Source organism: Callorhinchus milii, unplaced genomic scaffold (assembly GCF_018977255.1).
Source record: "Callorhinchus milii isolate IMCB2004 unplaced genomic scaffold, IMCB_Cmil_1.0 Scaffold4, whole genome shotgun sequence".
NCBI classification, from domain to species: Eukaryota; Metazoa; Chordata; class Chondrichthyes; order Chimaeriformes; family Callorhinchidae; genus Callorhinchus; species Callorhinchus milii.
This window is the reverse complement of record NW_024704745.1, coordinates 56,138,062-56,415,417: the sequence shown is the minus strand read 5'-3', so window position 1 is coordinate 56,415,417 and position 277,356 is coordinate 56,138,062. Positions and strand designations below refer to the sequence as shown.

Here is a 277,356-nt window from a genome sequence, read left to right as displayed (position 1 = left end):
CGGGCTGCAGAGTTCTGGATTATCTGCAGCCTGTGGAGGGAGGAGTTGGGAAGACCGACAAGCAGGGCGTTTGCATAGTCAAGCCTGGAGGTGATGAAGGCGTGAACAAGAGTTTCAGCGGCCTGAGGGGTGAGGAAGTGGCGGAGTCGGGCGATGTTACGGAAGTGAGGGAAGGCAGAGCGGGTCTTGGCTTGGATGTGGGGAAGCAAAGCCAGTTGAGGGTCGAACAAGACACCTACGTTCCTGACTGGTGAGTTGTAGTGTGCAACCATGGAGGTTGATGCTGCCAGAGCCTGAGGTGCTGAGGCGCTGGCGCGAGCCAATCAGGAGGGCCTCAGTTTTGTTCACATTTAACTGTAGGAAGTTTGCCCTCATCCAGAACTTGATGTCCGACAGGCAGTCTGTCAGGACAGCAGTGGTCCTGGAGTTGAGGGTGGAGGCAGAAAGATAGAGTTGGGTGTCATCCGCATACATGTGGAAGTTGACCCTATGTCTGCGATTGATATCACCAAGCATGTGAATATTAAAGAGGAGAGGGCCAAAGACAGAGCCCTGGGGGATGCCAGACATGACAGTGCGGGGCTGTAGGAGAAACCATTAGAGGCAACAAAGTGGAGACGGTGAGAGAAATAGGAATCGAACCAGGCAAGGGCAGGTCCGTGAAGATTAAGTAAGGAGGAGAGGCAGTGTATGAGGATGGAGTGGTCGACAGTGTCGAAGGCGACAGAGAGGTCGAGGAGGACAAGGAGGCAGAGGGAGCCCTGATCACAGATGTTCAGATTGTCATCAGTGACTTTGACCGGGGCTGTTTCCGTGCTATGGGCAGTGCAGAAGCTGGACTGGAGGGATTCAAAGAGGGAATGGCAAGAGAGAAAGGAGCGGAGCTGGGACGTGACGACTCGTTCCAGGACCTTGAAGAGGAATGGGAGGTTAGAAATGGGGCAGTAGCTGGAGAGGAGGGATGGATCCAGGGAAGGTTTTTTCAAGATGGGGGTGATGACAGCTGTTTTTAGGGGGGTGGGAACTGAACTGGTGGTCGAGATGTTGATGACATCGGACAGGAGAGGGGCCAGAAGGTGGAGCTGGGAGATGAGGAGAGAGGTGGGGATGGGATCGAGGGAGCAGGTGGTGGGTTTGAGTTTGCAGACAATCGTGGTGAGGGAGGAGGGAGAGATAGGGTTGAAGGAGTATGGGGGGGATGGGTGGGGGTGGGTCATGAGAGAGAGGTGAGGTGGGGATGACTATGGATGGTAGCAGAGGTAGCTGAACATATCCTGTTGATTTTGGTTTCAAGGAAGTCCAGCATCTCCTCACAGTTGGAGTTTGAGGAGAGGATGGGCGAGGCGTGGAAAAGTGGATGGAGAAGACAGTTAGTGGTGGAAAAGAGAAGCTGGGGGAATAGACTGTAAAGTAAATTGACTGTATATTTGTGGGCGAAACGCAGCAGCCAATTGCACTCAACAGTGTTCCACAAACAGTCGTGGAATGAAGTGACCAATTTATTATTGTTTTTTTTTCTTGAGGGATTGTTATCAGACATGCGGAGTAAGGAAACTTGCCCAAGGTTTCGCCCTGCCGGGAATCAAACCCAGGTCTCTCGCTTGCGAGGCAAGTGCTCTAACCACTGAGCTACAGGACTCCATGTAAATATGAGATCGTGCTGACTTCAATGGATGAATTTATCCTAGAATTTAAAATTAAATAAAACAACAACTTTTATATAGCGCACTTCATGCAGGGTAGCGTCTCGGAGCTCTCAACGTTGGTGGAGCCTAATGCCGAGCCAGGAGAAGGGAGGAGGTAACAATAAGCGAGGTTGAATAAAATCGGTTATGCGTTTCAAGGTGACAATGTGGGACACAACTGCACATAACTTGGTTGCCCCGTTTGCCTACAAAATACAGTCACTACACTTTACAGTATATTCGGTGAAGCACCTTGAGATATCCTCCTGATGTGAAAGGCGTTATATCATATGTCAGGATTATTATTGTTATATTATTATTCTTACATACCAATCTTCTTTGAACGGACTCTATCCAACAGCCAGAAAGTCTCATGCAACAGGCATCCTGAATAAAGTATGTGATTTATCAGAACTCATTTTAACTTAGCCCATTTCCCCATCAGAAAATGTGTTATCAAATCATGTTTGTTGTTACTACATCAATGAAAATATGCTAACTGATGGTGGCTATTTTATGGCCTTGCAAAACACAATAAGCAAATAACAATTGCACTTTACAAACCTAAAAGATTCTCATAGAAGAGCATATTATTATTATAAAATTTGCATTTGATATAATGTGTTATCATGCTGTTGAAACATCTTGCCATGTCGTCAAAGCATTTCACAAGATTTAGTACAGCAACAACAAAATTACATTTGTATAGCGCCTTTCATGTCGGGAGGACAACCCAAGGCACTGAACATTCAGTGTTTCGGACCCAAGCTGGGCGCCAGGATCGGGGAGGGTGATCGAAGCATTGTCAAAGAGGAGGGTCTTGAGATGGGTTTTGAAGGAAGCAAAGGAGGGGGCGAAGCAGGCTGGAGCCCGCTGAGCAGAGAGAGCAAGCAGGTTGGTAGGGGGTTAGGAGATCACAGAGTTAGGGGGGAGCAAGGTCATGGATGGCTTTGAAGGTGAGGACCAGGATCTTGAACTGTATCCTCTGTATGATGGGAAGCCAGTGGAGTTGGGCGAGGATGGGGGTGATAGGGTCAAGGAGCCTGGTGCAGGAGAGGACACGGGTTGCCGAGTTCTGGATGATCTGCAGCCTATGGAGGGAGGAGCTGGGGAGTTCGACAAGCAAGGAGTTTGCCTAGTCAAGCCTGGATGTTATAATAATAATAATCTTTGCATTTGATATAGCGCTTTTCACGTCGGGAGGACGTCCCAAAGCGCTTCACAGAACACACTGTAAAGTGAATTGACTGTATATTTGTGGGCGAACGCGGCAGCCAATTGCGCACAGCAATGTCCCACAGTCGTAGATTGAAAATGACCAATTTATTATTGTTTTGTTTTGGAGGGATTATTATTAGGTGTGTGGAGTAAGGAAACTTGCCCAAGGTTTCGCCCTGCCTGGAATTGAACTTAGGTCTCTCGCTTCCAAAGCGAGTGCTCTAACCATCGAGCTACAGGACTCCTGAATGTGTGTATGAGGGTTTGGGCAGTCTGCACTGTGAGGCAGTAGCAGAGCTGAGTGATATTGGGGAGGAGGGAAAGCAGAGCCAGTCATGGCACGGATGTGGGGTAGAAAGGATAGTTGAGGGTCAAACAAGATGCCAAGGTTCTGGACTGGCTTAGTAGGTGGAGTGTGCATCCTTGGATAATAATGCTGTCAGGGCCTAAGGTGTGGAGGTACTGGTGGGAGCCAATCAGGAGAGCCTCAGTCTTGTTGACGTTCAACTGAAGAAAGTTAACTCTCATCCAGGACTTGATGTCTAACAGACATCGTCTATATTATAAAGTGTATTGATTGTTATTTGTTGGTGAATGCCGCAGCTAATTTATGTACAGCTTTGAGATATTCTCTTGATGTAAAACTATTTCAAACTCAAACAGCTCACGAAATGAATGGGAAATTTCATCTGGGAGATTGTTGGCCAGGACATAAGTCAAAATGAATTGTGCCAAGGGATCTTTACCATCCAGATAATGCATAGGGATAAAGTTTGTAGCCTGTCAAAATGTGTTCCTTGTGTTAATTAATGCTGAAAACTTTATCCCGTAGTATGATATAAGGATTACACAGCTGATGGAGCCAATCTGATTAGCATCAAATATCTCTCATGTTTTATATACTTCATGGAGTTGGACCCCAAGCGCCTAAAGGTGGCTGGCACATCACAAGGTATACTCCCACCACCCTAAAGGCAGATGCCTGCCACATAGATGATGAGGAAACTCTGAGGCTTGGGGTGACAGGTGAAGGCATTACCTGTTCTGAGTTCGCGAACACATGTTCGTACATGCAGCGCCTGAAATCCACCTTGATTGGCCTGCAGAAAGACAGGTAGCTGCTGCTTACACGCCGGAATTCCAATTGGTGGAACCATCGCTTAATGGGAAGGGTTTTGTGCCTGAGATGCGGACAAGAAGATGTTGACAATGTTCTCACACATTTTATGCTGAGCTGCGTTGCCCACCAGGAAGCTTGTAGGGAGTTCCTTGTACCTACCATCCGCCTAGTGAGAGCTCAAACCTACGCTTGTTGGATGTTGAATGACCAACTAGTAACTATCGTAGTTTGTCGTCCACTAGCTTAGTGATTAGAGCACTCACCTCACAAGTGAGAGGACCTGGGTTTGATTCCCAGGCAGGGTGAAACGTTGGGCAAGTTTTCTTACTCCACACGTCTCTGTTTACCTAGCAGTAAGTAGGAACCCGGTTGTTAGTCAATTGGCGAATCGCTTTTCCAGGGGTAATAATCCCTTCAAATATAAAATAAAATAAATAAATAATAATAATTTCATCACTCAATGCACAACTGTTTGTGGGACACTGCTGTGTGCAATTGGTTGCTGTGTTTCACTCAGAAAATATACGGTTAATTCACTTACAGTATATTCTGTGAAGCACTTTGAGATGTCTCGAAGACTTGAAAAGGCACTATATCAAATGCAAGGATTACTATTATTATTATCCTCCTTGCCGGGGAGGTAAGCGGGGACTCCTTGGAGCTAAACTGTCTCCAATGTGACATGCCTGACAGAATGTCGGAAACAAGTCGGCCCTCCGTGGCGGTCTCAGTAGTCCAGCTGCTGAGCCAGCTGGGTCCGTAGTATTCACTGATGACAGCACAGCCAGCATGGTTCATTGGCAGGACCTGGAAGGGCAGACCAGTCACTGAGGGCAGGGAGTCATTCCACTCATATCCTGTTAACCGTGCAAAGCAAAGCCCTAACGGCTAGGTTGGTCTAGCTGGACAAGCAGCGGGAAAGCTTGCCATATAACAATAACAATTGCAAGCTATGCAGTTTTAGCTGGTTAGACTCCAGCAGTACCCACGATGCACACTCTGGGGTCCCCAAACCTTGGTTCTTGCCAACCTGCGCCTAATACTTTTCGGAATTGGGTAAGCAGGATGCGTTCCTCCAGCCTTTATCAACTCAAGGCTGGACTATGGGAACTCTCTCCTCGCCGGCCTTCCCGGCACCTCCCTCCACAAGCTGCAGGTCATTCAGAACTCTGCAGCTCGTGTACTGTCCCGCACCAGGCTTCGGGACCACATCACTCCCACCCTCGCTCACCTCCACTGGCTCCCCATCCCTCAGAGGATCGAATTCAAGATCCTCATCCTCACCTACAAGGCCATTCACGGCCTTGCTCCCTCCTACCTCTCCGACCTACTATCCCCCTACTTACCTGCCCGTACCCTCCATTCCTCTGGCTCCGGTCTGCTCCACATCTCCCGCCCTAACCGCCCTACCATCGGTGGCCGGGCTTTCAGCCTCTCAGCCCCTAGGGCTCTGGGACTCCATCCCCCAGTGCCTTCGCCTTACCTCCTCCCTTTCCTCCTTCAAGGCCGGTCTCAAGATCTTTCTCTTCGACCGTGCCTTCAGCTCCCCTCTCGACTCTCTACCCCCTCCTCGCTCCCTCCCTTCCCTCCCCTCACCCTGACCATTTCCCCCCTGCTCGGGTCCTGACCCAACTGTACAGCGCCTTGGGACGTCCTCTCGACGTGAAAGGCACTCTATAAATGAAATCTTGTTGTTGTTGTTGTTATTGTACTGTTATGCATGTTGATGAGTTTCAGATACGCAGCTGACCAAAAAAAACATTATTTCTGTAAGAACTGTACAACCTGTAATGTAACATATCCAAATAAGCATATAAATGGTTTTACTGATCAGTACAAATATGTAATGCAAAGTTGCATTGTGAGTCTGATACTGTTATTTCATCAATAAACATCAATAAAAAAAGCTTAATTAGTTTGAATTTGTGACAAAAATATGAAAATATGGAAAAACGGAATAGCGATTTATTATTTTATTATTGAAAATAACAAGAGACATTTTTGTTGTGTATAAGTTGTACATTGCAGTTTTTCTCCAACAATAGGGATAAGTTTGTCAGGATTGTCTTGACATTTGCAGTAACAGTACAGGATACAATCTTACCAATTCCCAAGATAAACAAAATCTCAATGAGAAAAAGAGTGAGTGGCTATCTGCACCATTACACTTGTTGAATTGATTTACCATGATTAATTTGCTGTAGTTCATGTGCAAGGCTTGAAGTTCCAGTTGTAGATCATTATTGGACTCAATTCCCTAAAGAACACACATTTTAATCCTCAAACAAAACTTAAATTTAGCTACCTTCATTGCCAGTTTTGTTCCAATGAGACTAGTTATTAAAGAGAAAGTCTTGAAGCCTGTGTGATGGGAGGATTGTCAAAATGTTCAAAAAGAAACTGAATATTGGGACAATTTTCTAAAATACCATTTTAAATAATCAGTGAATTTCTATGGACTGTAATAATATCATCCAAAACTCATTCTAATTCATCTAAAACTCCATCACCCGCATCCTCATCTGCACCAAACTCTGTATGCCCTTCATCCCAGTCACCCCATTTCCACTGGCTCCTTGGTTCCCAGTGAACTGACTTTCTGTCTTTAAATCCCGTCTCAAATCCTACCTCTTTCAACACTCCTACAGCCACCCCACCCTCCCCGCTCTCCTTTGCAACTTCAACCCTGTAAAGTGCTGAGATGTTCTCCTATGTGAAGGGTGCTATATAAATGCAAGTTTTTGTTGATATTGGATGGCACAGTGTTGGTCTGCTTGTTACTAAGGATCACTGATGCTTCAGTGGTAGAAATCACCATCAGTACACCGTGGGAGGGGAATGAGGGATGATAATTTATCACCAATGACAATTATCACACCTACCAGAAATTAGGTCAAAACCAAAGAATAGCTATGACCGACCTTGAGGGTGCAGCACCCTTTTTGCTTCAAGGCTGATGATAACTATTGACCACCCACATTTTGTGTTGATGTGATAACTGTACTGATAATAATATTGCATGCTATTTTTCCACCTTTTTTCAGCCATCAGGTTTAAATAACAAGAAAATTAAACCTCCAATATTTTTTCCAGGCTTGGGGACCCCACAGTGTGCATTGGGTTCTCCTGAAATCTAACCAGCTAAAATTATATAGGTTGCCAATGAAAGCATTGACTGGCAAGCTTTCCTATTGCTTATCCAGTTAGGATCACCCTACCCAATAGGGCTTTGGCTTGCAGGGTTAACGGGAGCTGTTCACAAACTCGGACTCCGGGTAATACCTTCCAGCAGCTATCTGCCCAAGTTTCAGAGTTTCCTCATCAGGCATCTGACAGACATTGTCTTCAGTCTGGTGGGAGAACCTTTGCAGGACAGCTTGTGACATGTCAGGCACCTTGATGGGGAGTGGATTAGATTACTGGTGGAGCGTTATCTTTATCACAAATGTCAGAGCTTGGTAAGATGACCCTTTATGCATTACTTAAAGCTGACAGTGCATGAAAATGATTCTGCAACATCTGCCTTATCGAGTGTAATTAAACTTGTCAAATGTGTGAGCAAGTTGTTGTATGTAACTCAACACTCAATGTTCGGAAGAAGTAAGTGCAAAGGCTGTTTTCTCAGTATCAACAAGAACTCTCCATGCTGACTTTGAACCTTTTTTTAATACCTTGCCAGTTTTTGAAACGACAATGCAATTATCCAACTCTTTCAGTGGTGCATGTTGTTCTGACACCTTTCATTGTTTCCACCATGGGGTTCCTGTCAGGGAAATTCAGATAACATGCAGGGTGTTGTTGTCACAGTCTGCTTGAGTTTGGTTTGATTGTCTGAAATCCCTCGCACTGCTGTCCTCATTTATTCTGACACCCTGAAGAGATCGATGCCGTTGGATTGGGTTGTTTACTGGCAGACTTGGATTCTGGAAAAAAGGTCACAGCAGCATCTGCTGTCTCTGAAGTGTTGCAAACTTTTACAATATGCCTTTTCCCTGCAATCTTCTCCCTTTCTTCCTCTTCTTGAAAGCATTGACCCAGCATCCTGGGTTCAATTCCAGGCAGGGCGAAACCTTCGGCAAGTTTCCTTACTCCATACGCCTAATAATAATCCCCTCAAAAACAAAAAACAATAATAAATTGGTAATTTTCAATCCACGACTATTTGTGGGACATTGCTGTGCGCAATTGGCTGCTGCGTTTCTCCCACAAATGTACAGTCAATTCACTTTACAGCATATTCTGTGAAGCACTTTGCGATCGTCTAGAAGACGTGAAAAGAGTTATATCAAATGCAAGGATTAGTATTATTATTATTATCCTGAAAGCTGGGGGCAGTTCTACAGACACTAACAGTTGTGTTCCAGTAACCCAACCAATTGGTTATTCTTCACATGGACGCCTAGATAGTGAAGCTTCAACGACAACCAGAACAACAACTTGAATTTATATAGCACCCTTCATGCAAGGTAGCTTCTTGGAGCCTACTTTACAGTATATTTTGTGAAGCACTTTGAGATGTCTCGAGGAAGTGATAAGGCACTGTATCAAATGCAAGGATTATTATTATTACACAAATGGATTATGTAATGAAAAGCAAGGAGTTCAGATGAGTTAACCTTAGTGGATGAGTTTATTCAAGTTTAGGTTTCATGGGCAGAAAGGCACTTCCCTATGCGGTAATTTCTGTAAACATTGCTGAAAGATCTGAAGGACCATTCTTAAGACATTGTAATACAATATTTGCTCTAAAAAACATTTGCAGCAAGCTGTAGTACCTTCTTCAGTACTTTACTAATATTTTTATTTTAAAATGTGACAAGCAGCCAGCCTGCCTCAAGGCCACTTTTTGCACCAATCTCCAATTAATTGTTAAGAGTATATGTAAGTTTGACTTGAATTGACTCATCCATTAATTCTCTTTCTCTTCCTGTGGGGAACTATTTTATTTCATTTTCCACCTCCCCCAGTGGTCAGGTTCAGATTAAGGTCTTGCCCTGCGAGGCGTGAGATGCACCAAATATTACTCTGCTTGGATCTTGTAGAATTTACTAAAATGTGTTGTTTAGAACAACATATGAAAAGTTTTACAAATGCTGATGTAGAATATTTGCTTTGCACTCATATGTCTTGGTGCCTACAGTCTTGGATTTCACAATTTTGGTTTATTTAGCATTGACAGACGCAGTCTGTCTACATGTTGTATGTCTTATTAAGCTGTTTGTTAAGTACTACACCAGAGATAGGAAGCAATCTGTTGAGTGGTAACATGAAAGGGTATTGAATGTCACCAGCTGTGACTATTTCTGTGGGAAACCTTGCATTTTACATACACCATTCTCTGCAATAAGTGCACTGATTTAGAAATGTCCCTTCTGTAACAACATCAGCAGTCAAATTTTCTGCTCTGTAAAGTCATTGAAGAAAAGCATTTCAAAATGTTGAATAGGAAGAGGTCATATTTGATTCTGAAGATAAAATGTTGAACATAAATATAATTTTGAAAAGCTAAGTGAAATTTAATTATCATTCAGATACCCTATAAGACAAGGATCTAAAATATGTTTTGTACATATGCTTGTGACCCTTTGATATGTGCTTATGATAGGATTTTTCATTATAATTTTACAATGACCAGTTTGTTACTATCAGTGATCATCATGTGTTGGAGACATTATGTATATACCTGCGGTGAGTATGTCTGTCATCACCCTATCACCCCCATTCTCGCCCAGCTCCACTGGCTCCCCATCACTCAGAGGATACAGTTCAAGATACTGGTCCTCACCTTCAAAGCCCTCCACGGCCTTTCTCCTCCCTAACTCCGTGACCTCCTAACCTACTATCAACCTGTCTGCTTCCTCTGCTCAGCGGGCTCTGGCCTGCTTCACGTTCCCTGCCTTGCCTGCCGCACTATTGGTGGATGGACTTTCAAACTCTCTGCCCCCACACTCTGGAACTCCATCACACAGTCCCGCCGCCTCTCCCCCTCCCTTGCCCCTTCAAGACCCGTCTCACCCTCCTACTCCTACCCTCCTCTCCCTCCACCCCTCCTTAACCCAACCATCAGTTTGGTTGCAGATCCCTAACTGACCAGCTTCTTGGGATGTCCTCCTGACGAGAAAGGCGCTATACAAAGTAATGTGTTGTTGTTGCTGTTATGTTTTCAATGTAGATATTTCATTCTGATGTTTCCTGGTACATTTACTCCTGTTCTGAGTTGACCTGATTCCTCGATCTAGTCCAAGAAGTGTCACTGCCTGGCCAGCATTTTGACCACCACATTGCAAGTGCACAATGCACATGCCAGAATCTGAACTTTTAGCAATTTTACATCATCTTTTAATAAAAGCTATGTTTCTACAAAATATAACGTATTTTCACAGTTCCAAGACTCTGACTTGGTTCAGTGGCACAATGTACCTGATTATAAAGTCCTATAATGTCACTCATGTGTTCTTCTGTCTTGTTAGAAGTTACTAAATGCCATTAGTCCCGAATACTCTATAGCTCATAAGCACCTTGCAAATATCTGCTTATTTAATGATACACTTGCAGCCTATTAAAAAAGGTAGGCTGATTCACTCTGACCCTGTAACTGTTTCAAAAGTAGATACAGTATCAAAACACTAAAGTTGTGCCTCTCAACACTTTATAGGCGTAAAATTTGTAATAGTTTCTTAAACTACTTTGCATTAACTGATAGCGCAAGATATGATTTGAAGAAACACTGCAAAATTGTTCCTATTACTTAATTAGTGCCACCATCACATAACCAAGCCTCAGCTGTATTCAACACACTGCTCCCAGCCTCTCAATCCACACAACCACGCCTGGTCTCTGGCTGTTACATTTTCAACAAACAATGTGTAGAACACTCTTTTATTTTAGGTCTCCATTACACAATCCAACAGTCACACCCAACACGCTCTACACAGTTCTCCCTGCTTCCTGGTTTCTCTCCCTCCTGATCTCCTTCCATTGGTCCTAATCAATTGGTCCTTATTTATTCATTAGTATCCAAGACTTGCTTGCTGGTGAAAGAACACAGGGGATCAAATGTATGCAGTTAGTTTCCGAATGCATGCTGGGAATGGAGTTATGACTCCAAATAAAACGTTTTAACTCAGCTCTCCAGCTACCTACCTGTGGAGTCCTGTAGCTCAGTGGTTGGAGCACTCGCTTTGCAAGCAAGAGACCTGAGTTCAATTCCAGGCAGGACGAAACCTTGGGCAAGTTTCCTTACTCCACACGCCTAATAATAATCCCTCCAAAAACAACAATAAATTGGTCATTTTCAATCTACGACTGTTTGTGGGACATTGCTGTGCGCAATTGGCTGCCGCGTTCGCCCACAAATATACAGTCGATTCACAGTACAGTGTGTTCTGTGAAGCGCTTTGGGACATCCTCCCGACGTGAAAAGCGCTATATCAAATGCAAGGATTATTATTATTATTATTACCGCCCCATCTCTAACCTCCCATTCCTCTCCAAGGTACTGGAACGAGTCGTCGGGTCCCAGATCCGCTCCTTTCTCTCTTGCCATTCCTTCTTTAAACCCCTCCAATCCAACTTCCGCGCTGCCCACAGCACGGAAACAGCCCTGGTCAAAGTCACTAATGACATTCTAAACATCTGTGATCAGGGCTCCTCTGCCTCATTGTCCTCCTCGACCTCTCTGCCGCCTTCGACACTGTCGACCACTCCATCCTCATACATCGCCTCTTTGCTTTACTCAATCTTCGCGGTCCTGCCCTTGCCTGGTTCGATTCCTATCGCTCTCACCGTCTCCACTTTGTTGCATCTAAAGGTTTCTCCTCCAGCCCCAGCACTGTCATGTCTGGCGTTCCCCAGGGCTCTGTCCTTGGCCCTCTCCTCTTTAATATCTACACGCTCCCCCTTGGTGCATCATCCGCAGACATGGGGTCAACTTCCATATGTATGCAGATGACACCCAACTCTATCTGTCTTTTCTTCCCACATTCAAGCCATGACCCGTTCTGCCTTCCCTCACCTCCGTAACATCGCCCGACTCTGCCACTACCTCACCCCTCAGGCCGCTGAAACTCTTGTTCATGCCTTCGTCACCTCCAGGCTTGACTATGCAAACACCCTGCTTGTCGGCCCCAACCCCTCCCTCCACAGGCTGCAGATAATCTAGAACTCTGCAGCTTGCGTCTTCTCCGGCACCAAACTCTGTGACCTCATCTCCCCCACTCTCGCCCAACTCCATTGGCTCCCTGTCCTTCAGAGGACCAGTTCAAGATCCTGGTCCTCACCTACAAAGCCCTCCATGGCCTCGCCCCACCCTACCTCTGCGACCTCCTAACCCACCCACTACCAACCCGCCCGTTCCCTCCGCTCAGCTGGCTCTGGCCTGCTCCACGTCCCCCTACCCACCCGCCTCACCATTGGTGGGAGAGCCTTCAGCCACTCTGCCCTCAACCTCTGGAACTCCATCCCCCAATCACTCCGCCTCGCCCCCTCCTTAGCCTCCTTCAAGTCCTGCCTCAAGAGCCTCCTCTTCGACCATGCCATCTGCCACCCCCCTTCCCCTCCCCNTCTTCCCCCCGACCCCAGCTCGGGTCTGAAATGCTGTACTCTGTCCAGCACCTTGGGACGTCCTCCCGGCGTGAATGGTGCTATAGAAATGTAATCTTGTTGTTGTTATGTGATGTTTCTTCTCATTGCAAAAGTTGGCAAATTTACCACTGTAGATTTTCATCCGAAAAGATTGAGCTAAGTTAAAACCAAACTCCCCGAGATGGAAGGATCAACTTGAATGCCAAGTCTTACTATTGTTTTTGAATCATTTAGAAGAAAAGGGAAATGTTAAAGGCCTTGAAAAACCTTTAATTGCAATTATAAATAAAGGACAAAGTCTCTTTGTTGCCAAATGGTGATTGGAAAATGCCCAAACTTAACACTTGTTTACAAAAAAAAACTTGCATTTTATTAAAGAAATCAATTTGTAGGTGAAATTAACCTATTTCTCTTACAAAGTATACAGTCATTACACTTTACAGTATATCCCCTGAAGTGCTTTGAGATGTAATTCTGACATAAAATGTGCTAGATCAAATGCAAGGAATATTATTATTATTATAATAACATGAAGCCTACAAGTGAATATGTAATCTGTGTATGTTTTGAGCAGCCATAACCCTCCATTAAATCACTTCACTGTTTTAACCCTTCAGAAAATAGACATCGTGGAGTGAAGTTTACATCTGAGAAATGTTCCATCAATTAGCAGTGAAACAGATTATAAGAAGTTAATAAACTGTTATCATAACCTCAGGCCACGAGAGTTTAATTTTGATACTTGGGTCGAGATCTTTGCAATGATCAACCAGTTCGGATCTAGCTTCTCCTGTAAGTCTTGCTGTTTGTGAACGTTACGAGTTTAGAAGGAGTGATGCTTTCACTCAAATCATACCCTGTGGTCATTTCATCACATTTCTGCATTCTGCCAATTCTGTGTGGAGTAAGGAAACTTGCCCAAGGTTTCGCCCTGACCTGCCTGGAAGGCATTCTGCCTGCTCTCTGAAACTCCTTGCCCTCTACCTTCAAAGAAACACCTTAATTCTATGTCTTTGACCTATGTGCTTTCAGACACCTTTTCCTTCTCCAGTTCTTCACCATCCCCATCCAACCCCCCCCCCCCCACGCATACAGATTGAGCTCCCCGTTATCCGTGTGAAGTGCTTTGAGACAGCTTCCCAATGAGAAACGTGCTATATAAATCTAAATTGTTATTATCATGGAGGATAGGAAAGTTTTGGTGATGAAAAGCAAGCTTTTATGAAAATCCTGTGCAGTAGCTATCAGAGACAAGATAACACTACTTCCACTTACCAGAAGCAGAGTGAAATAAAATAAGCTATCAGTGGATTTCAATGGATAAATCAAATTTAAACTCTCCATCATGTAGCAAGAAAACAATTCACAAGTGTTACAAATATGAAAGCTGACTTTTATGAGGCTACTATAAAAAAGGGGGAAAAACTGAACAACACAAACTTCAAGAGAAGACTTCAAATGTTATGTTCAAGCCTGTTCCTGTTGTGCAATTTACTAACAGAAGATCTCAGACTGTTGACATACAGTATTAATGAAAGAACTCTCCTTCCTGTCCAAGACATCACAACCACACAACCAGCTCAATAGTGAATGAGATAGGCCGTCTCATTCACTATTCTTGCCAGAGAATCCTCCACTGGAATTCTGCGGCAAGAAGAAAGATGATTTCTACTGCAAATCTTGCTAAAATGTATAGCTTTGTAAATTGTGCCAACCAAGCATTCATTTCATATAGTATAACAAGACTTGTTCTCAACATTATTTTTCAACGAAAAAATATTTGTCAAACAGCCTCAGTTGGTAGCATTCTTGCCTCTGAAAATTTGTAGTCTAGGTTGATACTAAGTCTAAGTCTGACTTATAGTCTAAGATGAGGTGTGCTGCATTGTTGGAGGTATTGTCCTGCATAGGGGACATACAAAACAATGTCCCATCTGTCTGTTCAGGTAGACAGGCATAAAAGATCCCATGGCACTATGTGACAAGAGAAAGGATTTTCTCCTGATGTCCTGGCCAACAATCCCCCAAGTAAAATTGATCATTCACTTATTAGTTTGTGTTCACTTCATAAGTTGTGGGTCATTGCTGTGTGCAAATTGGCTGCTATGTTTGTCCACGAAATAAAAAGTCACTCCCCTTTACAGTAAGTCCTATGTAGTGCCTTGAGGCTTCCTCCTGTGAAACAAGGAGCTGTATCAAATGTAAGGACTTTTTTTCATTAAACAAAAAAGCAACTGTTCAGCAGCCAAGTTATTTCCATACTGTTCTCCATTCTAAATTGCCTTTTCAATCCCATCTCTTTTTGATCCTTAGTAGTACTTCTTACCAAAAACTTTACAAAGAATGTAGAGCATGGAAACAAACCACTCGGCCCAACTAGTCCATGACAATGTTTATACTGCAAACAAAGCTTCACCCATTCCTTACTCTCTCCAATACCCTTCTATTCCCCTCTTCCCTCATGTGAAGGTCTAGCTTCCTCTTGAATGCATTTTACTATTTGATTTAACCAGTTTACTTCTGAGGCAGGGTATACCACATCCCCTCGACCCTCTGCATTGAAAAAAATTTTTGCAGTGTACATTCCTTGACTAGAGCCTGACGTTAACAGCAAATACTGGTCCAATTACCCTGCTGGGATGGGGTAGGTAGAAGGGACATATGCCCGGTGGATAAGTCCTTTTCAATTTTCTTCACATGGTTGTGAACCTCCCCGGAAAGCTCAAGAGTTCCACTTGAACAAAGCACGCGAGTGATATTTGGTGCCTCTGCAGCAGTATTTCAGAATCATTCCCTGTAATTTAAAAACATCATCTGTGATAAAGTAACTGAATTGTGCGCAAACAATAAAAATATTCACCTGAAAGAAGGATGCATCTAACTGAACACAAATGGAAAAAGTGAACAAACAAAGAAGAAAATTCTACCACAAACGGACCTGTTGCATAACCTGCTCAGATAATGAGATATCCAATGGGGGAATGATACAACAATAACAACAACTTCACAAAGGGCAACTTCCCAGAGTACTTTACAGGGATGGGGTTGAACACTGAGCAAGGGAGTGGGAGGCTGTTTGTGGAATATTGCTGTGTGCAGATTGGCAGCTGTGTTCACCCACAAAATACAAATTGCAGCGACTGCTATGAAATACTCTTAAGACGTGCTCCTGACGTGAAATACACTCTATCGAATATAAGGGTTATTGTCATTTTTTACATGTGTGTTTGTCATTTGCAATTTATAGTTCTAATTATTTTTTGTGGGAGGGGCGAGATATAGGAAGGAAATAGCATGTTCAAAGCAGGAAGATGTTACAGTGCTTTTTCCCACAAATCCAGCAGTTATTTCCAAGCAAGGGAATTTCAAACGCAAGGAGGATATTAAAAAAATATATTCCAGCAAGAGATCACAAGTTTTTAACCCTGGCAGACCTCTTTCTCCCTTCTACCTCTCCTCCCCCTGCCCTCCCCTCGCAAACATAAAAATGTTCGCTTTTAAAATGTCACATCACGTAGCTGGAAACTGTTAAATGCACGAGTGATTAACCTTCACCTGCACGGGTCACATTTTACCTGTTATTGATGCAGGAACCTGAGTATCTTGTTTACCCTGAACTGTCCTTTCTCCCCCACATCCGCGCCATGACTGGCACTGCCTACCACCACCTCCGCAATATGGCCAGACTCCGCCACTGCCTCACCCCTCAGGCTGCCGAAACCCTCCCTCATGCATTCGTCACATCAAGGCTCGACTATGGGAACTCCCTCCTAATCGGCCTTCCCAACTCTTCCTTTCACAAGCTGCAGATCATCCAAAACTCTGCAGCTCGTGTACTTTCATGCACCAGGCTCCGTGACTCCATCACTCCCACCCTCGCCCGACTCCACTGGTTCCCCATCCCCCAGAGGATCGAGTTCACGATCCTCGTCCTCACCTTTAAGGCCATCCATGACCTTGGCCCCTCCTACCTCTCTGACCTGCTGACTCCCTACCAACCTGCCCGCTCCCTCTGATCATCAGGCTCCAGCCTGCTCCATGTCTCCCGCCCGACCCGCCCTACCATCAGTGGCCGGGCTTTCAGCTTCTCTACCCCCACACTCTGGAACTCCATTCCACGGTCCCTTCGCCTCGCTTCCTCCCTTGCCTCCTTCAAGGCCGGACTCAAGACCCTTCTCTTCAACCGTGTCTTTGGTCTCCTCCCACCTCTCTGCCTTCCCTCACCCCTACACCACCCCTCCTCCATGCTTGGGCCCCGACATCTGACTGTTCAGCGCTTTGGGACATCCTCCTGACGTGAAAGGCGCTCTATAAATGTAATTTTGCTGTTGTTGTTGTTTGGGTTCAAACAGTATTAACCTCATTTCATTTTATTTTTCTACTTACTTGTTAGCTAGATAACAAGTAAGCAAAAATGTACATTTAGCAAAAATGTAACAATTTCTACTTGGCTTATAACTCCTACTCTACAGTGATGCATTTGGCCTTTGGCTAAATGCAAGTTATTGTTGTTCTTTTTGGCTGCAAAGCATATACATGTCACCATGATTTCATTTTACTAGTGGGCCCAGTAGATCTGGTACAACAATGAGGAGGAGTGTGATGATCTTTCTTTGTTACTTTCTGGTGATTATCTGCTGCTTGCTAATTTTTTCATTCTCACTCAGCTAATTGGTCACTTCATTGGAGAACATTTTAAGTACAGGTTAAAGATTTTTGAATGAGAAAATGAAGCCAGTCAGCGAGGAATGTGTGTGAGGTTTAGTAGAATAATAACAATAATAATAATTGTTAATTTGATCATGTCGGGAGGACATCCCAAAGTGCATTACAAGATATACCCTAAAGTGCAGTGACTATGTTTTATGGGGAATATGTAACATGTAACACTAGATACAATAATAATAATCCTTGCATTTGATTTAGTGCCTGATCACGTCTTTGCGACGTCTCAAAGACTTCACAGATTATACTGTAAGTGAATTGACTGTGTATTTTGTGGGCAAAATGCAGATATATGTATATATATCTATATGTCAGCTTGGCTTAGTTTTTCAATGAATTAATTGTGAAACGCTATGAGATATTTTGATGTTGTAGATGCTTTATCAGATGGAATGACTATTATTTTATAGCTATTTTGAAATAGGTGTCCATTAAATGTTAGGCCTTGGACTATACATTTGAAGGTTTCTGATCACTTTGGAGAGTTCTGTAATAATGCAGAGGTGAGAAACCAGGACTGAGAAATAAGACATAATATTAGCACACTGGAGTGTGCTAATATTATACAGCAACTTCATTGATACCCCTGATATATAAACCATGTCTGGTAAACATGCATGTGTTGTAAATAGAGGCTTCCTGTATTTCAACTAAACAGTTGAATATGGCCCTTGTTCAAAATGTAACAAGGACTAAATAGTCAGACAGGAAATCCCCTCTCCTTTTCTATTTGTTGGGTAAAAAAAACATCAGTATAAGCAACATGCTTCTTGAGTATTAGGGGACTATGAGACATAGTTATAAGAAATCCCAATAACCGAATTTAGAAGGAATTTTTTTCACCCAGAATTGTCAGGATGTGACAATTTGCATTTGATATAGCGCTTTTCATGTCTTCTCGACGTCTCAAAGCATTTCACAGAATAGACTGTAAAGTGAATTGACCGAATATTTGTGGGCAAAACGCAGCAAATGACCAATTTATTATTGCTTTTGTTTTTGGAGGGATTATTATTAGGCGTGTGGAGTAAGGAAACTTGCCCAAGGTTTCGCCCTGCCTGGAATTGAACCCAGGTGTCTCGCTTGCAAGGCGAATGCTCTAACCATTGAGCTAAAAGACTCCATTGTGGGCCTATGAAGCAGATTTCTATGTTTCTATTCTGATTATACCAAATACTGTGAAAAAATTGTTTTATTTATTTAATTTGATTTTAATATTGACGATCAAAAGCTTTAATAGCCCCCATCACTTTATACTAATGCTTCCATCTCCCTTTAATGTGAATTAAAGCTGTGCAACCCTAACATTTACTTTGTCTTGGAGATAGTCATTGCTTAACTCATTGCTTAACGCATTCCAAAACACTTCACAAAATACAGAGAAGGGTGTAGTGACTGTATTTTGTAGGTGAATGCTGCAGCCAATTTTGCACACAGCTAATTCCCACAAACAGCCATGAAGTGAATGACTGTTTAAATGTCACAGATTGTTGGCCAGGACAGTGGGAGACAACTCCTTTCTCTTTCTGAATAGAGTATATGAGTTCAAAGTCCTGACGTGGAACTTGAACCGACAACCTTCTGATTCAGACGCAAGAATCCTACCAACTGAGCCAGTGCTGACACCTGCATAATACAGTACAGATATAAATAGACATAATACTCTGCACAAGCATTAAGTGCGCTCCTTGATTCAATCTCTCATTCAGTTCAATCTCTGACCTTCTCAATGAAAAACTTGAACAGAGTTACTCACACTTAATGCAAAGTTTGAGCTATTTATGTATACTTAATTTATTTGAGGTGTACAGTGCAATGAGCAATGAAGCTATCCACCCAAACATCTTATATGTTTCCTGGTTCAGCTGTACTTCAAGCCAGACACAATTCTCCTGCATGAATCTTAACAAGTACCAACTAATCTGTGAGTTATCCATTCTAACCAAAAATACTTATTATTATTTGTGCCTTTATTATTTTATTTTATTATTTTGTTATAAAAAGTGATCACTGCGTGCGAACAAATAGTCTTCAATATCTGCTGATTTTACTTAGTTTTGCTGCAGTATTTTTCTGACATGTAATTCTTATTGTCCTCTCTCTGGGTACTGTTATTCGATACAAAACTAAGCAAATTGTACATTACACACGTGAAAATGAGTACAGTGAACTTCGATTGATGCTTTTGCCTTGTCAGGCATTGAGTTATTCTGTAACAACCTGAGCTGTATACTGTGACACCCTGGTTTCAAACTATGAAGATCAAAGCTAAAGTGATTAGAAGGATTACCTTCCAGTTTAATGTAGCACATGAGTATTAGGAATAATTTGAAAAAATTATAGCCGCTCTTTTATTTCAATGCAATATATAGATAGAAACCAGGCCATCAAGCTAGTCTGTATACGTATAAGTAATTCATCGTAGTAGTTAGTATTAAAAAGAATCCTAGCCAACAATTCTCCATATTAATTGGTTCATCATCTCATAGTTATTTGTAGGACCTTGCTGGTACAATAGGCTGCCACGATTACATATGCTTGAGAGTAATTACTTGTGAAGATCTTTGAGACATTGAAATATTATACAAGTTCAATACAATTTATATTTATGTAGTGCCTGCCTTGCACATTGGGAAGACGTCTCAAAGTACTTGAATCCTAGCTTATCAAACAATCCTATCTTTAAACCTTCATTCAGCGTGAAAGCCAGAGGGGAGATATAAGTTTGTATGTTAGCATGAGATTAAATGCAATGAACAAACTACATTGTGTGCAGAATGTACAATAAAACTTAACATCCTTTTAGACAAGTACCTTAGAATGCAAGATGGTACACAACATTACTCTTTTTAATGCTCAGTCTTATTTAGAGAACATGTTCAGATGAATTTCATCATTTTTTTCCTTTGCACCTGAAACTATTATTCTGCACAGGTTGTCTCATAAATTAGAAATCACACTTCAGACAGCAGGGAGCAGCACTGGCACCACTGTTTGGCTGCTGAAAGGCTGCTTTTTGAGCAATAAAATGCAGTCCTTAAACAGATCCATTTTCCCATTGGGGAGTACCCAACAGACCTTTCACTTGTAACAAGGGAATTACGGACTTGAGTAAGACATAATGTTTTTTTCCATATCCCAATACTGTGCAGTAATGCTCAATCTAAACAATGTGGTCATAATGCCTACATAACAGTCACAAAGTAGCTCATCGTATGATATGCGTTCAGATGTTGAGATTTAATGAGATACTCAAACGAATGGAAGTGTTTGTATGTTTGAAAAACCTTTACATCATTTTGGAAAGCTCTTGGATACGGTTTTGTATTACAACCCAGAGAATGAGAAAAATACCATTGATTGCACATCACATTGAAACTCTATAATGCTTTTGGTGCGAGGTTTAGAAATATTCCCCCTCCACCCATCCCCAGCCTTCTCTCCCCCCTCACCTGCTCTCCCGCCTCTCACCTCCTCTTTCCCCTCTCACCGCCTCTTCCCCCTCCAGCCTCTTCTCCCACCTCTATTCTTCTCTTCCCCCCTCCAGCCTCCTTTCCCCCTCCTCTTCCCCCTCCAGCCTCCTCTCCCCCTCCGCTTCCCCCCTCCAGCCTCCTCTCCCCCTCCGCTTCCCCCCTCCAGCCTCCTCTCCCCATCCGCTTCCCCTCTCCAGCCTCCTCTCCCCCTCCGCTTCCCCCCTCAAGCCTCCTCTCCCCCTCCGCTTCCCCCCTCCAGCCTCCTCTCCCCCTCCTCTTCCCCCCTCCAGCCCCTCTCCCCCTCCTCTTCCCCTCCAGCCTCCTCTCACCCCGCCAGCTTCCTCTCCCTCTCCTCTTCCCCCTCCAGCCTCCTCTCCCCCTCCGCTTCCCCCTCCAGCCTCCTCTCCCCCTCCGCTTCCCCCCTCCAGCCTCCTCTCCCCCTCCTCTTCCCCCCTCCAGCCCCCTCTCCCCCTCCTCTTCCCCCTCCAGCCTCCTCTCACCCCGCCAGCCTCCTCTCCCCCTCCACTTCCCCCTCCAGCCTCCTCTCCCTCTCCGCTTCCCCCCTCCAGCCTCCTCTCCCCCTCCGCTTCCCCCTCCAGCCTCCTCTCCCCCTCCGCTTCCCCCTCCAGCCCCCTCTCCCCCTCCTCTTCCCCCTCCAGCCTCCTCTCACCCCGCCAGCTTCCTCTCCCTCTCCTCTTCCCCCTCCAGCCTCCTCTCCCCCTCCGCTTCCCCCTCCAGCCTCCTCTCCCCCTCCGCTTCCCCCCTCCAGCCTCCTCTCCCCCCGCCAGCTTCCTCTCCCTCTCCTCTTCCCCCTCCAGCCTCCTCTCCCCCTCCGCTTCCCCCCTCCAGCCTCCTCTCCCCTCCGCTTCCCCCTCCAGCCTCCTCTCCCCCTCCAGCCCCCTCTCCCCCTCCTCTTCCCCCTCCAGCCTCCTCTCACCCCGCTAGCTTCCTCTCCCTCTCCTCTTCCCCCTCCAGCCTCCTCTCCCCTTCCTCTTCCCACCTCCAGCCTCTTCTCCCCCTCCTCTTCCCCCTTCCAGCCTCTTCCCCCCTCCTCTTCCCCCCTCCAGCCTCCTCTCCCCCCGCCAGCTTCCTCTCCCCCTCCTCTTCCCCCCTTCAACCTCTCCTTTCTAGCACCTATTCTCCCCCTCCAGCCTCCTCTTCCCCTCCAGCCTCCTCTCCCTTCTCCAGCCTCCTCTCTCCCGCCCCCCGTCTCCTGTCCCCCGCCTGCCATGTATTTTGCTTAGGGAGAAATTACTATTTTAGATTTAGAAAAGCTTCATTATTTCAGCATGAGACACTATTGACACATCTGTAAATAGAGACAGTTTCCTTCCTGAGGCAGCAAGGTTTCCTGAAGTGTCTTGCTGCTGAAAAGGTGTGCTGTAAGGATCACCTGCAGATGTTTCTGTGCATCTATATACATATTTTTGAACCATGCACTTTTTTTATTTTAAAATGTACTACATACATGTGCACACAAAATCTACATGTATATGTAGTGTACATGTTCACCCACAAAACAAAGTCACTGCACTTTACAATATATCCTGTGAAGGCCTTTTGGATGTTCTCCCTGTGTGAAATGTACTTTACCAAATGTAAAGATTACTATTGGGATTATATATGTACACAGTGTACACACATTTTAAACACATATGAATAGATTGATATAATGGTTCTTTACTTCAATCTCATGCAACTCCAACTAACTGATTTCATTTTTCTCTATTTGAACTCTGGTCTAGTTTGTATTCAAACAAATTGTGCCAAAAGTGAGTACGAGGGAAGGGGTGGTAGTGTTGTGAGGGTGGGCAGAGAACTCGATAAAGCACATAAGCTTCACTTTTGATGGGTCACATGCACACAAACATTTTTATTGTGTTGACGGCAGTTTTGTAAAATCACCAAGTTACACTTTGGATCAGAAAATTGTTTGCGAAAACATTAACATAGCATTGATTTTTCGCATCACACACATAACATAGGATTGCTAGCAAGCTGGAGGATGTTATGGATGTTTTTTTCCCCCCCTCCTGTGAAAAGCCTGCACTGCAGCAATAACCAGACAATACAATGATTTGAAGGAATCAGAGTGCAGAAGTCATTTAATTGATTTGGGTTTCTGTTTGAAACACATAATAGTAAATAAATTGTGTAAAATATTCCATGGAATTTAATCAAGGGATTTTAATTTGCAATTATCATTTTCTTATTGATTAGTTCTTGTGTACACTCACCTGCAGACATTCCTGCAGTTTTGAAAAAGACAGCAACATACAAAATACAAAGCCAGAACACGCAGGATAAATTCGTTGCTCTATTCTGCATTTTCAAACGTTGCTTATGCACAAATTAAACAATGAGATAAAAAGCCGTCAAGTAAATCTGAACCCACTGACTGGGGTCAAGTAATCATAGACTCTCCATGCAATTTTCAGGAATCATTAAGCTCTATTTAAATCTATTTCTCTATTCTGAGAACTCAGCTCACTTCAGCTAATTCGTATTAGTCCATCCATTTTATTCCAAATTGTAGGCAAATGTGATTTACTGTGAATGACTGAGTTATTGTGTAGAGTTCATCCTTAAGGAACTGTTATTTGATAACTAGGCTATGCTATAGGAAAGTAGTTTACAAATCTGTAGTATTGCACCTCTGATCATTGCAAACTTGCTCCCTTTTAAAGAAATTCAAAGCATCTTACAGATACAAGCAACTCAAAATGCCTCGTCTTCCTCTATTTTTAGGTGGATATCCTTTACAACATACATATTCTTGATTTTGCATAATCCTAAAACCTAGATTAAAAAAAGCATAAAGCACCACAACTAGCCAGAAGTGATAATCTAAAATTGAAATATGGCTAGCAGTCAAGATGAGCAAATCACTTTTTTCAATTAACATGTATATTTGTGGCTTCTAATATATTGTCCTTAAAAGGATAGTAGGTAGATAAGATTCTGCTTTTTAAAAAAANCTAAGATTTCATTTTAGAATGATAAGAATTCCCAGCATGTGCATGTTTCAATGCAGCAAACCACAGAGGTATCCTTACTAAAACACACTGCATTAAGCAGTTGGGAGTATTTTTACAGCACTAGAGGGATAGCTAAATCTTTAGAACCACCCAAGGTACTTTTAAAAGTGCAAGACCAATGATTCTCACTGTCCTGAATGAATTTATCATAGGAAATAACTTTTGCTGAATTTAATTTTGAAGAAAATAATTTCATTTACCATTATGAGTTTTCACCTGAATAAAACAAAATCTCCACAGAGTTTTTCATTGATGAAAGGAACTGTCCACCACCCCCATAAACTGGATACTGCCACTTCGAACAATTAACAAACCTTCCAGAAGCACAAAAATTTTAAGAAATTCTAAGAGTATAGAAAAGCCATTCAGTCCTCGTTCTGAGTGAAAATCATTTCATTTAAAAATTAAGTTTGTAAAGATCATTTGTATCGTCATTACGTGTATAGAAATGATTTGTTGCACTGCATGATTAAAAAAGTAATTGATTTGATCCAATTAATTTCACACTGTCCCATTTTGTCTTACTAACAGACTTGTTTATCTCTTACAATTGTGGGATCAGGGTAGCTGCAATAGCAAGACTTTCAACTGCACATTCATCACAACCCCGACGGATTCGGATATAACCATTTTCACCCCAGTGTGCTCCCCAGCTGTTCTTTATTATCCAATACTTCTCCTTTGTAGATGGATCACTACCATAGCCGACCAGTAGCACTGCATGATTGGTGAGCTCAAAGGGATTGAACGAATCCCTTAACCCAGTGTGGTGATAGATTCCGCCACGGTAATGCAGGAAATCACTATAAACTTCTAAAGCGACAGACACTGGGCCATTTTTTATCAGCTCCTCCTTCATCAGTGCTTCATTGCAAGCCCCATAAAACCCACCCACATAATAGTAGTCAGAAGCGTAATAGTGGTAGCAAGACTCCTTCATTTTGCATGGAGTATCCTTTCCAATGTAAGGGAAGCAATGCTCCTCGACCAGACCAAAATCTTGGGCATACTTTCCAGCAATCAGGTAAGGAAAGCCTCCATCACACCCTGAGGGGAATAAATTATGAGAGTTAGTTTGACTACTTGCATTAACACCCATATCTGCACGCTTGTTGTTGATAATATAATTCTTGCATTTGATGCATCATCTTTAATGTGAGGAATGTCTCAAAACACTTCAAAGTTTCTGTGACGTGTGCTGCCTGTTTATCTGTAATAATAATAATAATAATCCTTGCATTTGGTATAGCGCTTTTCACGTCGGTAGGACGTCCCAAAGCGCTTCACAGAACTGTAGACAACACAGCAGCCAATTTTCACATGGCAATGTCCCACAAAGCCATGCCAGCATGGCTCAGTTTATAGCACTCTTGCCTCGAGTCAGAAGGTTGCATGATAAGGTGCTATATCAAATTCGAGAAATAGGATTAATATAAATAGCCATGAGATTAATTATTAATTTATCTGAAGGATTGATGGTCAGGACACTGGGGGTTCATGAGTTCCATGAGACATTTAATGTCCACCTGAACAGGTAGATGGGACTTTTGTTTAACATCTCATCTAAAAGGACAGCATCACCAACACTGCAGCACCTCCCCATCATTACACTGGAGTGTCTGTCTACGTTTTGAGTTTGAAATAATAATAATAATCCCTGCATGTGATCACGCCGTTGAGACTTCTCAAATCGCTTCAAAGAATATATAGTAAAGTGGATTGACTGTGTCTTTATGGACAAAACGCTGTAGCGAATTGCACACAGCAGTGTCCCACAAACAGTTGTGGATTGAGTGACCATTTTTTTTTTGAAGAATTATTACCCCCGGAAAGTGAGCCACCAATTGACTAACAACCGGATTCCTACTTACTGTTGTAGAGTAAGCAAACTTGCCTAAGGTTTCGTCCTGCCTGGAAATCGAACCCAAGTCCACTCGCTTGCGAGGTGACTGTGCTAATAACTACGCTATGAGACTCCACACGTTTTGGAGATGTTAAGACAACAATCCCCAGGCTGAGAGGCACTGAGAAAGTACTGACATAGGAATTCACAACATCAGCTCATTGAACATTGAACCACAACATTCTGACCCAGAGGCAAGAATGTTACTAAGTTAGCCAGGCTGACACCAAGTATGATGTTTGAACTAAAAAAATGTGAATTTGTACCTGTTCAAGAGGGCTAGTTCCTAAAATAGAAGCAAACCAATTTCAGGAGAAGCTGAGAAATGAACCTGGTGAGAAGTGCATGCTTAAGATCGCCGCCATATGTATAGTGAGGTGGACGTAACCAGTAGCAACCAGCATTTCTCTACTATTTGAAGGATTCTATCCAGCACTATTCCAAAATGTCAACAGGAAGTGTTTTCTTATTCATTGATCTTTGGATTACGGCCCTTAACTCAAAAGCCAATACAGATCCAATTGAGACATTCAAGGGAGATATATACGGATAATTCGCCAGTAAGGATATTAAATGATATTGAAACCTTCAGCGCCTTAGGACGTCATCCTGATGTGAAAGACGCTATACGAATGTCATTTTGTTGTTGTTGTTGAAATAGGGCAGGAGAATGGAATTAAAGAGTAATCTTATACTTGATGGGCCAAACAGCCAACTCCTGTGCCTCTGTCGCTAAAAGTTATTCTTTACTGTAACTGTAGCGCTTTTAGATCCAAACACTTCTAATCAGCACTTTAAACTCACAGTCTAGGCTGACACTCCAGCGCTATGCTGGAGGGGTCATCTTTTGGATGAGACATTAACCCAAAGTCCTAGGTGGACGTTGACGATTCCAAGACATTGTTCAAAAAGAGGAGGGTTCTCTCAATGTTCTGACCAACAATTCCCCACGAACAGCCATGAAGTGAATAGATAATTCACTTCATGGCTGTTCGTGGGACATTGCTTGTTTAAATTAGCTGCCATATTTGCTTACAAAATAAACAGTCATTACACTTTACAGAATGACCTACGAAGCACTTTGAGATGTCCTCCCAACATGATAAGCACCATATTAAATGTAAACATTTTTTTTAAACGTCAGAAAAGACCTCACTGTTTTGAGGGAGCTGGATTGGTGGCTTTGAAACCTCTTAGTGCTATCATTCCACTATAAAGAGATTGGCATTTCTCTGCACAGGTTTTATCAACCACAGTACCAAAAACAAATGAAAACAAACACTTAAAACCTACACTGGCTTCAAATGAATTACCTTGAGAATAATTACTGCAGGAGATGATCTGTTGTGTGCTGAGGATTGGCGTCTGCATATTTTGTGTTAGGATACGGATACGAGACTCCAGCATCCCCATGGAGGAAAAGGAATAGCAACTGCCACAGGCACCTGCAGTGGGAGAAAAAGAGAGGTCATGCACTAATGCAAAATAGTTGCTTGAATGCATTAAACAGCCAGTAATGTAGTGTAGAATATGGTTGACCAAATAGTCACAAATATCTATGCTATCTTTCTTCAGCTTTTAACATAATCTACATTGTATAAATGCAGAAAAACACCAGCCTGCCGAACGGTTAAGGGATCTCCTAGCCAATTATGTTTCCTATTCTTATCTGAAGGACCGCATGAAGCTCATCATTACATTTGAAACCCCCATTTGCCCATGCATTGGCACATTCATGTGGTCTTGATGTACATTGCTGCCTTCCTCCTCCGAGGCAGGGAGGTTTTGCCACAAAAACTATTTGCTTTAGCAGTACCCTCTCCTGCTCAGCTTCACCTTGCAGCCACCTGAAAAGTGCGCAAACTGCTACTGAATTTCTGTAATACAGGGAACTACCATTATGGTGGGGCTTTAGGGTTTATTATAAGCAATCCTTCATTATAGACTGACGTGCTTGTAGACGGTGTCAAGTGCCATCAACGATTGATTGAGGAAGTAACATCAATGATTAACTTGACGACCTGGAAGTCAGCAATTTTGAGCAGAAGAAGCCGCTTGTCACCCCTGGAGGCCCGCTGTACCTCACAGTTAATCATGATATCACTTCCTGTACAATGTACAGGAAGCGCAGCTGACATCACTTCATAATGAAAGCAAGTTTCTTGTACACAGACAAGTTGGCCATTTTTCTCCCCATTGCTTATAATGCATTTGATGACACACTGACCAGTGTTATATCAGAGTTTCCCTGTAGTTAGTTACGTTCATGACCCACTCTGAATGGCCACGCAAGTGGTATATTATACACATAAAATGCTTCAGGCTGATTTGAATACTTAAACACACACACACGCTAGGCCAGTCACACTAGTATTAGTCAATGTGTTGTGGTTTATACATTACAGACAGTGGTGTAACTCTGTCACTGATCAAAATATGTCCAGAATTTTTGGCAAAGGTGAATGGGCCATCTCAAATAGTAGTCTTAATCGCTGGAATACTTTCATTGTGTTCCTTCAGAGCTTCACACTGACTGAAATCAGCATTTCAAACTCCCAAAATCTTTGGATTTTACATATTTGATGTTTGTCATGTTTGCTCTTCACTGACATTAAAACGTGACCATTGGTCTGAGTTCTGCTTTGCTCAAGTGAAAAGCAGTGGGAAGACAATGGTTGGTGTTGCCCACTCACACCACCAACTGGTACCTGCAGCGTGAAGGCAGGATTGAGAAACTGGTTTGGAGAAGTTACAGAATCTGACACTGCGAGAGTGTCATTAACCCCAAGGCTTTTCTGCTTCAGCTGTCTTCGTTAATTCAGCTTCACACAGCTAGACTCAACAACTCCTCCAAGCCAGTTCCCTTGCTCTTGTTGTAACCGTCCACTATTTTCAGAACAGGATCTTGTCAGCTCGCCTGAGGGTTCACATGGCAAAGCCATTGACAGGGCAAAAATAAGCCATACAGACCGGGCAGCTTCACGGTTCTATCCATGGTCTTTGTTCATCCCGACAAATGACCTGAGTCAAGTACATACTGTACTCAAAATGCCACAATAAAATTGCACACAGTGTAGGGACATACATAACTTGGGCACACAGCGTGGCATGATATAAGCTACTGAATGATCCCATAACATCACAGGCTCAATTCTGGAACCAGCACATGTACTCGAGAGAGAAGTGGCACAAATCCAAAAGTAAATGAAGCAGTTGACATGCATCTTTGCATGTGTGCAGATGTGTAGGACAGACACAATGAGCTAAATACCCTCTTTCTGTGCAGAAAATGACTTTCTTTGTGCGACACCACAAAAAGGGAGCATGTAGATGAGGAAAAGGAGGGGGCCAAGGCTGGAGCCCAGGAGCACCCCACAGGGCACAGGAGAAACTGTTAGCAGAAACAAAGTGAAGGTGGTTTGTTAGGTAGGAGTCGAAGCTGGCGAATGTGGTCCTACTAAGGTGAATGAGGGAGGAGAGGCGGTTGAGGAGGATTGCGTGACTGACTGTGTCAAATGCGTCAGAGAGGTCCAGGAGGATGAGCAGGCAGAGGAAGCCCTGTTCAGAGTTGGTTGGGGTGGTTGGGGGTGAATAGTGTGGTCTGGTGGAGAAGCTTCGAAGAGGGCGACAGGGTCACCGGGGGGAGTGACAAATTTCCTTGAGCCTGACAATGTGCTTACCCAGGATAGTGAGAGCTTTATTTGGGAGGCAGTAGGCATTTTGGAGGGCAATGCGAATGGGGGCATTGGGAGGGGAGAAATCAGAAAAGCAAGCCTAGAGGAAGCCTGTTGTGAAAGTTCACTCCAGAATTTTACACAGCAAACCAGCAGCTCATCCTCAGGGGCACACCAACCCTTCACAAGACATCAAAAGAAGGAAGTTGCAGATGAGAAGCCACACAGTTCAGCATCACCTGCGGCTATTACATAGGAGATGAATAATTTTCCACTGAGACTTCTAACAATCCTCTCAAGAGGGGAAACGTACAGATGGAAATGAGGATTTTGAAAAACAAAATCAAAAGTAGTGATTGCATGACTCAAGGGGAGAAAGAAAAAAAAACTAGGTTATTTGATCAGCGGGACTGATAGTTCCAAACCAATTATATATTGCTTATCTAGTTTGAAAATGTGACCTGTGGGTTTTTAAAATAAATAAGACATGGTAGAGCTCAGACTTAATTTGGTCTTACCAATTCTAACATGTAAATTCTGGTCTTGTGTCACAGCTTAAAATATAACAACTGTATAAATTGCCTGCACAGTTTGCTCCAGTTATGAAATATTTACGTCAAGTAAATGTAAATTGAAAAATCCCATCAGCATCCACTATACTTGCTACAAAAATATCTGCATAGATTATACATGCAACATTTGCAAAGCAGATTTGCTGGGTGTATTACAAGTGCTTAGTTTGCGAATATCAAATTGCCAAACACTCAGTCAATATCTGAAATACGAAGATGGCGAAGTTCAAAAAGGATGGGTGATTAAATGCCAGCGGAAAATGGGCAGATAGAAAATAATTATAATAATAATCCTTCTGTTTGATATCGCGCCTTATCACATCGTTGAGATGTCTCAAAGCGTTTCACAGAAATACTGTAAAGTGTATATTTTGTGAGTCAAATGAGACCACCAATTACACACAGCAGTGTCCCACAAACAGTCATGGATTGAGTGACCAATTTATTCATTTATTTTAAGGGATTATTTCCCCGGAAAATGATCCACCAATTGATTAACAACTGGGTTCCTATTCACTGCTTAGACAGAGGAGTGTGGAGTGAGGAAACTTGCCTAATGTTTCAACCTGCCCAGGAATCAAACCTGTATCCTCTCGCTTGCTAGGTGAGTGCTCTACCCACTAAACTATAGGACTCTACCAAATGTCCAAATTTGGAAGAGCTGGAGATTTTAAGATGGTCGAGATTGGATGGTGGGACAGGAAGGTATTGAAGAAGTCTTGTGTGTTGTTCCCTCGAGTTAATGATTCACACTCTCAAATAGATCGTACCTTGATTACGAACAGGACTGACGTAATTTACTCCATTAATGTTCCTCCAGTCCCAAGATTCTGGCAAATGCTCTGCAAGCTTTTGGAACTCCTCAGTTACAGCTGCCGGTTTAGGTCGTCTGATTATATTTTAGGGAGGGGGAAAAAAAAAATCTTATCACTAATCACAATTCCCAAGTAATAAAATAGAAACCAATACAATGGGGGAGATATTCTTAATGTTAAACAAAATGCAAAATACTGCAAATGCTGGAAATCTGAAACAAAAACATGAGTCGCTGGGAACACTCAACAACTTGTACTTATATTGCGCCCTCCACGCAGGGCAGCATCTCGAAGTTCTTAACAGTGGCGGAGTCTGACTCCGGGGTGAGGTGGCTGTAAGCTCCTCTTGCTAGGTGAGTGACCACAGGAGGTCGAAGAGGAAAGTTTTCAGGCGGGATATGAAAGAGGGGAGGGGGCAAGGTGGAGAGATTGAGGGAGAGCGTGCCAGAGTTTTTGGGTGTAGTGGCTAAAAGCATGATCTCCAATGGTATGGTGGAGGGTGCGAGGGACGAACAGGAAACTGATGCCAGTCGAGCAGAGGCGCCTGGTGGTGTTTGGGGAGTGAGGAGGTTGGAGAGGTAGGGAGGTGCCAGGGAGTGAATGGATTTGAACACAAGTGTGAGGATCTTGAAGTCGATCCCTTCTGTGATGGGGAGCCAGTGGAGCCTGGCCAGAACTGGTGAGATGTGGGTACGGAATTTGGTCCGGGTCAGTATGCAGGCGGCAAGAGTTTTGAATGAGCTGGATCTTGTGACTGGTGGAGCTGGGAAACTGGTGAGGAGTGCGTTGGAGTAATCCAAGCGGGAGGTAACAAATGATGCACAAGGGTTTCAACTGCATTTGGGGTAAGGTGCGGTCGGAGGCGGGCAATGTGGCGGAGGTGGAAGAAGGCGTCCTGGTAAGGTACCAATTGTGGGGGAGGAAGGACAGTTGACGGTCGAACCGGACGCCTAGGTTGCGCACTGATTCGGTGAGTCTGAGGGAGAGCCCAGGGAGATTGAGGAGTTTAGATCCCCAGGAGTGAAGATGTTGACGGGAGCCAAGGAGTATGGCCTCTATCTTGTCCATATTCAGCTGTAGGAAGTTTACACTCTTCCAGGCCTTGATGTCTGCCAGACAAGTTAATAGAACATTGGCAGACCTGGAGTTGGTACTGGAGGAGACAAAGTAGATTTGTGTGTCATCCGTATATGTATGTAAGTTTACCGTGTGTCTGCGGATGACACAGGGTAAACTCAGCACATCAGGCAGCATCTCCTATGGAGGCAGCATCTGCATAAATGCTGCCTGACCTGCTGGCTGAGTGTTACTAGCAACTTCTGTTTTTGTTCTTAATGTTAAAACTAGTTTTCTGTTTTTCTGTATGTTCTTTTAAGAAAAGTTAAAGATTGAATTCACCAATTTGCCAAATTCTACATGCTTTGAAAGGATATCGAGTAAATCTAGATCCAGGTAGAATACAGCTGCATAATTTTAAAGTACAGTATGGGAGATAGAAATATTGTATATGTGGGCGGGGGGTGTGGGATAGAGAGAGATAGATATATAAAGTTGGCTACATCAGGGATCCTTGCTTTTTCTTTGCATATACATTAATGACCAGCTTTCATAGACTCAGCTGACGTAGTTACACCTGTAGAGTATACAAGGTTTAGGAAAACTGGAATCTAAGGAAGCAACCAAGATCTTATAAAGAGAGCTTAATGCATTATGTACTTCAACCTATCACTAGCAAATTAACTTCAATATAGGCAAATATTAGCTACTCAACATAGAATAGAAAAATAGGAGATATATGTGGTCTACTGATGTTATAGAATCTGCCAAAGTGGAGGATGAAGGAGACTTAGGGCTCTCAGTTGAATCAGCACTTACTACATCAAAAAGTGCACAGAGGTAAGAAACAAGGCAAATGGAATGTGAGCCTATACCGTCAGATCCATGGATCCCCAGAAGTGTAATCTAGTTGTACGGTGCTCTGGTCATTAATGAAGTACTGTGCACAGTTCTAATGTCTGTGTCACAAGGTGGGGGGGGGGGGGGTTGGCTTTGCAGGCCATGTAAACAGAGGAGAGGAATGAGGATGATCAGCATTAGAAGAATGAACTATGAGGAATGACGAGACAAACAAAGGGTCTTTACTCCTTCAAAAGAGACATTATAGAAAGTATATAAGTTAATAAATGGGATTGGGAAAGTAAACCAGAACCAAAATCTAACATTTTCTCTTTGGACAATTTCAGAATTTCACAGATGTTTAAAACAATTTGTCACAGAAAGAGTACCAGGCAGCAATACTACTGTAAATATCTCAAAATCTCACCTTGGAATTCTTGAGCTATGACCACCGGCCCGTCTGGTCAAATCTCCTATAGTTAGCGTTTCATACTCATCATAAATTGTTGCTGTCCATGATTTTTGAACAGTGTTTATGGCTTTCATAAAATCCACATTAGGCTGATATAGTCTTTGTGACAACCTGTTGAGACAAGGCAAGTCATTAAAGTGATCCTTAAGCAAAGTCCATCCTAAAAATAAAATAAGCAAAGCAAAAAGTCTTTCTTCCATTCACAGTTTAGTCAACAATCTTTGGGTTAGGGGGAACGTTTTAAAGGATTATCTTCACAAATGTTTATTTGCAAACATGACACTGAATTAAAAAACAACAGAAGGCCTTTAGTTCAGCACTGAATTGACAGTCTGCCTCAGAAAGGTCACAGGCTGGCTGGTGTGGATAGCAGAAAGCATCACACTGATGCAGTAGTGGACCCTCTTCTGAGATGTTCTGCGAAGTACATTTAAACGTTCTCCTGACAAGAAAGGCACTATACAAAATGCAAGGATTATTTATTATTACTGCCACACTGCATAATGTTCTGTAATCACTGGGGACAGGGAATCATCCCACTCAGCTCCTGTAAACCCTGCAAGCCGAAGACCTAACAGGTAGCGTGGTCCTAACTGGAGAAGTGGGAAAGATTGCTAGACAATGATATCAAAGGCAAGCTATGCAGTTTTAGTGGTCAGACTCCAACAGTACCCCAATTCACACTCTGGGGTCCCCAAGCCTTGGCTCTTGTCAACCTGCACCTAATACTTTCCAGAATTAGGTAAGCAGGATGCATCCCTCCAGGGAGAGAGTGTGCATTCCATTCCAACAATCTATCTCTGGAATTTCCATGTATATGTGGGATGCATTGGAAATCTCAGCTTGGTTTGGATATTATTAAGCATGGTGATGGGTTTAGTATGTGTCAGACACCCAGCTGACATGAAAAAAATTCTGTAATCTGTAGGGTAACCAGAAACAAACTCCAACCACAAAAACAAATTACAAAGAAATACCTTAATACAATATAATCCCACAGGGAATACAACAGGGAACAGGGTGTACATTTCAAACACAAAAGATTTAATTGCTCCACAACATTCAAGTGCAAACTTATCTAATAATAATAATAATCCTTGCATTTGATATAGCGCTTTTCACGTCGGGAGGACGTCCCAAAGCGCTTCACAGAACACACTGTAAAGTGAATTGACTGTATATTTGTGGGCGAACGCAACAGCCAATTGCGCACAGCAATGTCCGACAAACGGTCGTAGATTAAAAATGACCAATTTTATTATTGTTTTGGGTTTTGGAGGGATTATTATTATGGGTGTGGTGTAAGGAAACTTGCCCAAGGTTTTGCCCTGCCTGGAATTGAACTTGCAAAGCGAGTGCTCTAACCACTAAGCTACAGGATTCCAGTAACACGAAATATGAAGCCATGTTGACATTATAACGCTCCTAGCTGTTGGGAAATGTTCAAAAAAGGCAGAATTACAATTCTAAAATGTTACAAATGTTTTTCAAAATTAAATATGAAGTTACTTCAAATGTTTGAACCCAGACCCACTGGTCGAGAATGCAAGATTTGACTGCAAATAGTTTAACAAATCCAATGGTACTTTGGTCACTCTCCCCGGGTTAGTGTCAAGTTCATAGTTAACCTTTCCAAGACACTACTCAGTGTGAAATGTGCTATATAAATCCAAGTTGTTGTTATTTTGAAACAGTCCCACAGGACATTAATACCCCTATTGTATATAATACCCGATGCACTACAATACCGATCATAGATTTTTGCACCATTTCGAACTCATCTCAAATTGCATCCAAATTTGCTGCCAAATTCTCTGCCTTACCTTTTATAATAATAAGAATCCTTGCATTTGATATAGCACTTTTCCCGTTTTCTCGACATCTCAAAACGCTTCACAGACTAGACTGCAAAGTGAATTGACCGTATATATGTGGGCGAAATGCGGCAGCCAATTACACACAGCAGTGTCCCACGAACAGTCTGAAATGTGAAAGTGGGTGGATTTCAGAATGAAAGGATTCCAGGGGAAACTGTGATGTGTTTAGATGCATTGATACTATCTCTAAGGTGCCTGGCCAACCCTAGAATGGGTTCACTTCCCCTAGTGAACCTGAATCAACAAACTGTCTTTCAAAAGTGCCAAAGAACGAAACAGGGATTGCTCCATACTGGGTACTATTACAGATGTGGTAAAAGTCAGTTATGGGTGTTTAACAACAAAAACTTGCACTTGAATAGGGTGAAAGGGCTGGTGTGGGGGGAGGGGAGGGTGATGGGTAAGAGAATGTGAAGAGAAACCCTTTAAGAGGCAAGTTTTAAGGATGATTTTGAAAACAAAGAGAAACAGTGAAAGATGGTTGAGATGTTTTCAAAAGCCTTACGCTCCAGCCTGTATTATTTTATACAAAGCAAAGACTTTCAGTACTGATTTCTTCATACTGTATTTTCTTATCATATCACAATAAGACAGCATTGGATGGCATGTTGATAGGTGAAATTGATAACAGATTCAGTGGACATGACAAGCATACACTGCTGCTTTGCGTTAGGTTTCAATGGCCAACAAAAAATAATACTACTCCCTAATTAACTTAGACAGTGTTAAATCGGTCTTTCAGCTTCCAAACTGAAAGGACACTTTAAAAAAAGTTAAATTAGCATATTATTTCACTATGTGATTTCAGGAAGTGAAAAACAGATTTTCCTTTGTTTATTTAGTATGTGCATGACACAGCATAGAGCATGCAGACCAATACATGACAGAGTAAAGGAGAAATTGGCAAATTGTGGGCCTCATTTCCTTAACTGAGCATGCCCAGGACATACTAAAATGGCTGTGGAAAATCCTGCTCAGTTTTTCTGGCAGATGACTGCATCTGGTAATCCTCCTGTACCAGTTCCTAGGCTTCAACAGGCTATTCAGGTGGCTTGATTTTCCAGCCTATAATTTTCTTTCTATCCTAAGGTAACTGTTTGACAATCCCTGAATTTCATACCACAAAATAGTCTGTTTATATATGGTCACTCTAATTGCTTCCTCGCTGGAGTTTCAACCCTAATGTCTTTGGTAGCATTTCAGAAATTTGCAAATACATTTATTTTTCATTGCAAATATCAGGACTTTTCTGCAGCATATAGTTCAATGTTTTTATCCCCCTAAAAATATAGTTGATAGGTCTTTCCAAGGGAAAAAGTTCGAATGAAATTTCACCTTTGGCCAATGGAAACTGAACCAAAAGAGACTAAGCGTGATTGTGAATAAGGTAGTAGAGATATATTCAAGAGGAAGCTGGACCTTCACGTGAGGGAGAGGAGAATAGAAGGTTATAGGAGGGAGCGAGGAGTGGGTAGAGACTCGTGTGGAGTATTAACATCGGCTAAGACTAGTTGGGATAAATAGCCTGTTTCCGTGCCGAACATTTTTGTAAATCTTTGTAAATGAGTTTGAGCAGTTCGGAAGGAGAAAAGCACATTACCTCATCAACTCGAAAAGGCTCATTCTTCACTTGCTGGTGTGCTCAACAATGTTTGCAGTAGGCAAACTATTCTGCACTATCCCATATGAGATTATAAGAAAGTTGGTAAGTTTATAATAGTTTATAATGAATAACCCCTCAGTATTGAACAGAATGCCATTTCTGTTTCGATCCTAAGTAAGATCAGCAACTCATAAAATGAGAATTTCAAGTATTTTGAGCTATTATTTCTCAGTATGGATTTATTTGTCAAAAAAATCTAATTTTCTATTTCAGCACTTAAATTGAATGCAGATTCAAGATGATGTTTACTGTGATTATCCATCATGATGGAAATCATATAATCTCTTGGTGGTGAAAAAGTGTTATTTAAAATAATGCAACCACTGTACTAAATACAAATTTCAGCCAGTAACTGAAATTGGGCAATTGGACAATATATTTGATTGAAACATAATCGCATGGCTGCTTGACATCTGATTTTGCTTTCTCAATTCTTGCCTGACCTGAAAGCAAAATGCCAACCATAGTTATGTGTGTGAATATCACATTTTCAATCCTATTAAGAAAGCAGGAAATCTGTGGTGCAATGTATACTTAAGCCCTTTCGTCCAAAACTTCAGCTAATCATCTTCTACCTTTAAGAAACTTTCAGTTTAGTTTTCCGTTATACAATACAATTTGCAACAATTACATTTGTAAAGCTCCTTTCACGTTGGGAGAACATCCCAAGGCACTGAACAGTCAAGAATTAGGACCCGGGGGGGTGGGGGCGGGGGGGGAGATGGGAGGATTGGGATCAGGGAGGGTGGAGGGCAGAGAAGGAAGGAAGGCCGAAGGCATAGTTGAAGGGGAGGGTCTTCAGCCTTGAAAGAGACAAGGGAGGGAGCGAGGTGACCGGAATATGGGATGGAGTTCCAGAGGGTGGGGGCAGAGAGACTGAAGGCCCGACTGCCGATGGTGGGGTAGGGGGCAGGGTGGCCCGGAGGGGTACATGGAGCAGGCCGGAGCTGGGTGGAGGGTGCGGACAGGTTGATAAGGGGCCAGTGGAGTCGGGCGAGGGTGGGTGTGAAGGGTTCACTGAGCCTGGTGCAGGAGTAGATACAAGCTGCAGAGTTCTGGATGAGCTGCAGGTTGTGGAGAGAAGATTTGGGAAGGCAATGGCGGAGTCGGGTAATGTTGCGGAGGTGGGGAAAGGCAGAGCAGGTCATGGCACAGATGTGGGGGAGAAAGCACAATTGAGGGTCGAACAAGACGACTAGGTTCCTGACTGGCCAGGTGAGGTGGAGTGTACATCCGTGGATGCTGATGATGCCAGTGCCTGAGGTGCAGATGCGCTATAAATCCTGTGAGACATTAGCTCAAAACAGAACTAATTTAAAGGTGTCTTTGTGCAGCACATCCACAATCATTATAGAGTGTTGTGGGGTCACATTGTATTCAGAGCGCTCTTAAGTATATCTTCAACCTTTGAGGAATTCATGCTCATCACATTCAGGACTGGTACGAGAATAGAATCGAGGGTGACACATTCGATTCTCATCGAATTTCACTCACTATTAAGCACCTACCTTAGTAGATGCTTATCTGAGGGTACAATATTTGTTTGGATATTTTGGGAAGACTTTTTCTTGCCCACAAAGCATGCCCAGTTCCGACCAAGTCCATCGTGCACCCATCCAGGGAGTGTTTCATCGCAATAACTGGTTACGTTCTCACCCACTTTTTTGTACTGATAAAAGGGAAACAAAATAATTTCAATTTGTGCAATTAATAAGAATTTGTGCATTTATATATAACCTCCAATACCAAAAATATCTCAAAGCGCTTCACAGAGCTTTCTGTGAAGTGTAGTAACTGTGTAATTGAAGCAGGTGAGCATGGCAGCCAATTGCAAGATTATGTATTCATTGGATCTGAACTAACATTAACATGCAGGCCTTCCAGTTAAAATTCAATCCATATATATTAAAAAAAACAAAATTACATTTGTATAGCGCCATTCACGTTGCAATACTTCTGTAGTCAGTGACAGAGTTTAATCAGTACATGCTGAAAAATGCACCCCCCCCACCCACCCCAAACTACCCCACCAGGTATTCAGTAATGATAATACTTTGATTTGACATAGGGCCTTATCACATCTTCAAGACATCTCAAAGCATTTCACAGAATATAAAGTGTTTTGACCGTATATTTTGTGGGTGAAATGCGGCAGCCAATTGCACACAGCAGTGTCCCACAAACAGTCGTGGATTGAGTGACCAAATTATTATTATTATCTATTAGAGTGAAGGCTGCTGCCCATCTACACTCTAAATAAAACAGCTTGACATGAACAAAATAGATGGAATGTTTGGAAGGAACAGCTTGAAAGAATTGCTGAGTTAGGAAGCTAAATTATTGTATTATTTTAACTCTAAGGTTGACTGCTGACAGCGCCACTCCATCCCATTAGGTTGGTTACTTGTTTATTCCAAAGTTACGTCGCTGTATATTAACATCAGTTTGAAATACAAACACAAGGGACAAAAGTTGCTAAGATAATTAATCGTAGCTCATTGCGATGGTTTAGTTGTTAATAGTACCGATGATGACATTATTCAGTTGAATTCACAATCATAATAATGTATAAGGAAGCTCTTAACAAGAAATAGTTACACTGTCCATCAAGACGTGCCCATGATCAGGTCAATTCAATTTCTTGGATTGTCTACTCAACCCATCTCATCTCCCCATGAAAGGCTCTATAAAAGTTCTTCCAGGTGTTTATCCCAAGCTGATCCCTAGGGAGCTCTTCCCATTAGACAGATGTAACAAAAAGATTACATTTTAGGAAACAACAACTTACAGTTATATAATGCCCTTTGCTTTGATAATGTCTTGGAGCGGTTTACATAGACGGGGTCAGACCCCGAGCAAGAGAAAGGGTGAGCAGAAGGCGGGGGAAAAGGGAGGTGGCCATTGGCCATTGGAGAGAGAGATTTTAAGGGGGGATTTGGAGACAGGTTAGAAAGGTCCATTAGGTGTCAGGGTAAAGAGAGGGAGTTTCTAGGTTAAGAACAGAGTATCTGAACTTCAGCCAACAATGGTGGAGGGGACACACAACAAGCCCGAGTTAGCCGAGTGGAAGGTGAGCAGAGGGATCAGGATGTGCTGGGCCTGAAGGGATTTATAGATGAAGGTGACGACTTTGAAAACAATCAGCTGGGAGACAGTGGAGTCTGGTGAGGATTGTGGTAAAGAGTGTCAATTAGTATAAGATAACTCTTCCTCCCAGGAAATTCAAAAGAAATTCCAGATCCAATAATACTGATTCACATCACTTCCGATACGCCTACTTGTCTACCACCCTTAAATAGGCTTAATATTTTCAGGAAAACGACAGATGTACCTTAAAAAAGGCAAACCACTTGTAGTCGCCGAGAATCACTTCGAAACCTTGGTTGTAAATCAAGGTGAACGTACCACTGTTCCCAAATTCATCTTCTGCAACATCAAGCTTCCGGAGATGTACACTCACACTTTTCACAGGAGTACCTTTACATACGGGGGGAAAAAATATTGACAAAATGCTTTAGTTTTTGCAGCTAGACTCTAATTTTCCATTTCAAATATGAATAATAATCTTTTGATTCTTGAATATATAATGCCTTGTGTTAGACGCGTTACATAATGCCTTATATTACATGCGAACATAACTTTCAAGCTGAGAAGGAACTGTGTGCAATGATACAGATTAAAAGATAGTCTCCACTTTTTGGGTTCTTTTGCTAAGTAACGCTTATTTTCTAAGTGGCAACATTCAAGAGCCTCGTGCTTCTTCATGACTTCTTGTACATTGCCCAAAATGCCTTTCAATTTGGAAAGCTAAGAACAAACCGCTGAAACCTAATAACACTATTACTAAATCATAAAACTAAGGCAATGAAAAAAAACATGAAATCTAAAGGCTTTTTTTAAAAAAAAGTCAAAGTGAATTATTTAGCTCAATAAAATTGGAAGAGTTTCAAAAAAAAATGAAACTACGACTTAAATACAGTCAGTGATTGTCAGCATTCCTAAACTCAGAAAGTTCCTTCATTATCCCTGGGGGTAATTTGAAAAAACGCTTCATTGATTGGAAATATTAAATTGTCACGCTTTTGCTTCCTCTCACCTACACTATTCAAAAGCACTCTTCACTAGTCTCCCTAGTTCCACCATCTATAAAATTGTGCTTCTGAATCCTAAACTGTTGGGAGTACTGCAGGGATGCACCCGCCTTATCTAATTCCACAGAGTATTAGCTTTAAGCACTCTGAGACGCTACTGTCCGTGGAGGGCAAGTTGTTGAATGAGGCACAGAATGAAAATAGCCAGGGTTTGGGACTCCAAAGTCTGTTTTGGGGGCTCTGCAGAAGATTAAGCAGCTAAAGCCGCATAGTTTGCCATTCAAAACAATGCTTCCCATTGCTTGTCAAGCTCATACCCATTTGGGCTTTGGCTGCCCAGCAAACAGTACCTGAGTGGTATGTATCTATTATGTATATATATATATATATATATGTAAAATTGTTCAGAGAAAACCCAATTTAGCAAAATCACTGGTAAGGGACCATTAAAAGGAATTGTTGAAGAAACCACATTAAAAATATCACACTAATTCTGTGAAGTGTATTTTTCCAATTTGCTGAAATTACCACAATACTGAACGACAACTGACTGGATTTTATCACTGCCCAGTTCCACACTGACTGGATTTTATTTTTCCCCCAGCTCTAGGTCTGTACCTCTGTGAATTTTTTTTTTGGGATTTTTATAGATGTAGATCAATTGCAAGAACTATTTAAGGAGGTAGATGAACATTTGGTAAGCAGAGGTGTTTAGGGATATGGTGAAAGGGCAGGAGGCAGGAGATGTCCTCCCGATGCGAAAGCCGCTATACAAACGTAATTTTGTTGTTGTTTTTTCTTCCCCAGATTCAAGCCATGATCCGCTCTGTCTTTCCTCACCTCCGTAACATCGTCCGACTCCGCAACTACCTCACCCCTCAGGCCACTGAAGCTCTTGTTCATGCATTCATCACCTCCAGGCCCGACTATGCAAATGCCCTGCTTGTCGGCCTTCCCAACTCCTCCCTCCACAGGCTGCAGATAATCCAGAATTCTGCAGCCAGTGTCCTCTCCCACACCAAAGTCCGTGACCCCATCTCCCCCCTCTCGCCCGACTCCATTGGCTCCCTATCCTTCAGAGGATCCAGTTCAAGATCCTGGTCCTCACCTACAAAGCCCTCCATGGCCTTTCCCCCCCCTCCCTCTGTGACCTCCTAACCCCCTACCAACCCGTCCGCTTCCTCCGCTCAGCAAATCGCCCAAAGTAAAATTGTTCACTCGCTCCATGGCTGCTTGTGGGATATTGCTATGTACAATTGGCTGTCAAGTTTCACCTATAAAGTACCAGTCAAACTGATTGACATCCAACTCCAGAAATTGCTTTTTTCTTGCTTGCAGCAATTGGTGATGTGAGTGTTTGTGTGGAAGGATGCAGACTGCAATAACATCACTCTGCTTAAGTAAGAGATAAATAGGTTTTTCATCCAAAAACCAAGAGTAACCCCACGGCTGTTTATGTTGTGACAATAGTAAAGTGAGCAGATACATTGTCACAATAAACCTTTCCAGTACTTAATACGTACGGTGGTTCATCTATTGAAACCTACTCCTCAAAAGCCAGTAAACAATTTTTAACTCCATCTCATACATCTTATTGAAATCCCAATTCTGTTTTCTTTGGCTAATAAGGTTTAAGAGACAAAGGAAATGTTTTTTGCATAATAGCTGCTAATCAGTTTGTGATTGCAGAACAGCAACAAATTACATTTGTGTAGCACCTTTTACGTCAGGAGGACGTCCGAAGGCGCTGGACAGTCAGGGATCCTGAACTTGTGCTTGGAATTAGAAGGGGTGGAGGACGGGAAGGGTAAGGGTAGGAGTGTGACCGAAGGCATGGTTGAAGAGGGGAGTCTTGAGATGGGTCTTGAAGGAGGCAACGGAGGGGTAAGGTGGAGGGACTGTGGGATGGAGTTCCAGAGGGTGGTGAGCAGAGAGGCTGAAGACCCGTCTGGTGGGGCAGGCAAGGCGGGGGACGTGTAGCAGGCCAGAGGCCACTGAGGGGAGGGAGTGGACACATTGGTAAAACAACGTAAAGAGAGTAAAATAAAGGTAATTCTTTTATACAAAATATAGATGAACCTTTGTCACTTTTAATACAATTCAAAAAGTTATAACTAATTCAGGATTTTCCCTAAAAGTTACCGAACTAACATTACAGCTCTAACCATAATTAAATGAATGCTGTATATAAATGGAATGGCTAACAGTCTTGTTGTAACAGGACTTATCTGCATGTATAAAATGTGTTCAAAGGTGAGCTGCCACATGAATGTAAATGTAACAATACTTAACCAGATATGTAAACTTTACTGACAAAAATTGCTTCACAAGTCTTTAGCTGATAATGAACTGCACTAGTATCACTCCTCCCTTCCCAAGGCCGTCCTGACTAAATTCAAAATGCTACTCTAGCAATGTATTCTCTTTAAATCATCACCCCTAACCTCTGAAACTTCCTGTCTGAGCCTTGCTTCCTCTTTAGCCATCTTTAAATTCCACTTCCATACCTGCCAACATTGCAGAAGAAAAAAAAGCGGTAGATGTTCAGCAAAAAGGCTGTAGATTTGTTTAAAAAAGCTGATTTTTAGCCAATTTCTTTGCCACCTTCAGGCACCGCTTAACACCTGTCTTCTCAGGACTTTCTGAATTATTTCCTTGAGCACTGTGGTACAAAAAGAAGCACCTCGCTAGCAGGTGGAAATTTTCTTGGGGCAGGGTTCGGTAAAACTTAATCGCCAGGGACCTTTGATGTGCTGCTTGAATTGTTACAAATTGTATCTGTTTAAGATGCAAATTTAACCAAGGGACTTTTAATGTGAGGCTTGATGTTTCTGACGCGAGAACTGCGATTTGAATCAAAGCAAAATTGTTCAAATCGGGGTTCAGCAAATAAACTCCACCAAATAAAACCGGTCATGTGGACGGGGTGGAAGGTGGAGTTCCGTAGCGTATTGGTTAGAGTATTTGCCTCGCAAGTGAGAGGGCCCGGGTTTGATTCCTGGCAGGACGAAACGTTGGTAAAGTTTCCTTACTCCACATGCCTCTGTCAAAAAAAAATGTTTTTTGAATAATAATTTGGGCCTCTCAAACTACGACTGTTTGTGGGACACTGCTATGCAAAATTGGCTGCCGCCATTAGCCCACAAAATACAGTCAGTTCACTTTACACTATATTTTGTGAAGCACTTTGAGACGTCTTGAAGATGTTATAAGACGCAATAGGATTATTATTAGTATTCACTTCATGGCTGTTTGAAGGACATTGCTGTACACAAATTATCTACTGCATTCAAATATACAATCATTGATTGCACTTTACAATAAAACCAAATGAAGCTCTCTGAGGCGCATCAACAATGTGAACGCAAAAATTATTATTCATCCAAGTATTTCTCCTGCTAAGGTCTCTGGATAGCAATGAGGAACAGGAAACTTGCTGAGGTTTCATTCCCTAAATTGAACACTAAGGCCAACCGCAGCACATCTGGCTCCACCAGCTCAGACCAGCTAATGCAGAACAGACCAGGGATGGAACAAATTTCTTCTTGTCCAACTACTCACAGAAACATCTTGCTGATCTGTCATGCTCACATGATTTTATCGGAGGGGGAAGTGCAGAGAGAAATAGGAACTTCAAAACCATCTGAAAGGTTCTAACTGCTGACAGCGCAACTAAAATAAACTTTTATCCACCATTCTGTGGCAGTCCTTTTGGAAGTTTTTTGTTTAATCCAACTTTTATTCTTCCCCAAAACAGGCATTGAGTCACTTACTTTTAAAATATAAAAGGGAGGGGAGGAAGGTCTGTTCTGTTGCTTAAAATAAACATTACTAAAAAGGAAATACCTTGCAGATGAACGAACACAAACCTGGGGAAGTTTTTAAAAGCAAGAATAAATAGGAATTCCCCAAGCATGAAGTGTGCAACTTACCCATGTTGTTGCAGTTGATGTCTTTCCCCTGACCTTGGTGGCCCACCTGGAAAATCCAGGTACCAGGCAGAGCCTCGTAGGAACAGTTCGCAGGAGTGTCAGCGAGAGCTGCATTCACTGCAAACAGAGAGAGCACAGAGAGGAGCAGAGCAGAGACCCCCATCACTGCAACCAGACTGTGTGTGTGTGTGAGAGAGAGAGAGAGACTGGCAGAGCAGCACAGGGGCTGCACACGCTTCTAACTAACAGAAAGTGAAAGAGGAAACTGCAGGAAACTGATGTGTGTGTGTGTGTGATTGCACACAGCAATCTCTCTCTCTCTCTCTCTCTCTGCTGCCATGTGATCTCCAATCTCAACAGCCCTGAGCTATGCTCAATCCATCAGCACCTCCCCTCCACCCAAGCCCCATCTCTTCAGCCCTCATTTTATTTTCAACCTATTATTCTGTTTGGTGGTCAACTTGGGGCACCCGAAGGCAGCATTTGACCAAGACACAGGGGAATAGGGCCAACTCATTCAGGAAACTAGAGTCTTTTCTCTGTGGGCTCATTTACTCCAGTGTGTTGCTGTGTCTGTGCCTGTGGTGTGTTTTTATGGTGAGTTGGGGGACAGGGTGCTATAGATTTTGGATCCCAGACCCAGAGAGCTCCTTATATACAACAACAAACAACAACAACTCATGCCCTTCACATTGGGACAATAACACTCCTGTATTTCCTTTCTGCAGCCACATGTCATATGACCAGATCCTTAAAAAGCCCTGCCAGGCTGTTGCCAACTAAAAGCAAAGCTGCTCACATTACCAGAAGGCACAGGAGTTTAAAAGAGTTTGATTTATGTTGTTGGCGCACAGGCTATCACTTCAGTCTGCAATAAAATCAACGGTTCCTGAAGGAGGCTTAGGTAGGGGACTGAGACATATATAAAACATTCATAAAATATAAAATATGTTATGACCGGCAATAAATTTAAAGAGATGTTTAAACTGCTGAATACAATTGAGATGAAAAAAACGCAATAAATTAGATGTGTCAAGACAATAGGGCACATCTTTAGGATTCTGCTGTCAGCCTAGCTCGGTTTCCAGCACTTCCGCCTCTGAGTCAGAACTTTGTGGGTTCAAATCTCACTTCAGTACTTTGAATTGACACTCGAGGTTGACACTCCAATGTCAAATGACACATTGCTGGGCGTGCACTGCTTTGTTGGAGGTGGCAACTTTCTGATGAGATGTCAAATTGAGGTGCAGTCTGCCTGTTTAGGACAAACACTAAAAGTTCCATGGATAGATCCCATGGAGTTTCTCCTGGTGTCTTGGCCAAATCAATTCCCCAAATAAAACTGGTCATGGCTGTTTTTGGGACATTGCCCTGCGCACAAAAGCTGCTGCATTTCCCTACAAAAATTACATAGTAACTACATTATAATAATAATACTTGCATTTGATATAGCGCTTTTCATGCCTTCTAGATGTCTCAAAGCGCTTTACAGAATACGCTGTAAAGTGAATTGACCATATATTTGTGGGCATTGTACATTGTACAGTGTATCGGGTGAAACACTTTGAGATGTTCATCTGATAGGAAAGGCACAATATTAAAAAAAATTGTGAAGGATAATTTTAAAGCAGACACCAATGAGTATTTATTTTGGCAGTTGAAATGGGTTACTACGAAGAGCGCTGGAGGCCAGCTGGAAACTTGACTCATTTAAGAAACAGCTTGATGGTGTCATGATGGGTGTCTGGATGGACAGAATGAAAAGGCCTTCTAATTGCAGTGTTCCCTGTACCTCAAGAACAACATGTGGTTTGTTTATGATATCATGCAGTGACCTTTATCCTTTTCCCAGTGATTGGAGATGGTCACAAGCCAGATCTCCTTGACAGTTAGCATTTTTGAACAAAACTTAGCCTCCAGTCTTTTTTATTAAAAGATTTGCAAGTTCCTGTGGTTGTTCGTAAACTGCAATCCATCCCACTTACCAAGCAGCTCCACACTACACTGTGTGTTAGCCATTCATCTGTGTCTCACTGTTAACCATGAAAATCTCAAAATATGTGAAGAGCTGATTCATAGAAGGAAAGAAGAATCTTTTTTATCATTTAAAAAGATAGTTTTTCATCAACTTAGGTTCACTTTGTAATACTTACACTTATGAGGGCAGGCAAGAAGATAGACAGCCTCTTTCCAGGTCTCTGTTATGCCATTGTGCTTTTAATTAGAATGTGTACAATAGCACATTATACAGCAATTGCTCTCTGGGCTACCTGCAGAAGTTCTTCCTCTGTATCTCTATATAACAGCTGAGGAACCATGTGTGACATTTACCAGTTACAAACTTGCTTCCCACTGCTCTGTGGTTTTATGGTTTGCATATTAATGTTGGATTTAGAGAACATCTGTGTTTCATATCCAGAGGGTTATTACCAATAGAGAGCTAATGCAAATTATATGTGTTAAACCTAGGAGTCCTTTCACATTCCCATGACTGTGCACATGCAAGCAATAGTTTAGCCAGGAGATGAGAGTGATAGGTGGGATTCAGAATAGAGTAGGTTTTGCATGGTCTGTGAAAGGAGTGTGAATTGACTCTTCTTGCTTCCACACTTTATGCTCTTAAGTTTGCCTTGGCAAATTCAATGGGTGAGATGGTGTCCATTTGGATGTGGTTTAAACACCAGCATGAACTATTTTGACCAAGTGGTTTATTTCAGTGTATAGATTCTATGTAACTCATTGAGGAATCTGACTGGGTTTCCACCTGGAATGACATCATATACATCACACCAGCTTAAGAAAACCCTTTCTTACTCTGAATAAAGTTCGAGTTGAAATGTTCCCTTGAGTCATAATCACAGAATTCTGGAGTTTATGAGAAAATCAATTCTCAATTATAAACTCCCTTTGACTCGTTCCAGCCACACTCAAAGCCTGTCTCACTTCTTTGATCACATTTTCAGTGTTTTTTCCCCTCTCCTCCCCCTTTAGCTCTCACCTCCGAGCTCGGGTGCTCAGCCAGCAATGTCAAGCGTTTTGAGACGTCCTCCCGATGTGAAAGGTGATAAATAAATACAAATTGTATTTTTGTATTGTATTAATTTAGGTTAGCAGCTTAGAGGAAGTGGCACTGCTGCTTAACAACCACCGCTGAACACTCAACTTCCTCCCCTTTCCCTGGAATGGCAAGGTTCACTGGTGACACATAAAAGTAAGCTGCCTAGTAAATAGACATAAATGTTGAGTCCTAGAAGAATGTTGGGGGAGCCTCCAGAATACCCAGGCACCAGTTAATATGTGGTTTTATTGTCATTATTGTCACATGTGGAAACACCTCACCATGCTTAGGAGTATCCGACCCAAACTGAGAATTCCATGCATCCTGCCTACATCATAAGATCACTATGATTGCATATGTTAATTAGGATCTTAGGTGTTAATTTACACATCACATTATTTCCATTTTCCAACACAAATTACAGCATAGGAGGAAGCCATCGAGTCCATCGAACTGAACTGGATGACACAAGCTTTCAGCCAAGCTGGAGCTGTTTGTTTCAGTAACAGCGTGACCCATTCTCACCCGCAGACTCCTTGTTTTTAAATAATTAATGCAACTCATGTATCCAGGCTGTCAAAAACAACACCTCTTGCCAATGGGTCTCAAATGCGACTAAAGCTGTCTATCCCTGGAGTACAGTCGCTAAATAAAAGTTAAGCTGCAGTCCTGAGGCAAACAATTCCTCCTGCAGGTCACAGATACACAAACCCACATGCTGTATTTTCAGGCCACGTTCCAGTGTTTTACAATCTGCTTTATTGACTCCGAGTCCTATTGCCTCAGTCACTTCACCATAAAGATTAGTTATAAAATGCTGGATCTTTGTAAACCTTCCCTATCAGTCAATGAATTTCTCAACTTTATGTAAATAAGTTGCTTTAATTCTAATTTAGAGACTTAAACCACAAATGATTAATGGACACTTTAGTTTGCATAGTAAACAGCGAGACGAATGACAAAAAGTGATCCCTTCCAAGCTCCTTCTAGTGGCCTAGTGGGTAGAGACACTGCCCTATAGATAATAATAATAATAATCCTTGCATTTGATATAGTGCCTTATCACATCTTCGAGAGTCTCAAAGCATTTCACAGAATACACTGTAAAGTGAATTAACTGTATATTTTGTGGGTGAAACCTGGCTGCCAATTGCACACAACAGTGCCCCACAAACAGTCACAGATTGAGCGACCAAATTATTATTTTTTTGAAGAAATTATTACCCCTGGAGGAGCGATCGGCCAATCGACTAACAACCGAGTTCCTACTTACTGCTAGGTAAACAAAGGCGTGTAAAGTAAGCAAACTTACCAAGATTTCGTCCTGCTGGGAATCGAACCCAGGTCTCCCGCTTGCGAGGCAATGTTCCAACCACTGAGCTACAGGACTCCATAGATTAGAAGGTTACAAGTGCTGTGCTGTTACCAATCATAGTCAGAGCAGCAGTCAGGGTGCTACAAATGATCTCAGTGCCTCTAGATTATAGGGAAGAAAGTCAACCAGGAATTCTGCTTCCAAACACAATTCAGAAATCTTGCCAGAAAGAGGACATCGATTGACAACAGTGTCTGACTTGGTTATTGTATTTCCTGTGAAATGTTTTGTGACATCTTCCTGATATGAAAGGCACTATATCAAATGTAAGGATTATTGTTTTTTTATTTCACAAAGTAGAAACCCCATTCTCTTAATTTAATTATGGTGACTTTTTCAATTAATGTATTATTTTATTTTATAAAATTGTGCCTCTTTTCTCCTGGGTAAGCATAACTTGGATATCATTTGAGCACCTCAATTGGATTGAGGCATTTACGATGCACTCCTGGTATATGAAACAATAATAATGCATTCTGAGAATTGAATTGCAGCAATACTGAATGATCTCAGTTGAGAATTGAAATTTTAAGATCGGTTGGGAACAATAAGCGACCTGTTTAAACGAGCAATTGCTTTGCAAGTGAGAGACCTTTCAGGTAGGGCGAAACCTTGGGCAAGTTTCCTTACTCCACACGCCTAATAATAATCCCTCCAAAAAAACAAAACAATAATAAATTGGTCATTTTCAATCTACGACTGTTTGTGGGACATTGCTGTGCGCAATTGGCTGCCGCGTTCACCCACAAATATACAGTCAATTCACTTTACAGTATATTCTGTGAAGAGCTTTGGGACGTCTAGAAGATGTGAAAAGCGCTATATCAAATGCAAGGATTATCATTATTATTATTATTATAATAATTATAATAATACTAATCCTTGCATTTATATAATGCCATAATAATAATAATACTTGTATTTGATATAGTGCCTTATCACATCTTCGAGAGTCTCAAAGTGCTTCACAGAATATACTGTAAAGTGAATTGACTATATATTTTGTGGGTGAAACGCGGCAGCCAATTGCGCACAGCAGTGTCCCACAAACAGTCGTGGATGAGTAACCAAATTATTATTGTTTTTCTTTCTTGAGGGATTACTATCAGGATTGTGGAGTAAGGAAACTTGCCCAAGGTTTCACCCTGCCCGGAATCAAACCAGGTCTCTCACTTGCAAGGCGAGTGCTCTAACCACTGAGCTGCAGGACTCCATTTCAAGTCATTGAGCTGTCTCAAAGTGCTTCACAGAATATATTGTAAAGTGGATATTTAAATCTTAAAGTTTATTTTGTAGGTGAAACATGGCAGCCAATTGTGACAGGAAAAATCCCTCAAGAAAAAAAATAATAATAAATTGGTCACCTTAATCCACGACTTTTTGTGGGACACTGCTGTATGCAATTGGCTGCCTCATTTTGCGTAAAAAGACGTAAAAAGTGCTATATCAAGGATTATTGTTATTATTAGTAGTAGTAGTCAACAAACAGTCGTGGATTGAGATATATAAGAAAATATAAAGAAATATAAGGTGGCTACATGCCGCCTGCTTTTGAAGTGGTGCTGCAATCTATTTTGGAATATCAAGAGCAACAGAGCATAGCGCATCCAAAACGTTTTTTGTGGAAATTAAAGAATTATGTTACAACTCCAATATCTGACAAACAGGTTTGCATAGCATTCTTCTACAACTAAATAGGAAATCAATTTGAGAATTTGATATGTATGCCCTTGATGACGTTTTGTCTGCATAAATCAGAGCGATAACTACAAATGTACCTATCTACTTTACTCTGTCTAAATCAGGCGTCATATGGCTGTTGATTTTTTTTCCTACCTGTGAATTAGCATTTGATATAGCACTTTTCATGTCTTCTAGATGTCTCAAAGTGCTTCCCAGAATATACTGTTAAGTGAATTGACTGTATATTTGTGGGAAAAATGAGGAGCCAATTGCGCACAGCAGTGTCCAGCGCTTCCCCTGATAGAGCAATGAGCATCACTATGGGAGATTCGTGAGCTTTAGCAAGGTGCTCGTTGGCTCATTTAAAATAATTGAACACATTGTGAAAGGATGGAAGTTCGTATTACAGACTTTTAACTTGTTGAGGCCGTGGGAATGTTATTTGCAGAACACAAGGCTACTTTGAAATTTGAGATTTAATTTGCTCACCTTTGAAGGTCAGGGAAAAGTTTCACAATTTGTTCTTTTTGGATTTTTGCCTCATTCACATTTCTATGGAGATGAAATAAGTGGAATTGGTGCCTGTGACTATAAATTCATGGTCAATTGGAATGAAAAAAATTAATAGACTGCATGTGTTTGCTCCAGGGTGACGTGCTGGGTAAATGAATGTCAGAATCAACTCAACCCTCTGTGGTGGTCACAATTAATTGAGGTCCACATTAGTCCAAGGCACTGCTGATGACAGATCTGCCAGCTTGATTCACTGGCAGGACTTGGAGGGTCAAACCAGGGATTCTTTCCACTCGGCTTCTATTAACCTTGCGAGCCAAATCCTATTAGATAGGGTGGTCCACTCTGGACAAGCAGTGGGAAATTTATCAGTCAGTGCTCTCAATGGCAAGCTATGCACTTTTAGCTGGCTAAACGCCAGTTGATCCCAATGCCTCCTATGGGCTCACAAGACATTTGTCAGCCTGTACCAAATACTCTCCAGAATTAATTAACCAGGGTGCATCCCTCCAGGGAGAGAGCATACATTCCATTCCAGACAATAGGGAATTTCCATACAAATATGGAACACTTAGTCTGGTTTGAATACTCTTAAACACGGTGATGGGTTTCCGCATGTGTCAGAGATTCATCCAATTCTCTTTTGATTGCCTGAATATTGATGTGACATTTCAATCAAATGTTTGGCAGTATTTATAGTAGTGGAATAATTCTCCAATTGCCAATACATGTGTTGAACATTGCAAGAGCATGTCTTGTTCTCTGCTTGCTCTTAAATTTGCCAAGCTTGACATATCAGGCATGCTTGTCTGCCACGGTCAGTAAATATGTTAATGTTAAAAGAATCACCTTCTTGAGATGTTTAAAAACAGAAATGTACACCAGAATATAATCAGCAGTGGAAAGGGTGAACAAATCTCCAGCAATAACTGCAGTAGTTAGTCGATAGGAAACACAATGATACCTTTTTGGCTCTGTTTGTGTTTCTTTTAAGAACAGAAGATCTAAAATTCTATTCAAATTAAGACACATTATGTTTCAGTAAATGCAAGAATCTGGGCCTAGAGTTTTCATTACTGTGAACAAAATCTACACTCTGTGCTTCGTGAGAATTTCTTTTCAGCACTGAACACTGAAGGTAAATTGCTATACACAGATTACACAATAGTCACATCTATTATTACAGATTGCATATCAAAACATTAGATATGTTCACAGATATAAAAAGTAATGTTTTTTTNACAAACAATGCTTAACCTTAATCTTTACCCTTTGAACATTGACATTTGATATCTTTAGCAATGTCATCTTATCGCAGTAATTTAAAATAACTCTGTCTACATTAACTCAGGGAGAGAGTACACATTCTAGATACAGGGAAATATCCATGTGTAGGTGGCATATCTACACAGTTGGTCTGGTTCCTATGCTGTTAAGCATGATGATGGTTTTCGCATGTGTCAGATATCCAGCTGACTATAAAAAATTCTAGCACTTACATCATAAATGATGATCAATCAGTTCTTGATACACAACATAATACTGTGTCAAAAGGTAAATTACTGCAGATGCTGGAACCCTGGTATAAATACAGAAGTCACTGGGAACACGCAGCAGGTCAGGCAGCATTCAAGGAGAGAGGAAAATGAGTTAACATTTCAGGTCTATGACTTTTCATCAGAACTGAGTTCAACTTGACTCAGATTGGTAGCATTCCCACCTTTGAGTCAGGAGGTTGTGGATAAACAACTGGCCCCTCATTTCATCAGTAAATTTGTGTCAGTCTGACTCAGCCTGGTAGCACTCTCACCTCTGAGTTTGAAGGTTGTGGGTTCACGACCCACATAGGGACTTCAAACCCACTGTGAAGGCTGGTACTCCTAAGCAACAACAACAACAAATTGCATTTATATAGCTCTTATCATAATGCAGTGGTGGGGTGGGGGAGGTACATTATCTGATCTTCTTAACATTGTATGGATGTTAAGAAGATCAGATGGATGTTAAAGATCCCATGACTGTTCTTTTTAACAGAGAATTGAAAGGGATTTTAGAATTGACCAACTTTTATTCTTCTATTGTGTCTCTATTGTGACTATCGTATTGTGTCTTTAGGCAGTCTTTCGTCTATTCTAGGTACTGCACAATAAATATGTGCACTGCAGTTTGGCTTTTAGCATGATTTGGGTGTGGAGAATGAAATTGCACTTCATGATGAGTGTAAGGGGAATAATACAATTTGACTTATATGTAAAAGTAATTTAACTGATAGATTTGCAGTTATAGTGTTCCAGGATTTAATCAAAATCCTATCATTGATCTTTGTATTGTTGACAAAATGTGATCTTGTTATTGTGTTATAATTATAATAATTCTTGCATTTTTTATGATGCCTTTCACATCAGAAGAACATCTCAAAGCACCTCACAGAATTTTACTGTAGTGACTGTGCATGATTTTGTAGGCAAATGTGACAGCAAACTTGCACACAGCAATGATCCACAAATCACCAATTTCTTTTTGGGGGATTTCTGGCCAGGACACCAGAAGATTGTTGGCCAGGACTCTTCTCTTTTTAGATAGTGTAATGGAATCTTTGGCATCCAGCTGAACAGACAGATAGGAATTCAGTTTTAACATTTCATCCAAATGTTCACCCTAATGGAAACAATGAAAACATTGAGACACCATAGGTTCGAAACAAAAACAATCCTCCATCCACCTTAAAATAAATTCAAATTCAGAACAAAACATATGATTGATAGGGTACCTGAGCTATTTGATAACTTGATGGCTGATGTGTACCATTTATTGAACATCCACATTAACAAGGATCCCGCCTATAAGGCAGCTTTGCTTTTAAAATGTCCTATAGACCATAGTTGGCTTCTGAAGCAGATCGTCTGGCTTCCAGTACAAGTGTGGTATGAAAGAAGTGACTTCAACAATTTCCTGACGACCTGGAAGTTGTCCATTTGCTGTGCTTACTTATAATATGGGGTCTGAGACACTGGACACAGACGATTACATTGTGACAGGGTTGTCCTGTAAATAGGGAGATCACCACAGAGTCTGTAATTTCCTCTCTGCAGTTTCAGAATGACATATTTTATTGTGCGAATGACAGTAAAAACATCATGTGTTGCCTGATGCTTTGCTGATTCCACAATATCTACTGGTTCAGCTGCATGACTCTTGACCACAGCCTGTCTGTGCAATAGAATGAAAATTACTAAGTGGACCGAGGAGGAGAGAAGAGGTCAGAATGAGGAAAATGGATATTCTGATTGAATAGTAAGCTACAGAAAAGCAAACAGAGCAAGTTTGTTAAAAAGAAATGTGTTCTCTGGTAGTGGAATATATGTAAGAGTTTTCTTCTAAGTGCACACATTTTTTCGCTTGTATTTAAATCAAGATAGCATGTTGCTCTCGGGGATTGTTTGATGCAGATTGCCAGGAATTTCCAGCAAGTCTGTTGACAAGACCATTTATCAGTCTGTTTCAATTTCTATTTTAACACATTTCAATTGTGTTTAAAGGAGAGGTTTTTGTTTTCGATTATTAGATAATTTGTTGCAGCAAAATGTAATATACTTTACAAAGACTATGAATATTAGATATTTCAACAATAAATTCAGAATTGCTTTATTTCTTCAAAATAATCTATGGCCTTGAGTTTCACATTTTTAAAATTATTTGAATTTCAACACATACATGATAATATTTGAATTTCAAACACTATGTATCATCAGGTATGTATTTGACGATTGCTTTGCATTTGATGTCTGTTTAAGATTTAAACTTTTTGGTACATGTATGGCTCTTGTATTAAAGGAGAGAAATGGAAAAAAAGCAATATGCCATTTGTATCTGCATTAAAAAATATATACACAAAACATAAAAAATGGCACTATGCTGATTCTTCAGAAACTGTCCCTGTTATCATTAATGTTTGTCAATATACCCCACTGTATGGTTGTGAACCTATAAATGAATATATATTTAATATGCAGTTAATACAATTTAAAGAACAACTTACCAGTAGATTCTTTCTTCAGTGATTGAAGGCTTGAATTATTGATTCAATCCTACATCAGCATTACTAACCTTGATTTATTTTGAGAAAAATGATCAATGTTACACTTCTGATTAGTTCAGTGCACAACAAAAAAATTCCACTGCATCAGTTTAGTTTTGTTGTAGTTTTACTATTTGCAAATCCATAAATAAGCAACATGCTGTTGCAAATATAAATATTAGCTTATTTGATCACACAGTAACAAACGCTATGTTAAAGAGCAATTAAATGTAAAGTATTTGACTTGTCATGATAAATGCTCAGTACAAATCCTTTTCAATGTTTTTGTTGAGGTGCAATTCTCCCTGTCAGGCCTCATGCGTTTGTGCTCTGTTTGAGTATTCCCTGCTGTGCTGAACAAATGCTCAGAAATCAAAAAAGCTATGGAAAAATTGGCATTGGTTGATTATATTCTTGTGACAGATTTGTTACCAGTAGGTAACTAGGTCATGCCCAGGGAGATATAATTGGCTGGCTTCCAGTTGATCTCTATAGACATGCACAATGTCGGTGTGTTCTCATCAGAGGAGGGTACTGTGCTCCTTCATATCATTTTGTGATTGTAATTTAGAAGGAGAATTGGGATCAAAGTGCAGGCTGTGCTCTCAGTACTCCATACGGACTGGACTGGAGCCTACACTGCAAGAATTGCTAGCTCAGAATTAATGTTTAGAGATAAATAACACCTATTCAACTGAATTATTTCGTATAGAGAGAGATCTAGTAATTAATCTAGTGGTTGGGGCATAGACCTCATACATTAGACAGTTCTATTATAGAGAGGAGATGAGGGGCTTCATTAAATTTAATGAAAAAGGGAGCTTTGCACTGGCTCAAAAACTGTTTCTCAGCCCAGAAACGTCTCAAAGTCTAACAAAGGTTGGAAACAAAAATTTCATCCCTGAATCAGCATTGTTTTGTTGCTAGTCACAGGTGATAGGTTCAGTGACAACTTCAGCAGGTCATTTCTGGCCCAAACATTTTGAATGATTACAATGAACGGATTCTGATTCACGATCACAACTCTCCAGAAGCTTGGAACTCCACGTCATGTTAACCTGTAAGACACTGTCTTAATATTTAAAATCACAAGAATTGTGATAAATTATTAAATTCTTAAATAGAACCTGTTTCGAAATTAAGACTGAAAATAAGAATCCACAAATCTAAAATTATATGACAAAATTGAAACTGGATAGATTTTTGCTACATCTTAAGAAAAAGGAAAATAGGTGGAAGTGAGAGGCACATATTCAAATAACAAACATAGAATGTAGCTTTTGATTCTGGAGATGTTGAATTGTAAGATAAAATCCCACATACTGTATTACCTTTAGGAGCATCAAGTAGGCATTTTCAACTCTGTAATCAAAATGTATCTTCTTTTCTGGAAGATTCAAATGATTAAGAATCTGACTGACTGAAAATAATGAAAATGATAGATAGAGAGGAAGCAATCAGTTCTGAATCTTGAGATTTGCTTGACACATAAGGAAAAAATACCAAATGTTATTTTATGGGCAGGGTGGGGGTGGATAGGAGTTGGTGGAAGGAATGGATGAGTTTCATACTCATTAAGGTGAAGGAAAAGAACAGTTTCCATGTTTCAAATCCAGTATCAGGATCAAGTTTCCAGATTAGATATGGATAGTTAACTGTGAGGTAAAGGTATCTCTACACTGGGATCTTGTATTGGATTGATCACTGGAATTAATGATCATGTGTTATCTATAATGGAAAATCTCTAAAGGAAAACCACATTATAAAAACATACCATAACGGTCTCTATTTCTGGCAATCTGCATATTAATAATAGACCCTTGCTCTGATTTGTGTGGTCATTTCAGCTGCTCTGCCATTCAGTCCCTGAATTGGTTTACATATATTTGTTTTCACTCATTGTATTATCTTTCCCAATTAGTTTCTACTATACCAGACTATAATTAAGAGTCCGATTTGATCTTTGTATGGATTTCACCATTAATTAATGTCATTCTAAGTCATCACGCCATGGTACAGTGTGGTAAAGCTCTGTCAGAGCAGAGAAGATGCCTGGATTATGCCCTCTCAGTCAGACAGCGCTTTGTTCCCATGGAAACTCTCAGCTTGATCTGTCAGAATTAGATTCCAGCACTTAACAACGCTTCATTTGTTTTATCCCGATGCGTTACTGTTTCAAACAATTTTCAATTTCTTTATCATGCTGAGCCTGTGATGTCTATGGAGTTTGATTTGTCCAAGAGCACTAGGTTTAGAAGTAACTGACAGTAGAGAGGTGCTGCTAATTTGATTACTTTCTGACCATTGTCAATCACCTGTCAAAAGCAGTATTCCAGGCTTTCTAATGGTCAGAGGCTATAGCGGCTGTGTTTTTATCACATTTGCAAGAGAATGATACCAAGGCTAAGGAGCTATAGTTTTGAGAAGAGATTCCAGAAGTTGGGTCTGTTTTCATAGGAACAGAGAAAAGTATGAGGGTTTTTGATAGGGTGAATTGGGAGAAGCTATTTCTAATGATAGGGGAGTAGGTGACTTTAGGATGTAGATATAAGATAATCATAAGAAGAGCAAAAGAAGAGGTTAGGAGAGTTGTTGAGTGAGTTGTTGGATGCCAAGTAAAGTAGCAGAGGCAGAGTCCATTATGGATTTCAAGAGGAAACTAGACAAGATAGAGATTTGAAAAGGTTTGGGGATAAGGAAGGGCAGTGGAACTGAATGAAGAACTTGCTCTGAAAGCTGGTGCTGACTCGATGAGCCAAATGGTTTCCTACTACAAGGTGAATTTCTATGATTCCATAGTTGTGGTGACATCGGTGGCCCTGGCTCCATTTTTTGGAGGATGTTAAGGTCCATGAAATAAAATGTTGGTAGTTTATAGTTCTACGTGAATCTATGCTGATAAAATAATTTGTTAGGAGTTTATAATGGTTTATGAACGTGTTGAGAATACCCTCTCCCTCGTGTGGTGAACCTGTTTATCCAACTAGCAATTTAATAGGAATTCCCAAGGCATTTTGAACAGAGAGAAATATTGCTACTGTATATACATGATCTGTCTGACAAAGTTGGCTTATAAACAGACTTATTTTTAAGATCTGGCAACATAAAAGTACCTTTCGAACTTGATTTGCTGGATAGTACCATTTAACAAATCATAGCCGCAGAGCGAAATGTTAGGCAAGTTTCCCTACTCCACATGCCTCTGTTTACCTGGCAGTAAGTAGTAAAGTTGGAGTCCATTGTGGATTTCAAGAGGGTGGTAGACAGGTGTATAAAGGATAGAGGCTTGAAGGGGTATCAGGATGAGGCAGGGCAGTGTGATTGAATGATCACCTTGCTTTTAGAGCCAGGGCAGAATCGATGGTCTGAATAGTTTCTTTCTATGCTGTATATTTGTATCATTCTAAACTAAAGGAATTCAATTGGAAACCCAATTTCCATCCAAATATAACCTAGGGAAATAGGGGTAGCATATACAATGAAAACCAGTTACGTCTTCTTAGTCCACCACTCTTCGCTTCCTCTCAGTTGCTGAGTATTGTATCAATCTTTAAAAATGTGATGCCAATTTCAGAAATAGCTATACTTGTACAGATTGTCCCTCAGTGAATGCTTTGTACCATTCCTTTCAATATTTTACCCTATTAAACTTGATGTTGATTAGGATAAAATACTGTTTGGATTTGTAAGGTTGCAAATCCATTGTTTGCTCCGCCACTGGATCCTAAGTTACATTAACTCAAATCCAAAAACCTCTGTGCTGCTGAGCTACAATACAAATAGACCCATGGACAATGACGTATACTGACTATTATTTACGATTAATCAATTCCAATTTATCGTGACTCAAACTTTAATCTTTCAATTAGGTGACATCACATTAATTCCATGGAGCATACTCAGCGGAAAAGAGTGACCCAAAATGGAGAAACCTGCCACTGTGAACTTCCTATTATATATTACAAAAAATGTCATTCATGGCAGTAATTTCAGTGCTGTAATTTCACCCACGATTTGTGACATTTGAGCCTCTGATGCGATTACTGCTCATTCCCAGTCCTCCATTATTCTCTCCAATATTGAGATGCTAGAACTGACGGCTTTTCCAAAGGTTGATTTTGATTTTAATCTGCTCGGCAGGCATTGGCCTGCTCCATGTACCCCGCCATGCCCTTCCCACCATCAACAGTTGGGCCTTCAAACTTTGTGACCCCATCCGGAACTCCATCCTTGAATCCATCTGTCTTGCCTCCTCCCTTGTCTCCTTCAAAGCCCGTCTCAAGATCTTCCTCTTTGACAATTCCTTCAATCATCCTCACACCCACACAACCCTTGCCCTCCACCACTTTTTATTCCAACCCCCAGCTCAGATGCAAAACCTTTGACTGTCCAGCACATTGGAATGTCCTCCCGATATAAAAGGTGCTTACACAAATGCAATTTGCTGTTGTTGAAATATGCCGCTCACAACCATTTACATATTATTTTACTTGAAACAAAATTTCACAAACTGCTTCACAGGATTTTTTTTATAGTGAAGCACTTTGGGATGTCTTCCAAATATGAAAGGCATTCTATCAAATCCAAAGAATTTAATCTTTTAATTATATTTTTTCCTGAAATAAGAAGATTAAGCTGCACCCAATACTCACACCACAGACTGCCGTAACCCTCATACATGCTTTCATTACATCAAGGTTTTACAATCAAACTCATTGTTTGTTGGTCTCCCCAACTCCTCCCTCCATAGGCTGCAGATCATCTACAACTCTGCAGCCCACGTCCTCTCTTGCACTAGGCTCAGTGACCCTATCACCCCCATCCTCACCCGACTCCACTGGCTTCCCATCACACAGAAGATACAGTTCAAGATCTCGGTCCTCACCTTCAAAGCCTTCCATGGTCTTGCTCCCCCCCTACCTCTGCGACCTCCTAACACCCTACCATCCTGCTTGCTCCCTCCGCTCAGCGGACTCCGGCCTGTTTCGCGTCCCCCGCCTCGCTTGCCCCACTATTGACAGGAGTGCCTTCTGCCACTCTGCCCCCACTGTCTGGAACTCCATCCTGCAGTCCCTCTGCCTTGCCCCTTCCCTTGCCTCCTTCAAAACCCATCTCAAGACTCTGCTCTTTGACCGTGCTTTCGATCATCCTGCTTCCCCCCCAGCCCTCCACCCTCCCCGACCCCAACCCCCAGGTCGGGTCCAAAACTCTCTCTGTCCAGCACCTTGGGACATTCTCCCAATGTGAAAGGCACTATACAAACATAATTTTGTTATTGTTGTAGTTGATGTGGTCTCATCTATGCCAGGTACAACGTCAATATCAACTCTCTTGGCTTAGACATTCGCTCCTTCAAGGCCAGTCTCAAGACCCTTCTCTTCGACCGTGCCTTTGGTCTCCCTCCCATCTCTCTGCCTTCCCTCACCCCTACACCACCCCTCCCCCATGCTCGGGCCCCGACACCTTACTGTTCAGCGCTTTGGGACGTCCTCCCGATGTGAAAGGCGCTCTATAAATGTAATTTTGTTGTTGTTGTTATTGTTATTGTAGCTATATCCCAATATTTTATTCACCTTCTTGCCTCCCTGAGAAACCTCAACTGATGATTTCAGTAACACGGTTAGCAACCCTCAATGTCTCTCTCCTGTTTGGATCATACCATAGAATTATATATTATTATAGCATAGAAACAATCCATTTGATTCAATTAGTCTGTGCTGATGTTTATAGCACAGATACCCCCTCCTTAATCTCCTCTCTCAGGCTTCTTTATTCACTTCTGCCTCATGTATGCATTAAGTTTCTGCTTAATTATGTTGATGCTTTCTGTTTTAACCACAATTTCCAGCAGTGAGCTCAAATTCTCATCACCGTCAGCGCAAAAAAGTTCCACCTCAATTCCAGTGCTATTTCATGATAGGGCACCAGAATGATATTTAGTCCAATATAATCACAGCCAAGTGACAACACTTGGCCAGTGGCAGTAGTGTCAGCATTGTGGTGCAAGCTTTCTCTTCACTTGATCATTTTCTCAACTGTGTCTTATAAAGTTTGGTTACAATATCATACACTTGATTTTGTATTTTGACTGCGATTATATTAATTTGCTGTGCAACAATCTGTATAAAATATATGCTCTCTTCAGTAAAACTTTCTGATCAAGTATCTTTTTTGTCATTTGAGGTCTAGAACATCACACCTGTGACAATACAATTACAATTGTTCTTTCATGAAGGTGAAAGACCCGTAACTCATAAAGTGTTCTTTGGTGTAAATGAGTTATGAAGCTGTTTCTCCTGTTGAAAGAACATCCATAATTTACTGTCATCGATAAAATATTTTTCTCTGAAACCACAAGTGCAGGGAAGCCAACCATGTCATACAAAATAACGTAGATACACAATACTGAATACAAAGATTTTACACAATCGGAGCACTCTGATGATACCATAAACCACAAAAGCAAAGATTGGACAATTTATTAGTAATATCAGAATCGTGTGCATGTGTTACAAGTTGAAAACTTCACAAGAGAATTTTGAATAAAACTTCAATTCATTTTATTTAAAAATACCCACCCTACTGAACATTCATCCTATCGCAGAATCAAGCTGTTTTTTAAATGAGTCCAGTGTCCTGGCCTCAACCACCCAATGATAACTGTTAGGCAAAGGTGGATTTCATACTGTAGGGACAATGGTTATGTTTATGAGAGCTTTGGTCCCACCAATATCTGTGTAAGAATTGATGCAAGTGAACTTGAAACTATAAGAATGTTATTAACTGAATTTAAAGAGATGTGCAGAAGATGATATAGTGTTTAAAATATTCCAGTGTTCATTTTACAATTACAGTTTTAATGCTGTTAATCTGATCTTCAAATTACCTTCTTTAAGTTTAAATATAAAAATAACTTTGGTATTACAGTTTAGATGGCTTTTATTATCTGTTGCTTGTGAATTCTGTCAGCTTGAGAGGCTCTAATCAAATGGTAGGTTGTGTAAAATATACCACTAAAGAGTAAAAAGTAATTAAGAAAGAGCCAATGAGATGAAGATCAGAAGCACAACTGAGAATGGGACAAGTTGGTGTGGTTGTATTTGATGGATTGGAGTTACAGATTTACAAACCTTGTGCCTGCTGAGCCAACGAAGAAGGGCCTGTTTCTTGGGGGAAAAGCCAGAGAAGACCACTGCTTTGAGGGTGTGTCTCTCTTCTTGCCCAATAGGATGATGGTGGGGCCATGGGCAGTGATTAGAGTGAGTCCAATCTGGCTGAGTTTGAAGGCAGAAAATTAAGGGACTTTGCTAAAGTTTGAGTTAGCAGGAAAATTGTTCAGAGGGAAATGAACTGTTTGATCACAATGCTGGGAGAGGAAAGATTTGATAAGCTTCAAGAATGCACAACTGGTCAAAGAGTTTTAATAATATAATAATAATTCTTGCATTTGATATAGCGCCTTATCGTATCTTCGGGACATCTCAAAGTGCTTCACAGAATAAACTGCAAAGTGAACTGACTATATTTTGTGGGCGAAATGTGGCAGTCAATTGTGCACAGCAGTGTCCCACAAACAGTAATGGACTGAGTGACCAAGTTATTATTTTTAAAAAAATTTTTAGGGGATTATCATCCACTGGAAAATAATCCTCCAATTGATTAGCAACCGGGTTCCTACTTACTGCTAGGTAAACAGAGGTGTGTGGAGTAAGAAAATTTGCTTAAGGCCCTGTTTTGGGAGAGATTTGCTGCAACGAAGCAGGAAAACCGCTGGTCGACTACACTGTGGAACAGTTTGATCGGGATCAGATGCTGGGATAAGCATATGGAGGCGAAGGCACAAGAAGTATTAATACCAGGAAGATTGTGGATGTAGATTTGTCAGAAATTTGGCAGTGATTATAACTGGTGAATGTGTGCAAAAGCTTGGAGATATGGGAAAGTGTTAAATTACTAAATAGGTTGCGAGAAGCTTTGATGACCAGGGATGTGATTTTGGGAGGAGATTTTAATTGTATTTTGAGCGAAGAGGATGGGATAAGAGAGGAGATGGATGTGTTTGGGGAGGATGTTAAAGGAATTGGTGGAAGATGCAAGGTTAGTGGATGTGTGGAAGAGGAAAAGCGGGAAGAGTGTAGAATTTGCATGAGCAAGTAAGGACAGCAGCAGACATTCGATAGATTTTTTTGTGCAAAACAGAATACAGATAAGAAAGTTTGAAGAGAACCCAGTGTGTTATTTAGACCACTGGCTGTTGAGAGTACAAACAGAACCCCCAAGGAAGGTAGGCATGGGAAAAAGATTAAGAAAACTGAGTAGAGAGTTACTGGAAGATGAGAATGTCAGAGCATAATTTAGGACATGATTAGAGGAATGGAAAGTATTTTATGAAAGTTTGAGTGAGTGGTGGGAAATGATCAAGGAGAGGACAAGATCGTTAAGGTGCAAGGTTGGGGGGTTGGGGAGAATGAGAAAGGAGAAGGACAACAACAACAACAACAACAACAACAAGATTCCATTTATAGAGTGCCTTTCATGTCGGGAGGACATCCCAAGGCGCTGTACAGTTGTGTCAGGACCCGAGCAGGGGGGAAATGGTCAGGGAGAGGGGAGGGAAGGGAGGGAGCGAGGAGGGGGTAGAGAGTCGAGAGGGGAGCTGAAGGCACGGTCAAAGAGAAAGGCCTTGAGACCGACCTTGAAGGAGGAAAGGGAGGAGGCAAGGCGAAGGCACTGGGGGATAGAGTTCCAGAGCCTGGGGGCTGAGAGGCTGAAGGTCCGGCCACCGATGGTAGGGCGGTTGGGGCAGGGGATGTGGAGCAGACTGGAGCCAGAGGAATGGAGGGTATGGGCAGGTAAGTAGGGGATAGTAGGTCAGAGAGGTAGGAGGGAGCAAGGCCATGAATGGCCTTGTAGGCGAGGATGAGGATCTTGAATTCGACCCTCTGGGCGATGGGAAGCCAGTGGAGGCGAGCGAGGGTGGGAGTGATGTGGTCGAGAAGCCTGGTGCGGGACAGTACACGAGCTGCAGAGTTCTGAATAACCTGCAGCTTGTGGAGGGAGGTGCCGGGAAGGCCGGCGAGGAGAGAGTTCTCATAGTCCAGCCTGGTGACGCTACTGTATAAGAACAAGAGAGAGAAAGAAGACGAAGAACTCGAGACTCATAACGTTGTTAAATGTAGACTTGCTCGCTGAACTCTTTAACTCTTCCCTCCACAAGCTGCAGATTATCCAGAACTCTGCAATTCATTTCCTATCCCGCACCAAGATCTATGAACCGATCACCCCTCCTCCCCCCATCCTTGCCCAGTTCCCTACCCATTCCTCAGAGGATCAGGTTTAAAATCCTCGTCCTGTCTTTTAAAGCCCTCCACAACCTTGCTCCTTCTTATCTCTGCGACCTCTTAACACCATACCAATCTTCCCGTGCCCTACGTTTGGTGAGCACTCACTTGCTCCATGTCCCCTGCCCTGCTCGCCCCACCTTTAGTAGTCGGACCTTCAGGTTTTCTGCCCCACCTTCTTGAACTCCATTCCCAAATTCCTCCACCTCACTCCCTCCCCCGTCTCCTTCAAGGCTCATATCAAGACCTTCCTCCTTGACCGTGCCTTCGGCTACAATACCACTCTTGCCCCAATTTGTTGTTGTTGTTGACTTGTGTATAATAGGTTGAGGAAGATGGTACATCCTGATCAAACGTATGGGATACCAGGTAGGTTTATTGTGAATGCTGTGATTTTGAGGGAGACAATAACATTTGCAGAGGATAGAAACCTAACAGTGTGCGTGATAAGTTTAGATCAAGAGAAGTCTTTGACAGAGTGAGTCACTATTATATGTATAGAGTTTTGGAAAAATTTAAGGTAGAAAGAAAATTTACAGAATGGATTAGGACAATCTATAGTAATATTAGTAATATTACAAGGATGGTACCAGGAATGAGGGACCTTGATTATGAGGAAAGGCTGGAGAGGCTGGGATTATTCTCATTGGAGCAGAGAAGGTTACGAGGAGACCTAATAGAGGTTTTCAAAATCATGAGGGGATTTGATAGGTTAGAAAGGGACAAAACTGTTTCCACTGGTGGGTGTGTCGGTGATTCGAAGTCACAGATTTAAAATAGTTTAGAAAAGAAGCGGAGGGGAGAAGAAATTTTTTCATGCAGCGAGTTGTTCGAATCTGGAACGCATTGCCTGAAAGGGTGGTGGAGGCCGATTTGATAACAACTTTTAAATACGCAGTAGATTGGTATTTGAGGAGGATGGGTTTGCAGGGTTATGGGGAAAGGGCTGGGGAGTGGGATTGACATTACATTGCTCTTTTCAAAGAGCCGGCACAGTCTCAATGGGCCGAATGGCCTCTTTTTGTGCTGTAGGATTCTATGATTCTATGATTAGTAGTAAGTTATAATTAATGGCCATGTCTCGGAAGAGATTCTGATAAAGCCTGGATTAAGGCAGGGATGTCCCTTATTGCCCCTGCTATATGTGCTCTGTTTCAAGCCAATGCTGCAGGCTCTCAGTAAACAGAAGAAGATGAAATACTGTGAAATAACGTCCTCCCGAAGTGAAAGGTGCTATACAAATGTAATCTTGTTGTTGTTGTTGAAGATAACAGGGCCGGGAATTCCGGGAAGGAAGGGGGGAACAAATGAAGGTTCTCATCTATATGGATGATCTAATCATAGTATGTAGTGCCCTCAGCAGCCAAAAGATTGGGTTTATGCAACTGGTTTATGCATCTGGTGTGAGCAAACAAGCTGAGATGAGAATATGTAATCTTGTTGCCTGGGCTAAAGTGGAATTCTTTAGTTGGAGGGGTATTTTACTTTGGCTGAAAATAAAGGAAAACAGTTGTTGCATGTTTAATTGCTATTGTACCAGAAATTAAAGGTTGTGTGTAGTGCGGAATGTAGCAGGGTTTTATGTTGCTTGCAGTTAGGATAATATCAAGAAGCCTTTGTTTTTAACTTAGTGAAGATTGGAAGGGTGATGTCTTGAATTGTTTTGATAAGTCGGAATTCTGCACATAGATGTGAGGTTTGTTTTATGCATTTTGTACCACTTTACTGAATAAATCACATTACCAATAAAGGATCTTGCTAACACAAACAAAACTGAATGAAAACATTCTATATATGTTTGCCATGAAAGTTTCTGTGTCTGGAATGGAATGCACACTTTCTCCCTGGAGGATCACACCTTGCTTACACAATTCTGGAAAGTATTAGACTCAAGTCAGAGAGAGCCAAGGCTTAGAGACCACAGAGTGTGCTTTGGGGTACTACTCGATTTCAATCAGATGAACTGCTGGCTATAAAGACTAGCAGGATTGGGCTTGGCTGTGATGCTCTCTGCCATCATCTCATAAATTACCAATGTTCACTGCAAAGGCTAATTAAAAATAATAAATGTTTGAATAAAGGGGTGTGGGATGATTGGCAGCTGTGAAACCGCAAATTAAAGGAGAAAGTAGGGGAGAAAAAATAGTGATGGTAAAAACTCAGATAGTTTATCGCTGTATCTGCTTGAATGATAAAATAAGGAGCCAATTGCTTTCAAATGCAACCTGAAAATAATCTTGGTACAGAGCAATGTTTCATCATATGATGACCTTGGTTGCTCTTTGAGAATCCACTGGTAGACATTTTCTTCTTCTTTCAAAGTTTTGTGTGAAGGTCCTCAAGGTTGCATTTATTTCTATGAGAGAAATTGGCCATTAACTTTTCATGCCTAACTGCAGGGATATCACCCGAATTTCATTTACTGCATGCGCTTTGTTTTATGAGTAAAAATTGTTGTAAAAGCTAACATGAGCCATGATGGATTGAGAGGAAAGTGCAATTCAAATTGTGAATGCAGAAACCATTATTTTTCAATCAAAGTTGCACAAGAACCAATGCACCATTTGTGGCATTCCATCAATAATACTGAAGCTATGCTGAAGACAGTCCTGTACACAGTGGGTAACATGTTGATGGACTGTGATATGAGCATCTCAAGGTAAGAAATCAACCCTGAACTGTAATTTTCATAACAAATGAAAAGCAAGTTTCTAAGATATTGTTTTAATATTCCAAAAAGGTTGTTGTATGATACATAAACACCTCACAGGAGAAACCAATTTACTGACAAACAGCATAAATGCGCCACTAGAAATGGTTGAAATAATTTACAAGTTTTTTTTGCATTTACAAAGCTTTAACAAGCCTGCTGGAAAAACAGCACGTAGTACCAAAAATGTATCAAGTTCCACAGCAATAAGATTATTTTACATTCTACGTGACATAATTAATACTGCACTGGCATTAAGGGCAGAATAAAGTAATTTCTAGTTTCTTAGCACCCATCTACTCATTTTTAAAAAAGTTTAAAAAAACGTATTGATACGCTTAATCAATGAACTGTATCATGGAACATTTCCACAGTCTTAATACATGTTACTATTTAGGCAGTTTGGATTGTATTTCTTTGATGTTACAGCATTCCAAGACACTAAAGTGATGACAATTTGTTGATATATATCCCACAGTGAGTCTTTCAGATGTACACTGAGAGTCCCACATAAATGGGAATTGCATTGCACTTAAAGTGAAACAGAGAGAGAGTATGTAGGTAAATTGTTTACCAAAAAGAAACCCTATGATTCTTACCTACCAACTCACTGTTTGGATTTTCACTTGCATAAGAAACTAGGAATTAATGCAGTCTACCCAAAGGTCTAGAGATCAAAAATTCACAACTGACTTGAAAACAAGGTATCAAAGATAAGTAACAAAAAGTAGAAGCATTTGAAGCCCACAATATTATTCTTAAAATTGGCACTGTTATGCTTGTCTTTTAAAAACAACAATCAAAAAATATCATTAGCTATAGAGAACCATGGCAATTGCCATTTGCAAATACTGACTGCTGCCTTCAGTTAAATTGGTTACATAGCACATTCCACATCTATTTGATCAATAGCAGCAAAACATTACATGTGCCCATGAAAATAATTCCCGCACAAGATTATTGAGGCTGTTACTAAGAAAAATCTCTTCATGATAAAGCTCAGTAAGCGAAGAAGCAAATGGAGCTGTGCCAAATAATGTTTCTTCATTTATTGATCCTCACCTCTAAAATTCATCTTAATACTTGATGTGCCCATGATCTCTATTCCACTGTTAACATTACAAGAATATATGCAATCCTTGCATTTTATACATTATATTATGTAAACTAGACAATATATTAATATAGGTGTATTGCACAATAATGAACTCAAAGACGGTTGGATTTTACATGTTTAGAATCAACATTATCACAGACAAAACAGGATTTTATTGTACCATAACCTGTATTGATATGAATTTTGCGTTCATTATTGCTTCACTCTAATACACCTTGTCACAGTTTTGCACTTTTAAAACATCACGAGTCAATTTAAACACAAATGAAATGGGGATGCATTGTTTGCACAGATGCCCCAATATTGTCAATGAAAAGAGTCTTTTTTTCAGTACACAAGTTTTCCAATGTCTTCACCTTTGAAACACTTGGAAATGTAAACGTTCTGTTATACTGATGTTTGTGTAGTCAACCTCTAGATTGAGTCAGGAAGTGGTAATTGTAGCACTTTTTGCCATCTGCTTAACTCCAACTAACATAATCAGAGTTCAGCCATTTTGAGCTTCCAAAAGCATTAACTCTTCCTTTTCTAAGGTATTTTCAAAGATTTTGATGAAATACAACAGGGAAAAAAATCATTCAGTATGTATATAAGCCTTGAACGGTCTATTTTTATTGATTGTGTTTGGACAGTGTATAAGATAATGTGATATTAATAGCAGAAGGACCTCAAATGTACTTAGAGATACAATAAACCCTTGTTGCAAAATGCTGCCATACTGTTGAAAGCCCTATTAGTGAAGCAAAGTCTGTGATCTTTGTTTGTGAATGAAAATGAGCTCTGAGCATGCTATACTGTATAATACAGAGCTTTAGAAAAACCCTTGGAAATGAACATGATTTAATATGGACACCATCACAATCCATTATTGCTTATGTGTATTTACCAGTACCTTTGCTTATGTTGTAAGTTCCTGCACCATATATATCCCATGGATGCTTTTGTACACGTGTGTGTGCCTGTAACATTAGATGTCCAGTAACAGATCAAGTAACTGGTAGAAACATTACTTGAAGGACAAGAGTGAAAAAGGCAAGAGAAGAACAAGAGAGATTAAGTGGTTCAAGATATTGTATGTTCTTCCCTCCCTTGCAACATTTGCTTAGGCACCTTGCTTCAAAATTCAGTAATGTTTGTGTTGATTAATGCTGGCAACTGATCAAAACAAAGGTCACATTATGAAGGAGAATCAAATAGGCTGTTCCAAGAGTTAGATTAAAAAAAAACAGCCTGAAAGTATATACAAATTAAGCAAAATTTGGTAAACAAATATTCACTGATCACATAATATTGATGGAATTTGGATACATAGTTTTGATGTTAATGTAAATAGCATGTGCCACACAGATGGTGATATTCTATGTTCCCATGACACAAAAGCCTGAGACAGTATCATGCCCATTCAACATTCTGGTGACCAGAATGTGATATGCTTGTGTCAGAGGAGCTGAAGTAGAGGTTTGTGATGGAAAGAAACTTGCACCTGTTCTAGTTGCTTAGGATACCCAACAAATCCTCTCGCTGTTAAGTGCAATTTGAAGGTGAACATGGTACTAGTAACCATGGAGGATAGATACCTCCTTTGCTGAGTTAAAACATAATACCTTAGTGACAAAATTATTTTGAGCACTTGGATTCTTTTACCTTTATTGGGTTACCTCTCCCTCAATTTGAAAAAGGTAAAGGGAACTCTTATTTTGCAAAGGCAAAAGGCTTCAAAATGTCTGAGGACACTTACTTAAGGACTTTAAAACTGTTGATGGCTAAAAATGGTTATCATCCTGGATCTTGGTGATTTACAGTGAGACTGCAACAAAACTGGAATCAGACCTATTGTCTTCATAATTCTGAGTCCTATTAAAAGTTCAGATCCCTGTAACAAAAAATCAAAATGAATTAACTGCCAAAGATACATTTTTTTTTGCAATTTTTGGAATCTGTTGGCATCTAGTTTGACCATATGCAGTATGTTCATTTCATTGTGTTCCCTAAATGTGTGCAAATTAACTCACACAAATATAAATCTCCTAATGAATATCCTCAGTATTTATTGTTCTAATACTAACTTTGAATATTTCATTGTTAAATCTCAAGGCTCTTTTGCATTATTTAAAACATTTACAAGAAACATTGGAGTAACTTAAAGCTGCAGTATCCCTTTAGTTTGTGTTGCCTGTGGACTGATTGAAAAACAAAACCATATTATCACAGGATCACAAGAGAGGTTTGAATGAAAAAGGCCTTTTGGCCCATCAAATTCTGGATATTCTTTCTCAATATCCACCCTACATTTTTTCCCATTACAGTATCAAACTATTTCTTCTCTCATCCACTCTTCCTCATAACCTGGGACAGCATCTAATAAATATCTCTTGAGGAACATATATCTAAATGTATTCAGTGAACATATTATCTTCTCTTTCCCATATATATAATATACTTATATGCAAAAAGTATTTAGTGAACATATTCTCTTCTCTTTCCCATATATACAATAAAACCTCCAACCTAAGTGACTGCTGGGTTGAGACTTTGACTTTCTACTACAATATAGCAAGCTAAACTGGAATAACAATACAAAATAGATAGAATTTCAACAACTTACACCTCTCAAGTTACAGTTACATGAATAGCAGATGGTTACTCTAGTTTGGTCATGAATTAGTATTAAAATACAAATGATTTAGAGAAATTGGAAGGCTTAGCTGACTGACTGATGGTTTACTTCTATGTGAAATTGTTTCTATGTGACTAAATTTTAAAAAATTACATTGCACTTGTAGAATCACAACAACTTGCATTTATATAGTGCCCCTCACGCAGGGTAGCGTCCCAAAGCACTTAATATTACAGCACAGAGAGAGGCCACAGTGGGCTGGCTCTTTGAAATAATGGTCTACACTAATAGTTCACAACAATTCAAGTCATGACAAATTCCAGATGCATTATTGTTTGCTACCAAATTCTGAGCATGTGGTATAATTAATTCAAGGGATTTTTGAAATGTGCTCTTGGGGTATGTTTAAACAGAACTTACAGTGAATTATAACTTACAATTAAGCTAGTCTATGATTTCATTCATGTAACTGGTCACAAATGATAAGCTGTAAAGAACCATAAGCTCAAAAAAGGGACTGTTAGGTGTGAGCTGTTAGTAAAAATATTGAAATATTCCATATATAAGAAATGGAGTAAATTATCACCTTGGTGATTGAAATGAAGAGTTTGAGATTGCTACCAACATTTTATATAAGCAATATTATTTTGACTTTTAAAGATAATCTATGGGCCAAATCTATGGGATACTGCAAATATATTCCACTCCTTAATGTAGAATTGTATATTTCATATAATGCATCTACATGTCTTCTTTCAAACTAATCACTTGTTGGTCATCCACGTGTTTCTTTTCTATGGATTACCCCACTTCTTTAATGCAAAAAGATGGAGGTTATTTTGGTCCTGGATCTCATGATCATCAGTCATCAAAAGTACATTCATTTTTGGTCTCAACCTTTTGAGAAGCTTTGCAGTTTCCCATCAGGGAGGAAGGGCAGAACAATCTTGGTAACAGATTGCTCCAGTTATTTTACCTGCAACCATTTCTTTTTTTTAAGACTTGCCATCATGGTCAAAGCACTTGGTATTTAACAACACCTAAGCCAAGTTCTTCCTCTACCCTTCTCTCTCAACTATGTACAAGGAAAGTTCCAGGTGAAAAGAGCCCACAAAGTTTAAGGCCACTGGCAGAAGATTTCTGTGCCGAAAATTGTTGTGCAATTCCAACACTCTGAGTAATCCCATCTTCAATTATTCAGAATCAATGCCGTATTTTGTCGATATGAATAAAATAAATTATGCTTGGGTTAAAATCGGTGAAACGTTCCACATTTCTTATTCATCTGAGTCCGTCTTTGTAACCAACATGTGTTTTACATTCACAGAGATGAGGAGCTCTGAGCATAGTCACGCAGGACAAGAGTGTCATATCTGGGAGTCGATGAGATGCAAAGTGCTGATTCTGACACAGGAGAGTTGGGTGAACCACTCCCTGAATCAACAGAATCTCTGAAAGGAGAGGGAGGAGTGAGAGCTACCAGCTCCTCAAAGTCAGTTTTGATCACAGAAGTCTCTGAAGTGCCATCTTTGACATTGGTATAAGATACACCGCTTGCAGACTGGGAACGACCATTCACCTCAATGGCGGGGAGAGGCTGGATGTCAGCATAAGTTGTCAAGGGCGCGGGTATCTGTATCTCCTTAGGGAGTAGGTATGAAGGGCAGATGGGAGTCGCTCCTATGACCCCTGCTGGAGCTGATGAGAGCATCATGGAGTTTAGCTCACTGATGTTGGCCGTGAAGCGGTTCACCACACTGCTGATCTGCTCCATCAGAGAACCTTGGGAAGAGCTGCTTCTCTGGACATGTTCTGCCTGGAATGAGGGTGCATCATTCTCTGCTGGGCTTACAGAGCTATGTCTGTGGCTCACAACACTGATGGGCGAAGGTGTCTGTGGCACATACTGAACTGGGTAATGCTCTTCTGCCTCAGAGACATCATACAGACATTTTACATTTGCGTCTGGGTAGCTGTGGCTGCTGTGCCGACTTTCGGGGGTCTTCGAGAAAGGCTTGATTAGAGCAGATTGTTTGGAGGTGTTATCCCTCTTCTTTATGTGGACAGAAAGCCTCTTCCAAAGGTGTTGACCTCGAGTAGCTCGTTCAGTGTGAGCCCAGGTTACTGATTTTCCATTTGAGCTGCAGGTGGAACCAAGAGATAAAAAGTTAGATTGGCTTCAGACGGAACAAAAGCAATCCACTCTTGCACAATGAATTGGGGGAGCTTCAGGCACCACTGAAGGTTATTGCAGAGATGACAAGAACAACCAATTCTCAAAGAACAGCTAGACATTTTTATCCAGAATCTAAACAGCTTCTGTTTCTGCCAGTCACACAAACCTATAATTACTAACAGTGAATCTTTAATCTTTATCCACGAAGCTAGAAGACCAGCGTTTGATTCCCCTGGGGGCAAAACCTTAGATTTAGAAACTGTTTCCTTACTCTACATGTGTCTGTTTACCTTGCAGTAAGTAGGAACCTGGTGGATCACTTTCCTGGGGTAATATCCCCTCAAACAAAATATCTGGTCACTCAATTGGCTGCTGGGTTTGCCCACAAAATACACAATCAATCCTGTGAAGCGCTGTGAGATGTCTGAACAATGTGTTAAGGCACTATATCAAAGGCAAGGATTATTATTATTATCCTCATCAGGCTGATTTGACATGTTTTAAGTCAGATCCACATAAATTTCATTGTTTTGCTGAATTATGAAAATATGTTCAAATCATTATTCATTAATTTTTAAAAAAAAAGACATTTGTAAGAAAATTTGTATTCCAGTTAAATTGTTAAAATGTTAAATTGGATTTTGGGATAGTTAAGTCATTTAGAAGTAATTTTACATTCACATTATGAAAGAAGAAGTATAACTTTTGCTGGATATTTTTCTCCCAACAACAGATGCGTTAGGTCTTTTTTNGTTATTACACAAATGGTTTGCTATGCATCTCGGTATCATTTTTTAACTTTTCAATGAATTAGTGAATAAATGGATCATATGGTTTGCTATTAAACTGTTTAGTTCAGGAAAGTCTAGGTTCAAATCTTTGGTCGGCATTGGCTAGCTGTTCTCCGCCAAGGATGTAATGATGGTTACTCCAGTTAAAGTTAATAGACTCAGGTTACTAAGAAAAAATACCATCCAGCCATTCTGATGTCTACCCAGTGTCTGCCTGTTGGAAGTTTGCACTTGGATAACTGGTGAGAGCAGGATCTGTTTTGACTGGGATATACCTTTGGTCAAATTCCTTACTAACATTCAGAATTAATGCTTATGTGTGAAGAACAGAGGTACAGAAGGATCACAGGCACAAATGTATGAAGGGATCTAAAATAAATATTTAAGGGAATACTAAAGGTTTACCTTATAGTAATCTAGCTCCATATTTTAACTCACAAATTTAGTTTGGATGAAGAAGGCCCTTCGAGCCATCTGATCTCATTCTTCCAAAATACCCATTCTACCTTCCTCCTATCGCAGCATCAATTTGGTTCTATTGTGTTTATTTTTATTGCATATTTTTATAAAACTAAAGCAATATTAAAATAAAAGGATTTTTCAATGAGAATCTTCAGGTAATATTAATTTGATGATCTATTAAGATGCATACTAATCGCAATTCATTTTATTGCAAGCTTAAATTCAGATCGTGCCATATTAAATATTACTTGATTCACATTGACCTCATAGTGCAGGAAAACAAAACACATTTACCACGTTGATTATATTTAAAATTTGATTCTGCAACATAATTTATTTCCATCACGTGACTTCCCAATGCATGCAAACATTTCTAGAGAGCAGATTGAATCTAAAAATATACAGCACACCAATAACAACAAATTGTGCTCAAATAGTCGGAAAATGTCTCAAAGCACTTTACGAAGATTTAATGGGAGCTTGAGCTTTGAGGGAGAAAGGGAGGTGGCTGAAGGCACAATTAAAGAGATTGATTTTCAGATAGATTTGAAAGTAGAAAAGGAAAGCGTGAGGTGGAGAGATTTCAAAAAAGATTTCCGAGGATACAGCAATAGAAAGCTCATGTGCCGATGGTAGCCTGGAGCAGGCAGGAGGAAATTAAGTGACCAGAGTTGATGTAACGAAGAAACTAGCTGAGGGAATAGGGCTGCAGGAGATCACCCTGGTATGGTGGATAGGGCAGGAAATGGAGACATTTGATAGTGAAGATATTATAGTCAATCTGCTATGAGAAATAAGCCGGAAACGGTCAGGGGCTCTGCCTACTACAGAGGATGGGAATCTTCGGTCGAGGAAAAAGGAGAACATTTCCGTTGCTCTGGTGTGAAAGGTGGCATCATCAGAGCAGATGCAGCGGAGGTGGAGGAACTGGGAAAAGAGAATGGAGTCTTTAGAGGAGGTGGGGAGGGAGGAGGTGTAGTCCAGTGGGAATTGGTGGGCTTGTAAAGATATCTGTTGATAACTTATGCACCGAGATGGAAATTGTGGAGGAAAGGAAGGGAAGAGTCAGAAGATGGACCATGTGAATGTTATGGAGGAGTGGAAAGTGGAAGCAAAATTGGTGAATTTTTCCAGCTCACTGCAAGAGCAGGAAGCAGCCCCAACACAGTCATCAATGTATCTGAAAAACAGTTCAGGGAGAGGACCTGAGTAGGCCCGGAACAAAGAGTGTACCAGGTGGCCAACAAACAGGCAGGCATAGCTGGGACCCATGCGGGATCCCATAGTGACACCTTTTAGGAAGTGGGTGGAGTTGAAGGTGAAGTTTGAGTCCCGTAGCTCAGTGGTTAGAGCACACGCCTCACACGCGAGAGATCGGGGTTCGACTCCCGGCAGGGCGAAACCTTGGCCAAGTTTCTTTACTCCACATGCCTGATAATAATCGCTCAAGAAAAAAAAGTAATGATTTGGGCACTCAATCCACGACTGTTTGTGGGACACTGCTGTGTGCAATTGGCTGCCGCATTTTTCCCAAAAATATATAGTGAATTCACTTTATAGTATATTCTGTGAAGCGGTTTGGGGCATCTAGAATAATAATAATAATCCTTGCAGTTGATATAGCGCTTTTCACGTCTTCTAGACGTCCCAAAGCTCTTCACAGAATATACTGTAAAGTGAATTGACTGTATATTTGTGGGCGAACGTGGCAGCCAATTGCGCACAGCCATGTCCCACAAACAGTCATGGATTGAAAATAACCAATTTATTATTGTTTTGTTTTTTGGAGGGATTATTATTAGGTGTGTGGAGTAAGGAAACTTGCCCAAGGTTTTGCCCTGCCTGGAATTGAACTCAGGTCTCTCACTTGCAAAGCGAGTGCTCTAACCACTGAGCTACAGGACTCCACAAGAAGACGTGAAAAGCGCTATATTAAATGCAAGGATGATTGTTATCATAAATTGTTCAATGTCAGAACAAGTTCAGCCAGGCAGAGGAGGGTGGTGGTGGATGGAGACTAGTTGGTTGGGCTGCTGTTTGAGATGGAAGTGGAGGGCCTGCAGGCTGTCCTCATGGGGAATGGAGGTGTAGAAGGACTGAACCCCCAAACACAGTTTTCAAGTGAGACAGTGATTTACATGTACTACCATCAATGTAGTTTACTGCATTCGCTGCTTAGGATGTGGTCTCCTCTACGTTGGGGAGACCAAATGCAGATTTGGGGACCGATTTGCCGAACACCTCTGTTCTGTCCACAAGCACAACCCTGAGCTTCCGGTTTCTTGACACTTTAACTCTCCCTCCCACTCGCACTCTGACCTCTCCATCCATGGTCTGCTACGCTGTTCGAATGAACCACAGCACAAGCTCAAGGAACAGCACCTCATCTATATGCTAGGGATTTTACAGCCCTCTGGCCTCAATATTGATTTCAATAGTTTCAGACCATAACAGCTCACCTTCCCTCTCCCCCTCTTCCCAGACACACCTTTTCTCTCTTTTGTCTACCTGTTTTGTTGCAATTCTCCCCCTTTGTTTTTGCATTATTAACACCTGTCTCCATAGATGCTGCCTTACCTGTGAGTGTTCCCAGCAACTTCTGTTTTTGTTTCAAACAATATATTGATGTGTTGGAAAGGCTTCCGAGTTAGAAAAATAAACTGGGGAGGTTGATACGATCAGCATCTGAGGTGAGGAAGCATTGATGGGAACCGAGCAGGATAGCCTCAGTTTTGTCGAAATTGACATTGTTGACAAACTAATGTTACTGAGGTAGAACCACAGAACCATAGAAATTCATGGTACAGAAGAAGGCCATTTGGGCAAACATGTCTGTGTCGTTTCTCTCAAGAGAAATCCTTTCAGTCCCATTTACTTGTCATTTCCCAATATCCCTGTAGTTAAGGTATTTGTCTAGCTCTCTCTTAAAGGCCAATATGGATTCTGCCTCAACCACCACACCTAGCAGGACATTCCATACACTTAGGGATCTGTGTGTGAAAAAAAATCTCCTAACTTCCCCATTTGCTTATTTACCAACTGAAATTGACACCCTCTAATTACTGATTGGAAAGCTGTTAAAGAACCTTAAAGAAAAGTAAAACAGAAGTTTATGCTTTTACTTTCATGAAGATTTGCACTTACATGCACTGTTGGTTAAATAATAACAATCCTTGCATTTGATATAGCGCTTTTCATGTCTTCTAGACGTCTCAAAGCGCTTCACAGAATATACTGTAAATAAATAAATAAATAAATAAATAATCCTTGCATCTGATATAGCGCTTTTCACGTCGGGAGGACGTCCCAAAACGCTTCATAGAACACACTGTAAAGTGAATTGACTGTATATTTGTGGGCGAACCGGCAGCCAATTGCGCACAGCAGTGTCCCACAAACAGTCATGGATTGAAAATGACCAATTTATTATTGTTTTTTTTTGGAGGGATTATTATTAGGCGTGTGGAGTAAGGAAACTTGCCCAAGGTTTCGCCCTGCCTGGAATTGAACTCAGGTCTCTCGCTTGCAAAGCGAGTGCTCTAACCACTGAGCTACAGGACTCCACAAAGTGAATTGACTGTATATTTGTGGGTGAAATGCGGCAAACAAATTGAGCACAGCAGTGTCTCACAAACAGTTGTGGATTGAAGTGACCAATTTATTATCGTCTTTTTTCTTGAGGGATTATTATCAGGCGTGTGGAATTAAGGAAACTTGCCCAAGGTTTCGCCCTGCTGGGAATTGAACCCAGGTCTCTTGCTTGAGAGGCGAGTGCTCTAACCACTGAGCTACAGGACTCCACACTAAGCTACAGAACTCTTTGTTCTCTGGTTGGCAGAGAACAAACCAAAACGCAGCAAAGCCATCTTGAAGTACAGAACAGAGAAGGGAGTTTCTCCAGGGTTCTGACCAACAATCCCCCAAATAAAATTGGTGATTAATTCTGGGCTGATTCTGGGACATTGCTGTGCACAAATTGACTGCCACATCTGCCCACAAAATACAGTCACACCACTTTGCAGCATATCCTGCAAAGCACTTTGAGACATCTTAATGATGTTATAAGGTGCTGTATCAAATGCAAGAATTAGTATTGATGCATTATAGATGTTTGAAATGTATTTTACCCCTGAGTTGGTTGATCAGTGAATAACAGGGAAGGCACACAAGATTTTACAAATGTATTATAGCTGCTTGAAGCTGCAGGATGGAGATCCCCTGACAACATTCTTTATTTGTTGTTTCCTCTCTTTCGTTATTGTTTCCTTTACCCTGCATGAAAGCACTTCATTCATTACAATAGGGTGGGCGAACCTTGCTTGTATTCCCAAGATCTGAGGAGATTTAAATGGAGAGCATGCATCTCCATTATGAACAAATTTAGCCCACATAGAGGTGTGCTTATATTAAACACATCCTTGGGGAATTATTGGCCATGATATAGGGAGAAACTCCCTTCTCTTATCTGTCACTTGAAGATGGCTTTGCTGAGTTTTGCTTTTATCTCTACCAACTAACAGCACATCTAAATGCAAAACTTCATGGAAGTAAAGGCAGACCTTTCCCAGACCATTTGGAATAGCGGCAAAACTCTTGTTGACTATATTATATCAACACTGCATCAACCCAGTTCTTTTTCAACAAATCAATATTCAACATAGCTCCAAGGCACTTTCTCTGCTCATATATTAGACTGGATTTTTTGCTTGTTCAACAGTATTCTAAAAGTGCACACTTTATGAAGAAAATGCTACATTCACTATTAATTTCTCAGCCAGATGTGAATGCATAATAGTAAGAGTGTAACTAATGATTTGAAATAACAAACAGATCATAAATCATACACAATACATTGAGAAAGATTTCTATCTAACTTTATCTGCAGACCAGAACACATTGTGATACTAAGAATGATAGTAAAAGAAAGGAAGGAATGATACTAAGAATGATAGTAAAAGAAAGGAAGGAAGGGACACACAGAAAGAGAGAGAGAGAGACAGAAAGAGAGAGAGAGACGGAACAAGAGAAAGAAAGAAAGAAAGAAAGAAAGAAAGAAAGAAAGAAAGAAAGAAAGAAAGAAAGAAAGAAAGAAAGAAAGAAAGAAAGAAAGAAAGAAAGAAAGAAAGAAAGAAAGAAAGAAAGAAAGAAAGAAAGAAAGAAAGAAAGAAAGAAAGAAAGAAAGTACACTAGGAGAAACTCCCTTCTCTTTTCGAATAGTGGCATGGGATCTTTGAAGTCCACCTGAACAGGCAGACAGGACCTTGTTTTAACATTCCATAAGGTAGGATTGATACCTTGTGGAATAAAAATAACAACTCTGTCACTTAATACACTCACACTCACCCCCAACCCTCACCCTCCCACCATCATCTAAAAGTTGAAAACTTTTGCACTTTTTCAGAACAAAAATAATCCATTTTGGAATGCGGATCCAACAGACACCAATAAACACAAGACATGCAGTGTATAATATCAGCCTCTTTGTTGGTACCCAAAAGCTCTCTTTAGAGCAATTTCTTGCTTTAGCTAAATAAAGTTTTTCATTGTTTGCGCCTTACAATAAAAAAAAACACAAAAGGTTTCCAAAATATTGTTGTGAGATTGGTGTACCACCTTCTCCCTGAATTCATAATGACTCGGGGTAACCTGTGGATGACAATCTTTGATTCTGACTTTCTGACTTCTGACTTTCCACCCACAATACACAGTCGCACCATTTTACAGTATACTTTACAGTACACTTTACCCCACTTTACATAGTGCCTTCAGCCACTATGCCCCAAGGCTCTGGAACTCCCTTCCTCACTCCCTTCGCCTCGCTCCCTCTCTTCCTATTTTCAGGTCTCTACTGAAGACCTTTCTCTTCGACCGCGCCTTGGGTCACTTTCCTCCCCATCCCCCTGGCCCGGCGCCAGGATCCGTTACTGTAAAGCGCTCTGAGACACCGTCCGGTGTGGAGGGCACTATATAAATCCAAGTTGTTGCTCTTGTTATACCCTGTGAAGCGCTTTGAGTTGTCTCGATAACATAAGGTGCTATATCAAATGCAAGGATTATTATTTTTAAATGTGCTATCTATTATTTTGTATATATAATAATAATCCTTGCATTTGATTTAGTGCTTTTCACGTCTTCACGATGTCTCAAAGTGCTTCACAGAATATATAACATAGTTAGTACTATAGCCCAAACTATTTCAGACAGTTCATAAAAATCTGGTACATTTAGTGACTGCATTCATTCAACATATATTGGAACCCTGCTCTAGGAGTAGATTGGATCCGAGTTGGATTCCCATGGGTTGGGGTGATGTACATCTGGTTACAGGAAGCAATCCTTATTTGCTATTTAGAGTCATTAAAAGAAACTGATTAGAAGAAAAAGAAATTAAAAGAGACACTACTATCCCCCTACTTGCCTGCCTGTACCCTCCGTTCCTCTGGCTCTAGTCTGCTCCACATCCCCCGCCCTAACCGCCCTACCATCGGTGGCCGGGCCTTCAGCCTCTCAGCTCCAAGGCTCTGGGACTCCATCCCCCAGTGCCTTCGCCTTGCTTCCTCCCTTTCCTCCTTCAAGACCGGTCTCAAAACCTTTCTCTTCGACCGTGCCTTCAGCTCCCCTCTCGACTCTCTACCCCCTGCTCGCTCCCTCCCTTCCCTCCCCTCACCCTGACCATTTCCCCCCTGTTCGGGTCCTGACCCAACTGTCCAGCGCCTTGGGACGTCCTCCCGACATGAAAGGCGCTCCATAAATGAAATCTTGTTGTTGTTGTTGTTGATCAAAAATGCTGTGTTTTAGACACCAATTGTACTACATTTTATAATGTTTTGTCTGATATAGGTCATCAATGCGTTCCACCATAACTTGAGAGAATGAGAATTTACACCGTACAAATACATGATTTATTAACAACCTTCAAATAATTGACCAAATGCTACATGAAAGCATATCTGCTTGTGACACTTACATGGAATCCTGCCGTCTTGCCCTAACAATTGTGTCAATTTGCAGTTTAATCCCAGAGCACAGAGTAAGTGTGAAACGTTTTTACATTTTCACCTACTTGTATCTAATTGCATCAATCTTGATTCATTCATGCTTTATTTGACCATTTTATCTGAACAATATTTTACTTTTCAATGTCGAGTTCTGCATTAGGAAATGCAAAAAGTTCTCAACAGTAGATTACAAGACAGACAAAGCAACTGTGAGGCTTGAGATATTGCATTGTCATGTTGGAACTGATTACTTCACTGTGGTGATGTGTGCTCCAACCAGACAGAATTTACAGCTGATACTTGTTGGACAAGCAATGAAAATTATTTTGTTTGACTATCACTGTCACTGCTCTATCAATGAACTGCTAGAAGGTGTTATACAGTTGGGAGCATACACAAGATGGTGAGCAGAATTGTAAGCAAAAACTGTTGATGTTCTCAACAATGAACTCACAGGTTGATGTGTGTGTGTGTGTGTGTGTCTGTGCGTAGGATGGGATGATGCCAATTCACTAATACACTTTATGTGCAGTTGTGCTGCTTACTGTACCCCTCCTAAGGACATCCTAGTGTACGCTGATTGTTTAACAAGAGTTCGAACCTGCAATTGTAAATTGTCCAATGACACAGCTGTACTCATACTATCCTCTTTGGAGGGGGAGGTAAATAGAATGTCTCTGGGTTTCAGTGAATTACCTGGCAAAGGAAAGGCAGAGCTCTGTCAACACTCTTTAATAATAATAATCCTTGCATTTGATAAAGTGCCTTATCATGTACTTAAGACTTCTCCAAGTGCTTCTCAGAATATACTGTAAAGTGAATGGACTGTATATTTTGTGGGTGAAATGGGGCAGTCAATTGCGCAAAGCAGTGTCCCACAAATAGTCGTGGATTGAGTGACCACATTTTTTTTATTATTACTTTTTTAAAAGGGATTAATACTCCCGGAAAAGTGATTCGCCAATCGACTATCAACCAGGTTCCGACTTACTGCTAGGTAAACAGAAGTGTGTGGAGTAAGGAAACTTGCCTAACATTTTGCCCTGCGCATCTTCTCTCTGGTAATAACTGTCTGAGTGACAATATTGTATATTTCACTAACTTTTCTCTCAAAACCTTTCAGAATTTTGAACACTTCCCCAGATTCCCACTTAACTTTCTCTGTTTCTGCAAAAACAGCCCAAGGTTTTTAAAGCTAACCTCATAGTTATAATCCCACATCATTGATGTAAATTGAGTGTATATTTTCAATGGCTCTGATATACTTTCGGTAATAGTATTGTCATGGTTACCCTGTTTTTGCAATCATGTAACATGTAAATATATATATATGTTTAATATTATTTAAGGGAAATGGGGAGGCCTGTCGCTTTAATTAGATTCTGGTTAAGAAAATGCTTGCAAACAATTTAGTTGCAGAAGCTGTTTGCAAGGAGCATACATGAGGTGCTCAAGTCGCAACGATATCTGGGCTCAAGATTATTTGATTGACAGGCAGTTAACAAGCAGCCTGGAAAGTCACATGGACACTCGTGCAGGAAAAAGCCCTTGCATTCGCATCATATGGTGAGCGGAGTCACATGCCAATAAAATGCAATGCTAGTTGCACCTCGTGGTCACTGTCTAATGGTTGTCCAGTACGTACTGACGTGTACAGGATTACTGAGCCATTGGGTTGGTTTAATTACACTAATGTAGTATTGTGCTGTTAGTAGTTACAGTTATGTGTGTTAGTTACATTTGATCCCATTGTTGTTTATCTTACATTGTTGTATTTCTTATATGCAAGGTAGCCTAGGGTTGCTAGATCTTAATAAAGAGCTGTTGTTTGTACTGAATGTATCCTCAAGTCTCTGTAATATTCTAAAACAAGAAAAGGAGTAAAAAACTGGCTGTTGACATCAGAGTTCTCGTAGTGTGAGCAGCCTCTGATTAGACATTCCAGTTACCGGGCATTGGAGGTATCTGGTACTATCTGTCTGAGTGACTAATTCTGACTCAGTTGAGCCACCTTTGAGCAGGGACTCACACTGAGAGGTTTAGGAAAGAGCAGAGACCACTTAGTACAAAAGCGTTACTAAAATTCGCAAGTACGACAAGGAGTGAGAACCATCGCAGTATGTAATGAACATCATGCAGTACACCCAACTGCAGTTTAATCAACATTTTGTATAAATTTAACAGTAGTTCCTTGTTGTTGTATTCATTGCCCATATATAAAGCACACATTCCCATATTGGCGTTTTACGGCCTTTCTTACCTATACTCCCACTAATGAAGATTTATATGCCTGCACCGCTAGGTCTCAATAGTCCTTAAAATGATTTAGAGTGAACTTACTTTCTTTGCTCTTTGGGAAGACGTACAATTTAGGCTTAGGTTTCTCAGGGTGTGGAACAAGACACTTAAAGATAAGAAAATATTTCATATGTTTTAGATGAACAGCTGACCAATATATAAAGAAACTCAAAAGCCAATGGCATAATAATGCTGTATGTTAATTGCCTATTTGTCTGCATTATGTTTTACCATTTGCCTACTTGTAAATTCTAATTGATAGACACCGGTGACTAAATTGAACAAACATATAATCTGTTCACCTTCAGACTGAATGATTTAGTGCAAATATGCTGTGACCAAGGCTTAGTAAAATTTATAATTGTGTAATTTATAACCAGTTTTTTAAAGTAAGCAATATTTACTTCAGTATAAATTCACTTATAGCATCAGGCTATCAAACCTAATTTACAATACCCTTTATGCTGACATACTATGCAAGGAATTTACTGCCTAAGCTTCACATTTATTCTTCTTGGTGCTTGGATTAGTTGGCGAGCAAATGCAGTGTGCAATATGATAATTATCACCAGTGTTAATCATCATAGGAGAAGAAAATAAACTTAAAACATATCCATAAAACCTGAACACAAACACCTCTTCCCATATCTCCCAACTGCCTCTCCTCACCTCCCCTCCCCCCATTACTGCTTCGCAAAAGTCCTGAATCCAAATTACATAGTTATCCCTGGCTTAATATTTTTACTGAGTTAAGAACAGTTATATGACATCCCAGTCTGGAAAGCCCAATGGTGGCTGCAGAGGGCATTGGGCCCCAATAACAGAGACAAATTTGGGGGTGGCAATTAGTCTCTCCAGCTTTGAGGACATCCATGGAGAAATCAATGAGTCAGATTGCACATTTCCAGTGTGTAAAGAAGTGTGTTGACAGACTGCAGCAGCAGGAGCTCCAACAAGCAAAATGTTGAGACTAAAAAAGTGACCACCAATTGACTGGGCAGTACTTTCTGTGCTGTGATCACATCAAACATTACAATTTTTAAGTTGGGTCTCTGGAGCTGAACTGGCTCCAAGGTGACATGCCTAGCAACAGAATGTCGGAACGAGCCAGCCCTCTTCGGCGGTCTTGGTAATCCAGTTCCTGAGCCAGGTGTGTCAGCAGTATTCCAGGGCACTGCTGATAATAATAATAATAATCCTTGCATTTGATATAGCGCTTTTCACGTCAGGAGGACGTCCCAAAGCGCTTCACAGAACACACTGTAAAGTGAATTGACTGTATATTTGTGGGCAAACGCGGCAGCCAATTGCGCACAGGATTGACCCACAAACAATCGTAGATTGAAAATGACCAATTTTATTATTGTTTTTGGTTTTTGGAGGGATTATTATTAGGCGTGTGGAGTAAGGAAACTTGCCCAAGGTTTCACCCTGCCTGGAATTGAACTCAGGTCTCTCGCTTGCAAAGCGAGTGCTCTAACCACTGAGCCACAGGACTCCACAACTGATGACAGCACAACCAGCCTGGCTCATCGGCAGGACCTGGAAGGGCAGACAAATCACTGGGAGCAGGAAGTCATCCCACTCAGCTACTGGTAACCCTGTAAGCCAAAGCCCTACTGGGTAGGGTGGTCTGAGCTGGACAAACAGCGGGAAACCTTGACAGACAGCAATATCAATGGCAAGCTATGCAGTTTTAGTTGCTTAGATTCCAGCCCCAACGCATAAACTGGGGTTCCCAAATCTTGGCTCTTGCCAACCTGTGCTTAATACTTTCTGGAATTAGGTAAGCAGGATGCGTCCCTCCATGAAGAAAGTGCGCATTCTATTACAATAATTTATCGCTGGGATTTCCAGGTGTCGGGATGCATGGAAATCTCAGCTTGACTTGGATATTCTTAAGCATAGCGATGGGTTTCTGCACGTGTCAGACACTCGGCTGACAGTCCCAAAAATTAAAATTTTCACGCTTTGGTTCCTCTCAGTGGGCGACTTTTACGTGCTCTGGGCAAGGCCACTAGATGGAGCACTTTGAGTAACAGAGCACTCCATTGCATGTGACTGCAGGGACCTGTAGTTAGCAAGACCAGTCCTTGAAAAAAAACGTCTCCCCAACATCGAGGAAAGCCATGGAGGAATCTATGAACCAGAATACACCTTCCCATTGTGTGAAGAGGAAAATATGATGGCAGATTGCAGCTTCAACAAGGAAAGGTGCGAGGTTAAAACGCATTAATGATGTTCTTTCATTTCTTCTGCCACTTATTTATATAACAGAACAAGCAGTACATTGCTTTCCATTTGCAATATCTTACTTTGGCTGACCTAATAAAATACTACACATGGAAAATAACTATGGCCATAGGCTACAGCATACATCCCAAGCAAATATAAGACATCACGTTATAAAAGCTGACAGCTTTTGAGTCATAGTTAAGATTCATGTCATCAGTCCACTTGAAATTCTTCCCTAAAGGTTCATTTTAGGGCAAATAAAGATCAGTTCCCTTATACAAAAAACCTTTTTTTTTAGTAAGTCAGCGTCTGAGACATGCAGAACCTATCACCATGCTTACGAGTATCTAAACCAAACTGAGAGTTACATGCATCCCACCTAAACATGGAAGTTCCTGTGTATTGGAAAATGCAATCTCTCCCTGGAGGGATTCATCCTATTTATCCTGGAGAGTATTAGGCGTAGGTTGGCTGGAGCTTGGGGACCTCAGATTGTGCATTGGGGTACTGCTGGAGTCTAACCGACTAAAACCGCATAGCTTGCCATTGAAAGCACTGTCTAGTAAGCTTTCTCACTACTCATCCAGATAGGACCACCCTACCAATTAGGACTTTGGCTTGCAGGGGTAACAGGAACTGAGTAGTAAGAGTCCCTGCCCACAGTCACAATTCTTTCCCTCTAAGTCCTGCTGATGAGTCCTTCCAACATGAAGGGCGCTGAATAAATGTAATTTGTTGTAATTTGTTGTTGGTGGTCGTTACACTTTAAACGGAGACAAAAGATTAAAGAAAAGATTACCTGGACAATTTTATTTTGAAAACTATTTATTAAACTGCAACGCAAACTCTGGAGTTGCCAAATCTAGGCTCTTGCCAAACTATGCCTAATACATTCCAGGATTAGGTGAGCAGGGTATTTCCCTCCTGGGAGTAAGTGCGCATTCTAATCCAAACACAAAGAAATGCATCAATCTGCTTTCCATACTCTTAAGCATGTTGATGGGATACCTTAAGCGTCAGACACTACACCTAATACCCCCCCAGGGATGACCAAAAAAAAGGTTTAGATTTAATAGTTTGGGCAGAAAACACAAGTAGTTTAAAGTTATAAGATACACAACATTATCAGTCTCATTGCAAAACCTTCAAGTGGGATGGTCAGATCACTGGTCCTGACAATGAAACAGTTTGAATGATAAGAAACAAATAAGACTGGAAGGTCATTTTGACAGTAATTACATTTGAGTAAATGTCCTCGGATTGACATCAATTGAATTTAGACAGTTATGAAGTAAAGCTGCATTAGGATTATGAGTCATCCAAGTCTTGGTTGGCAGATGGAACAGTCTACAGAGCAAGGAAGAGATATTGACAGTTATGAAAAAAATTCTGTGTAATCTCTAAATTAATTAAAAATAGGTTGAATGTAATGATTTATTCTGTCAATTTCTTCAGAAGTTTTGTTTGATATTAAATCAGAATCACATTCAATTACAAATGCTGGGATCCTTGGGTCTCACCTAGGGTCACTGACTCCTCAGTTTCCTCGTGATACATTTGACTTTGTTTGGTTCTTGTTACAAAGGCTTTGTCAATGCAGTGCAGAACTGCAGAGAACTCCCTGGTTTCTATGTCTGTTTTCAACAGTTACAGATATATTCCCTTCTGGAGCCCACCATGTAAATGGTCCTGCTGGGCACGTTTACAGTGTTTTTCACAGTGGGAACTCAAAACAAACATTGGTTTCACTCAGCCTGTGGTGAGTTCATTCAGACTTAGAGATATCACACTGGGTCAGAGATTCCTGTTTTACTTATATTTGCAGCAATCTGCTCTAACTTGCGGAATTTCTCTATTAGGAATGTGACTTACGCAAATTAGGATTCCTTCAATAACCAGAAGTACATCATGTTGACGCCAAGCAACTCCAACACAATCTTACTTGAAGTAGAACTCCCGTTTCAATGGAAATTCTTAAAAGAAACTGCACGTTAGACTATATATTGTAGATGTATGTGGTCAGATGTACAAGGAGATAGTCCAATGAATAAATCGTCCATGCTTAAAGCTACTTTCGTATTGTTAACTCTCAGTAAACAGGGGTTCACATCTTTAGTGAAAAGAGAGCAATAAATGGCAATGTCACTTGTTCAGGCTTTGTTATGCTGTGCTTATACTTAAGTTCACTCCCAGTAGTAGAACAATATGAATTAAAAGATATGCCTTATACTTTCCATTCCACGTCAAAATCAGTCAACAACAACTTGCACGTAAATAATGCTTTTCACACAGTTAAACACCTCAAAATGTTTCATCGAGACAGAGAGTGGGAGTCAACAGTATGGGAGATGGGGGGATAGGAAGAAGAAAATTGAAAGCACAGTCAAAGAAGTTGGTTTTTAGAAAGCTTTTGAAATATTGTATAAAGTAAAACAAGCATGGTTTGGTTTTATTAACGTTATTAAAGAGAAGTTGCTCGATTGGCTCTATAATAACATTAAAAATAAAAGTCTGTTAAGTGGACCACAGGGGAGTGTGCATAGTGAGATTTCCATCCACTGTGGTTATATCACAGTGGCTGCAAAATATAATGCTGAAACCACCTCCTCCTGATGGTATATGGAGCAGGACTCCAGCGGAGAGTTGCTGCCCACGTTCAGTATAAATGCAGCATTAAAGGCCATTAAGAGTACCCCTGCAGCATCACACAGTTGAGAAGGAGCATGAATATGTGAGTGTTTAACACCAGGTACTGCAGTTGCTGCAGTGGAGTGGAACAATATATTTTCCTGAGAGAGGATCTACCGCTAGACGATTGCTCGAGGGTGCAACTACAGCTGTGGAACAGGTCAGTTGTAGAGCAGTGTAATCTCGCACACAGTAGGAGCAATGAGCAAATACACCCTCACGATGACTTTGTTTCAAGCTAAATCTGGGCAATTAGATATACTTACAGCAGACCAGAACTTCGAAGAATTCAACATAGAACAAAAGTGGTCCTCTGGAAAATAACTAGCTGCTATGAAATTGACATCAACCGAGTATATTCTCAGATTTTGCTACGATGTTCATTATTTTTTTTCAAACATTATGCAAATGGATGAGTAACAGTACTTTTTTGTGCTTGTTTTTCACAATCAGAATCCAATGTTTGGCAGGACCACAGTCATCCCAGGCAAATTTGGTCAGTGCTCCATCTTACATATCAAAGCCCTAAAAAATAGGATGAAACTAGCTAAGCAAGTAGCTTGCTGAGATGTTGATTTGCTTCCTTGCATTAAGATATCGGTATTGTTAGTGAGATTTAAACGTTTATGTAAATGTATAGATAACATAGGGTTTGAAATCGAGATTATATTATCTGATGCAGTAGAACCCAATTATAATCATAAATGAGCATGTGCTGATCGCCAACACAAGTGATCATAGTCTCTGACTTTGTTTCCAGTGGCCTCCTTGACTGCTCACTCAGGCTGATCCAGGCAGTGTGCAACCCTACCACTGCACACAGCTTGACCAGGAGTTTCAAACCCCCACACCCAAAAACTATCACTAGCTTTTCCCCCTCGGATAAAAATAAAAATCGGTCATTCACTTCATGGCTGTTTCCGGGATATTGCTGTGCACATGTTGGCTCACCAATACACCGTCATTACACAAATTAGTGCAAATTGTCTTTCAACAACAACCCACACAGTCACTACACATTGTAGTGTATCCTGCGAAGTACCTTGAGATATCCTCCAGATGTTATATCAAATGCAAGGATTATTATTCTTATAAGATTAATTTTAAGATCAATGTGCTGGTCTTCTAATCATTCCATCATCTTGCCACAATCTATCTATGCAATTTTCTCTACCCCTGCATTTTAGTTTGTATCTCCACTCTTGCCTACTGTTTGCTCTTCTGACAATTTCTTCACCATCAATGGAGGAACCTTCAGCCCCAGCATCCTGTCTCTGGAACTCGCTTTCAAAACCATTTCATCTTGACTAAGCATGGTCTTCTTGGAACTGAACTAGTTCCAATGTGACATGTTTGGTGTCAGAATGTCAGAATCGAGCCAGCCCTCTGTGGCATTCTTGGTAGTCCGGTTCCTGAACCAGCCAGGTCCACAATACTCCAGGGCACTGCTGATGACTGGCTCATCAGCAGGACTTGAAAGGGTAGACCAGTCACTGGGGGCAGGGCATCGTAGAATCATAGAATTATACATCACAGAAGGAGGCCATTCGGCCCATCGTGTCTATGCCGGCTCTTTGAACAGAGGTATCCAAATCAATCCCACCCCCCCGCTCTCTCCCCATAGCCCTGCAGACTTGTCCACCCCAAATCTACTTCTCTCTTAAAAATTGTTATCGAATCGGCTTCCACCATCCTTTCAGGCAATGCAATCCAGATCCATCAACTCGCTGTGTGAAAAAATTTCTCCTCATCTCCCCTCTGTTTCTTTTAACAACTATTTTAAATTAGAAAGCCATGCAGAGTTAGACTCCAGCAGTACCTCCAACGTATTCTGGGGTCCCCAGTCTTGTCTACTGCCAACCTGCGCCTAATAATCTCTGGATTTAGGTAAACAGGATGCATCCCTCCAGAGAGAGTGCACATTCCATCCCAACAATCTATCTCTGGAATTTCCATGTGGAATTTTCAGTTTGGTTTGGATACTCCTAAGAACGGGGATGGGTTTCCGCATGTGTCAGACATCTGTCTGACGAAAAAAAACACTTCACCTTGTTATCTTTATCATTGCCTTCAAAAATGTCCTAAAAACTCCTCTCTTTTATCTTGCCTTAGGGCTAATATCTTTAAATTTTACTTTCACTGTTTTAATGTTCACCATTATATTTGCAAAGTATTTTGGGATGCCCTTTTACTTGAAAGGTGTCAATTAATCCAAATGATAATAATAATCCTTGCATTTGATATAGGGCCTTATCACGTCTTCGAGATGTCTCAAAGCGCTTCACAGAATATACTGTGAAGTGAATTGACTATATATTTTGTGGGTGAAACACGGCAGCCAATTGTGCACAGCAGTGTCCCACAAACAGTCGTAGATTGAGTGACCAATTTTTTTTAAGGGATTATTACCCCCGGAAAAGCAATCTGCCAATCGGCTAACAACCGGGTTCTGACTTACTACTAGGTAAACAGAGGTGCGTGGAGTAAGGAAACTTGTCCAACGTTTCGCCCTGCTTGGGAATCGAACCTAGGTCCTCTTGCTTGGGGGGCAAGTGATCTAAGCAACAGGACTCTAACCACTAAACTACTTATTGTTATTTGGTATGAACCTTTGATCACTTTGTTGCATCTATTTATCAGTCTCCAGCAATGAAAATGTTACTAAACATGCTTTTTATAACTGATCAGTTGTTAAGAGTTTAGCAAGCTTGAGTGCAAAGGGTGATTACCATTGAAGCCATTAGTGATGTTAGGTTTGCCTCAATTACAGAAAACCAACATGAATAGGGAACATTTCATGGTTCAGTACTTTTAACATCTCTAGCTGCACTTTGAAATATTGATGTTAAAATCTGAAAGATTCATTTAAATATCTGTGTTCTTTTCCACAGGTTATCTAAACACTTCCGGTGTTCATAAACTACCAGCCTCCCTCACATGACAAATTAAGTTTAATATTGATAAATGCAAGCTATGACAGATAAGGGAATAGGAAATACAAGTACTCCATGAATGGGATTGCATTTACCAAGGGAGAAGCTGAAAAAGATCTAAGGGTGTAAGTTGACTTGTCGCTCACTACATCAAAACAGTGTGAGGCAGCAATAAGCAAGGCAAACAGTATGGTGTATTGATAAATCAGTTGAGTTTAGATCCTCAGACTTCATTCTCAGGCTTGTACAGTGCTCTGGTCAGATCATGCATTGAATACTGCATACAGCTCTGGTCAATGCAACATAAGGGAACTGTCCAAGCCCTAGAGGTAGTGCAGAGGAGAGCGACGAGAATAATCCCCAGTGTTAGAGGATTGAAATATGATCGATAACTAGACATGCTGGGGCTTTTCTGTCTTAAAAGAAGACAACTCAGAGGGGACCTCATAGAGATGTACAAAATTTTAAATGGGATTGAAAAAGTGAACCCAAATCAATACTTTAGGATATATCATGACAGTAGAACTAGAAGACATAGGTTTAAAAGTTGTAAAGAGCAATTTCAAGATAGATACCAGGAGTTTTTCATTACGCAGAGGGTAATCAATGAATGGAACAGGTTACCAGGAAAGAGGCCAGGACACTGAACTAATTTATAAAGCAGATTGATGCAGTGATGGGGAGACAATATGGTGGGTGTTCTGGAGAGATGGGATCAGATGGATCCAAATGCTTTATTCATACAAATCAGTCTTGTGAGATGTAACATATAGGCGGTCTGAACAATTGTGTTTCAGCCTGGTGGGAGTGGTCGGGCTCTCGGCTCTGAATAAGAAGGTTGTGGGTTTGAGCCCCATACTGGAACTTGGAATCACATTGTCTAAGATGATACTCCAATGCAGTGCTGGAGGTGTGTTGCATTGTTGGAGGTGATGTCCTTTGGATGAGACATGAAACTGAAGTCCCATCTGCCATCAGGTGGATGTTAAAGATCCCATGGCAATATTCGAAAAGAGAAGGGAGTTTCTCTCAGTGGCCTCGCCAACAATTCCCTAAATATAACTGGTCAAACACTCCACAGCTGTTTATGGGACATTGCTGAGCACAATTGGCTGCCACGTTTCACCCCAAATATACACAGTCAATCCACTTTACAGTACATCCTGTGAAGCGCTTTGAGATGTCTCAATGACATAATAAGGCACTATATCAAATGCAAAGATGATTAATATATTATTATTCATCTTACCTTAGTGTTTCCCCTGATGATCCTCTCCTTTTCCATAAGTTAACTAAACTGCTCGAACGGCTAGCAGCAGAGGACGACTTCCCATCGCCAACGTGCATCCGGACCACTGTAGAGGTGGTGAATGCACTGCGCACATTCCGCTCAGGCTTGGCCAGGATGATGTACACCTTTGGCACAAACATACAGCCAAGTGCCACCGTGGCACTCAGACTGACCGAGAAGCACATGGTGATGATCTTATAGTTGCTCCCGAAGTAAATGGGCACGAAGGCGAGCCATATGATGCAGGTCGTGTACATAGTAAACGCAATGTACTTGGCTTCATTGAAGTTGGCAGGAACGTTGCGGGTTTTAAAAGCGTAGAAGGTGCAGCTTAGAATCAACAGGCCATTGTATCCCAAAGGAGTAACCACAGCTACGTTTGTGGTGTGACATATCAGGTTCACGTCCTGGATGGTAGGATAATCATAGGTGACTTCAGGCGGCTCCATGATGAAAAGCGCAACGATTATCCCTAACTGGATACATATGAGCACGGAAGCGATGACCAGCTGAGCACAGGCACTCATAAACCGGGGTTTCTTGGTGCAGATCTTCTTTTTGCTGCCAGCAAGGATTCTTGCAATGCGATTTGTTTTCGTCACCAGGGCTGAGTAGCTCATAGCAGGGGACAGGCCAATGCCAATTCTCTGAAGGTAACAGTAAATCTTCTGGGGCTTAGCGATGAGAGAGAAGGTGCACAGATAGCCAAGGAAGATGCCCACGAGAATGATGTAGCACAGCTCTCGGCTGGATGACTTGACCACAGGAGTATCCCGGTACACCATAAATATGAACATCACAAACATAGTGGCCAGGAGACCCAAGCAGGCAAAGACAACAGCAGCAATGGGCTCAGGTTCCCCCCATCTGAGGTATTCCACAGGAATTTTATCGCAACCTGGTTAAAATAAAAAGACATGTTGTTTACTATGATATACTGTACCAAGAATGTGCATTTATATACTGTAGTGGGTTTCACATAAAGCAATTTTTTATGTAAAAAAAGACAAAATGGTCTTACAGACTAAAATTAGTTGGTATTCCATGCCTATGTTGCCTTATTGCTAAGATGGTTATAAGGCAAAGCTCAATTTTCCCAGCCATTCTCCATATCGGCAGTAAGGTTGGAAGATTTAACACTGTTGATCTTAGTTTCTTTTCCTTTGGTAAATCAAATACAGATTAAACTGCCACATAGCATTGGGGCAGGATTTTACATTATAACTAAAATTCAACCTGAAACATTGACCTGCAATTTCTTCAACCTCCACTATGACCTCCACTTGGCCTGTCCCCAATGTTTTTCTAACACTGTTGCTGCCAATCCATTATACCTCAGATGCTTTTGTTCCTAACCATAAATATATAAAATACCCATGACCACACTTTTTGTTATCTATCCATTCCCCATCCCCTCAGCTCCCATGCCCAGTTCAGGTGCCCAGATGACAGTACCAAGTGCTTTGAAACATCCTCTTGACGTGAAGGTGCTACGTATAAATGTAAATTGTATATAAATATCTGCATGGTCACTCTGCATCATGAACTAAATATTTGTATGGCTTTTTCTTTTGAAAAAGATGAGTGTTTTCTTAGTCCGTTTCCCCTGGAATATAGTAAATGTTTCTTATGCAAGGCAGCACTTAGATTACATAAGAATGATTCCATAATCTCCAGTTTAAACCACACCATCACTGAACCATCTTAAAATGTTGCGTTTTGGATTTGGAAGCAAGGACTAGCACTCACACAAATTAAGTACAACATATCAGGGTCCACAAAGCATTTCTTAAAAGCTTTTTAAATATTTATAAACATAAAAGAGATTTCATACAACAGTGAGCAAGAAAAAAGTGTTTCATTTGTTTTTTTATTATTAGCTTGCAAGGATGCAGGACATATATTTCCATCTGTGAGTTTCACACACAAAGTAATTTATATTTCAAGGATGTTTAAAATCATATTGGCATTAGCCTTTAATAACAAATTCATTGCTGGATTTTTGGAATGAACCAAAAACCTTTTTTCATATTGAATTGATAGCGTTTTAAGCATCTGTTAAGAAGTAAAACTATCCTTTATGTGTTCTTCTCTCAAGAACAGGATGCCCTCGGAATTTCACATTTGGAAAACATAATTTGTCTTGCAATAAATATCGCATGGACACATAATGCAACCAGAAGCTGTCAATTATTATCACTGCTCAGTTGCAGCCAACCCTCCATCAACATGAATCAATCAGTTTATTGCTATTACACTTTATTTTGTTGTAAATAGATTCAGGAAACATCAGAAACGTTTTTTAAATGAGCATTTATGGTCCTTCTAAGACTTCCCTTCAAGTGTCAGCTCACTCAGTTACTAGCGCTCTTGCCTCTGAGTCAGAAGATTGTAGGTTCAAGCCGCACATCATAATTTGAGTTTACAAAGTCTAGGTTACATTATTTTAGTCCATGTGATATTTCAATATAATGCTGGGGAAGCCCTGCGTTGATAGGGAAGCGTTGCAGTATTGGAGTAGCCGTCTTTCAGTTGAAATGTTAAATTGAAGTACTGTCTGCCTGGTCAGGTGTATTTAAAAATCATATGTGGCAGTATTCGAAAAGTGAAGGGAGTTCCGGTGTCCTGGCCAAAAATCCCCCAGATAAAATTGGTAATTCACTTCACAGCTATTTGAAGTGAATATTATTTATCATATTATTTGTGGTATGTTTGTTGTATCCACATTGACTGCTGTGTTCACCTGCATAGACACAGTCACATTGATATGGCCCTAAATCAAATGCAAGGATTATCTCTCATGGCATTTAGCCCATATGGCTATTGTTCTCTGTGTGAGCCTAAACAGGGAGCCTTTACAAGCTATTTGACTGCACATTCCAGCAGGGGGTCACTGGATAGGAAGTAAGAACTGCAGCTGAATTTTCTACTTCTTGCCCCAGGGACAAATTGTAGCACCAGTTAATTCAACAATGATCTGGAATTGAATTTGGGAGCTTCCAGCCTCATATGGCTGAGTTTTACACTGAGTGCATTCATCAAATGAGCTGTCAAGGGAACTGGTCATAACTCTTAACATATGTTCCTGAAGTAATTCCTACTGATTTTGATTTTGTTTCAGCCAGCTCTGAACCCAACCATTTGTTAGAGTCGGGGGAGATGTGGGGTGTTGCTCTGTGGCCAGTGCTAACTGTCGACTGCTTCTGTTCAGAATTTTAGTCCATGTGATAATATGGCTGATAAGTCACTTCTCCCCTCTCCAAAGTAGATGCTGAGCTGGAAGGCAGTACAGCAGTATTTGGGTTTGGCTCAGATTCTTCGAGAGAGCATTTGGTCATTTCTAGTTACCGTATTAAGTGAATTGGACACAAGAACTGAGAGGTAATAACTCGATTTAATTTTTAATCAAGTGTACATTTCTAATTTATTTCTGAAAGGAAACAGTCATCTTGGGATACATCTAAATGATTAAATTTGGTGTGCATGCTCCTGAATGATAAATACAATTCAAGACCAGCTCTCTGTGTTCTCATATCTGTGCTATTTTTATACAGTATTCTTCTTGAAAGATCCCCTCCCGGCTGTTTGGGGGCATTGCTGTGCACACTGGCTGTGTTTGCCAAACAGAATACAGTCACTACTTTTTACAGTAGAAAACTGCAAAGCACTTTGAGATGCCTTGATGTTATCAAATGCAAGCTTTTTTTATATATTATTTATAAGGACAAGAGCAAAATTGGTACTGTTCCATTCATTGAAGTACAAGTAAAATGAAGTCAGAGAGTTTGAATTTTGTTCACATTTATAATCAGTTCCAGCCTATTTAATGCTTTTCAGCACTTATTGAGCAAATTTGCAGGAAAGCATGTTCTTTCTGTTTCAATTAATATGGATGTTAGACTCAGACACAAGATTTATTTTTTTATTGATTGAAACTTTAAATAAAAATAGTAATTTGGTCACTCAATCCACAACTGTTTGTGGGACACCGCCATGCGCAATTGGCTGCTGCGTTTCGCCCACAAAATGCAGTTTTTTGTATATTCTGTGAAGTGCTTTGAGACATCTTGAAGACGTAATAAGGCGCTATATCAAATGCAAGGATTATTATTTTCACAAAAAGTGTGCAACAATTATAGTACATGGGCAAGGCAATCCTGTTTTCATATGATGTGTCTATATCAGTTTTAGAATGTTAGAGGTAGATCTATTGTACATTTGTACACATACAGGGGAGAAAAATTCCATCTGGGCCTTGATTTACTTTATTTATGTGGCATTTCAGTGTATCCAAAATGTGGCAAATTGTTGCATTCAGTCGCATCTATGAAGCCAGTTTTCTGTAGGTCTACAAGAATTCATAGAATTTATACTTCACGGGCTACTATAAATACACATAAGTAAATGTGCTTACAAGGGATCAGAAATTGCACGCTTCTGGGTTAGAATGCTAACAGGCTCTTTCTACCTTAAGTCTGTAGACAGAGATAGCTTTTTTTNAATAGAACTACAATATTAGTGAAAACTGACTCCGCGCTTTGATGCCAATATAATCATTTGACAGATTGACAGCCAGAATAAGTGAGCCGGAGAGTATTACCAGTCTATAAAATGCTACATTCTATTTTTTTTTGCAAGGGAACTCTGCTTATACAAATAAATATTGAAACAGGATTACAGCAGTGGAAAATACTGACCTGAAGCCATTGTGCAGCCTTCATTACTCTATGCAAGACTAAAGAAATAACATTTCGATGAATATTGCTGAATGTTGTTAGTGGCATTGTTTCATATCCTCAGAGTATATGGTACGATGGTCTTGGTTTGGGAAAAATAATAATTTATGGATAAAATTGATTCCTGGCTTCCAAAGGATTGATTTGATGGTCCTCACCCTCACCTATAAATTCCTTCATGCCCTCGCACCTCTGTTATCTCTCTGATCTTCTCATATCACATTCTTCTGCTCATTACCTTCTCCTGATACATCACATGTAAGTATTATTATTTAATATAAATAACAATTTATTTGATGCGCTGGTTTTGCTCTGATATTGATTTTTTGTTTCTCTGATTGATTGATTGATCGAAAGCATGTTTTAGACTTTTATAATTCAAATGCGTGCAGACTGAAATCAACCTACAGCAAAAACATCAGCAGCATAATTACTGTAGTTCTGCAAAGTTCAACATAAAGCCTCTATTTCTTCCCTTACCTATTGATACTCTATTTTTCTCTTGAATCCAATCTGCACATTCTTAATTCAGTTAGGAATCAGAATCAGTAATCAAAAAGTTTAAGTTAAGAAGGAGGAAAAAAAGCACTATATGATGAAATTTAGTATAGTCCATATGAACTGTGTTTCTTGTGATCACAAAGAATGAGTTATGAAATGCTGCAAATTTTATTCTTTAATTTTCAGTGATGCAAACATGCCCATCATTGCTGGCTCCACCCTGCTCCCACCATCTTGTATTGGTGAAGTCCAGAGCTCCAGTGTGATCATTAATAAACCAGATTTGCATTTAAAAAATAGGCAAAACTCTCTTTATTTTGTCAGTTTCTGGATGTGCATTGTTGAGATGCCATTTTAGTTTTAAGTCAGGACTCAACCATTGTTTCAGGTCATAAATGTTATTATTGGTTTGTTTTTGAGAAATATATTTCAGCTTTAAATCCCTCCATGGTCTCATCTCATCCCACCCTTTGAGATGGCTCAATCACATGATAAGGTGCTGTATCAAATACAAGGATTTTTGTTATTTTTGTTATTTCAGCTCAAGTGAACATTTCAGGAACTTGCGATTTCTATGCTAATCTGTAGAGCTAGAACTACTAACTAAAGATTCTGAACTAAATCACTAACTTCTGTTCTATTGAGACATGAATCTTTGATAATGTGTTAATGAATCTTTGATAATCTTGGTTAATGCCTTAATTTATATCAATACAGCCATCTGAGATTGGTGCCACTAATAGGAAGGCATAAGATGCTTGTTTGGGACAAATGTAATAATATTTGAAAACTGACTTTAACTACTTTACAACTTTCCTTCAGTGGAAGAACTCTGTGTAAGTTTGAATCTTAATAACTTTTTATATTTACTTCTTGAAGGTCAGTGAAAATGAACTGTTTAATAGCAAGGAAGAGCAGCAGATAGTATTAAACCATTTGTTTCACAGCCAAAACAAAATGTAAGTGGTGTCCTGGGACACAGACCTTAATAAAAAGACTGGCTCAACTCTTCAAGAACCATAAAAAACAGTGATAGAGGTACAGTACACAGTTAATTTACTTACATAAGGCACAAGAGAGAATGACTATATAATAATAATAATAATAATCCTTGCATTTGATATTCTCTTTGACCGTGCCTTCAGCTTCCCTCTCGACTCTCTTCCCCCTCCTCGCTCCCTCCCTTCCCTCCCCTCACCCTGACCATTTCCCCCCTCCTCGCTCCCTCCCTTCCCTCCCCTCACCCTGACCATTTCCCCCCTGCTTGGGTCATGACCCAACTGTGCAGCGCCTTGGGACGTCCTCCTGATGTGAAAGGCGCTTTATAAATGGAATCTTGTTGTTGTTGTTGTTGTATAGCGCTTTTCACGTCGGGAGGACATCCCAAAGCGCTTCACAGAACACACTGTAAAGTGAATTGACTGTATATTTGTGGGCGAACGCGGCAGCCAATTGTGCACAGCAATGTCCCACAAACAGTCATAGATTGAAAATGACCAATTTATTATTGTTTTTTTTTTGGTTTTGGAGGGATTATTATTAGGCGTGTATATATTTATATATACAGTGGTGGTTATATACCATGGGCTTGATCCAGCCAACTCACACACAAAATACAGTCATTATACTTTACAGTAAAATCCTGTAAAGGACTATAAGGCTTCTTCATGATGTGTAGGCTGATAATACAAATGCAAGGATTATCATTTGTTTTATTATAAATGTCATGATAGTCAAATAATAAGCATTTAAACTTAAGGTACAATTAAACCGGGCATCTTTTAGGGGGAGGGTATGAGAGGGTATCATTTTAATTTCATGAGTTGTGGGATTTAGTTCTGTTTGCTAAGGTACTATAGTTATGTATAAGGACTAAAGAACTAACTTGCTAAATTTAGCAAGAGGAATACTATAACTTTGTATTGTGCGCCTTTGTGTTTGAGTTTAAACAGTAGTAGAGTGAGTCTTTTAATTTTCCGCTGTTTAGATTTTTTTTAATGGGAACTGACATTCATTGCAGCTTTTCAGGCTGAATGTTTGTAACATTAATTGAATTATCATATTTATAGGTGATTGACACTTTCAAACACATCAAACACCAGTGCAGTGGATATATCATGTACACCTACACACTTCTGCATAGCACTCAACTAGCACTCGGGAATTAACAGTTTGGGAGTAGGAAATTTAATTGAAGATTACCCTATTGGATCATAGATGTCAAAGGTGTGAGAGTGATATGGGGGAAGAGGTGGGTGTGCAAGATACAGGGGCACAGCTAATTGTACCTCAGCAAGAATTAAACACTGCTAATACTGTGATCTGAATTGCCTTGGATCAGAGGATGGACACCATCCAAGACTCAATTTCTGGAATGCCAATGGACATGGAACAGCTGCACCATTCAGAATACAATCCGCTTAGTGACCACCTTGAAATCCAGAGTTATTTATGGCTGCCAAGCACGATTGTGTAAAATTGTTCTGCCTACTTATAACAGTTTGAAACTGGAGAAGGACTCTAGCTATCACTAATGCCCACTTTATATTCAAGAACAGCTTCAATAGAATTTATATTGCAGCTTAGTGTTGCAGAATCTTAATATATGTTGATAAACGTCCTGATATAGGAGTCCTGTATCTTAGTGGTTAGAGCACTCGCCTTGCAAGCGAGAGGACCTGGGTTTGATTCCCGGCAGGGGGAAAAGTTGGGTAAGTTTCCTTACTCCATCCACGACTGTTTGTGGGACACTCCGTATGCAATTGGCTGTTGCGTTTCGGCCACAGAATATACAATTAATTCACTTTACAGTATGTTCTGTGAAGTGCTTTGAAACATCTCGAAAGTGTGAGAAGGCGCTATATCAAATGCAAGGATTATTATAATGTGACCATCACATTTGAAATGAACATGTCAAACCTGACCGTGCCTTCAGCCACTATGCCCCGAGGCTCTGGAACTGCCTTCCTCTCTCCTTTCGCCTCGCCCCCTCTCTTTCTATTTTCAGGTCTCGGTTGAAGACCTTTCCTTTCGACCGCGCCTTTGGTCACCTTCCACCCTCTTCCCCTGGCTCGGCTCTGGGATCCATTACTGTGAAGCGCTCTGAGACGCCATCCGGCATGGAGGGCGCTATATAAATCCAAGTTGTTGTTGGCCAAAGTTTTGGAATGCATTGTTGCAAATCAACTTCACTCACCCCTCTCCCTACACTCCCTACTCGAATCCCTCCACTCCGGTTTTCGCCCTGCCCAATTACAGAGACAGCGCTCGTGAAAGTAATGAATGATGTCCCCTGTCTCTATGACCAGGGCTCCCTCTGCCTCCTCATTCTCCTGGACTTCTCAAGCTGCATTTGACACCTAAATCTACTTCTTTTCTTCCAACTGTGACTCCCAGTTCACTGATGTCCTGTCAGCTTATTTGATGGACATCAAGGCCTGGATGAGCGCAAATTTCCTGTAGCTAAATTTTGGCAAGATGGAACCCACACTTTCTGGCTCCTGTCAATGTCTTCTCTCCTGCGGATCCAAATTCCTCAACCTTCCTGGGCTCTCCCTCAGACTCACCAAATCCATGTGCAATTTAGGCATCATGTTTAATCCCCAGCTTTCCTTTCTACCCCACATTTATTCCCTGACCAGGACCGCTTTTTACCATCTCCGTTACATTGCCCGCCTCGCCCATACCTCACAACCAATGCAGCCGAAACCCTCATTCATGCCTTCATCACTTCCTGGTCTGACTATTCCAATGCCCTCCTCATTGGTCTCCCTAGATCCACCATAGACAAAATTCAACTAATTCAAAACTCTGTCGCCCGGATATATTTGCGAAGAATTCAGAGTGTGGAGTATATATAATCATAGAATTATGCAGCACAGAAGGAGGCCATTCGGCCCATCGTGTCTGTGCTGGCTCTTTGAAAAGAGCTATCCATATAACAATAATGAATTGGTCACTTCAATCCACGACTGTCTGTGGGACAATGCTGTGAGCAATTGGCTGCCGCGTTTCACCCACAACTATACAATTAATTCAATTTACAATATAGTTTTCTATATATATGAAATGTAATATATCTGAAATGCTGTACACTGTCCAGCACCTTGGGATGTCCTCCTGATGTGAATGGCGCTATACAAATGTATTCTTCTTCTTGTTGTATTCTGTGAAGCATTTAGAGATGTCTAGAAGACGTGAAAAGTGCTATATCAAGGATTATTATTATTATATTATCCAAATCAATCCCCCCACACCCTCTCTCTCCACAGAAACTTGTCCTCCCCAAATAATTATCTACTTCTCTCTTAAAAGTTGTTACGGAATCGGCTTCTCCCACCCTTTCAGGCAATGCATTCCAGATCTGAACTCACTGTGTGAAAAAACTTCTCCTCACCTCCCCTCTGTTTCTTTTAAAAACTATTTTAAATCGGTGTGTTCGGGTTACCGACCCACCCACCAGTGGAAATAGTTTCTCCTTGTTCACCTTATCAAATCCACTCATAATTTTGGAAACTTCTATTAAGTCTCCTCTTAACCTCCTCTGCTCCAAGGAGAAAAATCCTAGCTTCTCCAGCCTCTCCTGATAACTGAAGTCCCTCATTCCCTCATCCTGTTAGATCTCCTTTGCACCCTCTCCAATGCCTTAACATTCTTCCTAAAATGTGGTGCTCAGCACTGAACACAGTACTGCAGCTGAGGCCTAACCAGTGTTTTATAAAGGTTCATCATATCTGCCTGACCTTTGTATTCTATGCCCCTTATTTATAAAGCCTAGTATCCTGTATGCTTTTTTAACAGCTTTAACTACCTGTCCTGCCACCTTCAAAGATTTGCTAATATGACCCCCAGGTCTCTCTGTTTCTTCACTCCCTTTAAGATTGAACCATCAGCTTATATTGCCTCTCCTCATTCTTCCTCCCAAAATGCATCACTTCACATTTCTTCGCATTAAACTTCATCTGCCACGTGTCTGCCCATGTTAACGGTCTGTCTATGTCCCCATGCAGTCTGTACTAGCCTCTCACTGTTTACTACTTTTCCTAGCTTAGTATCACCTGCAAATCTTGGAAATTGTACTCTCTGTCCCCAAGTTCAGGTCATTTATATAGATCAGAAACAGTAGTAGTCCCAATACTGACCCCTGGGGGATACCACTGCACACTTCCCTCCGGTCAGAAAAAAATCCATTCACTACCACTCTCTGCTTTCTTCCAGCCAGTTCTGTATCCATGCTACCATTGTCCCTTTAATACCGTGGCCTTCTATTTTGTCCTGATCTACATTATTTATTCCCTGCTTATCCTGGTCTACATTATGTGCCTCTTATCAAATTCTCTTATGTGGCTCTTCATCAAATGCCTTTTGAAAATCCATATAAACTACATCAACTGCACTACCTTCATCCACCCTCTCCGTTACTTCACCAAAATCTCTATCAGGTTTGTTAGACACGATTTGTCTTCAACAAGCCCATGTTGGTTGTCCTTTATTAACCCATATTTTTCTAAGTGAAAACTTGTTTTTGTCCCAGATTATAGTCTCTAGAAGTTTCCCCACTACTGACGTTAGGCTGACTGGCCTGTAATTCCTGGGTTTATAATACAGACAGAAAAAATAAGCTTAAACAGTCAGATCCACAATGTGCTGTATGGAGGAATGAGCTTTACAACATCAACTTGCATTTACATCGTGTCCTTCTACGTTTAATAAGCTGATAAACATGAAATATCAACCAATTAATTTTGAATCAAGCAAGCTTTTTTTTAAAATTTATTTGAAAAAAGTTTAATGAGAAGATGATATCTAGGAAATTACTGGGTAGATTTAACAGAATGCATCATTTTGGACTTGTTCCTTTAACAAGTGCAAATATCAGATTATTATCAGATAATCTCATATCTGGGCTTGTTAAAAGAACAAGTCCAGAAATATTACACTCAGCAGGTCCTAAAAGTGAGCCATTACTCTCAATTATCAATTCTCATTTCATATTCTTGGAAACAAGAAAAATCGCCTTTGTTGCTGTAATATAATGCTATGGGGTGGGGCGGTGGGTGTGGTCAGCTGGTCCACATGAGGGCAGTGCAAGGGCTGTGCTCACACTTTAACTTTAGATGTGTCATACTGGCTCAGAAAGCATGCTCACCTCTGAGACGCCGTCCGGTGTGGAGGGCGCTATATAAATCCAAATTGTTGTTGTAAGTCAGAAGGTTTTGGGATCAAGCTCCATGATAGGACTTTGAATCATATGTCCAGGCTGACACTCCATTGGAACATTACTGTGCAGTACTTGGCTGTTGCGTTCAGCTACACCATACTCAGTCTCTACACTTCACAACAACAACTTGCATTTACAAAGCGTCCTTCATGCAGGGCAGAGTCTCCGAGTGCTTAATACTATATCCTGTACTTTATACTATATCCCGTGAAGTATTTGAAACGACCTCCTGATTATATCAAATGTAAGGATTATTTTGTTCTCATTTCTATTTGGCAATACTGTTGCAGTAACTTTCTGCTTGGTCACACGAATGTAAAGCTCCGGTTCTGCTGCCCACTGCAGACAGCCTCTCTTCTTGATGATTTCATAAATATTCAAAAACACGGGGTTGACGCCAATGAAAGTAGCTAACTCATATCCCCGTGGTTATGATGAGCTCTTTTAACTTTTACACCCAATCCTATTCCTATGTCATGAGTGACGTGATATAATCAACAAATTAAACTTTAAAATCTTGATATTTTCAGGCTATCTAACCAGGATGGTTTCCTTATGACCTAGAATTACATTCATTTAAATTGGACAAAGTGTAAAAACCTTGTTGAGATGTGATGCTGTCGCTGATGAGAACAAGAGCTTGTGGGTCTGCCCTAAACCTTCAACACATGAGAAATTCAATGTCTTTTTTCACTTACAGTGGAGAGAAATATGATATATGCTATGATAAATATCACCAGGGCTGTTTGTTACATTTTTGGAAAATTGTTGTCCAAAACAGCCATTAGTTATTGACCGGTTTATGGGTGAACACATCCTTCTGATTTTGGCATAATGATGTGTCTCGAAGACACTGATTGCTGTTACTCTGCCTTTCCCAGGATAGTGGATTGCCTGTAATGGGGGGTGTTCCCAGGAGGCTTCAGCTAGCATTGGAATAACCCACTCTGCTGGAAACCCTCTTCCACGCATTCATCACATCTAGGTTTGACTGCGCCAACTCCCTGCTTATCGGACTTCCCATCTCTTCTCTCCACAAGCTGCAGGTTATCCGGAACTCTGCAGCTCATGTCCTCTCACGCACCAGGCTCCGTGACCCCATCAACCCCACCCTTGCACGGCTCCACTGACTACCCATCCCTCAGAGGATAGAGTTCAAAATCCTTGTCTTTGCCTTCAAGGCCCCCCACGGCTTTGCCCCTTCCTACCTCTGTGACCTGCTAACCCCATATCAACCTATCTGCTCCCTCCGCTCAACAAGCTGTGGCCTGCTCCACATATCCCGTCTAGCCAGCCCCACCATCGACGGTCAGGCCTTCAGCCTCTCTGCCCCCATCCTTTGGAACTCCATCCCCCAGTCCCTTTGTCTTGCTCCATCCCTTGCCTCCTTCAAGGCATATCTCAAGGCCCTCCTCTTTGACTATGCCTTCGGCCACCCTCCTACCCTCCACCCTCTCTGATCCTAATTCCCCCTACTCGGGTCCAAATCCCTGACTGTCCAACACCTTGGGATGTCCTCCCAACATGAAAGGCACTAGACAAATGTAAATTTGTATTTTGTATTGTACCCATTAATCTTTTCTCATACGCTTTCATTCTTCCTCTTATTTCGTTATTCAGTTCTGCTTTGCACTTTCTGTATTCTGCTTGATTCTCTAGTGTATTTTGAATCTTACATTTATCATAAGCTTCCTTTTTCTGTTTCATTTAAATCCCAATTTTCTTTGGCATCCAGGGATCTCTAGCTTTGGATGCCCTACCTTTCCCGCTCATGGGAACATGTTTAGTCTGTACTCTAACTATCTCTTCGAAGGCCCATTGTACATTTATCGTTTAACCCCTCAATCTTTGTTTCCAATCCACCTGGGCCAGATCCCTTTTCAACTCACTAAAATTAGTCCTCTTCCAGTTGGGTATCTTCACCTTTGATTGTTCCTTGTCCCTTTCCATAACTACTCTAAACCTAATAATGTGTCTTCAGTTCATTCTTTTAAAAATCCAAAAATCAATTTCCTTTAAGGTCTTATGATAATCCCATTAGTGTAAGGGAAAATTAGCCCTCCTCGCTGATGTCCCCTCCTCCACTATCCACAAAATTCAACTTATCCAAAACTCTGCCGTCTGCATTTTCACCCTCATTAAACTCCGCACCCCGATTATCCTAGTACTTGCCAAACTCCACTGGCTCCTTGTCACAGAATGGATCGACTTCAAGATCCTCACTCTAGTGTTTAAATCCCTCCACACCTTGGCACCCCACTATCTCTCCAACTTCCTCTCCTCACAGCACTACCCGCTGGCTCTGCTCTACTATCTCCGGTCATCTCCTTGTCCCTCAAATCCTTTGCTCCTCCGTCAGTGGCCATGTCTTCAGCCCCATGCCCCGAAGCTATGGAACTTCCTCCCTCAATCCCTTCACCTTGCCCGACTCTTTCCCTATTTTCAGGTTGTCCCTGAAGACCTTCCTCTTCGACTGTGCCTATGGTCATCTTTCCCCTCCACCTGGCTCGGCATTGGGTTCCACCATTGTTAAGTGCTTTGGGATGCTGAGCGGCGATGAGGGCACTATATAAATGTAGCTCAGTGTTAGAGCACTCGCCTCGCAAGTGAGAAAACTAGGTTTGATTCACGACAGGGCGAAACATTGGGCAAGTTTCCTTACTCCACAAGTCTTGGTTTACCTAGCAGTAAAAATGAAATCAATTGTTAGTCGATTGGCAGATTGTTTTTCCGGGGTTAATAATTCCTTGAAAAAAATATATAAATTGGTCATTCCAATCCACGACTGTTTGTAGGATACTGCTGTTCCCAATTGGCTGCCGCATTTCACCCACAAAATATACAGTCAATTCACTTTACAGTATATTCTGTGAAGTACTTTGAGATGTCTCAAAGTCATGATAAGGCGCTATATCAAATGCAAGGATTATTATTATTATTTTTATGGTGGTTGGGAAGCTTTATTCACCTAGCTTCTCCAGGAAACATTATTATTATCATTATTAATTATTATTATGAAAAGAGTTTCCATCTCCTGCATGCTCCACTATATCATGAGTACCAACAAACAATACATGTCGTTATTCATTCGCCTCTTGGATTTTTGTGGGATGTTACTTGACAAATACAAATAATCACGACACTGAGTAGATATTACTTATGATGCATTTTGGGATGTTCTGTCTGACGTGATAAGGTGCCTGTGCCTAGCAAGCTTGGGTGCCAAGCCAGCAGCGTCAAGCATTTTGGACATCCTCCTGATGCTATAAGAAAATGCTTATATAAATGTAAGTTTGTATTGTATTGACCATTTCTTCCTCTGTGCGTAAGTTTACAGACTGTAACAATGGCTGCAGTGATCCAGAGAGTGAGTGTTTCAACTGCCATTGGAAATTGGAGTCCTGTAGCTCAGTGGTTAGAGCACTCGCTTTGCAAGCGAGAAACCTGGGTTCAATTCCAGGCAGGGCGAAACCTTGGGCAAGTTTCCTTACTCCACACGCCTAATAATAATCCCTCCAAAAAACAAAAACAATAATAAGTTGGTCATTTTCAATCCACGGCTGTTTGTGGGACACTGCTGTGCGCAATTGACTGCTGCGTTTCGCCCACAAATATACAGTCAATACACTTTACAGCATATTCTGTGAAGCGCTTTGAGACGTCGAGAAGACATGAAAAGTGCTATATCAAATGCAAGAATTATTATTATTATATAAATTAATATCTGTGATACAGGTCTTTTACAACAGCAGCACCAACCAAGTGCCAATTGCCACTGACCTGATCCCATGCAGACTGCGCTTCACCTCTCCTGCCTCTACATGGATCAAAAATAAAACTTGCTGTTACAGCATTGCTGGCAACTGCTGATGAGAAACCTGTATCTCAGATCTATAAAGTTGTGTTATTTGGACTTTTGATCAGAGATGTACCAAAATGCCAATTCAGCGAGTGCTTTAATAAAAAATAAACAAGTTAATTTGAAAGTATAAGTACATTGAGATTGGCAGCAAAAAGGGAAATCTCTGCTTTTACTTAAATGTAATGCCTGAAATAGAATAATAGACAGATATTTAAGCTATATACCACAGTACATCAATATAATATATATTTTAGACACATGATAACTGATCCCTTTTATGAAACATTACTCCTAATGGTCTTGGATTATTTGTCAAACTCATTTTTGATTTATGTATATATAACATTGTAGACATTAAGAATTGATTACAGACTGTGTATATCTGAACTATTTGTCTCTGGTTACAAACTGTATATATCTGAATTCTTTGACTTCTCTTATCTTTTCATAGGATTCAGTTTTGTGTCTTCATAAAAGTGCAGTTACCATTTTTTTTCAGCATAACTGGTCCAACTCTCTGGAACTACATCCTGAAATCTCTTAGAATCATTCTTCCCTCACCTCCTTCAAGGTCCACCTCAACATCTTCCTCTTTGACCTCTTTTTCAGCCATCCCACCCCCCATTGCCTACTTACCCCCCCCACATCCTTGCTCTCCCCACCACCAGCTCAGCTGCAAAACGTAGACTATCCAGTGGCTTGGAATGTCCTCCCAATGTGAAAGGCATTAAATAAACATAAATATATATTGTATTTTATTTCCTGCAAGAATATTTGGAAATATAATGGGGATTGTTTAATATCATGAAGTTGCTAAACTGAACGTCACCACTGCCACCCCACCTGACCCCTCTCTCACACATCCAAACATTGGACATACAGTCCAGCCTCATTATAATACTACAATGTTTTGGATCCATAAAATCCCAACCTGTGTTATAGTGTTTGTGATAATGGATCTTGCTGCTGAAAAATATTAAACTATACCTAAAGGTAAAATTTCCCTTTGGCTTTATTCATAAATGGACCTCACCTTCAGCCTAAACTGTAGTATCAGTCCATTTCTCCTCAGCTGGCTAAGTATGAGTAAGCTTCGATTTCAGAAGTGTATCTTCATGTCAGCAAATGCGAGAGAATTAGATAGTTATTTAGCAAAGCGATCGACTGAAGTATAAAATGTATTAAATAATAATTCTTGCATTTGATATAGGGTTTTTTCCCATCTACAAGACATATTCTTGTAATCTGTTGTTCCCTCAAAGGCCTTCACAGAATAGACTGTAAAGTGAACTGAATGTATGTTTTTTTGGGTGTAATATGGCAGCCAATTATACACATCAGAGTCACTCAAAACAGTCTGGATTGAGTGACCAAATTTTTATTATTATGTTGATTTTAAGGGATTATTACCCCCGGAAAAATTATCCGCCAATTGTCTAATAACCAAGTTCCTATTTACTGCTAGGTAAACAGAGGCATGTGGAGTTAGGAAACATGCCTATAGTTTTGAGCTGCCCGGAATCAAACCCATGGCCTCTTGCTTGTGAGGCGAGTGTTCTAACCATTAAGCTATAGGACTCCATAGAATAATTCAGACAACGTATTTACATTTTTTTTAGGTCAGCCAGGTGTCTGACAGAAGTGGAAACCCATCACCATACTTAAGACTATCCAAACCAGACTAAGAATTCCATGCATCCCACTTTAACTTGGAAATTCCCATGTAATGGAATAGAATGCACCACTCGTTCCCTGGGACACATCCTAATTGCTGCTTACCTAATTCTAGAGAGTATTTGGGCAAATCTGACAAGAGTCAAGGCTTGGGGACCCCAGAGTGTGCGATGGGATACTGCTGGAATGTAAAACAGCCAACAGTCTTAAGCAGAAATGCAAATAGGTATTTAGTGAAAGAAGGAAATGCTTTGCCAAACACGGTTAATGAACATGTTCCACTCTTTAAACTTAGCAGATTCTAAAATGTTTCTGTGTATCATGTTTTCAGAACAACAACTGTGTTTTTGCCTGCTTGACGGCAAACAATAAACACCCTTGCAAGATCCTGAAAGATCCTTTGATACTATTGCAATTCTTAATCTTGGTAAGAACTGGGGCTCCCTCCCTTCCTACAAGCTTCAGGTACCTCAAGCCCACAGCTAGGAATGGAAACTAATAAACCTGAGATCATACATGAAAACTATCACAGGAATGATCTTTGCTGTGAAGTGCACTTTGAGAAATGCAGGAAGGTAGCAGTTCAGTGAAACAAACATTATACAGTTCAAGGAATTACATATACAGGTATTCTTTTAGCACAGAAACAGGCCATTTGGCCCACCAATCCTTGCTGCTATTTATACTCATGAACCTCCATCCTCCTAATCCCCTCTTCCATGCTCTTCCATTCTCTTCTCCCTCTATATACATAAACCATAGCCTTTCACATGGTTTGGCTTTCAAATTGTTGCAGGATCTTTTTATTCTTCAAAATAATTTGTTTGCTGCCTTTTTGCTTAAGTATTTTGTGGAAAGGAATCAGGAGCTTGAAGTTAAAGAATTAATGCATGGTGAAGCAGATTCATCACGCTACACTCAATATTAGGCTTCAGTATTTGAATATAGGTTTATAAAGAGGAGACTTGTATAAACAAGACTTATTTCTCAAATTGAGAAGTCAAGGTGAAAATTGAGAAGTCAAGGCCAAGACCTATTGGACTTGACTTCACCAAGATTTAAGAGGATAGATAGTAATAATTTGGTATGTTGTTTGATATAGCGCCGTATCACGTCTTCAAGATGTCTCAAAGCATTTCACAGAATGTAGCAGTAAGTAAGTTTGTTGGTTGGTTTTAAAAGCTTGTAGATTGCAGGAGGAAAGGAATACTGAGAAAATTAAGGAGTATCAATCTTGAAATTCAGGCAATAAATTAGAGTAGGGGAGAATATGTTTTGATTTTAAAAAAAATGTCAATACTTGTTGTCAGGAGAAAGAGAAACCTAATGACTATTTAGTAAAAAAAAGTAGTAAGAGGAGATTTGATATAACATAACTATGCAAGCACCTGAACTATACAGAACCTGATAAAGAATGAAGAAATCAACTCATCTCAAATCACATTTCTGTCACTAGTGTAAAAGAACCAATAATTGGGAATGTGCTACAAAAAGGCAATGAGGATTGGGATTGTTTTAGATTATTGTAACGTTCGCTTTGCAAAGCTTGGAAATGTGAATCCCAAGTCAGCAAAGCCTGGTGGAAGGCGGGAAATAACTTCATGTTGGTCACTGGCCTTTTGGACTTTGCTACAATGCTTTCATATAGGGTAATGTCTCAGACTGCTTCACAACTAGGGGTCGGAAGTTGAGCAAGGAGAAGGAAGGGAGTAAATTATAATTATTTTAATATTATTTTATTAACAATCCTCGCATTTGGTACAGTGTCTTTTGCGTCAGAAAGCATTTAGTGGAAGGATATGGAAGTGTAATGACTGTATGTTTGTTTCACAGGTCAATTTGAGCACAACAATGTCCCACAAACAGCCATGAAGTGAACGACTAACTTTTTACTGGGGGATTTTTGGCGAGGACACCGAGAGAAACTAACGTTTTCGTCAAAACGTTACAGGATATGGGGAAAGAACTGGAAAATTAGTTTAATTTTTTTAAATTGAGTAATTTAGAAAAGCAGATAGCATTGGGACAAACACAATGGGCCAAATAACTCCCTTCTAAGTAAAATGTAGATTCCTATTAATAGACCATATCCAATAACTTAAACATAATTTATCAATGGAATACTTCATGCCATTTCAAATGTAATGTTAATAAGCAAAATAAATCAGTTGTAAAATTGTTGTATCATTTAACAAAGGTAGTTGTTGAAATTGGAATTGTGTAGTCATTTTGCTATGAAAACTAACTTTTAATGAAATATGCTAATTTGACATGACTTACATACATAAATTAGGTTAATTAGAACACTGGCTTTCACTGTAACTCAAAATCTTTAGTCTTAACATTACCAACCTTCCCACTCCCTCCGCTTGTCAGGCACGGGCCTGCTCCATGTACCCTGCCAGCTCCACCATTGGAAGTCAGGCCTTCAGCCTTCTGCCCGCAAACTTGGAACTCCTTCCCGCCCCCTTCCTTGCCTCCTTCAAGGCCGTCTCAGGACCTTTCTTTTTGACCATGGCTTTGGTCATCCTCCCACCACCATTCCCCACGCACTCTATCTCTCTTGACTCCTTCCCCCAGCTCGGGTGCAAATCATTCACCATTCAGTGCCTTGGGACATCCTCCCAAAAGGAAAGATTGCTGTGTGCAATTGGCTGGCACTTTTTGCCCATGAAATACGCAGTCGCTCCTCTTTACAGTATATAATAATAATAACCCTTGCATTTGATATTGCGCTTTTCACGTCTTCTAGACGTCTCAAAGCGCTTCACAGAATATACTGTAAAGTGAATTGACTGTATATTTGTGGGCAAAACGGAAAAGTATATCCTGTGAAGCACTTTGAGACATCTCGAAGAAGTGATATATCTCGCTATATCAAACGCAAGGCTTATTATTATCATTATTATATAAATATAATTTGTGTTGGTAACGTGACAAAGCTGAACTGTATTGCTGTTACACTATCAAAGATAACATTGGAATGGATTATGGAAATCTGACTTCTTTTCATATGCAGATTAAAATCACATTGAAGTGATTACAAATTAAAGTTTCTCAAACATGGAAATGCCTATTACTTCAAACAAAGTGTTGCGATATTTCTAAGCTTCGTCAATGTAATTAAAGACCATGAGTTCTAACATTTGCTGATGGCTAAAAGTACAAATGTGTTTTTTACATCTTTATCAATGGGAATATCAATTGCAGTGAAGAGTCACTGTTTTAGTGATCAACATGAGCTAACTTCTACTGACTGTTCAGTGTTTTTTGTGTGGCCGAGGTTTGAGAGACAATTGGACGTGAAATATATATTGGTAAAATTCCCAACCCTGACAGTGAATGATTTTGTTGAGAAATGCCATTATAAACACCATTGCCAAGATCTGTAACATTAACAGCTAACAAAAACAATTTGCATTTATATACTGCCCTTCACATGGGGTAGTGTCTTTAACAGCCAACACAATGTGTGCCCTAGAAACCTTCATTACCATGTACAGAGATTCTCACTAGCACAACTTCATCTCGAATTTTGTTCTGGAGTTGGTAGGAAGAGAATATAGGAGTATAGGAATGTTCATAATCTCAATGTCTTTGTCCTTCAAACTCTCACTTTCTTGGCTTTCCCTCATCTGTCTAACTTTGCCCTCCTCCACCACTTCCCCTCCCCCTGGGCTGCCAAGGTCCTCATCCATGTAATTACCCAGATCTGTATTGGAGTGCAGTCTGTACTGTAAGATCAAAGTCCTGATGTGGGACTTGAATTTAAACTTCATCTGCTGCAAATTTTGAGATTTTTAAAACTCTTGTTAATCACGTCCAAGTGAGAAGGGATATTTTATTAGAAGTGCTTCACCCTAATTCCTTTCGCCTATAAGTAAATGGAATCTTTCTTTAGTGCTGAAGTGGCACATTTTTGTTGTGAGGTCAATGGAAATTTCAACCACTCTCGACTCATTTACTGATTAAGAAAGTGCTTTCGGGGAAATTTATTTTCATCTCTCAGACAAAAAGTACTTTGTCAGCATGTGAGTTAAGCCGATTGTAACGATCAGACCATTTACCACTGCATAGCTTTTGCAGCTTTCAAAATAGGCAACTGGTGGAGTGCTGTAGCTTAGTGGTTAGAGCACTCGCCTCGCAAGCGAGTGGGCCTGAGGTCGATTCCCAGGCAGGGCGAAATGCTGGCAAAGTTTCCTTACTTCACAAGCCCCTGTTTACTTAGCAGAAGTAGGAACCTGGTTGTTAGTCGATTGGCGGATCGCTTTTCCCGGGGTAATAATCCCTTCAAAAAAAAAGAAAAATTATAATAATTTGGATACTCAATCCACGACTGTTTGTGGTACATTACCGTGTGCAATTGGCTGCCGCATTTTGCACACAATATATACAGTCTATTCACTTTACAGTATATTCTGTGAAGTGCTTTGAGACTCTTGAAGACGATAAGGCTATATCAAATGCAAGGATTATTATTAAATAAATGTTTCCATTATGTAGCATTTGCAATGAGGAAAAGTCTGAAGCCCGAATTAAAGACTGGTATTTATTACAGCCTTGTTTGAGAGATCTACAAAAGAGTGTAACTCTCATATGAAGACAATTATTGTGCTCTTTGCTCTTAAAAATGCAGCATTAACATACTAGAATTCATTGCTCTACTTTGTACCTGAAATTATGGGATTCGTTATGAAATGCAGAAAACAGACAATGCTAAAGGCTCTAAACGGCTGTTTTCCAACCAGTGTTTTGCTTTCTAACTATCTGTTGGAGTCTTTGGCCCTTTTCATTATTAATAAAAATAATAATAATCCTTGCATTTTGATATAGTGCCTTTTAAGTTGGAAGGACTGTTTCATAGGGCTTCATGTGAGTTACTATAAAGTGTAATGTCTGTGAGGCGAACTCGGCAGCTAATTTATGTCACTTTCCACAGACAGCCATAAAGTGAAAGTAAAATACAATGCCGAAGCTGATACATCAACAACAACTTGCTTTTTACATAGCGCCCTCCACGCAGGGCAGTGTCTCAGAGCGCTTAACAGTGGTGGAGCCTAACTCCGAGCCGGGGTGTGTGGTGGGGAGGTGACCGTAAGCATAATAATAATAATAATCCTTGCATTTGATATAGCACTTTTCACGTCGGGAGGACGTCCCAAAGCGCTTCACAGAACACACTGTAAAGTGAATTGACTGTATATTTGTGGGCGAACGCAGCAGCCAATTGCGCACAGCAATGTCCCACAAACAGTCGTAGATTGAAAATGACCAATTTATTATTGTTTTTGGTTTTGGAGGGATTATTGTTAGGCATGTGGAGTAAGGAAACTTGCCCAAGGTTTCGCCCTGCCTGGAATTGAACTCAGGTCTCTCACTTGCAAAGCGAGTGCTCTAACCACTGAGCTACAGGACTCCACTAAAGTATGGTTGAAAAGAACGGTTTTCAGGCGGGACTTGAAAAAGGGGAGAGAGGGGGCGAGATGGAGGGATTGAGGGAGAGTGTTCCAGAGTTTCAGGGCATAGTGGTTGAATGCACGACTTCCAATGGAGGAGTGGGGGGCACGTGGGACGAGAAGGAGGTCGGTGCCAGTTGATTGGAGGTGCTGGGTGGTGGACTGGGGAGTGAGGAGCTCAGAGAGGTAGGCAGAGGTGCCACGGAGTGAACGTATTTGAACACGAGTGCAAGGATCTTGAAGTCAATCCATTCAGTGATCCGGTGGAGCCTGGCCAGAACTGGTCAGATGGGGTTATGGAGTTTGATCGGGGTAAGTATGTGGGAGGCAGAGTTCTGAATGAGTGTTTTGAATACATTAATAATATGTAAAAATTTGTACAAGAGTTTATTACGATAAATATAAGATACTTACAAAAATAATTAAAGGGAGGGTAAATAAGATTAATTTGCACAGAAAATGTTTGGAGTGCAGTTATACTATGGTTGGAGGAGAATCCACCAACTCTTTTCAATGGGAATTAGATCAATACAGTTTGAAGAGCATTAATATTAAAGGGTATGGGGCAGCGAGCAGGAGAGTGGGAGTGAGACGAGATGTCTCATGTGGAGAGTTGATGTGTCCAATGACCTGTTCCTGTGCTGTAACATTCTGTGACTCCGTGACAAGGTACTGACAGTGAAAGGACTTACTGGTTATGTGATCGGTGTACAAACACCATCCAATCTGCAATCACAGAAGTTGAAAGGCTCCAGAGAAATATCCACCTTTTGTCAATTGCCCACAGTGGCACCTCACCATTGCCAAAAAGAGTGAAAAGCCTAATAAAACCTGAAACATTAATGCACCAAAGATAAAGAAAACATTTTGTAGGACTCCATTCTGGAGACCCTCTGACTTGTTCCTTCCTCACCTTGTTCAAGGTCCATCTCAAGGCAAACCTCTTTGACTGCTTTCAGTCATCTTTCTCCTCACCATCCCCTTGGTTCTGACCCCCAGCTCTGGTGCCCAGTCAGCAGTGTCAAGTGCTTTAGCAAGTGCTCCCAACATGCAAGGTGCTTTATAAATGTAAATTGTATTGTATTCAGCCTGTTTCGATTAGTAGCACTCTCACCTCTGTGCCAGAATGTTATGGGATCAAGTTCCACATTGGAACTTTGTACTCGTAGTATTGGGGTACGTTGAATTGTCGGAGGTGCCATCTTTCGAATAAGACTTCAACTGAAGTCATATCCACCAAGCCAATTGGAAGTTTAAAAATCCCACGGCACATTTCAAAAAGAGATGGAAATTTATTTTGGTATCCTGGCCAGCAATTCCCCAAATAAAATTGGTCATTCACTTCACGGCTGTCTGCGGAATATTGATTGGATGCTGTGTTCATCTGCAAAATACAGTCACTACACTTTATAGTGAACATAAATTGCTTGGAGATGTCTTCCTGAAGTGAAAGGCGCTATATCAAATGCAAGCATTATTATTACTACTACTACAGTATGGGGCATTCCAAAGTTTAAGCCCCATAGTTCCACTAACCAAGAAAACTTGCTTTCACATTGTGCACTTACCTGAATCACTGACAAGACAACTTATTGATTGCTTTCAATGTTTTTCCCTTTCATTACCTTTGATACAGTTGATCCACCAGCACGAATTCCAGAACAATTTATACATTTCCATTCATTTCTTCTTCAGTTCATTTAGGTTTCTTTCTTTCAGTTAAGAAACATAATTGTTGTATTTTCTTTTCAATACTGAAAGAGAGACACTCATCCCTCATTCGTAGATGAACACTTCAAATCATAATAACCAGATGTGCAGTTCAGCTTGGGTCAGAACCATTACACTCCTATTGAGTTTGTCATTTCAACAGGATTATTTTTAAAGAGAAACATGTTGATGGCTGTATTATTAAGCCTGGCACACAGACTGGCTGTGTTGTTGCAGCCAAGTTTGGAATCAAGTGCTCCTACCTGTGAGTTCCTCGTTTGGCCAGGCACCTTGGGGACAGGCCTTACAGGTGTATTCATCAAAGGGAAACTCATTTTCTTTACATGGGGTACAAGTCCAGCAGCAGCTCACCTCTCCTTTGCGGATTACCTGTTCGGATGGATTGAATGCGTCAATAGCTTGTTCACAGCCAACAATTATTATGATTCCATTTTTGAAAAAAAATCTTGAAATATTTCCGCACTATTCAATTATTTTTATTAAATTAACAACAACAACTTGAATTTATGTTGTGCCTTTCCACACAGGATAGCATTTTGAAACACTGTTTAGTGGCAGGATTGGATATGTACAAGAAGGAAGGGGAGGTGACCATAGGCATGATCAAAGAAATAAATCTTCACAAGGGATTTAAAGATAGATAAAGAGGGGCGACGTGGAGGGATTAAGGGAGGGAGTCCCAGAAGTTAGTGGTAAAAGTAAATTTGCAGATTTCCAACAAAGATAGAGTATAAATATGAATTAGACCTCACTAAGACATTTCAACTTAAATTACTATAAATCTGAAATAAATCTTTATTCTGTCACATTAATTTATGCCATGCGAGTGTGCATTATGAAATAAAGTTGTGCTACCTCAGCTAACCTGAAAATAGAATTACATGTGAGATAATAAGATAACATGGGTCTTTTGGGTAGGTTCTTGCTTTCAAATATTGCAAAGAATATCACAGCCCATATGGAGTCAGAATTGAATGTTACACCATCAAAACAGAAATTGTGAAGCACTTTCAGGTGTTTCGACAACATGGTAATACATTATATAATAATAAAAAATAAGCTTTATTGTTTATTATATCCTGATGTTATTATATAATAATAAACAATGATACAATGTATTTCACCTTTACCCTGTTGTTTCAAAATGCTTCACAGTATTTACTGCAATGTTTTATGACCGTGCATTTTGTACGCAAACATTGCGCACTGCAATGACCCACAAACAGCCATGGATGACTAATTTCATCTGGTTAATTGTTGACCAGGACTCTGGAAGAACCACCAATTCAGAATGGTGCCGCAGGATTTTTAATGTCCATCTCATCAGGAGGTTTAACCTCTCATGGAAGGACATCTCATCTGAAGGAAGGTGTGACAAACGACCTCCACTGGAGCACACCACATCCACTGTACTGGAGTGTCAGCCCAGACTATTTGAGTTTAGTCGTGACATGGGGCTTGAACCAACAACCTTTTGACTCAGAGGCAAGAATCCTACCAACTTAGCCAGGTTACCACACGTATTAAACTTAAGATTATTATATTATTGAATCCTGTCAAGTTCTTTGAGACATTTTGATGATGTGACAAGGCTCCATATTAAATACGAGGATATTATTAGCATTATTATTATGTATTTCAAAGAAAAATCTCCTAGTGAGGTGCGTATCTTTTGTCTTATACAACAACAAGATTACATTTGTATAACGCCTTTCACGTCGGAGGATGTCTTATGAGAGACTTGTGAGAATTTTGAGAGCAAACACAAGGGGTTATTGTTTGTTGTGGTCATAAGATCTTAGTAAATGCAGAACAAAGACACAAAGAATTATAGGGTGTGAGAAAGTCTATTTACAGGAATAGCTGAGAGGCTGTTAGAGGAGATACAGTTGTTTAAATAGCACAAAAATGCTACTTGTCTCATTTATCTAGCATATTTTACTGTGAGCCATTGTAACCCATTCTTCATCCAGGCTAAAAGGATTTTAAATGTTATCAACAGGGGTCTAAAATGCAGCAATTTGTAATACAAATAGTGAATCCTGAATGTAAATGGATGTGAATCAAGCTGACCCACAGCAACTTCAGTAATTTGAAATAGATTATATTGGAGCACAATTTCCGTAGGTGGGTGTGACACACTTCTGGTTACCATCAGGAGTCACTATTTGTGCTGCAGAATTGCTACTAGTATCTCCTATTACTAATCATAATAATTTTCCGGGTGTTATAATCCCTTGAAAAGTAAACAATAATAATTTGGTCACTCAATCCATGACTGTTTGTGGGACACTGCTGTGGCAATTGGCTGTCTCGTTTCGTCCACAAAATCCAGTCACTCCACTTTACAGTATAATTTGTGAAGTGCTTTGAAACATCTCAACGACATGATAAGGCACTATATCAAATGCAAGGATTATTATTATTTATTATTATTCAAATAGATCTGCAATATTTATATTTTTTCTTCTAGGTTTTCTCTGTTTCTTTATCTTGTCATTCTGTTTAAATAGAAAAGGGTTAACTCTAGTTGTAGGGACTGAAAGTTGAACACATAGATTTAGTGGTTGTAAGGGTTTCTGATAAAACCTACACATTTTATTGCAGTCACTATGGAGACTGGTTTCTGCTCCCTTAGTTTTATGGTATTGAGGAGGCGCTGGATAACATGAAGGGAAGTACAAGAGTTCACAAACTCCTGTTAACCCCTGTGGTTTTTTTTAACAATGAATTTTTATTTTTTATTGCAGATGAGTTGAGTGTAGCAATATCTGATACCAGTAATTTCCTCATCACTGCTCCATGTTACGGAAGATGTCGCAAAGAACATGGCGACCAATCATTATCTGATGATGACATTCACACTGATCCTTTGGATGTCTAAATACATTTAAAAACTTGACTGAATACAATTAAGTACTTCTAAATATAATTATTATCATTCTTCCACACGTTTCAGTTGTTGGTCACTGCACTGTAAAAAAAAACCTGGGGGGTAACATGACTTTGTGAACACCCTGCAGATACAAGATGCTGCTGGAAGGCTGTGAAAGCCAATTCACAAAACAGTAAGTGAGAAAGCCAGCCTTTATACAAGTGTGAGAGGATTTAGAGAGGGACAGAAACAGTCTAAAGAAGAGGGAAACAATTTGGTTCCCACTCAATAAGACAACGGCTGACCTTCATCCTGCGTAATAATACACAAACTTACTTTAATTTTTTTCCTGCGATCACTGCCTTTCTTTGTCTCCTTATAAACCAACACACAGTCCAGAATTTATTAATGATTTATGAGACAGGACAGGTTAGTAGATTTCACTTCTGGGCAACATGGACTCAGATCAGTGCAGTTTGATGGGATGAAAGTTCTTCCCTCGATGGCCATAAAAATTTCACATGAAATACGAGTTTGAGCTGTCTCAACCCCCTTTGTAGCAGATACCGAATAAAAGTGCCTGTGATCCAGCTATAAAATAGTCATCACACCCAACAAGGGAAAGCAAATTCAGCAAATTGGTGCAGGAAGGAGTGCGGTTTTGCACATTGTTCAGGCAGAATAAAAGGAGCTTTACTCTGCATGTGCCCTGTGCTATACTTGACCTGGATGTGATTGAGACTATTAGTGTTTGGGAAGTCGTGCTTGCTCCATACCCAAGAGCTTATATTTGTCACCTTGATGTACACTAAAAATATTAAAGGAATATTAAATGATCTGGAGAGTGAAGAGGAGAATGTGATTAGATTGGGTGGTTCATATGGAGAAAGACACCAGTGCAGACTTGGATTGGCTGAATGGCCTATTTCTAGGAGGGGAATCTGGTCTGGCTAGCAGGAATTTCTGGCTAAGTGCAATTACAATGCTGATACCGGCATTTACCAGCATAAAAGCCATTTTGGACACAGCAGTGTATCAGAAACAGCCATGAATTTTGGGTGATCAATTTTATCTGCGGAATTGTTGGTCAGGACACCTGTAGTAACTCTTTTTGAATAGTGCCATAAGGCCTTTAACATCCATTTTAAAAGGGAGACGGTAGCTCAGTTTAACATCTAATCCGAAGAATGGCACCTCCGACAATGCAACTCTCCAATGCATCCATGTCAGCCCAGAATATTAGCTCAAAGTCCAAATGTGGGACTTGAACCTACAACCTTCAAATGCTGTGAAACAGTTTGAGACATCTTCCCAACATGAAAAGCGTTATATCAAATGCTAAGATTATTATGATCTAAGTGTGCTTAATTTAACGTTGAATTACTTAACATGAGTCGTAATCCTTGGGATCAGAACACTTCATTATTTCCAAAGTAAACTGGCCAGCTGGGTTTCATCTGCTTCACAAGCAAAAAGGTTGATGAAGGAGATTGACCTCGTGAATTCAATTTGCTTGGTCCCTTGAGCTACAATTTTGCTCTCAATCTATATCTTTTAACATTAACAGAGCCATGATTGAATAAATAATTTCTGCTCACGCTGATCATCATGTACACTCAATACTAATGAATTGTTATTGCAGTTAAATAATGCTTCAAATCATCTAACATCATTTTACAAGGAAACGTCTTTTTGATGTTGTGTAAAATGTGCCTCATTAAACGCAGACATTTAAATTTAAAATGATTGAGGACATCATTCCTATTCCTGTGACTCTGCACATCTGCTTTACAATAAAAGTGAACCAAAACTATTTTGTATGGCACAATGATTGGAGTTGTTCCTTGAAATTCTTGCCCCTTTCTCAAATTATTAGTTTAGCATGTTTGCTGCTCTAATGCCAAGAAGTATGCATTTTTATATCCGTCACGTTCTAAAGCCATCAATTATTTTCAAAGTTTATTTTTAGTACTCAATACATATTCAAGCTCTTGACTGCAAATTGTTCCGTGAACATTTCTGATAAATGAACAGAATTTTGTGAATCAAACCAATTCTTTCCTTCGCAGAGGTAAATCACATTAAAAAATAAGCACTTTAAAATGAATCTTTTTGTTAACATACTTTAAGATGTGCTAGACAAGATGATAGGGTTAGTAACTCGCATTAGCAGATTAATTCCTCAATCAATATGTTTTTTTATGTGAATTAGAAACAAAGCTACTTTTAGTTTGATTGATGCTGAGCTGGCATGTTATCAAATTAAGTGCATCAAATACTAAACAAACATTTGTATCACTCAGTACAACTTGTAAGAACAATTGTTTTAAATACTGTTGCAACAAACTGTTCTATTCTGATGTTGCTGCAGTCAGATAAAATATTAACTATCAGGCTCCTGGCATTTTTAGGAAATTATGTTCTCCCTGAGTTCCCAAGTGGAACTGAATTATATCCTAATCATATATTAATAAGGCGACCTGTATCTTAGGAGCAGCTTTACCATTGTAATATTATAGCTAAGGGGCAGGGATTCTTTCCACTTGACTCGAATTAATTATGAGTAATAATTAGATAAGCTAAAGCTTTTCAGTGTTGAGAGATGATGACTCAGATGGGACCTCATAGAGGTGTTTGAAATTTTAAATGGGATTGAAAAAGTAAAACCGTATCAGGATGCCACAAGACAGTAGAACAAGAGGTCATAGGTTTAGAGATTTAAAAGACGATTGCACATACAACATAGCTGGGATTTACAGAGCTGTCTAATGCTGAATAGAGGGGATATCTCAGTTAGGAACCAGTTAGGACCTCAGAATTTTAGCTCAGAATAGAAGGGCGATCCAGCATGTTAGTTTTATGCAACACTCATTGCTCTACAGAGAATGCATGTAGGTCTGAGTAGGATGGAGGAATTGAAAGCAGCACTGCAATGAACAAACTCAGAAACACTTCAATCAAACAAACGTGTGTAATTGCCTTAGAGCTTGTGGGAGAACCTTGGAGAGATTTTGTTTCCCCCCCAAAATACATAGTCAATTCACTTTACAATATATTCTGTGAAGCGCTTTGAGACATGATAAGGCATTATATCAAATGCAAGGATTATTATTATTATGATTTTAGTGCGGCTTTGGAAGGATGCCACAGAGTGCAAATTGTGGCCAAACCTACCTCCCTCCCTATTCCACAAGAAGAATTGCAGTCAATGTGAAGCGTAGCTGCTGACCTCCCAAGCTGATAGCATAGCTCGCCTCACAAATGAGCAGAGGGAACATCATACACTGTTACTCTGACGATTGTTGCAAGCTCTGTGTCATATAGTACCCACACTGCATAGGAAAGAGTCATCCTTCAAAGTCATCCACAATTCAGTACCCTCTCCATAGCCTCTCGTCCTCCTGTTTCTGCAGGTCACTTACCAGCCCTGCCACTCTCATGAGATATGCTTGTCTCTGCATTGCTTATGTCTCAGTGAAAGGGCTAATCAGTAAGAGCCCCTCTAACACCTGAGCAAAATATTCCATTAGGTGTTAAATTTAGCATACTCTCTTGTAGGTGTAAAGTCTCACTAAACTTTAATCCTGTCTTCCATTAAAAAAGGTGCCAATGCTAAATTTGCAACATAAGTGGAAAATAATATGCAACTGTGTTTTATTGCCTTCAGTACAGAGTCAAGTTAGATATCCAGCTTTTATGTTATTATAGTTCCTGTGATGCAAATTCCTATGCTGCAGTGGATACTGCTTCTGGTGTGCTGTTTTCTGAGCATCTGCCACTGTCTTATTCATTGACTGTCCACTTGCACTTTCAAATGTAGGTAGAAGGGATGTAATCACTTGTAATCATAACATGTGTGGGAGGGGGGAATGAAATTCCACTTGGGTCTAGATTTACTCTATTTCTACAACATTTCAGATCACCCAGAAGTTGATGGACTGTTAAATTCAGCCTCAACTTTGAAGTTGTTTTTTCTGCAGTTCTTAATTAAGGCTGTATTTAAGAATTTGCCAAATTCTCGATGCTCTGAAATGTGACATAAATGAAGCAAATCTACCACCAAAATAACGCACTTAGATAAGAAAATAACAGGAAGTGATATTGACAGTCACTTGGAGGTTTATCATTTCTCTTCAGCATTCAAAATATTGATTGATATTTTTAAATAAGCGATCTACTTTCTATGCACAATTTAGATTTTTTAGTAAGTCTTGGAGTTTCATCCTCAAGTGAACTAGGTTTCAATGGGGTTCTACTGTATTGACAGATACTGCCCATTAACCCCCATTTTTTTGATAAATTAACAGAGAGGCTGGATGAAAGTACTACAGTTGATGTAGTTTATATGGATATTCAAAAGGCGTTTGATAAAGTGCCACATAAGAGACTTATAAGCAAAATAGAAACCCACGGTATTAAAGGGACAGTGGCAGCATGGATACAGAACTGGCTGGGAGACAGAAAGCAGAGAGTGGTTATGAACGGTTGTTTTGCTGACTGGAGGGAAGTGTGCAGTGGTGTCCCCCAGGGGTTTTGGGGATTGGGATAACTGCTGCTTTTGATCTATATAAGTGACCTGGACTTGGGTATAGGTAGTACAATTTCCAAGTTTGCAGATAATGCTAAGCTAGGAAAAGTAGTAAACAGTGAGGAGGATAGTAGCAGACTGCAAATGGACCTAGACAGACTGGTAAAATGGGCAGACACGTGGCAGATAAAGTTTAATGTGGAGAAATGCGAAGTGATGCATTTTGGAAGGAAGAATGAGGAGAGGCAATATAAGCTGATGGTAGAATCTTAAAGAGGGGGAAGGAACAGAGAGACCTGGGGCTCCTTGGAGCAGAGAAGGTTAAGAGGAGACTTAATAGAAGTTTTCAAAATTATGAGGGGATTCGATAGGGTGACCAAGGAGAAATTATTTCCACTGGCGAATGGGTCAGTAACCCAAGGACACCAATTTAAAATAGTTATTAAAAGAAACAGAGGGGAAGTGAGGAGAAATTATTTTCCCACAAGTTGTTCGGATCTGGAATGCATTGCCTGAAAGAGTGGTGGAAGCCGATTCTATAAAAACTTTTAAGAGAGAAGTAGATAATTATTTGGTGAGGACAAGTCTGCAGGGCAATGGGGAGAGAGCGGAGAAGTGGGATTAAATTGACTAGCTCTTTTCAAAGAGCTGGCACAGACACGATGGCTGAATGGCCTCCTTATGTGCCTTATAATTCTATGATTCTATGAATATATTTCCCAATCATTGTTTTCTGTAGGAAATATGATGATCACATACCTTTATTTCCGCTTTCTCACAAGGATCACTGCAGACAGAGCGAACAACAGCAGTTTTACTGGACCACATTTCATCATCATCCATTTTCAGCTCGCCATCGTCCCAGCTCCCAACGTTGATATAATTAAAGTAATCTTTGGCTAGCTGTTTAAAATTCATGATTTCGTATCTAAAACAAAAGCATAGTTCAGTTGAACGTTGTTTCAAAGTTCTACATGCAGTGACCTGGAGATTAATACAGTGGGGCTTCAGAATTAGCAAGAAGATATAATAACTGAGCCTTACTCTTCCAGTTTGTAATTTCCCTACTAAGTGTTTCTGTCTAGTTCTGCATTTCAAAAGTCAAATGAGTCATTAGAATATTGCAAATGTGAAAGTAAATGATGTTCATTTTAGAAACAGTTTAGCTAAACATTTACTGAGTTTTCCCACTTGAAACCCTATCATATTTCTATCTGTTGGATATCATATATGTTGAGCAAATGTAGCCAAATGCATTTTCTATTGAATGCCTCAATAAATTCATAAGTGTTAAATGACAGTTTCTTAAATTAAATGTTAAGTATAATATATAATTGTCTAAATATTTTCCACTGTTTGGCTTTAAATTGTCATCTAGATATCCAGATTGAAAATCTGTGTTTTGAATTGCATGGAGATTTTAGAACCTGTGCAAATATGAAAAAGATAAGGATAGAGATATTAGTTCTGAAGGTATTACATTAACCAGCCTTCGCATGAATAACAAGTAACTGAAAACAAACTGCACTTGGAATAAAGGCTGGACCTAAGGTGTTCTAAATAAGAGGAGTCAAACCAATTGTACGACAGTGAAATGTAGAAACTCTTGTCTAATGACTGACATGTATGATGTTTGAACTTTTCCTAAAGTTTTCAGCAATTGTTATGTGCTGACAAAATGTTATTTCTAATGCAATTGCCTGAGTTGCTATTCTAATCAGCATATAATGATTGTAGCCTCTCGGAGTCTGGAGGAAACATTTTGATGGTTAACTATGTAAAAGTTGTTGAATTCTCACAGATGATTATTATGCACCTTCCTGGTGAATCTCCGTTCTCATCAAAAGAGATTATGTCTCCGGATGCACCAGTAAAGTTGATTTTCATGAGGAAGTCCAGCAGTTTTCTCCCATCGATTGGTCTCATGGCATCACACAACCCGTTCATTCCAGGACAGAGGTTTTGTTGCATGTTGTGCAGAGCATTGGCCATAGAATAAATGGCATTTATTACAAATCCCATTTTGGTATCTTGAACGTATTGTTCTTGTAATGAATCTCTTTCTGTCATGAAAGGGAGAGAGCACAAGCACAACCATATTATACTTCAGATCCATTTTCTGTCTAATCATTAGATACTAGGTCATAATTAATATATTAAACCACATACTGGGAGAAATAACTATAATCACAACAACCAATATGGCTCATGGGCAGTCACCGTGGACATGAATTATTCCCACTAGTTTCTCTTTCTAGTTCTAATCCTGGTAACCCTGCAAATCAGTGCCCTAAAAGGCAGGATGATCCTAGTTACACAAGCAGCAGGAAGCTTCCCACGTGTTCACGTTGTCAAGCTGTGTGATTTTCACTGGTTGAACCCCAGTCTACTCTCTGGGGCTCCAAGACTTGCCTCTTGCCAAGCTACCACTAAGACTTCCCAGGATTAGGTAAACAGGGGGCACACCTCCAGACAGACATTATGCACTTCATTTCAGACAAATTAAAACGTTCAAGTATTTGTGGAACTCTCAGCAGGGTGATGGGTTTCTGTGTGTATCAGACATCTGGCTGACAGAAACAGTTAAAATGTATCTTTGATACATTGCCATGTGGATATTAGAAGTACAGTGATCTGTTGATAAACTTGAATTAAGTGAAGCCTACAGTCTATGGGAAAAACTGGGATTGGGATATACATTGAAGCCTCATAATACAGTGGTTGGGATCCATAAAATCCTAACAGCTATAACAAGGCACAATAACCCGCTTCACTGTAATTGCACACAGTCCAGCTTGATTCCTCTACACCACCATAACTTGCACTTAAATAGCAACCTTCACGCAGGTAGCCTGTTCTCACACTTTTTTAAAAAACTGTTGCATTCTAGGTCAACAGATCGTAGCTGATGTACATCACTTCCTGTTTGCTTTGCCTGCAGAAAGCAGGAGTTGATGTCAATGGCAAACTGTTGGTCCAGTTGATCTTTTTTTTGAATGTAAAGCAAAAATGCCCAACCTTTTGGTCATCAGATTGCTGCTGATGTCAGTTCCTGCTTTGCATATGCACAGCAAACAGGAACTGACATCAATCGTAATGTGATCACATGTGCGGTCAGTCATTTTTGTATTAAAGCCGGTTGGTTTGGATACTCTTCAGCATGGTGACAGGTTTTCAAATGTGTCAGTCACTCGGCTGACCAGATTTAAAAAGTTTTCAAACAAGCACAGAAGGGAAGAAACTATTTTCAATGTCCTACTGAGGTGCACAGGGTCATTGGACAAGCAACTTGAGAAGATCTTTGCAGAAAACTTGATTAGCTGAGGTTTGTTGCCCAAACAAACCCACATGATGGCTTTGCAAATCAATGAATAAAAAAGTAATGCAATGTTACTGGTACTCTTGTTACCCTCAAAGCTAATGTTGTGTTTGAAAACAAATCCTGCACAAGTTATGCTGAATGCTGAAATCCTCATGTTCATTTTGGGGACAGTGGAGCTGCATTAGGGGGCATATCAATTATATCATGTTACAATGTTCTTCTGACACAGCCATAGTCAGCAGGACACTAGCAAATGAAACACATATATACAGAGCTTGCAAATTGTGTTATGCTGGGTGAATGTACTACACGATGAATAATTGGGTTGTGATGGGTGAATATATTATGTGACCAATCCTTTAGTTCTTAAAGTTGAGGCATGCAAGCATAGTAGAGAGATGGTATTCTACATACTGGTAAATATACTATCTTAGTCGTTTGGCTTTTATTGAGTATTTTGCTATTGAAAGCTCATTGCCACGACGGTCAGTAAAATTCACTGACAAGCAGAAGATCACTCCCTAGGAAGCCATTAGATTTTTAATTCATTCATGTAAATTGTTCCTCCACAGCAGTGAAATAAAAGAGTCATGTCTGGAGCAGTAAAAGCAACACAAAGCATAGAATGCATTGCTTATTTCTTACGCTTGGTCTGTTTCATACTTGTGAATAACTAGCACTGCTCGCATTCACATTTTAGAATAATTCTATGAAATCTTGCATTGATATAGCACCCTTCGCATTGGGAAAACGTCTCAGAGTGCTTCACAGAATTCACTGTAAAGCGTAATGACTGTTGTGTTTTGCAGGTGAACATGACACCCAATTTGTTCACAGGAATGTCCCACAAACAGCCATGAAGTGATTATATTTACATATGCTATATAGTGCATGGAATTTCAACCCCATGAATGGCAATTCCATTCAAGCATCTTGAAGTATTTCAAACAGAATTGCTATTAGGCCATGAAAGAAGAATACCACATTTGCTAAGTAAAATAAAACCTAATTAATTTAAAGACTATGTTGGCTTCTGCAGTGGTGAGGGTGAACCTTTCTGCAGGAATAATACTAATCCTTGCATTTGATATAGTGCCTTATCATGCCTTTGAGATGTCTCAAAGCATATCACAGAATATATTGTGAGTGAATTGACTGTATAGTTTGTGGGTGAATCCTGGCAGTCAATTGCGCCCAGCAGTATCTCACAAATCGTGGATTGAGTGACCAAATTATTTTTATTATTATTTTTTGAAGGGATTATTAATCCCGGAAAAGCAATCAAACTCAGGTACTCTTGCTTGTGAGGTGAGTGCTCTAACCTCCAAGCTACATCTTGTTAGAGGAAAGACTGGCCTCATCACTTACTAAAAATAATGGAAAACTGTATTCTTGTACCGAAATACGCACTAGGCTCTGTAGTAGACTGAATGATCATTCAAAATTAAAGTAGGGAGAAGTGTATTTTTTGATAAAATTATTTCACGATTTATGCTTGTAACATCTAAGCTGTCCTAAAAACATCTATTTTAAAACTCTGACTTTAATATCTATTCTGCACATCGATTTATTTGAGGTTAACTTGCATATTTTCAAATCAAAATATTTACCAGAAAAGCGCAAAACAAAATACAATTAATTTTGAGTCCTTATCTCAGAAAAGCAAATAAAATTGGATTGTTTTTACTATTTTTGTGTGAGTCAGTACAATTAAATAGCTGGAGTGGTCCATTATTGCTTATTACATTATGACACACAAAATATTTATAATGATACAGGTTCCAGTATTCAAAAAGAACTTGCTGAGTTACTAAACTGCAATATTCTTTAAGCTGTCTATGAAGTTTTTTTAGCAAATATTTTGCAAAAATGACATTCCACAGTTCAAGGACATAATGCATAAAGTAAATTTTGACAGATGAGCAAGCCCTTTGTGAATGATGACCCATGTGACAGTTACTATAATAGTAACTATAATTTATTTGAGGTTTTGTAGGATGGCAAGACACTTTGTGATAGTCATAAAAGGAGCTCAAGGCAAAATGTATCAAACACAAATATGTACACAAATTTAGTGTGCTACATTATCATGAGATGCTGTTTAAAAGGATTAAAAAATGGTTCAGGGATTACTAGTTCAATGCTTTGAGCTATGAAGTGCAATGTTCCAACCAGGCGAAGTGACTTTGGCCCTACCAATGGGCAAAGCCAGAAGGGTGATGTAAAGGAAAAGCGGGTGTGGGTAACAGTCATGACCGAACTTTAGTTAACAGCTCTCTTTAGTTATTGACTAGCTCCAATAACTGCAATAACAATAATAACTGCATTTATCAGCTCTGACCCGAGCCCCCTCCCCCCCTCCCTCCCCCCTCCTCTCTCCCCCCAAACCCTCCCACTTCTGCATCTCTCCCGCTCTGGCCTCCTCTCTCTCCTTCCCCCTCGCCTTCTATCCCCACTTGACCCTCCCACAACCTCCCTCTGCTCCAGCCTGGGAATCCTCCGCTGGGCTCACCGTGACACTCGGCATTGGCTGTCCAGCAGCAGCCAACCGACTGCCCCATTCCCCACCACACTCGCCAGCCACCCCGAACAGGAGCCAACCTCTCCTCCCTCATCCCCATTCCCCCCACCCCTGCCTCACAACCTGGACCCCCCTCCCTCCCCACACACCCTTCTGTCAACCGCTCCCTCCACATCGGACGACAAAACGTCCGCTCCCCACTCTGTAACAAGGCCCTGGTCATCAACGATCTCAACCTTGATGAGAGCGTTGACATCATGGCCTTAACGGAAACCTGGCTCACCCCAGGCGACACCTTCCCCCTCACAGAGGCCACACCACCCGGCTACACCTCCCACCACATCCCTCGCCCCAACCGCCGTGGCGGTGGTGTAGCCCTTATCTCAAGGACACCACTTGCCCTATTCCTCCACCTCCTTGCCCCACTTATCACAGACATCATCAACCTGTCCTTCTCCTCTGGCTCTGTTCCCATTCCCCTAAAATCTGCCACCATCACTCCCACTTTGAAAAAACCCTCCCTTGATGCGTCGCAGGTATCAAGCTACAGGCCCATCTCCAACCTCCCCTTCCTGTCCAAGGTCCTTGAAAGAGTTGTCGCCTCCCAGCTGCGCTCTTTCCTCTCCACCCATGCATTATTCAAACCACTTCAGTCAGGTTTCCGTGCTGCCCATAGGAATAATTATGAAATCCCATGTCACATTTTTTGCTTCAAACAATAGTATTCAAAAAAAATGTGCACATATAAACATGTAGGTTGATCATTTTCCGTATTTGGTTGCCAAGTAGAGCAGTTGAGTCCAGGACACTGGGCTCATTTAAAAAGCAGTGCAATGCTTTGATGGGAGGAAGGCAGGGTGGGTGTTCTGGAGATCATATGGGCTGAAGGTCCAAACCAATCTTGTGATCTTTTCATCTTGAGATTTGCAATTTATACGTGAAAGAATGAGGAAAGTCTTTCCTATGCATAGATTTTAGACAATGCAGAGTAAAAAAGATAAAACTCATTGTTTATGCAGTTGATCTGCATGGAATATTAGGTACCATAAACAATGAGTTTTATCTTTTTTATTCTGCATTGTCTAAAATTACTATAGTTACCAAATTCATTAAAAATGTAAGGAAATGAGTCAATACCCTGCAGAGGATTTTGAGTACTCAATGGATTAGATTATAATTGGATGTGGACTTTGATAATGTGCAATAAAATCAAATGTCTGACACATATGATAACCCAGCACCATGTTTAAGAGCAACCAAACGAGACTGGGAGTTCCATATGCATGCTACCCAAACATAGAGATTTTTGTCTGGAATGGAATGCATACTCTCTCCCGGAGTGACTCATCCAATTAACAGAGTTGACTGGGAAGAAGTGGCTGAACTATCATCAGCATTGCCCTGGAATACTCTGGATCCATCTCATTCAGGAACCGGACTTCCTAGACTGCCACAGAGAGTTGTCTGGATTCCAAGATTTAATTACCAAGCACATCATGTTGAGGCCAGCTCATCTCCAAGGAGACCCTGCTTAGCTCCCCCAGGAGGTGGTCATTCAACATCTGTCAAGTATAGTTTTCAACCTCACTGGATGGATAGCAGTTACAAGGAACTCCTGGTGAGCTGGACAACTAAGTATGAAAAGTGTGAGAGCATTGCCACCACCCTCCCGCCCATAGCCTGGTCTCACATTACTTCCTATTGAGAAGTGGTTTCACCAGTAGCAAGTACAGAGATTCAACATCAGTTACTTACCTCTCTGCATACAATTAGAAAGCATTTCATACATCATATGAACAATTGCACTCATCAGTCAATTACCGGTTCACAACACGTAACAGAACTCAAGCTATAATGAACTATTCAATTATGTAACTAAGTAAATAACCAGTTACCAGAATAGCTGTTAATATTCCCAACAATTACAGTTGGTGAAACACACTAACATGTGGTGTTATTGAATAACTGTCTAGGGCTATGAGACTATGCTACCTTCTCCACAGGCTATACAATTCAACTACCTAAATTGTTCTGCTTCAGAATGAATAATTCATCCGAGAGGTAAGAGTCAATATTAATATGCACTATATTCAGTAAGCTGTACATTTAACCAAATCTGACTTCATGATTATGTAGAAGGTAGCATTCTACACAACCTAGAGTTTAATTTATTTCTGAATCATAATTAACAGCTGTATGCAAATCATAATTATTATTTTTCTTCCTCTCTTGTTTGAGCTTTCTACATCGCGTTACAAAAGAACAGGATATATGAGGCTACACATATCTTTATGCTGCTCATTGCAAGAAGTGCCAGAGGGAATGCTTGAGAAATGTAGGATGGAAAGTCTGCCCACCCAAGCAGTTCTCACTTCCTCCTCAACACAACCTGCTTTTGGATCTAATGTGGAATCTAAACTGGGACTTTCTAACTGAAGATCTAACATTCAATGCTACAGCAGCAAGGCTTCCTGCACGGGGACTTCATTTATTCAAAATGGAGTTGTTTTACTGGCCAATTTACTGGGGTAGGGAGGTAAGCTGAACTGGCCCCAAGGTGACATGCCTGGCAATGGAATGTCGGAATCAAGCCTTCTCTTGTGATCTTGTTAATCTGGTTCCTGAGCCAAGTGGGTTCACAGTATTCCAGGGCACTGTTGATGACAGCGCAGCCAGCCTGCTTATCAGCAGGACTTAGAAGGGCAGACCAGTCACTGGGGACAGGGAGTCATACCAGTCAGCTCCTGTTAACCCTGTAAGCCAAAGCCCTAATGGGTAGGTTGTTCCCAGCTGGACAAGCAACGGGAAAGCTTGCCAGACATCAATATCAGTGGCAACCAATGCGGTTTTAGCTGGTTAGACTCCAGCAGTAACTCAATGCATACTCTCGGGTTCCCAAGCCTTGGCTCTTTCCAACCTGTGCCTAGCACTTTCCAGAATTAGGTAAGCAGGATGGGTCCCTCCAGGAAGAGAATGCGCATTCATTCCAACAATCTATCTCTGGGATGTCCATGCATAGGTGGGATGCATGGGATGCTTGGAAATCTCAATTTGGTTTGGATACACTTAAGCATGGTGATCAGTTTCTGCTTGTGTCAGACACCTGGCTGACAAAAAAAAAGGCCATTCATTTTTTTGCCCAGCATGTGGACCTGGGTATGTGTATTGGGTGCTGCTTCCCTCTGATGCTTTTTGGTGAGGATATGAAATGTGATACATCCTTTCGATGTGCTAAATATTTGATTTCAACTAAAAATTTACTCCATTCTGAAATAGGTGAAGTCCCAGTAGGATAGCCCTAGAGCTACAACACTGAATATTGGATGCTCAGTCAGAAACTCCACATTTAAAAAAAATCTGAGAACCATTGTGTAGAAGAGAGAATGAGAAGTGTTCAGGAGTAAGGAAGAGTGAGTGAGTCTGATAGGGTGAAAATACTGGTGTAGAAAAAATATTGTACCCTTTGATGTCTTTCCCTGGCTTTTTAAATACAAGATAGGTGTTTTGATAAAGAAGATAAGGAGAAACGGTTTTCACTGGTAGGTGGGTCAGTAACCAGGGGACATAGATTCAAAATAATTGGCAAAAGAATCAGAGGGGAGATGAGAAGATTTTTTTTTAGTATTACACTGAGAGTTGTCACGGTCTGGAATGCACTGCCTGAAAGGGTGATGGAAACAGATTCAATAATAGATTCAATCTCAAAGCCCTTCACAGGATATACCATCATGTGCAAATTTTGTAGAACAAATTTGCGCACAACAATGTCTCACAACAGTACAATAGTAAAGGGGCATGGGAGACAGTGACGTTGATCTTGCTGGCATTGCTGAGGAAGCATAGTTACAACATGCATCACAAGGAAGAGAAAAGATAAATCAAATCAGGAATATATGTTTTTCACCAAATCTGAATTTGTTATTCTGTGCATTATCCCCTAGATATATATGCTCCTTGGTGGAGGGAGGTAACCGGGATCTCCTTGGATCTGAACTGACTCCAATGTGACATGCTTGGTAACGCAATATCGGAATTAAGCCATCTCCTTGTGGCGGTCTCGGTAGGCCTGAGCCATGTATAGGTGGGATGCATTGAATTCTCAGTTTGGTTTGGATACTCTTGAGACACCCAGCTGAGCAAAAAATAAAAATCTATACAAGTTCCATCTCAGTTGAATAGGCTTCTATTCTATAACTATTACCAGTTATTTGTTATCAACATTGCTCATATTGCTTCAAATAGCACATTCCTTTCGCCCATTTGATCCCGTCCTTCCTGAATACCCACACTATCGTCTTTCCAGCATATAATGTTTGGTATTATTTTCCTCATTGTTCTCCCCTTCTACCCTGTCAAGGTGGATAATCTAGCATTCTGGCAGGTCAGCTATTTCTTACCGTCACAGGTCCGATTATACTTTGGGTTTTCCTGCTGATGATCCTTCAGCCTGCACTGAAATCTGTGCTGCCAGAACTCTGGGAACCAGGGATTAGTAAAGTGATTCTCTGGCCGCAGGTCTAGATAGTAATCGTCAAACCATTTTACATCAGGAGACTGGAGTTTGATTGTTATGCCTCCAGCAGCTTCTTGCTGGTATCCCTCCGTCACATCGTATCTGTCGGCCCAGCCATCACTGTAATGAACAAGACAGAGGGAAGTCAGCATTTAGCAGGTCTAAATTCAAATAACAGGTAAAGAAAGCAATACTGAAGTCTACTCGTTCTGATCATTAAAATAATTTTTCCATAGTCTTTATAATTTATTTTTGGTTATAAAGTTTTGCAGAAAATATCATTATTTTTAGGATTAGCATACATTAAATAAATAAATCATCCTTGCAATTGATATAGCACTTTTTCACATCAGGAAATCTCAATGAGCTTCACAGGATTCATCGTAAAGTCGTCATTGTGAATGTTTGTTGGTGAACCTCCTAATATTGTGATTCGCATTTAAGAATTTTCAACATCTGCAAAACTGTTCAGATCATATGTGACTACTGATAATGAAAAGACAGAAAGTTCAGGTATGAAAGCTTTGTTGAAATTTTAGAGGTAGGTCTTTAAAAAAAGTTGATAACATGAGCTCCCTGATGACTTAAATGCGCAAACACCCTGTACGGTCTGGTACTGAACCAAAATTTATAGGACACCTTTTACATAGGATAATGTCTTGGAGCACTTGTCTGGTCCTTGTTGAATTAGTCTGTGATTAGCTTTGATATTCCTGAACTAGAACATAAAAAATCAGCCAGGTAACCATTAACAATTGCTACTCAGCATACTCTGCAGGAGTGTCCTTTTTTGTGCATGTTGATGGACAAGGACAGAACGACGTTCAGCTATGATGCCCCTGTGGTCAGCCTGCCAACACTAGGTATCTGGGTTCATGCATGAAGAATTGGTACTTTGGGATTCCCTACGGATTTGCTGACATTCTTCCAGATGCTTAAATGCGCAAACACCCTGTAGAGTGGAGAAAAATGGAAAAAATTGAGGGAAATAATGAAATGTGGAGTCCTGTGGCTCAGTGGTTAGAGCACTCGCTTTGCAAGCAAGAGACCTGAGTTCAATTCCAGGCAGGGCGAAACCTGGGGCAAGTTTCCTTACTCCACACGCCTAATAATAATCCCTCCAAAACCAAAAACAATAATAAATTGGTCATTTTCAATCTATGACTGTTTGTGGGACATTGCTGTGCGCAATTGGCTGCCGCGTTTGCCCACAAAATATACAGTCAATTCACTTTACAGTGTATTCTGTGAAGTGTTTTGGGACGTCCTCCCGACGTGAAAAGCGCTATATCAAATGCAAGGATTATTATTATTATTATTAAATGCATTTCTGCTGGAAAGATAATCTGAGGCAATAGTCCAAGGTTGTGGAAAACAATCAATTTCTGTATCGATTTTCTACTATTAGTAGCTAACTATTTAAATACAATACAATTTACATTTAGGGAGGGAGTCTCAAGCGCCTCACACTGCTAGCTGGGCTCCCGAGCTGTGTTTGGAAACCGAAGGGGGTGAGAAGGGGAAAGGTGACCGACAATGCAGTCAAAGAAGTGTCCTGATTACACGCGATGGGATATAGACGATAAATGTATTTCAAGTTAGCAAGACAAAAGGGCATAGATTCAACGTTCTGAAGGGCAGGTTTAGGACACAGACCAATAAGTATTTCCTTACACAGAGGGGAAATAGGACATCTGTTACAGGTTATTAGGAGAAGTGGCAGAGGCCTTATTTAAGAAACAACTTGATGCTGGTAAATGGAAGATGGGAGGAATGCTATTATGGCAGGTTGAATCAGGCAAACCAATGACCCTACCTTATCCAAACCTCGCTTTCGTACTTGTTATATAAATTATCTCTGCTGATAAAATAAGAATTGATCGCATTGATGTCTGGCTAAGTGGTAAAGTGCAGGTCTGTTGGAAAACCTGATAATAATGTTTATTTGTCAAAAGCTCTTGAATGCTGAAAAATAATAAGGATGCCTCTAACTAGAAATACTAGACCTTGCTTTGGATAAAAGGTGATAATTGCTAGTTGTGCGGTAAGTGCTGTATATATATATTCCATTGTCACTACCAATACAAAAATGCATAGAGAATTTATGCAGGGAGGTAATTCTATCAAATCCACAGCAATCTTCCAATACCACCCACATCAGCTGTGATCTTTTACTGTTTGCCTGGGCATCGTCAGAAAAAACAGCTGGATGCCATGTTAAGCAGCAAATGGACCTGTTGGAGCCAAATCCAGCTCACAAAAGCCTGGGTATACTTGTCACTGTTCATGCAGATAAATGAATAGGTAGCGACTAAATGAAGATGAATACACAGTTGCAAAGCGAATAATGGATATCTGGGAATGATTACAAGGTAGTAATCTCATTGACGGGTTCAGATTACATCATAAATCATGTCAGAAAAGCAAAATTGGTTTATCAGCATCGTCTGAGGTCTGCCATGAGGTCTTAATGTCCCCATGTGTTGGTTACATTTTATAATGTGTGCAATGGAATCTGGGAAGATGGCTCTATTGCATTTTTAGCCCATTTGTTTGCCAGCAGAGGGTGTCATGGGAGAGGCTAAACCCTGTGTTGTGTTGATGATGAATGTTGTTTTCTCTGAAAGGCTGAAGAATGTACAGTAACCACTTCAGTAACAATACATATTATGTACAGTTACAAACGATTACTTATTGATCAACTATACGATAATGATGATAAAATATGATATGACCTTGATAAGAGTTTAATAAAGGTTGCATTAATTCTTCTCTCATACCAGCATATCAGCTATTACTGATGTATCACTAGGCTACAATCTAATACTCCAAGCAGTGCAGCTGCAGCACATATAATTATAGTGGCAACAGCTGTTCTTCCCATATATCAGAAGAAAATGCTGGTATGTCATTAACAGTTGCATTTTATCTGGATTACTCTTGATCCACAACACTTTGTTAACAAATGTAACTGCCAAAAGTGTGTGCTCCCAGCAATACCTATCTCCCAAACAATAAACCGAGTTTATTCAAAAAATAACAGCAAACTAATTTGCAAAAAGGTAACATATGGATAGTGAATACATCCATCAAGCGCAAATGCGTTAAACAGAAAACACACACTGGCTACAATTTGCAGGTTCATTAACTATTGCTGGCATTATTATTGTCGGCATTAATTAATGCTGGTGACACTTATCAAATGTTATTCATAATAATTAATGCTTGCTTTTGAAATGGTGCCTATAATGTAGAAACGGCTCAAAAAACTGAAATAATTACTGTTGAGTATATATTTGTTGTCAAACTTCAGTCATTTTAATACAACAATACTTCAAACATCCATGAGGTGAATGACAAATTTATCTGGAGGATTGTTTGCCAGGGAACTGGAAATTTAGAACACAGAAAGCAGCCTTTCCTTCATCCCCTATATAAAGGTAGCATTGACTTTCTAATGTAGATGTTATAATAAAATAATAATAATCCTTGCATTTGATATAGTGCTTTTCACGTCTTCTAGACGTCTCAAAGTGCTTCACAGAACATACTGTAAAGTGAATTGACTGTATATTTGTAGGCAAAACGCAGCAGCCAATTACGCACAGCAATGTCCCACAAACAGTCGTGGATTGAAGTGACCAATTTTAGTTTTTTTTCTTGAGGAATTATTATTGGGCATGTGAAGTAAGGAAACTTGCTCAAGGTTTCGCTTTGCCGGGAATCGAACCCAGGTCTCTTGCTTGCAAACCAAGTGCTCTAATCACTGAGCTACAGGATTTCTTGTTAGGAGACGACCTCTCTGGGAGGAGGGTATTCCCATTGAGTGACTGTTTTCTTTAACAGCAAACCTCACAAATTGTGGCAACACGTATGGCTGGTGTTAATTAATGCCAGTCTTAGATACTGAAGCTGGCAAATTTTGGCCACTGTTTCCTTTGTAAGTTTGAATTGGTTCTCGTTGAAGCTAAAACCTATAATAATGTATAACCCATATGCAGACATTTTTGGAATAAATACATTTATTTTCAGTAAAAAATTCCATATATTTTCACAAGTGTGCAATATGAGAAGTGTTCATCATATTATATTCCTGAAATGAGAGAAAATTTGAAGCATCTGGAAAGCTTTCAGGCAAGGGAATTATAACAAGTTGATCCGGTCAGTCCAGTAATTAAATTAACTGATTAATATGATTGGCCCAATGCAACGTACGTTTATTGAGTACCAATACATCTATGCGGTGGAGGACTGGCTCCCAGAAAGGACTGGGGATTTTCAGGTAAAAAGGGGGTTCTGATTTGCGAATGGTGTCAATTCGTAGGGGAGTCAATTTGCAGGGGAAAATAGCCATTCAGCATTAAACCTCCGCATGTTAAAAATCTTTGTTGGACTTAACACAGAGTGGGATGCAGCCGGATGTCTGACACATATGGAAACCCTTCACCATGCTTAAGAGTACCCAAACCAAACAGAGTTCCATGTATCCCACCTACACATGGAAACTGCAGAGATAATTGGAATGGAATGTGCATTCTCTCCCTGGAGGGGCGAGGTGGTAAGTATTAGGTGCAGGTGGCAAGAGCCAAGGCTTGGAAACTCCAGAGTGTGCGTTGGAGTACTGTTGGAGTTTAATCAGCAAAAAAGGAATGCCTTGCCATTGAACACTGTCTGGCAAGCTTTCCCGCTGCTTGTCCAGCTAGGACTGCCTTACCCATTAGGACTTTGGCTTGCAGGGTTAACGGTAGCTGAATGGGATGATTCTCTGCCCCATATCCTGCCGATGAGCCATGCTGGCTGTGTTGTCATCAGCAATATCCTGGAATACTGCGGACCCATCTGTCTCAGGATTATTGAGACCGCCACAGAGCGCTGACTAGATTCTGACATTCCGTTGCCAAGATTGTCACCTTGAAGTCAATTCAGTTCCAAGGAGACCCCGTTACCTCTCTCCCAAGCAGGATAGTCATAGTTCTTTGTTGACATCTGACAAGCGGGGGTTTGAGCCATCACTCAGTGTATGAGCTTCCTGGTGGGCATACAGTTCAGTGTGAAATGAATGAAAGCATTGCCACCATCTTCCTGTGAGCAGCTCAGGAACATGTTCCTTCCCGTTGAGCAATGTTTCCACCAATTGGAGGTGCAGAGTTTAAGCAGCAGCTGCTTGACTCTCTGCAGGCCAATCAAGGTGGATTCCAGGTACTGGATGTTGGAATATGTGTTCACGCATTCCGATTCCAGGAAATGCCTTTCGGCAGTTGTCGCCCCAAACCTCTGAGTTTCCTCATCTGGCGGGTATCTTCCTTCAGCTTAGTGGGAGCCACCTTGATGTTCTCGAGGTCCTAGTCCAATGTTGCGTACCAGACTTACTCAGCATCAGTCTCTTAATCCAGGTCCTCGTGCCAGGGGGCTTGCCAAATAGATGTGGCCACTGTGAAGCCAATTACGCCTGCAGGATGCTTAGGGACAGGTCAGTGTAGCAATGCTTCCCATGTTTGCCACAAATCCACTTCACTGCTTGATCCTGGACTTTGTAGATGGGCTGGAGGAAGCCTCTCCGCTGCATCCTCAGGAGCTCAGATCCATGAAGGAGGAGTGTTTACATATAAGTCTTATATAACACAAGCTTGACCTGCATTGGGACCTTCCAGTCCTTGAAGAGGAATGAGAATGACCAGAGTGCCCTTTGCCCCTTCTCAGCGTGATCCTTCAGGACATTTTATACTCGTGTCACTGTAAACTGCTAAACCGCCAGACTATTTTATAGCCAGACCATTCCAAAATTATGTTCGGATTTCATTTTTGTTTCAATTGGATTCTATCGTAAAAAAATCTCCAAAGACAGGCAAAGTGAATTTTTTTTAGAAATAAAAGCTATGTCAGTGTTTCAATTTACTGTGGATATATGAAGGGCAACAAAAGCCTTAATTTTGGTGCTACATTAGATAGGAATGGCCCATTAACCTTTCAGTAATGATTAAGGTATCTTTTTCATTTTGTGTGATTCATGTCAAAATTCTGAGCGAAATAACCAGAATGAATAACTCTGTTCAGTTCAGTCATAAAGAACCATCTCATGAATGACATTATTGAGATTATGCTACTTGGTTAAAAATACAGTGCACTCACACTGAGTGCCAAAGATAAAGAGTGCACATTTCAAACTCGCATTTCCTGAAGAATCAGCTTGTCTTCAGTTTGGCAAGTCTTATACACCAGCTGATCATACAGTCCATTGCATTTGAAATCAGGACGTTTCCTCCCAGAAAATAGCTATAATTTTGATGTGGGGTTTGCACCAGTTGATGATTACTGGTGCCTCTTGCTACTGATGGAACTATTTTTCTAGTGTTACTCTTCCAGTACCGCCTTCCTGAGCCTGCTAGGTGCCAGAGTCCTTATTTAAGTTATTTAATGTATTTTTTCCCCTTTTTATTACCTTCTTTTTTTCCCCCTTTCTTGGGTGTTATTTGTTCATGCTGCTCTCTATTCCAGTTTTCAAAACTCTTTTGCAAAACCTAATATGCTGAATTCTATTCTATAAAAGAGGTACCACATGGAATCAGAAGGAAGGATAAAAAGTCACAGGATGTTAAAAACGGCACTGCACTCATGCACCAAAGTGCCGACTAGGCTTGTTTAGTACCACTCATATCTTTGGATTAGAAGGTTTAGGGTCACAAACTAGTCAGAATATTTAAAATAATATACGGATTTTTGAAAATATATAAATCTACAGGAATTAATTGTTACAATTATCAACCGTTTATGCCATAATAAGACTTTGTACAGTAGTAAGGAAGCTTGGACTCTAGTAGTTAATCGTTGCCACAGCAACTTGAGGTTATCAGAAAGATTTCCCAATTATTCTGACATTGTTTAAAACTCCAGTTTGCATTGTTAGGAGTTGTCTTATGAAAGACAATTCCAAACATGCAGAGGGGACCTAGCAATAGTCTAACATGTAAAGATTAATAGAATTAGACGATGTTTACAGTCCATTGCTTTACAAATGTAATTTCTTGTTTGTTGTTGCTGTTGTGTTTCCCCTAGTGCTAGCTTCCCCATTAGAGCAATCCACTCAAATCCCATGCCTTGCTTTTTCCCTGTACCTTTTAATATTATTTTCCTCAAATATTTATTCAAACTCCTGCTTATCTGCTAATAGGAACCCAGCGTCAAAGGCCATTTATAATAAATCATTACATACTCCATTTATCATCTGTTACACATAGTCTAGTTGAAGAGCAGAATATCTGAAACTTTTGAGGCATCATAACTGCAGATGTGGACTGGCTATATGAAAAATTGTGAAATTTGCCAAGTGCCCCCACGAATGGTTCCCAAGCACTCCTGGGATTAACTCCCAATACTTACCACTCCAGAGCCTGACATCCAGGTGAGTGACAGCTCGGACCAGTCAATCATTGCCCAGAGCCTGCACTCCCTGATAAGTGATTCCCCCTGGGGGGAGGAGTAAATGTGGTCTCCTTGGAACTGAGCTCCAGTCTACTCCACATCCCCCACCCAGTCCACTCCACATCCCCTGCCTGGCCGGCCTCATCATCAGTGGTCGTGTCTTCAGTCTCTCTGCCTCCCCACCCTTTGGAACTCTATCCCCCAGTCCCTCCACCTTGCTCCCTCCCTTGCCTCCATCATGGCACTGTCAGGACCTTCCTCTTTGTCCGTGTCTTCCACCACCCTCTTACCCTCCCTGCCCTCCACCCTTCCTAATCTGAACCCCATTCACAGGTCCAAATCCCTGACTACCCAGTGCTTTGGGAACGTCCTCCCGACGTGAAAGGCGCTATACTAATGTAATTTATTGTTGTTGTTGAACTGACTCTTAAGGTGACATATTTGGCAAAAGAATGCTGGAATCAAGCCAGCTCTCTGTGGTGGTCTCAATAGTCCAGTTCCTGAGCCAGGCGGGCCGCAGTACTTCAGGGCATTGCTGATGTCAGCACAGACAGTCTAGCTCATTGGTAGGACTTGGAAGGGCGGACCAGTCACTGGGGCCAGGGAATCATCCCACTCAGCTCCTGCTAATCATGAAAGCCAAAGCCCTAATGGATAGGGTAGTCCTAGCTGGACAGCTTTCCAGACAGCGCTATCAATAGCAGCTATGCGGTTTTAGCTGGTTAGACATGGCAATATCCCAAAGCACACTCCAGGGTTTCCGAGCCTTGGCTCTTGCCAACCTGCGCCTAATACTTTCCGGAATTATGTAAGCAGGATGGGTCCCTACAGTGAGAGAGTTTGTATTCCAGTCCAACAATCTATCTCTGGGATTTCCACGTGTAGGTGGGACACATGGAATTGTCAATGTGGTTTGGTACTCTTAAGCATGGTGAAGGGCTTTCCCATGTGTCAGATACCCGGCTGAACCCCCAAAAAATGAATATAAAATAGCAGCCATTAATCCCCATTCATTTTTCAGTAAAACCTTATACTATTTTGACAATTTGCTAAAGAAGATTATTAGTTTGGATTATCAGTTTGGGATGTTTTGATTCAATTTCTCCCACAGAATTCTAACCTTATCTAACAGCAACCTCCAGTCAGACACATCAGGTCAGTGAAATTGATATCAGACCCTGAACTAAAATGCATGATATTTAATTAATTCGATCCACAGATCAGTCAGACAGTGGTTTAAATTGATTTAGGTCAAAATTTCAAAATATTAATTATACAAGGTCATCCAACCAGTGAAGGCCACTGCTTTTTCATAAGAGATCTGTAGGAAATCAAAACTCTGCATTATCTCATAATGAGAGCCAAACAGTGTAAATACATAAAATCTGATCTTCCCACACCATTATTTTTGGTGTATAAATGTGTGTTGTTTATTGCTTAGCAGTAGACTTACCAGACTTCGGTCACATGCAAAATTCTATTGAGGAGGTGATTCTCTGTTTGTTAAATTTACTGACTTATTGGCCTAGTGCATCTGATTATTTGCTGTGGTTTACCCAATGTAAAGTCACGCTGCCTAGATCGATAAATTTACATAGAAACATTGGAATATCCAGGTTGATAAAGGTCCTTGTGGTCCACCTAGCAAATCCCCCCAAAATATAAATAATCTAGCACTTCGTTCGTGTTTCCCCAGGTTCTTGTCAATAGTGTATTTCTTGTCTCCCACTCCCTCTCTGCAACATCTCTCTTTGTCCCAATTATTCAAGATTTCATTTATTTTTGTCCTCCCTCTCCCTCCCTTCCAAAGATCATCTCCTATAAACATGCACCAATAAAGGTCACATTTACCAACATACACCTGCCATCACAGTTGGGTAGATTTACTGCTCTCCACCTTTACATTTATAAATATATATGTATAATTTATTTATATAATTTATATAAAATATATAAATTTATAAATAAATAAAACACCTTTGGCCATGTATCGCCCACAAAACACAGCCAATTCACTTTGCAGTATATACTGCAAAGTGCTTTGAGACGTCTTGAAGACCTGATATGGCGCTATATCAGATGCAAGGATTTCATATCATTACATATTTTTACGTTGTTTTTTGATAGTTTTCTCTGCTTTTTTCTTTTCAATCCATCATGTCATTGCTGGGCAAACAGTGAAAATAAATGAAACAGTCAATAACATCTTTGGACACACAGCCAAATCTGAGATAAAACAGCTGTACCTTTCCTCTTATCATGTCACTTTTATAGTACTTAAGAGTTATGACAGTATTTAAAGTTATAAAATAGTTTATAGCAAGTGTACGAGCCTTGTACTCGTAAAATGTGAAACGTACTCATATTTTGGGGGAAGCGATATTTGCAGTTTCTAGAGAGCTAAGGTCTTTAAATGAATCTGGTGGGGGAGGCAAAACGTAATTCACAGTGTTTGTTTCAGCACTAATGCTGACACTAAGTGCACTTTCTATAAACGTGGTTCTAAAACTTATTTTTTTCAAAAAGTTGCAAAGTTTAGTACTGCAGAATAAATATCTATTGGCTATCCCACTGCCGTTCCACCAGGCTTTCACGCTGACACACTCCTAGGTGTGGAATTTATAAAATTGTATAAAAAAACAGAAGCCATTAAATAGTCCAACCATGAGCAGAACTTTTGCCTTGAAATACCACAATCAGCAAAAGGCTCAGAGCTTTGAGCAGCTCCAGGTTCTATTTTAAATACACTTTCTTGTGTTAGATTTGCATAAACAAGGATTTTCAGGACCCTCTCGCTTGCGAGTTCATAAATTCTGCGCACTAGAAATGAGGGATATGGAGAGTTGCTAATTTAGGATACCAATTATAGCTCAAGCCTTCATTCAGAGTACCAATGCTGTTTAACAGTGGTGCTACATGAATAAAATTGCTCCACAATATGCATTGATTATGCCGGTAATGGTACTTTGAAATATTATTGCTATCCCACTCATGCATTATATCATCTTTCCACTCCTTGCTTCTTTCACCTTCTTTCTACCCACTGCTATTTTGGTATTAACTTTGATCTTCTAATTTAATATAATATTTACTCTGAGGTAATGCACTCAGCTGAGCACAATTTAGAAATGATAAAACCATTTAAAGTTGTAATGCACAACAAACAGTACTTTCACTCAACAATAATTTATTTTTTTCTCTCCAAACAACCATACAAAATAACAAAGATATTTATGAAAAGGAATAAAGCATTTTTTTAAAAAATGTGATTTCAGTATCATGTCATAGCAAGGACTCCTGAATTGTCATCTTTCAGCATTGGAAATTATTTTATTTATATTTCCTCTAAGACCAAACATAAGATTAAGTCCCTGAAACATAGCAAAATGTATTCTTACCCAATTCATGAATTTGGGAAAGAAAGCAGACGCTATGCATATAAATGCTAGAAATGTATAAAAGGCTAGCAAGCCATAGCAGGTGAATATCATTGGAAAGAGGTGACTGCTTTGAGCATCAACTGAAACAGTGTGGCTCATGATCCCCTATATCAGGTGTCAGCTTAGAGTCAGATGACACTAAAAAGTCTTAGTCATGTAATGTGTGGAGAAGAAGCCTCATTTTTAATTCCATTCCACATCGCACCACAAAAGGCCTGTAATTATTACCTGAGTGCTGAGTGATTCATTAGCAAATATAATTTTTTGGGTCAGGTCTGAAACATGAAAAAACCTATCACCATGTTTAAGCATATCCAAATCAAATTTAGAATTCAATTCATACCACCATAGATACTCCCTTGAAGATCCAGATAAGTTTATGGTTTAAGTTGCTTTTGCAATTGTAATGTTAGTCTTATATGGCTCCAAGACCATACAAGGAGTCCTGTAGCTCAGTGGTTAGAGCACTCGCTTTGCAAGCGAAAGACCTGGGTTCGATTCCCGGCAGGGTGAAACCTTGGGCAAGTTTCCTTACTCCACACGCCTGGTAATAATCCCTCCAAAAAAAATAATAATATTGGTCATTTCAATCCACGACTGTTTGTGGGATATTGCTGTGCGCAATTGGCTTCTGCGTTTCGCCCACAAATATACAGCCAATTCACTTTACAGTGTGTTCTGTGAAGCGCTTTGAGATGTCTAGAAGATGTGAAAAGTGCTATATCAAATGCAAGGATTATTATTATAAAACAAAAGACAGTGGCATAAGCATGGTTCACAGCTGTTTAGTAACAGCACTTGTCCTGTTATTACTCAAATTAATTCAAAATTCAATGGTTAATGAACCTGATGTAAACAAATTGCGGAATAAAAGTTTCCAGATACAAGTCTTCTAACTCATATGCACCACGTATAGCACTGCACCTCATTTCCTATGGGATCACACAATAGATTTGCATTGAATATTTTGTCAATTGAATGGTTAATGGTCAACAGTTAATCTGTTTTTAGTCGATAAGGAATGCTGGTATAAATAACTGCGACAAATCAAATTCCATGTTATTGATACCCACACACCCAAGTGCAATAACAATATTGATTTTCCTAACATATATGTCAACATACATGCATACATACAGACACACATACACACACACACACATAATTCGGACTGTTAAGTGTGTGTGAGCAACAAAGTATTTTTATTTGATTAAACTTGAATCTCCTTGTTCAATTCGTTTTTTATGAGATCGGTTCAGATATATATATATAAGCACATCTGCAAAATACATTTTTCTTAAACATCCCTCTCTCCCCAGAGTGTAAAGATCCCTGACAGATGTTACTTTACAGAATAAAATTTTACCAACGGTGTCTCCATAGCAACTAGACATACAATCAGTTCCTGGAATACTCTGTAGCGGGAAAACACAGAAAAGCCTTGATTAAACTAGGAGATACAACCATTCCAATATAAGATACAATTTTCTTCCATGAAATTAGACGGAACCATTAAACACAGAGAGTGAGTGAATCAAGTCACAAGCAGAATATAAATGCTTTTTCACATCTTCCCATACTGGGGGTGTTGGAAGTCAAATGACCAAATATTTACTATTCTCCGTGTTTCGTTTCGGCTCAGCGGGCTCCAAGGTGGCATGCTTGGCAAACGAATGTTGAAATCGAGTCAACCCTTTGTGACAGGTTTTCTGATCCTGAGACAAGCTTGTCCAGAGCATTGCTCACAACAGACCAGCCAGCGTGGCAGGACTTGCAGGATCAGATGGGTCACTGGGAGCAGGGATTATTCCCATTCTGCAAGCCAAAGCCCTAACGGATAGGGTGATCTTAGCAACAGGACAAACATGCTTTGTGGAGATTGCTTCCTTTCCACTCAGAGCTCTGTGCACTATTACTGTGTGAGTAGTTATCTCCAATCGGGGTATAAAATTCTATCTGGACACCTTGTATCTTACACATGCATGTAGTATTGATCTGGGGATGATTGTGATAAGACACCTTATTCGTGGTGTGGCCAGACCACTACTCAGTTAACCCATCTCAGTCCTGGGTAACTCAATGTACATATCAACACAGAGTTTACCAATAGGAGGCCAGATTCTCTGCCCCATACCTGAAAGGTTACATTTTTATCCACAAATATGAATTCTGGACTTTCTCTCAGGCAACAAGAAGAAGAACAATTTGCACTTATAAAGCACCCTTCACATGGGGCAGAATCTCAGAGTGCTTAGGCAAAGCAATAATAGGAATGGAGAAGTCTATGAAAGCAGTGGACAATGTTGGACTGAAAAGAAATAAAATAAAACGTCTCCCTCCTCAGGATCACAAACAGCCGCACTAAATAATAACCAATCCTTGTATTTGGCATAGAGCCTTTTGAGACATCCTCTAGACATAGACATCTTCTAGACTCTAGACATTTTATCCCTGAAATCTTTTATTCTTATTTTTATTGTCTTGCTTAGATTTTGTCAGTTCACCCACAATCCATTAGCAGGGAAGATAAAGCTAAGCTATTAAGAGGGGAGGAAGAGCTTTCTGGGTAACTCAGCCTGTACATCATCTGTACTCCGTCCTCGAGAGGAAGCACCTGCGGTCTTTGATCTTCAGCTCTCACTGACTGCATCTTCTGCATTTTGAATGGAACTTCAGAATTGCATTTGCAAACAGTGAATTTGAGGAAGTTGAAGTCAGAGCCAAGACAAAGTGTGCTCTCCTTCCCCCTCCCACCACCGCTTCCTCCTCGCTATAGATTTGCTAATTCTAGAGAGCTGCTAAAAAATCTTTCATGTTTGAAACCCTTTTATCTTGTTTGTTTCTCCTCATTATATATTTCTTAACAACTGTCTTTTTACATTCTGTCTATTTCTGACTAAAACTAATTTGGAATTGTTGGCATATATGTTTATGTTTGTATTCCCTGTAGGACTCAAGAGCTTTTCCTTTTATCATATTTCTATTTTCTCTACCTCATGTTCTGACTTTTCCTTTCTTTCTCACTGCACCAGTGAGACAAATACAGTAATTTGGTTTCAAAAGTTGTATCTGTTTGACTTAGAAATGTTGCCTTCTGTTTTACTGAAACCTTTCCCACATTCTTTTCTTTTCTCTCCCTCCTTCTCTCTATCTCTCTCACATACAAACATTCAATATTGCTCTGCCAACCCACTTATGCAATTTTTCTGCTTTGTAGTGAAATCATGATTTTGTGGGAATAAAAATTATGGTGTTCTTAACACTTTCTATTGAGTTACACTGTGCATTTCTACACAACTCGAAAAGACAATGGAGTTTCTTCTGGTGTGTCAGTCAACAATGAGTCACAAAATCACAAGATTGATCTGGATGAAGAAAGCCCTTCGGACAATTTGATCTCATCCCTTCAGAACACCCACTCTACACCCCCTGCATCAAGCTGCATTTTAAAGGAGTTTAGTGTCCTGGCCTCTAACACCTTTCTTGGCAATTAGTTGTTGATTACATTCTGCTTAAAGGAAAATCAGAAGCCTCAAGTCTTGACTTCAAGCATAGGGTCCAGGCTGACACCTGAATGCAGTGTTGGTGATGTGCTGCTTTGTCCTTTGGTTTAGACGTTAAGATTGTGCTCCTGTCTGCCTGTTCAGGTGTACATTGAGAACCCCACGGCACTATTTGAAAAGAGGAAGGAGTTTCTCCCAGAACACTGGCCAAAAATTTCCAAAATACAAAAATTGGTCACTCACTTCATAGCTATTTGTAGGACTTTGCAAAATTGGTTGCTTCTTTCGCCTACAAATACAAATAATAATCCTTGCATTCAATATAGTGCCTTATCACATCTTCAAATTACTAGCAGTAAGCCTCAAAGCGCTTCACAGAATATACTGTAAAGTGAGTTTACTGTATATTTTTTGGGTGAAACAAAATCACTAAACTTCACAATAAATTGTGTGAAGCACTTTGAGACATTGTGACAACACGATCAGACATTAAATCAAATGTAAAGATTATTATTATCTTATATAATTCTGACAGGAAGGTCCCTTATTTGCTCAGAAGCTAAGGTTATACAGACCAGCACCAGGGTATGATTGTAAAACCCTACAAAAAACACCATGACCTAAATTGAGTAATTTATAGCTGTAAAGATGAGATCACAAACTTGAAATTGTTCCAAATAACCTTTGCAATATAAAGAGATTTATCAAGCATCGATTATTAAAAACAGTAATGGTTTCATTATTTATTCTTATAGGATTTCACCGTCACACCATCAATTGTAAATGCAATTTTCAAGCTCTCTTATCTGAAAGAGTAACTGTTATACCACCACCTTTTTGACTATGAGTTGATAAGCAGACCCCATGAAAAACACCGAACAAAAAAACCCTAAAGACTAAAACGCAGTTAACATCTGTGTCACATACATTGCTGCGAGCTTGGAGAACCTCGGCAGAATTGAAGAGGCTTACTGCTAGTAATTTGAAAGATTTGTCTGTCCCTTTATCGCAATGATTTAATTGGAAACTTTTATTTGATTCTAACAAATAACACCGGCGATCTTAACAATGCAATTTTCCCTTCGACAATCACCACCATCCAGACTGCTCATCACCTCCTGAGGTTTCGCAAAGTGGATCCACCACAAACCTAGACAGTAATAAAGCAAAAGCACACTGCCCACGCAAACATTAAATGCTTGGTCTCTTCTCTGAACATGAAGCCCGAACACCACCTACAGCAGGAATTAGATGCATTAATTGACATAGCTACACAGTAATCTGGTGTTCTCATCCCTATTCTGTTGTCAAGTTCTTAATTTAATTTGTGAATGCAACCATGGAGTTGTATAATTAGCATATAATGAAGTTAAGAGGAAACAGTACTTTTTAAAAACTTTAAAGCATTGAAACAACCAGCAAAGAGATATGGCACGACAAAGGTACAGAGAAGAGATTAAGGTTGTTTGCCGTAGGTTGTTTCCTTTCGCATCAAAGCACTTTACAGGATTTGTCACAAAGTGTAGAAACTGTGCATCTTGTAGCCAAATTTTTCTACAGACAATTTTGTGCACAGAAATATCCCACAAACAACCGTTTATTCCACCATCTAATGTTATTCTACGAATTTAACAAATTTAAACCTTGATTCAATTTGGCAATGAATTGTTAGCGTTGCCACCAAAGTGAGTTGCTTTTTTGAAATCACTGACAATGGAGTCAAAATTTACGTTATTTCCAAAAGCCATCAAAGTATGAAAAAGGGTTGGAGTGAAAAGCGCCATCCTCCTGTTACAGCTATTTTCTTCTCTAGTCTTTCTTTCTTTGTGCTTTATGACAGCTGTCCATCACAACTTATTTTTATTGATCAGCAAACCTTTAAAGGCACAGTTTTCTCTTGCATCCCGTGCACTCATTTTGGAGCTGGATTAGTTCCTCCCTCTGCAGTCTTGCCTTTTGTTTCTGTAACACCTGATGTTTCTAGATTATAACTGAATACTTCTAAGGAATAGAATTCCAACAAACAGCACTGAAATGAGCCAGAGCAGCCAGGCTCAGCATTGCAACTAACATAGAATGAGTGACCGCTTGTATTTGTTGGCCAGGATACCGGGGGAAATTCCCTTCACTTTCAAATACTGGCACAGAATCTTTAGCATCCAACTGAACAGGCAGAAGGGACATTAGTTTAGTTCTCATCTGAAGGATGGCATCTCCAACAATACAGCAACCCCCAGTACTTCATTGGAATGTCAGCTTAAACAGTACAAGTCTGTTTGAAGCACCTCTGCAATACACCCAAGATTTGAATATAATAATTGATTTTCTAACAACCAAAGATAAAGAAGCATCACTTGCAAAACTGCAAGAGAAGCACCTATTGTAAGCTAATTTGAATGCTGATATAGGTATAATTATAGGAAAAACATATCATGCAAAGGAACCATAAAAATTAAAAAGGAACACAAATACATCTGATTTGTTTTACTTACAAGTATTAAAATATCATCACAGGATAGGTTTATCTTTCACTCAGTACTGCCTGGGTGTTATTACCAGCTCTGTGCTGTTTTGAGCAAAGCTTCAGGTGAAGGGGTCTGAGCTGAGTGACCCATTGGGGAGTAACACTTAAAGCTGCTCTAGCAATACCTGTGGCTCAGCCATCTGGCAGACCAGAGAAAGGTCCATTACCTGGAGCAAACAAGTTGCAGCAGGTTGACCAGAAAACGAAGCCTATTCAGCCAACTGCTCCCAGCTGACTCGGATGCTTTGATGTACGTGAATCATGACCATGTTCAAACAACTGGTCACTTCCCTAACCTCCATAACGTTCCCTATTCAAGATTATATAACAACAATTTCCTTTCTAATGCCTTTCATGTTGGGAGGATGCCTCAAAATACTTCACAATGCTGGGTGGAAGGGGGGAAGAAAGTTGCTGAAAGCGTGGTCAAAAAGATAGGTCTGAAAGCAGATAATGAAGGAGGGAGGGAGAGGGCTAGGAAGAGTAACTCTGGGATGGATTTTTAGAAAGTGGGGGCGAAATGGCTGAAAGTATGTAGGGCAGATTGGGCAGGCATGTGAAGTTACCTGGAGTTTGCTGAGTGGCATAAGGGGACAAGGCAGTAGGGGCACAGGAAGTCTCAGAGGTAGGGTGGCTGAGACTATTGAGGGATTTAAAAATGAGGACGAGGATCCTGAATTTCATCTGCTGGTGGATTGGGAGCTAATAAAACTGAGGAAGGATAATAATAATAATCTTTGCATTTGATGAAACAACATGCCTTTACGTTGGGAGGAACATCTCAAAGCGCATCACAGAATTCATTGTAAAGTGCAGTGACTGTGTATATTTGTATGCAAACCGAAGTGAGAGAGCTCAGGTTTGTTGACATATAGTTGTAAAAACTTAGAACTCATCCAGGTCTTGATGTCTGACAGCACAAGTAAAGGCCAAGATGGGGTCAGCAGTGCTCTGTAATCAGTGTTGAGATGGGAATCTAAGAAAGGGGAGTGGGTAAGTGGCCACTGGTGTTAATTATCAAACTATGAAATTAACAGTGTTTCAGAATGTATAACCTGGAATAATTACCATGATGAAACTGCATAGGTTTCACCCACAGTTAGAAATCACCATGTTTTAAACTTCACCAATAGGACTAATGATAAGAACAAATACAGAATCAAATTCTAATCATAGCATTACACTTACTGGTTAAACATCATTATCTTCATTGTTACTGTACTGTATATATTGTACTGTATATGCAAACCCTGTACCAGTGTCTGCTTAATATTCATGCATTGATGTTGTGGCACTCTGCTGGGCTTACAGTTCTATACTTCTATACAGTTCTACTTCAATGTAAATCCCTGAAAAATATAGACATCATGTTACAATATCATTTTGAATACATTTGCAAAAACACTTTACATTTAACGAAAACAGGAGATGAGTGTGATAAATGATGCCTAAGTACTTTATTTCACTTCTTGCTGAAGAAAACTGAATTAAATTGTCTCTTTCAAAAATATTTGCTGTAAATCATGCTTCATTGCCAAGAGATTCATATTATACTGAGCTTTTAGCTGAAATCTGCATCCATTTTGTTAGCCCTGCTGGTGTTTCTGCACTTTCTTTTCTAGATCTCCAAATAAGGATTTGGGGTTTGCTTCATTGCCTCCTGAAGTCTATACTTGACAGCTGGATTAATGGACTTTATCAGTGTTACCACAGTCAATTGGTTTGTTCAGGTCATTACCAAGTACAAAATGCACATTATTGAAGGTGCCTCCTCATTAGTTGCTAAATGCATCAGCTTTCTCATACCAGGTGCAGCGGAGTTTCTGGCAATGTTGTAAATGAGAGATCACTAAAGATTGCTAAATAGACTATACATCTATGTTTAGCTAATAGGAAATGTTTTATCTCCTTGTACAAACTGTCCACCCCTTTGACTACTGGTGTTGAACTTGGACCTTCAGATCATCAAGCTAACTGGCATGTTATAACCAGTCCAGGATAGGTCCTACCACCACATTGAAGGCAGAGGCATATCAAATAGCTGACAAAGAGACTGAAGCTTAGGACGACAGCTGCTGGGAGGTGTTCCCCAGAGTGAACACACACTCATTTGTCCAGGATTTGGTATCCACCTTGATTGGTACGCAGAGAAGCAAGCAGCTGGAAGGTCCATGCTTCAAACAGATGGAACCATTGCTCAATAGGTACAGATGTGTGTCCGACCTGTGGGCAGGAGGATGGCAGCAGGGCTCTCATGTACTTTGTGTTGTGCTGCTCACCAAGAAGCTCACAGTGAGTTCGTGTTTCTGTCATGCACCTGATGTGGACTCATATGCTTTTTAGATATTGAATGACCTACTAGTGATGATCTTCCTTGGGGGAGAAAGTAAACAGAGTCTCCTCAGAACTGAGTTGGCTCCAAGGGTAAATGGTTCACAATGGAATCTCACAGTTGAGTCAACTCCCTATGGCACTCTTGGTAGTCTGGTTTGAGCTAAGCAGGTCCAAGGAACCTGGAAAAATCATGCTTACCTAATTCCAGACTGTACATTCTGTTGCCAAGCATGTCACCTTGGCATCAGCTCAGAAGGATAGTCACCTTTCTATAGATGGCTGCTTGTAGCATTGAAAACTCCCAACCCTACTTTGATTACATAGTAATAAATAATACATTATAGTAATACATAATAATAAATAATCATTACATTTGATATAGGGCCTTTCATGTCAGGAGGATGCCTCAAATGCTTCACTGGATATACTGTAAAGTGTAGTGTTTTGTGAAGTGTTTATGGACCATACATAACTGAAACTGGCCATTCGACCCAACTAGGCCAAGTTAGTGATTATACTCAACATGAACCTCCAATCATCTTATTCCCTATCCCCTCACCAAAGCCTCACCCATACCCCTCTCTTCCCCTCTGATTCATGTATGATAAATGCATTGATACGGAATTTTAGTCAGTCTTGGGGTTGTGTTTCCGGTGCTAGTAAGCACTGACAGTGTGTTGAAAACCTTTTCCACAAGGTTTTCGTTTGGTGCATAGGTCCATCGTTCATCTTGCATCAATCTGTCAACAAAGCTGGAGCACTTAGACACAGGCAATCGGAGCTATTTATTCCATTCCTCACTGTCTCTTGCTGGGAGCAGTACTCTTGAACTCTATTTCAGTCGCATGCATTTTCAGTATTTGATTGGACTTGTTTTATCATAGCTGGAGGGTAGAAGACTTTTATCTGCCGATACGTGGCTCCTTTAATGTCATATTCATTACATATTATGATGGAAAGTAATTAACGCCAAAGTAATGCAATAAATCACTCATAAACTTGCAATAATTCCATCCTATTTGCTTTGCTGTTTTACTAATATAGCAGCATTAAAAGGAAACTATACTTTATTACGCTGCATGGCAATTAATTGAAAACAAATGTAGTTTTCCTCTGGCAAATTTGGTAGCAGGGAATAATTTCTAGGCTGTAATAGGGGGCTCAAGTGTCATTATCTACTGCAAGATGAAGCAGTTTATACAAATCATCTAACCTGGGATTGGATTGTACACTGATGCTATTTGTCTATCATTATTTATTGCATGCACGAGACAGCTTCATTTTCATTGTAATATATTTTTTCATCTTACAATTTGTAGCTATTGTTCCACATTGACTAGCTTTGGGCAATTTCCCCCCATCCATCCCCAGAGTGTTGTCAATTGTCAATCTCATATTATCAGACAGTACTATTACTATCTATATCAGTCATATTGATTAAAAGGGCTTGAACAGATATTAGTTTATTCATATAGGCATTTAAGGTGTTAGCATTTTGGCCCTTCAATGGTAAGTTTGTGGTAACACCCGAGACAGTACATTCCACGTATTATCCTCAGAGACTCTACACTCTGTCTTAATACCTGGGTAGTTGATAATAATTTGACTCACATACATAATATAATGCTGGTTATTTATAATAACAATACTCCTTGTATTTGATATAGCGCTTTTCACATCTTCTAGACGTCTCAAAGTGCATCAGAGAATATACTGTAAAGTGAATTGTCTATATTTGTGGGCGAAACTGGCAGCCAATTATACACAGTAGTGTCCCACAAGCAGTCATGGATTGAAGTGATCAATTTTATTATTTTATTTTAACTTGCCCAAGGTTTCGCCATGCCAGGAATCGAACCCAGGTCTCTCGCTTGTGAGGGAGTGCTCTAATCACTGAGCTACAGGACTCCATTATTTAGACACTATTGTCCTACCAAAGAGCACTTAGGATTACCAGGCACTATTTCAATGCCTGATATCTCTCTATATATCTGTATAGATAATATCAAAATATATGTAAATAGTTATCATCTATATAAAAGGTATAAGGAAGAGAAATCTAAGACGGTGTCATAATATAATTAACATCAAACTGACTCAACTTTCATTGTTCACATCCACACTGCAGTACAGACACACAAACTCCAACAATTATACAGAATCCACAACCATTACTGCATTAGCAGCCCCCATATATTCACCCATGAAACACAAATACATGGCAATCTACTGATGCATATGTTTGGTTCATCCATATATTCTTGTAAAGAAAGATTTCTGATTTTTTACAGCCTAATGTCACGTAGAAATGTCTCGAAGTGCTTCACATTGAGCTAATATAGGTCTGAATGAATGACATTCTAACATGAGAGGATGTTTTCCAAAAAGATTTCTTTGCATCTGTAATGCACAATTGCGTTTTTTCACAAAGAAACTATGGGCTGCAGAGTGCAATGGTCGATGTGATAATTATCACTGATGGGATGTGACAGTTAGCATCCCTGTTAATTGTTATATCAAAATAGTCACCTCAGAGATTGTATTTTTCATCCCTGTTAGACCGAACTGAAGAGCTTCGATTTAAGTCTCTGTTCTTATAACTTTCGAGAGCCCAGTATCTGTGGTAGCAAAGTATATGCTCCACCATGTAAACATGAATGAATTATGCATTGAAATATGTGAAGAAAAGTAATATGTAATAACAGTGAAACATATACTGATTCACCACATTTTTAAAATGACACATTTTTTTGATTTTTCACCAGCAGTGTTTAATTACGTCTGAACCTCCAGGTGGACATTAAAAGATCTCATAGCACTATCTGAAAAGAGAAGGGAGCTGATTCTGGTGTCCTGGCTAAATATCCTCTGAATAAATTGGTCATTCACTTCATTGCTGTACAAATTGTCTGCAGCATTCGCCTATAAATGCACAACCCTGTGAAGTGCTTTGATGTTTCAGAGATATGATAAGACCATCTAAAATGTAAGGATTATTATTATTATTTTACTATTATCTTTCAGCACTTAATACTCGTGAAGTATATTTGTAAAATTTGGTGTAACCATTGCCAGAATCTGCACTTTTAATTCAGGGGAATTTCTCATGTTTTTTAGGCTCATGGCTATTGGTTTAAAATTTTAAATCATACAAAAACAGTCTTAAATTCAGTCTTCATTTAAAGTTGATTTACTGCAACACTCAAAAAGAGCTGAGGAATGTTGGTTTCCAAATTAAGAATTAAATTAAGGTTATTATACAAAGTTTCCTAAACAATTTAATTTTTTAAAACAATGGTCCTAAGGTCTTCATGGTCTTCATTCAAATTGTGATCTTGTAAGACAAAATGTGCAATTTTTTCACATATCTGTATAATTGTAAGGTTTGAGACAAAGTGATACAAGCTAAGACTTGATGGAATTTTAGGCCTCAAGGTAGATTTTATCCGTGAGATAAAAAGAAAAAAAATGCCAAGCTTGACCTCCTGTCCGTTTCCAGGATTTTTTGTTTTTATTGCAGTAATGATGGGCCTGATGTCTTATCAAACCTACAACAAGATTCAACAACAACAAGATTCCATTTATAAAGCGCCTTTCACGTCAAGAGGACGTCCCAAGGCGCTGCACAGTTGGGTCATGACCCGAGCAGGGGGGAAATGGTCAGGGTGAGGGGAGGGAAGGGAGGGAGCAAGGAGGGGGGAAATGGTCAGGGTGAGGGGAGGGAAGGGAGGGAGCGAGGAGGGGGAAGAGAGTCGAGAGGGGAGCTGAAGGCACGGTCAAAGAGAAAGGTTTTGAGACCGGCCTTGAAGGAGGAAAGGGAGGAAGCAAGGCGAAGGCACTGGGGGATGGAGTTCCAGAGCCTGGGGGCTGAGAGGCTGAAGGCCCGACCACCGATGGTAGGGCGGTTGGGGCGGGGGACCTACAGGGCCTGTCCTTCATTATAAGCACACACTCCCAAAGGTCATTAAAAAAATCTGACAAGCAGTGAGTGACTCCCACAGTTGTGTTGGCTACACTACTGACAAACTGTGCTACAACATTCTAAAGAATTTAGAATTGTAAAATTGTATTTCAGTGATAATAATAACCCATGCACTTGATTTTGTGCCTTCCATGTCAGCAGAACATTTCAAAGCACTTCACAGGATATACTGTAAAGTGTAGTGACTGAATTTTGTGGCGAGCGTAACAGCCAATTCTCCTCTCTTCTGATTTTGTTCTTTAAATTTCTCCACTCATTTCATAGGATCACAAGGTGCAGGTGAAGAAGGCTCTTTGACCCAATTTATCTTAACATTTCAGCACTCTGATTTTTATAACATCAAGCTGCTTCTTAAATAGGTCCAAAGTCTTGGCCATTTCCATTCCCTCCAGTAAGCCATTCCAGCTGTAAATCACCCACTGTGATATTTCACAATATTTAATTTGTACCTTCTGGTTGTATCTGAAGGTATTGTTCTGGCCTTACTTTCTCAATCCCATTTAGCATCTTACAGATCTATACAGGGTCTTCTCTGAAATGTCTCTTTTCAAAACTGAAGAGCTCTACCTCATCTAATTGTTCTATCCTTAATATCTAACTCCCATTTCCTTCTACTGGACTACGTTAACACAGACGCTGGTCAATTCTGTTACCTTGCACAGCTGGCCATGTATGCATGAGCCTTGTCAGTGAGTGTTGCTAGACTATCCAACTGTGATAGGGAGGAAAATCACAGCTGAGATTGACCTTGTCCTCACCCAATGTCCTTGCACAATCATCTTCCAGCGGGCATCTCTGGATAGCGACCAGCAACACAAACCTTGGCTGATTTTCCATTGATTCAATGGCGCTAAGACTGATTGCATTGAATCAACTGCAGTCAGCACTGGATTTGAACCTGCAACCTTCCAGATAGCCTAATAAACAAATGGACAGAGCCGTAAAGCAGCAGGCCATTTTCAACAGTTCTCCCCAGACAGTTAAATTACCATCCTTTGAGTAAAATGCCTTGTCCCACACCAATAGTGTTAACCATATATTGTAGTTCAAGCACTGTTGCAGAATAATAATGCCTTCAAAAGGCAGCACAAACCAAGTGTGACAAATAAATTACATGGAAATTAATATCAGGGAGTTTTCAAGGTTTCATGTTCAGAACTCATAGAATGTGCACTCGCCAAACTACACTGAGAAGTGGTGTCAATTTGAGGGTATGAAATTATGCACACAAAGATTAAAAATAAAATTTAAAAGTATGGGATAAATATTTTATTCAACATTCCCACATTAATGTCTGCTCTCTTTAGTAAAAAATATTCAGGCACTTCCTGAATAATGAATAATCAATAAAGAATAAGAAGGTCTCCAAGCATTGGTAATGGATTTAAAATAATTTTCTGGTTTGCACTGTGCAGGAAAATGCTAAAATTTATGATATGCTGAAATCCATGACAAATGCACATGTCATCTCATTATTTCCAATGGATTTGTCTTTTTTTAACACTTGCAAAGCTTTGGAAATGTGGGACCAGGATAAAATTGTATATTTATAGTTTTTATTTCATTTTGATTACATAAGTATATTTCACCCACAAATTATACAGTCAATCCACTTCACAGTCTCTACAACGTTTTGTCCACAAAATACAGTCAATTGACTGTTTGTGAATTGAGACAGACGTCTGAGACGTCTCAACAACATGATAAGGTGCTATATTAAATGCAGAGACTTGCTTTCTAATATCTTATTCAGTCAGTGTTTCTAAATTGCATTGTTTCTAAGTATCTAAACCGAACAGGAGACACACCAAAGTGTTTAATGAAATATTTCAGTCAGACCAATACCTTTTGCTTAAAACTCTTCTCTCGCAATCTCAAGACTGCCCCAACAATAAATTACACTTTTCAAGCAAATGTTCGGATACCTTTGGTGTTAGGGAAATTGCAGGATGTAATCCTTTATATTTTTCTGATGAATCATCTCTTATAGCAGAAATTAGTCTTTATTGGTCATGGAAATAATTTCTGTAAAGAAACAACTACCACTGGGGGGAAATTACTGATATCCTGTAGAGCAGCTGAAGAAAAAAATCTTTCTGCTTAAGAAATCTTAACTAAATACAGGCTCTGAAAATACTGCAGTTGAAGATGCAGAGATAATAGCCCAGATAATAGATAGATAATAGATAGAACATGCTATTTGCAATTTCCGGATTGTGAGATTCAATACCAAATACGCTAAAAACAAATTACCCGCACCCCCAAAAAAACAACTGTCCATTTGTTTTTCAGACACTGTTTATGTTGTATCCAAGTTCAAAAGACCATTCAATGTCACGAAAAACACAAAGAAAAATAATGACATTGAAAGTTTTCAATGGTAAGGTTCGTGAAGCCAGATGGCCTACGAATACTGGTTAGTGAGATTCCACCTGCTCTGAACATTTTGTTCAGTGAAAAGCCAGTTGAAGTTATAAGCTCGAAATCCTGTGCCCAGCTTCACAGATGTATCCATTGAGAATAGCATGGGGCGGAGGTTGCTTGTCTCCTGAATATCTGGCATTAGTCCTCTATAATAATAATCATTGCATTTGATACAGAGCCTTATCACGTTGTTGAGAAATCTCAAAGCACTTCACAGAATATAGTGTAAAGTGAATTGACTGTGCATTTTGTGGATAAAACGCAGCAACCAATTGCGCACAGCAGTGTCCCACAAACAGTCATGGATTGAGTGAAATTTTTAAACTATTTTTTACTTGGAGGGATTATAACCCCTGGAAAACGATCTGCCAATCGACTAATTCCTACGTACTTACTACTTACTGCTTACTGCTTGGTAAACAGAGGTTTGTGGAAAAAGGAAACTTGCCTAAGGTTTCGCCCTATCCAGGAATCAAACCTGGGTTCTTTTGTTTAAAGGCAAGCTCACTAATCATTATGTTGCAGGACTCCCCACATTTGATATAATGCAATTTCACATCAGGAGAACATCTCAAAGCGTTTCAGGATTGATGGTGGCAGTTATGATATATTTTAAAGTCCCAACACGGGGTACATTCAGCGTGATAAATATCGAATGTACCAATTAATTGATGCCAATGTGTACTTATTACAGTGAAGTGTTGTGGCTTGTATATCTTACATAGAAAATAATAAGCACCTTGAGTGGCTGAAAGATAATAAACCATTTACATTTATATTTTTGGTGGATCTTTTTCCATCAGGATGAAAAAAGTCAGCGCGGGGAAATGTGCTTTTGTGTCATTCTGCCCATGTATAACCATTTTGCCCTGATAATTAGCAAAGGAATTGTAATGTATGCTTAGCAAGTAGGAGAAAAAGAGAGAAACATTACAAATACGTGGGAGGTGTTAGCGTGGGCACAAAATCCAGGGAACAGCACTCAGAGTGGGAGGTTTGCTAAGTCAGTAGCCTGAAATCTAAAAAGCAGGCAATTCAGCCTTTGCGTTTGAAATGTACACTTCACTGTTTTAGATTTCTGCACTAATATTGTACTTTGCTAGCATGATGTTTGAGCAGTGATTTTATGCCTGGTGTGTTGAATTGTGCTCAATTCTCTGACCGTGCTTTCAATCATCTTTCAGGGGGCTTTCTCCCACAAATCACACAGTCACTGCATTTTGCAGTATATCTTGTGAAGCACTTTGGGATGTCCTCCTGACATCAAAGGCTCTATTTCAAATGTAAGGATTATTATTATTAATTATCTTTCCTCTTCCCTCCTTGGGTCCCCTCCCCTGGCTGGGTGTCACACGCTTTGAGATTCCTTCCCGATATGAAAGGTGCTGCATTGCATTTTATTGCTTAAATAAAAAAGCATACAAAAGTTAGAAAGACCATACATTTTTAATCCTGCTTCATCAAAGCAAAAGATCTCAAAGCCATTTAGTGGTAATTACTCTCAACTGAAGTAACTGCATTTGTAGGCATATGAGGAAACTATTTGCACCAGGATCAATATCCCATAAACAGCTAACAGGTGAATAAATCTGACCTTGAAAAATGGAACTTTGTTTTGTGATTTTTTTTAAATAGGATTGTAATTTGATATATTTTCAGTTGCAAACTGAAATGTCACAATTATTGTTGCAATTCCTGGTTCATGAATACCAACAATATTATCTCTCATCAACGCTGTTCTCTACTGCTGTGGAATTTTTAGAGTCTCAGCTCCTAGAAGCAGTAGCACTCTTTCGCATAAGGGTTGGAGACAAGCACATTGGAGGATTTCATGAAGATTCACAATTCTACTCTCACATCAAACCTGTGTATTTGAAAGTCTGTCCTTCACGTCAAACCTGTTATGAAGAGTTGCATTTTTCAAACAAGACATGTAGAGCAGATAAACTCACAAAAATAAGAATTGTGAGTTCTCATTGTTTACCTGCTCCTATCCCCACATTCAAAAAGTGGATGGCTTTTCCCTTAAGGTACGTCGTGTGGAATCTCTTATATGTGCACAAATGTTACACATGTGTAAATCTATTATTCCATGCACTTTAGGCAACCTGGTGAGATTAACTGATACAACATCTCCAACTGCTGCTGGGGTTTTTTGCTAACATGAGAACTTATTGAACCTTCTGCGCAATGCATTTCTTACCTCAGTGATATAGCAGGAGAAAGCAAGCAGGCTGACTCTAATGTTGTCCCCTGTGGCTTCATGGACAGCGCTGCTAGCATAAAACTCATTTAATACTTTCATTGGCCCTGGCAGGGCTGTAGCAGAAGGCACAGTTCAGTGCCAGGTTCATGAGTGAGTGAGTGAAACCTCCCCTAACACTCAAACAATATCCTTCTGAAAGTTGTAGGTAGTGGACACTGCTCCTGCACAACAACTTTCAGCAACGATAATTATTTAAAATATTTCTAGAAACTGCACATTTCCTGAATTACATGCAGAATGCCCAGCATTATCTTCTTCTTCAGGAGTCAGTTATGCTCACCTCTCACATTTATAAAATGGTCTCCATCAACCTGAATAATGCCAGGTCAAACGTGACATAATAGAGAGGCTCCTTTTCCTGTTAATCAAGATGTTCACTGCACCAGTGACAGAGAAGTTCACTGTGCCAGTGATGAAGACATTCTGCGGATGGAGATGTTCACTGTAGTAGTGATGGAGATGTTCTGCTAATTGACAGTATCTCTGTACTGCTGATGGAGATGTTCTGCTAATTGACAGTATCTCTGTACTGCTGATGGAGATATCCATTGTACTGATTTTGTGGCAATTTCAGTAGTTAAAACATTTGTGATCTCTGTTAAGTTGAGGTGAGGGAGCTCTGTTCAGATCAGACTGTTTCATAGCTAGGTTGGTCAATTAGACAATGTTAAGTCTAAATAGCCATGGGAGATATTTGGTCATTACATGAATAAAGAGATGGTATAATGTATGGAACATAATATATTATAATATAACAGAACATAATAGTTCTGAGTTGTTTTAAGAAGAAGCATACACTTAGTCAAAAATTTATCAGCATATCAACCATCTTTCAAGATGAGATGTTAAACTGAGGTCAAATCTGTCTGTTCAGGTGGATGTTAAAGATCTAATAATAATCCTTGCAATTGATATACCACCTTATCACGTCTTTGAGACTTCTTAAAGCGCTTCACAGAATAGACTGTAAAGTAAATTGACTATATATTTTGTGGGCGAAACATGGCAGCCAATTGCGCACAAATTTTTTTGAAGGAATTATTACCCCCGGAAAAACAATCCACCAATCGACTAACAACCAGGTTCCTACTTACTGTTAGGTAAACAGAGGTATGAAGAGTAAGGAAACTTGCACAACATTTCACCCTGCTGAGAATTGTACCCAGGTCTTTCGCTTGCAAGGCGAGTGCTCTAACCACTGAGCTACAGAACTCCACTGTAGCTCAAGGCACTATTCAAAAAGAGAAGGAAGTTTCTCCCAGTGTCCTGGCCAACAATCCCCCAAAATAAAAAAAAATTGGTCCCTCATTCCATGGCTGTTTGTGGAACACTGCTGTGTGCAACTGGCTGCCGCGTTTCGCCCACAAAGTACACAGTCAACCCACTTTACAATATATCCTGGGAAGCACTTTGAGATGTATCAATGATGTGATAAGGCACTATATCAAATGCAAGGATTACTATAATTATTATTAATTACATCTGAGATTGACACTTACAAACTAGTACTTATCCAGTTGGAGCAAAAAAGCTATAGAATGTTCCACTGGCATTTTCTTTCTTAGCTGGCAATTCTAACCGTGAATCACTTGAATGAGCCTAAAATACAGGCGGATATAGATTTAGTACTTAATTTGCATGTCATCCTCAAACAGTATAAAGCATATAGCACAAAAATAAAAACGCATATATTTCATATTAAGTTGCTGAAGAATTAAACAAATCTAATCCAAGCAGCATCAAAAGATGACTTGTCAACTAGAAAAAATATGTTGGAAGACGATTCCACAGAAGCAATAAATGTTAAAGCAAATAAGATATGAGAGGATGACATATTCTAGTGCAAAACCTGTGCCAAGCAACTTCTGTATCTTTTTCTAAGGATTTAAAAATGACAGTAATGTTCACACCACACTGCTCAATTAGCCTTATCAACCACAGTAACATAATTAAAACTTAACTGAAGGATTTGTAAAAAAAATCTAAATTGATTTTGGGATTCCGATTCAAGTGGTATCAAGTAGATTAAGGTTTCTGATACTGACAGAAGCATCAGAGCCAGATTGTGTGTGAACTGCTAGCTATGCTTGCAGTCATTCAGTTGTGTGGGGATTCTGAACAGCAAGGGTTCATTCCCTGGGGCATCAAAGCACACTGAAGCGCAGGCAATAAACACATGCTGAGCTTGGAATCAGTTGTAATTCCATTCAGCTTCAATAAAGTGCAAAAGAATCACTTCAGTATAACATAGAACAATATCGAAATACAAGCTCATATGTAGAAAGGCAGCTACTGAGCCACTGAAACCTTTGACCAATCAATGTTCGTTACACCTGATGAACAGTAGCAGACAAAATTGGAAATCATGCTTAAAATAAAAAGGGACAATTATTGTTTCCTTAGTAACCTATCTACATTATCCACATTATTTTTCAGGAACTGTTAATGAGACTGAAGACTGAAAAGAATATATAACAGAGACATGAAGAGCAGTAAGGTGTTAAAATAAATATATCTCGTCAAGAGCTGAGGCCTGTGCTTTATGTGTGCAGTTTTGATCTCCTTATTTAAGGAAGGATGTACTTACCTTGGAGGGGGTGCAGTGTAGATTTACTAGGTTAGTACCAGGGATGAAGGGGATGAGTTACGAGGATAGGCTGACCAATTTGGACCTATATTCTCTAGAATATAGAATAATTAGAGGGGATCTTATAGAAACCTATAAGATTTCTTACGTCTTGGTCTCACTAATCACATTTAGTGATTACTGCATCACACACTGCATCACATATTGGAAATGCCATTCCATTGCTGAAGTCATTTATTTGCTGCATCAGAAATCATACTCAATGAGTAATTAAGTTAATTAATTTAAAATGAAAAGATTTAGTACACTGACATTAAAGGCCTGAAATTCCACCTAATCTTAGCCTGTAAAAGCTGAGCTCAATTTCTCCTCACAAGTGTATTTTCAATAATGGGAACCAGATAGTGATTAGGAGAAGGAACCCTGGCTTGGATGTTTTCAAGCTTTAGCAAAATTACTACCTCTAAAAGTCAAATTTTAGCACAAAAAGAATAAGCACCATGTAGAAAACAGAACTAATTAAAGCCTTCAGATATAGGATTTGGATAATGATTAATGGACACTCTGGTTTCTACTATTTTTTTCTATTTGCAGTGGCTCATTCAACATGTTACAATAATTGCTGACCTCCACTCCATGTAAGAATACTGATTCAATAATTAGCAGAATATTATTGTTCGCATACCAGCACAAAGTATACAAATGTACTGAGTCTACTCTCACTGTATGTTTTCTGATTAAATGTAAACTCTGTCTATGCAGGTTTGGAAGCTCAGAATTCCCAGTGTACATCTCTGCTTGCAAGCAAATATAGTAAAAGGTTCATTTGTATTTAGTTGTAAAGATATGTAGTCCATACCCAAGATTTCTTCCATTGTATGACAATTATGCCATTCCTAACCTTTACAGATACAAATCCATTTTTTATTAGTTAAGCATAGTAGTTCAAACTCTTCCTTATTATTTGCTGACAACGAACTGACAGTAGATACTGAATGCCCTGAAGCTGTGCTATTATTGTAAATATTATCGTATTTTTCCAATCCCAGGAACAGCTAAAGGATTATTTCAAAGTGGAGGTATGAGGGAATCAATTCTCTGATGAGGAGTTTTCAATAAAAAGAAGAGGATCAGAAATCCCAGTGTATCTGGAAATAGAGATAAACGATAACAAACTACATGCAGTCTTAAGCAGGATCTCCCCCACTGTGGATCCACTACCATCATCCAGTTGAGGATTGCATTTTCTCTGTTGTCTGGCTCATTGTCATCTTCTTTCTGCAGTTATTCCAAAGGTAACATTGCTTTATGCAGGAAGGTAGTTTGAACAATGGCAACTTACTGTACTGAAAACAATACAGGATAGTTCTGGCTGCCCAACCTATGTCTAATCTCAAACACAACCCTGGTGCAAAATGCTGCTGGGAGTGCTGGTCATAACAAGGTCAAAACTGAATTCTGTAAATTAGGAAATGTTCAATTTCTTTCTATAATTCTAAATTATGTTACACTGTGATAATGAAGGTTCAAACTGAAATCTTCCTTGTAAGGTTTCATGTCAGAAAAAAATGTTTTTTGAGAGGAGCAACGAACAAACTATATGCAGAGTGTTAACTAATGACAATACACAATATGCACTAGCAAGTCTTATAATGTGTTTGAAGCATTGATGTGGCTATTTCACTACAAATGCCTTTTACAGTATAAACTAGCAACCATGATGGTCACATTGAATGCCATTCACTGACCATATTATCTAAATGTGCACATCCTACACAATTACATTATTTTTTTAGAAAATATACTGACATTTGAACACAATGTATTCTGAATAGAGGGGCAATAAAGATTCTGTAGTCTACTGACTATGGTTGTATTTAAATAGAGATATGACTTGCACCTTTGCTGTTTTGCTGTGCAGACGTAATGCAATGTAGCCCCAAGCATAACATATATACATGTTCAATCTCCTCACTTAATTCACCCATGTAGGCTATTTCACTCTGCACTCACGAATAAAGAATATTTTGATGTACATGCAGAAAGAGAAATCCCATTACAGGGCATATCAATATAACCACATGATATAGCAAATAGAGCAGAATAACCACATATTCCAAACAGTTAAATCTTTCAGTACAGCCTTTAATTTAACTGCATCTTCCTTCCATGATTAGTTTGTGTGTCAGGTTGGCTCAGCCTGTAACACCCTCACCTGTTACTATAAAACAACAAACCCAAAAATATGATGTTCATTTGCTGATCACTGCTGTATTAATAAGATGTATTGGCACTAATGCAGCAGAGTAAAGCTGTGACTTCCTCTCATGTTCTGAATAAGTTTTGTGTTGGTTTTGCATGCCAATTGGATATGTGTTTAGAATGCAGCATTCAAACAAAAATCACAGGCTTATTTCAAGGTTTTCTTCGGAAAGTCAAGCTGTTCATTTATCATGGTTAATATCTGATTGTCTTATCCACTTGTACTTAAATTTTCTCTGTCAAAAAACACCATTAACACTGAGTGAACCTTGATGGTTATTTTTCACTTTAATCTGAAAAAGCTGTTAAGTGAGTGCCGTGAATCAATTGTAATAATAAGTCCTGTAGCTTAGTGGTTAGAGCACTCGTCTAGCAACCGAGAGGACCTGGGTTTGATTCCCGGGCAGGGCGAAACGTTGGGCAAGTTTCCTTACCCAACGCCTCAGTTTACCTAGGAGTAAGTAAAAAAATTGTTGTCAGTTGATTGTTGGATCGCTTTTCCCTTAAAAAAATAATAATAATTTGGTCACTCAATCCATGACTGTTTGTGGGATACTGTTGTGCACAATTGGCTGGCACATTTCTCTCACAAAACATACAGTTAATTCACATTACAGTATATTTTGTGAAGTGCTTTGAGACGTGTTGAAGATGTAATAAGGCAATATATTAAATCCAAGGAATATTATTATTAAGAGAATTTCTGGAAACTACAGTATTAAAATATTCCCCAACTCCCCAGATCCCATCATGCCGTAACATCGGATGATCTCAAGTTTGCATCTATTCCTATTTCTTATGCATAGATTATCAGTCTTAACAGTTTCTGTTCCCATAGAGATGATTGTAGCATGAGCTAAAAAAAAATCCCTTGTTGATTGAAGACTGATTTAAATTTAACAAATGAGCAATGACTGAAAATCACGTCCAGATGTTGAATATTGCATAGCATTGAATCCTATTAAGTGTGACTTGTTTTCACATTGACTGATAAATTAATATAAAAATTAAAGTAGAGGTGAGTTTAACACCGGACTGATTATCTTCCTTTATAATGGGATTCCCCATCTACAAGAGCAAATATATTGATGACGGTGGTGAAGTGCATACTCACACTAACCAAAGCATATAAAAGGCAGGATTATGAGCTAAGGATAAACTAATCCCTGGTTGCAGACACAAAATCAAATTAAACAGAAACAATACATCACTCAAGTGTGGTCCAAGGCATCATATGATGTCATGGCGTTAGATTTGTCTTTATTCACTGTGCTGTTTCACCTATCCACAGTCTTTCTTCATTCATGTGGCTTCTGTGATCCTTTGTTTCATGTGTTGGTCTGGTTCAATTGGTAGCACCTGTAAATCAGAAAGTTGTCGGTTCAAGCCCCAAGTCGGGACTTTGAAATTAAATTTTCTAGATTGATAACACAGTGTGGTGCTGCGGGAAGTGCTGAAAGTTCTATGTTGGGGCATTAAACGTGTGGGCCATTGCTGTATGATGTTTGAAGTAACCAATACAGTGCTCTGTCATGCTTTGATGGGCTCCCCTTGTCAATTACAGTTCAATCTGCCAGCACAACATTGCACAGACTGCTTTCTTTTCCCTCCCACCCAGCAAAAAAATTATAGCTTATCCAAGATGATTCTGATTTTGCAGTTATTTCTTAAATTCTCATTACATGCATCCTGGAAAGATTGGATATTTTATCATTAAAATGCCTTAGATCACAAAAACTCCTACCCTTTCTAATATTTCAAGATCCTGTGTGAAGAATGCTATATAAACACAAGTTGATGCTGTTGTCATTCCTCTCAATATCATATCCTCATTGCATATTGAGAACACATGGTAGGAAATATTGTATGTTGTATGATAATTCTTACAAGGACAAAAAGTGTGATTGAAATGTTTTCTTAAAAGCTGTCTCCCCTCCCCCCCACAACTTCAGGAGAGTGGTTTCTCCCAGACCCACTGAAGACTCAACCTGTTTCACCAGTTACAAGTTTCATTTTATTAGGAAATCTTGATAGAATTCCATTTGATCCACATCTATTTTGCTCCAGAAGTTTATTGAGTTGGAAAGAATTCCCTTGGGTCAATGTGATGTACATCTGCACACAGGAAGGAGTTCCTATTGTGTGGTTCAGTTGCCTTATTAAGGAATCCTGCTATCTCTGTATCTGATTTTCAGCAATTGCCAGCAGGGTAACAGCAAATACCCTGGAAAATTAGACCCTGTTTACTTTTACCACTATTGTCTTTCAATGTTACAACAGCAGTCAAGAAAGATGTTAAAACCCGAAAGGATTCAAATGGGGTTGAAAAAAAGAATGAACTGGAGATAGCAAACATATTACATGCCTACTTTTTTTTCACAAGGGAGAACATTAAGAATATGCCTCCCAACAACCAGCAAATATTGTTTGAGCTCCAGGACTTTAATAAAAGGGAGGCTGAGATTCTGGATAGGCTCAAGGGGCTTCAAACTAACAAATTGCTAAGGATGGATGAACTGTATCCCAAGGACATAAGAAAACAAGGCAGGAGATTTGTGCAGCACTGACAGACCTTATGAGGACTGGGGATATTCCAATAAACTAGAAGCAAGCAGATGTTGCCAGATTCAAGAAGAATGAAAAAAATAAACCTGGCAATATAGAACCATTAGCCTGACCTCAATAATAGGAAAATTGAATCAATCATTAGAAAGGAAGTGGAATATCACCTATATAAAAGTAACCTAATAATTGACAGCCAACATACTTCAGAAAGGGAAGCTCTTGTCTGACAAATCTGATAGACTTTTTTGAGGAGGTGACAGCCTAAATTGACATATGATGGAATATATCTATACTTCCAAAAGCAATTTCAGGACAGATACCAGAATGTTTTTCATTACGCAGAGGGTAATCAATGAATGGAACAGGTTGCCAGGAAAGGTAGTAGAGGTCAGAACACTGGACTCATTTGAAATGCAGAGATGGGGGCATGGTAAAATGGGTATTCTGGAGGGATGAGATCAGATGGGCTGAAGGGCCTTCTTCATCCAGCCAATTGTGTGATGATCCAATCCCAATGGTTCAGTGTATACAATACAATTTACATGTATATAGCACCTCTCACATCAGAAGAAAGTCTCAAAGTCGTTTATACACAAAGGCATAGGTAAAGATATAAATGTATAGTACTGAGCGATACAGGAAACAAAAGGATCAAATCTTAGTCTGTGCTGACGTAGCTGAGCTCAGCTTTGGCAGCAGTTAATGTGAAAGTCCTTCTCTCCACTGACTGAGAAGGTCCAATAGAAAAGGACATTGTGCATTTCATGTTTTCTTACCTAGTCACAGTTAGCAATGAATTGCAATGTTGATTGGACAGGTCAAGTGATATTATATTATTGTGTGTAGTATTCAAATTCAATGCACAATTTTAATAAATTAAAATATTGTCACGGAGAGGCTGAGTCATTTCGCATGAAATACATTTACAAATGTACCAAAAATAAAGTAACTAGGCTGACACAATTGCATAACCTCATCCCAGCAGGATATCAATTCAAAAGATTATTTGTTTTGTTGTACTCCAAAAAGACGTGGTCCAAATGCATCTTGATGTGCTAATGTTATTAACTGTTTCAGTTCAATGCTCAACATAAACTAAACAATATTTTCACATGTAATTTTGTCTGCTTATTTCTTACATAAATATTAGATACAGCAACAACAACTTGCATTTATATAGCGCCCTCCATGCTGGGTGGCATCTCAGAGTGCTTAGGTCAGTATGAAAACTATGGATTCAGTGTCATAGAATAATAGAATCATATACAGCACAGAAGGAGGCCACTTGGCCCATCGTACCTGTGTCGGCTCTTTAAAAAGTGCTATCCAAATCAATTGCACTCCCCCGTTCTCTTCCCATAGCCCTGCAAACTTGTCCTCCTCAAATAATTATCTACTTCTCTCTTAAAAGTTGCTATTGAATTGGTTTCCACCAGCCTTTCGGGCAACGCATTATAGATCCAAACAACTCGTTGTGTAAAAAAAATGATCCTCACCTCCCCTCTGTTTCTTTAAACAACTATCTTAAATCGGTGTCCTCGGATTACCGACCCACCCGCCAGTGGAAATAGTTTCTCCTTGTTCACCCTATCGAATCCCCTCATAATTTTGAAACCTTCTATTAAGTTTCCTCTTAACCTTCTCTGCTCCAAGGAGAATAATCCTGGCTTCTCCAGCCTCTCCTGATAACTGAAGTCCCTCATTCCTGGTACCATCCTGGTAAATATCCTTTGCACCCTCTCCAATGCCTTGACATTCTTCCTAAAGTGTGGTGCCCAGAACAGAACACAGTACTCTAACTGAGGCTTAACCAGTGTTTTATAAAGGTTCATCATAACTTCCTGACTTTTGTATCCAATGCCCCTGTTTATAAAGCTTAGTATCCTGTATGCTTTATTAACAGCTTTATCTTCCTGTCCTGCCACCTTCAAAGATTTACTTATATGACCCCCAGGTCTCTCTATTCCTTCACCCCCTTTAAGATTGTACCATCTGGCTTATGTTGCCTCTCCTCATTCTTCCTTCCAAAATGCATCACTTCGCATTTCTCCACATTAAATTTCATCTGCCATATGCTTGTCCATTTTACCAGTCTGTCTATGTTCTGGTTCTGTCAGTCTGGTTCAGTTGGTAAAACTCTCACCCCAAGTCAGACGGTTGTGGATACAAGTCCCACATTGGGTCTTTGAATTCATCATCTGGATTGTATGGGTGTATTGCATTGTCAGAGATGCTATTTTTCGGCTCAGACACAAAACTTAGGTCCCATCTGATTATTCAAGTGGACACGAAAGATTTTTGAAAATAGAAGAGAGTTTCTCTTGGTGTTCTGGCCAACAATCCCTCAAATCAAAATTTGGTCAGTCACTTTATGGCTGTTTGTAGAATATTGCTATGCATCAATTGGCTTCTGCATTCTACAAAATAGACAGTCACTACATTTCCTGCAAAATCCTGTGAAACCTCTGAGACATCTTGATACCCTGATATATAAAATGCAAGGATTTGCGTTATCTTTTGAAGCTCCTGTTGTCTTCCTGACGATTATCATAATTACATTTGTGCTTTAGAGTGGAGATCTCACCAGGTCAGCTGTGAGGTACTCCTGGGATACCAGCAATGAATGCCTGTGAACAACTCTGAGTTACCTGGTGCAAACACCTGTTTTTCCAATCCGCATATTACAAAAGAAACTCTATCCTGATGTTCAAGGATGTTCAAAAAGCACAGTTAATAATAAGATTGCAGAAAATTCAGTTTTTCTACCTTATGTTCCATCAGGATTAAAATACTTTATTTCTCTCTTGAATTAATCTCTTGATTTGGCATAATAGGTGCAGAAAGGAATGAGTACATGAATGCGCAAAGATAGATATTCACCAGATATACAATGCTTTTTATTTATTCTCTGAATTCTCCCAAATAATTGATCCTAATTAGTAATGATAATATATTGTTCACAACTTAGGTTTACATATTTGTATTTCAAGGGCCGTGTCTGATCCTTCATTCTTTGCTGTTGAAATAAAATGACAACATTTTAGTTTTGCACTGAAAGTAAATAATTCCCCACAATAATCAGTTTTAGAGATTCAGATGTCACAGACATAACATGGTAGAAATCTAAAGCAAGAAAGAACTCTCAAGTTAAAGGGTCGATGTTTCAGCATACATCTGGAGTCCTGTAGCTCAGTGGTTAGAGCACTCGCTTTGCAAGCGAGAGACCTGAGTTCAATTCCAGGCAGGGCGAAACCTTGGGCAAGTTTCCTTACTCCACACGCCTAATAATAATCCCTCCAAAACCAAAAACAATAATAAAAAATTGGTCATTTTCAATCTACGACTGTTTGTGGGACATTGCTGTGCGCAATTGGCTGCCGCGTTCGCCCACAAATATACAGTCAATTCACTTTACAGTGTGTTCTGTGAAGCGCGTTGGGACGTCCTCCCGACGTGAAAAGCGCTATATCAAATGCAAGGATTATTATTATTATTATTATTATCTGCGGACAGAAAATTGTTCAGAATATAAGGAATCCATTTGGTCAATTACGTCTGTGCTACTGCTATCTCTGCTTTTTGAAGATGTCCCTTTTATTAGTCTCATGTTTTTCCAACTCTTTTTTCATAGCCCTAAATCTGTCAACTTCTCAGGTCCTTAATTGGTTCCTTTTGGAATGATGTACCCTCAACAACTATTTGCATTGATAAATTCCATATCCGACCAACCATTGAGTGAAGAAATGCCTTCTAGCCTGTTCCCTGGTTCTTCCGCTAACAAACCTGAGACAATGTCAACTAATCATATTTTCCCAAACTAAATTAGTTCTTCCTATTCTCCTTCTCGTGCCCATCAGAATTTTAAAATCTTGTATCATATCGCCTCTTAATCCTCTCTGATCTTATGGGAAAAGCTCTAATTTAGCTCACTCCTTTTCATACTTGTATTAGCAGCAAAATTACATTTTACACAGTACAGCTACAGACTTGAAATTGCATTACGAATGTGTTTGAAGGGAGAAATAATGGATATGAACCCACCTGCAAGCTCATCACTTACCCAGCAAAGTAAATCATGCTCCAACCTATTAAAATATTAACTACTAAACTCATAAATCAGTCACCTCACTGTGGAAAACAAACTGGAAACAAGCTGCATTGAAGACTGCTTCAGTCTGAAATTACACGTAGTCTTAGTTTACCAGACCATTTTGATTTAAAACTTATGACCGACTACACAGAATTATGGAAAATTCTTAAATTCCATCTCAATTTTGAAGCCAGAGCTTGGCTTAAAATCCTTAAAATCCTAAATTTTAAAGTAAAATCATCTCACCAACCAAGCTAGGCCAGGTGGAATTTTGGACTTTACATCTTTAATATGCCCTCAATTCCCAAAGTGATTATTGACCAATTCCCTTGGTCAATAATCAGTTCATTACATCTTTATTATTTCTTAACATTTGGGGCACTTTCACTTGGCCGGTCTGTCTGTATTTTATCCAACACAAAATAATGCTGTGGATACCCATTTTTGCTCAGCAGATGATATTTGAGACAGGATTGAAACCGTGAAGTGAATTACCTTTCACACCAATCATTTTTCTATTAAATATATAAGGGTGAAAATATGACCAGTGCTTGGATAATTATCAATGATTAATTTTGAGTCTGTATCACGTGATATTGCACATTGGTAACAAAGTGGCCACCAGTGGCTCATGCTAGTAGCACTCTGTTGTGCCAGAGACGATGGCCGGAGGGTATTTTATTTTCACGGCCAGTCGATAATTATAACCTGCTTTGACTTTATTTTTAGTAGGTGATTATTATCCCATCACACATTACATTTTCACCGTACATCTATAAAGATTAATAATTATGTTAGAATTAGCTGATTCATGGCAATATGTGAAATAACAAACATTGACCCATTGGTAAAATAAAATACCGACTTTCAGCTGAAATTGAATAGGTTACTAGCAAATATTTATATGAATCAAATATTTAATTTTACTTCAAGAATCAGACAGTTCAGTCACAGTGGTCCTTTCCAACCCTGTACATTCTCACAAAATTAAATTGTCTGAAGAATAAAGTGACTTTCAACAATAATATACTATTTACAGTACAATACAATTTACATTTATGCAATGCCTTTCACATTGGGTGGACATCTCAAAGAACTTGAATCATAGCTTATCATACAATCCTATCATTTGGTAGGTGAATGGATAATTTTAATCTGATGTTACAATAGAAACATCAAAGAATATTACTCATTTCATGGTATCAGGGTGCAATAAGACATCTGTGAACTCTTTCGGGTCAGCAGTCCTTGAATTGTCAGCAAACTGCACATTTCCAAGCTTTTTAATGCATTGAGTTGTTCTTTGAAAGATTGAGGGATAGCATCCTACTGAGAATTCACATTAACAATTTCAGTGGATATTGCAACACAGCACAATATTGCCAAGGACCTTTTAGATGTCATCATTCATGGGCGGCCTTTGTATGGATTGTTTTTGATCAGCCGGCTGTCTGCTACATGCGGAAACCCATCACCATGGTTCAGAGTATTCCAATGCAGAAATGAATATAATGAAACATGAAGACCTACCAAGCTTCATCTACAGTTCTCAAATGCTGGGAGCAGCAGGCGAGGCAGAATCCATATTAGCTTTCAAAAAGGATTTGGATAGATATGTAAAAAGGAGTAAACTTCAGGGGTATTGGGAAAGGGCTATATAAATATAAATATAAAATAAAAATAAGACTGAAATGATTATATTTTAAGAGAGCCAGCAGAAATACGATGGGCCAAACGGCCTTCTTCTGAGATGTAGAATTCTATGATTCAATGGATCTGCTTAGCCTTCATCTACCATACAGAACAGAAATTCCAATGAGGAGGCCATGGTATCTTCAAATTGAGCTGCCAGTGATTACTTCACTACATTTCCTTTTTATTATTCCTTTTTCTGCCCTAAAATATATTGCATTGAAAGATACAGAAACATACCCCTTAGGTAAGTTTGTTCTTGTTTAGTAATGGAACTATAGGTATTTATTTTCATTCTTAGTAACCTAAATAATAATAATAAATAATAAAAATAATCCTTGCATTTGATATAGAGCTTTTCACGTCTTCTCGACGTCGCAAAGCGCTTCACAGAATATGCTGTAAAGTGAATTGACTGTATATTTATGGGTGAAACGCGGCAGCCAATTACGCACAGCAGTGTCCCACAAACAGTCGTGGATTGAAAATGACCAGTTTATTATTGTTTTGTTTTCGGAGGGAACATTATTAGGCGTGTGGAGGAAGGAAACTTGCCTAAGGTTTTGCCCTGCCTGGAATTGAACCCAGGTGTCTCGCTTGCCAGGCAAGTGCTCTAACCACTGAGCTACAGGACTCCACATTTTGTTAACTTGTACAGGCAGTTTTTCTTAAAATAGCATCATATTTTTAATGGGATCCTGTTAAAAAACACTGCAAATTAGGTTCTAAGAAAATACATTCAGTTAAACAGTTGAGATTTTCCTTGAGAATGGACTGAGAATTTATTAATACTATTTTTGAGATTACAAGTGCATCGTACAGCAGTCATTAGGGAATTAAGTGCTCTGAGACACTACCTTGTGTGAAAGGCTATATAAGTGGAGTCCTGTAGCTCAGTGGTTAGAGCCGCTTTGCAAGCGAGAGACCTGGGTTTGATTCCCGGCATGGTGAAACTTTGGCAAGTTTTTTTACTCCACACGCCTGACAATAATCCCTCCAAAAAAACCAAAAACAATAATAAAATTGGTCATTTTCAATCTACTACTGTTTGTGGGACACTGCTGTGCGTAATTGGCTGCCGCATTTCGCCCACAAATATACAGTCAATTCACTTTACAGTCTATTCTGTGAAGCGCTTTGAGACGTCTAGAAGTCGTGAAAAACTCTATATCCAAATGCAAGGATTATTATTATTAACTGCAAGTGTTATTCTTGTTAAATCTGATCTGCAACAGGGTTGATAGGGCACAAAGGAAATGTTTAAGGCGGCCTGAACCTCCTGACAGATGATAAATGTCTCTACTCAGGTCCATTAGATGCTTGAGACTTTAAACCGAGGAGTGTTCTTCATGTAGACATTACAGATCCCATGGCACTATTCAAAAGTGGCTTTCACTTTCTATAATTGGCCATTCAATTCATGACAATTTGTGGGATGGCTGTGGGAGTGCAAATACATGTCTTGTTTGCCAAAACAAAATAGTAACTACACTTGGCTTATATTACTGTGAAGCATTTTGATATGTTTTAATAAGACGCTACAGATTGCTTTTTTTCCCAAAACAAATGTTCCTTGAATGAGCACAGCACCCTTTCAATACACTTTCTGGGTTCTCGGGTCATCAGTCTTTATGAGCCACAAGAGTAAGAGACCTTTCTGATCAATAATACCGCAGAGTGTTAATGTCTCTCACAACAGCTACAGCATTAAGCTCTGCTACCTTCGCATTCTTTGAAACATTCTTTCAATGTGGACATTTTAATCAGCACAAAATATAGCTGTGTACCATTTAAGGGTTAGGAAAGCAGTCAGCTGCCGAAACCACAATGCAAAAACTTCTCTTCTGCTTGTCTACTTAGCAGTTTAGGCAGCTATAAAATCAGTGTAATTTTTTGCAAGTTGCACAGGAAATGTTGATACCTTATAATAATAATAATAATAATAATAATAATCCTTGCATTTGATATAGCGCTTTTCACATCGGGAGGACGTCCCAAGCGCTTCACAGAACACACTGTAAAGTGAATTGACTGTATATTTGTGGGCGAACGCGGCAGCCAATTGCGCACAGCAATGTCCCACAAACAGACGTAGATTGAAAATGACCAATTTATTATTGTTTTTGGTTTTGGAGGGATTATTATTAGGCTCTGTGTGGAGTAAGGAAACTTGCCCAAGGTTTCGCCCTCTGCCTGGAATTGAACTCAGGTCTCTCACTTGCAAAGCGAGTGCTCTAACCACTGAGCTACAGGACTCCACAAGTCCTGTAGTTAAATAATTACTGTAGTTATTACTATTATTACTTATCTCAAGAGCCTATGAGGATGACAACTAATTTAATTTAAGCAAGAATTATGTTTAAGGACAAAGCAGAATGGACTTGAAGTGGAACTGCCTATTCTCCTTCTTGCTCATTACATGTGACATTTAACAAGGGAGAGAACATTCAGCCACTGCCTGAGAGAATATTTAGTCCCATAGATAAGCAGAATATTCAGGCCTAATAAACCCAAATGACAGTGAAAATAATTGACACTCATTTATTACAAATGTCATTGTTTAGAACAAAAATCTGCAAAGTTGCTGATTTCAGTGATGTGTGATTATTATGGGACAATCCCATGTGAACATGGATGTTTCAAAACATAACGCATGCAATAAATAAATTTTTAATGTTACAATTAACAGCTCGCCATGTACAGGGGCAGAATTTGGTTCTTAAATGCTTTATTAAACCTTAGGGTTTTTGCCAATGTCTGCAAGTAAGATGGAAATGTTTGTGGCAATGGCTGGTTGCAAGACTGGAAATGTACTTGCTTCTCTATTTGTACATTTGTAGCACCCTGACTCTGCTCTGACTGCGATTGGTAACAGCATAACACTTCCAACCCTCAGATCTGTGGAGTCCTGTAGTTCAGTGGTTAGAGCACTCCTCTCGCAAGTGAGAGACCTGGTTTCGATTCCCGGCAGGGCGAATCCTTGGGCAGGATTCCTTACTCCATTCCCCTAATACTAATCCCTCAAGAAAAAAAATAATATATTGATCCCTTCAATCCACGACTGTTTGTAGGACACTACTGTGCACAACTGGCTGCCACAATTTGCTCACAAATATAGTCAATTCACTTTACAGTATATTCTGTGAAGTACTTTGAGACATCAAGAAGACATGAAAAGCACTATATCAAATGCAAAGATTATTATTATTATTATTATAAGCATGCTTCAGCTTTACAAGAGCCAGAGATAAAGATGCACAGATTATCCATCCATTAAATTTGCTAACTTGAGAGTACGGAGTATTTCATGGTCGCTCTTCAAACATCTGTTGAAATTAAAACGTGCAAGTTGAGTTGGGATTATAATTAGACATTTTAGAAACTCTTAAACCACAGTTACCATGACAGTGTTATATCATTTTCAGGATGCTAATCTGTGCCGTTCCATGGAATAAAAGAAATGACTGAAATATTGTTTTATTTGTATTGACAGGCTTTACAGTTCTGTTTTCTTCGCTTTGGATATGACTGCACATTACGCGCTAGCAGATCACACATTCAGAATTGTGATAGTTTTACCATATTGTCACCTAGCTTCAAAATCTGTCCCAGGACGTTCAGCTGTTCCTGATAAACCCCAGGAATTCAGACACTATAAGCATATATCTGTTGCATTGGCGAATTTATTTCGTTTTGTATTGATCTGTGGAGAATTAGATACTATCAAAAGTTTACAAATCAGTGCTTCGTAGTATGCAAAGGAAGATGTATGCCATGAATTCACACATTGTATTTGTTATTCTCATGGAGTACTCAATTATCACTTCATGATACGTACACTGTATTCCAGATAGAATACAGAACATGGTCATGTCATGAAATCATGAAGAAGAATTGAAAGCACTGATTTCAAACCATACATGTTGTGAATCCATATATTGTGTACATCAATCACATTCCTCCCTTTGCCCCTGTAATAAACCTGTGCAATTAAATAATAATAACAATATTAATAACTAACCAACCAACCAACCAACCAACCAACCAATCAATCAATCCATCGCTCTGTGACCTGCTAACACTATATTGACCCGTCTGTCTCCTCTGCTCAGCAGCCTGTTCCACATTCCCCGCCCGGTTCGCCTCACCATTAGCCTCCCTGCCCCCATCCTTTGGAACTTCATCCCACAGTCCCTCTGCCTTGCTCCCTCCTTTGCCTCCTTCAAGGCACATCTCAAGACCCACCTCTTCGACCGCGCCTTCGGTCATCCTCCTACCCCTACCCTTCCTGACCTCCACCCCTCCTGCTCTGGTCCAAATATCTGACTGTACAGCGTCTTGGGACATTCTCCCAACATGAAAGGCGCTCTACAAATGTAATTTGTTATTGTTGTAGGCAAAGGCTCAACTGGAAGCGGTCTTGATTTTATTGCCTGTGTCCTTTCTGAGAAGATTGATCAATATAATATATATATTATATATACACAGTGTGATTTTACAACAGGCTGCTCAAGCCACAGTTGGTTATCATTACAGCTCTCTTGTGGGGTTTGTATAATCTCAGCCTTGAATTCCTCACCTCAAACAACTACAATGAGGTCCAGTGATATTTTGACAGGGTTTATAGAATGACAAAGTTAACATACAAGGCTGGATAGTATTTATCTTTCATTTCCAGTACTGACAGCGCCTTGGGACGTCCTCCCGATGTGAAAAGCACTCTATAAATGGAATCTTGTTGTTGTTGTTGTTGACTTGGCAAATGGAACAAACGAGATTCAAAAGATTAAAATGCCCACACACTGGTGAATCTGAAGTACAATGTAATATAAAGTTGTAGAGTGCATGCAAATCCTTGGAAAACAAGCATTTTAATGAAATAGTCATTAACATTTACTGAGGAAGAAACTGTTCCCCACTAATGGAAATCTAAACTTATCCACAGTACAACAGCACATCATAACATTTTGAAACATCTTGCAGCTGCTTTTGTAAGTGAATTATTTCAACCTGTGCTTTACTTTAATGGCATTGGTTGGTTTAAGAGAAGAAAAATAACATTTGAAACCCAAATGTGTTTTGGTCTGAGACTTAGACTGCCTAAAATATTAAGATTCTGCAGAATTTAGGGAAAAGTTTTAATTTGGAAACTAATTTTTTACCGTTCTTTATTGGTAGTGTGAAAAATCAAATTCCAAATTAAGATTGCAATTGAGACAATTTTCGAAAAATATAATATAATAAAACATAATATTACATTTTGAAACTGTTCATCTTATCTATTATGATAATCAACATTTAAAATATACATCTGCAAAACCATTTAGATTGGCTTGGGATGAGAATTTTGCATAGAGTTCAGAAAATTAATGGTCAGTTCAAAAGAATTTAATCAAAACAGTTCATTTGCAGAAAGTGTCTCATTTCCCTTTGTATGCAAAGCCCTTCATTCAAGTGGTACTGCAAACATCACTTGGGTGGATGTTTATTCCCTTATGGCGCATAGCTAATGATCTAATGTAAATCCCTTCACTCTCTGGTACCTCCCTACCTCTCCGACCTCCTCACTCCCTAATGCACCATCCGGCACCTTCACTTGACTGCCACCTGCGGTCTGCTCGTCACTCACATCCTCCGCCTCATCATCAGAGCTCGCGCTTTCAGCTTGTACGCTCCCAAACCCTGGAACACTTTCCCTCAATCCTTCCGCTTTGCCCCCTCCCCTTTTTCAAGTCCCGCCTGAAAACCTTCCTTTTTGACCATGCTTACGGCCACCTCCCCCACCAGAGTCGCTCTGCTACTGTTGAGCGCTATGAGATGCTGCCCTGCATGGAAGGCGCTATATAAGTGCAAATTGTTGTTGTTGTTGTTGTAATAATATGAAAGGCAGCCTGATAAAATAATTTCCTAATATTGTTGACAGTTTACCTGAAACTCATTGTTTTTGGTGTCATACAGTATTCTGTACTTGAACATTTTTAAAACATTTTTATTTATTCAAAGGCAACAACAACAACAACTTACACTTATAGAGTGCCTTCCGTGTGGTGAGAAAGCCTCTAAGTGCTTTACAAAGACTGAGCAGGAGCCCAATCTGGGAGTTTTAATACTAATAATCCTTGCATTTGATATAGTGCCTTATCACATTGTTCAGACATTTCAAAGCGGTTCCGTGGAGTCCTGTAGCTCAGTGGTTAGAGCATTCACTTTGCAAGCGAGAGACCTGAGTTCAATTCCAGACAGGGCGAAACCTTGGGCAAGTTTCCTTACTCCACACGCCTGATAATAATCCCTCCAAAAAAAACAAAAACAATAATAAAATTGGTCATTTTCAATCTACGACTGTTTGTGGGACATTGCTGTGCGCAATTGGCTGCCGCGTTCGCTCACAAATATACAGTCAATTCACTTTACAGTGTGTTCTGTGAAGCGCTTTGGGACGTCCTCCCGACGTGAAAAGCAGTATATCAAATGCAAGGATTATATTGTAAAGTGAAGTGACTGTATACTTTGTGGGCGAAACAAAATTTTTATGTGAAACATAACACTTGTTAGCATGAGTTGATAAACTAACACCAACACAGGTTCAACAAACTGAAAGGTTTTGTCCTATGCTATATTTCCTCTGAATCTATAATAGTGGTACAGGCAATATTTAATGAGAGAGTGAGCCACCATACAGACATACTGTATCATGTCTTGTCACAGTAAAGATTTGATTAAAAAAGGGAAGCATTTATTTTTCGAGAACACTGATCTTATTAGATTTGACAGTGTGATTCAAAGATGGCCATGGTCGAAGAAAGCAAGACAAGCATTTCTTTTCATTCCTTGATGTGAACGATCTCAAATAATCCAGTGGAATTGATGGATGTAGAGTCCCAAACTGTTTGAATTTAACCACTACACCTGTGCCTTCGATAATAAAGCAATGTACACATACAATGAGATAAAAACAATTGTCCGACATAACAGCTGCTTTGTGAGAACTCATCTCTTAAAACTATGGCTACAAAAGCAAAAGCACATTTAAGAAATAAAAACAGTGTTCACCTTTATAAAAGAAAGGATCTAGTTCCCAGAGGTCTAGTGATGGATTAGTATTCATATTTCCAATGGTAGGAATGTGATTAGTTTCAATTCCTTGTCCTCTGTCTGTCAACTTCCAATTGCATAGTGATTGAATGCTGGGGATTCTCCGTTGCTACATTGAGGGGATATATTGCTGTTCTCTGTTTTGCATGTGAAATTCTCTGTTTCTGCAGGTACACATTGGACTGTAATTTGTACATTCAGTGCCTGCAATCCACCTTGATTGGCTTGCAGAGAGGGAAGCAACTGCTTAAACTCCGCAGCTCCAATTGGTGGAAGAATCGCTCAATGGGAAATGACGTGTGCCCAAGTTGCGGATATGAAGATGGTGGCAATGTTTTCATGCAATTCATGCTGGGTGCCCCCTCCGGGAAGCTCACAGGGAGCTTGTGGTACCTACCATCCACCTGGTGTGCTGAACTGGCTCCAAGTTAACATGTTTGGCCATGGAATGTTGGAATCAAGCCAACCCTCTGTGGCGGTCTCGGTACTCTGGGCAGGCAGGTTTGTAGTATTCTATGACACTGTTGATGACAGCACAGCCAGACTGGCTCATCCACATGACTTAGGGGCAGGGAATCATCCCATTCAGTTGCTATTAACTCTGCAAGCCAAAGTCCTAACGGATAGGGTGGACCTAACTGAACAAGCAGCTGAAAGCTTTCCAGACAGTGATCTTAATGGCAAGCTATGCGGTTTTAGTTGGCTGGACTCCAGCAGTACCCCAACAACAACAACTTGGATTTATATAGCGCCCTCCACGCAGGACGGCGTCTCAGAGTGCTTTACAGTAATGGATCCTGCGACCGATCCAGGGGGAGGGAGGTGACCAAAGGCGCTGTTGAAAAGGAAGATCTTCAGCAGAGACCTGACAATGGGAAGGGAGGAAGCGAGGCGAAAGGAGTGAGGAAGGCAGTTCCAGAGCCTCGGGGCATTATGGCTGAAGGCACGGCTGCCGAGGGTGGAGCGGAGGACTCGGGGGATGAGGAGGAGGCCAGACCCGGAGGAACACACTCTAGGGTCCCTAAGCCTTGACTCTTGACAACCTGTGCCTAATATCTTCTGGAATTAGGCAAACAGGATATGTCCCTCCAGGGAGAGCTTGTGCATTCTATTAATGGATGCTCTCTCTACCTCACAGAGCCATTATGGAACCTGTTCAACCCTCAGCTGTCATTTAAACCCAACATCTGTGCCATGACCCTTTCTGCCTTTCCGCACCTCTGCAACATTGCCCACCTCCACTACTGCCTTTTCCCCCAGGCTGCCGAGACCCTCATTCATGCATTAATCATGTCTTGAGCCTTGGCTCAACTATTGAAACTCCCTGCTCACGGGACTCCCCAATTCTTCCCTCCACAAGCTACAGATTATCCAGAGCTCTGCAGCTTGTTTCCTCTCCCGTACCAAGCTCCATGAACTGATCACCCCTCCACCCTCGCCCGGCTCCCGTCCCTCAGAGGATTGAGTTTAAAATCCTCATCCTCACTTTTGAAGCCCTCCAAGGTCTTTCTCCTCCATAACTCTGTAAACTCTTTAACACCATATCAACCATCCCACTCCCTCTGCACGGTGGGCATGGTCTGCTCCATGTCACCCGCCTTGCCTGCCCCGCCATTGGTAGTCAGGCCTTGAGCTTTTCTGCCCCCATCCTCTGGAATTCCACCCCTGAAACCCTCCGCTTCACCCTCTTCAAGGTCCATCTCCTTCCTCTTTGACCATGCCTTCAGCCACACTCCCACCTTGACCCTCCACCCATCTTGATTCCAACCTCCAGCTCGGGTGCAAACTGTCCAGCACCTTGGGACATCCTTACAACATGAAAAGCGCTATACAAATGTAATTTGTTGTTGTTGCTACCTGTGATTCACTCTTGACTCCCGTAAGAAAAGAGGCACCACGGTCAAAGGTTGTGCAGAATATTTATAAAAGTACTGCAGAGAATGCAAGGCTAGCATGGAATCAAGGGTGACAATCCCAAACATAGAACCATCTGGGCCAGATGTCACTGACAGAACTATCATATGAGGCACATTTCTCGTAAAGAGTCTGTGTGAAGATACAGCTATTGGCAGAATGAATTACAAGAACTGACTGGACCTTGAGGGTTCTTCATCCTATGTTTGAGTTGCGAACAATATACCACTTGGGGCATTCACTATACTTGAAGCTCATGTGATCTGCATGAGAACAGAACAGTTGACTCCTAAGGTTTCTATATCCCTCTGCCAATGATAACTGAAGCTTGTCACCAACACTGTCTATCCCAGCTTGAAGGGATATCACAGCCACTGTGTGCTTCAGAGTATTCTGAAGACAATCCCTTGCATTATCCATGTAATGGAGAAACTATTTCCACTGGCGGGTGGGTCGGTAACCTGAGGACACTGATTTAAAATAGTTGTTAAAAGAAACAGAGGGGAGGTGAGGAGAAATATTTCACACAGCGAGTTGTTCGGACCTGGAATGCATTGCCTGAAAGTGTGGGGCAAGCTGATTCGATAACAACTTTTAAGAGAGGAGTAGATAATTATTTGGGAAGGACAAGTTTGCAGAGCTATGGGGAGAGCACGGGGGAGTGGGATTGAAATGGATAGCTCTTTCTAAAGAGCTGGCACAGACACGATGGGCCAAATGGCCTCCTTCTGTGCTGTATAATTCTATGATTCTATGTGTTATTTTAGTCCCTAAATCAGTTAGTCACTTGTGTTTCCATATTAGTATTTTATATGGAGATGGCATCCTAATGCTTATGGACAAGCAATTTTCACTTGACCATGTTTTTTTCCTCTACAGCTTCCCCAACAAACCAACCTCATTCCTGACATAGCTGAAACTCTCATCTATACTTTCAACACTTTGAAAGTTAATTTCTTCAATGTCCTGTTTGCTGGCGGCCTTCCCCGCTCAATCCTCCAAAAGTTACAGAGTATCCAAAACTCTGCATAACATAACATGTAGGAGCAGGAGTAGGCCATTCGGCCCTTCAAGCCTGCCCCGCCATTCAATCATGGCTGATCTTCTAATCTAACTTCAGCTAATACCATAACCCTGCCTTATCCTCGTATTCCTTAATCCCTTTTCAATAAGAAATATATCTATCTCAGTCTTGAATATGTTCAAGGACTGAGTGTCAACAGCCCTTTGGGGTAGTGAGTTCCATACATTCACCACCCTTTGAGTGAAGAAGTTCTTCCTCAACTCAGTGCAAAAGGGCTGGCCTCTGATTTTAAGGTTGTGACCCCTGGTTTTAGTTTCTCCAACCAGGGGAAACAATCTCCCACTATCTACTCTATCATGCACTTTGATGATCTTACAGGTTTCTATAAGATCCCCTCTAATTCTTCTATATTCTAGAGAATATAGGCCCAAATTGGTCAGCCTATCCTCGTAACTCATCCCCTTCATCCCTGGCACTAACCTAGTAAATCCACGCTGCAACCCCTCCAAGGCAAGTACATCCTTCCTTAAATAAGGAGACCAAAACTACACACATTATTCCAGATGTGGTCTCACCAGGGCCCTATACAGTTGCAGCAAGACTTCCCAACTCTTATACTCTAATCCTTTCATAATGAATGCTAACATACCGTTCGCCTTCCTAATTGGTTGCTGCACCTGCAGACTAACTTTCTGTCATTGGTGTACAAGGACTCCCAAGTCCCTCTGGACGCTAACACATTCCAATCTCTACCCTTCTAAAAAATAACCCGCTCTACTGTTTTTGCTACCTAGGTGGATGATTTCGCACTTCCCTACATTATACTTCATCTGCCACCTACCTGCCCAATCACCTAACCTATCTATGTCTCACTGCTATTTTTAAATGTCATCCTCTGTGTTGACACTTCCTCCTAGTTTTGTGTCATCCGCGAATTTAGATATATTAACTTCGATGTCCTCATCTAGATCGTTGATGTAGATGGTAAATAGCTGAGGCCCAAGGACTGATCCTTGTGGCACTCCACTAGTCACATCCCGCAAATCCCAAAAGGACCCGTTTATCCCTACTCTTTGTTTCCTACCCGTTAACCATGTTAATATGCTCCCCCAATTCCATGGGCCCCTATCTTTTGGACTAACCTTTTATGTGGCACCTTATCAAATGCCTTCTGGAAGTCCAAATTGACCACATCCACTGATTCACCCTTATCTAGTTTACTTGAAATATCCTCAAAAAATTCTATGAGATTTGTCAAACATGACTTCCCTTTTGTAATACCATGTTGACTTGGCCTGATTATATTGTGCTCCTCTAAATACCTCACTACCACGTCCTTAATCAATGATTCTAAAATTTTTCCTATCACTGATGTGAGACTAACTGGCCTATAGTTCCCCATCTTTTCCTTTCCACCTTTGTTAAATAGTGGTGTGACATTTCCAATCTTCCAATCCATGGGAACTGTTCCAGAATCCAAGGAATTTTGGAAGATCAGACATAAGGCCTCCACTATCTCATAAGCTACCTCTTTTAAATCCCTGGGATGCAAGCCATCCGGACCAGGGAATTTGTCACTTTTTAGTGCTAACGGTTTCTCTAGCACCAATTCTCTACTAATGAAAATTTCCCTAAGTTGCTCCCTGTCCTTATCCTCTCGGTGCATCCCTATTGTTGGCAGACTTGTTGTGTCTTCTAGGATGAAGACAGATGCAAAGTACCCATTTAGAGACTCTGCCATGTCCTTATCCCCCATTACAACTTCTCCCGTCTCTGACTGAAGTGGACCTACATTTACCCTCACTAGCCTATTCCTCTTAATATACTTGTAAAAACTTTTACAATCTGACTAGCTTACCCTCAAACTCCTTTTTCTCGCTCTTAATGAGCCTTTTTAGTTTGTTTTGCTGGTTTCTAAAACTCTCCCAATCTTCAGATTTGCTGCTTTTCTTGGCAGTTTTATAAGCTTTTTCTTTTAATTTGATGCTTTCCCTAACTAGTTAGCCACGGATGACTTGCTTTCCCTGTGGTACGCTTATTCCGCAAGGGAATATGCGACCGCTGAGAATTATGCACAACATCCTTAAATACTTACCACTGTTGGTCTACATTTTTACCTCTTAATCTTATTCTCCAGTCTATTTTACCTAAATCGTTCCTCATACCTACAAAATTAGCCTTATTTAAATTCAGAATACTTGCCTCGGATTTAACTTCATCCCGCTCTAACTTAATGCAGAATTCAATCATATTGTGATCATTCTGCCCTAGAGGAGTCTTAATGCCTACAATGCCGACTAGCCCTATTTTGTTACACAAAACAAGGTCTAGGATGGCCTGTCCCCTAGTTGGTTCCTCGGCATGCTGTTCTAGAAAGTTATCTCTCATACACTCAATGAACTCTTCTTCTAACCTACCTTTGCTGATTTGGTTTTCCCAATCTATGTGGAGATTGAAATCACCCACTATTATCGCTTTACCTTTCCTACATGCTCCACTGATTTCATGATTAATACCTTGTGCTATATCGTGATCACTGTTTGGGGGTCTATAAACTACTCCCATTAATATTTTCTGCCCCTTATTATTTTTTATTTCCACCTCCTTGTCTCTACCTCCTGGTCATCAGATTTCAGATCCTTCCTCTTCACTGCTTTTATTTCATCCCTAATTAACAGGGCTACCCCCCACCTCGTTTCCCACAGTGCCTATCTTTCCTGTAAACTGACAACCCTGGAATATTTAACTCAGGGTTCGTATTCTCATTAGGCTCCCTCTATTCTCCAGTGTATTGCACTTAAAATCTTCATTCCAACTTTCAAAAGCCTCCACACTCTTGCCTATTTCTCCTGTAGCGATATTTCCCCATTCACTCCCTCCACTCTCCCAATTCAAGTCTGCTTCATGTGCCCTTCCACTTCACCAACAGTGATCAAGCCTTCAGCCACTGTGCCTCAGCTCTCTGAAATTCTCCCCATAAATCCCCCCACTTAGCACTCTTTGTCTACATTTTCAAAACCTTCTATAAACCTACTTCTCACTGGAGCCCTGGAGAGGATCTTCTATCTCTGTATAACTTCTTCTGCTCTGATATAGTAAAGCTTGTTTTTCTGTCTTGAGTACCATCCACTGAGAATTAACTGACTGTGGTGAAACATCTGCTAACTTAATGCCAATGGACATATTTATGGCGGATCTTTGGTTGTTGTGCTCATTAAATTGTAATCAATCATTGTTAATTAAGGAGGCATTTTAAGGTTGCTCTTGAGACAAACATTTTAATGCGCACATAACTTGTACCGACAGGAGGTATTGAGCACTAGATGCACATGTGGAGGCATGCTCCAAATGATATGCCACGGCACACAGTAAAGTAATACGTTTTATATATAAGATCAGTCGAAGTATTGGGTCTGAAATTCCCCCTAGTCTTTGCCCATAAGACCAGGGCACTGCTGATGAAAGCCCACCCAGCCTGGGTCATCGGCAGGACTTGGAAAGGCAGAGAAGTAACTGGGAGCAGGGATTCTTCCTATTCAGCTCCGTTAACTCTGTAAACCAAAGCCGTAATGGGTAGGGTGGGTCCTAACTGGACAAGCAGCAGAAAAGCTTGCCAGACAGTGTTTTCAATGGCAAGGTGTGCAGTTTTAATCAGTTAGACTTTAGTTCTGGGGTCCTGAAGCTTTGGCTCTTGCCAACCTACACCTAATGCTCTCTGGAATTAGGCAAGCAGGATGCATCCCTCCAGGAGGGGAGTGCACATTCTTATTCCAATAAACCTCTCTGGAATTTCCATGTGTAGATGAGGGCATGGAGCTCTCAGTTTAGTTTGGATTTCCTTAAGCATGCTGATGGGTATTGCATATTACGGTTAAATTGGCAATTGGACATTGACCAGTGAGAAGTAAGCAGGAAGCATAAACGTATTTTGGGAAAGGGACTGGCCAGAGTGTAGAACTTACTGTTGAAATAAAGGAGTTATTGAATCTAAACTGTGTTGTGGATTGACAAATAATACAATGGGTTTTGGCTGACCAAAAATATATTACAGGCTTAAGACTAGATGCAATTTCAGGCCTCAGAAGTAGCTTATTGTCCCGTTATACAGAGAAAGACTTTAGTAGAGCTCAGCTAGGCTAATAGCACTTATGTGAAAACAACAGAAAACTAATATTTATGTGTGTCTGCCTGAAGCTGTTACAAAATTATTTTTTTTGTAACATCTGGGATAACATTTTGTTCTCAAAAATATGAGTTCTGGTGGTGCTGCTTTGATTCCTGGTTGCACACATAGTATCTTAATAATCCTAAATTCCCAAATTATTCATGATCTTAAATCCATTAGCTTAAAAAGATCTGTAGGAAGCGACTCACTGATTCAGGTTGAACTTCAGAATTTTCCTAAATTCTGCACTGCAATTTTAAAAACATGTGTCTTAATGCTAAGACCATGACAAATGTCAGCCTTATTTGTGCTGTGAAGAGTTTCTGCTGTTACTGTTCATCTTATTGCTGTCATTACCCTTACTAGTTGTCTTGTTATAATTCAAAACCATCTGAATTGATGTTTCACGGAGAACGTAATTGTACAGGCAAGTACTTTTGATACAACATTCTTACTCTCTAGGCATCCTACAATGAGCACTTGTAAACAGCCTCATTACCTATTAAAAATACTGACATTTTGTGAACAGATCCTCCAAAGGGGATTGATGAACATGATTTAATAGAAGTGGATGAGCTTGACTTGTATCACAAGATGAGATCCTTGTGGAGCAGGTCAGCTGGAACCTGGTGATTGCCGCACAGTTTGTACCACAGGAATGGCCAAATCAAACTGCAATAATATTTTCTAATGTTGTACATTGCTATAGAATACAATAAAATTTACATTTACAGCGCCTTTCACTTTGAGGGGATGACCCAAAGTGCATTGTTCATCTAAGTCAAAGCAGGAGGTACATTTTATTTTCAAAACAGTTTTAAAAAACTACAGCGAACACTGTGTCTGAAAGAAAAGTGGCATTTTACAAAAAGCTTATTGGATGTGGATGGGAACACTTTATAAAGTAAAACACATAACATGATATAAACCATACAGTCAACTTCTCCCTGAATATCATTCTATTTCTTAAGCTATATAGGAAAAGAATCAAATGTTATTTTTACAAGACTCAGATTTCTTAGAAAAAGTCTTAAAAAACTTATTTTCATCAAATACTATATTGCTTTCTTGGATTTGACCTATAATTGCAACATTAGGATTTTCTTCTACTGCTGCTTGCACAGCTGACACGGTGACACAATTGGCATGCTATGATATAGCAGACTTCAAATAAGGAACATTATTGTGTCATTTTACAAAACACTGTGTGTGCGCTTATAATCTGTTGAAACAGCAGGCTGTCTGGCTGTCCTTGAAGATCACTTGTCTAACACTGTCCATTGGAGCAAGTTAAAGATACAACCCACAACTGATGCCTTCAGACATCCTCACAAAGGTACACCTTTTGATTTTGTTTCATATTAACCTGATTCTTCATAGAAAGCAACAGATATAATGCATATTAGCCTGCCTGAAGTATGTTTTTTTTAATTCTCTGTGAACAAACAAAGTGAGTGTCTGGTTAATGAGTGAAGGGTTGACTTTTCATTTTTTCCCTGAGAAATAGATCAGTCTGTTAGTGAACTTAAATTTTTAATATTTGTATTTATTTTGCTTGGGAGCAATGTAAACATTTGCATTCGATGCACAAACAATTCACATCAGTAGGTAATATATGTTTGCCAAACTAAAGTATTAACAAGCTGCAGACCGCAAAGAACTGTGTGCCACAATCTCAGCCTGCTTTCATTAAAATGAGTTGTGAATGACCAGCATGCCCTTCATCAACCACATTTAACAATCCAAAGTGTCACAAACAATTAGTCTGATGCGCTGTTTTCCCTTACCATCTCCCATCCCACAAGAAAATGGATTTACCCAAATAAAGTCAAGTAATGTTACACTCTGCTATGTCATAGATGCTTCCAGTTTTGATTCAAAACAAGAAAACAAATGTATTATCCAAATTATGCTTTACTTTCTGCTTCTCTAATAGTATCGAGGTTACTGTTCCTCAGGCAATTTCCATAGGACTGTTTGTTGCTTCTGCTTCCTTTTTGTGATTATCAAGATGTTATCCATCTGAAAGTTTATTCTATCTGCACTGACTTCTCCGGTCGTGCTGCAATTGCTTCCGCCTTGCGTGCCACCAGCACATCAAACTTCATTTCCAGTAAAGTTCAAACTCACTGTTATGTTATTCTCCAGAAGAAAAATGGAAGTGTTGTGTCGAGTTTCAACAATGTAAAACCGTCTGGAATCATTATACCATCGATCCTGATGCTGAATTGAAAGCGCACTTTGTTCTCATTACAAGTAAAGGTTGCTGGAGGCAGCAATTTTATACTTCTGCATTGAAGTGGTGATGATGCTGTTCATCTACAATGGGAGGGGGGATAAATAATGCGCTGGATTTAACCTGTGATATGAGTGGCAGTCTGCCAGTGGTCAACAGGCTATGAAGATAATTAGGGAAGCCAAAAGCATTCTTGGTTCTTGTGAAAGTTAACCTGCTCACATTCAATTATAGTCAAACAGGACACTAAACTTCATGGTGGACAATATTAAAACCAGACCATATCACAATAAAATTCATAGATGGGCCCCAAAGGTTCAATGGGCAATTGCATTACTGCGTGATAGAGACATGCAAGGGAAGGAAGGTTTGATCCCTGGTCTATGCTGACTTTATTTGTTCATGAGGGAAAAATCAAAACCATTCATTCTCCAGCGACACATGCTAAAAAATATGCTTGTGTAGACATCATGAGGACAGGACCTTTAAAAAAGAATTACATCCGCCTAGACTCACCTCTAGCCAACATGTACAGTCCAAACTCTTACATGAAGAATCATGATTTGTGTCAATTCCTGGAGGGTACACATAGAACCAAGCCCCAGCACAGGGCAAAGAACAGAGATTTTTTTTCTTTTAAGCGGAATGCTTGATTTTATTGATTTACTTTGAATTAGACCATTACCTGATTGAGACCCACACAATCATCCTACATTTGAGGCAACTTGGAAGCAAGATATTATGTTTACCATCACTGCTGTAACTGTTTTCTTTTTAAAATTAGTGTGTTTGATTACATTTTTTTAAACATTTTCTCCCCACTGGCCTATGCCTCTCATCTGGTTTCTTCTTGCTGAGGTGCGGTACCACAGATCACAATATTAGTTTGGCTGAAGAAGGTCCTTCAGCCCATCTAATCTCATCCTTCCAGAGCACTCACCCAAGCATCCACCAACAAAACTGCATTTTAAATGAGTCCAATGTTCTGCTCTAAGCCAGGTGTCCTGGCAGCAACCTGTTCTGGTCATTAATTACCCTCTGAGTAAAGCTACACTTCCTTTAATCTGTCCTGAAATCTGCCCTTTTCAACTCTAAACCTGCATCCTCTTGTTCTACTGTCCTGGTGCATGCTAAGTATTGATCAGATGCTGATTGCCATTCAGTAACCCACTCAAATGACCATGGTTCTAGTGTGAACTTTGGCAGTGAGTGTTGGCAGACCATTTGACTGTCGAAGGCATTGCAGCCAAGCCTGACCTCACTCTTCCTGGCTTCGCACAATCAGTAGAGGATACTATAGAGGGACCAGGAGGAGGAACGCTGGCAGTTTTTTTCCTCCCCAGCGCTGGGAACAGCCAAGTCCAATTTAGCTTCAATTCAGCCCCACATCAGAACAACAAACTTAGAATGGATTAGAATTCAAACCAACAAGATCCTGGGCAGTAAATTGCAGCTCTACCATTACATCATCGGGGCTGCCCCATAACTGAATTTCAATGCATTGGGATATCAGTTCATTACAAACAGAGATTTTCACTTGCCTGCCAACCAGTTGAAATTCTCCTGTTGAACTGAGTCTCCTCATAGACATCAGCAGCCCTCTTACAGTCATGCCCTCGCAGAAACAAGCCACCACTCGGGCCTTTGGTAGTTGACTACGCATCTTCTTCAAAAGCTTATCAAAGCTCTGTTCCCCAGCGTTGCTGTAAATTTTGTAAGAGTGGGCAATGCAGATTCCCTCCTTGGCTGCCATCTCTTTGAAAGCTTCCATACCACTCTCTCCATAATTTCCTGCAAAGCAAGCAATATATGCAATTAAGTAACAACAATTAATCTCAATTATAGAAAGACATTTATTGCTAAAGTCAAACTGAATCCAGGAATTGATCTGTTCATCAGTGACATATTAACAATGTTTCACTTCTGTTTATGTCAAAACTTCACTTCTTCAATAATTTGAGATAGATGTATTTCCGCTAAGCATTTGGAAAAACTTTTAGTATTCCTGCTGAAACAATCTTTCCTTTCAAAATAAGACTTTATATGCATTTACATAGATTTACAAGGTTTTACATAGCCTGTACAGGATGGAAACAGCAAAATCAGCCCAACCAGTCCGTGCAATGTTTATACTCCACATGAGTCTGTACCCATTGCTTACACCCTCCATACCCACCTATCTTCTTCTCCCTCATGTGTGTATCTAGCTTCCTCTAAAATGCATCTATACTATCTGCTTCAACCACCGCTTCAGGCAGTGAGTTCAGAATTCTCACTATCTTCTGTGTGAAGAAATTGTCATAAATCGTATATTGTCTTTTAGATCCCCTAGTCTCTATCTTATACTTGTGTCCCCTGGTTATGGACTCCCCAATAAGTGGAAACAGCCTATTTATGCTAGCTTCATCAAACTCTTTTATGATTTTAAGCATCTTTATAAGGTCCCCCCTTAAACATCTCTTTTCTAGCGAAAAAGGTCCTAACCTATCCAGTCTATCTGGACAGCAGTAATCTGCCAGGATTACTATCATTCTTGTAAACCTAACCGGTACTCTTCATCACTGCTACAGTATTTCCTTCTTGTAGTGTGGTGACCAGAATGGAACACAGTACTGCAAATGTGTTCTAAACAAGTATTATTCAAATTCGATATCAACTCCTCATTTTCATACTCCATTTATTTTTGTATATAAGCCTAATAGGCCATTGTGGAGTCCTGTAGCTCAGCGGTTAGAGCACTCGCTTTGCAAGTGAGAGACCTGGGTTCAATTCCAGGCAGGTCAGTGCGAAACCTTGGGCAAGTTTCCTTACTCCACACACCTAATCCCTCCAAAAAAACAAAAACAATAATAAATTGGTCATTTTCAATCCACGACTGTTTGTGGGACATTGCTGTACGCAATTAGCTGCCGCGTTCGCCCACAAATATACAGTCAATTCACTTTACAGTATATTCTGTGAAGCGCTTTGGGACGTCCTACAAGGCCATTGACGGCCTTGCTCCCTCCTACCTCTCCAACCTACTATCCCCCTACCTACCTGCCCGTACCCTCCGTTCCTCTGGCTCCGGTCTGCTCCACGTCCCCGCCCAACCGCCCTACCATCGGTTGTCGGGCCTTCAGCCTCTCAGCCCCCAGGCTCTGGAACTCCATCCCCCAGTGCCTTCGCCTTGCTTCCTCCCTTTCCTCCTTCAAGGCCGGTCTCAAAACCTTTCTCTTTGACCGAGCCTTCAGCTCCCCTCTCGACTCTCTTCCCCCTCCTCGCTCCCTCCCCCCCCCCCCCCCCCCCCCCCCCTCCTCGCTCTCTCCCCCCCCCCCACCATTTCCCCCCTGCTCGGGTCCTGACCACTGTGCAGCGCCTCGGGACGTCCTCCTGACGTGAAAGGCGCTTTATAAATGGAATCTTGTTGTTGTTGTTGTTGTCCTCCCGACGTGAAAAGCGCTATATCAAATGCAAGGATTATTATTATTAGGCTTTTTTGTATATAGCTTTATCTAGCTGTGATGCTGCTTTTAGTGGATCTGAATCCCCAATCTCTTTTGCTCCTTTATTTCTCTTAGGGTAATACTATTCTGTACCATGATGGTTTCTTTATTTTTTCCTGCCAAAATTCTACTTTGCTTTTACCTATATTAAACTTCATTTGCCATCTGTTTTCCCATTCTGCTACTCTGTTTATGTCTTCCTGTATTCTTTTGCATTCCTCTTCCCTATTTACCCCTGTTTGGTGTCACCCGCAAATTTTAACATTGCACCTCCTATACTAAATCCAAGAGCTATAATAATATTTAGCATTTGTATAGTGCCTTCCAATGCTAAAAGAAAGTCTCAAAATGCTTTACAAAATAATAATAATCCTTACATTTGATGCAGCTCCTTTCACATCAGGAAACTGTCTCAAAGCAATTCACAGGATATGTTGTAAAGTGGAGTAATTAATATATTTTGTGGGTAAACATGGCAGCCAATTTGCACACAGTAATGTCCTACACACAGTTATGAAGTGACTGACCAATTTTATGTGAGAGATTGTTGTCCAGGGCACAGAGAAGCCCCTCCCATGTCTCTATTCAAATAGTGCCATGGGATCTTTATCATCCAGATGTGTAAAACAGATGTGTTAAGAAAAGCTGAAGAAATATAATTTCACAGTAGTCGGGTGAGGTTATGTTACTTTCATTTTATATAGGCCATAACATTTAAAATACAAATGTATAACACGTAAAACCTTTATTATACCTGAGAAAATGTTGAGCTTTATAATACTTTTGTTTCAGTAAACACTTATTGGATGATCGTTTTTTTATTTCTCAGTTAAATCCTTTTCTCCATTTTCAGCATCTTGTAAAGATACACTGAAATATCATAACTAATTCTGGTAGAAAAAAAAATTGGTTGTAAAAGAATAAAACTCACATAATCACAAGATTGGTTTGGATGGAAGAAAGCCTTTTTGGCCCATCCGATTCATTCTTGAGCAGAATCTTTCGCCTTCAAATAAAGGGAGGAAGTCTTTTAACAAGTCCTTTCGAGGCTATATCCTTAGCCTCTCCTCCTGACTTCCTCTTTGTCTTTCTCTCTAAGATGGTTTAACATTCTCTGTCTTTGTCTCTAGACTTTCTCTATGTCTTCCTCTATGTCTATGCTATCTCTTTCCCTGACTATCTCTACACTGACAAAATACTAAGACTTGCCTTCACATTACACAATAAAAAACATATGCTGTTTGTGTGAAATTCTAAAGATGCAATATACTCACAAATACGCATGCAGAAAGTTGCTAGATTTATTGCTCTAAATACAGTAATCCAGCTCCTGACATAACCTGACAATGTTAAAAATAAAATACAACATTAAATAAGATATGCTGAGTAAGGATTCAAGGTGGGTTTATGAAGCCCAAGCAAAAATCTGATATTATGGACGCACATTTTGATGTAAAGTAGAATAAGTGAGTTATAAGAAATATATGCAGGTCATTTTTTATTGGTTAGCAACATGAATCTGTAAATTGAATTCCCTTTGTGGAAGTATGAGGCGGAGCAGCAATCTAACAAAGCAAAAGAATTGTACTGAGTGTAACTAATAGTATTCTGTCAGTCACGTAATTCAACTAAAATTACAAGAACAGACTGTAAAATAAGACTGGCATTTCATTATAAAAAGCATTAATAGGTTTCAGATATTCACTTATCTGCTGTCTAATGACCGACTCAATGTTTTCACCTCACACATTTTTGTGAAGGTTATTCTCTGATCATCAGTATATTCTCCAACTTTTGGTATGTGTATATTATTTTGCATAAGTACATGGTACTAAATTTTCAAACACTGAGAGCATAAGCTCATGTTATTTAAAGGGGTATTTGTGATTGGTATTAAATGTGTCTTGAAATAACTGTGGACTAACAGTTATGCATAACAGAACACGGAAGAGAAAACCCATTGCTACCCTGACTTCTCTTGTGAACCTCTGAATATCCAGTTCATTGTTGCATAGCCAGAGACCTGAACTCCTGTGCCTTTTGTTTTGGTCAGGCTAGTGTCTGACACATGTGGAAACACATTAAGACTAATGAATGGTGTGTTAATTCATTAACACACCATTCATTAAGTGTGTTGGGAAGAGCTGAATGGGAAGAATCTCTGTCCCCATTGATGAGTCTGGCCCTGCAAGTTCTGCGAATGAGCTAGTTGGTTGGTCTGTCATCGGCTGTGCCCTGGAATAGTGCAGAACTGCCTGCTTCAGGAACCAGACTATCAAGACCATCATAGAGGATTGATCTGAATTTGGCATTCCATTGCATGCCCATGAAACCCAATTCTATCTCTCTGCCTCCACCCTCAACTCCAGGACTACTGATTTCAGACATCAAGTCGTGGATGAGAACCAATTTTCTCCAGTTGGATGGCAACAAGCCCGAGGCCCTCTGCTTGACTTCCGTCAGTTTCTCCCCAACTTAGGGACCGTCAGTATCACTATTGATGGTTAAACGCTCCACTCGATGAGCCAATGTGGAATCTTAGTGTCTTGTTTGACCCTCAACTGTCTTTAAACAGCACATCTGTACGATGACCCATTCTGCGCCTTCCCCCAGCTCTGCAACAGTGCCTGCCTCCGCCACTACCAGAGTGGCGGAGGCAGGCACTCAGGGTGCTGAGGCCCTCATCCACACCTTCATTATCTCCAGGCTTGACTATGCTAACTCCCTATTCATTGGACTGTCCGACTCTTCCCTCCACAAGCTGCAGAAAAGCGCTCTATAAATGCAATTCATTGTTATTATTTACACCCTTCTGTCTTCTCACCAGCTCCCTCAATCAGTTTCTCTGCCAAAACACACCTTGTTGCTGCTTGAAGTAGCAAATGGATTTTTTCATTAGAAATTACCAAGGTTAGTTACCAACAAGTGAAGAAACCCCAAATGTTGGTAACCCGGTCCCTCGGTCAAATAGTATGCTTCATTGACTGCAATTCTACATTAAAAATAGCCGCTTGGTTCCTTCAGTAGGAAAGGAACAAATTGGAGTGAAAATTTGAGGTATTAAGGGGAATGGCAAAAGGGGGTGGGATTAAAAGATCTGGCAAGATGCAATAAACTGGTGGAACGGCTGGGCTGAATGCCCTCCTCATATTCCTGTTTTCCTATGTTCCTATATCCCCCAAAATTCAACCTATTGTTAAAAACCTAGTAAAAACATATTAAACCTCTCTGCTTTAGGTACTTTTATGTTGGCATTTCCAATTTAAATCCATCCTGCCAAGGACTTGCAGAAGTATTGTGACACTATTATCACTGCAGTATATAATCATGCTGGTTTCATGTTGGAATAAGGAGATGATTAAAGCAGATGATAGGCATGCTATAGTTATTAGTGCAAGAATTGAAATGTATGCAGTATCATTCTGCTATATGTGAAGGATTTATGAGTGCTAAAGATAAATGCCTGCTTGCTAATTATTTACATATCTTATGAAAATCTAATAATGCACTGTAGGTGGGTACAGAATAGTTACCGTTTACCTCTATACTTAAGTTAACCTTTACCCATTGTCTGCGTCTCTTTTAAACTCCCTCCTCCCATACTGAAACGGTGGTATGTATTTTAAACTCCTCTGTCGGATAGCTAGCTGGTAACTCAAGCATTTAAGTGCTTGACTCCCAGCTGGAAGGTTGCAGTTCAAACCCCAGGCTGCCTGCCACTCAGACAAGCCTGCCATGGTTGGATGAGCTTCAGCAGTTTGCAGCTGATCTACTAGATGGAGCCCTGTATGTTAGTATGCCATCCATCTTTGGGAGGGGGTGGTGGGAAATAACTGGAAATTAATGCCTGCTGCTATAGAGATTAATGATTGACTCATGCATTCAGCTGGAGCAAGCTGTGCTAGGGTTACACTAGGCAAGAGGAAATGAAGAAGAGGAAAACTTGAAAAGAGCTCCTTCCTGCAGGGTTGGATAATAAAATACATTATAAGATAGAAGGAGTCATAATCTTGGGTCCACTAGGGTTTATCCAATCAGACCAAAAGAACAAGCCACTTTGAAATGACTTGATACAGCACCAGCTGATCAACTTGTTTTTTTCAATACAGTTTAAAATATCTCCTTTCAGGAGAGATATAAACTTCCCTGCCTTCATTACTTATTAATCCTGCTTTTGAAATATGAAATTTACTCATGATTAACTTAACGTGATTAAAAGACACAATAAAATAAAATCCCGTTGTAGGAAGCAGTGAAAGATCTAAGGTGTAACATACTGCAACGGATACATCAGCTGTCATGTCCTGATTCAACGTGAGCTGTCACTGGAGTCTCTTAGTTTCTTCGGTTTAATTCCTTTAATAATCTTTTGTGAAGAATTTAACTATTTAAAACCCATAGATAATAACTAATTCTATAAATGTCAACATCAATATGCCTTGTGTTACTGTGAACCAAAAAGGTTGACTTGTACTTATACTGTGGGAAAGAGTAAGATGATCAGGGACTATGTCACAATTGACAGCTCACTGGATTCTGTATGCTGCAATGCAAAATTCAACAAGTTTTCTTTGGTGTTCAGTTATTTTAAAAGATTTATTTTGGGGACATTGAAGTCCCTACCAAGTAAGATAATAGTGTCAGATTCCATTGTCGGTAGGCAGGTACCTGAAACAGTGTTTTTGAGTTGCGCATAATGTTTGTGGTACATTGATGCATTGAATTCCTACATTTGATGTAACGTCTTTCAAGATTGAAGCACATCTCAAAGCATTTCACAGGATTTACCATAAAGTGTAGTGATTGTGTATTTGTAGGCGAATGCGGCAGACAATTTGCACATGGCAATGTACCACAAGCAGCCATGAAGTGAATAGTAATTTTACTGGGAGAAACTCTATTCTCCTTTTGAATAATGCTATGGGATTTGTAATGTCTACCTGAACAGACATACAGGGCCTTGGTTTAATGTCTCATCCGAAGGACAGCATCTCTCACAATGAACCAAACTCCAACACTGCATTGGAGTGTCATCTCAGTCTATATGAGTTCCAATTCCCAGTGTGGAGCTTGATCCCACAGCCTTCTGACTCAGAGTGCTATCAATAGAGAGTGTTTGGAGGTCCTCCGTCCATTTGGATAATTAATAAAATATTTGACTTTACTCAATTAATACCCTGATAGCAACCCAAGACTGGAGGCGACTGGCCACAGGCATTCAATCACATTCAATAATAATAATAAGAAGAATAATCCTTGCATTTGATGTAGTGCTTTATCATGTCTTTGAGACGTCTCAAAGCGCTTCACACAATATACTGTAAAGTGAATTGACTGTACATTGTGTGGGCGAAATGAGGCAGACATTTGCACACAGCAGTGTCCCACAAACAGTCATGGATTGAGTGACCAATTTTTTTTAAGGAATTATTACCCTCGTAAAAACGATCTTCCAATTAATTAACAACCGAGTTCCTATTTACTGCTATATAAACAGAGGCGTGTGGAGTAAGGAAACTTGCCCAACATTTCACCCTGCTGGGAATCGAACCCAGGTCTCTTGCTTGTGAGGTGAATGCTCTAACCACTGAGCTACAAGGCTCAATCAAGGTAATAAGGAATGCAACAGATTTCACGATGAGTGAAATAAAATGAGAAACAATCTTTGATAAAAACAACTTCTTTTGTTTTTGTACTGTATATCTGGAAACATGAACAGACTAGAGAACTTGCAGAATACCTATTGTTAAGGCTGTAAGAAAATCACAGGACTGTGAGTAGGATGGTCTAATGAGAGCACGGAACTGGTTAATGGTAACTTTAACAAACCAACTTTTGGATCAAAAAATCACAGCTTTCTTATGGTGTCTTTACCTCAATATCAGCTTCACTTTGAAGTTTATTCTGATTGGTTAAACTCGAAGCTACTTCGGTCAGACCCTTGTGAACAGTTATAGGTAAAGAGCCCTGATCTGATTTCTGCGTATCTCAGCCCAATGACACGAAATGCAAGTTCTGTTTCTTTTTTTCCCTACCCATGATTTTTCTCATGGTGAAGTCCAATCTCAGCTGTGAGAAGATCATAAATACAAGTCAAGCTCTCTCTCTCAGAGTAGGGAAAATCAGGGTGCCAGCCACACAACTCTGTCATGATGCACCTCAAACATCTTGATATGCAGAGACTCTGGAGAGGAATCTTGGCAGTGGATTACCAGCTTATTCTCTCTGACAGAGAAGGTTACAGAACTCAGAGAATGAGGGCAAGTCAAATGTTTTACCAAACAAATACAATTTAAAAACTCTGCTTCCTTAAGATAAAGTATTCTAACAATGAATCCCTTTAGGGTTTTATTTTCAGCAACACTTAGCTTCCAAGTCTTACTTTAATCACCACTGAAGTGTAGCATAGTAAATTGAGCTGCAACACATCTATCATGCAATATGAGGTGAGCATCAATCACAAATCAGCGACATACCATTATTTAACCAAAAATTACAGGTACTGGATTACTGGTAAGGGGGAATTACAAGTGATCTTGTCAACTACTGCCTGCCAAGACATCAATACCTGGCTGAACGTGGAAAAAAAGCAGTTCAAAGATTCTCTTAACAAGGAAATGGCTCAGGGAGCTACTTGACACCACCTAATAAATCCTCTTGGATCCAGGCTGCTTCAAGAGCACTCAACTCCTATTGAACGTATTGTACCCTCTGCAATTGCTATATCAGTGGCAGCTTCAAGAGGCTTCACATTTCTCATTGTCTTAGCCTAAAGCAACAGAACAACAATAACTTGTAGTATGCTTCATGTGGGCTAGTGTCTCGGAGTACTGGCATTGTCTTGACATTTAAAAACACACAGAATTTTGGAAACACCTTAAATTCTTTATTTCAAAGCCAGTTTTACGCACTTCTTAAGAACTATTGCAAATAACAGATTTCCAACTTAAGGCTGAATTTGAAAACGTCAAATTTCTTGAATTTAGTACAATGTAATAAGGCAAAGATCATGGCATCTTTCAGGACTCAGCTAAAGTCATAAAGAAACTAAGAAAATATGATCCAAAAGTGCTCTTGCATCCTTAAACTGGATGTAAATATATGGAACAAATATTAAATTCATAACTGAGTAGTCAGAATGTTACATGTGCCAATGTTACCATAAAGAAGATCCAGTTTAAATCCAGTTCAAATAGTAGATGGAGATAGCTGGAAGTCATAAACTTTTCTCTGGAGACAGAGGCTCATATTTGGATGATCTAGGCATAAATACCACTGTTTAGCACTCTGACAAATTATATACATGAAGAGAGCTTTTGAGATCTGATAAATCCTTTTGTTTACAACTCTGAGAAAATTAATCTCAAAGTCTGACTGTCTGGGAATGTCAATCCAACTGAGCATTCAAAATAAAATGGTAGATTGGAAGTCATGCTGGTAACCAGGCATTACATATGTAGTAGGAATCCCAGAAACATGGCTCAATGCATTCCTCACCAGTCTCCGCAGCTCCACTATTAACAAAATCCAAATGATTCAAAACTCTGCCACCGTGTCCTCACTCCACACTACCACCACCCCAGTTTTTGCCAGCCTCCGCTGGAAGTATTTATTTACCCAATGTGTAATTAGCAACTGCAACAGGTTGCCAGGAAGACCAGGATCTGGACTCTTTAAAAACGTTCATGCTGTAATGGGAGTACAGTAAGGAAGGATGAGTTTAAATGGACAGAAGAGCCTTCTTCAATTGAACCTCTTGCAATTGCTTGTGAGATGTGAATTTTCCCTTGTGCTTTAAAAGACACACAATAATTATTTTTGTTACCCAGTCATTCATGGCCACTTAGATGCTCGCCTACAAAATACACAGTCACAGTCACTTTACAGTAAAATCCTGAGATACTTTGAGACATCTTTCCAATGTGAAAGGTTTTCTGTCAATTGCAAAATTATTATTATTAATGTATTATTTATTGCAATGGGAACTTTGATGCAAGGAACACAAATTTGGATAACTTTAAAGGATTCCTTATATATTTAACTTACAAAAATGATTTTTGTTTAGCTGTAAATACTGTATACAGTGTTTTCACGTGGAAGCATACCAAAATAATTTGCCAGAGAAAATTACAGAAAAATACATCATGTTTGGAGAAGTGAGTAGGAAGGATGTGGATAGAGAAGACTTCTGCATTTTTGTTTTAATTCCCTTACCAAGATATTGTTCCGAAGTCAAGACCCAAGAAGACCCACAGCACATTCATTAGCATAAGAAAGTTAGATTGACCCCACAATTATGGGTGTATAAATTCCAAATACAATTATTTTGCAAAGCCACCTTTTGTAGTTAATCTAATTTATTCTGTTTTGGGGCCTGGATCTACGTTTTTACAAGTTTTGCAATTCTCGTGGCCACAGATTGACAACTCCAGAGCATTGCATTTGAATAAAATGACACAGAGCTCATATGACTCATTGGGGCATTAAATATATTCATATTTTAAATGAATAGATTTCTGTAGGGAAGTGTTATCCGCTTCATTTCTGCCTTCTGAAAACAGGGGAATTCTGAACCACAGAAATAATGGTGCAGGGGATTTTGGCCAAATAACTGCTATGGTTACCCATAGTTTAGCTAAATACAGTTTCACCAATAATCATGTCCTTCTCCAGCTTGCTGAATGTGAGACTCTAACAGGAAGCACATCACAGGTACCAATAAACTGCAACTTTAAAATGCATTTCATGTTTTAAAATCAGCCCCAGTGAGTCATGAAGCCAGAACTAGATTTTGTTACAAATGATTAAAATATAAAGTGAGACATTTTTCATGTTTCCAATACTAATGACCATGTTGCAGTGCATAAAAATGTGCAAAATATTAGCTGTAATTACCAAAAATATGGCTTGGTGATATTCTCTATATTTTGTCCCACCAAATTCTGTTATAATACTCATGTTCACCAAAATAGAAATACTGTAATGAACTTGTTTTAGCTATATATAGCAATCAATGAAGGAACGATAAGTATAAGTTAAAGAAGCTCAGAAGACTTTGAACGGAAGAATGAACAGCAGGTCCGACCTGGTGTTAGTCAGGTGAAGGAAGGCAAGTGTCCACAGGGAAGATATTTTTGGTAACTGGGTGTCTGACACATACAGAAAACTGGTTAAATGTATCCAAACCAGACTGAGTTCCAAATATGCATACTACCCATGGGCTGAAATTTACCTTCTCTGGAAATAGTGTACATTCACTCTCCAGAGGATGTCATTGCTTACCTAATTCCGTGAAATATTAGGAAATCTTAGTATTCAAGGGGCTTGGAATACAAAGGGGAAGAAATGATGCTTCAGCTGCGTAGAGCATTAGTCAGACCCCATCTGGAGTACTGCGTTCAGTTTTGGGCAGCACACCTCAGGAAGGATATATTGGCCCTGGAGGGGGTGCAGTGCAGGTTTACCAGAATGTTACCAGACCTAAAAGGGTTAAGGTATGAGGAAAGGCTGCGTAAACTTGGATTGTATTCCCTTAAGTTTAGAAGGTTGAGGGGTGATTTGATTGAGGTATTTAAGATGATAAAGGGATTTGATGGGGTAGTACAGAGAAGCTATTTCCTCTGGTGGGGGAATCCAAAACATGGGCCATAGTCTTAAAATTAGAACCAGGCCATTTAAGAGTGAAATCAGGAAGCATTTTTTCTTTCAAAGGGTGGTAGAAATCTGGAATTCTCTTCCCCAAAAGGCTGTGGATGCTGGATCCATCCACATCTTCAAGAGTGAAGTTGATAGATTTTTGGTAGGTCAGGATATTAAGGGATATGGGAAGAAAGCAGGAAATTGGAATTGAAAGGAGTTGAGGTGCAGATCAGCCATGTTCTAATTAAATGGTGGAACAGGCTTGAAGGGCTGAACGGACTCCTCCTGTTTCCATGTTCCTATGATGGTTACATAAACAAAGCAAGAGTACCATGACTTACTACATTCCTGACCAATCCACATGCAAAAACTCAAATATCCTACAACCAAGAACATGAGTCTTCAAAGAACAAACATTTGAAGCCTAAAATTCCTTCTTTTCTTGGCCTTTAAAACTATTTTGTCTTGACATTTAAGATCAGGTAGAATTATGGAAAATTCTTAAATTTCTAAATTTGGAAGCCTGTTCTTTTTACAAATAAACTACAGTAAAACTACTTCCAAATTAAAGGCAAATTTAAGAATTTTCATAATTCTTGTAGTCTTACACCTTAAGACAAAACAATCTTATAGGCAAAACTCAAGCAGTTAGTGTCATCAGGCAAAGATTTCAATCTTGAGCACTGTCCGGGTCATTTTACAATATACCTCACAGATGTTAACCAAATTATTGTGGTGTGGAACATGCAGTGCATAACATAGTGATTGATGAAGGCCTCAATATGAATCCAGAAGAAAGCAATGGCAAGCCAAGGTGGAACAGGAGAAAATGATATAAATGATTAGTCACAGCAGAAGTCCAGCGATGGCAGCTAGACTTAAAGCTCCAATAGAATTGCACTAAACCATGTTTTCCATACTTATTTCTGTTAAATTGATACGGACAGTCGGGTACTTACTTCTATTGTGAAATTCTGTTTCTATTCTGATGCAAAATTCATACCATTTGTTTGTACTTGAAATCATATGAATTCATTTAATATCTACAATGTTTTCCCCATTGAACTGCCTCTGGACCCTCTCGTTAGTTGCACACGTATTTTGTTTTCCTGACACAAGGTAATGTTTCTGGAAGCTGAACTGATGCATTGCTAAATGTCAGAATATGAATTATAAGAACATAGGAATTGCTAGACAAAAGAGACCAAGGTCCATCTAGCTCACCTTCTACCATCCTAGTAGTCGCATGCTACGATAATAATGGATATGTTGACTAATTATACTTTTTATTTAACTGTAGAAGAAGTATTATACAGTCCTCCAGCCTCTGCTATATATAAATTATGTGACGTTCAATTCACTCAAAGAGCTGTTAGGATATGGAATGTCCCGCAGAGTGTTGTGGCTGAGGCAGATTCCACATTAGTGTTCGCGAGGGAACTGAATAGGTATTTTAAATAAATAATTTGCAGAGAATGTGGAAAAGGCAGGTAAATGGGACAGATTGGACTGTTCTTTCAAAGAGTCAGCCGTGACACAAAGGATAATAATAATTATAATAATCCTTGCATTTGATATAGCGCTTTTCACGTCGGGAGGATGTCCCAAAGCGCTTCACAGAACACACTGTCAAGTGAATTGACTGCATATTTGTGGGCGAACGCAGCAGCCAATTGCGCACAGCAGTGTCCCACAAACAGTCGTTGATTGAAAATGACCGATTTATTATTGTTTTTGGTTTTGGAGGGATTATTATTAGGCGTGTGGAGTAAGGAAACGTGCCCAAGATTTCGCCCTGCCTGGAATTGAACTCAGGTCTCTCGCTTGCAAAGCGAGTGCTCTAACCACTGAGCTACAGGACTTCACAAATGGATCAAATGGCCTCTGTGCTGTGAATTTCCATGGTTCTAAACTGTTCTCCATGAACAGTGTATTTGTAAGAAATGTTTGTGAAATAAAAGTTAGGGTGCATGCATTTTGTAAAGGTAACGTGATTTTAAAATTATTGTGGAAACATGTAACTACTAACACCAGAGCTGCCCTCTCACACTTTATCGTGGAGTCCTGTAGCTCAGTGGTTAGAGCACTCGCTTTGCAAGTGAGAGAGCTGAGTTCAATTCCAAGCAGGGTGAAACCTTGGGCAAGTTTTCTTACTCCACATGCCCAATAATAATCCCTCCAAAAAAAACCATAATAAATTGGTCATTTTCAATCCATGACTGTTCGTGGGAGATTGCTGTCCGCAATTGGCTGCCGTGTTCGCCCACAGTCAATTCACTTTACAGTATATTCTGTGAAGCGCTTTGTGACGTCTAGAAGACGTAAAAAGTGCTATATCAAATGCAAGAATTATTATTATTATTATCTTATGTAGCTTTACTTGTATAGGGATCAGCATTGATTGGTTTTAGCTTTGAGCTTCAGACGCTGCCTACTTGGGTGTTTGTGACCGTGAGGGTCCAGCCTGATTTTAGGTGTTAGCACTGGAGTATCCCAAGTTTGCCAAAGATCATGGACCAGGTTTACAGGAAGCACAGTGAAAATCTCCTGTAGCTCTTTTCACTCATCTTTTAATTTCATCATCTGCTTTTCTTTTGCATCTTTTATTTTTTCAAACAAACTTTAGTCCTTCAATGTTTTTAAAATTGTCTTTCCTTTTATCTTCTTGGGAAGTCTTTAAAGTGATCTTGCATTCCCCTTTCCCCTCCCATTTTCTGTACCATAACTTCTTTCCATTTTCTGAACTGATAATTTATGAATTTTAACTTCATCTTAAAACCTCATATTACGAGCATTTTTTCATGTCTGGCAGGACACCGCCCTGCAGCTAAAACCTTTCATCTTACAGTGGGGACAAATTCATTTGAAAGATATCACAGATTAGTTTCAGGCAAGAAGTGATAAAGTTATAGGCAGACCTGTGGTTGCTGGGAACCTGACATGGACATTTGGGATATGGACACATATGCTGGCAGGAGTCAGACACAGATATAATTAGGTTTAATTAAAGGAATAGAACCAGATCATATACTGCCAGGAGATAATAATAATAATGACAACAACAATATACAATATTTGTGCACTTGAACTATGGCTAGCTGGATTAAGTTAGAGGTGGGATGATCCAGAAATTCTGGCTGAGTGTAATTACAATGCCGGGACCATATCCAAACCAGTACCTTCCTTTTTAACCCAATTTCTTTAGTTGTATACTGGTTTGCCAGTATTTATTTTATTTATAATGAATGTACAAAACAGAAATAACCTCTTCCATTTTAAGCATTCTGCAATGCCCATAAAAGGAATGTTGTTCACGATGTGTGTAATCTGACCGGTTAAACAAATACAAACCTATGGTTTAGGCTCCATCAACAGCAGGATAAAATGATACAACAAGAACTGTAATCAATGAGTTGTAGACGAGTGAAAGCTTTAGCTATCTGAAGGCCTGCTGTTCTGTGCCTGACCTCAAAATTTTTCCTAAGGTGTCTAGCAATCTTGCATTGTGTTCATTAATTTTTAATTTCTAACTTGCAATTAATCTTTATTTGTAATTAAATATATGGTTGTATTTTTCACAAGTACTCAAGGATAAGCCTTCTGTATGGACTTTCCCAGTAGCACTCCTTTAATCAAAAATCCATATCTACTAATTTAAGTAGAATACGAATCAACTGTTGTCTACGAAAATGCAACTCATAAGCATATCTCTCAATTAACAGTGTCCTATAATTGTCCTGCCCTATATAATATGGTTTAATGTTCTAGTGTTTAGGGCGTTTGGGTTGATTGTAGAATGTCTTAAGGCCAGAGTCACCCTCTGTTCAAATATATCATACAATGTTAGTGCAAAAATCTATCAATACTGCGCAGCAAAACAGCAGGTCAGATCCAAACCAAAGCTCTGATCCACCAGCCAGCGAAGCTTGCATAGCTCTGACATCCCACCACAATCCATATCTCATCACAAGTTGAGGCCCAGTGCCAAATGTGACAGCTTGAGCAACGAAATCTCCCTTCAGTCATTTATTCCACGCAGATGTGACCACTGTCAAGGCTGAAGCGCTGAGAAGTACCAAACTGCTACCCTCTCATCAGTTAGAACAGAGGTGATGCCAGGACGACTCAGTACAAGCTATTTTAAATTGTTTATTAAAGTTTATCTATCACTCGCTGATCGCACTGTGTTCGCCTTTTTGTACTTACGCCAGAATTCATCCAGCATCCATTACCAGTAATTACTGTCACTTCACCAACTTCAGAGCAAAAAGAAAGTTAGAAACAAGAACATCAATTCCAGTTCACGACACACATACATAATACGATGCAAACTATTTGAAAATCTGTTTAGATTCTCAATGTCTAGTCCATTTTATAATTGATGTGAACCTGCACCATAAAATGCATTTAATGTGAACTAGCTAGAAGCTTTTTTACGACTCCTCTGTCAATAAATAACCAAGTATGTCCCAACGATAAATAAAGTAACCTTGAAATACCCTTCTACTATTTGTAAAGATGATGGGGCTACACTTTTTTATCTTACAATTTCTATTTCTTAATGTTATATATAAGATCTAACAGTAAAAGGACCCAATTTCTACTTTAAGAAATACTTTTTAAAGACAATAACATGACTTTGAGGATTCGGCATTTAACCTATGAGCATACATGATGCTGTGCACATATTGTAGTGTCTTGTAACATCTCCTTGTATTTTATTTGGCCATGTGTAAAGAATTAAAAACGTTAAGAACTGCCTACAAACCACACTGTATATTATGTGCACATTGTTTCATTTCCAAAATTAGATTTTCCAGGAAAGGCAGCATATATTACTTCAACAGGATTCCAACAGGGATATAGAACCAGGTGGAATCTGGCAGTTTGCAGGCACGCTAGAGGCAGATAATCTGTTAATGTAATGGAAAGTTATTTTACACACTGAACAACCCTCTTCAAGCAGTGAGAAGAAACTACAGTCATGGTACATTGAATTGCTCATTATGGAAACGGAATGACTGCAATTTCTCTTCATCTTTTCTTGCAATATATCTCTCATTTTTGAATGTATATACCAAAGTGTTCCATTATATTAATAGGGACACCTCTTCCAGTTTGGGGGATATTGAGACAACTGAATGGTGATAAAGCAAAGACATTCCTGCTTGGCTCCCACCAGCAATTCCTTACCTCTTGCATTGACTCTATCAATCTCCCTGACTGCTCACTCTGCTTTTAGGGACAGAGCACAATCTTGGTGTTTTCATCAACCCTTATTCAGAACTTTACTGCTTGCAGCATTTTCCAAAGTAAGCTTCATAAACCCATTAACCATGCTCTGCTTTTCCCTATTCCCTAACAGATTGCGTTGAAAATCCTCATTCTGATTTTACAGAGATTGTACGGATTTACATAGAAACAGGCCATTCAGCCCAACTAGTACTCTACATAAAGCATGAGCCGGGGTTTATACTCCAAATTACTTTCAGATATTTCTACTCTTGCCTAAACCTATCTCTGCAACCTACTTCAATTTCACTCTCCCACCCATGCTCTCCATTCCGCAAACTTGGGCTTGTTCAAAGTTCTTCATCTCATCTACACCTTCATTGGCAGATGAGCTTTCAGCCACCGTGACCCAATGTCTCTCACACATCCCCCGCAGCTCTCAAACAGGAGGGAAAAAATACAGACAGGACTCCAGAGGAGCTTATAATGAATTTTTTGTAGTTAAATACGTATTCTTTTGGATAATATAAGAAATTCCTGAGGCTTTTTGGGGAGCGGGGTGGGGTGGGAAGGGAGGAGTACAAGAAGTGTGATGGAGTCAATAAAGCCTTCATTAGGCCTTTTAACTAGTTATTTATGCCTCTGTATAACTTTACTCTGTGAATTTTGACCTTTTAGTCTGGGTTAAGACCAGCATTCCATTATGACTGTCAGATTTCACATAAGCATTATCAAAGCTGATTTAGAACAACCAAACATTTTGGATTATAAAATGTTTACTATATAGAATATCATTCTTTAAGTGTAAAATATTTCAAACTCATTATTATATTAGTATGCTGGGTATCTAATTATAGGTATGTAAGTAACAGTGATTATTAATATTGAAACAGTGATCCGCTTCTGCCAACAAGTGCAATATACCAATCTGTTCTGAATATGTGCCAAATATAAAATCTCCAGTGGATAAACTGGAAATGTATTTAGTTTCTCCTGTTGCAGAGAGACGCAAATTCAATGCACACCAATTGCCTGTTAATAAATGACACCCAAAAACAAATAACACCCAAATAACATCAATATACATAGACCAGTTATGTACAGTGGAGTCCCGTAGCTTAGTGGTCAGAACATTCTCCTTGTAAGTGAGAGGACCTGGGATCAATTCACGGCAGGGTGAAATGGTGGGCAAGTTTCCTTACTCCACATGCCTCTGTTTACCTAGCAGTAAATAGGAACCTGGTTGTTAGTCAATTGGCCGATTGCTTTTCCGAGTGTAATAATTTCTTCAAAATAAATAATAATAAATTGGTCACTCAATCCATGACTGTTTCTGGGACACTGCTGTGTGCAATTGGCTGCCATGTTTCGCCCACTAAATATACAGTCAATTCACTTTACACTATATTGATCAAATCCAAGGATTATTATTTTTTATTGTGTACAACTATCTACAATAGTTGCACGCTTCAATTCACCAAGCCAGTCTTGTTCGACCCTCAACTGTCTTTTCTCCCCCACATCCAAGCCATGACCCGATCTGCCTTCCCTCACCTCCATAACTTCGCCCAACTCTGCCACTACCTCACCCCTGAAACTCTTGTTCATGCCTTCATCACCTCCAGGCTTGACTATGCAAACGCCCTGCTTGTCGGCCTTCCCAACTCCTCCCTCCACAGACTGCAGATAATCCAGAACTCTGCAGCCCGTGTTCTCTCCCGCACCAAACTCTGTGACCCCATCTCCCCCACTCTCGCCCAACTCCCTATCCTTCAGAGGATCCAGTTCAAGATCCTGGTCCTCACCTACAAAGCCCTCCATGGACTCGCCCCACCCTCCCTCTGCGACCTCCTAACCCCCTATCAACCCGCCCGTTCCTTCTGCTCAGCCGGCTCCGGCCTGCTCCACATCTCCCAACCCACCCGGCCCACTATTCGTGGGAGAGCCTTCAGCCACTCTGCCCCCAACCTCTGGAACTCCATTCCCCAATCACTCCACCTCACCCCCTCCTTAGCCTCCTTCAAGTCCCGCCTCAAGACCCTCCTCTTCGACCCTGCCATCGGCCACCCCCCTTCCCCTCCCCACCCCTCTCCCCCCCTGACCCCAGCTCGGGTCTGAAATACTGTACAATGTCCAGCGCCTTGGGACGTCCTCCCAATGTGAAAGGCGCGATACAAATGTAAATTTGTTGTATCTTGTTGTAAAACAGCTTTGAGGAATGCAGTACACGCTGCCAATTTCTCTTCATGCCAGTGTCTCAGTGGCTCCAGGCTCCTGCAGAAAACTTCTAGACAATGACAGTCAATCTGTAGCTGCTTAATAAGACAGCAGTTTAATTTAGTGACAGGACAATACAACAACAACTTGCATTTATATATTGTCCCTCAGGCAGGGTAGCGTCCCAGAGTGCTTGACGCTGACAATTATTTACAGTAATCATTAAGTTTGTATTTTCTCTTGAACTCTTTTTGAACTTGCTCTGCAACACTTTACCACATCTTCAACTGCATATGTAATCTAACCAAATGAACTCCAGATATAGATTACCAAAAGTACTTAATAACATTCGAGTAATAGACTCTTTCCTTCACATCTGAGCCACTGTTCAGATCTGCAGCCTTACCCACTATCTTATATTCCAAATGGACAGACAGTTCTGCTGAGGTCAGTAAGGATAACTGCAGGGTTCACAGTGCTGGCATTTGGAGTAAATCTGAAAGTCTTGGCAGAATATTTAATTCTTCTGACATTAATGCAACCTGACCAGGATGTGAATAATGATGTCCAATTATTCAAACCTTGGTAAATGGAGTGTAAAATAGAAGAAATATTCATGTCATACTGATTGCTATAGAGAGCATCACTTCTGCTCCTAACTTTAAGAATAAATTCTCATGGGGTTATTTCTTCCCTGCTGCCCAGTCTTTTTAAATCTTATGTCCTCCTGATGTGAAAGGCGCTACACAAATGTAATTTGTTGTTGTTGTCTTATATCTGGAAAGGAAGTTACATAGCACTATGGGGAGAAATTCCATCTGGGTTCAGATTGATTCTATTCACGTTCATCCAGAATTTGACAAATCCTTAAGTACAAATTCTGAGCTTAATTTTGAAATTGATTTCAGTGTGCGTGCTTTTTTTTAAGAACAATGCAAAACTGACATCAAAGTTATGTCTCAATTCAACAACTTGCCAAATTTTAGATGCTTTAAAATATTAGCTACATAAATAATAAAATATATAAGCCTCGAATTTGATTGTGCCTTTCACGTCAGGAGGACACCTCAAAGCACTTCAAAGGATTCACTGTAAAGTGTAGTGACTATGCAATTTCTAGGTAAACATAACAGTCAATTTGCACATAGCAATGTCCCACAAATAGCCATGAAGTAAAATAGAATAAATAGAGTAAATCTAGAGTAAACATAATAATAATAGTACGAGCGTTTGGTATACCGCCTTTCATATCAGGAGATGTCCCAAAGCGCTTCACAGGATTTTACTGTGGGTTGACTCCATTTATAGGCCAATTGCACACAGCAGTTTGCCACAAACAGCCATGAAACAAATTTTTAATTTTAGGTTTGATGTGTTGTTGGCTGGGACACTGGAATAAACTTCCTTCTCTTTGCAAATAATCAAAAAGCCCTTATCCCAAGTTGAAAGCTGAAATGTGTGAGCTGGAAATTGATATGCAGTCCCTGACTTTATGGCTTCATCACTGAGAACAGCATCAGTGGGGAGAGGTGTCGCTTACATTCAGGATCTCACCATTGTGTGACAAAGCTTGAAGTATTTTTCAATTAAATTACTTGTCATTTCACATAGAAATAATTACTTGAATCACCATAGAAAATATACTCTTTGAAAGGTCCAGCAGTGAATCTGGCATTTGGACTCATTACAATGAGATGATTTACGTAGAGATACAAAGCAGCGACACGTTTGACTTCAATTGGGTGTGATAGAAACATTAAGGTGCATTCTGCCAAGAATGAAAATTCGCTGAAGAACTCCCTTCTCTTTTCAAATTGAAATTTGTCATGGATTCTTTAACATCCACCTGAACAAGCAGACGGAACCACAATTTAATGTCTCATCTGAAGCACAACACCTCCAATAATGCAGCACACCCATAAGCTCAAAGTCACGAACTCAACAACTTTCTGATTCAAAGGGGAGAGTTTAGTTTCATGGATCATCCATGTGCTGATAACTGAAGCTAGCAAGCTTTATGAACACCTTGTACAATATAAGATCTATTTATACATATAATAAAAATGTATTAGCATTGGTGTACCACATGCATTAGATTTCAAGATCTGGAAACTTGACAACTGTATCAGAATACAATAAATCCCTGACTTATTGGATTCCGAGTGGTTAGAATTCGTATTTAGCTGGACTGGGCTCAAAACTCCCAAATTAAAAAAAAAAGAATTTCCACGGGCCTGTGTGTAGACTCCAACCAGCCCGCTGTCCTATCACAAGGCCCCACCTCACCGTGCTCGCTGGCCTTCAGTGGCCGGGATATTGACTTCGACTCAGTTTGAATCCCACAAGCTGAAGATAGCTTATTCACTATCTTCTGCTTGCAGGATTCAAACAGTTACAATACCAGGACCAGCATTTACAAACTTTTTCGACACTGAAACAAGCCAGCACTGAAAAAGCCAGTAAATTCCAGTAGATGCATCGTAATTACACTTAGCCAGAAATTCTGGCTCACCGGCCAGATCTACATTCATTAATTTGGCTAGCCGGTTTTGGGGTTTTTTATGAGCCAAAACAATATGCAGTAATGCCATCAAAACTTTAATGATACTCATTTAACTGCTTACTTACCTCCCATCCCTGCCCCTGTCCCACCCTCCACCCCCTGTTCAGGTGGACATTAAAGATCTCACGCGGCATGTGGAGTCCTGTAGCTCAGTGGTTAGGGCGCTCGCCTCACAAACAAGAGGACCTGGGTTCGATTACCCGACAGGGTGAAACATTGGGCAAGTTTCCTTATTCCTCATCTTCATTTACCTAGCAGTAAGTAGGATCCTGCTTGTTAGTCGATTGGCAAATCGTTTTTCTGGAGGTAATAATCACTTAAAATAAAAATTAATGGTCACTCAATCCATGACTATTTGTGGGACATTGCTGTGCACAATTGGCTGCCGCGCTTCGCCCACTAAAGTTACAGTCACTACATATTACAGTATATTCTGTGAAGCACTTTGAGACATCTTGAAGACGTGATAAGGTGCTGAATCAAATGCAAGAATTATTATTATTATTATTACTTGTGGCGCAACATAACTTTACTCTGCAAATTCTGTCCCTTTGGCCTGTGTTAAAACAAATGCATTCTTTTGGCTGTAGCACTGTTTGTCATTCTGGAAGTACTTCTTGGATGGTTTAAGTGAAGAACATTTTTCCCCCAACACACCCATAAATTTACATCTCATCAGGGCCAAAGCTGGAGGTACAAACACCAGGAGTGCATCCCACTAGACTCGAGCATTGTAGCCTTTGAAACGTCCATACCCTATAGGAGTTTAGACACTCAGCCACACTATAAAACTTTCAGCTTCCTTTAATTGGTGCACAATATTGAAAATGGAACAGCTAATAAGACTGAGAAGGAAAGTGAGAAGAGGTGAAATGTACAATGGGAAATTATGGGAAATAACATTTTCAAGCTCTGAAGACAGTTTCTCCACACAATAGCAGAAAAAGCACTTTTTTCCTCTTTTATTTCTTTTTTTTGACTATATGATATTAGCATTAATCCAAATGCTGGGATCTGAAAAGCATCTTCAGACTTTCCTTTCCCTAATTTAGAATCATTTGTCTGGAAATGGATGCATCCCTCTTCCTGTGGTGACTCCATTCAACATGATGTGTTTGAATGTACTCCAACATCTGCTGGCTGATCAAGATGCTTGGGCTAGATATAGCATGGTATCTATTCCCCAGGATGCCACTTTATTGCGGCCAATGCTGCAAGCATAACAACCCTTGGGAGGCAGATGGTGGTTGGAGCATCTTTGTTCCCCTCGACTAGTCCTACGCCATCATCAGCTCAACTTTTCTGTACAAGCTGCGCAGATGCCTTCCTTCTCAAGTACCAGTCAATACGGGGAGCCGTCTCATCAAGTGGCACAAATATGCTTTGAGTTCAGAAGATCACAAGATTGATTCAGTGAAATCTGAAAAGCATCTTCAGACTTTCCTTCATATATTTTTGAATAGGAAAACATACTAGAATTGAATAGAATAGGAATTTAATTTGAAGAACTGGATAGGTACTTGAAAATGAAAAATTTGCAAGCTATGGGGAAAGCGAAGGAGAATAGGACTAGTTGAATAGCTCATTCAAAGAGCCGGCACAGACACAATGGGCTGAATGGCCTCCTTCTGTGCTGTAAGAGTCTATGATTCTACGATTCTAGGAAAAATTCCCTTCAGCCCACTCAATCGCATCCTTCCAGAATACCCTATCATCTTTCCATCACAGAATCAAGATTTTTTTAAAAAAAATTGAGTCCAGCATCCGAGCAATAATTATCCTACCTGGCATCCTGTTTCAGTCATTAATTACCTTTTGGGTAAAGAAATACTTCCTGGTGTCGGCTCTCAAATTATCCCTTGCTAAGTCCTCTTGTTGCCTTGTTAGATCCTAAAGTTTTATTCTAGGATACTTTTGCAATCCCATTTAAAATTAACGTAGTATTCTGAGGCAGTATGCCAACTCCATAACTGACTAGCAGTCTCAACACAACAATGGATGCTGGATAAAACCATTGAAGTGGCCCTACAAATTAATAGACGTTATAGAACATTCAAGCAGTGTACTGCAGTCACAGCTTGTTGTAGCCCACTCAAAAAAACTCATAATTGAGATTCACACAGCCAGTACAGCAATTGATAGCAGTGTCTGAGATGCAGTGCAGTTTATGCTTGCAGAACCTCAGTTTATCTTCTGTTGTGCAGTAGACATATTATTTCTCTTAAGTGCTATGAAAGTCATGTGTGCTGAATTCTTGGTTGATGAAAATTGTACGATTAATACCAAAATCATCCATGCCACAAATGAATTGTGTCTTTAGCATTCCAATAGCTTCAACAAAGGGAACATAATGCCAGATAATTTGGATATTTTTACAGCTGTCTGAAATATTAGAAGCTTCTTTTGCATCATGTTTAGCCAGAGTATTCTGTGAATAATGCCCTTAATGTACGTGATTACCATTCCTAAGTTGCATAACACTGCACAGGATTGGAAAAGGTCACTGTAGTCTATCTGGTCCATTATGATTTATGATCACGGATGGCATTTTGCTTCTACCACATTCCTCGGCTGATAAAAAGTACCACAGAGTACAAAAAAAAGGTCGAAAGGCTAAAGGCCACTGCAAAATGGCCTGACAAATTTATGGCTGACTGTTCAGATTGTTTTTGTTAATGAATCCCACAATTTCCCTTACAAACAGAGGTCACAATTAGCACAGCAAATCCTGGTTTACAAACATTGCATTTTCAACCTATATTGTGGTCACATCTTGCCAGGTTCTCTTTCACTGTGGCCTGATCTACCATTTCTTGAGTTGTTACATGATTTCAGATGTAACAACTCTGTTCTTATAGTTTCCCTAATTGTTCTAGTCAAGCAGCAGTGCAGGATTGCATCCAGAAATAACGATTTGCATTTATATAATGCCTTTTGCCTTGGGACAAAGTCTCAAAGTGCTTACAATACAATTTACATTTATATAGTGCCTTTCATACCAGGAGGATGTCTCAACTGCTGGATTGGCACCCAAGATGGGTTAGGAGTTAACGAGGTGTGGGGGGGGGGGTGGGGGAGAGACTAAGTGGAGCCTGAGCTGGGTGGGAGACTGAAGAGGTAGTGGGATTTGGTCAATAAGGCCATAAAAGAGAAGACACATTTAGAAAGCAAACAACAACAACAACAACAACAAGATTTCATTTATAGAGTGCCTTTCAGGTCGGGAGGACGTCCCAAGGCGCTGGACAGTTGGGTCGGGACCCGAGCAGGGGGGAAATGGTCAGGGTGAGGGGAGGGAAGGGAGGGAGCGAGGAGGGGGTAGAGAGTCGAGAGGGGAGCTGAAGACACGGTCAAAGAGAAAGGTCTTGAGACCAGCCTTGAAGAAGGAAAGGGAGGAAGCAAGGCGAAGGCACTGGGGGATGGAGTTCCAGAGCGAGGGGCTGAGAAGCAAGGCGGAGGGATTGAGGGAGAGCGTTCCAGAGTTTTGGGGCGTAGTGACTGAAAGCACGACCTCCAATGGTAGGGCGGTTGGTGTGAGGGACAAGCAAGAGGCCGGTGCCAGTGCCAGTTGAGTAGAGGCGCTGGGTGGTGGAGGGGGAGTGAGGAGGACGGAGAGGTAGTGAGGTGCCAGGGAGTGAATGGATTTGAACACAAGAGTGAGGATCTTAAAGTCAATCCGTTCGGTGATGGGGAGCCAGTGGAGCTTGGCCAGAACTGGTGAGATTTGGGTGTGGTGTTTGGTCCGGGTCAGTATGTTGACGACAGAGTTTTGAATGAGTTGGATCTTGTGAATGGTGGAGCTGGGGAGACCGGCGAGGAGTGCATTGGAGTAATCCAAGATGGAGGTGACGTATATGACCCTATCGTGTTCCTAAAGGCATGCAAAATGATGGCTCAGGCTGCCTGGAAGAGGTATCTGAAAGCTCTAGCTGTGTAGAAAGCCAATGTAGTTTCCAAGGTAACAAACCACATCCATCTCCAGTTCTCACCCTCTGTGTGCATGAACCATTCAAAAGATAGATTAAATTTTCACTTACATCTGGTGAGATGTAGATATGGAGTTTGGTCCGGGTTAATATGTGGACAGCAGAGTTTTGAATGAGCTGGATCTCGTGAATGGTGGAGCTGGGGAGACCGGCAAGAAGTGCATTAGAGTATCCAAGCAGGAGGTAACATATATGACCCTATTGTGTTCCTGAAGGCATGCAAAATGATGGCTCAGGCTGCCTGGAAGAGGTATCTGAAAGCTCTAGCTGTGTAGAAAGCTACTGTAGTATTCAAGATAACAGACCACATCCCTCTCCAGCTCTCACCCTCTGTGTGAATGAACTATTCAAAAGGACTGAGGATTAACCCCCGAGGAATGCCGCACATGACATTGTGGGGTTGGAGGAGAAGCTGTTAGAACAGACAAATGGCGACACTGAAATAGGTAATAATCAAATCAGGGTAGGAGAGAACCTTAAAGGTGGAGTTGAAAGGAAAGGCAGCAGAGAAGGATAATGCAATCAACAGTGTTGAAAGCATCAGAGATCCCAAAGAACAATAATAAAAATAAATAATCCTTGCATTTGAATATAGCGCTTTTTCACGTCTTCTAGACGTCTCAAAGCGCTTCACATAGAGTGAGTTGACTGTGTATTTGTGGGCGAAACGTGGCAGCCAATTGTGCACAGCAGTGTCCCCCAAACAGTCGTGGATTGAAGTGACCAATTTTATTGCTTTTATTTCTTGAGGGATTATTAAACAAGGAGATAGAGAGAGCCCTGGTCACAGATACAGAGAATGTGGTTGGTGACTTTGACCAGGACAATCTTGTTAATGTGGGGTGAGCGGGAACGGATTGAAAGGGTTCATTCAGGGAGTGTAAGAAAGGAAAGAATGAAACCAGGAAGTAACAACTTATTCCAGTACCTTTGAGAGGAAAGGTAGGTTGGAGATGGGATGTCAGTTAGGGAACAAGAATGGGTGGAGGCACAGTTTTTTGAGGAGTGGGTGATTACAATAGTTTTGAAGGGGGTGGACAGAGAGAGGTTGATAATGTCCATTAGAAAAAGGGGGGAGATAATGGTGGAAAGGGTCTCATCAGAACCTCTTTTAAATGGTGGACTCTAACCCATTCTATGCCAGTCCCTAAAGAATGTGGAACTCCTCTTGTGCCTCAGGTTTTTCTTCCTACCTAACCTGAAGTGTTTTAAAATCCAAGCTTGGCTTTGCCTACCACTGGTTGCCATTCCAATAATACACCTATGAATGTATTCCTATAATACTTATTACAACAACAACTTGCATTTAAATAGCATCCCTCACGCAGGGTAGTATCCCAGAGCGCTTGACAGTGACAGAGCACGATGCCAGTCAGGGGCAGGGGGAGGTGACTGTCAACACAGTAAAGAGGAACATCTTCAGGCACAACCTGAAGATGGGGAAGGAGAATGCATTGGGCTTCATCTGAACAAATATGGTATCAATGTCCTTGCAGGAGGTGTAAATAGAACAAATCGAAAATCAGATGGTACCAACTGAACACACTGGTGCACTAGCAGTAAACTAGGTGCAGCAGTACATCTACTCTTATTGCCATCCGTTTCTCTGCTCTGTAACATCTGCGCTTTCTATTCTTTCCAGTTTCTTTACTTGTCTTCTCTGATTTTCGATGTACATCTTCCTGCCTTGCTAGTTTATTGCTACCTTCTCCACTAATCTATTTACCCTCTCTGCAAGGATATTGGTACCATATTTGTTCAGGTGAAGCCCATTGCGTCTGAATAGCATTTTCCTATCCCAGATTTCATCCCAAAGCCTGAGACACCTAAATCTTTCAAGTCACATGTTCAAAACAACAAATCATTTTCTCCCATGGACCCAGGAGAAAACCTTCTTTCCAATCTTGCCCTTTTTAAAACACTCAGTGTCCACTCAGTAATCAGGATTTTTTTTTAACAAAGCTTTTAATCACAAATCTACATTCAACCTAATATTGTACTGAATATTCTTGATTCCAGAAACAATACATCCTACAGAGACAGTAACCATGGCAACTGGCTGTTAGCTGCAACATCCGATTCCGGTGGGGAGGGAAGGAGAAAACTTTACTGAAGGCAACAATTTGAACACAAAGAATAATTAATGTTTGGAGGAAGATGAATATCTGGCAATGATCTACTTGAGGATGTCAGTTGGTGTCGCATGCCCTGAGAGCATTACTCAAGTGAGTTAAAAGCTTAATTGTATCTTGCAATTCATTATATCCACTTGCACTATATGTAATTGGTTTATCTGACACAACATGTTATTTGGAAAAGTGAAAGAGGATAAATCTGTTTGTGTTTAATCTATGCACTGGGAGTAGGGGCATTTAAAAGGGAAATAGATAAGCACATGTGGAGTAAGGGTGTTTGAGGATCCGGGCAAAGAACAGGGAATTAGGATATGGATAGATGGCTTAATGAAGAAGCAAACACCAACACTAATGAATGGTTTCCTACAGTGATTTTATGTGATTCTAACCCCTGTGATTCTACAGTAGTAGAGATATCCACATTTTACAAACCAGTGTGTGTTAATGGTTGAATCAAAGAAATAACTAATGAGACATTGTTACAATTTATATATATTTCAACTGTTGGACTAGCCAAGTGAATAAGGATCATGCTCCTGTATATGGTGAGTTAACTATGAAATCATGGGCAGTCAACATTCAGGAAACTGTATGGTCCAATATAAACTCAGCAGTTGTTACTTGAAAAGTTCTCCACCCACTAAAGTAGATTTAATACTTTTATTTTTGTAACATTAACTAGAGATAGTCTTGAGACATTCTGCACACAGAGAACTACCTCTAATTAAACATTATAGTTTTATCACAGGTATAAACACAGGCTTACCCCACATGATAGATGCATTAATAAAGTGAAAAATTAAGCAAGAGTACACTTTGGGTTCAATACTGCAATAGATCGTTGAAGACAGCAAAGCTTAGTACTACAATCAATACTCTATCATGCTCATGATATACAATGTAGGCTTTTGCTTCCTACACCATTGCCAGCATTGTCGAACCATAGAGTCACAAGCCACATGTGGCTTATGAAGGATCTTGATGTGTCTCACAGCCTCCTCAGCTTCAGCAGGAAGTATTGCCCTCAGATAATTCCTGCTGACAATTTGCTTACAGACAATTGTGGATGACATATAACATCTTGCATGTTATATGTATGTGGTTAACAACAACAATAAGCAAAATCACACTTGTACAGCACCTTTCACGTCAGGAGGATGTCCCAATGCGCTGGACAGACAGAGTTTCGAACACGAGCTGGGGTTCGGGATTGGGGAGGGTGGAGGGCGGGGGGGAAGCAGAGTGATCGAAAGCACGGTCGAAGTCTTGAGATGGGTCTTGAAGGAGGCAAAGGAGGGGGCAAGGCAGAGGGACTGCGGGATAGAGTTCCAGAGAGTGGGGGCAGAGTGGCAGAAGGCCACCCGTCAATAGTGGGGCGAGCGAGGTGGGGGACATGAAGCAGGCTGGAGCCCGCTGAGCGGAGGGAGCAAGCAGGATGGTAGGAGATCAGGAGGTCGCAGAGGTAGGGGGGAGCAAGACCATTAAAACAGTCAGGCTTTTCAAATATTCAATTGAAATAGTCATGTAAAATACTACTTGTCTGAATAATTGAACAAAACAAGTAACTCAAATAATACATGTTTTTTGAGTGACCATATAATTAATATATTCTATATTAAATACACAATTTCACCCACAAACTATACAGTCAATTTACTTTACAGTATATTCTTTGAGATGTTTCAATGACGTGATAAGGTACTATATTAAATGCACAGATTATTATTATTATTAATTCCCAGGATCTGCTTTCCTTGTGTTTAAATGAATATAACTTGCACCTCATGATGTCTCTACTCTTTTCGTATGTAAAGGCATGCCAGTTAAATACTGGCAACTTGCAGCTGGACAATTGTCAATGGCTTGTTTACAAAGTTACATTTGAAAATTAATCAATTATTGCATAACCGCTGCAAGTTTGATTTGAGTGTGAATTATTTGAAAATGCCCAGTGTTTTTGACGTACGTATATACAGCATGCAATGCCTTTGTTGCAGTGATTCCACTATGACTATGCTGTTGCTGCGTATGTCTTTGATTCCCATCGTAAGTAATTGGATTCCTACACGTGTCTCTGGTGACTGGTGCGGAACTATTGCTCATGGGCCACACATGTGGCTCATTACAAATCTGGATTTGACAAGACTGGTCCAGGCTAAGAGTTCAGTGCAGTACTTGGAAATGCTGCATTGTTGAGGTGCTGTTTGTTTTTTTAATTTTGAAGGGATTATGACCCCCTGTAAAGCGATCCACCAATTGACTAACAACCCGGTTCCTACTTACTGCTTGGTGAACAGAGGTGTGTGGAGTAAATAAATTTGCCCAACCTTTCAACCTACCTGGGAATCGAACCCAAGTCCTCTCGCTTGTGAGGCGAGTGCTCTAACCACTGAGCTACAGGACTCCATTTGGAAAAGGGAGCGTCTCCCTGTATCATGGCCAGATTAATTGGATATTCACCTCATATTGGTGCAAATGTCAGCAATATTTGCCCACAATAATGTTACTACTACACTTGGAAACACATAATAAAATACTATGAAATAGAATTTCTATCTAGAGCATTGGTAACCCCATAATGCCAGATATATGAAAATTAATAATAATGATAATCCTTGTATATGATTCAGTGTCTTATCATGTCATTGAGGCATCTCAAAGCGCTTTACAGAATATAAAGTGAATTGACTGTACCGTGGGTGAAAGGTGTGACCAAAAGGAGAAACAGCAGCAAATTCCTGGAAATCTAGTGACATTGATACGATGGGCCAAATGGCCTTCTTCTGTTCTGTAAATTTCTGATTCTAGATTCTTCACTGAAAAGCTTGAAAGCACATTTAGCTGTCCTCACATAACAAAAGTGAATGCATAAAAAGACATTTCCACTTTATCCATAATATCATCAACCTCGCTATTTTCATGGTAATTACACAATTATGAACGCCATCCAGCCTGTTCAAAGCCTGCAAACTTCCTCTTTCCCATACCATCATTGTTGTAGATTAGCCCAGTTTGTGCAGTTCATATGCTACCCTATCACAAGAGGTTGTTCTGTACAATATAGGCAGGACCCGAAAATCTCTATCGTGTCTTTGACATTTGCTGACATACTAGATATCTTACATCTCAAAAAATAAATCACCAGAATATCCATCCAATCTTTTGTTGTTTCTCCAAGACTAGTTACCTTGCTTAGCTTAACACAACATCTTGGTAATTTTGTATTCCATAAAGCACTTATTAATTTCTGTCACCATGTATTCTAATAATCCTCAATTCCTAATCAGATATTTAAAATTCTTAATTAACTGCTTCAGATGAGATAGGAACAAAATCCTCCAAATTCAGAAATTCCAAAGAGGAGACGTGAACAGAGAAACTTTAGATGTAATTACTTTACACAGTGAGTGGCGAAGAAGACTATCCAGGAGGCAAGGGAGACAGATTGTGACACTAAATTCAAGAGGGATTAAATAGCTGTTTGGTTAAAAATTCAACTGTGTTTTAGTGACTGAATAGTGGATAATGTATTTTTACTGCTCGGATGTATTCAATGGACCTACGAATTTCTGATCCTGTACATTCATATGTTCTGATCTCAAATCTTACTTGAGGTTGATTCATTTTACAGTCAAGATCTCTACCTCACTCAAAATCCATTTAAAATAAGTTAAATGTATTTTATTATTTCTTCTGTGTTTTACAAGACTGGATCACACAACCACTTAATCCAGTAAAAGTATGTTTAGCTCTGTGAGCCCCTTTTGATAATTTAGAGCTCTTAGCCCCAGAATCTGCCTCTCAATCGCCTTTAAAAGCTTTCTAGTCTATTATTGCTCATAGTGGGATCTAATTTGTGGTATTGCAGTATTAACATGATTTCCATCAACTCACAGGAACTTTTCTCAGGAAGTAGATCATATTCAAGAGAAATTCCCGTGTAATGTACATATTGTTATCAGAAGATGATTGTGCAACTTAGATTCCCTAATAAGGAAACCTGTTGTGAAATACCCCAAATTGGAGCCCAGTATTACCTCATCGATGATTGATATAAGATTAGAATAATTTGTTTGGAATTGGAGTCAAATATCATGAGATATCTCCCAGTACACGTACATAATAACTTCAGAATTAACAGGATACTTAAATCAATGGTTGTCAATCGCCCCTCCCCCAAGTCCTTTGCTTTTCCAACCATGGCAGACTATTTCAATTAATATTACTTTTGTCTCTGGGTCATAAGGTTGGGAGTTCAAGCCCTACTTTGGAACATTGAGATGCATAGTCTGGTGTCGCCAATTTTTTTCATACTGTAAGAAATAACATCTGCCACAGGATTCATAAATAGTGTGAAGAAGACTGGAACCAGAACAGATCCTTATAGAACTCTACTAATCAATGCCCTCAGATTAAACTTTTTCTATTTAATATCACTCTCTTGGTTTCTATTGCTATTCAATCAAATTCATTTCATGCATCTTAATCTGTGAAGCAATACCAAATACCTTTTCAAATTCAAAGTGCAATATATCCACTGCAACGTCTTTGTCAACCATTTAGTTGCATACGCAAAGAATTTCACTACATTTGTGAAGTTTGACTTGCTGCTTCAAATTTCATGCTGACAATTCTTTATGGTCTCACTGCTCTTCAGATGAACATTTTAGGACTTCATGAAATGTAATGAAGTATTTCCTCCAGATCTCGGGTACCATGTCAGAGTGTCACTGCCAGATTCCACTAACATATTGCAATGGAATAATTTAGAGCACACAGTAAGGAACTAAAAATAAAGGAACTCTGGCCTTGTAGCTACATTAACAACAAACTGCATTTATAAAGTGCCTTTCATGTTGAGAGGAAGTCCCAAGGTGCTAGATAATAGGGGTTTGTACCTAAACTGGGGGTTGGAGTCAAGAGGGGTGGAGTTGCGAATATGACCGAAGGCACAGTAAAAGAGGAAGGTTTTGAGATGGGCCTTGAAGGAGACAAGGGAGGGGGTGAGGCCGAAGGGCTCTGGGATGGAGTTCCAGAAGGTTGGGGCTCCACTGGCTCCCGATCACCAAATGGATTGACTTCAAGATCCTCACACTTGTGTTCAAATCCCTTCACTCTCTGGTCCCCCGCACCTCTCTGACCTCCTTGCTCCCCAATCCACCACCCAGCACCTCCGCTCGCCTGGCACCAGCCTCCTGCTCATCCCTTGCACCCTCCGCCCCACCATCAGAGGTCGCGCTTTCAGTCACTACAACCCAAAACTCTTGAACACTCTCCCTCGATCCTTTCACCTCACCCCATCTCTCCCCTTTTACAAGTTCCGCCTGATGACCTTCCTCCTTGACTATGTTTATGGCCACCCCCGCCCACCCCAGTTTGGAGTCAGGCTCCACCACTGTTAAGCACTCTGAGACATTACCCTGCATGGAGTTTCTATATAAGTGCAAGTTGTTGTTAAATCTCAGCATTCATTGCAGTTTTCTTGTGGACTTCCCATGGGAGTCAGGCTGCCAGTTTTCGATAGGTTGTCTAAAAGAGAGAAGTCTTTTCCTATGCAAGTGTCAGCCTGCCTCAGTTGGTAGGCTTGACCCTGGCTCAGTTGATAGCATTCTCATCTCTGATCCCTCAACCCCTAAAGGTTCTTCACAAGCTTTACTGTAAAGTGTAATAACATAGACGAACATTGTACAAAATCTCATATAAAAAATGTAATAGAGTGTCACTCATGATAGTTATGTGTAATTTAAGAAGAAGCTGAAGGCTAACGTAAGTAAGCAAGGAGTGATCCATTCAGTGTTGAACAGATTGAAATTATCTGAATGTGCATATCACAGACTGTCCTGCCTTGGCTCACCGACACTGCTCTTTACAGTGAAGTCTGAAACCTAAAAATGTTTTATTTACAAAAAAAGTATCTACCTAACTCTACCTAGAGTAGAAGGGCTGTGATAATAATACAATTAATGATAATTCTTGCATTTGATATACCACCTTATCATGTCTTCGAGATGTCTCAAAGCGCTTCACAGAATATACTGTAAAGTGAATTGACTATATCTTTGTGAGCATAATGCAGCAGCCAATTGTGTACAGCAATTTAATTTGAGTGATTCACAAGCTGGAAGTCAATTGCCATTTAACCAATTCCCAGACATCACGGTCAAATTCATTAGTGATAACCACTGGAAATAACATTAGGCAACAAGCACATCTGACTCCATTTAATATGCCAATTATTGGGTAGACCATAAAAGTGAATTAATTCACCACAAAATATACAGTCAATTCACTTTACAGGATATTCTGTGAAGAACTTTGAGATGTCTGGAAGATATGATAAGGCATTATATCAAATGCAAGGATTATTATTGTCGCAAAGAATGTTTACTATTTGGCAAAGTTTCACTTGAAAGTTGTTTTGTTGTATCTATAGTTAGAGCTGAAAAGGTCAATGAATCTCAAGATGAGGTAGGACAAGAGGTCAAACAAAATATTTGTTGTAAGCGCTGTCCATTAATTAAGGTGCTGAAGAAAAGGCAAAACATTCAGAAAAATAGGAATGATAAACACAGAAAAATCAGTACGGGTGAGCAGTTCATTAGTACTTTAGTATTAGGATCTAAAAAGGAATGATTTTGAAGAGGATCTCTTAATAAGGAATCTGAATTACACAAATGGATAATCGGAAATATGTCATACTGATAAACAGGATCTCCACTCTGACATATTGGTCAACAAGAATTCCATCAGTTTCCAACAATAAGTATTCTCTTAGAATGGAAAATTTATTTTCTGAACAATTCCCCAAAGTACTCTAAATTAACTTCTGGATCGAAAATTACTGTGGCATTTTAGGGCACCATTCATATCACAGGTAAATTCATTAGTGATATGCCAATGCTACTCCACAAATTGCTTGTTTTTTGTGAAACGTATCCTGCATTTAGATTTTTTTTAAAACCAGCCTGCAGATAAGACATCTGTCTCTTTGAGTTAAAAGTAATCATCTCACTAGTTCTCTATTCCGCAACTTCTCCAATAAGGTTCCCAAAACTTTCCATTTCTATATCACACAATCACATTAATGGACATACCCCACAAGGTAACATTTTCCTGAAAGATGTTTACAGTATATCAGATATGCTAACAAGAATGCATTATGCTGCAAGCAAGGATGTGCAAGCAAGGCTGTTCTTACAGATCATCAACAACAACAACAAAATGACATTTATAGAGTGCCTTTCACATCGGGAGTACGTCCCAAGGCGCTGAAAAGTCAGAGGTCAGGACCTGAGCTTGGGTGAGGGGTGGGGTAGGGGTGAGGGAAGGCAGAGATGTGGGAGGGCGATCAAAGGCACGATCGAAGATAAGGGTTTTGAGACCAGCCTTGAAGGAGGCGAGAGAGGAAGCGAAGCAAAGGGACTGTGGGATGGAGTTCCAGAGTGTGGGGGCAGCAAGGCTGAAAGCCTGGCCACCGATGGTAGGGCGGGTCGGGCAGGAGACATGGAGCAGGTTGAAGCCCGCTGAATGGAGGGAGCGGGCAGGTTGGTAGGGAGTCAGCAGGTCAGAGAGGTAGGAGGGCCAAGGCCACGGATGGCCTTGAAAGTGAGGACGAGAATCTTGAATTCGATCCTCTGAGGGATGGGGAGCCAGTGGAGTCGGGCGAGGGTGGGAGTGATGGGGTCACAGAGTCTGGTCCGCAAGAGTACACAAGCTGCAGAGTATTAGATGATCTGCAGCTTGTGAAGGGAAGAGTCGGGAAGGCCGATGAGGAGGGAGTTTCCATAATCGAGCCTTGATGTGACGAATGCGTGGGTGAGGGTTTCAGCAGCCTGAGGGGTAAAGCAGTGGCGGAGTCTGGCAATGTTGCGGAGGTAGTGGTAGCCAGTGCCAGTCATGGCATGGATGTGGGGGAGAAAGGACAGTTCAGGGTCAAACAAGACACCTAGGTTACTGACTGGCTTAGTGAGGTTGAGTGTGCAGCCATGGAGGTTGATGCTGCCAGCGCCCGATCATGTAATTCCAAGAACACAGAATAACAACTGTTTATTTCTAAGGGCAATTTACTTCCACCATTATACTACAAATTGGTAGATACACTCTAAATTGTTTTCGAATAATAATAATCCTTGCACTTGATATAGCGCCTTATCACGTCTTTGATATGTCTCAAAGCGCTTCACAGAATATACTGTAAAGTGAATTGACTATATTTTGTGGGCAAAACACAGCAGCCAATTGTGCAAACAGTCATGGATTGAGTGACCAATTTTTTTTCCGGAATTATTACTCCTGGAAATGTGATCCGCCAATCGATTAACAACAACAACTTATATAGCGTCCTTGATACAGGGTAGGGTGCTGGAGCGCTTAACAACTGGGTTCCTACGTATTGCTAGGTAAACAGAGGAGTGTGAAGTAAGGAAACTTCCCCAGCATTTTGCCCTGCTGGGAATCAAACCCAGGTCTCTCACACACGGGGCAAGTGATCTAACCACTGAATTACAGAATAAAACACCTTTTCTAACATTTTTCATTAATGATAATTACATAAAGCTGACCACTTAAAGAGTTCATTCTCTCCAGCTTCACTTGTAATACTGTTTTTTTTTATATTTGCAAAAGATTTTGATATCGTAGTATTTAAAAAAGGTTTTTGTATCACTGTTATAAAATAATCCTTATATTTGATATAGCACCTTTCAAATCAGAAATATGTCTCCAAATGCTTCACAGGATTTACTGTAAAATGTAGTGTACTATTTGCACTCAGCAATATCCCACAAACAGCCAACCGCTCTAGGCTGACACCTCTAGTGTTGTTTGTGCAATACTCTTTGTTAGAGATTCCAGTAAGAATACTAACACTTGGAAATTCTTCAATCTGTTTTTCTGAGAGAAAATATTTACATTGATTCAAAAACTGCTATCTGAGCAGAAGTAGCTTGTAGAGATACTGATCCTCACTGGTTTTATTTCACATCTGTACAACATCAAGGAATTCCAATTGGAAAATTATATGTGCTCACCTATTACTGAAGTGAATCAAGTTACACTTCTAGCTTTGTCCCATCAACAATCTGAAGTGGATTCCACTTGAGAGATTTAGGCAGGAAAAACTTTACTTTTTTTTCAATTAATCATGTTGAAACACCAGTCTCCAGATAGCAATTTTGACCTGATATGACATAAATGTCCATGTACTATAGTGCAACCCAGTTCTAGATCAACAATAGAATCTGCATTCAGTCTTCCCTGTAAGCAAGGAAACCAACATGCTGTTTTGGATGATTTGATGCCCATAGATCACAGTTTGTGCCTTAGGCATAAACATTAGAGACTTCAGAACTGAAATGGATCTGAGTATATGACTCAGATGGATTGACAGTTCTGTTTTGTAGAGAACTAAAGCCTTCATATATTATTCTTTTCAATCTCTTCCAGATGAATTCTTTCCTTTTTATGATTTTTTAAAATCGGTGCTAGGGAATGGTAACTTTGGTTACCATCAAACACTCACATGTCAGCTATGATGCAGTCAACTACACAGCAAAGCTTATTATATGTTGTTCAACAATGTGTCACAGCCAACCTCAATAGGAGTATCCTCTGGTTGCTCACTGTAATTTGTTTTCATCACCTTGTGGAGCCAGTGTGGAACCACTGTATCTTGTTTGACTCCCAACTACCCTTTAAACCCCACATTCATGCTCTGACTTGCTCAGCTTTCCCTCACCACTGAAACATTGCCCTGCTCCGCCATAACCTTCCCTGGGGCTGGCCAGACCCTCATCCATTCTTTGCTTCCAAACTTGACTACTCCAACTCTGTTTGCTGGACTCCTCAGCTCTTCCCTACACGAGCTGCAGACAATCCAGTACTCTACAACCATGTCCTCTCATTAATTGAGCTGTGCAAGCCTACCACCCTTATCCTGGCTCAGCTACACTGGCTCCGTATCCTCCAGCAGATTGAGCTCAAGATCCTTGTTCTCATCTTTAAATTCCTCCAGTCTCCGATCTCCTCAATTACTAAAAACCTAGTCGCTTCCTTCACTCAGCCCCACGTCATGTCCCTCACCCTATCCACCTCACTATTAGCAGGCAGGCTTTCAACCTTTTTAGCCCCTACTCTCAGAACTCTATACTGGAGTCCCTCTGACTCATTTCTTTCCTCATCTCAATCAAGGTCCTATTCAAGAACTCCCACTCCCCTCAGCTCTCCCCCTCAGCTCTCACCCTCAGCTCAGGTGTCCAGCTAGTACTATCAAGTGCTTTGGGACATCCTCCTGATGTGAAAGCCACTATATAAATGTAAGTATTTATTGCATTGTATTGTACCCACACCTTTATCATATCTGACTGTGATAGCTGTTTTATGTAAATTGTGAATAGTCTTGTCTTGTGGGCCTTTATCCAATAGTGGTAACATCCATTAAAATCAATTGAAATGTCTAAAAGGGAATTTTGACACTACCCACCTTTTGGGGGAGGTAAGCAGGTTTCCTTCAAGCTGAACTAATTCCAAAGTGACATGCTTGGCAACAGAATGTTGGAATCACATCAATCTTTTGCGGTGGTCTCGGTAGGCCAGTTCCTAAGACAGGCAGGCCCACAATACTTCATGGCACGTTGATGGCAGTCTAGCCAGTCTGGATTAATTGCAGGGCTTGGAGGGAAAGACCAGTCATTGGGGATAGGGATTCTTCACACTCAGCTCCTGTTAAGCCTGCAAGCCAACGCCCGAAATAAGGTGGTCCTAGCTGCAAAAGCAGCAAGAAAACTTGCCAGACATTGTTTTCAATGGCAAGTTAATAGTAATAATAATCATTGCATTTGATATGACATCTTATCATTTAATTGAGATACCTTAAAGCGCTTCACAGAATATATTGTAGAGTGGATTGACTGTATTTTGTATGTGAAACACGGCACCCAATTGCGCAAAGCAGTGTCCCACAACAATCATGCATTGAGTGACCAAGTTTTTGGTGGGGTTATTTCCTGGAAAGCGATCCGCCAATCGACTAACAACCAAGTTCCTACTTCTTGCTAAATAGAGGTTTATGGAGTACAGAAACTTGCCCAAGGTTTCACCCCACCTGGAAATCGAACCTGGGTCCTCTTGCTTGCAAGGGGAACATGCTGACCATTACACTATGGGACTCCAATGCAGCTTCAACTGATCAAACTCCAGCAGCACCCCTCTGGGATTCCCAAATTTTGGCTCTTGTCAACCTGTGCCTAATACTCTCCAGAATTAGGTAATTAGGATGCCCTCCAGGGAGAGAGTGCACATTCTATTCCAATACGCAGTAATTTCCATGTGTTGTGAGATGCAAGAAATGCTCAATTTGGTTTGCATACTCTTCTGCATGTTAATGGATTTCCATGTGTCAGACACCTGGCTGTCTAAAACACTAAAATAAAAGGGATTTCGATAGATATTTGGGATGTAATGTTATTAAGGGATACAGAGAAAGAGCTAGAACGTGGATTCAAAGATCTATGTGATCTAATAATAGCGCACAATGGATTTCATGAGGTGATCATTCTACTTGTATTACTATTTAATCATTATTGCGAGATGGATTGAGACTGTGGAAATTATTTCAGTCATGTGCAGAGAGAAGGCATTTTATTAGTGAGATTCCAGACATTAAAAGGGATAGCATATTTTCAGGTTGTTCCTTCTTTTTCTTTTATGCAACTTTTAACTTTAATGGCTTAACTGTTAAACACTGATTAACCATTTACAAAGTTTACACTTAGACATTTAGATGATGGGTGGCTGGGGCTACAGGGGTGAATATTTTCACCGCCACCTCTATTTAGGCAATCAGTTCAGGCTGCAAATGAATGTGAATTTACCAACAGATCTCATCCCATATACAATATGCAGTCTTGTAAAATGCTAGTTCACTTCCAAATAATCATTTAAATTGTATATTTCTCATGTTACTAACAGTACTTTGCCATGCAGCAATCATTCTAAACATGATTGGGTCAAGTTCCTCCATGTAATATTTTACATACTTAACATCTCAGTTTAATCACTGGGTCTATTTTTCCTTTGAAAATGTGTTTGAAGGGAATGTTGAAAGTATAGTAAACTCCTGATAACTCATCGCTCCAAGGGAAAAGAGCTCAGCCACTAGTTATCCAGAGTGACGAGTTATGAGTACACCAACACACACTGCGCCTTGTGCAGAGCGAGCAGCTGTCAGTGTGACATAGCAGTCCCAGTCCCTGCAACTTTCAGTTTATTTGTTGAAACATGTTAAAGTATATACATAGGCATATATGTCTACAAATACATTTATTTTCTGTTTCCTATCGCGTATTTCTCAATTGGAAACTGGATTTTTCAGGAGATGTACTGCAGTGTATTAAAGAACAAATATACTGTACTTCCAGGTTATATGTAAAAACTAAACATCTTTATGTAATAAACAATTTGCATACAACAAAATACACAGCACTGGATCCTTGATCATTTACAACATGACAAAACATGGCAGACACTCATCTGCCCAATGAATGTACAACTTTCCCTCCCCAACTCACTGGGTGAGTTTAACACCTTGCCACTCTGTCCTTCTTACGATACAATTGCAGTGATACTACTGAACACAATTACAGTAATACTACTAAAAGCAACAAACAAAAATACTAAATTAGATTACTAATTAGATTACAGGACTTGTGGAGTCCTGTAGCTCAGTGGTTAGAGCACTCGCTTTGCAAGTGAGAGAACTGAGTTCAATTCCAGGCAGAGGGCGAAACCTTGGGTAAGTTTCCTTACTCCACACGCCTAATAATAATCCCTCCAAAACCAAAAACAATAATAAATTGGTCATTTTCAATCTACGACTGTTTGTGGGACATTGCTGTGCGCAATTGGCTGCCGCGTTCGCCCACAAATATACAGTCAATTCACTTTACAGTGTGTTCTGTGAAGCGCTTTGGGACGTCCTCCCGACGTGAAAAGCGCTATATCAAATGCAAGGATTATTATTATTATTATTACCTCAAATTGATTAGAGAGGGTCATGAGTCCCCCTGACTCCCCACTGGCTCTGCCATTTCAGGTCCCAGTGAGTTATCTGATTGATGTTACATTGAGTAACATATATAACTTGTTATATATGAAACAGAGTAACGAGTAAAGCAGGGTCGCTTCTTAACATTTTCCATGGAAAGCAGCTGAGATATTGATGACATGGCATTTGTACAGCACCTTTCACATCAGAAGGACATTCCAAGGAGCTGGAGAGTTAGAGATTTGAGCTGGGGGTTGGGATCAGAAGGAGTGGAGGGCAGAGAGGGTAGAGATAGGAGGGTGTCCGAAGGCACGTTCGAAGATGGGCCATGAAGGAGGCAAGGGAGAGAGCGAGGCAAAGGGACTGTGGAATGGAGTTCCAAATGGTGGGCATAGAGAGGCTGAAGGCCTGACTGCCGATGATGTGTCAGGCTGAGCAAGGCACATGGAGCAGCCTGGAACCCGCTGATCGCTAAGTGCATTGCTAAGACAGTGTCTGGTTATCAAGAGTTTACTGTACTGTTTCAGTACTGTAGTACTAAAAGCATTATAAACGCATGTCACACAACAAGAGATTAATTAGCACTCACTGTGACTCCAACTACAGACCCAACACACAAAGGAATATACTGCACCATTAAACACATCCTTCATTTTAAACCTAATTAACCTTCTTTAACTACTTCATTTGACAAGACAACTGTAACACTTCTTATTATTAAAAACCATTTGAATTAGACCCAAATACTATACACTATTTGTAAAGTGAAGGAGATGCTAGCCCTTGGATGAGATGTTTGCATAAAATCAAGATGTCTCAAAGTGCATCACAAATAATTGCTGTCAAATGTAATGCTTATCTTTATAGGCAAATGAACAAACATTTTGTGCACAGCATGGCCTTATCTGAAACCAAAGTCAAAGCACATCAAAACCAAAGTCTCATCTGCCTGTTCCAATGGATCTTAAAAATCTCATGATGCTATTTGAAAAGAGACGGCAGTTTCTCCCAGTGTCCTGGCTAACAATCCTCCAGATAAATTAATGATTTACTTTATGGCTGTTCGTGAGGCCATGCTGAGCAGAGATGATTATTCATTTGCCTATAAAAACAAGCATTACATTTGACAGCAATTATTTGTGATGCATTTTGAGACATCTTGATTTTATGCAAACTGTTGATTCAAAGATTATTTATTATTATTGACCTTGTTTCACTGAATGCAAATCAGATTGCCTCACGTATCCTCATCGATACAATCACCACTCCTATCACAAGATTAAAATAAGGTACACTGTGTCTTTTATCAATAATTCAAACATATACCACAAGCAAACACACATTAAAGTCTCCTACCAAGAACACACCAAAAGGGTCAAGAATAGGGTTCAATATTTGAAGCTGGTTTTAGTACAGTAACTTCTGGTTTGCCAATTTTTAACCCAAATCTGAATTATGTTCAGTGGACAATATGAATCTAATCAATTCCCATGTGTTCTTGTAGTAGATTCTCTTCAACAATAGACAAAAAATATAGGAACTTGTTATGTTAATTTCCAAATTTCCATTAAGAGATAGTACAGGGTATATAGACTAAAGTCCAGGGCATGTGGGCATGGTCATTGGAAGGAGTGTGGTTGATGTGGCCTTTTTGAATTCCATTCTTTCCAAGCGCACTCCGTTCCTAGACAAATGATTTGGAGTGTCTAAACAAGGTAATAATTACAATACATGACAATACAATTTACATTTGTACAACCCCTTTCACGTCAGGACAATGTCTCAGTGCTGGATAGGGATCTGAGTGGGGGGTTGGAGCCGAAGGGGTTGGGAGGCAAATATAACCGCAAGCAAGGTGAAAAAGGTATGTTTTGAGAAGTGCCTTGGGATTTTGCATCTATCAGACACCTAGCTAACCATAATAATGTTTTCTTCGATTGCATTCTTAAACTGCGAAAATCAGAAACAATATGCCTATGGAGTAATAAGAATAGTTGCTGAAAAATTTTTGAAGCATACAGTCTAGGCACCACATTTCCTATTGTGCCACACTTGAGCTGATTAAAAGTTACACATTACCACCATTTATTTGTGTGAATGTTTTCAGATCTCTGTGTGTAGTGGTGGTGTTGGTGGGTAGGTGACCATTTTCTTACAATATTGTATTTGGATTGCTCTTCAGAGAAAATCATTATATAACAATCCTGCACCATTTACTGCCATTTACAAATTTGTTTTTGATCAGCCGGTTCCCTGACACGTGCAGAAACCCACCACAATGCTGATGATTATCCAAACCAGACAAGAGTTCCACAAATGTACGTCACCTAAACATAAGTTAAACATTTACTCTCTGTCTGGAATGGAATGCATACTGTCTCCCAAGAGGGATCCTTCTACTTCCTAATTCTGAAGAGTATAAGGCGCAGGTTGGCAAGTACCAACGCTTGGGGACCCCAGATTGCGAATAGAAGTACTGTTGATGTTTAACCAGCTAAAATGACTTCGTTTGCCATTGAAGATGCTGTCTAGTAAGTTTTCCTGCTTTTTGTCCAGCTACGACACCATCCTACCTATTAAGGCTTTGGCTTGCAGGTTAACAGGAGCTGTGTGGGAAGAATCCCTGCCCCTAGTGGTCTTCCCCTCCAAGTCTGCCAATGATCCAGGATGGTTAGACTGTCATCAGCAGTGCCCTGGAGTGTTGCAGACCTGCTTGGTTCAGGAATTCGACTGGCCACAGATGGCTGGCTCGATTCCAACAAATACATATAAATCCACTGCAGCTGTACAGAAGCTCACCAGAATCACATTTAGAATAAGGAAATGGATATTGGTCATCATCACTGTCGTGAGTGGAGTTTCTTTTTCATGCTACACTCAGTTATTTTATACCATTGTCAGAAATCTGTCAAAGATGCCTGCGAGATACTAAAGTAACTTACAACAACATAACAGTTTACATGAACAACAGTAACAAATTACACTTGCATAGCACCCTTCACATCGGTGGGTGTTGGACAATCAGGGGTTTTGGACCCGAGCTGGGATTGGGGATAGGAGGATTGACACAGGCATGGTCAAAAAGGAATGTCTTCAGATGGGACTTGAGGGAGGCAAGAGAGGAGATGAGGCAGAGGGATTGTGGAATAGAGTTCCAGAATGCACGGGCAGAGATGCTGAATGCCCGACCGCCAATGGTGGAGCGGGAAGTGCAGGGGACCTGATGCAGGCTGGCGTCCGCCGAGCAGAGGGAGCAGACAGGCTGATATGGGGTTATGAGTTTGGAAAGGTAGGGGGGAGCAAGACCATGGAGCTCCTTGAAGGTAATAATGAGGGTTTTGTACTCGATTCTCTGAGGAATGGGGAGCCAGTGAAGCCGGGCAAGAACAGGGATGATAGTTTCCCGGAGCCTGATGGGGAAGAGGACACGAGCTGCAGAGTTCTGAATGATCAGCAGCTTGTGGAGGGAAGCGGTGGGAAGTCTAGTGAGCAGGCAATTGGCGTAGTCACGCCAGGATGTAATGAAAACGTGGATCAGGGTCTCGGCGGCATGTGGTGAAAGACAGTGGCTGAGGCGGGCAATGTTGCAGAGGTGTGGAAAGGTGGAACGGGTCACGGATAAATGTGGGATTTTCTGCAGGAGAGGACATGAGCTGTAGAGTTCTGGATGATCTGCAGCTTTTGATGGGAAGAGTTGGGACAAGAAGGGAGTTGGCGTACTCAAGAGTAGATGTAATAAAAGCATGGATGAGGGTTTTAGCGGCCTGAGGGGTGAAGCAATGGTGGAACCTGCCGATTTTGCAGAGGTGGGGGAAGGCAGAGCGGGTCATGGCACATATGTGGGGTAGAAAGGTCAGCTGTGGGTCAAACAAGATGCCAAGGTTCTGGGCTGGCTCAGTGAGGTGAAGTGTACAACCATGGATGATGATGCTGTCAGTGCCTGAGGTTTGGAGGTGCTGACGGGAGCCAATCAGGAGGGCCTCAGTCTTGTTGACATTCAACTATAGAAAGTTAGCTCTCATCCAGGACTTGATGTCTGACAGACAATCTGTCAGGTCAGCAGTGGTTCCATAGTTGAGGGTGGAGGCATAGAGATAGAGTCGGGTGTCATCCACAAACATGCGGAAGTTGACCCCATGTCTGTGGATGATGTCACCAAGATGGAGCATATACATGTTGAAGAGGAGAGGACCAAGGGTAGAGCCCTGAGAAATGCCACATGAGATGTTGCAGAGGTTAGAGGAGAAGCCATTTGTGGAGATGAAGTGGAGACTGTGAGAGGTAGGATCTGAACCAGACAACAACAGAACCATGGAAGTTGAGGTGAGAGGAGAGGCGGTGGAGGAGAATAGAGTCGTCAATGGCATCAAAGGAGGTCAATGAGGATGAGGAGACAGAGGGAGCCCTGGTCACAGATTGATAAAATGTAATTTGTTACTTTGACCAAGGTGTGGGCACCATGGAATCCTAATTGGAGGAGTTCGTAGAGAGAATGGCGGGAGAGGAATAAGCGAAGCTGGAAAGCAATGACTCATTCCAGGACCTTGGAAAGGGAGATTGGAGATGGGTGATAATTGGAGAGCAGGGATGGGCCAAGGAAGGTTGTCAGAGAATAGGGGTGTTGATGCCTGTTTTTAAGGGGGTGGGAACAGTGCCAGTGGACAAGGAGAGGTTGATGATGTCTATGATTAGAGGGGCAAGGAGTGGAGCTGGGGGGTAAGGAGAGGGGTATGGATGGGGTTGAGGGAGTAGGTGGTGGGTTTCATATGTGTCATAATGGTGGTGAGAGAGGAGGGGTCGACAAGTTCGAAGGTGTGCCGGGAGGGCTGTGTGAGGGGGAGATGGGGAGGGACTAGCAGTTTAAAGAGCAGAGGTGGCTGAGCGGAACCCCTCAATTTTGGACTTGAGAAAGTCCAGCATCTCCTCACAGTAGGAGTTGGAGGAAAGGATGGACGAAGTGTGAGAGGATGGGCGGAGTAGCCAGTTGGTGGTGGAGAAGAGGAGCCTTCAAGATAATCACGTCACAATTTTACAAACATTAATTTAAGCCGCTTTATCATAAGAAACTATGTGCAATGCATCAATTAGGAAATAAGCCCCTTGACCTCTTTAAATATCATAAAGATGGAGAAAGCACAGTGCAGCTTAATTCGGAGCCTAGGATAATGAAAGAGACATGAGACAAGAAGGCTAGCTAAATTGGGGCTTTTCCCTCCTCCAGCAGAGGAGATTGAGAGGCGATATAAAGAGCCATTTAAGAGACTGAAAAACAAATACCACCATGAGGATCATAGAAAAAATAGTACAATTATATAAAAACATTAAGAAAGCACAGTATAGGTGTTTCGGGAAAGTCTATAAGGTCTGGCATGCTCCTTCAACCTGCAAAACTGCTGTGATCAGAAATGTCAGACATAATATTTATAACAGAACCAGAAATGCTTCTTGTTAAGCCGCAGTAACTCTATTTACCATGGGTTGGAGTGATGCACACCAGTTTCAACCAGAGTTCCTCCAGTCCAGTCCTGTTATAATGTGCTTTGGTAAAGCACAGGTTCAAATGTAAAGTTAGCTGCTTCTGGTGACCCCAGCCAAAATTTGCAGGGAGGAGCCACTGTTGACTGATCCAGCTTCAAATGTACAGCCCACAGCCACAGCAGGGCTCGTTGATGTCAGTGTGAGCTCCAGAAATCACAGACATGATTATGAGCACATGATTATAACATGGTCTCATTGCAAGGACCTTCAACTAGCACATTATAATGGGACTGGACAGCATCTCCAACCTGGAGTTGCTATTTGTACTGCTGTTTATGAATATTACATTTTACTCATTATTAAACATCAGTGTTGCACTATATCAATTTACATATATAAGTTGTAGTCAAAAAATCTACTCCCTATTGTTGCAATTATGATCGTCTTTTAAATTATGTTCTGTGCCTTCTCTCCAAAAATGTATCTGAATCATAAGGAATGACAGTGATGCTCGACCCCATTCCTACCCCTCTCCTTACCCAAGAAGTGACAGCATTCAGTCTGGGCTCAGGCAAATTGATGGCAGTTGTGCAAAATAGGGAAAGGACTGCAAAATTTATATTCTAAAATATAACAGTTACTTTCAGTATTCTATAATATTGAAAGGTGTTATTCTTGGTTATAGTCACCCATGTCCATATGTGTTGTCTGTAGCAGTGAGATTAGTGTGTGACTATATACAAATTTTGAGTTTTTCACTAGGACTGCAAAGATCAGAGGGTTATGGTCAGTCGACAGGCATGGAGGAGGCTAGAGGAGACAGTGTAGAAGGGGAGAGAGGCGATGCCACTCATAGTTTTATTTATTAAGTTAGATAAATGCCCAATCTAATAGATAAGTTAGTGAGGGGCTGAGAGAGAGAGAAAGAGAGAGGTGAGAGAGGACTGGAAAGAAAAGGTGGGAGTTCATTGCAAAAAGATAATTAAAAAACTGCAGGTCAAAAATTATGTGTGCAGAAGTCACATCACCCAGAAATTCCAGCCCTTGGTTCAGGCGGGAGTGTTTGAAGCAGTCTCTTCAGGCCTAGTCCGACTGACTAGGCTCCAATCTTGCTCTTCCTCTTGTGCCCGGCTCCTTGTGCTCCTCTCCACTCCTAGTCTGACTGACGCTACGTACAAATGCTAAAGTAAGGAAACATCAAGCTGGATATAACTGACCTGGGCATTGCTAAGGGGCCTCTGAGGATATACTGACTAGAACGTGAGATTGTGGACACCTGGGCAAGTGTTCAGGGTATAATTGAATAGCAATATGTTGAAATAATTTTATATGTTAAAAACATAAAGATTTAAAATTGAAGAAAATCCATTAAAAGCAGGAATTCTATATGTTTTCTATTAAGATACCATTTCCTCAGGCACTAAATATACAGATTGTATTAAAAGGTAAGCATATCTTAGCTGGGAGCTGGCTGCAGGAGATGGGAACCTTCTGTAGACAGTTCCCAGCTAAGAAATTGTCACCAGGGGTGACATTGGACATTTTTGCAGGGAGCAGGTATATTTTACAGCATTTGCTTAATGCCTGATTTGAATGGCAGCTAAATATAACCGTTCAAAGGAACAGTTACTGAAGCTCTTGCTTTGGAGCCAAATGCAATTAACTGAATGTGGCTGTCTTTAATTCCAAGGTCTGGTTTTATTCACCAATTTATGTCAAAAGAAACATTTGACCCCTTTTACATCATTCTTCTTGGAGGTCAAATGGGTATGTCTCTTTGGCTACTTTAAATAATGAAACCATCCCATCCAAATGCATACAAATGATGCAGAACTGATAAAAGTGCAATGTGCATAAAAGAATCTAACATCAAGGATTAAAAACTACATCAACCATTTCAGCAAAACCTAAAAGAAGACTGCCTAGTAAGAAACCCCTGAATCCATTTCTAAGAGATTTTGCATAAATACAATAGGCTTCTGGTGAATATATTTGGATCAAAAGTTCTTTTCAGTCGCCATAGTAACAGTAACAATAAAGTGCTCCAGTCCGTTGAGGCTGTCTAGGATGAGGGCTTAGTTTAATGCCTGCAATGTTCAAATGAATTTAACCCCCAATTATGTTGACTATTCACATGACTGGTAAATTCAGGGGGCATTATATCAATATGAGCCCAATGATTCCCCCTTCCTAGTACAAGTGGTCATGGGGCTAAAATACTCATTGCTTGTGTTAGAGTATAGATAAAAAATATTTTTCCAACTAAGAATTCGTATGGCAAAATGAATCTGCCCACAACATTTGATTCAGTATGCTGTGCTGCATGACTACCTCAATGCCCTTGATTTCCTTTTAGCATTCGCACTTTTGAGCTCAAGGAATGACTCAGAACAAATTTAATTTCCTTCATATATGTTACTTTTTATTACTTCTGAAAAGCATAAGATAAATAACTAGATGGATTGACAGACGTTTACTAGAAATAATTTTCCATATTTTTTCATGTACATTATTTTCCTTGCAGATAACACCCGCTTGGTCTTCTTTCAGTTAGTGTTTCTGTATTCACTGAAAACCTACCAAGCACAAATCCATCCTCATCTTAACAGGATCCCCTACTCAAAAATAAGAAGGGAAGAATCTTCAGGAGTTCGACAAAGCTCATGGTGTCCTCTTCCTCCATTCAACGATGTGCTCCGAGATGCACCCGGTGTGAAGAGTGCTATATACATGCACGTTGTTGTTGTTGATGATAATGCTTACATTATGAGAAATTTCAGGCTGACCGAATCTGTCCAGCAATTATCGTGAAGCAAATACTGAATGTTGTTTCTCCCAACCCCATGTCCACTTAACCTAAGCGTGTCAGCCTAGCTTGGTTGTCAGCACTCTCACCTCTGAGTCAGAAGTTTAAGGGATCAAGCTCCACCTTGGGACTTTAAGGCATAATCTTGACTGATATTCCAGTGCAGTGCTTGGGGAGTGCTGTGTTACTGGTGGTGCTGTCGTTCAGATGAGGATTAAAACTGATGCTCAATCTATCTATTCAGGTGGCTATCAAAGATCTCATGGAATGCCATGAGATTCATGAAGGAGTTTGTCGGCAATAATCCTCATCAATAATCAATCCCCAAATAATATTCGTCATACACTTCATGGCTGTTTGTGGGACGTTGCTGTGTGGAAATTGACTGCCTTGTTCACCTACAAAATACACTGTCACTGCACTTAAAATCCCGCTAAACATGTTGAGACATCCTCCTGACTTAAAAGTCGCTACACAAATGTTAAGGATTCTTCTTATTAAATATGATTATGAGATGATTGTACGAGTAACATTCATGACATAGAGGTTTGTAAGTGTTTCTAAATGGAATGAGCTTGATGGAAAAATAACCTTTTCTCATTGTGTGCTTTCCTACGTTAAATTAATATAGAATACATAGAGCAAAGCATCTGATTTGTAATAGTCATCATCACATGACACGGAGTAATATCAGCCCATTTTGTAAACTGTACTTGAACAAAGGATGGCGAGTCAGAAATCATTTATCTGTTCACAACAGCTGTTCTTCATAATAAAAATGAGGGTGATGCAGAATTCTGTTTCTTTTTGCAAAAGCTTTTAGGTTGTCAGACTCATGAGGAGAGATAGAATTTGCACTGCAGTAATGTTCAGCTTTGTATGACGATCAAATCTTCATGTCAATTCATTTATTGAGAGCCTGCCAGCAGAATTCTTCATCTTGAACACAATTAGGGTTGCAATCCTGGTACTCTTTCAGAATCCTGAGATCTCGGGATTTTATTGCCCCAAATCCTGGGTTCCTGGGATCCCAAATCTTACCTCGTCCAGGACGTTTGCGGTCGAACAGACTCGAGGGGCTGGATGGCCTACTCCTGTTCCTATGTTCCCATGTTCTTCCCACCAGGAGGGTACCTCAGTGAAACCATTCCCCATGAGATTCAATCACCCGCCCGTCCTTGCGGCAACATGTGGCCAGCTTCCAGCAATCCCCTTCCTGGGCTCGGCTTTTATACAATCACAAAATCCCGCACTCTCTTTAATGAATCCTGGGATCTTGTATAGTAATGGTGCTTCTGAAATCCCAGAATTGTAACCCCGAAATACAATGTCCTCCGTAATCATATATAGGCTCCATAGTCGTACGCGGGGTTGAAAAAGAGGATTGCAGGAGGATTTACCGATAGCTACTCAATTTCTTGCAAACTGCTGCTTTTTGACCACAAGACCAACAAAGATTATCATTCGCTTAGACTCATGTGAAAAGCAATTTTTTAAATTCTATTATGCATAAGATGTTGAAAATCACACAAACAAGCAATAAAAATACCTGACTGAATAACTTTCCGTGTTCAGCATCGTCTTTGTATAAAGTGCTTTTAGACTTTATATGAAGGCTCTACATCAATTAATAATAATAATAATAATAATAATCCTTGCATTTGATATAGCGCTTTTCACGTCGGGAGCACGTCCCAAAGCGCTTCACAGAACACACTGTAAAGTGAATTGACTGTATATTTGTGGGCGAACGCGGCAGCCAATTGCGCACAGCAATGTCCCACAAACAGTCATATGGATTGAAAATGACCAATTTATTATTGTTTTGTTTTTTTGGAGGGATTATTATTAGGCGTGTGGAGTAAGGAAACTTGCCCAAGGTTTCGCCCTCTGCCTGGAATTGAACTCAGGTCTCTCACTTGCAAAGCGAGTGCTCTAACCACTGAGCCACAGGACTCCACGTGAATTGTGAATTGTGAATGTTGCACTTCTTTGAATGGAGTTTCTCCCAGTGTCATGGCAGACAATACCCCAAATAAAATTGGTCATTCACTTTGTAGATGTTTGTGGGACATTGCTGTGAGCAAATTGGCTGCCTCATTCACCCACACAATGTATATACAGTCACTGCACTTTACAGTTTATCCTGTGAAGTCCTCTTAATATGAAAGGCAATATACCAAATATAAGGATATTACTATTATTAGTCTGCTTTGGGAACTATATTGAAGGAAACATAAATTATATAATAGAAGTTTTAATGAAAAGGAAGTATGAAACACAGAAGGGTATCTATTTACCAGGATCTCCACCTTGAGCAACAACTCAACTTTAAGCTGTCAGCCTGGATCAGTTGTTAGCACTCTTGCATTTGGGTCAGAAGGTTGTGGGTTCAAGCCCCACTTTGGGACTGTCAGCTCATAATCAAGACTGACATACCAGTGTACTTCATTGTCAGAAGGGCCATCCTTCAGATGAAACATTAAACTGAGGTCCCGTCTGCCTGCTCAGGGGATATTAAAGTTTTTGGCACTTTTCAACGAGAGAAGGGAGTTCTGGCCAACAATTCTCCAGATAAAATTGGCATTCACTTCATGGCTCTTTGGTGAACATTACTGTGTGTTGCTGTTATGTTTAGGTGCAAAATAATCACTCCACTTACAGTATAGATTATGAAGTGCTTTGAGATGACCTTTGGGATAAAAGCATGGTATCAAATATTTGAATTATTATCATACAATATACAAAAAAGGTATCAAATAAATAAATTAAGTGAAAACAATGCATACTAATGAAGGAAAAAGCTATTTCTTGACATATTCAATGTGATAACAGATCTGTTAGAAAATGTCAAAAATGTTGATGCAATATGTTAATGTTCACTTACACTGTAATGCTTGTTTTAATTCTGATGGCTTCAATGTAAATCTTCAGGAATATAAATTCAAATACTTTATTAATTTTTGACAATAAGAGATACGTGTTATAAACAGGTATTGATAAAAAATTCTACATTTAGCTGTAAGCTGAATATCACTCCTTTTATCCCTGAAACTGCAGATGAGCTTTCCTCACTGCATCCTGTGTGAGCTTTCCTCCTACTGCGCTGAACCCTGAGAGAATGAATACAGACTTCTCTGATCAATTAATCATGAGCTTCTACAATCCATTACTGTTTGAATAAGTGCTTACAAAAATATTTAAATTCCTCAGCTGTAGTCTTGCAGATTTTCTCTTCCTTAAGTAATGTATATGATGTAGTGCTTTGGGAGAATTGGGACCATGTGTTCAGTGTAAATGCTGTAGTCTCTAAGGGCTATGACATAAATAACATTAAAGGGTTTTCAAGGTTTTCTAAACATCAATGCCACATTCTTACAGGCAGCATAGAAGTGAATATCTGGAGGTCTCAATCCTAGCCCCTAAGCTTGGAATTAAATGCCTACTTGTACCACACAGATTCTACTTTGTGAAGTTTTTACATTTTATTTCCAGACCAGATCCGTTCAATAAATCTATCCACTGGCAGAATGGCCAGGAGCCCTGAAAGATTTAGTGAAAATAAAAGAGCTACATTTTGTCTTTAAATTACAAAAAGGAAAAATTAACCACTTTGGATGAGGTTGAACATTTCTCAAGGTTTTACTCATAAAATTAAAGATTGTGCAGAAGTTTGAGAAGGCATTGCATTATCAGAGGTACTATCCTTCAGGATGAGATGATAAGATAAGTTCCTGTCTGCCTGTTCAGGTGGACTTTAAAGATTCCATGGCACTATTGTAAAAGAGAAGGGAGTTTCTCCCAGTGTCTTGGCCAACCATCTTCCAGATAAAATTGGATCATTCAGTACATGGCTGTTTGTGTAATATTGCTGTGTGCGAAGTGGCTTCTATATTTGCCTAGAAATACATAGTCACTACACTCTACAGTAAATCCCTTGAAAATCTCTGACATTTTGTGGCATGAATGCTCAACAAGCTGGACCACAAAGTAATTGGAGATGAATCTGTACTTCTTTTATGACAGCTGGAGTATCTTTGTCTCTTAATAACATTGCCAGGAAAAGGACAGCAGCACTGAATCACACTTCAGTGGTCTATATCCCACAGGCAACAGGCAATTAAAATAGGCTCAGAAGGACATAGAAACAACAGGCCCTTTGAGTCCCACAAGTGATAGGGTGATGGGCCAAATGTGGCTCCTGGTCACATAATAAATACTATTGGTCTAAGCTCAGTTATATGTTGGAACAATCCAGGCATTAACGCATTCAGCACAACTCACTGCCTTAAGAAGCCTACATGTGGAGTCCTGTAGCTCAGTGGTTAGGGCACTCGCTTTGCAAGTGAGAGATCTGAGTTCAATTCCAGGCAGAGCGAAACCTTGGGCAAGTTTCCTTATTCCACACGCCTAATAATAATCCTTCCAAAACCAAAAACAATAATAAATTGGTCATTTTCAATCTACGACTGTTTGTGGAACATTGCTGTGTGCAATTGGCTGCCGCGTTCGCCCACAAATATACAGTTAATTCACTTTACAGTGTGTTCTGTGAAGCGCTTTGGGACGTCCTCCCGACGTGAAAAGAGCTATATCAAATGCAAGGATTATTATTATTAAGAAGAGAAATGGATAGTAAAAGATAAGCATTGTTTCAGGTTTGATGTATTTTTCTATTTTTACTTTATAATTAAAAATAATCCTTGCATTTGACTAAAAATGTAAGAAATATAATTTCAAGAACATCTCAAGTGCTTCGCAAGGTTTTCTGTAAAGCGTAATGCATTTTGTCGTCAAGCATACCAGCCAATTTGAACACAGTAATGTTTACCAAAGAGCGATGAAATGAATGACTAATTTTATCTGGGGGATTTAGAGCCAGAACATCAGGAGAAACTCCCTTCTCTTTTTGAATCTTTCCAAGGAATCTTTCCAAGGGATCCACTAAACAGATGGGACTTTGGTTTAAAGTTTAATCTGAAGGATAGCATATCTGACAGTGAGTCCTACCTCAGCACTGCACTGGAGTGTCAGCCTACAACAACAACAACTTGCATTTATATAGCGCCCCTCATACAGGGTAGGGCCCAGACACTTGAACAATGAGCTCAAAGTCCCAAAGTGGAGCTTGAGCCTACAAACGTCTGAGGCAAACACAAGAGTACGACCAACTGAACCAGGCTGACAGTTTAAAGTTTTAAATTAGTGGCTTATAAATGGCTTATTAAAATATTTAATTCCATCATGTGAACAGTTTGAAATTGTCTAAAAGGCAGGACATTGACTCTCTATTTCACTGTAGAAAATGGAACTGTAGCAAGGGTTAAGGATTGTCAAATAAATTCAGGAAAATTCTGTAAATCATCTGAGAAGGGAACTGGTTATACATTGTGTATCACCCTCAATACCTCTGTGCAGCTATTTGTCAATGAGTTTTGTAAAATCTTTATGATGGAATAATTTGGATAGAAAATCAATTTTTATGGAAAACACATCAGTAAATCTAAGAATAATGATGTTTTAAGTACAAAACAGATTTTAATCATAGGCCACCATTAACTAAATAACTAAAGTACGTATTAAAACATAATGCAGAATAAATAGTTCAGTAAGCGAGTGTACTACTAAGTGTGCAACTGAACCTTACAGACCTGGAAATTCTGAGATGTATTGCAATTCACAATCTGTCGTGAATTGAGTTGACTTCAACTGGGATAGTGCTAAAATGAAGGAAGGAGAAAAATTAAGCAGGGAAGTGTATTTGTGTGGGTGTCAGACAGAAATACCATTGGGCTCAGCTGTGATGCACTATACAGTTGAGCACCATGCTGGCACTCGTTGTCTCAGATCACAGATGAAGAATGCCCACCTGGTTTTGGAACTGGAGGGTGAGTGGCGCATATGAAACTGTAATCCTGCAAGAGTTACTGCCTTCAGCAAAGGAGTGGAAACAGGGATTTATTTTGAAAATAGTAATTCAGAAATAGGTGATGCCCTGGGAACAAAGTCAATATGTTTTTGCTCCAGTCATTGTAAATAATCGCATATAAATGATATGGCCACACAGATGTTTAGCTTTTTCTGGAATCAGCCTTGCCAAAAAATAGTCTGAAGAAGCAATGGAAATGGCAAGTCTCTTGCATCTCCAATGATTGTTTTTTGTTTGTAATGAAACCAGAGCCGAAATCCATTTAGAGTGGTATTCTGAGCAATTTTTATGAGGCAATGACTCCACATAATTAATTTTACATATAGATTAGTAAAATGATTTGATTTGTATATTTTTATGAATAATTTGGAATCTGTGCCCATTTGAGTCTTGTACTGCAATAACGCTGATTCTCAACTGAATTTGAACCAGTATGATAAGGAGAGAAGCAAGTAATAAAGATTATTCAATAAATTCATGAAAGTACTGTAAAATCATCTGCAATTTACACTGTCTTGGGCAACAATCCCTCAGATATAAATTGGTCATTCACTTCATGGCTATTTGGGGGATATCGTTGTACAAATTGGCTGCTGAGTTCACCTACAAAATATACAGTCATTACACTTTGCAGCAAAATCCTGTGATGTTCTTTGATGCAGCACTCCCCATAACTGCATTGGAGTGTCAGCTTGCATTATGTGAGTTCAAGTCCCAACATGGTGCTTGAACCCACAACCTTCTGATTCAGAGCCAAAGTGCTGCACACTGAGCAAGGTTGACATATGTAGAAGCTTTTTCACCCTTGTAGTCCTAGGTGGGTAATTTATTTTAATAGTATACATGACAGCAAAAAGGATAATCTTGATATTCAAGATGCTGTATTATTTTAATAATTCTTTTTTCAGTAACACACATTTAAAAATGGTTCGCTTAGGAAACTGGTCAAAGGATCTATCAGCAATGTAAGAATCAATGGTTAAAATGTTAATAGAGAGGCAGATGTGTGCAAATCAGCATTCATAAATGTATGAATTTGATAAATACAGAACAAGAAACTGCATAGATGAATATGCACACTAATGCAACTAGCTCTTAACGTACACAAAGTCCCACAAACAACCGTGAAACAAATGGCGAATCTCATATGTTGGTCAGGACACCAGGAGAAACACTATTTTCTTTTTGAGTAGTGCCATGGAATCTTTAACATCCTGGACAGCCTGGACCTCTTTTTAAATGTTATATCCAAAGGACGACACCTCCAGCAATGCAGCATTTGGGACATGAAAGGTGCTAGATAAATGCAATTTGTTGTTGTTCTTGATCTGCAATTGAATCTAATTTTGAATTGTTCATCTTTCTCCTTTACCACTCCCCACAATGATCCAGTCGATCAAGACAAAACTCCTTCTCTGTTGATATTGAATTTCAAATGCAGGCTTTTTAATCCAGTCTAATGGTTTAGCTTTGCAGCTACAAGCTCCACAGTAGCACATTTAAATAAAAAGGATTGCCTGAGAGGGATTGGGTAGCACAGTGAGTTAGTGCGTTCTGCATTCACCTCTAGAACTGGACTTGGATCCAACCAAATTGGTGCAGTGAATGTCTCTTTTGTCTGCCAGCTGAACAAGCTCTACATGTAATGACTTTAAGCAGTCTCAACCCAGTTCTTAGAGGACATGAGCGGGCAATATAGAACACCGTCACTAAATTACCAGTCTCAATCAAAGGAAGCTATGATGATGTCTTGTCTGGGAAATGGCTAAATTCATACGAATGCACCATGCGTAGGGAGGGTTCTTTCGAGTTCACAGTTAGAGTGAAGAATAGCAATACAGAGTGTCCAGGTTTATGTGAGTTGGTGAACTCTGGCAATGGGCTCCAGCTGATCAACCACAATGTTGAATGTGGTCAGAAAGGCTCAGTGCTGGTATAATGAAGAATGATCATTCTTCCCCCAGCAGAAACCATTCTGGGGAAAATGGTTATACACTTTTAATGATCCTTTCTAATTGTGTTTGAGGTCATCTAATATTAGATCTTTGAATTCAATAAACCAAGGATCAATTCTATAACTAAAACTGATATGTTTTTTTACTATTATGACACCAAAGCTTGGTTAGTTTGCTTCTGTATAATGAAACAGATATTCATTTGGCCAATGAGCAGCAGTATTTTTCCAGATTTTATTTTATGAAAAAACACACAATTTAAATTCCCTCCACCAACTGAGTCACACTGCTTAATTGATACAATTCCACATTTAACACTGGTATTTCACAGAAACACATTTTTGCCATGTAAAAATCTGTTTATGTGAAAAGTTGACAAGACTTTTCACCATTCCTCAGAAGGAAACTATTCTGACATATTCATCTTTCTTTATTTGTATCCTTTAGCTGAAGAAATAAGAGCATTTTAATAGTTCTAGTATTAGTGTGTCAAAAAAGGCCCTGCCTTATTTGGGCGTTTTCCGGTCTGCATCAAATCTACACTTGTTCCAGTTTTCTTTGTGAGTTGGACAATTACTGCATTTATTGGATTAGTTACATGAGTTGCACATTAGATTATTTCATGATTAGAATCATTAAGTACAGTTTATCTATGCTTCACCAGTTTTAATGCGATACATCAACTTAAAGCAACTGAACATTGATTAGGATCAGGTCCAAAGTCTTCAAAGGGTTGCAAGGGGCTGTTATATAACAGGTTTTACTTGGATTTCTTATGGCAGCAGCCACCAAGTATGTCAGTCAATATTAATCCAAGGTCATCATTAATAGGAATTCAGTGCCATCTGTTAATCACAAAGTGACAGGCATATGTGAAATATTTTCAATATCATGGAATAATAAAGGAGGAGATAGTGAAGCACAGCACCTAATGAGATATGGGATGAAAAGTGGGATTCAAAATGGTTTTATGGGAAGAAGGCTGTGCCTGATAAATCTATTAAAGTTTACTGGGTAAATGACAGACCTGGCAGTTAAGGGAATTCAATAAATACTATATTGCTTTTACATGAGTGAGGCCGAGGTTCTAGATAAGCTCAAAGCACTGAAAACAACAAATACTTGGGATGGAAAAACTGTATCCCAGGGTATTTAGGCAGGAAATTTGTGAAACACTAACACACATGATGAGGGAGTCAATCACCACTGGTGAGATTCCTAACAGGCTGGAAGCAAGTAAATGGGGTTTGTAACCATACCTGGCAACTGGAGACCTGTTAGTGTGACCTCAATAATTGGAAACTAATGGAGTCAATCATTAAAAGAAAATAGTCTATTAAATGACATCCTAATAAATGATAGGGTTCAGAAGTGGTAGATCTTGTTTGACTAATCTCATTGACCTTTTGACTTTTTGCCTGGAGGCAATGCTGAGGAGAGCAACCAGGATAGTCCCCAGTGCTAGAAGAATGAGTTATGAGCAAAGATTAAACAAGCTCAACTGCTTCCGCTATGAAAATAAACATCATTATATGATAAAGATCATATCATATAAATATCATACTTTATATGAGATTTTGAGAAAGTAAACCCAGATCAAAAGTTTTAGATATGCCAAGGCAGCAGAACATGAGGCCACAAGTTTAGGGTTGCAATTAATGACTGAATAGGTTAGCAGGAAGGATGATTGAGGCCAGTATATTGTCTCACTTATAAAATAACTTGTTGCTATAATGGAAGGATGGCATGATTGGTATTCTGGAACTTGCAGAAAACTGTTTACATATTGAACAATATTTAAAGAGTATTTAAGAATTTAGCAAATTCGGTTCACTCTAAAATGTTGACATAATAGAGTAAACCCAGGTCCAGATGGAATTTTTTCCCCGAGGTGCCTGAATTCAACAGTTTGTTACACCAGAAATTAATGATGTTGATTTCCACCACCATTTTCAGTGTTTTCTTTACAAGAATCAAGAATGATGTCTAGGGAGTGTCACAGCCCAAACAAAAAGTCCCCAGTGCTAGAGTCCTGTCGCTCAGTGGTTAGAGCACTCGGCTCACAAGTGAGAAACTTGGGTTCAATTCTCAGCAAGGCGAAACCTTGGGCAAGTTTCCTTACTCCACATGCCTGATAATAATCCCTCAAGAAAAAAATAAATAAATTGGTCACTTCAATCCATGTGTTTGTGGGACACTGTTGTGCACAATTGACTGCGGCGTTTTGCCCACAAATATACAGTTAATTCACTTTACAGTATATTTTGTGAAGCGCTTTGAGATGTCTGTAAGACATGAAAGGCTCTATATGAAATGCAAGGATTATTATTATATAATAAGAAGTGTTGCAGCACTGAATAAAATAAGTATGATGTAAGTAGCACTGTTTAAAACTGGATTTTGGTTAATGTACAGAAGCAAAAGGAGAAATATAAATTTTAATTTATTAGATCAGCAAAGTCCAATTTTCTTAAGGTTTACAATTGCAAAATTAGAGAGAGGTATATTTTATACAGTGTTGTTCATTAGAATATTACAGGCTATTTGTAGCAGCTTAAAATATCTGTGTTCATCCATATTTAAATCTTGCCCTTCAGTCTCAGATGAAAGTCATTCAGCGCACGAGCTCTGTAACTGGGAACACATTGGTGAATTTTTAGTCTCTGAAATACAACGTCAAATTAGAGTCCAAATAAAACTTTAATTATAGCCTGCATTACTGGTTCCCTTGATCAATACAAGCAATTCAAATTAAATTGCTGGGCTGCTGACAAACCAACATCCTGAATAGATTAGATTCTCTTGAAACAGCAAGTCAATGGAGATCTATAGTTGACAATCAGTATGAAACGGTGCTCAAAAGTGCTACTACAAAATGTCCTATGGGTACCAGAGTATATTATCAACCCTTGTTTTGACCTTAATTACACTATAAGGAGTCTTCGATATGGCCTTGAATAATTCAGTTGCAATATTTAAGTGGGGAGTAACAAAACTACAGATCTGTTTGAACATTGAAAATAAAATTAATTTTGTACTGAGAGAAAGATATATTGCATTGCAGGTCACTCCACCTCCATCTGATCAATTAATAGTAATGAGCTCATAATAGTTGAAAATCTTCCATTACAAATTATATAGTGCTACAAGTTGTGGAATCAGAAATACTGTATAACGTATATAACACTAGGAATTTTTGATCAAACCAAATATTGACTTAGCCTAAACTGATTATCTCAGTCAAATAATTATTGGTATAGCTGAATTGTTCACTCACTGCATCCTCAAATGTATATTTTATTTTCTATCTGTTATTTTCTTTAGTATTTGCCTGCTTTTATCTTTTGTCCCTTGACTTTACCCCAACCTCCCTCCTCTGACTGAGAGAGCAAGTATGACAACTTATTGACTCCTCTATCTATGCCATCTCCAAATAAAGTATTATTGTTGTCCTTTGTATGTGCATCAACCAACAGAACTGTTCCTAGCACCTCAGAGAGCCAAATTCTGGTTGCACATATTGCATCCACAATAGGCCATAAATATGTCAATTAATATTTTTATACAAATTGACATGGGTTTAATTTGAACTCCATTATCCCCTAAAGACATGTAGAGTTTGACATTTTGAAGTCCATTAGTAATCTTTATGAGGCTGTTATCAGAACACATGTGAAAAGTATGTTGTAAACCAAATGGGCATTGTGTTAATGAGAGGATTAATAAATGTGCACGTGTGGGGTAAAGTGGAATGATCAACCATTTGTGTTTTAATTTGACAGTCTGTTTTGTGTTAAGATGCCAGATTATTAGCCTTTATTAAAACTGGACAGGAGTCTAGATTTGAGATCCACAAAAACTGTTTCAGACAATAATCATTCTATTCATGAACAGCCTGTCACGTCTCAGACCAGCCCAAGCTCTTACCCCCACTCAGACCCAGATTGGAAATTGCTGCATATTAAACCTCACCACCTACAGTTTATTTAAAGATTCTATAAAAGATGATCAAATTAATATTTATGTTCTGAAAATTATTACATTACTTTCTGAGCAGCATGTCTGCCAGGCTAATTTTACATTCACCTGGAGAGTATTCCTACTTTCACAGGAGTATCACAACAAAATATTGACTGCCTGTTATTGTTATCATAATTGACTTTGTCTGTGGCAGAAAATAACAGGTAACATTATATGCTGGAAAACCACCCTTATTGTTCAGCAGTCCCCATTATGTAGGAGAATATAGTGGCACCTATTTAAAACAAACTCAGTATAGAAACACACTGCAAACCTTTCCCAATTTACTTACCACAAATAGAAATGGAACACCACTAAGTTTCCATTGTTTCATCCAGAAGGAACAATAGAATCCACCTCACATATCAAATATATTCCAGTTCTGAAATATACAATATTGTATCCAAAACATGTACAATATCTGAATAGTCATCGATTAACATTGGTTGTTAATTTATTGAGCTGTTGGAAGCTGTTACCTGGAGTCTGAGTTTGTTGGTATCCACCTTGATTGGTATGCAGAGAGCCAAGCAGCTGCTGCTCAAGTTCCTCACTTTCAACTGGTGGAAACATCGCTAAATGGGTAGTGATGTGTGTCTCTAAACTGTGGGTAGGCGGATAGTGGCAAACCTCTCATGCCATGCATTTCATGCTGAGTGTGCTACTCACCAGGAAATTCACAGGAAGTTCCTAGTATCTGTTATCTACCTAGTGAGGGCTCAAACCTGTGCTTGTCAAAAGACCAACTGCTAACTATCCTCCTCGTGGGGGAATGTAAGTGTGTCCCCTTGGAGCTGAACTGGATTGAATGTAACATGCTTGGCAACAGAATGTCGGAATCAAATAAATCTTCTGTGGCAGTATTGGTAACCTGGTTTCTGAGCAAGGATAGCCCGCAGTATTCTAAGGCAGTGCTAATGACTCATCGGTAGGACTTGGAGGGGCAGATTGCATTGCACAACTCAGCTCCTGTTAAAACTGCACTGCAGGACCAATGTTGCTTGGACAGACTGCCTGTCAGACATTGCATCCTGGACTGAGCCTTAACTTTCTCCAAATCTATGTCAGCAAAACCGAAGCTATCCTGTTCAGCTCCTGCCTCTTCACCTCAAACACTAACCGTAATGAGCTCCCTGACATCAATCTAATTCAGAGCATGTATGAAACCCGGCATTTTGTTTAATCCTCAGCTCTCCTTGAAACAGGGTACCTTTACAGCTCAATCATTTTTGGAATGTGTAATCATCATCTGATCAGGCAGAATGGATTTTGGCTTGCCATCTCATCTGAAGAACAGCATCTCCAGCTAAGCGGCATTTCCCCAGTACTGCATGACAGTGTCAGCCTGTACTCAAGCTCAAGTTCCAGTATGAGGAACAGCCATAACATTTCAGAGGGTGTAAATGAGACCATTGCCAACTTGCTGCTAAAGCTATTTGCAATTAACTCACAATGCACCAAACTACCAATGTAAAAATAATTAGAAAAAAAGAACTTGCATTATTACAATGCCAATAAAGTCAGAAGCTCTCAAAGTACTTCACATTAATTAATCACATGTAGTGAAGGATTTTTGCAGGCAAACATAGCAGCCATTTTGCATGTAGCAAAATCCCCAAAACAGGCACGAGGTAAATGATGTGGAGCATGAATTGCCAGGACACTGGGAAAAATCCCTTCTTGTTTTGAATAATGTTATGTGATCTTTAATGTTCACCTGCATAAACAAGACCTCAGTTAACATCTTATCTTAAGGATTGCACCTCCAAAATTCAATGCTACTCTTCTACTACACATGTGTACCCAAACTACCAGCTCAAAACCTGACATAGTTCCCCAGTTACTTTTACTATAACAAGTTGCAGAGTATTGTTTCAAGTGTTCTCATGGTGCACATTTTCAGTCATTTTCTCTCCCCCCCGCACCTTCAGCTTTCTCCTCCAGCTCGCTTGTTAAAGCGCTTTGACTCCTTCTGATGTAAACGGCACTATATAAATGTAAATTGGATTTATATATTTACACATTATTGAGATTTACTACCAAAAAGACTTGATGCAAAAGTTGAATTTCACAGCAAAATATATTGTTCATAAATATTGGCAGGCAACTTATCCATGGCAATTACAGTTGGTCCCAATCCTGTCCTCACCCAACATCCAGATGTATAGATCTCCAGCAGAGGTCACTGGAAAGTGATCAGGAGCTACAATTCTGGCTGCTGCTGCCCCCTGCTTAATCCCAGGTCATTGCGATGAATTGGAGCATCCTTATCACTGGCACTGATGAGATCAGCCAATTCAGTTAGACCAGCAATCAAACTACAAACCTTACTTTTGCTTCTTTTCAAAAAAAATTACGTTACATGGAATCAATGGTAAGCAAATTATCTGTCATACTTTGATCCTTAATTTGGTATTATTGGTTATTATTCATCTATCTTGTTGGTCCACAACATTCTACACTTTACATTATATCCCGTGAAGCACTTCCAAACCTTCTCCCCACGTGAATAGTGTGACATCAAATGCAAGAATTATTATTATTGTCATAAGAGATATAGTCCCCCAATGTTAATTCATATGGCACTACTCACATTAAACGACAGAGCTAGAATTAAATTAAGGCAAAATACCTTCTGTATGGATAGCAGATATGTAGGTCCAGTTGTATCTCTTCACGATGTCGACCATTGCACGGGCTTGTCGAGCGTCGGATGGCACCACTCTTACGAAGTATTTGAACAATGTTTTGTCACTGAGGTCCATGCTGGTGGCAGAGTATGCAATCTGAGGTATGTTGAAGAGCTGAAGCAAGTTCTGCACCTGGATGGCCACAGAGCTGGAGCCAGGCCCTATAACTCCAACTATGGGCTTTTTGGCTCGGAATGGTACTGTAGTTCCATCAACGCAGCGCACCACTCCCTCTTCTTCTTCACTGGAGATGAGAGAATCTCTTATAAACTCAATACTCTGCTCCAGGGCAACGGCAGAATGCCAGCAAGAGTCCCTGATCTCGCACCCTAAGGTTATGTTGGGTAACAACATTGGATCTGAATTGATACGATCAAGTGTATGAAGCATCGCCTCAACTCTCTGGATGCCATATTGCTCTCTTATGCCACCACACTTTCTCTCATGGACTTTATCTGCAGGTGGCTGGTGATGGACAGAGAATAAAGCCCCAATGACAATGTCTCCAGCCATATGAGCCACCACCCTCCTTTCACCGGACTGGGCTGAAACTCTGAAGTCAAAGTTCCTGAAAACATCCTCGACTGTTAATAAAATCATAAGCCACTGTAGGAAAACCATCTTACTCAAGTTTTATTTTCTTCAAGTTCAAGGAAGCATTATGGTGGAAAGATTTTTTTTGTTCAAAATAATCAGATCTAGGAGTTTCGATGGGGAGCAATGTTCGCCACTCAGCAGTTCGTGTTAGTTAAGATTTTCCAGACTTCATGTTCACAGAATACAGAGCCTGTTAGGCATCGTCAAAGCGAGAGATGGCAGAGATGTTACAATCTTGTGACCTGTGATTAAGAGAAGAAAAGCTTTAGAAATTCATCCAGTAATGGTTTGCTATTGACTGCAATGGTGCCAGAGATCTCAAAAGCCGAATGAACTTAACTGTATTTAAATGTTTTGTATTTCTCATACCCTGGGAGATTTTTTTGGAAAGGGAGAACTTGACAATAATTCACTTGCTTAATGTTCTGAGTCCAATTGCTGTCTAGCAGTTTCATATTAAACTTGGTTGTTTGAGTTATACATGTAATTCTAGGTTGAGAGGCATATTTCTATTCTAACAGAGTATCTGCCGTTGCTTGCCTCCTTGAGTAGATCAAATACAATACAATACAAAATTCATGTCGGGAGGACGTAAAAGGTTTCAGTGGTTTCAATATATATACATATATATATGTGGACAAATTCCACCGAGAATGAACCGAGAAACCTACAGCTGATCTGAATGCTTCTGTCCCAGATCTTAACAGCAACAACCTCTGCCCTTGAGTGAAATCAACATCAAATTCCAACACAAGAAATGAATCAAACCATTGGACTGTCAGACTGCACCTCTGCTCAGCACTCAACACAATGTAGAGCAGAATACTGTATCAACTGTTGACTTCATCAACAAACGTTTCATTAGAATTTGTTTGACTTTGGCTACACAGCAAGTTTAATTGTTTTATTTCAGGTTTCAGAATCTTAAGATGTTCTGATAAGAGGACTAGTATTTAAGCTGATTTACTCTTGATTTCAGCTACCGTACAGTTGGTGTGCAATCTGGACCGAATCTAGTTATCATTGTACATATTGCAAATGCTCCTGTTTCTTTCAAAGTGATCCATATAAATAATGGTTCCCAGTACATGTGTTGGAACAAAATAGTGGTGCGTCCATCAAGGCGGTACAGATGAAAATGTGACAGCGTTGTTAGGGCATTGCCAGGAATTCTGTATATAGTGTGCACTGCTTCACCGATAACAGCAGATTGCCCTAGTGATCCATTGCACTTTCGCTGCTATAGAGAACACAGGTTGTCTCTTACTCCATTATCCAATCTGACCTACTACTCGTGCGGCGTTCCCAGCGTTTATGTTTATACCCGAGAGCCTCTGAAGACATTCGGTTTGTCATTGTGGAGAGACACTTTGACACTCTAATGCCTGGAGATTATTATCGTAAGGGTCACTATGTCTGTCTTTTACACGAATATCTCAATAGCCAGAGAACAGTGTGTCACAAATGATCAATCGCATTTTCATAACCAAGACCCAAAGGAATTCATTCACCTGCTGTTTGGATGACACAGACTGAGATGTACATCAAATAGCCCCTGGTATGCATTTGCGGACTTACTTCCAGAATAATAGTCTGCTTGCTGCGATCTTCCAAGTGTTTTTTTCCTCTCTCTCTTTCTGAAAGCCATTTAAATTGCTTCCCTTAAAACTGGTGCAACCTGAATGAAAGACTTATTTCATATCCTGAGCCTGATTATTCCCAGAAACTGCTGCAAGCACGGGATTTAAACGACCGAAGCAAAACAATGCGAATGAAGCAAACCACCATCATCTGAAACCAAACCACAGCAAAAACAATGCATTGTGAATCCAACACACAGTGTGATGTGACAGTCCTGGTGTACGGGTACAATCTGGGCTGTCAAATCCACTCCATTGCAATAGGTTGTTGCTTACCCACAGATTCAGAGTCCAGGCGGTCTGGATGATCCGTGCTGGCATCCCCTGCTGTCTGTCTGTATTTGTTGCGTTGGATATTGAAAGATAAATAAATCCTAGGTGTTGTTTTCTGTGCGGTTTATCCCCCCCTCCCCACCACCCCCACCGTGCGATTTGGAATGGTTAACCGGTGCTACTTGGTGAAGTCATGCTATCAGCTTTTGGTGGTGTCGGGCTTTGAGGCAGTTGACATTCAGAATCGGGTTAGAGAGGTCACACAGCATCAGATCTGTGCAGACACCGACCTTCTTGAACACTGTGTGCATTCAAGCCCCGCAGAGCACAAGTCGGGATGGCGCTGCCTTTAACTATTCAGACCTTGTTCCTTGCTACGGTCGTCCGTGTTTTATCTTGTTGTTCCTTCCTTTGGATTGCCATTAAAGCAAAGGGGGGAATGATTGGCACCGTCTCCGCCTCACTCACGATGCATTTGACAGATCGCAGATTTGTGGAATTGCAGGATGCGTCAAGGACCCGAATAAACCATCTGAATGTAACGATCGGCTTCCAAATCGCATCTAATAAGCAATGTGAGTGAATGTACCAAGTCAGGGTGGCATTTTGCATGCAAGAGAAAACTGCTTCTGATTTCATTCGTTTCCGTTTTTCGCTGTGGATGAACACGGCACCGTGTGATTTTTCTTACACACAAAAAAAATTGCATTCGTTTTCTTTACTATGAAAATTTGGTCGAAATTAGAATCAATTAAAGCATTAAAACAGTTGAGTTGGTAGCAAGGACAATGTTAACCTTTTAGCGCCATCTAATGGTTTCAGCATCACAGACATTGGACTGGTGAAAATCAGAGATAACGCACTTCTTAAAGGAACAAAACCTTTAAGGAACAGCATCTCCACTCCTTCGTGATCAGTTCATGCCTCTTTTCATAAATCCTGATGTTAACTGACCAGCTGTGCAACCTCAATAAACAACCATCATGTTTAGAACAGAAATGAATCAAATACATGTACATTGCAAGTACCTTCGTGATAACACAGGAGGAATTGCGTCTATGAAGGCGTTTGTGCTAATTGATATTTTGAATACATTTCTCTCTCTTTTGGACCCCTCACTTTAAATGTATACAGATGCAACGTGTCTCTGGGTGGCCCGTTAATATGTTACACGTTTCAGTGGCTTTGCAACTCATTTGACTCTGTGCTCAGCATACATCTCACTCTTCATGTCTGTTTCAAGAAGCCTCCTACCCCAAGTTGGAGTTTGGATGGTAAATTGGTGGCCTGTTGCAGTATTGGATGCGGATTGGGTGTACTCCTCCCAGTAGGTTTCAGTATACATTGCGTGGAATTTGAATGCGTGGGGAAAGGAATACTAACACAGAAAGTAAATACGATTAAAGGATGTACCCCGATCTTTCCTGATCTTGTTTCAACACGATTCAACAATCAAACCGAATACTTAATGTAAAAAGGTATATGGTAATATTGTTTGTAGCGTATCATCGAGCAACCATGTACCGAATTATAAGCGTTACTATCTGCTGTATCCTCTATATATAGTGTCGACGCCAAATAAACCTACAGGGAATACCATCAGGAACAGTATCTCTCTGAATTTTCCTGATAAATGGAATATATAGCAAGTATACAAGAGGGTTATGCTGAACATACATGGGTTTTTGAAAAAAAAATCTTCAGTTGAACAGCGAATCAACAGTGAAATTGGTCGAAATTATTTCTGATAAAACGAGAAAGTAGTTTTTTTGTGCAATTGGATAGTTAACAGCCCAGAACTACTGTTAAGTACGTTTATTCTCCAGTCTTCTCACCTCAACCAGGCATTAACCCATAATATATCGCTAGATTATTTGGGTGGATTTTTGCACACACACACACATAATGCAAATACATTATATTGAGAATGGACAATTTCCTTTAGTGCAAGACAGTCATTGATGATCGTGTCTTTTTAATAAAGGGATGTTTTGCGGATCAATCTCCCCTCTGGATCATTTGGCTTTTGTGTCAGAAGTTTGAAGTCCGAATGTGTTTGCCAGAGGAAACCGTCTCTGCTTTTGTTTATTCAATGCGTTCAATTTTTCATTCTTGAATTGACACGGAGTCTGACTGATCAAAGTTCTGCTGATGTAAATCTGTCATGTCCCATGTTCCTCACCCACTCTACTGTCTGTCACATTCATACAAGTTATTCAAGAAGCGGGCAACATTTGAAAGGTAAATAGGATTGATCTCAACGCCGAGATTGCCACACATTTTGAACATCTGTCTGCAGATTCGGAGCAGCTCCCTCACACTTTGTACTCCAGATATGACATCGATGTATGTAATTGTTACCGCTTTGTAAGCAAGTGTATTTGATTTACTTCATTTCTAGCTCCCCCACCCCCCCCACCACCACCAAAAAAAATCAATAGATATATCTTGTTTATTTTTCGGAATACAAAAAGTCACCTCTGTTGATATAAGCAACTAAATGGGTTATTATGGCCATTATAAAGACATTTTTCTGATGGAAGCAAAATGGACTTTAAAAATACCCCTCTCTCTCTCTCTCTCTCTCTCTCTGCCTTGGCTACTAATCCTGGGAAATAATTACTAGTTTGGTTAAGGCACTAACATCAACGCGTGTCTTCTTTGGACGCTGACTGGACACCTGTTATTCTGGTGAATAACTTTTTTTTAAAAAAATACAACTTGGATTGTCAACGAAAAAATTCGGATTGCATCTGCCTGATTATGGTTACATCCCGTACCTTCCACACACCTTGTATCTTCGTCCTGGTGAATGGGAATGGAAAAACTAGACACCCCAACCAACCAACAACACCCCCACACCCCCCCCCCCCAAAAAAAAAACACACACACCCGTCCGAAACGAGGCAAATCTGAATCAGATGCACCATAAGGAATGATAGACGCGGACACACATTGGGAAAGAAAGGCACAGTGAGGCGAGGAAGCAGATCCAAGCAAAGACCGGGTACCAGGGTCCAGATAAAAGCAAACACATAAGTCACACAGGCAAAACACACAGAGTCGTGTATTGAAAGTAGGCGAGAGACGGTGCACAAGAAGATGCACAAGGATATGAGGAATCACAGACAGGAGGAACACAGAAGAACACCGCAGACAGACAGACAGACAGATGCAAACCAGTGCACACAGGTAACCGGGAAGCGACACACACACGCACACATGCAGTGTGGCATATGCATGCACTCAAGAGACGCAGACATGCACATTTATGCAAACACACGGGCAGCCACACACAAGAGCGCTAACATTCACCTGGACAAGGAAACACACAGGATCACAAGCAGACACGCACCGCGAAATACAGGCATCCGCGCACCCATACACACCGACACATAGGAAGACACCGACACAGACATAGGCAGCTGCACAACGGGAAAAACACAGGCAGTACCTACACAGAAACATGGACAGGCACAGAGGGAAATCAGAGGCTGACGTGTAGCAATACCTGCACACAGCCACATCAGCCAGGACACACACACACACACACGTGCACACAACACATGTTGAGAAAAACAGGGACACATACACAAAGACAGAGATTTCCTGTAACTGCAACACAAACCCAGAGGGAGACCGAGGCAGTGATGCACACACACACACCCTCACACACACACCCTCACACACACACACAACCTCACACAGACACACCCTCACACAGACACACACCCTCACACACACACTCTCACACACACCCCACACACACACTCACACACACACACCCTCACACACCCTCACACACACACCCTCACACACACACCCTCACACACACACACCCTCACACACACACACCCTCACACACACCCTCATACACACACATCCTCACACACACCCACACACACCACCACACACCACCACACACACACACACCCTCACACACACACCCTCACACACACACACAACCTCACACACACACACCCTCACACACACACACACCCTCACACACACACACCCTCACACACACACTCTCACACACACCCTCACACACACACACCCTCACACACACACCCTCACACACACACCCTCACACACACACACCCTCACACACACACCCTCACACACACACCCTCACACACACACACCCTCACACACACACACCCTCACACACACCCTCATACACACACACTCTCACACACACCCTCACACACACACACACCCTCACACACACACACCCTCACACACCCACCCTCACACACACACACCCTCACACACACACACCCTCACACACACCCTCATACACACACATCCTCACATACACCCTCACACACACACAAACCCTCACACACACATACACCCACACACCCACACACTAAATCTCGCACATGAATGTCAGAGTCGTGCCCAAGCCCACGCGTGTACACAGGCATGAGGCAGGTACACACATACATCCACATACCCACAACATCTGGCACACAGTGGCACACACGTACATGGTGTGTGTGTGTGGGGGGGGGGGGGGGGGGTGCAATTTCATTCAGAAGGAGCGCAGTTACTACGTTAGACCAGGCAGAGAGGGGAGCTTTTCGGGATCCCATCCAAATAACCAAATGAGGTGTGGAGGTGGATTACACATGAGGTAGAAAGACCGATTCATGTTCTATGGCTTCCTACTGCTGTACCAAAGCCTTGAAACAAGGCGACACTTGCCCTGTTGCTCCGACTATGCAGCTCTGTGTCTGGTGACATGTTCGGAAATCTGCTGTAAATGGTTGGTCACTGGAACTGCTTTCTTACAGCCGATGGGATGCAAAGAAAAACACACGCTGTTGAATTATATTTCAAAGTTAACCGTGAGCAGCCCTGTTCTACATAAGCAGAAGCCCTTTGGTATTTTGCAATTTTTTTTTCAAATCGTTATTTTTTTTTTTTGACTTGCACAGGAGCGGATTTCAATTTTTTTTCCCCCCGAAATTGTTGAATGAACTCCGGGAAACTCATTATTTAATGGTATCTTTCTATTAAATTGAAAATGCGCTGGAGGTTTTTTTTTTGCACAAGATCTGGATGGTTTAAAAAGGCTGACTAACAATAATAACAAAGCCATCGTGGCGCAAGAGCATCACTTAATCAATTAATTGTTGCATTTCCTCATACCTCTCTGGTAGACTAATGGCCCCTAAATAAATCAACGTGTTGGATTATTACGCCGATCTCTGTTATAATGTGTGCAACGTTATAAACTTCGAAACCTGGTAACTAATACCATGGGTTGAATAAAAATATATTTAGGCATCATTTTTTAAAAAGGCAAACAGACTATGACAGTTTATCAATACACTGAGTAGAATCAATCCACTTGCCCCAACGCTGCTGGTAAAACATTCTGAATAAAACGCCCATATGTCAAACATTTTCGTTTTCCTTATCAAAATATTTCCTATATTTGGGGACTTCTCTCTTTAAAATAAATAATACCTACATGTCCACTGTCAACGAGTTTTCCACAGCCATCACATGCACTATCCCCGCAGCAATATAAGAGATTGTGGATTTCACATTTGATCTGATAATCCCACATAATGGATTTCATATTCTACATGGTTGAAATAAAAATCCATGGGGTAAAACGACATGGTTCGCTTTAAATATAAATACTCATGAAGAACGATTGTCATTACAGTGAAAAGTATCAAGAAAAGGTTTGAAATTACTTACCGATTTGCTAAAAGTAATCCCTCTCCGTGGGTCTGTCGATCCAGCAGATAACAAGAAGATTGTTAGATCTCAGATCAGGACCATCCAACCTTCAACATGGTAACCAGTAAATGCAAGAGTGCTGTGTTTAAATTGTCCCAATGTAGCAAACACAATTGCTGATTTATTGCAAATAGCACATTATTGTGCACACGCCATCAAGAGGGGGTTATGTAAGCAGATTTGACTTTTTTTCCTATACAAAGGAAATTGCAGTGGATTCCAACATTGCCTGAGTGTGTGCAGTCTTCTTTAGGAAGCGCTGTGTGGTTCTGCTTTTGACTGGGCTGTGGTGGGGGGGTGGGGATGGGGGTGGGGGGGTCGAACGTGATGCTCTGCTTATGTGTTGCGAGGGAGGAGATGCGAGCGTGTGTCAGGTCAGGAAGGGCTGAGTTGGTACGGGATTGCCTGTGAGAAAGGGATTGGGCTACGGTTTTAGAGATGGAGAGGGAGAGAGGAGATAGGAAAAGAGCTGAGTTAGGTTACTGCATTTGTGCTGTGTTGATGATGTGGTTAAAATCCTTTGCAAGAGAGAGCACCATGGGGTTTGAACAGAAATAAAGGCAAACTCACTTGCTTAGGGAGCAATATTTGCTTGTGTGAAATGAACAAATTACAGTAGAATCTGAAAAGTTCTCTGGATTAATTAGACCTTGGGCAAAAAGATCTTCTATGATGGCCACAACTCATATTGATTCTTGAGGTATGTGTGTGTGTGTGTGGCTGAGCCTGAGAAAATGTTTTCCAGAAATGTGTGCATGTGAATAATACTTCCAGTTATACCACAGTTTTCATCTAGTGCTTACTGTTGTTGCTGCATCAGCATCAGGTACACAGAGCATTGGTTCCCAGTGACGCCTCAGTTCTATATTTTGTTAATCACACGATCTGCTCTGGGACCAGGTATAGCTCGAACACCTGGTGAAATACTGACATCCTCACAAAAAAAAATCCACTTTTAACATCATTGGTGTAGCAAAACCCTCCATGTACTTTAGTGTTAGAAAATTGCAGCTCTGTTTCACAGGCTGCTAGAAAAATCCATCACTTGTCCTTCGATTCAATACAATCCAAAGCCACATAAAATGGAATCAGAATTGCCATCTCCTCCCAACATCAATGAGCTATGCCTGGGGAGATGATGACTGCAGCAGCACAAGAGTCGCTTTTGCTTAAACCAGAATTTCATTTGCATACAATATATTTGGCTCCTGGAGTAAGGAAATGTCCCTATCTCCAATTATGGAATCAATTTTCAGTGTATCATTAAATGTAAATACATCCACATTTGTTTTTAACAAATATTGAACAAATGTTTTAACAATTATTGAACAAATGTTGAACTTTACAGAATTGGAAGAGTTATTTGTCTGGATGTGTGGACATATTCAATATGTTACATAAAAATATAGAAAGCTTGAATGGAAAAGCAAACCATGGTGAACACAAAGAGGCTTATAAGAAAAAAAGTTACACAAATTGTGTGACTTTCTTGCCAGGGGATTCAATACATTCTCTTGCTCTTCCAATTCCAGTGAGATTGGAGTAAATATTCTGATGCATATTGTGCTAATTGTTTACAAAAATTAATGCAGAGTTGAGCTGGTATCCTGTGAAATCTAGTTGTTGCATTCCACAGGTTAAAATTCATCGGCACTTTATACGTGACTTTAGGCCCAACTGATTCAATTGGTAACACTCTTAACTCTGAGTCACAAAGCTGTGGGTTCAAGCTCCATGTCAGGAGTTTGAACTCACAGAAGCCACTGGGAACACTCAGCATGTCAGGCAGCATCTATGGCGAGAAGAAAGTGAGTTAACATTTCAGGTCGATAATGAGTTTCAGAAATCTGACAAAAGGTCATCAACCTGAAATGTTAACTATGGCAGAAGATAATTCTATCTACAAGATCCTATAGCAGGATTCAAAAAGAGAAGGGAGTTTCTCTGGTTGACCTGGCCAACAAAGCTCCAAATAAAATTGGTCTTTCATTTCATAGATGTTTGTGGGAAATTACTGCAGGCAAATTGGCAGCCTCAATCACCTACAAAGTACACAGTTACTAAACTTTAAGTAATTCCTGTGAATTGTGCCCTCCCATCATGAAGGTCACGATTGCAAATTTAATTTTTAAAATTATGTTCACAGATGGAGGAGGAGGTGGAGGATTTACACCCATGGAGCAGATTTTAGTTAGCAACTGTCTTGACCACATTTATCAATGATATGTTAAATATCATCAATAATAATTAATGCCACATTATTCATGCCATGGAGTTTATTTTCTCAAAAAAATATCAATAATAATGATCATCATTAGTCATTTTAATTCCCTCTAAATCTGCCTGGTAACATAAGTGAATGAATAATAATTCTAATGCATGATATTCTTTGGGAACTAAAATGCAACATTCATAAATCAGATTGGACTCACCAATTTGTGACTTTTGGTTTGTGAATATTGGATTACGAGAGTGGCACAGGATTCGCACAACAGCACATTGTAAATTTCAAGCCAGCAATGTATGAAAGAAAGCCAGTGACCAAAAGCAAGGCACACTGTCACTAACCAGTTGTTGTACACAAAGTAAATAATTCAATATTGATTACATGTCTTCTGGAACAGTCTTATTATAAAAACATTTTTACTTCAAGAACAGTCAAAGCTGATTAATAATTTGTTTCTTTGATAACTTCTCAGATGCATTACAATTCACCATCATAATTTTGATGGACAAGGTTAAAGATGGTCAAAATGATGATAATGAAGGAGAGGAAATCACAGGCCAGAAGTTCAAAATCTGGCTTCTATTGTAGTAAGTGTGTTATTGAGCCACGCAAAGACTTCATACCTCACAACAGGGTCATCTCTGCAATGTGTCACAGTAGCAGTAGAATTCAGTAAATGAGACGTTACCACACATCAATTACATGCACTTTCATCCCTCCTTCTGAAAGAGATTAAGCATACATCAAGCATTACGTTTTCTTGAACTGATGAGGTGGTGGTCTGATTGAGGTGTTTAAAATAATAAGGGTAATCGTCTCTACATTCTGGTGACAACATTCCATGATGAATTAAGATTTGTTTGGACATTACAGGGGATGGATTCTCTCATCAACTGCCCAACAAGAGAGTCAGATTCCCCTCCATGTTGATTCTCAAAAACGTTCTACCTCATAGCTCCTAGATGTTGATGTTCAGTATTCCCCTAAGAAAAAAATATCCTAAGACCTTTAAAGACAATTTACAGGGATAGTAATGTAGATGGTATACCATAAGTAATGATAGCTAGAGGATGCAATTCCACTGCCACAAATCTGAACTGGCTGGGACCAATCACTATTTGGATGAGTGATTTGTTCAGATTAGTTATCTCATCAATCACAAAGTGCCTTTCGTGTCACTTCTGTTTCATAGTGATATCATCGTATTTCAAAATACATTTCTGATAGTTGGTGAATCACAAACATAAAGATGATTTTGCCAGTAACTTGAATAGTGCACTTCCTTGATTTTAGTCCTACCTATCCCAACTTGTTGATTACATTTCTTCTCTACAGTTCTTTTTAACAGTTTCTCATCCTGTCCCCACCCAGTCACCTGCAGGCTGCCCCAGGACTCTATCCTTGTTCCTCTTCTATTTGTTGGCTATATTTTCTTCCCCTTAAAGATATCATCATGGGGGGATTTCCAGAGAGTGGGTAAAAGTGCTTTGAGAAACGACCCCAGGTGAAGGACAGGATGCTATGTAAATATAATTTATTGTAGAAAATTGAATAGAAGCTCCCTCACCAATGTTCCAGCAGAGTGCCATTGGGATGTGAACCATGCCTGAGTTAGCAGGGTGAGAGAGTAGCATCACAGGAAATCACAGAGTTAGGGTGAGGCAAGGGTGTGGAGACATTTGAATGTCAGAACAAGATTCGTAAAATAATCAACTGGGGAGCAGGGAGTAATGAAATCCTGTTTCAGATGATTTGAAGCTTGTGGATGATCAAGCTTGAAAGCTAGCAAGGAAGGCATTGGGGAAATCAAGTCTGGAGGTGAAGGGGTCACCATTTCCCTCCCAACGTTTAAAGCACGCCTTGGTCATCGTCCTCCGGTCCCCTCCCACCCCACCCATGCAACTTTTTTCAGCACCACACCCCCCACCTTGGATACCCGGCCAGCTGTGTAAAGCACTTTGAGATGTCCTCCCGATGTAAAAACCTATATAATTATAAATTATATTGTATTCTAAACTGTAAAATAGGAAGACTTCAGTTTTGTCAACATTCTGTTGAAGAAAGATATGTCTCATTGAAGACTTGATATCTGTCGGCAGTATGTCAGGATATCAGTAGTCCTGTAGTCAAGGGTGAAGCAGACTGGTAGAGTTAGTTGTGAAAATAGACCCATGCCAGCCAATGATATCAGATTGTAAATGAAGAAAAGGAGAAGGCTGAGGATAAAAACCTGAAGAAATCAAAGTGACCATGCAAAGGCAGGAGGAAAAACTATTAGAGGAAACATAGTGAAAATGTTGGGACAGATAGTTAACAATGGAGAATAACGAGAGCAGGTTAATAATAATCACCTTTGCATTTGAATATACCACCTTATGACTTTGCCAAATTTGTAAAGTGGTGTGACTATGTATTTTGAGGGCAAGCAATGATGCATTTTACTGAGCAGTCTGCAGACACAAGCCTAGCTTTTTGGCTAGAGCAGTTCTGAAAGGACCACATCTAGTCTGATTACTAGCAGTTTTTGTGGAGTTGTGCAGTCTCCATCACGTGTAAAACATTCCTAGCCCTTCCTATAAATATGAGGTCTGTGTGTCCGGGGTGGGGAGGGAATGAGTCTTCAGTATAGATTCTTTCAAGTCAAAAGGGAGAAGTGACTGGGCCATATCTATCGAAAGGATTTGAGTTATTTCCAATGTTAATAGGCTGGTACACCAGACACCTCCGACTTCTCCTCCAGGCCCCGCACTGTCCTCAGGGCTCTATACTTCTTCAATATCTACATGCTCCCTCTTGATGAAATCATCTGCATACATAGGGTCAACTTCTGCATGTATGCGGATGACACCAAACTCTATCTCTCTGCCTCCACCCTTGACTCCAGCCTACCCAACTTTTCCCTCCACAAGTTGCAGATCATCCAGAACACTGCAGCTCATGTCCTCTCCCAGACCAGGTTCCGTGACCCTATCACCTCCACCCTCACCTGGCTCCACTGGTTCCCCATCCCCCAGAGAATAGAGTTCAAAATCCTCATCCTCACCTTCAAGGCCCTCCATGGCCTTGCTCCTTCCTACCTCTGTGACCTGCTAACCCCTTATCAACCTGCCTGCTCCCTCCACTCAGCACGCTCTGGCCTGCTCCATGTCCTCCACTCAGCCCCCCTACCATGGAGAGTTGGACCTTCAGCTCCTCTGTCCCACTCCTTGGTATTTCCATCCCACAGTCCCTTCATCTTGCTCCCTCCCTTGCCTCCTTCAAAACACATCTCAAGACCCTCTTCAACCATGCATTTGGCCAGCCTACTACCTGTACCCTCCCTGCCCTCCACCTCCCTGATCCCAAGCCCCTGCTTGGGCCCAAATCCCTGACGGTCCAGCTCCTTGGAACATTCTCCAGATGTGAAAGGCACTATAAAAATCTAATTTGTTGTTGTTATATTAATATGTTTTTCCTCCTCAGAAAGCTGAACAAGGAGGAAAATCATTAACAAAGATGGTTTAAGATTAGATAATCACCTTAAATATCCACATGTATGCAATTTGAGTCCTGTAGCTCAGTGGTTAGAGCACTCGCTTTGCAAGCGAGAGACCTCAGTTCAATTCCAGGCAGGGCGAAACCTTGGGCAAGTTTCCTTACTCCACACGCCTAATAATAATCCCTCCAAAACCAAAAACAATAATAAATTGGTCATTTTCAATCTACGACTGTTTGTGGGACATTGCTGTGCGCAATTGGCTGCCGCGTTCGCCCACAAATATACAGTCAATTAACTTTACAGTGTGTTCTGTGAAGCGCTTTGGGACGTCCTCCCGACGTGAAAAGTGCTAGATCAAATGCAAGGATTATTATTATTATTATTATATTATTATTAATTCAGAATAACATTGCATAATTATCTATTCTGTGATTAATAGCAGTTAGCTGCCATAGTTCTATCATTGATCCAGACTCTGTCCTTCTGTACATCTGCCTGGGAGAGATATTTTCCAATAATTTTCAACGCTTATCTCTCTGCTTGCAGTATCTAACATTAGTTGGTTTGAGAAGTTTTTTCTGTAGAGAGAGTGATCTAAGTGAAATGTTGGAGTCTCTTCTCACTCAGATTAAAGTCAGTTTAAACATTTCAGTCTTTATTGAGTTACAAATAGCCACAAAAGCAATAATCCTAGTTCCATTTTCCCTATCAGGCAATTACCCTTTATTTTTATGGTTATGATAGGTCTCCCAGATCAACAGAATTCACGTTTTGAACAACACATTTAACAGTAAAGAATAAAGAACATGATTTAGCTTTACACCCAAAACAGTAATTTTAGGCAATATTAAATAATTATAAACAACTATTTATAATATATGTGTGATAAACCAGTGTGTAAAGAGAGGACAAACTGGTAATAGTCTTGAATTACAGCAGCCAATTGTTCACAGCAATTTCCCACAAGCAGCAATATAGTGAATGATCAATTTTATTTGTGGAATTGTTAGTTAGGAAACCAGGATAAACTCCCTTCTCTTTTTATATAGTGACATTGACTTGTACAGACAGACCTTGGTTTCACGCCTCACCCAAAAAATGGTACCTCTGACAATGCATTGTCCACAGCAATGCATTGGAGCGTCAACCTAGATTTTTGTGTTCAAAGTCCCTGAAGTGATGCTTGAACTCATAGCTGACTTGGGAGTCTAGTTTTTGGAATGAATGCAGTGAATTATTGATCAATTCTAGTATATTTTTCTTGATAACATCAGTTACCTGTCAGGTATTTGAATACATATTTCAGATACATCAATTATTTCCTGAGGATTAATTCAGCACACTACATAATTGTGTGCAATTTGGAATAACATTGCATAATTATCTGTTTTGTGATTAATAGCAGTTTGTGGACAGCAGTGGGATCTGAGTTATGAATTGACTGTTTGTGGACAGCAGTGGGATCTGAGTTTATGAATTGACTGATGCTATAACTATAATTGAATCTGACAGCAAATAAAAGTTATATTTCCAAACCTGAAGCGTTTGAAGGACACAAATTACACAGATGGTTTGGATGACAACTCTGTTTATCATTGGTCATTCATTTCACTGTTGTTTGTGGACATTGCTGTGCGCAAAAATGGCTACTTAATTTGCCCACAAAGCACTCAGTCACTACATTTTATAATAAATCTTGTGAAGCTCTTTAAGATGTCCTCCCAACATTAAGGTACTGTATCAAATGCAAGGATTATTATTATTTGATTAAGGATGTGTCCTATTTAATCAATGATTCCAGAACCTTTGGTGTGGTCTTTCCATTTTGGCTTTTACTTTTTTTGGCAATATTCCTTGGTTTACTATTTTATTGACCTTGGGCAGATACATAAATGGATGGGGAATAACAAGAGTTTATGTTACTGTAGGGTTTTATGTTGCTTCTGATATAACTTGGAAAGATGGATTTTGGTGATTTGCACTATGCAATATTAACAAAAACAACAACAACTTGCTTTTATATAGTGCCCTTCATGCAGGATAATTTCTCAGAGAGCTTAACATTGGCACAGCCAGGTGCCATGCCAGGAGGAGGTGACCATAAGCATGGTGGAAGAGAAAGGCCTTCAGGCATGATCTAAAACTGGAGGAGGAAAGGGTAAAGCGGAGGGATTGTGGATGAAAGTTCCAAAGTTTCAGGGTTTAGTGACTAAAAGCAAGGCAGCCAAAGGTGGAGCAGAGAGAATGAGGGACAAGCAGGAGGCTGGAGCCATCCGAATGAGGCAGTGGATGGTGTAGTGGGAAGTCAACAGGTTGGAGAGGCATGAAGGGATTTGACAGAAAGTGTGAGGATCTTGAAGTTAATCTGTTTTGTTATATAGGAAGCCAGTGAAGTCTGGCAAGGACTATTGTGATAGGTGTATAGAGTTTAGAGTAAGTGAATATATGGGTGGTAGAGTTCGGAATTAGTTAGATTCTGTGGATAGTGGAGCTGAGGTGAATGGCGAGGAGGGCATTAGAATAGTAGAGGCGAGAGGTGACGAAAGTGTGGTCGAGGGTTGCGGCTGTGCTGGGTGTGAGGTACGATCGGAGGCAGGAATGTGACAGAGGTGTAGGAAGGCGGTCCTGGTCAGGGACGAGATTTAGGGTAGGAAGTAGAGCTCGAAATCTAACTTGATGCCTAGATTACCCACAGGTTTGGTAAGCTGTAGGGAGTTTAGAGGGATTGTGGAGTCCTGTAGCTCAGTGGTTAGAGCACTCGCTTTGCAAGCGAGAGACCTGAGTTCATTTCCAGGCACAGGGCGAAACCTTGGGCAAGTTTCCTTACTCCACACGCCTAATAGTAATCCCTCCAAAACCCAAAACAATAATAAATTGGTCATTTTCAATCTACGACTGTTTGTGGGACATTGCTGTGCGCAATTGGCTGCCGCGTTCGCCCACAAATATACAGTCAATTCACTTTACAGTATATTCTGTGAAGCGCTTTGGGACGTCCTCCCGACGTGAAAAGCGCTATATCAAATGCAAGGATTATTATTATTATTATTATTATAGGCCAGGTCAGAAGTCAGAGCCACAGGACAGAAGACATGAAGGAAGCCATAGAGTATGTTTTCTGTCTTGTAAAGCCCTGGCTCAGTTCATTACTACCCCAGGCAAGAGTTAGCTATCTGTAGCTTAAAGTGGAATAGTGTGTGAGGAGGATTTGATTCATTTGGAGGCTCTCACTGAACTATGGGATCTGCATTAAGCAATGCGTGGGTTCAATCAACTATTGGTAGAAGTGACCATTGCTTCATTCCAGACAGCCATGGGGACATTGCTAGTTTTCTGTCTCACTTCTTTGTTGAGATAACTGAAAACCTGTGTGGAAAGTCTTTGATTTATCAACAACAACGTACATCAATATTCACATCTAAGCTGAATCTAACAATTGTAGAGTGAGGGCTATGGCTACAATGCACCCCAGCTGCATTTCCAAAAGTATAAAATAGAGCAGAAGTGCAGTAAATGCATAGCCACTCAAGCATCCTTAGGAATTGCATGGCAGATCTCAGCATAAAGGATTCTATTAGAATGCAACTGTTCATTGATCACATGAAGAAGATAATGCATGTTAATGCTTAGGACCCAAGTGGAACCCTCTACTCTTTCATACTCAGGTCATTAAAAGTACTTGTCATGTTTGAAGCATATGGATGGAAATAACTTCACATAAAGTGGATCCACAGAATTTTAGGTAGTACAGTAATAAGTTATTGTAAAATCTTTTGCACACAGGAACACAAAAGATGCTTTAAATAAATGTTTATTGCTTAGTGGAATATCATTCCCCTTGATATTCGGCTAAGGCTATAAATAAACTTTATTACCAGAGTGGCACAAACAGCTCTCCCATTTGGTGAAATCTTTTCAGTTTTCTTCCACATCAAAACTAAAATCTGAAACCAGAAGCACTCCAGTTAATGACTTTGGGTTGCTTAAAATACAACAGAGAGTGATATACACACCTTGAGGCAAGAAATATTCACAAGTGCAGCTGTATAATATTATTAAATATCAGAAGATTGTATAGTGAATATTAACCTGAATATTCAGAATACAATAATTTATGTAAATATTATAATAAATATTTCCTCATAACTTCTATTCTGGATATATATATTCATCTAATTAAAATAGAACAATGTCTTATTATTCACTGGTTAGCATATTGTACAGTATCTTCTTTCAAAGATTTGCTATACCTGCATGCTCGTTTTGAACCCACAGCACTCTGAACAATATAACGGATCAGAGAAGCACCTCCATAAGGTTCATAATGAATGTAAACTTGACAACAGGAGTGAAACTGAAGTTACCCCATTTAAGGAATAGATTTTTTTCTGTACTGCATTTGGTGGAAAATTAACAGAGCGTGCCTTTGTATGTTGTGAGTGTATCATGTTTGCAAAAATGGTTCAGGAGCAAGTTTTGCTGAGAAGGAACTTGAACGTATCCAGTAAAGAAGCACTAATATAGTGCAATATGTCTAATTCTAAAGCTACTCACAATGTATTTTAAAACACTTGTTGCTTCACGGTTGTTGAAGCTATTTTCTCTCAGTATTGTAAATGGGAATTACTAGGATATCCATTGGGAAATCTGGTTGAATAATTAATAATATAATAATGGTGATAATTAATAATATAATAATAATAATCCTTGCATTTGATATAGCGCTTTTCACGTCGGGAGGACATCCCAAAGCGCTTCACAGAACACACTGTAAAGTGAATTGACTGTATATTTGTGGGCGAACGCTGCAGACAATTGCGCACAGCAATGTCCCACAAACAGTTGTAGATTGAAAATGACCAATTTATTATTGTTTTTGGTTTTGGAGGGATTATTATTAGGCGTGTGGAGTAAGGAAACTTGCCCAAGGTTTCGCCCTGCCTGGAATTGAACTCAGGTCTCTCGCTTGCAAAGCGAGTGCTCTAACCACTGAGCTACAGGACTCTGTCACTCATGTCACTGATGATTTTGGGCTGTGGATGTGGCTTCCCCCAGAATTCATCAAAAGAGTTGGGCCTTCGGTGGTCAATGGAGCATTTGAGTGGCAATTTGTGGAATATTGGCTTAACTCAAAAAAGCAGTTGTAACAATAATAAAAATGCATTGTATTTATACATAGTGCATTTCACATACAACACAATTTACATTTATATAGCATCTTTCACGTTGGGATGATCTCTTAAAGTGCTTCACAGTAGCGAGCTTGGTTTGAGAGCGGAAGGAGGGGAGAAACATGACCTAAAGATGATGATCAAAGAGGTACATTTTGAGATGTCCCTTGAAAGAGGGAAAGAAGATCCAAGTGAGTCAGAGGGACTCTGAGATGGTAGAACCAGAGAATGGGGCAGAATGGCTGAAAGCCTGATCATTGATGCTGGGCTGGATAGAAACATAAAATAAACATGATATGTAAAAAGACATATCCTTTGTGGAGTCCTGTAGCTCAGTGGTTAGAGCACTCGCTTTGCAAGCGAGAGACCTGAGTTCAATTCCAGGCAGGGCGAAACCTTGGGCAAGTTTCCTTACTCCACACGCCTAATAATAATCCCTCCAAAAACCAAAAACAATAATAAATTGGTCAT

The 277,356-nt window shown here is 40.2% G+C and overlaps 2 protein-coding genes and 1 non-coding gene across 3 annotated transcripts; all 3 read right to left on the bottom strand.

Moving 5' to 3' along the window:
• Positions 1–22,657: 22,657 nt before the first annotated feature.
• On the bottom strand, positions 22,658–44,986 carry ctsc (cathepsin C). Its single transcript, XM_007902310.2, has 7 exons — positions 44,738–44,986; positions 40,046–40,191; positions 38,223–38,383; positions 33,130–33,285; positions 30,762–30,880; positions 27,059–27,190; positions 22,658–24,889 (listed from the first exon to the last, which is right to left on the bottom strand). The coding sequence occupies exons 1-7, from the start codon at positions 44,898–44,900 to the stop codon at positions 24,387–24,389; spliced, it is 1,380 nt and encodes a 459-aa protein (XP_007900501.1). The 5' UTR covers positions 44,901–44,986; the 3' UTR covers positions 22,658–24,386.
• A 27,422-nt stretch (positions 44,987–72,408) lies between these two features.
• On the bottom strand, positions 72,409–258,360 carry grm5b (glutamate receptor, metabotropic 5b). Its single transcript, XM_007902297.2, has 8 exons — positions 257,682–258,360; positions 194,104–194,353; positions 134,925–135,160; positions 126,501–126,747; positions 125,444–125,612; positions 117,524–117,650; positions 93,060–93,999; positions 72,409–73,370 (listed from the first exon to the last, which is right to left on the bottom strand). The coding sequence occupies exons 1-8, from the start codon at positions 258,358–258,360 to the stop codon at positions 72,551–72,553; spliced, it is 3,468 nt and encodes a 1,155-aa protein (XP_007900488.2). The 3' UTR covers positions 72,409–72,550.
• On the bottom strand, positions 78,385–78,456 carry trnae-cuc. The gene has a single exon. It is a non-coding gene; the product is annotated as a tRNA-Glu (tRNA).
• Positions 258,361–277,356: the final 18,996 nt, after the last annotated feature.

Excerpts from the sequence above, each read along its gene's own strand:
- grm5b (XM_007902297.2), bottom strand. The coding sequence starts at position 258,360 with ATGGTTTTCCTACAGTGGCTTATGATTTTATTAACAGTCGAGGATGTT. Across the intron at positions 126,748-134,924 it reads GTATAATCGGACCTGTGACG|AAAGAGATTCATTACAAGAA; the intron begins GTAAGAAATAGC and ends CTTTCATGACAG. Across the intron at positions 117,651-125,443 it reads GTGAGAAAGCGGAAATAAAG|GTAATCCGCAAAGGAGAGGT; the intron begins GTATGTGATCAT and ends CCATCCGAACAG.
- ctsc (XM_007902310.2), bottom strand. The coding sequence starts at position 44,900 with ATGGGGGTCTCTGCTCTGCTCCTCTCTGTGCTCTCTCTGTTTGCAGTG. Across the intron at positions 40,192-44,737 it reads CATCAACTGCAACAACATGG|GTACTCCTGTGAAAAGTGTG; the intron begins GTAAGTTGCACA and ends CCGTATGTAAAG. Across the intron at positions 38,384-40,045 it reads AGTGGTTTGCCTTTTTTAAG|TACAAAAAAGTGGGTGAGAA; the intron begins GTACATCTGTCG and ends CCCTTTTATCAG.